Below are 243,793 nucleotides of genomic sequence, written 5' to 3' on the forward strand. Positions count from 1 at the left end.
ACACTGCAGCATAATGTGTGGGTTTTAACCTTCTTTCTTTTTTGACAAATTTCCGTTTTTCTTGTGCATTTTGTGAAACAGAAACTATGAAACTGAGAGCATGGTTGTGTGTATGCTTGCGTGTTTCTGTGTGTGTGGTAGATGCCGTGAACGGCTCAGTCTGAGCTAGGTCTATCAGTCATCATAGGACAAAATCTGTTGTGGTCCAAACACACGAGCAGCGTTCAGACGCACCCATACATACACACACACACACACACACACACACTGCTTGCGGCAGTGGCATCACATTCTGATCAAAGGGACTGTTACCGTCTCTCTGTCACATCAGAGTTAAGAGACATTCACACACTCTTTCCCCCGGCACAAACACGCATACCCATGTACACACACATGCACACACACACTCACTCACTTTGACACATATACAGCTGGCTTTAGGATGTTTGTGGTTGATGTCCTCCCCATAGGAAATCGGGTGTGTGTTTGTGCGTAAAATAGTAACCTTGCTCATGGGCTGGTGGGGGAGTTGAGAGGATGTTAGCTGTTTAAAAAAAGACAGTTTGATATGACCGGTGTCTCTTTTTTCTTGCTCTCAATATGCAGAGATATTGATTGATTTCCACAAAAGTATAAAAACTGTTGCCGTGAAACACTTTCAGAACATTTGTTTCTGGTGTAATCTCTCTGTCCAGCCCGACACAGTGAGTGTGAGTTTGGGTCTGGACTACAGTTTGTCCAACCAGTGGCCAACAGAGGGAGTGTTTGAGAAAAAACAGACATCATTCTTGCAAATACATTTGATGCAGAAATTACACATTTAATCTTACTTAAACGCTCATTATTAAAAGTTAACTGAATTATTGAAAAAAGCTCAATTGAATTACAATATAATTGCATATTGCTTTGGGACTCTGAAACAAATTGTTTCAGATGGATTCACAGCACCTTAAAGGAACAATCCACAAAATAAATATCCTGCCTTTTACTCCCCATGTTGCTCTAAATCTGTATAGGACTTTCTTTCCTTTCTTCTGTGCAACACAAAAGTAGATATCCTAAAAATGGAATGAAAATTTAAGGATTTTTTTGGCCCATGCAATAAAAGGCAAAGGGGTCCAATGTTGTTTGGACCCTCTCCAAAAGCTTCATGCAGGTTTGGAACATGAGGGTGAGCAAATTATATAATTAAGTCAGAGATACGAGTTAAATTGTCTTACCAGCCAGATTGCAGAGCTTATTTCATCATAAGCTTAATTATTTCTAGGAGTATTTGTGTACATGTTTGCTGTGTGTACATACATATCTATGTACATGCCAACATAGGTTCAAACTGAGCGTATGTTTTCAAGTTGTTGGTTGACTCTGATCTGCATATATGATAGGTGTTTGTGTCAGAGGAAGCATGCTTCATCAGTAGAGTCTCTGATCCCTCTCTCTTTCTCTCTCTCTCTCTCTCTCTCTCTCTCTCTCTCTCTCTCTCTCTCACCAGCTCTCTCTCTCTCTCTCTCTCTCACCAGCTCTCTCTCTCTCTCTCTCACCAGCTCTCTCTCTCTCTCTCACCAGCTCTCTTTTTGACCCTCCCACCCTCTTAGGACAAACTGTGTGCTCTCTCTTTCCCCATACCCAGTCAACCTTCTTTCTGTCTCCATTCTCCTCTTTCTCTCTCTCATTCTCTTCCCCCTCTCTCTCTTGCTTTTTCTAAAAGTTATCTGGTGAGGAATGGAGAAGACGTTTGGATCATTTTGACTCCTCCATCAGGTTGTACATTTCTCTGACTCTTCTCTCTTGAGAGCTTGATCTTGAGGTGTAGGAGTTGTAGAGTGCAGTGCTGTGTCCTTTAGACTGTGATTTGTGCTAACGGTGCGTGTGGGAGACTGGGACATGTGAGCCGTGTTAGGCGAGTCTGGTGAATCTTAAATCATCTGCGGCTTAGTTACAGTGACTCTAATCTCATTGCTGTCTGATTCTGTCATCATCTGTTGCTGCTGTTGTTTAACAGCATTGTGTTGTATGGTCCTGGGGTTTGTAGCTGTTTAAAGCCAGGTGTTGTAATCGGTGTTATATTGGTTTCAGAGAAAAAAAGAGGATATTGCAAACTGCTGTTGTTAGCAGAACTCTTCCTAACCCTGTCAGTGAAACTCTAAAAATAGTGCACTAATGCATGTTTGTGTTTATTAATAAGACACCGTAGTACACCACAGTGTGAAAGGAAAGGCTTTTAACAGAGTCAAGCAAATGATTAAACTACACTGTAAACCCGGATAAGTTGAATTTACTTAAAAAAATTTGAGGAAACTGGTTGCCCTAAAAAAAAATTTAATGTGAACTTAAAAAATTAAGTTGATTTAATTTAAAATGTTTTCTGATATCAATTAAAAAGTTCAGTTTATTTAACTTAATATGTTTTGTAATGTCAGTTAATTTGTCATTATTACACCTAGTATACTGTAAAAAAAAAAAAAAGAAAGTTGAGGCAACTTTTAATTTTAAGGCAACCAGCTTCAGCAGATTTTTGAGTTCTCTCAACTTATTTTTGTAGGAGATTCTCAACTTTTTGTTGTATAAACTTAAAACAACAGTAAACTCATAAATCTGCTGATGCTGGTTGCCTTAAAATTTTAAGTTGGCTCAACTTTTTTTTTTTCAGTGTATATTTAAGTTCAATGTACTAATTTCCAAGTTAAACCTATATCAGTTGGTTTATTTTTCCAATTTGTTAAACTTTAAAATTAAGAAAAAAGCAAAGAATTAAAGGGACATTCATGCAATTTTCTGTTTTATTTTAATTCAATTCCAAATGTTAATTTGAAAACAACAAAACATGAATTTTTCATATATATTTATACATGTTTCCCCATAAAACATGAAAAAACTAGTTTAACAAATTAACTTATTGTTAAGCACATAAACAGTCTATCTCACAATCACAACAAACAACATCAAAACTACATTTTTTTTTTTTCCCCGCTCTGCATTCACAATATTGGCAGTACTGAATTTTAGGTGCCAGCTCACCTTTTCCGAAGTTGAGCATTACCTGCTGAATGAAATATAAAGTGCTTTTCATACACTTAGGGAAGTCCAGGTGCAGGCCAAAAATCAGTCTGAAAACAATGGACATAGAAGGCCTGAGACTGGTCAGTTCATTCATTAGCAAACTTTCTTCCAAGATGATTCCCACTAGATGGGTTGAGCAGTGGACTTTCTTGATCAACACCGAGGATTCTTACTGGAGTCTGTCTTGTCAGCTGCATACTAACAGAGGAAGAAACAGATTGACAAAGACATTATCAAGTCAGTTAGATAATGCTGTTGTCAAATACTCCCCAGGTTTTTGTGCTTAATATAATTAACTTAAGTTTAGTATATACTAAAAATTATTCTTTACTACTTGACCTGGGTCAAGGTCATATGCTGTGTTCACACATGTCATAATTACTATAATTCTGAGAGGACAACATTGTGACGTTCTACTTGGAGCTGTTCATGTTCTTGGACCGGGAATTATCACTATCAACGCCTAAATTAATCTGGTGCAGTCAGGTACAGTGGTAATGTGGTACAAGTAGGAGCTCTCAGAAAATGTCCAGTTTACAGACAGTAATTATGAGTTCTACAAGAATATGAAAGCTTTTTCCAAGTAAGAATCTTGTAATTATGGCACAATTACACCATGGGATGAATGCACTTTTACATACCTGGTTTACTGTAAAAAGAGCTGGTCTTTGAAGTATCATCTGGGTGATGTCAGACTTGTCGTTGACCACTTTTCTGTGAAGAGCAAACATTAAAGTTACAGTCTTTATAAGGGCATCTGACTTTAGGGTTTATATTTAATTGTGTAGTGTGCCAGACAATAAAGTGATCAGAACAGGTCTCAGTTAACCCACATGACATACAGCTGCTCTGGAGTTTTGGTGTGAAGGTGGCATAAGTGTACGTTTTTTTGTGCATAAAGTGATTTAAATGTATGTACATGCCTGATGTGAACAAGGAAATTGTTCCGTTCTTGGATAACTTCCATGTTTGAACATAGAGAGAGGGTTTCACAGACAGGGCTTAGCTTAAAACAGGACTAGGCCTTAGTTAAATTAAGATATTTAAATAGCTTTTATAAAAATGCCTTAACTTTACTGGTGTGCATCCTGAGACAAGACAATGGCATTGACACATTTTAAGATATGTCATTACAAGGTGTTTTCAGTTAAGACAGCATGAACATGCATTTTAGTCTGGGACTAGCCTTAAGCCTTGTCTGTGAAACCGGGGGGATAATGTTAAAATAGCTGTGCTCTCTTTTAACAGTTATGAATGAGGGCCATACTTACACTTCCAAAGCATCTCTTCCATTTCTTCTTCCTTCCAAAACAAGATGGTCGTTCAGAGGGCTCTGAACCTAGACAGAACAGCCATATTCATCCGTTTTTGTATTTATACTTAAACTTACTCTTTCAAACAGAAGCCATGTCTAAAATTAAACGTGGTAAATTATTGCACTTACTATATTAGCACATCGTCTCTCCTCCATTGGAATCGCGGCTGTTGTATGACTAAAACTAAATTTACACTCCTCACAAACAACAGCTCCTCGAGTGAAAAAGAAATCATAGAAAGGAAAAGGCAAAAAATGTCACTGGCTGGTCCAAGCGCGGGGTTCAAACGCAGTTATGTCCTGCAGGCGAGTGAGAAAGCTAGCTAGCTAACGGATGAGAAATGTCCCGTTGTGTTTTTGGCACTTTAAAATGGGGTTTTTGAGTACAAGTGTGGACACGCATAGTTGGTGGAAAGTTCTACTAAAGAAGGAAATGAGAGCAGACTAACTGAATGAATGAACGGTGACAGCATGGGAAGAAATGAGAGAGAGGAACAGGAGCTTAAACAGTGTTAAAAACCGAGACTACCCAAAGTACAGCGTTAGTGAATTTCATATGTTTTATAAACTCAGAAACTGTAATATTTATATGACAGATTACATTTTCTAGACATGTATTTATGCGCACATTCTTAAAAGCAAAACACTTTTGAAATGTTCATTAGTATTTGTGTGCATGTGTGTGTAAACATCTCTAGAAATATTATTTGGATTTTGACTAATCAAACTAGAAAATTACCTAGTTTTCCCTAGAAGATAATTATGAGTTAATCCATTTATCAATCCAAAATTGGGTTATAATTGATGAAAAAAAGTAGTTGATCAAAAGAAGCAAATATTCTACCTCTATAAATTTAGTTTCTCAGTCACCATGCAGACGCATACATCTCCGAATCAGCTGCAGAGACACAAGCTTGATGAACAGTGATGATAAAAATAAATACACTTTGGAGATATGAAAGATGCAATACTACTCTATAGGTACTCAAGATTAACATGAGATTGAGCGAAACTGCATGTTATGTGCCCTTTAAGTTCCTGTATAATTACCAGGCTTTGTCAGAACTGTCAGATGTAGATGCATAATGACAAATTATGCATAAAAATATGTCTAAAAGCTGCGTCTGCTGAATTAATAGGTATCTGTGCTAATCATTGAGACATGCCAAATACCTTCAAAGCTTTATATTCACCCCCACAAATGTTGAAAATATCCGATTACGCATGGAAAAGTCAATTTGCAGAAATTCCTAAATAAATCAGGTGGAAGATTAGAAAATATATACTTTGAAATTGAAAACAGCTTTCCCCACCTCTCATTATATGCTGTTAGTAAGAGAATATGAAGCGTGGGTAGACTCAGGTCATCTTTGCTCACATTCAGTTGTAACCTACAAGCGCCCTGCAGTGATCACCAGTGACGAGGTAATAGAGAGGAGGTCGTGTCTGACTCACCCACTCACAAACACACTGAATTGAGTTTTTTAATGAATGTAGTTTCACCGAAATTCACAAAGGGATTTCAGAAAAGGGACACAGCAGCCCTTAAGCACACACACACAGGGTTATTTTTATGGCACACACTTCACAGAGTTGAACTGTGATGATGAGATGGAGGCAAGGTCAGAGCTTCACATGTATAATGGCCTGCAACAACAAGGCAGAATGCAGTCACAGCACCTGAAAGCGACTGCTGCAGCTGAGCGCTTGTATGAAACCACTGACAGCTAAAACCAACAACCAAAAGTAGGCGTTAATCTCATCAATGCGGCTCTGCTCGCTGGCGTCTCACCTAACTTTGCTTTTCCCTCGTAAAACGTGTATGTGTGTGTATGTGTTTGTGTGTAGCTATTAATCAACTTCTTTCTAACCTCTCCAAGGCCTCCTCTCATCTCCTCTCCTCTGGTAGATTGTAGTACAGTTTAACGAGCACAGGTGTCACGTTATATAATGCATTTGTGTGGAGACAAACGAAGCAACATTAGCACAGTTAATCTGTTCCACTGTGGATCTGAGAGTGTTTGTATGTGACACAAAGGCATGTCATATCCAGAAACTGCCTCTGTGCTGTCTCCCCCGCCCCTCTCTTTTGCCCTTTCTCTCTTCCTCTCTCCCTCTTTCTGTTATGTCTGTGGTGAGCTATGGTAAATTTCAGACATGTGATTGGGGCGAAAGGCATCTAAGTGAGATTTTACACTGAAAAGCAGTACATTAAATTGTACATCAACAGTAACTGACCAATGCAGTTTTTCTGAAAATAGGTGACAGCTGTCTTTTTCAAGGTGAATAGATTTCTGAAATGGAAACCGGGAGCATTTCCTAGTTTATGTATGTGTGAAATGACTGTATATATGCTGATTTGGTGCTCAAGAAAAATGTCTTCATTATTAATGTTGGAAACCATGATGCATTTTTTTTTCAAGATTCTTCAATAAGCTGAAAAAGTTGATAAAAGTTCAAAAGAACAACACTTATTCAATTTTTATTTATAAAATATATTCTCTTTTTTTAAATGTGAAATTGTATTACTCTTTACTTCATGGTTATACTACATGTCATTTCAGAGTCATTACATTGGTTTTACGGAACCATATGAAATCAACATGAATACAAAAAGTGTGTTTTTCCTTTTGTTTATTGTCATCTCTTATTTGTCAGTGACCCATAAACACATAACACTTCAGTGTAGTGTATGTGTGAGTGAGGGAGAGACAACTGACCGCAGACAGTTTAAGCGCTTCCCCTTTCCCATGGCCCGGGGCACAACCCGAGAGGGACAGCACTGTCATAATCACGCACATTTCGCACACATCACACAAAATCCTTAATGGCAAACAGAAAAAAATCAGCTGCACACAGAGAGTTCAGTTTCCCTCTGGACAAGCACACATGCGCTTACACATCCAGTCATGTACAGTGAAGCTCAACTAACACTAGATTTCAATGTTTTTGAAAGTTTTCACTGATGAGTGTGTCTGAATATCCTCTCTGTAAACCTCAATGTCTCTTAATTGTTAATGACAACAGTTAGTGGTTGTGAGGGAGTTTTAAGTGATTAAAATAAAGACACCCGACTGCAGAGAATTCTTAACTTGAATATGTTAGCTGTGATGCTTTAAAGGGGATGAATTAAGAGAATTAACTGATCTGGGAGGATTTTAGACTGTCAGCACTGTCAAATCTCAATCATTTTTCTCTCTTAACTTGTTCCCTTTTCAAGCGTCAACAGCACTACAGCCATCAAATAGTGCTTGTGTAACAAAATCACTGACTTCAGCAACATATTTCAAGACAATTGCTGTCAGAGTTTAATTGTATGCTGTAAGCAGCTTTCCCATTGTAATGCATAATCTGTATTGGCCTAAAGTCATACCATAGGTTAATAGTTTTGTGCTCTATAAGTGTATATATTTAGTTGATTTGATTTAGTATTTGTCTGATATTTGTTGAATATCTGTAATTTGAAGTGCTGCATTCTGTCATGCAGATATTAAGCCACACTCTCAGGGAAAAACTAATTTACACAAGCTGTCACTAGACTGGTACTTGTTTAAAAGGTACTAATATGTACTAATATGTAACTTTAAGGAACTAATATGTACCCTTAACGGTAAACAAGTACAAAAGTGTACCCTTATAAAGCGTGCCACCCCAGTGACAGCTTTTGTACCTTTTTTGAGAGTGTACAGTATGTGCAATTTGCTATATATTATGTCAAGTTCCATGTAGTTTAACTATAAAAACTTTTGAGACCCTATTTGTTGCACTGTCAACACATTAGATTTATTCAAATAAGGTCTGATGGACCATAATTATACAGCAATTTTAGACCAACCAGTAGGCAGCTCATCCACTAGTTGATTTTGAAAATCTGTAATTTTGCACACTTTTTCTTGTTACATATTTACACACTTTCTTCCTCTGTCTTCATTTAACCTTTGCTTTCTGAAGCACAATATTTCATGTGTTCTTCAGATCCATTTGTTTAGTCTGGCAGTGTGAATTTGGTTCATGCTGTTTAATGCATTTTGTTTAGAGCAGCGCCAGTCGCTTCTGGACATGCTCGGATCATTTACTCTTTAACACATCCTGACTGTGACTCAGTGTGTGTGTGCATGTGTTTTTAATATTGTGAAACTGCAATTTTAAAGAAGTATAACAAACATAATAGCTTACTGGGGATGATAAAATTATACGTATTATAGCACTGGTATGGTATGTTATTGTTGTAAGCAGTTCCTAAAAATCTTGCTGGTTGGGTTACACATTTGGTACGAATATGAGTGGACACAACATTTAGTGGAAACAATTTGAAATGTGTATATATCTATTTTTAATAAATTGAGGTTAGTGTTGCTGACAACACTACAGATGAAGATTTCTGCGTGGCATCTGTGTGGAGTTTTCTTTTAACAGTGTCTCATTCACAGCAAACAAACTCGTCATGCAGACAAGAGGTGGTCTTTGCATCTCACAAGGCTCTTTATAGCAGATGAACAATACTGCCCTGTTAAAGCCTGCATATGCAAATCGTCATCACAACACCAGCACTCCATAGGACTGATCAGCGCGTGTGTTGTTTATTCATTTATTTGTCTGATGCTCTTAGCTGTTTACTCTTTTAAATTATTTTGATTGTATTGTATTCACACACACGAGTTAGATCATCTTTCACCTCTGTGTCAACACTTGAGATTCGGCTTTTCTAATATCTCTTAAGCAAAGTGAAGGAAGGATCAACTATATCCTGTTAAGTTTTTGCAAAGTTGACACAAGGGCGTGGTAAAAAGTAAAAAGTCATTGATGTGCTGCCATTACCAACATGCCCTAACATTTAAAGACTTCTTGCATGCTTTGTCTCATTTACTATTGTTCATTAATTTTTTCAACTGTGTGAACTCATTTAGTTCATGTATTTTTTCATCAATATGAATTAAAGCTCATTTTCCCTATTTTTACTTTTAAATTAGCCATCAGCTAATGCTCACATAAAACACAAATCATTTAACGCTGTTAATGCTGTCATCAAATATAATGCCAGCTATTTATTAGTTATTAGCAACAACAACAAGAAAAAATCTACTTATCAGTATCAGCCTAAATTTAATCATTTTAATTTTGTGCATTTCGTTTAAGACGTCCTGACTAAACTGTTTAACATTTTGCTGTACCATATAGAAGGTAGACAGTGGAATAGAATGTTTTTGTCAATTCTGCATATGTGTACAGTTTTTCTGAAGAAGTATTAAATGTGAAGTTTCTATTTAAAGTAGCCACTTTACCAACCTTAACCTTTAACTCCAGACCACAGCAGTTTATCGTGCAATACTAACCCACCCACACACATCTTCTCTGCCGCTTTCTTGCTCTCAGATAGTGCTTTAATCTGGTCATGGTATAAGCATTAGCTCTGCTGGATTACACACACACACACACACACGCACACAAAATCCAGCCCCTTAAGACACGAGTGTCATCTGGTGCAGTTGTGTGTGTTCTGTTTGGAGAACAAACAGCCTAAAATGCTTGAAAGGGTGAAGTGACAGGCTGTGTAGAGATTAATTTGAAATGTGCAGAAATGTATAGTGTCTCATTTATGATGTTCACTGTGCAGAGTACTATAGCGTTATCCAGTTTGTCACAATTTGTTTCAGTAATGACAGTGTATGGATGTGAAATTACTTTAGACAACCTAGTGACTTCATTTGTGTGTGTGTGTGTGTTTGCTTGACTATGAGCTAAAATATTCTATTGTGTGCTCTTCTCTCAGTATGTGAGAATGCCATTCAGCATTTTAAACAAACATCTTTCTTTAAATGTCAAGATCACCATAATATCATTGAATCATAAACCAAAAACCACAGTATAATATGATACGGTACCTTTCTGTGGATCTTATCAGGAACTACATATTTAATACTTATATATTATTAATATATTTTATTAATAATATTTTATATGATGACCCCCCCCCCCCCCCCCCCCCCCCACTATTGGTAGTATGGTTTGACGTGTGTTGAGAACCACATGGAATCTTCTAGACAACTGTGAAAAGTTACTGCTGTAGACAATCTTGCAGACTGATTATATGAGACTGATGAGTTAATTGAATCGTCTATGCAGTCAAGAGGACTGAAACGTGTCTTGCAGGCTGAATATTGTCATCAAATGAGCGGATTATTGTAGTCAATTGAGTAGTATGAATGTAGACACATGGGTCATATCTATAAATTAAAGCATCGTGAAACTCTATCAGACATCTTAAGAGACTGACAGGTATGCATGTTTGCATATGATGGGGGGGATAATGGTGATATGCATTCCTTTTGGATTTTTTTGGTTTTCTTTTGCAGTATTGTTTGCATTTTTCACCTGTCACCAGATGCATTTTGTGTTATTTTTGGTGAACAGGGTCAAGTATATAGCAGAATCTGACATTTTAGACAGCTTCAGAATGCAATGTCAATGTTTTGATGTTCACTGTACCACACCTGTTTTTTTTAAATTATTATTTAAGTCAAGATTTGGTTTAGTGCAATTATCAAATTGCAAAAAAAGACTGCAGTTTAATTATATTTAAATTATTTTGATGAGCTGTTTATTTCAGAATGATGTGCTGCTCTGTGTTTGTATCATGTGCTGCACACATGTAAAAGGTGTTGTCAGCTGCTCAGTTTACAGTGAAAGCTGCTACACTAAAGCTGGATTCAGACATACATTGTGAGCTGCCTGTTTTATTATGTGTTTTCCCAATGTGGTTTTCCACCAAAATGAAAAAGCTTAAATGTTTAATGCTTAAAGACGTAAATATTTAAGAAGTAGGCCTAATTGACAAGTAATTGACTGACTGTTGAATTATTAAAAAATATGACACCCGAGGTGGTAATGCATCATTTCATCAGCTAGTACTGAAGGCGAGAGAGAGCATGAGTGAATTACCTCAGTCTGTGGGGAGCTCAATAGTGTCCGGCAACCTCAGCAGTGCTGACAACAAATTTCTGACATTACTATCATTTTTATGGTTTGAGTAAAAAGAATTAATAATGATAAAAAAACAACATTATTTTATAGTATTATGTTTAAATTGACTGGGTAAAACAACAGTGTGTGTGTAGTTGTGGCAAAGAAAAAATGGCAAACGCAAAGACATTTTTTCCACTCTGTTCAGTTTGGACACTGAGAAGGTTCTTGTAAAGAGTACATCCAAGCTCTTAAAGCATCTCTTTCTATTGGCATCAATGTGTGGTCTCTTTGTTCTTTTGCCTGGATGTTTTAGCAGCAGCAATATATGATTTCTTATTTAGATTAAATGTTTACATTTGTGGTTCAAATCGTTCGCTGTAGGTAGTGACAAAATAATCGCAATACAAGTTTTTGGCCAAATCTTGTAGCCCTAATATATATGTGCCCTGAACAATGTAAGAAAACAATTGCAGAATTCTTGTATCTCTATCTGGAGTATCACCAGGTAGCCGACCATGTCTGAGTTTTTGACTCCGAGCTAAAAATAAAAGTACCATTGTGTTCTTTCTGCACTAAGTTTGTGTTATTTGAATCCATCTCATGCTTTTTAGTTTGAGTCAAGTTTCCAGTTACAAGTTGGTCTAACAACCTTACCTTACATGAGTCACCAAAACCTAATTACCAGTCTCTCGCATCCTCTCTTTCTCTGCTGACTACAGCCCACAGACCTTTGAGCGCTATAACAGCTGAGTGTGTGTTGAGTTGTCTTTTCCCTTGAAGCAAGTTAACACTCTCTTTTGTAGGTAGACCATGGGGGCGGCCTTTCTGAACAGACCCTCCACGCTAGTTTCTCTGTTGGAGAGCAGTTCAGTGGATATAGTACAGGAGTATGACAGTAGATGAAATATCAGCTCATTATATAAGGCCAGCAACACATTTTGGATTATTTGGAACCGACTAGCCATTTGCATAAACATAAATATCATAATTATGAAACCTGGCAGTGTTTTCTTATTAGAAGTAAAAGTAGGTGCATATGCATATAAAAATGAAATGGAATATTGTAACATATAAATAGAAAACACAGGAGATGGAAATAATGAGGATATGCTCATAAAGACCTAAGGTCACAGTAATTGAGATCTGTACTATTTGTTTGGTCATCTTACTGTTAGAGCTCTTTGCAAAGTCTATACTCTGGAAATAAATATGTTTGTATGTTACTGGGCGTGAATGCTACGGTGTGCGGGACTATTGCAATGGGGTACAGTTTGAAATCTGTGTATAAATCTGTCGATAGTGGAGTTTACAATTCAGTCAGGCCCATACCTACTTACAGTAAAGACCACACAACCACACAAAGCCAAGTAGTACATTTCTTTATCTTTTGTCAGTTCTTGCATACTGACCTCAGTTTCCTCTCAGAGCTTAGTTCACACAGTGGTACATTTTAAAATTGTCACCTTTGCTGACCTAAGCAGTGACACTAAAGACAGACGCACATTGTACTGCCACTGTCATCTTCACATCTGATTATTCAGCAAATTTCTTCAGGAACTAAAGAGCATTTTTAGAACTTGGTAACAGTGAACTTAAATCACCAAATAATTTTAATTTTTTTTTAAGTTATATTTATGGACGTTTTCTGCCTTTTTTTTAGGACAGGACAGTAGATAGCTGACAGGAAAGCATTGGGTGGAGAAAGAGGGGGGCAGGATCAGCAAAGGACCTCGAGACAGGAATCAAACTCAGGTCGCTGTGAGTGCAGTTGCGCTCTATGTTGGCGCACTAACCACGAGGCTAATGGCGCTGACAAATCACCATTTTTAAATTGCTGAATTAGTATTTTACAGTATATATTTGTAGCCTCTGTTCATTACATTATGAGAGACAAGCACTAGTGTCGTCCACCAGGAAAGCACTTGGCTGTCACTTTAAAATCTTGCTTAAATTAAGTGACAGTGTCATTTGTTATATTCACAGACTGTTTATAGAAAATGCATATTTACAGACTTTTTTTCTCTCTTTATCGTTTATTTGCATTGCAGAATAATATGTCAGTCATGTGGTGTATTTTTGACAAACACTTACTCACTGGTGACCTTTAACAGTGTGGGAATCTGATAACAGGCCTGTGAGCTCACATGACGAGATCAAACTGTGGTGCTTGAGTTATACACAACTTGTTTTAAAGGCTGCAGAAATAAATCCACATAGTTCCCGCGTTGTTTATACTCTGTAGTACTTCATTTGTCTGTGTATTTAATTACAAAAATAGTTTTTCATTAGATTCCACTGTTATTAATTCCACTGAGTTATTCCTGGGGAAGTCGTGGCCTAATGGTTAGAGAGTTGGACTCGTGATCCAAAGGTTGCGGGTTCGAGTCGCCGGTTGGCAGGAATTGTAGGTGGGGGGAGTGAATGTCCAGCGCTCTCTACACCCTCAATACCACGACTGAGGTGCCCTTGAGCAAGGCACCGAACCCCCAACTGCTCCCCAGGCGCTGCAGCATAAAATGGCTGCCCACTGCTCCGGGTGTGTGTTCACGGTGTGTGTGTGTTCACTGCTGTGTGTGTGCACGCGTGATGGGTTAAATGCAGAGCACGAATTCTGAGTATGGGTCACCATACTTGGCTGAATGTCACTTCACTTCACTTATTATCTCTTGTTAAATATAGAGAAACCGTATACTAGACTGTTTTATCTGATAGTAATGTAGGTGGTCTTTTCATATGAATGTGCTGAACTTATTATGAGCATAATCTCATTTTATTCATTAAGTGTACCACAGCATGTTTATTCTGACATATTTAGCTGGATATCATTATGATTATGATAATGTGTTTAAAGAGTTAGTGTTTTGTGTTTTAAGGCCTATTTCAGAATGTCAGTCCAAATTTTTGTGCATATCCGATAGGAATCTGATCATATTTTGGCAAGTGCGAACAGCAAAAAAATCTCATGAAATATGATTTTTACACCTCCGTTTCAAGCTATATTCATATGTAGTTTGAAATCCTATTCAAATCGCTTTTCTGGAAACCCATTTCAGTCTGACCGCTCAGATGAGATTTAGTGTAGCTTTTCTCACGTCCTATAAATTGTAAACATGTCAGACGTTGTATGTAGAAATCATGCTGAATGTGTATGTAGAAATGTATGACACTCTTTATCTGCAAAACATGAGATATTTAAAAAAAAAAAAAAAAAAAACGTCTCATGTCCATACAATGAAAGTAATTTGGGTCCAATGTTGTTTTGGGCCCCTAGTAAATTTTTAAAATTTTTAGGTAAACTATCCCTTTAGGGGCACTATTGAGAAGTATTGAGAAGTGTCTCTGTGGGATCAGAAAGAGTGAAGAGTGAGAGTGGAGATAACTTATGACTTAATATCGCTGTCAGATACACTTTCTCCAGGTAATGTTACCTGAGCGCAGTCAGGTATATCATGACCACATTATACTCCTGAATCAGTTGTTATCGTATGTCGTCCAGTTACGTAGTATTGCTGATTAAAGGAGGTTTTATTTTGCTTGGTTATGATTCCTTGGGCAGATGGTTTTCTTCAGCTTCATCTGAGCTAGTAAATAAGTCACACAGGTGAGAAGAATGGAGTTGATTGGCATTGAATAGCAGAGAAACTGAATAGAAACTGATTGGAGCGATCAGTGGTGGTCTCATAACCCATCACTATTTCAAAAAAGGTCAAAGGAACAGCATTGCATTCATGGAGACAGTCGGACCAGATTTGTTCATGTGTGTGTTGTTTGTATATTGTGTGCACTGACCGACTCACTCTTGCACCCACAGCATCCTCTGGGGAAGACATCAGTTGTGGCGTATAGCGTCTTCTCTTATCACTGAGTCCAATGGATGCATTGTTTGGCCTGCGTTTCAGACGGAAAGCCTGTGAGCCAAGCGGACACAGGCACTCCAGCGTGTCACTTCCTGCAAGTAAAGCGCGCCGGCGCTCCAGCGTGGGCTTGCCGTCGGCTGGCCTGGCTCAGAGACGCAGGTCTAGCGTTCAGCTCCAAACCAGCAACATGCCGACAGGAATAATACAACGCAGAAGAGGACACTTCACCAGAAGGAGGTCGAGCAGTGCGACGGCCTGCCTGACCCCACGGTTTGCTATCCGACGGAGACAGGCTGCCAAACACCGTAGCATTCACGCCCAGCTCCTGGGCCCATCACTGCTCTTGGCTAGCGTGGTGCAAATGAGTGAAGATCACGAAACTGAGAATAAGAGTGCAGAAGAATACTCCTCTCTCTCTGATAGTGACTGTAGCCAGGAGGAGCTCAAGCAAGCAGGGATGGACTTAGAGACGGACTCTGATAAGTGTACGACGTGGTTGGCTCAGGGTTTGTTGGCGGGAAAAAGTATTCAGCCCCGCCCCCTCATCCGTGCCCCACGTTGCCTGCGGCGAAACTCCTCACACCTACTTCCTGCTGAGGCCGTTTACCGGAGCCCAGCGTCTTATGGGCTATACGGCCATTACCGTAGGACCAGTCAGGCACAGGGTCTGTCTAATATAGGTGGATTGTGGGCAGGGAGGCAAAATTCTCTTGCAGCTCGAGGATCAGTTGCACTGTACAGGACGAGCTCCCCTTGCTGGCCAGATCTCGGTCTTTCACACACATTGCAGGAAACTTGCTACAACCCACAGATTGACACATGGAGTGCGTTCCTCTCGTATGTAGAGCCCTAAGTACAGCTGTATGTCTTTAGTATGTGTACGTTTGTACCAGAAGCTATTTGGACTTTGCTATCACTTTTTGTTGCTGTGGGTATGTGAGAGTATATACAGTACCCTCCAAAAGTATTGGAACAGTAAGGCCAATTCCTTTATTTTTGCTGTAGACTGAAAACATTTGGGTTTGACATCAAAATATGAATATGAGATGAGAGATTGACATTTCAGCTTTTATTTACAGGTATTTTCATCTGGATCTGATACACAACTTAGAAGATAGCACCTTTTGTTTGAACCCACCTATTTTTCATGTTATCAAAAGTATTGGAACAGATAGAATTAACATAGATTAAAGTGAAAAAGACTTAATATTTAGTATTTCAATAACTGCATCAAGCCTGTGACCCATTGACATCACCAAACTTTTGCATTCTTATTTTGTGATGCTTTCACCGCAGCCTCTTTCAGTTTTGGGGGGTTACTCCCTTCAGTCCCTTCAGATGAGCTTGTATGTTTGGGATCATGAGCAGATCATGAGCAAACTTTAGCCTTTCCATCACTTTGGTCCATAAAATCAGTCCATACAACCTTGTCCCAGAATTTTTGAGGCTCGTCTCCTATTCTTCTTGCTAATGAGTGGCTTGCATCTTCTGGTGTAGCCTCTGTACTTTTGTTCATGAAGTCTTCTGCGAACAGTAGATTGTGATACCGTCACTCCTGCCCTCTGGAGGTTGTTGCTGATGTCACTATCAGTTGTTTTAGGGTCTTTCTTTACAGCTGTCACAATGTTTCTGTCATCAACTGCAGATGTTTTCCTTGATCTACCCGTTTGAGGTGTTACTTAGTACACCAGTGGTTTCTTTCTTCCTCAGGAGATTCCAAATGGTTGTACTTGCTTTTGCCAGTGTTTGTGCAATGGTTTGATTGATATTTTCATCTTCTCTCGGCTTCACAATTGCTTGTTTTTCACCCATAGACACCTTTCTGGTCTAACTAACTATAAATGCAGTCTGCACGGATCTGAAACTGAGCGCAGACATTCAGGGGAAAGGGTAGTGGTGTGTGGCCAAGTATGGTGACCCATACTCTGAATTTGTGCTCTGCATTTAATCCATCCAAATGTACACACAGTAGTAAACATACACCCGGAGCAGTGGGCAGCCAATGATGCGGCACCCGGGGAGCAGTTGGGGGTTCAGTGCCTTGATCAAGGGTCTCACCTCAGTCGTGGTATTGAGGGTGGAGCGAGTGTTGGTTATTACTCCCCCCACCTACAATCCCTGCCGGACCTGAGACTCGAACCCACGACCTTCGGGTTAGAAGTCTAACTCTCTATCCTTTAGGCCATAACTACCCACCATTCAGTGCTATTTATTGTTTGAATAATCAATTAATAGGACACACCAGGGCAACAAAACACACCTGTCAGTCACATGTTCCAATACTTTTGATAACATGAAAAATAGGTGGGTTCAAACAAAAGGTGCTATCTTCTAAGCTGTGTATCAGATCCAGATGAAAATACCTGTAAATAAAAGCTGAAATCTTAATCTCTCATCTCATATTCATCTTTTGATGTCAAACCCAAATGTTTACGGTCTACAGCAAAAATAAAGGAATTGGCCTTACTGTTCCAATACCTTTGGAGGGCACTGTATATCTCTCTTGTCGCTTTAGGGAAAAAAAAAAGTTTTTATCAGCACTACATAATTTTAACCCCAAAGTGAGCCTTAGCACTCCAACAGCAATTCCAGTATATGTGATTAGTAAGGAACTTTGTCTCTTGTATTCTTTCAGATAATTTGAAACAATAGTGAACTATTACTTTAATTGAATATGATTGGGGGAGTTTGAGAGCAGTGGGTTTATGAGTGTCAGTTTGGAGTGCAGCTGAACACGAAGTTTCAATGTTTCTGTTTCTCATTTACTGTAGTTTTACTCTCTACTTTAATTTTTCAAATTGAAATATCTCTGTTCTCCTGTTTTATGGTTTACATGTGACGTACACTGTTAAACAACAGTACTCTGAATGTTTTGTTTTGTTTGACACTTTTACTGGTTGTCTTTGTGTGTGTAGATCCAGGCTATACATTGAGTTTCTGTTTATTGTTTTTGCTTGATGTTTTATGGGACCTGTCTGTTTTGTGTTTGTTTGTAGGAAGGCCATTGCCAAGTCTGGTCTCCAGCACCTCTCATGCCAGCCCAGTGCTGCGGTGTTGGCCAAGGGGGAAACGGACAGAGAAATCCGCAGCACAGTGGACTGGAGTGTGAGTAACACAAATCCAAATAATCTAGACTTCAGATCTCTCTTCATTGTACTCTTGATAGAGCTACAGTTTCTTTCTCTGGCTTCACATTTAATTTGATGCTTTGTATTTGAGCAGGAATCAGCTCTGTACGGAGAGCACATCTGGTTCGAGACAAATGTCTCTGGGGACTTCTGTTACGTCGGAGAACAGCACTGTTATGCCAAATCCCTGGTGAGTGTGTGTCTTATTGGAATGTCAGTATATGTCCCTCTTTAAGAAAGAGCGAGTAAACAGGAGAGTAAATAGTGGGGCAAAAGTGAGATGCGACAAATTTTAGATTCGAGAGAATAAAGGATTTTATAATATACAGCAAAATGGTGATCGAGAATATAGAAATAAATGGAAGTTAAAGGGGGAAAAAGAGAATCTCTCAATTGCACACATTTCTCTTTTTCACTCATATTTTCTCTCTCAGTGTAATGCTTCCCCCTGGTGGCTGGCTTGCAGAATGCATTGCTTAATTTCAACTTTCAAATTATGTGCTTTAAATCATGATTTAGTTATTTTGATTGTTCATTTTGTATCAAGTGAAGATCACCTCTGTCAGAGTAAATCTAATTTCTCTTTTTCCTGGTTTTCACAGCAAAAGTCTGTTGCTCGGAAAAAGTGTGCTGCTTGCAAGATTGTAGTTCACTCCATCTGCATTGAACAGCTGGAAAAAGTGAGTCCCGTTACCAGTGGCAACGCTAAGGTAGAGACATGATCTGACACTGCATGACAGACCATACGTGTTCCTCCCTTCAGTTATTGGACTGGAAAGCTCCGCCCCAAGGGGAGGGGCTTGATGAGGTGCCTCTCAAAGACCCATCATTCAGAGTGAGAAACCCTCTAGCTTTTTCTCAGACTCGGCTGGGGCTAATGGATCACTCACACATCTGATCTTTGTAAAGACTGGTGACTGCCTGGCCTGATAAACCTAGAACAGCCAAATAACAGAATCTGTTAACATCTGCAGCCACTTCAGCTCTCAGTCGATCCAGCCTGTGAAGGGATCATCCAATTTTTTGATAACTTAATTGGTTTGAAGTTAAGACAAAATCTGGTTTAACCATGCAATTCAGAAAGGTTTTCTTGCCAGACATATTCTTTTTCTTATTAGTACCTTAATCACTATCAGTGTGATTTGGGCAAGTCATTGACAGGATGGTGGAGTTTTATTTTATCCACGAGGCACAGATTCTGTGTGCTCAGTATTGAATCTGGCGGTGTCTTCAACAGTTTATGCCTGGTATGTGGGGCTGATTGTGGTGCAGTGTTAATTTCGTTGACGAAGACGACGACGAAAAATATTCGTCAACGAACCTTTTTTCTGTGACTAAGACAAGACGTCGACGAGCTAAAACTAATATCTGATGATAAAAACTATGACGAAATTTATGAGCGTCTTCATTAACAAGACGAGACGGTACTAAAATGTTATTTGAGGACTACCAGACATTCAAAATACATCCTATAGGCTAAATTAACTGTCTTGCCTTTCAAAATGTGTGTCTCTGTCATTGGATAAGGGGCGTTTGCATGGCAGCCGCGGTGGACGGATAGGCTACCAAAACGCGAACTAGCAATTCATTGTCGATTAACTTAAAGTCAATGAAGGTGCGATAGAAGACTGATACTGAACGCTCTGATAGAAGTGCTCTCTCTCGTGCACGCTCCACTTCTTCAGTTCTCATACAGCGCGCGATCAGTTCTCAGTGCTCAAATACACACACAGCAGTCCAAATGTCTCTCATGTAGAGCATCTCACTGAAATACAGTCCGTTATGGTTTAAGTGAGCTTAAACAGGTGGGTGAAAACTGAATGTATGTCAGTAGGCTATTACATGCATACCTTCCGTCTTAAATGGACAGCATTCCTAATTATCTGTCATAAATGTTAACCAACAAAAGATGTTAAATGTATACTTGTTAAGTAAACCTACTGTATCTGAAAAATTAGTTTAATTTATATCTCTACCAAAAAATTAAAATTTATTCCAGTTTTTCCAAATTCAATCCTTGATTCAAATTTCTCATAACTAAGCTTAATTGATTTGGTCTAAAGAGAGAAGAATTAATGACTATTTTTGTTTGAATACTACATATAAAATAGCTACCAAAATAAATGTTGGTAACTGCAGTTTGACTAAAAGTAATGACTAAAAGTTGACAAAAATGCAATGACTTTTCGTCGACTAAAACTATGAAAGACTCAAATGACTAAAATGTGACTAAGACTATTAAGCTTTTTCGTCTCAAGATAAAGACTAAGACTAAATCAAAAATGCCTGCCAAAATTAACACTGTTGTGGTGAAATGATGTTTGATCTGGGATGATTTTAATCATACTTCACACTAATCAGTTTAACAAACTCAGAGAAGATATAAAGGCAAGTGGTGCTTCTGGTTTTTGTTCTGTTCTCATATACGCTTTTAAAATTCCCAAATTTCTTTTTCCCTCTTTAGTATTATTGAGCTCAGTTGGAAATCTCCAAATCTGAGCATGTTTTCTGGAAAACAATACATCAGTTTGTGGTTTTTATGAGCTACTATATGTTTCATTCTTAGCGTTTAAAGGTGCAATAGGAGACCTCGGAAAATGCTAACTTTATAGCACTGAAAGCGAACGTCCCACCCTCCCTGCAATCGCCGTCCAAAGCCAAGCCCCCTGAACACACATATGCTCAAAGAGCAGAATACCAGACAGAGACAGCATTAAATTACTACAATAGGCTACATCAACGGTTTCCAATTACAGTCCTCGCGCCCTCCCCGCTCTGCACATTTCATATGTATAGCTTATCGCGTACGATGGTTGTTCTGTTCGATCTTAAGTCATAAGTGCCCTGCGAAGTGGACATCACCAGATTCCTCCATGATTCCAGTTCAAGCGTATGTTCCATACAAAGGGCATTAAAGTGTAGCGAGACGTGAATTTAAATATCATTTATTTACAGAGGTATGTTATGTCACACTTCACACTTCTCTAGTAAGTTTCGTCTGTGTATGAAGACTCTGTGCAGCGCAAATCTGTGAGTGAATGTACCGAAGTGAAATAATCTTCAATGGATTTCCCCTTCTCAGGGAGTAGGGAGCAATGAACACTGTGTAGGGAGCATGTCCATCGGACAACAGTTCATGCACGTAGCTCTCTTCTAACGAGCTGCAAGTAGGGCTCGCTGCAGTCCACAAGATCCAGGGGGCGTGGTTGGATCCACATCTAGGGGGTGGAGATTGGTAGGTTTAGGGGTGGAGATGGGGTGGGTTTAGGGATCAGGGGGTGGAGATGGGTAGGTTTAGGTATATGTAAGGGGAGAGGAGTTGGATCTGGATCCAACCACGCCCCCTGGATCTTGTGGGCTGTAGCGAGACGTTCCTCACGAGCTGATGATCTGAATCAGGTGTGTTAACTAAGCAAGACATGCAAAATATGCAAAGCGTGGGGTGCGAGGACTGGAATTGGGAACCGCTGGGGCTACATCATGTGTCATTTACCAGTGAGAAAACTTCATAGGACAGTTAGTAAACATACTACAATACCAGGAAAGAAATTGGGTTGTTGGTGTTTGCCTGCCATTCTTGCTCTGTCTGCACAGCGTCTGCGCGAACAGGGTGCGCAGAGGTATGCAAATACATACGTTGACACAGGCAGGTAGGAAAGCCAGTTAAAACGATTGGAGCGAGCGTTTTGATTGGACGAACATTTCTTGGTCCTACACCTTCCACAGAATATATAAAGACTTTCAACCAGAATAACAAAAAATGTTTCTGAAGACAATCACCTATTGCACCTTTAAATTAGGGCAAATACTGAATAGTATTGTAGAAATCAGACTTTTTCATTTTCTTTCAGATAAACTTCAGATGTAAACCATCTTTCAGGGAGTCCGGTTCACGGAACGTCCGGGAAGTGAGTTTCTTCTTTTCCTCTTCTTTTCTTTATTTTCTAAATATCTCTCCCATTCTGCCTGTTTTCTGATTCTGTCAAACTTATTGGTGTAAAACCTTCATAGCTTGATATAAACAGCCAACAGCAGTCTGCTAAGAGACCGTTTTCTCATCATTGTATTTTTATTATTTATAAATTAAATTTTAAGATAAGTTCTTCATTTTCTTCATTGTTATTTGTAAGTTTACGTTTTATAAGTAGCTGTCTGAATGACCCCAGACTGTTTTATACACACACACTTTAAGGGCAGGTGCTGTTTGCTGTTTAAATCTTTCTTTTACCCTTTTTTACCCTCCGTTTTCCTTTTACACGTCCCCTATGTCGCTCTCACTGCTATAATCCATCCCTTGTCTCCTCATCCCTGTCCTTCCATTGCACTTCTGCTCCCTCTGTGTGCCCTGTCGCTTCCTGTTTCCCATCTTGCCTTGGTGGGTTAGCATACCTGGCGACGCAGAGCTTTCAGAGGTCGCCATGCTTTGGAGCAAATGAGAGGTGCTGCAGCTAAATGTAGTGCGCACACCTCTATCACACAGGTATCACACACACTTTCACACAGCTGGGATGACTACTTTACTTGGCTAAATGAGGGCTTGTGCGTTTCTGTTGTTTTTACATAAATCTAATTACAGTTACTACAAACTAACTAGTTAGATTAGTTCAAGTTTTGTGTTTACAGCAAATAGATAATGATGATCCACAAATAAATGTTGTTTATTTAAATGAACATTGTGCGATAGTTTCAAATCTGTTTGTACTGTCTGAAGTAACACAAGTGTGGGAAGTGTCAGAAATTGAACAGGGCATTATAGTTATTATAAGGGGAATCACAGTGCGCTCTATTTTCTGTAATCACATCACATCTGTGCCACTCCTGTCTGGTAAGCCCAAACTATAACACTTAACCCTAAAAGACAACTTAAAACTGCAAAAACTTATAATATTGATTTTTATAGCTTAATAAAATCTGAATTATCTTGCATATGGGTATGTCTAAGGGCATTTTTACCCAAAGTATTTAAGTATTAATTTTCCAACACCCATACAGGCATTTCATCATGGTGTTCAACTCATTTACAGACATTTTTAATACATCTCCAGAGGTTTTCTGTTCTCATGATTTCTGTTCTGCTGTCTGCTCCTTCAAATTGTATCTCGATGCCCCACAGCATAACCCCACAACATTACTCTTTTGATGTGGCATTTTTAGCACAGATTGTCATAATCTGTGGATGGCACAGCTATATAAGGTCTTGTATGTTTTTATTTTATTTTATTTTTTTATGGCAGCCTGCAATAGTACGACACCACTGGGTCCATCGGAGAAGACAAGAGGGCAAATGCAAACAGTGTGGAAAGGTGGGTATAAAGGATCACAAGTGTTCAGACATAATGTGTTTGAGACATTACATGTATTACATGTACATTTCAAAAGGCTAAGGAATGAAGTCTAAAGTTTATAACAGAATCTGATCTCCACCTACAGGGGTTTCAGCAGAAATTTGCCTTTCACAGTAAAGAGATTGTAGCCATTAGCTGCTCCTGGTGCAAACAAGCAGTAAGTCTCTCAGGCTATTTGCAATAGTGTGTTTTCATATTTTAGAGTATGTAAATGTGTGTAACGTTCCTCTCTTTCTCTGTCTGTCTGCAGTATCATAATAAGGTGACATGCTTTATGCTGCAGCAGATAGAAGAACCGTGTTCATTAGGAGCACATGCCGCCGTTATAGTACCTCCTACTTGGATCATACGAGTTCGCCGACCTCAGGTATTAAACACATTACTTCTCTATTAGGGTTGTTAGGCAGTTGTATAGGAAACATCCTCAAATTGAATTAGATAATGAATTGAATTTGGTGGCTGTGTATATTATTAAGCAGTGCTATCAGCATCTCTATGGCTAAATTAAATGTAAAACGTGAGATGCAAACCCCAAGGCGTTCTGCCTGCAATTTCTGTTCTGCTCTGTTTTACTCTGTTCTGAAATGTTTTTGTCTTCTTGAATTGTTTAAAAACTCTAACATACAAAATGTATGAGACAGCATTCTTTGTTCATTTAGAATAAGTAAAAAGTTTAAAGAAATAAAAAAAATGGCAGTTGTGTTCTGTTTTTTCCATGAATTTTGAACGCTCAAAAACTGTATAGAACCAAAGATTTTTATGCTGAAATGTAAATCTTTTCATCCACAGGTACTGTAGTTTTCCATTTTGTTTTTAATGAATGTGATTTCGTTGTGGAGTGCTTTTGTAATGTTATCGTGCTACTTTTTAATCATAGTCCTCACTAAAGTCAAGCAAAAAGAAGAAACGAACGTCTTTCAAACGCAAATCTAGCAAGAAAGGAGCAGAGGTATGAGTACAACCAAGTAATTGTTTAGTTTGGCAGAGGATGATTCAATTAAATAAGCAACTTTTTGGGGGGGGTTTTACATCTTCATCCCAGTCTCTCTGTTTTTCTTCTTTACCAGGAGGCTCGATGGAAACCCTTCATTGTGAGACCTATTCCCTCTCAACTCATGAAGCCACTGCTGGTGTTTGTAAACCCAAAGAGTGGGGGAAACCAGGTATTATTATTACAAGCTATAGCAAAAATAAGAAGTAATTATTTAGTATTAATTATATTAATAATGAATGAATGATGCATTTATATGCAATAATTACACACAAAAATAATAATCACCTATATCAACCCCCCCCTGTTCTCTCTCATTTTCTCTCAGGGAGCTAAAATCATCCAGTCCTTTCTGTGGTATCTGAACCCTCGGCAGGTTTTTGATCTCAATCAGGGGGGTCCTCAGGAAGGGTCAGTACCTGGATGTGGAATACTTCACCACAGGGGTTCCCTGTTTTTGACATCCGAACCCCTTTAACAGCTTTTCTTAGTTTTTCATCATCAAAAGCAGTTAGTTCCATCATGGTTCGTAGGGTTGCCATGCTTCAGAAGAACAATACTTATCTGTCCCATTTAGGGATGCACGATATTATCGGATTTATATATCGGAATCAGCTGATATGAAAAATTATGCCGATATGTCTTGCCGATAAGAGGAATGGGTTAACTCACATGTGCTCAAGGTGTGCTAGTGATTAGATCACGTCAGCAGTGTGGCTCCTCCTTGAAGCAAAGTGACTGTTTTGGATTGCTGCATTTAATCCAGCGGTTCTCAATTCCAGTCCCCCCCCTGCACATTTTGTATGTTTCTCTTATCGCTCCAGACGTTTGTTCTATTGGGGGGGGCCTGTAGGGGGCCCTGTTGGCCTACTTCTAATTAAGTTAAAAGTAAAATAGCCTACATAAATAACATTTAGACTGTGTTTCTGATTAAATAAAGCAGTAATTGATGTCATAAAATAATGAGTATATTTTGAGTTAAAGGTCAGAAGCTATAGCTTACATGAAAAATAAATCACTAATATGACACTTGTAAATTAAATAATTTTTTATATACTGATTTATGCATTAATGTGTAACATGTTTCATTTTTTAAACAAATCATGAGCTCTAAAAGATTTTCTGAATTTTTACAGCTCTTTTGTTTTAGACCATCTACAAATGTTAAATCTTAAAATTAAATGTTAGGGTTAACACTGCATCTTTCTGGGGTGGGGGGGGGGGAATGCAGCGATTGATATAGTTTATTTATAGTTATTTTCAAAGCTTCAATGTACTGTTAAAAAACCTTCATTATTTTTTATTTCATTCTAATAAATTATTTCTAGTTAAAAACTAACCAAAATTAAAAATATTTTGCTTATAATTTCTGCACTGGAGAGACTTGGTGTTGTTACCGATATATTTTACCGATATGTAAAATATATCGGTATCGGGCAAAATAAGTTGAAAAATATCGGCATATCGGATATCGGCAAAAATCCAGTATCGTGCATCCCTAGTCCCATTGTTATGATGTGCTTCAATAAGATGATTGATATTTTTATGTATATTCATTCTTTTTATATATTTTAGCTTGGAGATGTATCGCAAAGTTCACAACTTGAGAATTTTGGCCTGTGGTGGGGATGGCACGGTGAGTGAGGGAGTGTGTGTGTGTCTATATATGACAAAATAATCTGCTAACAAATAGTCTGTGATCACCTTTTGTAGTTGTTAGGCGAATGGATAATGTAGGAATTATGAACCCCTCCAGTAGGAGGTGGCACTGCAGTCTTATCTCCCAGCCTGTGAGCAGCGCGAGAGATGATTCTCTTGAGTCATAATACTATTCACTATTCAGATGAGTCATGTGTTTGAGTTTTCTGACATATAGTGCTGATGTGTGTGTCCTGGTTTACCCCATGCTGTCACATCTCCGTAATCCGTTTGTGTGAGTAATTAAGAGTGTTAAAGTGGAATCTGAACGCAGTCATATTTCATACCCTGACTTTGATCCATGAGAGAGAAGTTTGGGAATAATGCCTTAAGTCCAATTGAAATAAGGAGTTTTAATCCACCCTTCCCATCACTCGTTTTACACCCTGCTGAACAGCTGAGTTAAACGCTCCATATATTCATAATCTCATGTGTTTTTCTGTGAGGTTCTCTAGGATTGATGTGATTTTACAAAACAAGATGTCTAACTCTAACTTGTTTGTTAATTAGGTATTGTATGATTAGCCGTATGTGCATCTGATAGGGACATTTATATTTTTAGGTATTTTGTTTAAATGTTTTTTGAACATTTTGTGCATTTCTCTGTCTCTCTCTTTCACATGCACGCACACACACACTCACGTTAACTGATTCTTTGTCTCAGGTGGGCTGGATTTTATCCGCTCTTGATCAGCTGCAGCTAAACCCTTCTCCTGCTGTGGCAGTACTTCCTTTGGGCACGGGAAATGACCTCGCTAGGACGCTAAACTGGGGTGGGGTGAGTGGAACTTCGATTTGAACTCTGCACTGTCAGACACATTCATTCCAAACATCAGTCTAAATTTTATTGTAATTCATGTAGCATAGTCTGCTCATCCATTTATATAATGGTTTGCTGAATGGGCATATTTTGTACAACTTTATGCACGTAGGGTTACACAGATGAACCTCTGAGTAAAATCCTATCTCACGTTGAGGATGGGAATATTGTACAGCTGGATCGATGGAATCTTATTGTGAAGCCCAACCCAGAGACGGGGCCAGAGGAAAGAGATGAGCAGGTGACAGACAAGGTACCGTAAGAGCTCCACTTGCAGTGCTGTTTCTGTTTGTATCAGTGTGTAAGTAGCTGAAGAGTGACTGATGTTTCTCTGCTCCACAGCTCCCTTTGGACGTCTTCAATAATTACTTCAGCCTTGGGTTTGATGCTCATGTGACTTTAGAGTTCCATGAATCCCGAGGTTGGTGTAAGGCACTATTCTGTCATATAAATGTGACTATTTAATAAAAAGACAGTGGCTGTGTAAGAGTTAAGGCTTGAGTTTCTTCTGCAAGGTCAGATTCATTGGTGCTAATTGAGATTAATTATGGTTTGTCCTCTTACTCTTCAGAGGCCAACCCTGAGAAATTTAACAGCCGATTCAGAAACAAAATGTTCTACGCAGGGGTAAGTGAAACACACAAACTCAAACAGCTGAGTCCTCTCAAAGTGCTCACTTTCATCCTGTCAGTTTGATCTAATTATAAATGATTCATGCATGTTTTATTTTTTTATTTTAATACATTGTGATTCTTAATCGGAATATCATAACTGGATCTTCTAGTATGCTGGGCTTCTCTAATCATTTAGTCCACCCTATCCCCACCTCTTTCTTACAGTCTATATAACTAACATTCAGATTTGCCAATCAATAAACAATGCATAGAAACAAGTGACAGTGAGTTGGTGTTGACTGAAATGCAAATGATTTTCCTTTTTTCTACAGACAGCGTTTTCTGATTTCTTGATGGGCAGCTCCAAAGACCTGGCTAAACACATTAGAGTGGTGGTACGTATGGAGTTGAACTAAACAAATAACCATTTGTGCAGAACAAGAGGGGAAATATGTGCATGCCTGTGTGTGTTTTGAAATGCAAATTAATTTGCTGTGTTTTTTTTTAGGTTCGACTCTGTTTTTGTATGCTTGTTTGTTTGCATGTCTTCCTCTTGGGCTTTAGCACTGAGAGATAGTGTGCATAAATTTGAGTTGCAACCTTTTTCTGCTGACTGTTGGTTTGGTTTGCTGACATAATCAGTTTATACCACTTTCTTCTCATTCTCTGAAGTGTGACGGCACAGATTTGACCTCTAAAGTGCAGGATTTGAAGCTGCAATGTCTGGTCTTCCTCAATATCCCCAGGTAACACATTAAATCATTTTCTGTGATTTGTTCTTTCTTATGCTACCGTTCAAAAGTTTGAAGTATGTAAGATGTTTTTGAAAGAGGTAAACCGTAAATACTCTGAAATATTTTTACAATTTAAAATAACTGTTTTCTATTTGAATGTATTTAAAAATGTGTTCCTGTGATGGCAAAGCTGAATGTTCTACATAATTCTTTGTGAAGAGTCTGCATGTTTGGATGTTCATGTTAATCGCAGGTACTGTGCGGGCACTATGCCATGGGGCAACCCAAGCGAGCATCATGACTTTGAGCCTCAGCGTCATGATGATGGCTGCATTGAGGTCATTGGATTCACAATGACGTCACTGGTATGTTTCACCTACCTGAATTAGTGTGAGGTTAGTTTTTATAGTACGACTGGTGAATTTACAGTCTCTGTATTGTTTGTTATGACTGTAGGCCACGCTGCAGGTCGGAGGTCATGGTGAGAGGTTAAATCAGTGTCGTGAAGTCATCCTCACCACCTTTAAGTCAATCCCCATGCAGGTGGATGGCGAGCCTTGCAAACTAGCTCCATCTGTTATTCATATCTCCCTGAGAAACCAGGCCAACATGGTGCAGAAAACCAAGAGACGCACATCAATACCACTGCTCAATGAGTGAGTGCAACATATGGATGCTGTGTGTATATTATGGCTGACTCGAGATATATATATGTGTGTGTATGTAATATATTTACTACATGGGTACCGTGGCAAAAAGATTAATGATATTATTTGCAAGATCTATGGAAATTTTTTTTCAAAATCCCGTCAAGTCGAATTCATCTTTAACTTTGTCTCTTTTGTGTTTTCTCTTTTTAGCCAATTAATCCCACTCAAAATAAGAGTGTAAAATGGCAGGCAGAGAGTTAAAAACTATAACTGAACAAAAATAACTTATTTAGGGTGTCTAACACCACAAAAACTTTTCTTGGCTGCGCTATCTCCGGCAATGTGACATTTTGTGTGGCATTAGTAATATGTTATTGCTGCTGGATTCAACCAGTAACTGGTGATGGATTATTTACAATATTATCATGTATAATATTAATAATATTAAATATCACGGTTATCACCAGTACCGGTATATAGCAAAACGCAGGGTATGTATGTGATATCAACGATATGGTCTGCAATTTCTGAATGAGATTTAAAGAGCATGACTGCTCTTTAAAAGGGAGCAGCACCAAGATGCGTGTAGATACACATACATTTATTTGGTATGAGCTGATGTTTAAAAAATAGTCAGAGTGAGCAGAAAGTTAAACTGCTGGATTGATGTCTCTCTCTATTGAGTGTGAAAATTTAGTGTGATTTATTCACTGTCACCGTCTCGTTTCTTTTCCTTGACACTTGAAGTGAATATATTACCCCCATAAATGGCTGCTAAGGACAGACAAGCTTGCTTAGTCCTGCTTAAATTAGATAATCGCTCTCTCTCTCTGAGGTTTTGTTAATTTCACACTTGGCCGATTCAAGGTGAACGAATTGTATCGATGGCCGATAGGCCCGTAATGAAACCCCGTTTAAAAAGCTAAATATCGGAAGTGGAGACAGATTTAATTAGTTTAGCGACACTGTACCTAGCCAAGACAGCATACTCACTCTTACACACAGCTGTTATCAAAAGCTTAATTTTGTGCTGTACATCCTTTTTTTTTTTTTTTTTTTCATCCAGCAGTCAGCAGCCATTTCCAGAACGATTACGGATCAGAGTGAGCCGTATCAGCATGCATGATTATGAAGCTCTGCACTACGATAAGGAGAAACTCAAAGAAGCTTGTAAGTATAAAACGCAGACATTACAGTCCAGAGAATACACTTGCTGTGATTAAAGGGTTTGTTCAAAGCCATAACCATGTCCTGAATGCTGGAGGGGGAAGAGTTATGTTCTTAATTAAAGTAATAATTAAAGGAATTAAATGATTGAAAGGGATTTAAGAAAATAAAGAAAAAGTAATAAGAACTTAAACAAAATTCTAGGTCTAATGGCCTGTTCACACCAAGAATGATAACTGTAAAGATAGCTATTATGATAAATATATTAGCGTTCACACCATTGAACAATACTGTTCTGTTTATTATAAGCACAAAGTGCTGTTATGTCTTGTGCCGCTTTAAATGTGCAGACTCTTTCAAACTCTTGCAGGCTGTCAATGTTTTTATTGTTTATCTTATTTTACTGTTGACATTCCAACGATATCATTCTTCTGTGTTGTTATTGTTATGGTGTGGACTTCCCTATTTTCGCAGAATTATGTTAAAATTAAGTTATTGTCATTCCAAAAAAAAAACAGAGCTGTGTGTGTGGGGGGAAGGAGGGAAACTGGTCCTCCTCAGTCCACTTGTTAAGTCTGATGTCACGCATGCCGGTTTTCAAGTGCTCTATCACATCTCAAAAGCAAACATAATACGGTGCTAGTGTACACTCACTGTGTGCTATTATAATACTACTGAAATATCACAATCCTAACCTTTGTCTCCATACAGAAATCTCAGTTGACCAGACAGAGTTTCTTTTTTTTTCTGAATCGATAAAATATTGGTGTCTGGGACGCTGCGAGTGCAGAGACTGTAGTGTATACCATACGTTTTGAAAAGCTTAGCTTAAATCTGTGCTTTAAATAAGCAGTGCTCATAAACTTCTGTTGAGAGATCCTATTGTTCTCACTTGAAACGGAGTGGAGACTTGGACTCAGAAACCCAGAAACCGTATTTCTGTGACGACTTAACAAGCAGATGTCTATAGTGGATATGGCCGCATGTTAGCACACTCAGTGGACAGAAATCTTTTGAGATTTTATTAAAAATATTTCATTTGTTTTTTTGTAAGAGTACATGATTCAAGCTGCAGTTGTATTTCTCAGCACTAGGTGTCGTCCTATTTCTACAGTGAGTCATTATGGTGTGTAAGGATGGAATTGAGAATACATTCAGATGCAGCTTTATGCTCCTATTGTATTTTGACACAGAGCAATTTGTGCCGATCCATTAGAGATTTTAACGTTACACATTTCTGGTTTTGGCGATATATCAGCAACCGTTCCCAAAAATCAAATCTCAGCTTTTCAATAAATTATAAAAGATATGTTTTAACCTGCTAGGTGGGCAAGAATGTTTGTGTGTGTGTGTGTGTGTGTGTGTGTGTGTGCATGAGAGCAAGCAATAGTAAGTGCATATACAGTACATGTGCAGTTCTAATCAAGCTATTTGTCTAAGTATACATGACAGAATGCGTAATCAGATAATTGAAGTATTAAATACTCATTGCACGTCACCTCTGTTTTTCAGAAGCGCACTATGCTGAGACAAATTGTGGCGTGATTAACTTGTATACATGTTGCACGAAGCTTAGCTACCATCACATTATCTAGGCCAGTTAGTCAGAGTGCCATGATGTTCATTTAACATCATAAAAAGACAAATTACTGCTTTAGTTTGACTGAAATTAAACTTTTAAAGTGCGTCAACTGTAAGAAAGCGATTAGCTCTTTGCTGTTCATACAGCTGTTCTGTACTCTCTCTTTTGTGATACGAAAATATACCACACATCCTTGTCTCATTTGCTCACTGCTGTCAGTCACTCTTCAGAAGAGTCTTGACAATACCTCCAACTAAACAAAAAGAGAGAGAGCGCAGAAAAAACCTGAATTGATTTGGAAATGACTGTTCAGATGTTGCTAAGCAACCCAACATTCCTCAATGGAAGAGACCTCTCCCATCTCTCTGCTCGTGTCTTCCTGCTTCCCCTGTCGCTTTCTCTCTGTCTCGCTCTCTCACTTCCCACTTTGTCAGAGAAACTTGCCGTCCTCTTGAGAATGCTCATTTAATTTATAAATATTACCCTGCCTCTCTGAAGCGTGTAAGACTCTGCTCAGGGTAGGGCATGACTACTGCTCCTCCAGCTTTCAAATGTACACTACAGTATCTTCATAACGCTCAGGGTGCTTGAGTGTATCACGCTACAGTTAGGATCTCAGTGTGGGATCTGTGCTTTTTACCCTTTTCCTCTAAAGTGACTTGGACTTGAGAATATCCATATGCATGAGAGGACACATGTACCCTCAGCAACCACTGCGGAAACATCATATTTCATCTTATTCTCTCACTGACAGCACTTGTTAGAGCAGGCCTACAGCCATGTGTCTCCAAAATGCCTGCAGTGGTTTAGGCTTTAGTGCAGATAAAATTGCCACATCCTCCCCATCACAATCTATTACTGTCTGACCTTGTTTCATGATGAATCTGTGGATTAGTTTGAATGAGTTTGATCGGATCTGAGCCGGTGCGTGTTGCATACAACTGCCGTAAATCAAAATCATCAACTCTTCTGCTTGCAGATGTATTCACAAAGATAGAGACACACTAGCTTATATGTTACATGATTGAAAATAGCCTCTTTCTTTCTTTCTTTTATTTTTACTCTTTCTCCCACTGCTGATCAGTATCTCCTGAGAGGAAAGAATGTGGGCCAAGTTTTTCACAACACACAGCAGACTGTTACTGTGAGAGTGATAGAAAGATTATGTTTCTTCTCCTCATCCCTCGTTTTAACTTCTCTTTTCGTCTCTTTCCTTTTTGCAGCAATTCCACTGGGTCTCATCGTTGTCCCGGGAGACGGTGATTTGGAAACCTGCCGAACTCACATCGAGAGACTACAGGAGGTAAAAAATGAGAGGGTGGGGTTAACAGATGGAGTAGGGTAAAAGTGAGAAATGAAGAGGATAGGAAAAGAGAGGAGGAGAGGGTGTTAGCGTTTGATTAATGATGGGAACAGTCAGTCAGAGTCAGAATATAATGAGGGAGAAGTTATACTGCACTACAGTACAGAGCAGTGGTGCTCAACTGAATTGTGCTTCAGGACCCAGATTGTACATCTACATCTACTAGATTGTACATAAACAAATAGTTTATTATACAGTAGCAAAGATCTGCAACACCCTTATGAACAACCGTTAATGAAATAGGTATTATGAGATCAATGAACAAATTCATTTCAAATCTTTTATTCACCGTCATATTGTTCCATGACTTTATGACTTTCCTCTGTGGAACATAAAAGAAGATCTTTTAGAAAAAAGTTGGTAACTAAGCAATTTTGGTGAACATTGACTGCCATTTTATGGATGAAAATAAAAACATTATCTTCTCATGTATTCCACAGAGGAAATAAAATCATACAAGTTCATAAATGATGACAGAATTTTCATTTTGGGTTAATCATCCCTTTAAATTATTGTACAGAAATTGTTTATTCATCTATGTCCTAGGTTAATGTTAATTAATTATCATGAATCTAGTTATAGTATAAATGATGTTTTGATGAATGACTTTTTATATTGTTTATTGTTTATACATGATACCAACAAAAATAACCAATGTTATCAAACTGAACCTTATTGTAAAATGTTGCCCAAAAATCAAACATTAAAAATTGTGTTAGTCCAGCAATATGCATAATTATTCAAATGAAATAAGAAAACTGTCTTTTGAATTCTGACGATGTCATGCTGTCTAGACAACAATTCACTGACAAAACAAATCGGGATGTGTGCAAACAATGTTTGTCCTTTTGCAAATGAACCCATATTCAGCCTTATGTAATAATATATTTTGAATCCATGCCAGCATCCGCTTCATGTAGCCTGTTTGTGTGAAGCGACAAATTAAATACTGCAGTTTAATCAGACACACAGTCTGACGTCAGCAACTAAAAATAATGCAGTGTTTTCTCCTCCTTTTTTAAAAGTTATTCTAATAATTTACTGTTGTGACTGTGCTCATTTGTGGGGTTAGCTGAACATTACTATTTGCATTTACCATTGTTTTTTCACTACTGTTGCGAGCCACCAGTTGTTGAGAGCCCCTGGTATAGATTATCTTATTAATTCATGGCATCTCATTCTGGCCTTGTTTAAGTTCATACATTCCCATCAAGTTACAGTTGTTATACAAGTATAACTGAAAAACAAACCAGTAAGAGCCTTCGTTAAGAGGTATGTGTACAGTAAATTATGGTTTAATGGTTCACACACACACTCACACACTGTGCAGCGGGTCCTAACGAAACACCCTTGGCAGTAAGGTTGCGTAAGTGTCTGAGGCAGAATTAAGTGTTCTTCAATAAGAAGAGTAGTCTCAAATTTACATGCTCACATTCATTCCATCTGCTGCAATCTGTATGTATCTGAATTGACGGGCTGATCTAATGGGCTTTGTGTGTGTGTGTATCTAATGTAATGGGGTCTCCTGCAGGACTTTGTGTCGTGTCACCCATCTCTGCAGCGGCTGGTGCTCCAGGTGGGTGAGACACCTGCGAGAGGTGAGACAGGCACACCTGCAGCACTTTCAGGAACAAGACTGGAAATACAGCCTGGACAATGAATCCAGAAAACCAAAGAGAGTGCTGTTTGTACAATGAGATTTTGATAGACATGCCTCCACAAACCCAACCTAGATAAACTTCAGCAGCACATTTGTGTACTCTAAAAGTATGCTCGGAGGCAGACATGTTTACCGTGAGAGTGCATAAAACCCCTAGAGAGATCAAATAAGTAAAAGAGTTTGTTTTCACATAGAGCTTAGCATGATCCCTAAAGCAGAGTATTCTGAAATTCATCCTAACTCTCTCCCACATCTTTCTCTGTGAGGTTAGAGCACTCTAGCGCCTCCTAGACACTAGACTGTTTGCAGACGTAAAGAGAACCCTCGTTATTACAGCATTCCCTCTTGACAGATGTTATGGGTGAAACTTCAAATAAGCACAAATTACAGTAAGCGCTTTCTAAGTTAAATCCACTCGTTCAGAACTTCGTTCCCTGAATATTTCCCCTGGGTCCTAAGTGCTCCCGTGTGCTTTGTTTGGATGGATGCCTTGGATCGCGTTTAGCCTCTGTAGAGAATGGCAGCTTTCTTTATAGTGATGGTGCATGAAGGTGTTGTGTTTGTTGTGTGCTGGTTGTAGTCTTTGTAGTGTGTATTTGACTCTGTTGCATGACGTATGTACTGTAGATCTTCAATTGGCAGTTTGGTGCTTTAGGGAAAGAATTGATGTGACAGAAAATAATGACAGGTCTGTGTGTGTGTGATGAAAATAGTAAACTTATGCACTGTTCATATACTGATCATTTGTTTTGAATGGCAAAAACTGACACTAATTGGAATTCTATCAACCTTTCTTCTCTTCCCATCTCCTACCCTATATTTTCTTCTCCTTTCATTCACAGGAAGGTGACGGGACCCAATCAAAAGCTTTGTCTTCTCAGAGGCTGTCGCCAAAATGGTGCTTTCTCGACTGTGAGTATTCTTTTCACAATAGTTTGGATGTTAGAATTCAGAGTTAGATCTGGGGTACTGAACAGCAAGTGTTGTGGGCTGGAGTTGTGTTTATCAGTGCACAAAGCTGTAGGTGTTTGCAGTGAATAAAATGGCAAAGAGTAAAGGTCAGAGATTCAAAACTGTGAGTCAGACCCACAAAATATTCTCTTATCAGTGCCAGAATCAAAGCTAGGAAAAGAGAGAGAGTTGTGAATCTCCATACTAAAGAACAGAATCTACTCTGGCATTTCAGTGCTAATAAGGAGTGCCAAGATGATTACTGTCAGCAGGAGAGAATTACAGCCACAGGGAAAAAGGGAGGAGCTGTTTGCATCGTATGAACTGCATGTCTGGAACGATGAACTCTGTGGGTATGCGTGTTTTCACCAGATCACACCTGCAGGAGCTCTGAAAATATTAAGGCATCACCCAGGCATGCATTTTTTTTTAATTCAAATGTTTGGAGTAAGAAAGATTTTTAAAATAATTTTTATTAATCGTTTGTTATGAGGAAGTTTATACTTTTATTCAGCAAGGATACATTAAACTGTGCATTGTGAAGACATTTATAATGTTTAAAATAATTTGAAAATAAATGCTGTTCTTTTGAACTTTCTATTAATGAAAGAACCCACAAAACATATTTCCTCAAACATATTAAGCAGCAGAGCTGTTTTCTACATTTATTACAATTAGAAATGTTTCTTGAGCAAAAATCAGCATATTAGATTTAGATTTCTGAAAGATCATGTGGCACTCACGACTGGAGTAATAGCTGCTGAAAATTAAGCTTTGCCATCACAGTTAGGCAAGGCAAAGTTTGTTTAAATAGCACATTTCATACACAATAGTAATTCAAAGTGCTTTACATAAAAGGAATTAAAATAATCACAAACAATAAAAACAAGGAATTACTTAATTAAAAAAATATTTAAAATGAATTAAAACAGTTACGAATAAAAATAATTATACATAAAATGCCGTGCAGTATATACAGTAATATATATTTTTAAATATATTACTGGGGAAGTCATGGCCTAATGGTTAGAGAGTCGGACTCGTAATCCAAACGTTGCGGGTTCGAGTCTCGGACCGGCAGGGATTGTAGGTGGGGGGAGTGAATGTCCAGCGCTCTCTCCACTCTCAATACCACGACTGAGGTGCCCTTGAGCAAGGCACCGAACCCCCAACTGCTCCCCGGGCGCTGCAGCATAAATGGCTGCCCACTGCTCCGGGTGTGTGTTCACGGTGTGTGTGTGTTCACTGCTGTGTGTGTGCACGCGTGATGGGTTAAATGCAGAGCACGAATTTTTTTATAAATTTGAATAGAAAACAGTTATAATGTTTCACAATATTACTTTTTTACTGTATTTTTGATCAAATGAATGCAACCTTGGTGACAAGTTATACTGATCTCAAACTTTTGAACAGTAGTGTATTTATTTAAACAGTGCTTTATTGTTTGTTTGTACACTCTATCCTACAAGCCCATTATTGGCACTATGCATACGTTTATGTGCACAGCTTTCCAACTTTTGCAGTAATCTTCTTTTTGATCAGTGTGAAGCTGTGAAGATGTGGATTAACATCAGCTCAATGAAAAGCGGAGAATCGGACTACATAAGTCTTAAAGGATGCAACGATGTGTTCACAACCTAGTAGTATCAATGTGTTTTAAAATAGTCTCATATAATGGCAACTAATTTAAAAAGATTGATAAGGGGGAAAAGTAATTTGTGCTTCAAGGAGTCAAGGCTTTTAGATGATATTGTTCATATGTAAACATTCCCTAATGCACTGAACTTTCAAGGAGCAAAGACATAATTATGCACATTGCGTATTCTATGAGAAGTGATAAATAAATAGCTTTTTGCATACAGGTGTCACTTTTGTTAAGGGGTGTATCGAAGCACTGACGTGAGTTGTGTTGAAAGGGCCATCAGGCTTTCCTTTGACAGCATCTCAAGATGTGGGGAGTCAGTCATCATTATACACACATCCTCTGTGACAGCTGAGTCACAGTCACATAGATCCTAAACTGCTACACATCAAACCCGTGAAATAGTACATCACATTCCCCTGTTCAATACTTGCATCTTTCCACCCTTTTTTCATCCTTTCATTCCTGTCCCTCCTTCCTCTCTTCCCACCGGCTCAGAGGAAAGTTCATCTCCTCATTTTAAGACTAAAAAGCTTCCGAGGGCTTTATTACCAGAGCATAGAACTGCAGGATGAGTCAGAACTTTGCAGAGCGATTGTGGCAGCACTTCTGAGCTCAGATCAGTGTTATAAAGTTGCTGTCAAGTAATTACCAGTGCAAGCAGGGGCAAAGTCTGAGCCGAGGCCAGTAGTGTTACACAGTTTTTCTGGATCTTCACAGGTCGTTCCTGCCCCAGAGCAGATGTCACCAGAGTGTGAGGAATCATGTGCATTCATTACTTTTGCTCAAATGTGTTATTTACAGGTATGAGGACAAGCTTGTGGGAGTTTATGTGTGCATTTTCAGCACATGCATTCTCTTTGGGAGCAATTTGCTTCGATGAGATGTGAGATCCACAGCAATCTCGCTTTTGCCGCTCATGAAAAACAAACATGTTTGGGTCATTTTGGCAACTCAAGGCTGATTTGTTTTGACCCAGCTGGTCTAGGATAAATATTTGACCCAACAACCCTAACCCTAGATATTGCTTAAAAATTACTATATTGCTGAAAATAAATTACTATACTCCCAAAATGAGTTGGGAGAGAATGACACAGGCTATAGTAATTATCAATAGGTAAAATATTATTGCAAGAATACAGAAATAGACAAACATGTAGGCAAAAGTGAAAACAATGTGTACAGAGTGAGAAAAAGTGCAGAAAAGAATGGCAACTCAACAGTTAAACTTATGCAGTTAAATTATATTCCTTTTTAAATGTTAATTGATTGAATAAATTTTGATTATGCTGCTTTGATTAGTTTTCTTCTATTTTCCAATCAACACGTTTTACTGCAAACATGGATAGATGTGGCATTGGCACTCAGAGAAATGTTGGAACTTGCGTGATGCATGATCTCTTTCACATCTGGAGCACTGTTGGGTTTCTGATTATGAGCAATTGTTAACCCAAATTGGGTCAAATCAACCCAGCTTCCTTGCCCAATAGTCTCAATCAAGTGTTTGAGTTGAAAAAAATAACCCAGGGTTATATGGTGTGTAGATGTTGAAACAATACTGTTTTGTAATTGGAGACCTGAACATTAGAACAAGAGAGAGATTCTGTCATCTCTTCTGCTTGAACTTGCTCTTGAATGCCTGGTGCCTAATCACAAGCCTGATTTGTCTTGTTTTTTATGTTTTGTGTTTGCAGCTACAACAGCTGATCGATTCTACAGGATTGATCGAGCTCAAGTGAGTCCTCCGTACAATACCTCTTTAGAGTAATTCAAACTACAATTGAGCAATTTTGAGTATCCACAAACAAAACATTCACATTTGTCTGGTGTCTGTGTCACCCCTTAGGAGCATCTTAACTACGTGACTGAAATTTCTCAGGATGAGCTGTTCGTTTTGGACCCAGAGCTGGTTGTCACAGAGACGGTCAGCACATCGCCAGGCATGCCAGACCTGGTGGACTCCTCTAGTGATGCCGCATCTGATCCACGTAAATTTGCCTTCCCATCATCCTCTTCTTCTCCACCAAACTCACCCAGACCCAGGTGAGATACACGGGCAAACATAAAGGGAACCGTTTAAATGTAACCAGCGCCACACTGCCAGCTAATCTTTGCCTTTCTTGACAATATATCAAAGTTTTGATGAATGAGTTATTTTATGCAAACTTTCATAAAGGAGACATTTTCATTATCAGTGGCAGCTAATAACTCAGATGGCTGTTAGCTGACAGTAGCTTCTGCTCTGTAATATCAGCCAACAGGGAGCAAAAGAGCATCGAGCCGCCTGGTGGCAGTGTGGTTCTCACTGCTCAGCTGCTTTGTACGAATGCTACATTAACAACAATTAATGCACCGATAACTTTGTTTTAACATCCACCGAGGGTGCCTTATAGTTGTTACTTTTGAGATGGATTTTACATAAACGTACAGTTGTGTGTAGGCAGGTTCACACATGAATGTCTATGCATGTTTGCATGTGCAAATGAGAATGTGATTGCGATATTGTGTGTATAGCAGGATAATTGTGTGGTTCAGAGTGAATAAAACAGAGCGTTTCCTTCAGCACAGAGCTTGATCCGATCCTCTATTTTTAGCTGCCTGAAAAAGTCATACAGCACCGCAGCCCCTGCTAATCTCCTGTGTGTATGTGTGTGTGTTTGTGTTTGGAGGGGTAATAGAGCTCAAGACAGAGAAAGAGAATACAGACAGTAAATTAGCTTTTTTCTGTTTTTCTGTCTTTGTGAATGTTTCAGGTTTAATTATTAAATTATTGAATGAAATCAGTTGAAACTGTGTCAAAATATTTAGCATAAGCTTCATCACTCATCCTTTCTATTATTCTAAATGTAAAAGGTCTATCAGGACAGGAGTGTGTATTTGTTTATTTTCTATTATTATATTATTTAACCTTAAATGAATGCTTTGCTGAAAAGAGTAGCGTGAATTTCTATTGTTGAATCAGGCTGGTTAATACAAGTTATTGTTTATTTTTTTCCGGCAAAGGTTGTTAGCCAGCATGGTCATTCTGGTTAAGCTGATTGACCATGGAAAACTTACTGGTTAAGCTAGTTAAGAAGCCTAGTGAGGACACCTGCATGTTAGGATCCCATGATGGGGTCCAGCATCCAAAACACCACAATCTCTACTGTTCAAAAGTGTGGGGTCAGTAAGATTTGTTTTTTTTTGTTTTTTGAAAGAAAAAAATACTTTTAAATTTAATTGCTCAAAGTGACAGGAAAAACTTTCTATTCTTTAAAATAAAAATGAATAAAAAAAACAAACAAACCCCAAAAAAATCAGTTTCCACAAAACTATGACATGGTTTTCAACACTGAAAATAATCAGAAATGTTTCTTGATAACCAAATCAGCATTTAAGAATAATTTCTGAAGGATCATTTGACACCTGAAGACTGGAGTAGTGGCTGTGAAAATTCAGCTTTGAATAAGTTGCATATATTAAAACAACCGTTCTTAAATTAAGCTCATGTTGGTCAGGAAGAGGCTAATAGGGAACTGATTGATCGGAATGATTGAATAGTTAGCTCTGTGATGTTTGTGTCATTATCATTGTCCTCCCAGCTGTGTGAAGCAGTGTAATGTGTCTGGTTGAAACACAGACAAGCCGCTGCACTGGACATAGCTCTCCTGATTATGTCACGATTGTATAACCCATCCGATAGGAGCTTTTGCTTATGGCTTCCGATGGAAAACATTGAGCGGTCCCTCAGAGCATTGCTGCTGTCATGTGTGCTGTGATTGTGAGATAACAGTCAGCCTTTTGTCTTTAGGGGCTGTGGGTGCTTGAGATGTGCTGATATATCCTTTATCTTTCTGTATTTAAACTTCAGAATGTCTTTCTCTCACGTTGTACTTACACTCTACAGTTTCACTGTAAATGTGTCACTTGTCAGCCTTAATGATTCAAATACTACCTTTTTTTTTCTCTTGGCTTCACTCTAAGCCACTTGGGTTTTCCACATCAAAGCTGAAGTTTTCTTTAATTAGTCTTGTTTACTTCGATAATTGTGTGTTGTTTATTGAACTCTGTTGTGTTAGATACACCATAAGCATAAAAAGCTACAAAATGTCAGCTTTCTGGTTGTGTAATGATTTATGCATATATACGTCTGGGTTCTTTTTTCTTGTAAAACCAGCAGCATAATAGATTTCAGATATCACTATATGGCCATTCGCTTTGCTGTTTGTTGCAATAGGCAGGGTATTTTCTTCCTTGTCGATACTTAAATATAGTTTCTGCAGTCCTTATGACATGTTTGCGAAAGAGCAAGAGTCTTTCAGAGTTTCAGAGAACTTTGGCTCACCTTCTTGTAATTGACATCTCTCCTTTTTCCTCTGCTCATCCTTTTCTCATTCCATTTGTCTTTTTTTAATTTGGTTATTTCGCATTGCATTCATGCATTTCATCTTTTTCATTTATGTTTTTAATCAGTGGTACTTTTTGTTTTGGATGGTTTTTTTGGCAACTTTTCTGCTCCTGATTTGTTGTTAGTCGCACAGACTCAATCAGTCACACAGGCGTACAGCTGCTGACACGTTTAGCAGGCATTATTACATCGCTTAACTCCCTTGGGCATGAAATAACGATCTCTCGCCGAGGCAACATTGAACATGCTTTTGTTCAATTCAGAATCGCACAGAATCGCTCATGAAAGGAATATTAAATTAATAAAAAGATGTAATTAGCCTTTGTGGTGTTAAGTGCTGAGTTTGCCAGGGTGAGCTGTGGGTGAACAAAGTGACAGGAAGCATTGTCTTTTTGAGTCTCTAGAAATGCTGGCTTTCTTTCTCTCTCTTTCGCTCTCTCTTGTCTTCGTAATGTTTTTCCACCGGTTATGCTTTTCCACCAAATGAGATCAGACTGCTACAGGGTGATACATGCACTAGTGGAGATCAAAGGGTAGTGTCTCTATCTTTCTCTATCTCTCTGTCTCCACCTTCCTCTGTTCGTTTCCCTTTCTCTCACACACTATTGTTATATACTATAAACAGAAACGATAGAGGTGTTAGAGGTGTTTTTTATTAACCAGACTGTAATTGTGGGTCTTTGTATGTTACTTTTTTATATCACAAAGACTTCGAACATTAAAGAACAAGTGCACACAACATTATGATTAGTTAGCAGCTGGACTGTGGTACATCACAGCATTTGTTTTTTGTTGGCTGCAGATATAATGACTGGCCTGCTGTTTCAGTACCAAATATTCCTCTTGATAATGTCTCTGTGTGTGTCTCTCGTTGTTTTTTCAGGGTTGCAGAGCTCCAAAGGAAGCGTGTTTCCAGTGACAGTTCTGTGGCAGAAGCTCTTGCACACAGTGACTCGCTCAGATCAGCCAAACCAGCTCTCAGCAGGTAAGAGCTACACAGAGAACGTTTATGATCCTAGAACACATCTCTGAAACTCCAGCCACGTGGATCAAGTCTGCTGCCAAACAAAAAGAGTTGTTTGTTTTTTCAGGCTGAATGTTCTTGCGTGTTCTTTCTGATCTGTGTCTGTATGGCCGTAAGCAGTATATTGAGTTCTGTGCTGGTATGAGAGATGCTGATCTGTGAACGTTGAGTAGTTCTGTGAGAGAATCCTCACTAGCTAATCTTTGCTATAGAAAAAAAAGAACTAACTCCTTTTGCATATCTCTTTTTGTGATGTTTTATTGATAATGCGTACAGTGTGTAGAACTGGGCAGTGTGAAGTACACTTGATGCGCAACAACACAACTTATGAGTGTATATCTGTTTTATAACTGTTTCGATTGTAGCTTGTCCAGTCAGAGTCAGTACCAAGTACCTTTTTACTGCATTCGTTTTAATGTTTTGAGTGTCTTGTTTTTAGCTCAAATGCTAGATGTTTAATTTATAGTAAATAATCATTATTATAATTTAATAACAATGAATAATCATATATTTTATTCTGCATTCTGAATAAAAAGTATTGCATTGATTCATTCCCCTCTATATGTGTAAAAGATGTGTAAATGTGCTCATCTGTGTGCTTGAATCTGTGTTGGTTCATTTGCACCTTTAATTGTGGCCACCAGGCATTTTTTTGTGAAAAGTATGACATGTCATTTACTGTACAGAAATGCATTTAGCATTTTCCTTGCACTCTGTGTGTGTGTGTGTGTGTGTGTGTGTGTGTGTGTGTGAGAGAGAGAGAGAGAGAGAGAGAGAGGGAGTATGTCCAAAGGGTTTTCATGAAGGTTTTTTAAGGATACATTTAAAAGTTGCCCATGAGCGTTTCATGAAGGCTGCATGAAAAGATTAAACTGTTTTCGCTTACATTGAAGAAAATGCTGGAATATTTCATTTATTATATTTGCTTAGAAGTCTCTGTTCCTGATTATTTTTTATATTGTTTAGAAAATATATCTGGCAGGACAGAAAGACATTAGGCTCCTGCTTCTTGTGATGATGTGTGTATCTGCATATGTGACCAGGAGAAGATAAGGAAAGTTTTCCTTAGATGCCCTTTAGCATCCCAGACCTCATAATGGCATACAGAGAATAGAACCGACCACTGGAAACAGGCCAAGAGATCAAAAACACAAATAGCTGCTGGCCATGAACTGTTGGCTTTTACTGCACAGAAGACATAAGGGATATCACTGCCTGACTGCTTTCTAGTCAGAAACCACAATCACAAATCTCCCTCTTGTGTGAAATCAGCTCTGTAAAGCACAGAGAGCTGTCCTGGACTTACACACTCCTTTGTGTTCCTAAATGATGGGCTTTTTGGGTCCTATTCAATTTCTCCTAGGGTCAGTGATATCTCAGTAAAAGAAATGTCTGCCTGTGGTACATTATATAACATTTGTGCTGGCCATGAATTGATTTGCTCCAATGGGGTCCAGGCCACAGCCCTGCCTGAGGGGAGGAATATCTGGCCAGACAAGAGATAATAGAACCACCCTGTTTGTAATGGTGAAAAATATTTGCATTACATCACATATTTAATGCATTAAAAGTCTTTAAAATTCCACACCAACTCAATTCACAGTGCTTTTAATTTTATTGCCGTCTTTATTTTCTTTTGTGTGTGTGTTTTGTTTTATTTTCCATGCCATATACTGTGTAACATTCTGGTTAGGGTTTGATCTACTTTTTCTCAGCCCAAAGTGCTTAACACTTTTTATACCTACACGTTACATCTATTTGTACATTTCATACTTTTTTTTTTAATTAAAGGAATAATGATACAGCTCATACTTTAAAATACTCTTTAATGCAACAACAACAGTGAAATCTATGTGTTACTGAATTGATTTGGTATTTTTTCCTTTTGCATTCTACTGCATGCTGAATTTTTGATTTGCCCTTTTCTTTTGCATATGTCTTGCACATATACAATTTTACAATCCATAGTGAATATGTATGAGCTGTGTGCAGCCAACAGAAAACAAGATGTTCCATGTCATGACAGTGACAGAGCAGCTCTAATACAGCATTTTATTTACACAGAACCAAAGCCTAATTTGTTTTTTTTACAGCCATACAGGTATCTGTATTTCCTTTGGGAAATGCAAATTTCATTTTTCACTGTTATGTCAAACAAATATTGTTTATGGTCATGTCTTTATCATTTTTGTTTTATATTCCCATTCAATTATTTACTCTTCTTTTGTTTTTTTTTTTGTTTTTTTGTTTTGTTTTGAAGGGTGGGGGGTGTTCATCGCTCAAACACAACAGCAGCAGATTTCAAACCTACCAGCAGGTGAGACAAAGCTTTACAGACTTGTAATGTTTCTGTATTCCTCCCCTCTCTGCACCCTTCTCAGAGCTGTTATAGATGTTAGAGCTGAAAGTGTTCAAAGAGCAGCTCTACTCTTTTAATCCCAGTTGGGATGGTTACCGGCAGCCAGTGGCTTTTCTTAATGTGCACTATGAGTGTCATTTCTGCAATGAGGAAAAGAACTCTAGCACAGCAGGACCTCAACATTTGTGCAGCTGATTATTATTTTTACTGGCCTGTTCTGTTCCTTATTATGCCAAGCTGTCTCTGTTGACACGACATTAGAGGGTAGAAGAGATGAACGCACGCAAAACTACACATAAACTGCCAAAAGTTCTGCAAATCAAAGTACAATTAGAGTAGTAATTTACCCTGTTCTGTTCTGGTCTAATCTAGTCTGTACTGGTCCAGTGTAGTCACTCATAGTCTTGTTTGTTCGTGTTTTGTCTTGTCTGGCATTCTCCAGTGTGATGTCTGTTATTGTATTTTCTAACTGCTGTTTGCTTGTAGACTAAGGGCTGGTTCACACAAAATGCATTTTTGTGTTCCACTTCACCGCTTTTTGTTTTTCTATGTAAATAGCTGCTAAACGGACATCTTTGAAAATTGCGATTTGTCTCACTGTTCGCACATACGCTTTCTGTTTTGAAAACACTGTGGAAGGTTAAAAGTTCAACTTTTAAAAACACATCTCAAGACCTTGCCTTTCTTTCATTTCATATGACTTTCAAAAAAAGTCATAGATGATTTGGAATTAAATTAGAATGGGTAAATTATAAAATAATTCCCCTTTTTTTGGTGAACTGTCCCTTTAAGGGATGGCTTCAACATAGACAAGCATAAATATAGCTTGTTTAATTGACAGCCTGAAAAAATCATTAATCTGTTCTTATATGACACTATCTCTTCTAGTGCTCATATACTACAGCTCATCAATACCTCAAATCAGCTTAACATGCTTGAAAGTTTGATTAAACCAGCAGCTTGTGCTCTCTCTCTCTGTCTACCAGGGAAATTGATTAGGTTTCTGCTATTGTTGGCTTAATTTTGAATAGGAGCCGTAATTAATTGATGTATGTTTTATGTTGTTTTTCTGTCATACATAAATGAGGGATTTGCATTTTCCACTGTAATGGAATTATAGCTGAGCCCGTGAGTAACTCTCATTCTGAGGCAGATTTACATCTAAACACTGATACTGAAAGCAAATAACAACAGGAGGAAGCATGTGCGCGAGTGAGAGATTAGCCCCTTGTTTCCCGAGCAGTCTGAGCGAACCATCTTTAATGTGGTGTCTGCAAATGGTAAATTGGAAGAAGCATAATAAAGGTTATATTGATGAGGAGAAGCAAACAAGGACAGATACTCAAGAGCAGCAGTTTAATGGTGCATCGCAGCCTTCATTATCAAGCTGAGATCCTGTTGATGCCAAAGTCTGATTGGTCTCTAGGGAGCTGAACTTTGACCCTTAAAGCCGTCCTACATTGAAGTATATTGAAGTTTCCTCTAATGGTATTGTATTCACAGCACGGACCATCAAGCGCCCTCATTAAGACCTGCTTTTGTTTAAAGAAAGACTTCTGCTCATAAATCTCAGTAGTGATTAGAGGAGAACATTCCAGTCCACAATCAATAATAAAACTGGCTTGCAAATGTGATTTCTTGTATTTGTGAGAGCTGGTAGGAGCTGGTGAGTAAATGTCAGGCCGGTCCGGATTCAGATTGCTGTTTCTCTCTAGAGCTAATAAGGGGTTTCTGGACTCATATCGAATAATTGGCCCAATGTCACATTTCTACCCTTTCTGTAAATGTGCTAAATTACTAGCAATTACAGCTAGCAAAAACGCAATAACCCCATTAAAGCTGCTGTGTGTCTTAGTGTGTGAGTGTTTTGTGAAAGCAGGCTGAGGAACGTCAGTAATTACAGCTGCCATCTGGGTTACATACCAAGGCATGGTTCAGACATGTTTAAACACTGGATGATCATTTAGGCTGGGGGAATAAACCATTGCCAGCTTTTCCTCCAGGACATGATGGCTAGAGAGATGCATTTGCCCTGATTCCAGTCACATGCATCAAGCTCTCAGAATACATAGAGATTTGAGTGTCATCGTCAAATCTTCCCTCCTCATGCACTCTAATGTGAGTCCCAACTCAGCTGTTCTCCATTTTCCATCTGAAGAGGAAGAGGTTGTATCTCAGCAAAATGGATATGGCTGAAAATAAATGTGGATGCTGATTGCTTCCGCAAGAGTATAGCTCAGTGATATAAATCTGCTTAAAGTGCTTAAGTTGTGTTTTTCTCAATTGTAGTGCTGCTGTCAATTTTCATGAACATTCCCCACAGCTGACCAGAGATCAGTGTATTTGAACATCATTTGTCATGATAGAGCTATATGAAAAGATAAATTGTGATTGATAGAGATGGGTTTTGATAGCTGAGAGCAGCGATTTGTGGTTTCAAGGACCTGAGCAAATTTCGCAGCCTGAAGGCTGAACTTCTGCTGCAAGGCTAAAGGAGGCGTGCAAGTATTACAGCAAAGGTGTGTGTGTGTGTGTGTGTGTGTGTGTGTGTGTTGGAAAGACATGTCAGAGCCCAGATTTATGAGCCTGCAAACTGCTTTTAATTATGGGAAACACTCAGATTCCTTAGCAAGCCCATCCCCACCCCCCTCACACACACACACACAATCACTCATAGATATATCACAATGGAAACAGTGTGTTGTGACTTTGACTTAAGTGTTTGTGAACTCCTTTACCTTTCCCTCACTCTTTTTCTGTCTCACTCAATTTGAGACAGTGTATTTGAAGTGAAACGCATTTATTGTTTTTCAATTGATCGTGATCTGACCACTCTTGATCTCTGACCCCTGCATTGCACTTCATTATGATATACCAAATATCTGCATTATAGTCAACTCTTATATGAAGCTTTCTGGTGAAAAAACTATTTCAGAGCCACACTGCTTTTAGCAAAATTCAGGATCCAAAGCCCTGTGTGCCACACGTCTCTGTTTCTTAATGTCCCAGCCTTATTATTGTGTGGTGAGGAGCTCTTTGATCAAATATTCTTTTAGGTGAGAGCGCACAGAAGATGCTCCTGTCAGGGAAGAGACAGAGAGGAGGTGTAGTGTAGATGATGGCATCATCATTATCATTAGGCGGGTTCGACTTTGGCTGCGCATGCCTTTACCAATCAGCAAGATGTTTGGGGGAGGAGTTGAAAAAAAGAGCCATCAAATAGGACACTTTAAACTTCGCGTAATGATGTTCGCACAGTGTTTGTGTACTCTGTCACAGACAGAGTGGATTAGATGTAATGTTTCTCAGATAAACAGATTTTTATGTGTAGCAACCAGAAACACTGTTAATTGAATAGGTTATGTGCTTCTTAATACAGAGAAGAATGTTTAGAATGTTGATGTACTTTTATCAGTTTTATTTTGATGAACATAACATTTGTAACAGTATGACATTAAGATTACATGAAAAGAGTTTTTACTGTTATAAAAATACTGATGTGTGAGCATTAGTGGAACTTGAGTGATCAGATTAAATATGAAATGCACACCATCGGTGAGTCTGACCAATCGTGAAATGGCTGTTATCATCAGAGCTCTTGCAGCTACTCTGGAAAAATGATGCTGGCTGATCCAGCCGACTGCCCTCGAATCGCTCTTGTGGTACTTTGATGGCATCAGCACCACACCAAGTTAAAACTAAATTTCTAACCGACATGCCCTGCTCAAGACTCAGATCGTTCTGCGCAGTGTTAAATATGAAGTCAAACAGACCTCATGTCACTCAGATAGCATTGCAGTGACATTCAGTGAGTTTGGGTTTCCTCCTCAATTCATCTCTTGCTCTTATATGCTGAAGCTCATTTGAAGTCATTTATTCTTTTGCTCATTAATTTTCTGGGATCTACATGCATGTGCATTGTAGCCATTCGTTAGGATAATTTGAACGGCTTCATCAAGAAAAAAACCTGGAGATGGTTCAAGTTGAGATGAATGGCTTCACACACTGTGTGCATCAAGAGCTTTAGTTTCAGATACTTGCTGTGAAGAAATCCTCTAAAAGATTTGTGTCCGTTGATTTGAAGTGTATCACTCAGATGTTTCTTTTTCTCCCACAGGTTTGACAAGAGCAACCTGAACGATGCAAACTCTGGTAAGGAGTTTAAGTAGTGCTCTCATTTTGCTTTCATCTCTTCAGTGAATGAACATCAAGTGAACTTTATCCAGGGTAGCTTTGGTCTAATTCTGAATTAATATATGTAAATGGAAACACAATGAGGGCTGAATTTTAGTCTTTTCTTGTGAGAAAAAGTTAAAGCCATAAAGCGTCTCAGGTCTCTGCGAGAAGCAAATTGGGACCGCTACATGTAGTGGAGGAGCAGCTCTTGCTCTGTGAATCGTTTCTGACTTTCATTACGTGTAAGTTGAGTGTTAAACGCTCCTTGGTCTTCGTTCTTGTTCCTTTTTAATGAGCTGCTGCCTGTCAGGAGAGGGCATGTGCCAAGGCTGTGGTGTTTTCCGCTCTCTTGGCATTGGTAGAGGAGGAAGAGAGCAAGGAGGAAAGGACCGTCTCACAGTCTGTGAGGTGCAGCGAGGCAGAGCAGGTTATCATCACTCACATTGATCCACATTAGAATTCAGCGCTAGCTCCAAAGCTTCCTAGCATGAGCAGAGGAATGCGTTTCCGAAAACCTGATTTGGCCCTGTGCACGCTTTCTCTAGACAGGAAAAAAGACTCTTCAATTCCATAAAGCGGCCGAGTTTTGAGAGCTGGATTGGAGCGGGCATATCTTTAGACACAGGCATAAATTTAGCCACGCAGTGAGCTCTACAGCGCGTGTTAGCCGACATCCCAGTTGGGTGTTTTCATATTTTACCTCTCGAGGTTTGTGAAGCAGCACACAAGATTGCTGGATTAGGAAGGCAAATCTACAAAGGGCATTGCAAAGCTTTGAACACACATTTAGCATATTGAGTTTGAACCCTCAGAGCCAGCTTCAGCTAATGTGATTAACACCCATAATTAAAATCATATTTTTACTCCCTTTTTAACTGTCTGCTCCCAAAGCATTAAATAAACAGAACATCATCTTGTTTAACTCTGAATAACTTTATATTGAACAAATATGCATAAGCGATTTGTGCATGCAAGCAGTTTCTGAATAATAATACCTCTAAGTAATAATGAAGTCATCAACTGCCATGAGGAAACTACAACACTAGTATTGGCATTTTCTGGTATTATAGCTTTACAAATCTTTTACGAATAATGCATTTGTTTTTATGCTGAGGTGCCATACAGATTCACACATATGGTCACAATTCATCTCTTAGAATTTAAATAATGACAAATTCAATTTCATCTTCTCATAAATCCGTCTTCCAAACTGTGTTTTTGCCTTACCCTGAATCACAACAGTAAGCCTATAAAATAATATATATAGATAGATAGATAGATAGATAGATAGATAGATAGATAGATAGATAGATAGATAGATAGATAGATAGATAGATAGATAGATCTGTCGGGTCAGATTTAACTGCATGCCTCTGTCATTTTTCTGTGTCTTTATGTCATATTTGTAAATAAAGGAAAGAAGGTCAGGTTACTACGCAACAACGCCTATAATAAAACTTCAACAATTGCTTGGCTTTTCAAAAATGTTTAGTCTGCATAAAATTTCATTTACTAGGTTCATTAAAAAATTTCCATTTTTATTTTATTTTTTATTTGTCAATTTATTTATTGGAGTCATGGCGTTTTAATGTTGTTAGTGACATTTGCATATTGTGTTTATTCATCTGCGCATAATTGTGGAAACAACTCACAATCACCAAAACTATGTTCCTCTGCAAGAAACAATTATTCTTCAACCACTACAGGCATCCTCAAATCTGGCCCACTCCTGCAGAGTTTAGCTCTAACCCTAATCAAACACACCTGAGCATGCTAATCAGAGTCTTCAAGATCATTAGAAAATCACAGGTAGGTGAGTTTGATCAGGGTTGGAGCTAAACTCAGCAGCAGATTGGACCTCCAGGGAAAGATTTGAGGAACACTGCACAAGAGTGTCAAGTTACATAGTGTAGCTTTAATTGCAGCACGCAAGTAAAATGATTAAAATAAGATCAGGATAAATTAAAATGGCTTCATGGTTAGTTTTTATGCTAATGACATACTGTTCTGATCACCTGTCATTTTGGTACACTCAGTCTTTGCTTTAATTACACTTAAGTAATCATATCAAAATAAGTTCAAGATCAATTAAAATGGCCTCCTCCAGTTCAGCTATGAAAACAGCAAAAGATAATGTTTCAGTATCCATTAACTCTGTTTTTGATGCTGATGACATACTTTTTCACATATCCAGTCACATTTAATCTTCGTAAACAGTATTTGCTTTGTAATTATTTAAGTCTAAATAAGTTCAAGAACTATAAGAAAAGAAAAAATACACTTGAATCTTCATTAATAGAGTGCTCTTCTTTAACAGTGTCAGCAGACAATCTAATTGAATGTGTGAAGAAGAAGGACCATCAGAAGGTAAGAGCATCATTTGAATACATTAAGCTCTTAAATACAACAACCTTGCCTTTTCACCTTCTTGGTTTCTCAGATTTCGGTGTTGACTTTTTGCAGAGGTTTTTTTTTAATGGTTTGCAAGCACATACTCTTTGGCAAGCCGTTTTGACTTTTATTCCTTCTCAGTATATGAATTCTTGATATGGACAATTCAGTTTTCACTAGTTAAAATACTAATAATTGATATTAGGAATTGGATTTCTGCTAGTAACAATGGCTATTTTTGATATCAGCAATTACATTTTCACTAGTAACAATGTTAATTATTGATATCAACAATTCAATTTTCACTATTTAAAATGCTAATTCTTGATATCAGGAATTAGATTTCTACTAGTAACAATGGCAATTGTTGATATCTGTAATTGTATTTTCACTAGTTAAATGTTACCATAGGCTGCCATTCAAATTCAATTGTTGATATCAAGAATTAATTTCTTACTAGTTGAAATTCCAATTTCACATATCAGAAATACTATTATTACTAGTAAAAAGCTTTATTTTTTATATCAGTAATCACGTGGTTACTAGTACAGATATATATTTTTGATATCAACAATTTAATTGTCACAAGTGACGATGTTCATTTCTGATATCTGAAAATGTATTTCTGATAAAATGACTTATTACTAGTTACAATCACATTCATGATATCAGAAATGAACATTGTCACTAGTAAGAATTAAATTGATAAGAATTTAATTTTTTATATTAAGAATTAAATTGTTGATATCAAGAATAGACATTTTTACTAGTAATAATAGTATTTCTGATATGTGAAATTGGAATTTCAACTAGTAAGAAATTAATTCTTGATATAAACAATTAAATTTGAATGGCAGCCTATGGTAACATTTAACTAGTGAAAATACAGTTACAGATATCAACAATTGCCATTGTTACTAGTAGAAATCTAATTCCTAATTGTTGATATCAAGAATTATCACTTGAACTAGTAAAAACTGAATTGTTGATATCAAGAATTCATATCCTGAGAATGAATAAAAGTCAAAACGGCTTGCCATATACATACACCTATTATTTGAGTAGGTAGCTCGGATGTTGTGTTTTGACAGTGATTTAATATGCAAGAGAGCGATCCGTGTGCTTTTAGTTAAATGTTCACTCGGCCTAAAGGATATTCTGTCGTCTCTAACGCTGGACTGACCTCACCATTAAATGTCAAGTATCTTGCAGAGCAGAGGCGGAACCAGATAAATGATCCTGCATATTCTCTTGACCTTTCACTCGTTCTTGGTTTCTATGGTGACCAAACAGGCTTTCACTAGAATGATAATCTCTCACACCCAGCCCAAACCCTGTTCCCACTCGTAATGCCTCGGTACAGAGAGGAGAAGAGGGGACATTTCAGATATTAATGCGGGTGTTTGGCATGTTGCAGTGGGCAGGGATGTAGAGTACACAGCATCCTTTACCTGCCATAATATTTTTTTCTTTAAATAAGCATCTCACTGCCCTTACAACGGTCAACTCTAACATTTAAACTCGCATGAAATATGCAGAACTACATTCGGACTCTCACACACACAGAAGCTCAGGTGTGTCTGTAATTACCCAGTTGTGGAGTGCAGAGAGTGTGGTGTGTAGATGGTGTCTTCTCTTTCCTCTCAGGGCATTCATCATCAGGAATCTCCTCCAAGTGAGACTGAAAACTGGTGGATAAAAAGCCTCTGATGGTACTAATCTTTCTAGACTCACTGGCCTGGTGATAATGCCAGTATTTTATGCCCAAACTCTCTCTGGTGTGTAAAAAAAGTCCTGGCAAGTTTTTGACAGATTTTGGGCTTTATCGCATGGAAGGGTCCTTTGAACCCATTGAGACGGTCACTGGCATGTTTGCTATCAGCCTCCAGCCAACCTTGTGCTTTTCTCCTTAAGCACGTCTGAGCCCATCACTCGATTCCGTTTGAATAACTGTGTGGAAACCAGTACTTTTTGGCACTTTCCAATAATTAATAAGACTCAGAGATCAGGGTACCATGTGGCTTCCCATAATTATGCTCTCTTTGGTTTTCTATTGATTGGGATGTTTATTTCAGTGTTTGTTTGTATGACTGGCAGCTTTTTCTCTGCAGTTAAAGGAGCTGCATAAGAAGGGGGCTGACCTGTGTGTGCAGGACCCTGTGGGTCGCACCCTGCTGCACTATGCTGTGGAAGTGGGAAGCAAGGAGATCGTCAAATACATCATTGATAATGGTAAAATGGTCACGTAACACGTCTGTAACAGCTTTTAAAAATCTTTGGCATAGACAAAATGGCTTTATCTGTGCGATTTTTATGACTGTATGCTTAACAATCAATTTTAAAGCTGCAGAACAAATTTTACGTTTTCAATCCTTTAGATCAGCAGGTCTCTATGATCATAAGAAACACATTGTGGTGTATCCAAACTCCTGACTTGTGTTGTTTGCTTTGAGTCGCTGTTTTGTGTGTTATCTGTAGTGTGTGTGTGTGTGTGTGTGGGGGGGGGGGGGTGCTGTGTGAAGCAGGTCATCTCTCTCTCCCACGCAAGCTTTTTACAGCTCTTCATTAAGCAACACACCATCACCTCAGGGCACATGCTTTAGTATGGTTGCAAGATTTGATTCCCCCCCCTCTTTTTCCACAGCACCCACCGATATCCTGGATGTAACGGAGAGAGAAAAGTGAGTGTCATTCTGAATGCACACTTATTTTTATCTGTTGACAGTAAGAGTTCAGGTTCTGTTTTATGATACTGTAGTCAGGAAGGCCATGGTTTCTTAGGAATCATCTTAAGTTTCATTTTTAGTTTCAAGACTCCAACTTGTCTTGTGTTTTTCTGCCTCCTTTCCTCTCTATTTACCCATCTCTTCCTTCCTCTCTGTCTCTCTTTCTTGCTTATTCAGTGGAGAGACGGTATTGCACAAAGCGGCCTCGTTGTGTCAGAGGACAATCTGTCATTACCTAGTGGAGGCGGGAGCATCTCTCATGAAGACAGATGTACAGGTGAGATAGATATGTAGAGAAATACACTTAATATTCATGTTTGGTGCTGGAATAAAGGGAATAGTTCACCCAAAAATGAAAATTCTGTACTCATTTAATCAATCTCATGTCATTCAAAACCCATAAGACTTTGTTAAAGGTTAATCTTCGAAACACAAATTAAATGGATTATTTTTCGGATTGTTTAAATATAAATAAGCAATCGTATATATATTAACAAGACTTGGATTAAATGGCCTGATTCATATGGATTTGTTTAACAAAGCCATTAGTACCTTTTTGGATCTTCTAAGTTTTGGTTACTTAGTCTTTCAGTGAAGTAACAGAAAACTCTAATTTTTCATAAAAAATATCTTAGTTTGTGCTTCAAAGGTTAACCAAAGTCTTATGGGTTTGGAGCAACATGAGGGTGAGGAAATGGTGATGAAATTCCTTTAATGCTCATGGCGGTCCACTTACGTGCACAGAAACGTCTCATGACCAGGTCTGGTGAGAAATAATGTCATAGCTATCGATACACATCCTGTCAGAGTTTATTCCCTGTTTGTACTTGATATAAGAATTTAGGAAGGAATAATTTGGGTAAGTTCTGAATACAGATTCATGCCAAGCTGGTTCTCTGTAGACGTTTGTGGCTTTTGGATCGCTCTCATTTTGGCTGCAGCCTCCAGCTGGTCTCCATCCCTGAACGTGTCTGTACTCAACTGCTCTGTTAGTCAGTGCTGACTAAGACCTCCGCATGAAACAAGGAACCATTCTTCCCCCCAGCAGCCCACCCTCTCCCCCGCTCACCTCCACAGATCCAGCCAAGAGACTCAAGATCTCCTGCAGCACTTCTGATTGGTGTACCGCAAAATTACACACAGCTGTAGACACACTAGATTCTAATTACTGCCTCTCTTATTTTCAGAAGAAACATCAATTTAAAAAGTACTTATTTGAAGAGATCTGTGAGGGAATGATTTTCCACAAAGCACTGAAATCTCATTTGTGGTTAGAACTCTCAGCAGTACTTTCTATCGCTTACACGCTCTTTTTTTTCCCCTGTAGTTTTGTACCTTTGCACTGCTGGGCCTCAGTGTAACAATCTCCTATAAAGCTCTCAGCAGTCTAACGGACCTTTCCCAGCTCCCATCTGATAAATGTGTGAGACAGCACTGATTGAGTCTCCTGGGTGCCGATGGACTCCAGTCTGTCTGACAGCCTTCAGTTCTATCTGTGTAATTATCAGGAACTCATGTGCAGTTGAGGGAGATGAAATGTGTAAAGTCACCGGTCTGACACGGTCTGAGAGCAGACCAAGATGAAGATTTTTCTCTTCAGAGGATATCCCATAATGTTCATCTACCCTCTTCAGGGAAACTGTACTCCTGTGCTCCTGACAGACTTAATCTGAGCAAGACCTGATTTAGTGGTGCCATTTTCCTGGACTGTGGTCTGTTGCGATTAACAGCTCCATCAGCACTTTTCTGCTCTGCTTTCCCTCTGTTTCCATCAAATCTAAGGATCCCACACTCTTGGTTTCATTCAGTCCAGAAAACATCAAATCCAGGATAGAGTGACTCATCGTTTGTTGCCCTGTGATGAAGCCCACTCCTCCTCTCTGACGCCCTCCCTCTCACTTCCTTTCCTCTGTTTCTCTTTTACAGTCTATCCATCTGTCTTTGTCTTTATATAATAAGCATCCCTATTATCCTTTCCATCATTTTTCCCCTCTCTCCTTTGTGACTTGTATGAGGATGAATGCTGGTTTTTAAAAGCACTATAAAAGTGTTATTATATTTCTGTTGGGCATGCCCTGCAGGGATCAGTCTCTTAAACACAAAGCTTTTTTTTCCTCCTGTGTAACTTGTCTCTTTTAGTTCATCATGGCTAATATTCTCCATTGTGACTCTAGCGTTTGAGAGCTTTTCCAGAACTGCCTTTGTTTGCATCTGAAAGGCTGAAAAGGGAGGGATGCAGCACCGTGCTGGAAGTTGCGCAGTATGAAAAGGTTCTGGTGGCCGGTCGCACTGTACACTCACGAACAAAGGTGGCTTCATCTGTGCCGCAACAATGAAAGCGCCTGACGGGCAGTTTGAGTGCTCCAAGCTCTGTCCGACAGGAACAGTCCAGGCCTTTCTCTCAGACTCTCTGCACCAGGCCTGCCTGCAATTAACTACAATTACTGTTGAGCAATGCTGGCAACATGGAAAAAGAGAGGCGTTTTCTGAGAGAGCATGTTTACCATTAGAGGCTCTGTGCAGTCTTTGATTTCCCTTTTTCATTGTCCATGAAGACTTTGTCTGGATGAAACAGTCCCCAATTAAGGCCTGAAGCAGCCATAGATGTTCTCTGTGTATTTTGCTTCAGTTCACGAAGCGTGCTCTTGAACTTCAGCTTGTGTTTATATTTGTAATTGGAGTCTCAATGAAACAGTGAGCAGATTAATTATAAATTGTCAATATATATACATACAGTGGTGAAAATTATTAGAACACTAGTATTTTCACCAGCTAAAAATGGTTTTAAGTCAGGTATTTCTATCTTTTGTCTATCTAGTGTGAGTAGATAACATTTACAAGCATCCATTAATTGCAATAATTAATCACTCCACAGAGATCTGATCTGATCATCATCCAGTCTGTCTGGAATGACAAACTGAGACAGACTAAATCCAGAAGAACTGTGGCAACGTCTCCAGGATGCTTCAAGAGACCTCCCTGCAAAGCTACAGTACTGTTAAAAGTTTAAGGCACTTGTGTAAAAATGCTGTAAAATGAGGATGCTGTCAAAAATGATAAATGGCTAAATAAATAGATTTTCTTTATTAATTAACTTCTATTAACTAAGTTAAATCAACATTTGGTGTGGCCATCCTTTGCGTTTAAAGCAGTTTTTACTTAATTTCCAGCGATATCATCGACCTGATTGCAAAGACACTATTTAAACTGAACTGAGCTGGATGATGACATCACTGAATTCAATAATGAAATGCCTTTAACTGAAAATCTTTTTTTTAATCCTTTCATTTTACATTATTGACACACTATTTTCCTTTTTTGATATTGTGCAGTTGCTTTGACACAATTTACATTGTTAAAAGCGCTATATAAATAAAGGTGACTTTGCAGGTAGGCTTCTTGAAGCGTCTTGGAGACGATGCCACAGTTCTTCTGGATTTAGTCTGTCTCAGTTTGTTCTGCTTCTTCATGTCACTCCTTGTGGAGTGTTAATGGCAAACTGAATGTTTGGAAATGTAAACTGATATTCCCCACTGACACACTACAGCAAAAGATAGAAATAGCTGACTTAAACAATTTTTTAGCTGGTGAAAATTCTAGTGTCTAATCATTTTGGCCACCACTGTATATGAGGTGTATATATATACCTCTGCAGCATTTGTTATGTTTGGACTTAAAATGTGTCTCTTCATTTCCAGGGCGACACTCCAAAGCATCGTGCCGAGAAGGCCAAAGATGCAGAACTTGCGGCGTATCTTGAGAACCGCCAGCACTACCAAATGATCCAGCGTGAGGACCAGGAGACTGCAGTTTGACCTTTAACCTCTCACCCTTCACCTCAACCGGTGTCCTCCTTTTTGTGCCAAAAAAACAGTAACCAAAAATGTATCGCTAAACCCGTCGTAGGCTCTCTGTACCGCAGTGGGGGTGATACATTCCCAGAGAGAGAATATGGTTGCACACTTTACTGTCTCTGAAGAGGTCCCAAGCTTTCATCATCTTTCTCTGTTGGACTTAATGTCTTTCATTTCATTGCACTGCCAAAACATCTTAGACTTTGTATGTATGAGACAGAATGCCTTTCCCTCTGTTGATGCACTCATCAAGCTTGCTTTTCTAGTTTGACAATGCTGAATGTTAAATGAATACGGCGTCTGTCTCCAGATTAATCCCTGTCTGTAAGTGTATCTGGAGCATTCACCGTAGCCCTGACTCCACAGCTAGGTTCAGTATAGCTCTGTCATGCCTGGGAATTAACAACAGTAAAGACAGTAGAGCCATTATACATTAACAACATATCATTTAATGTAACTTTTTAGATTGCCCTGCACTGAAAGAGTTCAGGTTGGTTCAAAGATAGGAATGTTTTTTGGGGTCTTGATCTGAAGTATCAGTACTATTTAGATATTTTTCAGGTGTGTTATTAGAAGGATTTTGCATTTTCATAGATTTCTGTGCTTTTTCTAATAACATTCGGTACTGTAAATGTATGCGAGTAGCTTTCTGTTTAAGAGGCATTTGCACTGTAGCTTTGATTGCCTTCTTTATTCTATACTCTGGATTTATAATTGATGTACTAAAATATAGCTTCTTTCCTACAATACTTTGAAGTAAATAGATGTTTATATAATTTGTAGCTCTCAAAGATGTGTTGTCATGTTTGTATTATAAAACTGTAAATTAGATTTAGGTTTATTGGAGTTGAGATCAGATCTATCTGTGATTCAGCTCATTTTTCTTAAATCTGTGTGATAAAACAACACACTCTATAAGAGTTTTTGTTTCATATTTTTTTTTTTAGTGCTGATGTTTTAATGCATATTCAAGATTTTAGGATGCTTATATTTATTTTGCTAAATCATTATATATTGAAATTCATTTGGCCTTGAAAGCATAAATATTTAATAATATTAGTAAATTATGACTTATTTCAATTATAGAATGCAACTCTTCTCTGTCCAGAGAGTTCAAAGTTCTTTAAAATGTAATTATACAATATGTATGCATATTCATGTTGTAAATGAGTAACACACTGTTTGGATCAACACACTAGTGCTCTTCATTTGCTGTTGGAAATGCATTTTCAGCACTCTGTCGTGTTCTTTCTTTGGAAAGTTTGAGTGTTTAAAAAACCAACCATCTATCCATCCATCCATCCATCCATCTATCTCACCCTTTTACCCAGACAGCTGTTTGACAGGAGCCTTGATGAACGAGATTATATGACATCATATGCCATAAACACTGAACTCACTGAACTTTCAATAAACATGTGATATGTCTTAATGATCGATTTTCTTAAATTCTAAGACACTTTAAGGGTTTGAGACCCCCCCCCCCAGACCTTTTTAATTAGATATTTTTTTTGTCCATGGAAATTTTTTTTCATTCTTTTATCCTATTTTTTTCATGTTTTCATCTGAGAAGTGTGAAAAGGCTGATTGTGCGACATGTATAGGATACAAATACATTTGAATTTTGAAGATTGGTGTTACTAAACTCCTGTACTATAGTAATCAAAAAACAGTTTAATATAGTTTAGACAGACACTGGTTCACAAATGCATTCTGGGAGAAAACAAAGCTAGGAGATGGGCTGACACTGTAAATGGTCTTCAAGCCAACAGAGCTTTTTACTCAATCATGCCAACTTCATTCCTTTGCTAAGGAATTTTGGTCATTTAATTTTACTGTTTGAGTTAAACAGCCTACAGGAACCTCTCGCGCTCACAGTGATTGAAGGAATTAAGAGTCAATTATGTGAGTTTTGAGGCTTTCAATTTCTTCATTATTATCATAATCCTAAAACTAGAGTTTGTCAGACTAATAGGCAGAACAGATGGCATAATGTTTGAACTCATTCATCAACACTTAGAGCGAGTATTTCTTATTTACTGTAGTAGTTTGAACAAATTTTATTATCGCTTAAATCTTAGTATTATATGATATGAGTCTATAATATAAATGTAGTTTGTTACAATGTTTTATCTCTTATTTAAAATGTTAGAACCTTGCTACAATGCTCAACACTTCATCTTTTTCTGCAAAACATCTAATTAATTTCCTTAGAAATACAACAGCCTTAAATTACTTAAGTGATTTACAAATTTATGTCCAAAATTCCATACCTGATTTCAATATGAATTTTTGACTGGTATGATGATGTTCTACTGCATGAACTCAGTCCTCAGCTGTTAACTCAGTGAAGTTGATATTTTAATGGACAGTTTTTAAGTGCCGTGGACTGTATTTAGCATATCATTTCTATAGCTCCGAGGACTAGTGAGGTCTATGCCCTGCGTTAGCCCACTGTTACTTTTAATTTAGGCTGGTTTTAAGATTTTATCACCCAGACTTTAATGATGTGGTTCTTTTGTTTTGGTGTTGATCCGTTTACTCTGTGGCACATTCAGAAGAGATTGTAAGTGATGCTGGCAGCATCATATTACCCTTCGGTCTCCTCTGCTATGATTTATTCTCGTCCAACCAACAGATCATGATTATGATTCTGTACAGTGAGTACTACATTATAAATAATTCATACGTACATGTTTTCTCAAGCAGCTATTTACAGCTGGATCTTACATGTCCATTATCTTATTAAAACCAAGTTTTAAATCCATATATTATTTCAGCATCTCTTACAGTACATCAGCAATGCACTGTAGGCAAGCACTATTGCCATTATTTTTCTCTAGTATCCTATTTTTCTTCATATAGTGGAGACACTACTGAATGTTCAGTACTTCACCAACATTATGAATGCCCACTCTATTTTTATGGCATTACTTAAGAGATGAGATTTTCCAAGAAATCTCACATTTTTCGATTCTTATATGGAAATCTCCTTACTGTTACTTTCAAAGGGCAAAGCAATGTAATATGCATTATGAATTTCTGAATGTGTTTTGTTGCTGTGTATTTTCCTGCTCAATACGCTCTTAAGCCTTTAGCCATCATCGAGATGCATGAAAGCCGTAAGAAAATGAAGAGCTGCCTCTTACATTGATCTGACATTGACACTAATTTGTGTCTAGTTTAAGGGTTTTTTTGTTGTCGTTGTTGTTTTTAGTTGCAGTGCAATTCAAGGCTAGAATTTGTTAGAGGTTTTGATAAGATGAAAGCAGAAAGCATGGGTTCCAGTGCAATATATTGGGTTTTAAGAAATGTTTTATGAATATTTTGTTCTGTAATGTAGTTCATATTTATCTCTTCAATGAACTTATCTGTTAATGTCTGGTTAATAAAATAATAAAGCATATTGAATATTTCATACTGAACAGCAAGGTCATTTGTTGCTTAAAACACAGATATGTTAAGAGACTGGATGTTGAGTGATCGTTCTGTCCTTGTTTTAGTCTTACAAAGCCTATGAATAATCATTTTAAAGCATTTTTTTATTAATTGTAAAGAATAAGAGTGAGATCTGATTCACCACTTGAACAAAAAAGCTTTTTCTGTGCCTTAAGAACTCTTCAGAGTAAACAGTCCCTCATACCTGAGTCCATTGTTTTCATGTAGATTGAGTAAATACTGTGGCTGCTTATTTTAAGGTAAGATGGTCCACATCAGTATTGAATTTGTATGTTTGTTTTTTTTAGCTATTTATTTATTTGATAGTGGGGCATTCAATACTGATACATTTGTAAGAAGACTTGTTTATTTTTATTTCAGTCTCTATTTATTTATTTTGTTTTCAATTTTAGTACTTCAAAGTTGTTGATGTTGCCTTGACAACTGAAGCTGTCATCTAATATATTTATGTTTTAATATTTTTTTTTTGTTTTAGTTAATAATAATAACAACCCTGTCTACATTTAATGTGAGGTTTGTTTTGTTTTTTTGAGAAGCCTGTGAAAAATGTATATTCTTCTGTATTGTATTGTGGTCTCCCTCTAATCCACAGATGGATGCATGTGAGGCTTTGCAGTCTGGAACAGCACAGAGCTGTTTTAATTTTAATATAGTTGTATCATCCTTGGAATGTATTAACATTTCCCTCAGACTCTGATACCGAGTTTATTTTTGTCGCTGCCGGCTCAGAGATGAGAAGCAGGTATTAATAAGAGAAATGCCATTCCTGGCTGCAGCCAGTAAAAGAGTGAATGTAGAATCCTGATGATGTGGGACGTCTATAGATCAGATTGATCCGATGTTCAGAAGTTAGTTCCATTGTTTTGGAGTAGTCATAGCTAAGCTCAGCTCTTTGCAATATATATTTATATTTATTTATTTATTAATACAATGGCTGTCCGGGTATAAAAAGGGGGGGGGGGGGGGGGTTGATTATTGTTGTTGTTGTTAACTTATTTGTATTTTTTTCTTATTTATGATTGTGTTAGACTTGAAAATATCATAAAAAATATTAACATTAGCGAATACTTTGCAACCTAGGTTGAACAATTTTTTACAGAATTTATTAATCAAATTTTTCAGGTTGTGTAAATTAACATGATTGAATTCAATATGAATGAACATAAATTAACAACAAACACTAATGCATAAATCAAAATGGTAACACTTTAGAATAGGGAACACTTATTCACTATTAACTATGACTTATCCCTCAGTGAATTCCTAATTTGCTGCTTATTAATAGTCAGGTAGTTGTTAAATTTAGGTATTGAGTAGGATTAGGGATGTAGAATAAGGTCATGTAGAATAAGGCATTAATATGTGCTTAATTAGTACTAATAAATGGCTAATATTCTAGTAATATGCATGCTAATAAGCAACTAGTTAAGACCCTAAAATAAAGTCATCAACATTGACCTAGATTTACAAAATGCTGTAATTGGTGTCTATTGTTAGTTTATGATACCTAGCATTAACTAATCTGAATTGTGAACTTGTTTAAAGTCATTTTGGTTGTCTTTCATTACATATTAGTTTTTGGAGTAAAAAAAAAAAGACCATCAGCATGTGTGTGTGAGAGGAAGTACATTCTTCTGGTCATGCTCCGAATGACCCCTGCCTTTTAAATAATCACAATGTGAATGGTGGCTACACTTCTGTCTTAGAAAGCTCAGACTTCATCCTCAACTCTTTAACCTTTTCATGGACAAACACTCACATGCTGGTTCACCCTTTGCCCATTTGGCAAGCTTTCCCATGACTTCCCGTTGATCCAAAGAAGCAGAGAGTGGGGAGAGGAGGAGTGTTGGGGTTTTGTTGCTCATTTGTGGCGGCTGTGAGCTGCCTTTTATTCAAGTGATTGTTCCATCTGGTCCTCTGTTGTGAGACAGAGGTTTCACTGTGGAGAGCAGGGAGGAGGTCTTGCCTTTTCAGGTTGCTACAAAATATGTAGCCTGTATAAACCTCCCAACCTCTCAACCCGTTCTTTCTTTCTTTTTGTTCCTCACTCCACTTTGATTTCCTCCATCACCCCCATTTTCCCTGTGGTCTGTTTAGTCCTCTTGGAGTGGATGTGTGAAATGGACAGTACTTTGCATTCAGATGTTGCTTGCTTATTTATTAACCACCAAAAAAAAAGTCTTTTAATGGCTTCTATTTAAACACTTACCATTTTAAATGCATGCTATAACGTATTTGTGACCAGATCTTAAATTTACATGTACTGCATGTTGGCTATTACAGGCATTATTTTTTAAAGCAAGATCTACAGAAGATGTGCTCTGACTGAAATGTGAAGCTTACAGAAAAACTATAAAAATCAATTTTTCATCTGATGCGCCACATCTTGTAGTTTGCATTCAGTTTTTATTGATCTACAGGTGCCGTGTGTGTGCTTTAAAAGTGCATGATTGTGCGACAAGTGTGTGTTTTACAGTATGTGAACGCTATGAGAATGGTTTTATGGGTAGAGTTGGCTCAGGTCATTGTATGTGTTCTGTTCTGGCCTGTCTCAGCCTGCAGGGAGAATGTTTATCTGACTGCACCATCTGTCCTATTGAGCCGCTGTTTCCTGCCCTTAGGGGTCTACACATACATTCACAAATACACCCACATAAAATCACATAGCAGGCAAAAAAGAAGAGAATCTACAGCCTCTGAAAACATTTTAGTTGTTTAAAACGATTTAATCGTCTGCAGTATAAACAAAAACATACACAAAACTGTAAGAAAGTACTTTTATGATTTAAAGAGATAGTTTGTTAAATCTAGCTGTTATTTGGAAATCAGGATATTACTGTGTTCATCAATATGTACATGTAAGTATTTTACAGATTCAAGCTGTCCTGTGTTTATTGGTGTAGGTGACCTTTTTGTGGTAAGAGACCAAAATTCCAGCTAGGTAGAGTTTGTATCCAATACATTTCCATTTATTTATTTATTTATTTATTTATTTATTTTCTTTTAAAATTATGGTTTGCAAAATTGAGATGGTACTTGTTGGTAATATTGTGGTTAGAGTATAAAATCTGGAGGTGCTGTTCTTGGTAGATGGGTAGTATGTCTACTTGTCTCTATGCTTATTGATCAACGTAGTCAGATACAGTATATTATATCTGTTGACAGTCATTTTGTTTTCTCTCTGATCTATTTGTTCTTTGTATGTTTTGATCATTTGAATTAGTCTTCTTGGGTTTCTGTCCTGAGGAACTGCCAATAGTGCTTGTGAACACAGCCATCTCTGTTATCAATTAATAGGTGGAGGGTCTTGCCTTCGCAGTAGAATTTGTAATATTTCATTTTTCCTTTTTTTATTAAGTCTTTTCATTATATACATTTATAGTACTGTATGTATACTGAATTGCTATTTATTAGTCTATATTCTTCTTCAATTAGCTATTACATGGGTATTCTTCCAGTAGCCTACAGGGTCTCATGGCTGTGCCTGAGCTCTATTGACTGAGGCTGACGTGGGCTGCGACGTCACGGCGGGGTTCATTTAAGTGGGGTTCGGGGGGAGAGAAGCAGATTAAATTAGTTCGGGGGGGAAACAAAGAGCCGGAGCGACGCATAAAGGCGGATGCTGGAGAAGAGTTCACACACGAAACTTCAGGAAGACATTTCAGTTCCTCGGTGTGGACACTTTCAACACAGAAAACAGGTGAGTTACATTTGCTCTTTTCACATTAAAAGTTGTTAGCTGACCAGTACATGGCTTTTCGATTTGATTTACTCCGTTAAACTTTTTTAAAAGTGCTTGGGAATTTATAAAGCGAAAAAGTGAACGTAGATTTTTTTTCACGCGATTTACAAATAAGAATAAGAATATTTAGACACGAACAAAGAGCGGAAAACACATTTAAAAGTTGTTTTTTTTCTGAGGACTGTTAAACTTTTTAAAGAAGAGCGTTTAGATAAACATCCGATATGAATTCAGTGGAAGTATTTTATAATACTCTTGATTTGGTCTTAGGGGTTTTTGTTATCCATAAATTAAGATACTAGACGTTCTGAGGTGCGCAAACATTCTACGTTTGTGCCGCAAGCTGTTGCATTCTTGCAACGTAACCTTAGGAAACGGGTTTGGAAGGCCATCAGTTAATTATGACGACTGATTTACTTACTTAAAATATAAAACCACAGATAATGTGAAACTACTACTTGACACTAAATTATACAGTTTAGGTAGAAAGTACATTTCTAAATTACTTGAATAGGTAGTGCACAATTTGAGACATTAGTAGCCATTGATTACATTTACTGTCCATAAAGTAAAGTTTTACAGTATTAGTATTATAGGCTGTCGCAAAACCAGGTTTAAAAAAAATGTTTGGGGTCGCCTCCCCTCACACTCACACTCAGTGTGCCCATGTGGATAGGCAGCTTGTTGTGACTGTCTTTGCAAAAATGTTTTTACACTAAGTAGGTGGTGGTCTACACTAACCCAGTTGTGTTGCACAGATGCTTGTCAGTGTTATGAGTGTCTTATTTTTCTATGTACTTTTGACTTTGGCTTATTTCGCCCGGACTGAAATGTAAATAGTAAATAATGTATTTTAATTTCTGATGCATGTGAAATGTGTGTGTGTGTGTGTGTGTGTGTAATGCCTTAAACAGAGAATCACCATAATTCAGTGTGTGTGTGTGTGTGTTAGGGATCATTGTGCTTTTAATGCTCTTGGCTTCATTCACTCCCTCTCTCTTCTCTTGAATAGAGTGATTAAAGTGAGTACGGTCAAAGGGTGCAGGGTAGAAAGGAAGAGGACTGCGTTCCATCTTTTCTTCTCTTGCTCTTTCAGAGACCCTTTTCACCTGACCTGCATTCTGACCTGCCCCCCAAATGTGAAGGGATTACACGTTTTGAACTATACCACTTCACAGCACTTCAGCAAAGTTGTAAACAATCAACCTTTTGGCCTCTGCCCTGTGTTTGGTGTGAGCATATAGCAGAGCGAGAGAGACAGAGAGATTCTTTGGGTCAAAACACTGTGATCAGATAAAATAAAACAGAGAGTAAGTGAGAGAAGACTGATCACATGATTGTTAACCAGTTCATTTAAATAAATCTGGGCAGTGAGCACAAATGCGTTTCATACATAGACATGTTATTATTTATATAAGACACCACTCATGTTTTGTTAGCCAAGCGAGTTTCTTATGCATTTAAGAGTTTATTTCACATCACAGAGCAGAAATGGAGTGTGTTTCAGAGCAATATTACAAATATTGCCCTCTGCGTAGTAAAGATATGCTTTTAACTCAGCTTCTGGATACATGAGTGTATGTCCTCAGGGTGTGTATATAACATGTCTCAGTCACTGATTTCTCTTTGAGGAGCACAGATGTAGTTACATGTTCATTTTTGTGTATGTGCCTCACTAACTCTGAACTCTCAGATTCACAGGCCTCCAGTGCTATGCTGGTCACAGTTTCTGTCAGAAAGCATTTGGTGTAACACTTACCTAATGCCTCACAGCACTGGACTGGTGACAGCCTTTGTGTGTGTGTGTGTGTGTGTGTGTGGACATCACCCAGCTGCACACGCCCATCAGAAAGAATGATGGGAGACTCACAATGATTTATGACTGCTAGCCTCAGACCTGTGTTTGAGTAAATCTTGTTCTGAAGTGAACTTAAACAGCTGTTTTTGGTTTGAACACTCTCCAGACGTCTCTCTCCTCCCCCGTGTCTGTCTGTCAGTCTGTCTCTCTGCGGTCTAGATGACTGATAAAGCCTGTGCTGACTTGAACCCCCTCTGTACTGTGTCTGAAGACTAATGCACAGTACTAGCTCAGCCTTAAGGACCTGGTTTGACTTAATGAAAGCAACTCCGTTTAATATAGTCTTTATAGAAAAATGCAGCGTTTGTAGTAGAGTTTAAAAGTTGCTGAAAGGAAAGACTCCAAATGGAAATCTGTAATTGAAAAGTGGCACTGATAAGCGTGAAACTGTGCCATATGTCTGACTATGAGTGAAGTGGGTCAGAGCTTTTTGTTGTTTTCTCTGCTATGGAGTTTGAAGTCCAGCTGGTTGCGCGGCGAGGGACTCGTACACTCGAGCGCTGGGTGCTGGAACTCTCTGAAAAGATGTGAGGGGACGAGAGAGGACCAGAGGAGGGGAGAGAAGAGAAACCATGTGTGTCCAGCGGTCCCACATTCCTCTGCGCTTGTGATAATGGAAGCCCCATGGTGTATGATGAGTGAGTAAGGCCCTCAAAGAGTGTGTGTTTCTGTGAGAGGAATGGGGCTTTTAAAGGGCTTTCTACCCTCAGAGTGTATGAGATGTGTGTGGACCCATCGGGTCAGAACAGCCTCGTTAGGATGTCTGGAACACCCCCTCCCCATCATTCACACACACACATATCCCACAAAGAAGACTGCCTAATGAGAGATTTCGGAGAAAGGTCAGAGAAAAAAGGTGAGGGGGAATTTTTTGGACCCGGAGAGGGGGTGAAGACATTTTTGGGCCAGGAAAATGGGGGTTGGGGCGCTCGAGATTTGTGTTTTTCTGAGAGAGGTTAGTCACGCTCCGCTGAGCGGCTGACACTTAATTACTGTTTGGAGGGAGTTGCAAGATTTACTGGGTCAACAGAATATTTTATAAACGGCTTTAGAAGAGCATTTAGTGTCTGAGAGTGAGAGATGGGGGAAAAAACAGAGGTAAAAAGCATTTTTACTGCCTCTGCTTATGGTGACATATAAAGGTCTTGCACCTGAGTGATGAGGGACGGCATTTGTGCTGGGACAGGAGTTTGAGTTGGAAGTTATGGCAGAGATAACGAGAGTCCAGAGTATTTCACTCAACCACGAGAACGAGAGCAAGACAAGAGCAGCTAGAAAACGTGTGATCCGATAGGCCCTCCGGAGCAAAACAGCCAATGTGACTGAGCAAATGAATGGACGGACAGACACTCCAACTGCAGTGAATGGAAAGTGGTATAGTCAGAACTAGAGACTTGTTTGGACCTAATAGATGCTTAATTATCCTCAAAGACGGTACAATACTGCTTTTCATCAGTCCAGCTAATTCTGGCTGCTTTGAGTCTTGCGTCTTACAGAGACCGTCCTCTCTTTCAACAGGAGATCAGCTTTTGTTACCGTTAATTGCTTTTCCTGCTAACAGAACTCTGAACCAGGATGTCGTCTTATTGAAAAAAGTCACTCCCACACTGACAATGGTGCTGAGTTGTTAGTAAATGTTTCTGTGGGAAGCTGGCTGATGTGTGAATGTGTGTTCTGTAATCTGTGTGGGTCCATATGTGCGTGTACGTCTCTGCGTGAGCTGCTGCTTCAGTCCTCGTGCCTTCATATCCACGGAGCGTTCCAGAAGAATGACGTCCCGCAGCGATGATTCCATTCTCTTCAGACAATACGCTCCTACTATCTCACAGCACGCAGGCGAATCATCGCCATGGAGATCACAAGCAAAGGCTAAAGAGCGCGCTCACGCAGCCAGAGTCACAAACACAAAACCCATATAAGCAGATTTGTGTACATGGAGAAACCCTCATTTGAGATGATCCAGGCAAATAAATGTGAGATTGAAAAATCTATTTTTCTCAGAAAAAATCTAATAAAATGTTTGCACCTACCATTCACAGTGTTAATGGAAATAAATGTCCCACCGTGGTCAGCGCTGTGGGGTCTTGGGGTTTGTAATGCTGACAAGTTGAGAGGCAGAGGAGCAAAAGAGAGGTGTTTTCATACTGACATTTATTAATTTACACCATTTATATACAGCTGAGCAGAGACAGAGAGATGAAACGCAGATGTGAGGACTGCGAGTCTCTGGAGCCAGATACCAGCAGGAGAGGGACATGTTCAGAGACACACGTCAAGTCTCTTTCTTGTGAATAGATGTTAGTCAGGGTTGTGAATGTTCTTGTGTCGCTTTGAATGTTTGTTTCCTGATTCAAAGCAACAAGCTAGTACAGTGGCAGTGCTTTCAGTGCCAAGAACGTCATATTATCATAATTCTGCTACATCATACTTCTGCGTGATGTGTTTGTGTGCCATTTCTGTGGGCGGCTGGAGAAATTTAAGCGCTGTTGTTACATTGTAATCTGGTGGCAGTGATAGCAGAGAATCATGCAGTCCTTCAGCATTATGACCTTTTGTGTTTGCACGAGCCAAGTCTGTGACATTTTAATGCCAGTCTGTTGAATTCAGTCAGTGAAGCTCTAATTAATCATTCTGAATGATCACCCTTATCAGCTCCATTCATTCATCTCTAATTGAGAATTTGAAATATTAAAAGGGTGAAGTAACGCCTCAGAATAGATGGCTCGATTACTGTCCTGCCCTTTGATATAAGTTCTTATGACAGAAATTGTTCAGTTACTGAAAACTGCACTTTTGCTCTGCAACAGCTGATGATTCTGTGTGTTTTTCAGAATGCGTGGCCTGTTTTCCACCCTCATCGTGGTGCTGGTGGCCTTAATGATCGTGACCACAGAGGCTGGGAAAAACAAGAAAGGTATAAAATATTGGAAGAGACAATCTCTCCCCTCTTTCCTTTCTCGCATTAGTTCAGCTCCCATCTAGAATTATATCCTATGATTTCTCACTTTGAAATTTAAGGCTGGAATACACTACTTTTGAACAGATTTTGGCCCAATTTCAAGTCTGGACAAGTCAGCGCTAGTTGCTGAAAGTCTGAGCTAGTCTACAAATTTTGGCCATTTCATAGAACATTGCATATAGTGTATGATGGGCACAGACTCCAATTTTAGCTTCTGACTGTGATTCCATCCAGTTGAAGGACTGCTATTTCTATTTGCTATCCAAACATGATATTTTGAAACGCATATTTTCATTCATCATCGTGCTTCTTCTATAAAAGAGGGGCACATGTTTGTTGTGTTAGCAACGGCTTGAAAGTGTGGTGGTGTGTGGTTTTCAAATGTTTACTGTATATTCCCCAGTTTTTTTTCTTCTGTAACCATTTACATATGCGACAAGTGTGATGCCTAGTATTTTTAAAATCTGTTCTGATTTTAAGTCATTTAATGTTAGTGTATTCCAGCCTTAAAGGGACAGTTCACCCAAAAAATGAAAATTGTCATCATGTACTCACCCTCAAGTGGTTCCAAGAGTTTCTTTCTTCTGTTGAATGTAAAAGAAAATATTTTGAAAAATGTTAGTAATCAAACAGTTGCTGGTAGCAGTTGATTTCCATAGTATGGAATATGGAAGCCAGTAGCTACCAGCAACTGTTTGGTTACCAACACACGTTTGGGTGAACTATTCCTTTTAGCAAATTCTGACATATCACTAAAAATGTGTTGCTTTTTAACTTAAGCAGTTTTGCATGAGTTTCTGTGATACTTGGCTGAAGGGGAGACATGAAATAACGTTGCCTGTGTGTCATGTGACAGAGAAGAATAAAGGAGGTAAGGGTGGTTCGGACTGTGCGGAGTGGCGCTATGGCAGTTGTGTGGCCAATAAGGGGGACTGTGGAGCAGGCACAAGGGAAGGCACCTGCAATGAGCAGACCAAGAAAGTCAAATGCCGAGTGCCCTGTAACTGGAAGAAAGACTTTGGAGGTGAGTGAGACTGGTCAGTCAGCTGAAATTTTCTAACTTCTCACAGCTTCTTATTGTATTGAGCCATTACTTTTATTTCTGGCATTTATTTTTTATAGTTAGTGATTTTGTGCTGCTGTGGATTTCTGTTTGTTCTGTGCATTTCATATGATCTTACATACTAAATTGTAACTCATTTCATGCAGCCGACTGCAAGTATAAGTTTGGTAACTGGGGCGAGTGTGACACAGCCACAAGCACAAAGAGCCGCACTGGCACTCTTGTAAAGGCTCTCTTCAATATCGACTGTCGGCAAACCATCTCTGTGTCCAAACCCTGCATCACCAAGGTCAAAAACAAACCCAAAGGTACACTTTCAACACCAAACCCAAAACTGACATATTTACATTTTTTAATAAGAGCTTCCTCAAACACACATGACTCAACAGGTGTTACATTGTAAGCAGTAGTTTAGTTTGGTTTGGCTGAATGGAAACAGTAATGCATGTAATCTGCTCTGGTTGTATAATCTTGGCCTGTTGGCCGTGGTGGGTGTCTGAGTGGGATTCTGAAATCAATAATGAACCTCTGCTCATACATAAGAGACAGATGTCTAAGTCAGTCCTTTCAAATCGTATGTGTGTGGTTAATATGCTTATCTGAATGTGGATTCAAGCAATAATACTGTAGCATTATTTTGCATATGCATTTCCTAACCAGTGTGAGACAGAGAGGCGTCGTCAAGAGGTTCGGGTTTACCGCCGGATCTGAATAATGAGATTTTGTGTCAATCTCTCCACAGGAAAGAAAGGCAAGGGGAAAGGGAACTAAAGGGAGCAAGAGATCCAGAGGAGCAGTAAACACCCCGTGATCATTCGTCATCCAAACACGGCTTTTTATATCTCTATACTCAAGTGTTCTTCAGCATGAAGCGGAACTCAAACTACAACCACAAACACATAGCTTTAGAAGACTATGACTTAGAACCAGCTGAGTATTTGACACGTTACGTGACTCTTTCATGTGTGGGGGGAGGGGAGAATAAAATGCCGTTGTTTAGCGTGTGGTGCCCTGTAGTTGACCCATTCCTCTGATGTTTCCCTCCAGCACAGATCTCTCTCTCTCTCTGTCTCTACTATCTATCAGCTGTGTAAGCCTCAGGCCTCTCATTTGCTAAAGGATAACAATCAGTAGAACTCAACCAGACATCTATTTTATTACTGTTTTACTTACAAATTTGGTTTTGTAAAATTGTGTAATTTACAGGATTATATTACTAGTGGGGTATACAAGTAGTGTTTGGATAAATCACCCTTCTCTTTTTTTGTATCGTAAAATATAAAACAGAGGAGTGTTGTTTGAAATAAATGATTTCTCTTTTTCTATAAAAGGTGTAGTTTATGTAAAAGCGAAAATACCCCAATACTGTTACTTTTCCTTTTGACTTGACTGTTACTAACAGACCTAAGGGTGACAGAGGATTACCAGCATTAAACTGCATTGAGAGGAGACCGTTCCCTCTTGTGCAAACCTGTTTTATAAGCATTTAAGAAAGACAGGAAAGTTTTGTTACTGAGCGTTGTGTTATATGTAGTGTTAACTAAAGGTAAATGAATGACGACAGTTCATTATTAAAGACACTTAAGCCCTCCAAATTTCTCATTTGCAAACCAATATGTGTGTTTATGAATATGTAAAGAATAAGCATTCTCCTCTCCTCCTGGTCAGTGCGCTTAAGATCTTTATTAAGCTTTATGAAATAGAAAAAGAACCATACACTCTTATGTACACTGGCTCTTTAAGGGCAGTGGTATAGATAAGTCAATAATTACAGTGTGTTCATTCCATCAGCTTCACTGGGATAATAAACATTGACTTTGCCCTTCAGCTGGTACAGTTAAATGGGGGATGTATTTATTAATCCCTATAATAATTTACATTTTATAAACATTTGAAGTGGCCGAAGGAAAGAGAGCATGATTGGCAATGCCATTTTGCTGTATTGGTAATCTAATACAGAGGTCTTCAACCTTGTTCCTGGGGACCCACTATCCTGAAGAGTTTAGCTACAACCCTAATCAAACACACCTGAAGCGGCCAATCAAGCTCCTCAAAACAGCTTGAACATTTCAGGCAGGTGTGCTGAAGCCGGTTGGAAATAAACTTTCCAGGTAAGTGGGTCCCCAGGAGCAGGGTTGAAGACCTCTGATCTAATAGATGCAAAGATTTGATCTTTGCTATTTTCAGAATTGCAGAAGAACAATATTTAGTAACCGATCGGCTTGCATGACTGAATTTCTTTAGTACAGTTACAAAAGGAGTTATAGTTTCATAACTCTCTTAGAGATAACGATATTCCAATGTGAAGTCGTCTTAGAGTTTGCATCACACTCTTTATAAAAGCACATCTTTGAATGACTAAGATTTGTAGTGAACAGCCTACTTCAACACAGTTCATGTATCAGAAGAAGACCAAAGCAATTGGCAATTTTTAAATTGGTTTAAAACATTCAGAAAAATGGAAATCTGGTTTTAAATTCTTTTTCAATGGCATAATAGTCACTTAGTCTGTCTTTACTGCTCATTAAAAAGAGATTCAGGGCTGGTTTGGAGATACAGACGCTATGAATGGAAATTTGATGTGTATATGAGGTAGAAACATGAAACCAAACCCAAGACGTTGGAGAGGCAAGTCTCTGCATCTTAAAATGATGCTAATGAATGAATAATCTCTCTTGCAGACCAGGCCTAATAACAGACCAGAGCGCCACAACCTCTTTGGTTTAATGCTTTAACGTCTGTAATTGCTGAAACTGGCAGCTTGATAATAATGTAACAACATGAGCCCTAAAACATCAACACATTTCTCCCTCTGTGCTAATTCTGACCACATGTTCTCAAACAAACTGTGGGAGATCATTCCTTCTGGTTTACATGCTGCAGTTTCATCAGTTACAAACTGAGTATTTAAATACAAACTAGGCGAAATTATATTGCACCATGAGAAAACGATATTATGAAGTGGGTATCTACTAAATCAACATTGTGTTTTACAGGGGGAAATAAAACCAATTTTCCATTTCTCAAGTTTACGGACAGTCCTTTGTGCCCCGATTTAAATTAAATGCTTGAAATTGAACATCTTATAAACAGGTTAAATAAATGTACTAGATTTCTCCTATTGTTTTTTTCAAATTATAAATGGTTTCAACAGTTTTGCATACAGACAACAATACATTTAATATTTAATCTGTAAAATCACATGAAGATCACCAACTAAATACAAGAGGAACACAAACATCCAGACATCAAATGCAGGGAAGAAATAATACTTTCAAGAGCATATATTGATTATAACTAAACATTTACACACCTCTGTAAGATCAAAGCTTTACAGTGGCATTTCTCAGCTCAGTATAGAGTGTCTCATCCCGTTTAAAGTCTATAATGCCTATCCCAATCCACTGAGGAGATCCTTTTGAATTTTGACCTATTCCAGAACCTCAAGAGGATCACGCTAAGAGGATAATGATGACTAACTTCTCCCAAGCTGAACCACATGCCCTGAATTTGTCGCTCTGAATGTAATGGACGACACAGCTGTTGTGATTAGCATTTGGAAAGTGGAAGGTGCAGGTTAAGAAAACTGAATCTCACTTGGGAGAACCATGCTTTCTGGGACAGTCGAACAGAAAACTTTTCCATATGTTAATGGTAACTTTTCCATATGTTATCAGTTCTGGTTGTGATATGTTCTCCAATCATCTTCAACTATGCATGATGAATCTACATCCTGTCACAGAAGTCTGGGTCAGAAACAGTGTTAATACTAACCAAAAGGACTTGATTGATACCATTTGTTCTGTACTGGGAATATAAGTGAATCAATGAAATTCTATAATTAATCAAGTCTCTTTTGGTATATATTTGCTATGCTTCTCTCTCTTCACTTTTGGGAATAATGAGCCATGACTGGCCTCTCTAATGCAATGTCATAGGCTTGATCTTCACATTACTGTAGTGCAAAATTCCAGTGGTTTTAGCAGTGCAGGAATGATCAGATTACTGGAAAAGTGAAAAGTTCGGTCTCTTGTCCATCGCTCCATCATCTTCTTGTAAACACTGATTCCTTAAAACATAAACTTTTGGTTTACTGTTTCAGCATTATGGGACTATGAAGCCTCACAATGTACTGCACAGTGCCTTCCAAAGTGTCAAAGATATCAGGGCCAGAAGAGCCAGGACAGCCATGGCACCTTCCATATCATACCCTCCATCTCCGCTGGCTGCTTCTTCCCTTAGTTCATCTGGTGCCAATGTTCTTATACTGGCACATGAGCAGGTTTTTGAAGGTCTTTTTGAAGGTGGCGTTACAGAGTGCATAGCAAGCTGGGTTGATGGTGCTGTTGACATAGCAGAGCCAGTAGCCAATGGCCCAGACGGTGTCTGGAACGCACGACTGGCAGAACGTGCTGATTAAAACCATCACATTGTATGGCGTCCATGTGATGATAAAGGCCAGCAGGATGGCGAAGATTGTCTTTGTCACTTTCTTCTCTCGTGCCGCCATCTGCCTTTTCCTCTTCACCTGGCTGCGGGCAATGCTGGCAAACTTGCGTGCCACCGTGCGGGGACGGTTCACGGGGATGGACCGCCTCTCGCCAGTACTGTTCGGTGGGACGATCTCGATGGCTGTGATGCACTCGTCTCCTGCTTGTTTGGTGACTATCTTAATCTTGGACCATTTGGATTGAGGGTTGACTTTAGGTGCGTCTGCCGGAGCAGGTGTCAGGCCGGCCTCTGAAGTTGCCTCACTGTTCGCTCGTTCTTTAGGCTCTTTATGTGCTATGCTGGCCGTGCTGGAGTCATTCGAGGTCTCCTTCTCTTCCGGCTGCACGCAGGAGTCGGCTTTAGCAGACACTACAGACTCATCTAGTTTGCCGTTCTTCATGGTGTCCACCGTAGAACAGGTATCCAGGCTGGGCTTAGGAGGAGACTGGTTGTTGTTGTTCTGCTTCAAGATGTGACTCTTGAGCAGACCGCTAGACTTCGGGGCTTTTTTCTCCTTCTTGGCCTCAGGCTTCTGCTTGGACACACGACTGCGGCTGGCCAGAGAGATGTGCACATAAAGCACCGTCATGATGACCACTGGCAGGTAGAACGCAGCGATGGCCGTGCCGAATGTGACCGCGGGATTGGAAAGGAACTGGATGTAACATTCGCCAGGCGCTACGGTCCGTTCTCCGACGATAAACTGCCAGAACAGGATAGCAGGAGCCCATAGGATGAAAGACAGGATCCAGGCAGAGGCGATCATGAGGCCGGCCATCTTGGTGGTTCTGCGTGCGGGATAACTCAGGGGTTTAGTCACACAGAAGTATCGGTCGAAGCTGATGATTAACAGGTTCATGACAGAAGCGTTGCTGACCACGTAATCCAGCGCGAGCCACAGGTCACACACAACAGGGCCGAGCGGCCAGTAGCCCTTGATGATGTAGACTGTGTAAAGGTTCATGGAGAACGCACCGATGATGAGATCTGCACAGGCCAGGCTGAAGAGGAAGTAGTTGTTGACGGTCTGGAGATGTCGATTGACCTTGATTGAGAGCATGACAAGGATGTTGCCCACAACAGTGACAAAACTGAGGGATCCTGTGACTAGTGCGATGAAGACCATCTCCACCGTCTTGTAGGGGCTGCCGCCATCCTCAACCGCCGCACATGAGCCATTGGTGCTGCCGCTGTCACAACTGAAGTTGGCATCACTGGATACGTTGCTCAACGAGCCTGAAACACACAAAACAGATAAATAAATGATTTCAGAATGTGTGGATGCAATCCTTTAAACTAATAATAGAGTGATAAAAATATAGGCAGTGTTTGCATATGGAGGAACAGCATGACATTCATTATGATGCATACTACTGCAGAGCATTCATTAGCATCCTGAAATATAAATATGCTGTTTATATTAAAAAGAAGAGACCCAGTTCTCCATGACTTCTGTAATCGTGCCTATATGGAAAGAAATCGGTGAGGAAAATCCTTTGGGATACTATTGTACATTTTGTTTGGTGGAATGTGACCCAGCTGGCAAGAAGTAATTCAACAGCTCTGTTACAGTTATCATGAATCATAGAGCCTTATACATCTCAGTCTAATTTACATTTTTTTCAAGCAGTTTTGCAGGATTGTGCAGCCTGGAATCCAACATAAATTCAAACATTTATACTTCTTCAACAGCGTCTGGTGTAATAGTGATTGTGTTTTGCTGAATTTCTTTGAAATGCTTTAATTAATATCAAACTGTGTAAAATTCATCATCTATCTCACCACTGTCACTAACATCTGACCAAAGAATGGTCATTAGGGTAAAAAAAACTACGTATTTTTATATATGGTATTTGTTTTTAATGTTAATTTATGCAAAATGAGTTTTGTTCAGTGTTATTATTAAATACAAACCAGAAGTTGTCCATCATTTATGATGAATATTTAGTAAAAATAAGATTCAATTCATTAAAATTAGCTAATGAAATAACTATAAACATTAAATAATGTATGATACTTTTGCTCCATTTGTCTTGATTAATATTAATTTCTACATATTTTAACATGTCATGTTGTATAAATGAACATTAATGTATTATGAGCAAACATTAATTAACAATACATAATTGTATATTTATAAAGTAACATTAACCTAGATTAATAAATCCCACAATCTTATGAATGCATAAATGTGAGAAGGTTTTGGTTCCAGGTCATGAATCATCAATCACCTTTATACTGAGAAGCTGTTGTCATACTTAAAGTATTAATCCTATGAGCAAAAACCTGTTTAATGCGACTCAGATCTCTTTACTATTACCCATTTTAATATCTAGAGTTGTTTCTGTCATACTGAATCTTTTGAAGGTTGCCATCTTCTGGATAACCAGAGAAACTACAATCCATCACCATGAATAAAGGCAGCTAAAGGACTTGCGAAGTCTGCTTCCCTAAATTATTCAATGCTTTAAACTACTCTTGATGAGTAAAGACATAAAAACAAATCTTTATTATTATTCGATCTGAAATCAGTTTCCCACCAGAGGAAGGACCCCGACCCAGCCCCTCTCTTTATCTTTACTTTCTCTTAAAGATCACCTGACTGATCATCAGCAGGCATCAAAGTGCTGCCACACTCCGGACGGCCAGACACCACATATCCTATTCCTTTTGAAAGCTTCTGACAAACAGACACGCATTCTCTCTTCCTCGCTCATGCCAAAACAGATCACACATCTTAAAGACTGTGGCCACTGGTACTTCAGAGATTAGAAAGTTTGGGTCTGGTTCTGTATTTCCCCCTCGGGTGCAGGTGATTCAGTGTAGGGAGAAGATTCTTTAGCCCTTATCAAATATGAATCAGCAATTACTCAACTGTGGATTCGAGCAGAGCGGAAAGATAAGTGCCAAGCCTCATTAAATATGAATCAAGAATATTCATCTGATATCACCGTGGGAGAAAGCTCTCCAGGACTGTTTTATTTAGCTTTCTTGTACAATTTGACTCTGTACACAAACCCCAACCCCTAAAACCCCAAACTACTAGTGAAGCAGAACAGCTGAAGATTGACTAAGTGTGTCATGCTGATATAGAGCCAGGGTTAGTATATTAGGTTTTTTTGTTTTTCTATTTCAGTTTATAGTTTTTTAATTTCAGTTTATTTAGGCCATGTACACACTACAAGTTTCAGGAGTGAAAACCGCATTTAAATGCGGGAGTGAGTCCCGTAAATTATCGGTCCATGTGTGTACAGAACAGCACTCACTCCCGCATTTGTAACCATAGCAACATCCTGTCCTCTTGCGGGAGTGAGTAAAAGTTTAGCCATTTGTTATGTGCCATTCTTAGACTCTTTTTGTCCGTCGATTTGATCTAAACTACCGCTGATAGACGTGCTACGTTGTGTTTCTGCTCGGGAGGCTGCTTTAGAGAACGCTGTCTTGCAGTGTTGCCATGTCCTCATATTTACAAGTGCTTTTAAGCATGTTGTGTGGTCTTATCTCATAAAGATAGGCACTTTATGAAGTTAATAAAGTGATCTATTGTGGATACGAGATTTATTTGGTGTTATAAAACAAAGCATTTGGGTGTTTTAGTGTTTTTTTGTGCTTGTCCTTGTTTGTTGTTCAAATGCGTCATTAACAAATAGTTGCTCAGTTCAGTTCCGTACACACTGCGTAGAATTTCTGTAAATGCGGTTGTCACTACCTGTATTTTAATGAATTATGTGTGTACAGAGTAAAAGGTGAACTGACAACCGAATTTAGCTGCAGTGTGTACGTGCCCTTAATTTGAGTATTTTAAGGCAGCCAAAGTTAATGCAATGATTAGTATCATTTAATGAAAAAAATCTTAGCAAATTCAAGTGTTATTGCCATCTACTTCTTTTCTTGTGTAATGCAGATGTGCTGCAAAAGGTTTTATAATATACCATGGATTTGGAGCCTGTTAACTATAAATATGTCCGTTAACAAAAATTCATTAATTTAGTTTTCATTGCAGTTTTGTTAATCATAATAATATCAATCCTTATCTGTTCTACTGTCAGTACAGTAAATGTGTAGACAGAAGCTATTTCTCAGACGACAGCAGCACGTGTCAAAAAAAGGCAGAATCTCATCACAACACACATGCACATGCTCTGTTGCACACATCACATGCATGCATCGAAGAACCAAAGGCAGGGTGTGTGGATTGCTCACAATACAGAAGACCTGCACGTATGTCCAGTTGAAAAGCTCCATCACATCTCTGTAAGATCAGCTTCGGTTGAAAGCTTGCCTTTTCTGCCTGGCTTCCTCTGATCTTATCTGGCATTTTGTCATTAAACAAATCTCACAGCTGGAATCAGAATTCATAAACAGAATAATACCAGTAGAAAGCCTAGCATTCAAAAATTAAATCTGTTTACACAAACAGTCTGAGACAGTCGTCCTCAAAGCGAATGTATAATGAGACATTCAATGTCAGGACAAATCACTCTCTCTGATGGCTGCATTTTCTTGGTGTGTACTTTACATTCAATTATATATTTTCTTTTTATATAGATCTGGTGTGAGGTTTTTTTTTCACCCATGAAGACCTTTAAAAAACACTGTCCTCTCAATGCAGAACGGCAGCACGGAAACGTCACCTGAAAGAGCCGGCGATGTTTATGTTTGTTTGAGGATTTTTCCCTCTTCTGAAGGTTAATATTCAGAGAGTCAAATCTCTTTGAAGATGGAGTGACATTTGTGTGCTGAGAGGGTGGCTGAGCTTTGAACCAGCAAAATACGGCACTGACTCTCATGTCAGGAGATAAAAACAGTCTGGAATATTTCGACATGCTGACAAACATCTCAGCAAAGCCTGCACTAAACATTAGATTCTTGCTGTTACCAGTGGATTTTGAACAGATTGCGCAACTGCAGTAAAGTGGCGCTTTGCAGTTTCATTGAAATTGATGGCAAGCAAAGCCACCACCCTCCTCCTCCAAACTGCAGCTGATTCTATCTGGGCCATTTTTTTGCAGTCTGCATCCGATGGGCGGAACTGAATATCCATAACGGGGACAAGCAGTCGATCTCAAATTAACCGATGACTCCCGTATCTCACTACATGATGAATATGTGACGCAGACAGCGTGCGGGACTGAAACCGGACACTCAAACATACATCCACTTATAGTCCAAGAATAAAATATTGTGTGAGGAACTGTGAAAGCTTATTCGTGGATTCCATCTGGGATTTTTTTTAAAGGGCCAACAACAAACTTACACTAAACCACACCACCTTCTAACATAACCTACCATGATTTACTACCACAAATGCATGATGCAGCCTCACGATGGCTAAACAATTATTACATGCACAATTAAGCAAGTATGAGCGGCATCTCTTTTTCTGTGATGGGATCTCGTTCTGAAGTTCTCACACAGCTGTGGAGTTGGCAGAATGCAGATGCAGAGAGGGTGATCAGTGCTCAGCCTGCAGCAGTGAGATATGAGGGGTCTGATCTCAGCTGGCTCTCAGCACCACAGCAGCTCCGTGCCTGATCACAGCCCCATGCCAACGCCGCACAGATGTATTCCTCTGCCCCATTCTGTGTTCCTCAGCTCTATGTCCTAAGCGAGTCGATATGGGACCTGCTTGACAGAGCTTTGAAAAACAATACCCATCTAACCGGTCTATAGTTACCAAGAGGACAGTAATCTGTGTCTACAGAATGACCCCAGAGAGGTCACTGTGAGAGCAGTGATGTCACTGATGTGTTTATTAATAGTGCTCATTTCTAACTGAACACCATTAGGCTGAAGCAGAGCTCCATGGCTTATATAATCATAATAATTCATCTACTTTTACCCGCCCTCACCTCTACTCATCTCTCTCTCTCTGGACACATTCTGCACATTAACTCCTTATTGATGACCCTTATCTCTCCCTCTCTCTCGATCACATTCACTCTGTTTGATGTCTTTTGCTCAAGCCAGTTATTAAATATATGTGGTTAGTCTGACAAAAAATCTTAAACACAAACCAAATCCTTCTAAATATTTTCAAAACTGACATAAATCATAATAATAAATATAATAAATCATTAAAAAGCCATTATGTAATATTGCATATATATGCAGTTACAGTATAAAAAGAGCTTTAAAACCATGAATAATTATAGATTATTATTGCTTTTTTAAAAGAAGCATTAGAAAAAAAAGAGAAAACAAAAACTGGATCACCAGGTGTTCTGTCACACCTTACAGTGTTTGTTTCAGTACCTTCAAAAGCCTGTTATTGTTCATTGGAGACTCTACCTTCTTTCTGCACTGATGCTAGGCATTTTGGCTGTTTGGCTGCGTGTACAATGAGGCAGACACCTTGTCAGAAATACAGTGAAAGACGTTTCCAGAGTCTCCTAAGCAAGTCACAAACCGAGACTTTTATATAAGCTGTCATTCTCTCTGCTGTGTGTCTCCTGTGCTAAGCACTGGGATGCAGAAGACAGCAGCTGTTGCTCCAACACTTCTCTGCTTCACACACACACACTGGCACACTCTTACATGTTCATAAAGGCTAAAACTTCTACTTTTAAATTTAATTGAATGACAAGAACAGTAAGGGAGTCAACTCAGCTGCAGAGGATTTGACTATGGATGTAGTCACACACGCTTGTCTGCACAAACAAATGCATGCACACCAACAAACACACGGATGCTGCTCATTTAGTGACTCTATTGGGACTAAACGCAGAAAGCCTCCAGTTTCCAGCTGGCAGCTCGAAACATAAAGCCATCTGCTAGCAAATATACTTTTCCCCACCAGTATAACAAAAACCTCACACATGAATATCAGTTAATTAACATAAACATCTAAAACAATGTGTCAGTATACGAATAACAAGCTGAAAGCTTCCGTATAACCATCAAAAAAAAATGTTATTAGTGTTTTAGTGTGGTGAAGCCTGTCTTTCTGGGACATTTTTCCAATTTTCACTGGGACCAGCAATGGAAAGCGTCTTTGACAATCAAAACAGAGTTTGTTAACAAGGCAACCAGGACACACAGACAAATACACAGACAGCGCACAGGCCTCTGCAGATTCGGACAGACAGCACAGTGGGAGTGTGTGTGGGCTGCTTTGTGGTCTGTTCATCAGACTCCTCCTTTGATTCTGCTATGTGCTCGTTATAAGATCCCCCATACTGGCCACTGGCAAACTAATAACTCTCTCGTTCTCTCTCCCACACACACTAACACACACAATTCTAATCTCTGCTAATTCTCTGAATATTGGATCGAAATCAGGCACAATGCCCTGCTGTGCTACAGTTTAGCAGCGCTGATTAAGCTGATCAGCACACAGATGAGGAAAACATCAAAAGCATCGTGACAAGTGATGCAGTATCCTTACATTAGTCATAGCCTTGACAACACATTTTAATGGGAGGTTTTAAACAACAAGTGAAATATTCCAGATGTTTCTGATTGGCAGGTAGTCTAAGAGAGATGGTGATGTGGGTGATGGTTTCCTGGTAACTGTGCCATCCTGAGCAGCATGAAGAGAACATTTGCAATTATTTACACACACCGACCCACAACTCACACAGTTATCAGCATTATCCTCTCCAGTAGGTGAAAACAAATTTGTCAGTGTCCAGTGGCATTACGTGGTATTCATTATGGATAAGTGCAAAGTTCAGCATTGCTTTTCTCCCAAGGTGCGAAAAGATACAATAAACTCCATTGATACGGCAATTTGAGTCAACTCCCATGAGAAATTAATCCACATGTATGAAAACTCTGGAGATCAATGCCAATAATAATTACATACATAACAATTATACTAAATCAACCTAATATATATAAAAAAATTTAATAAATTGAGATGGTTTCAGAAGATATGACTGGTAGAAATCCTTGTTGTAATGATAAATAAAATCTCATTACTATCAGTGCTTAAATGCAGTTTCATAATCTGAAGTCTTTGTACTGCATGTTCCCTCAAAGCAATTTGGCGCATACTGACAGTAGAGGGTGCCATTTTGGATCAGAATCTGTTTTAATGTCCCGTGAGAGGCTTGCATGATGTTATAACTATCCTCTCAAGTCGTCTGCACAGTAATGATATACTGTACTGACAACTAAAATGTGCTACATCTGATGAAATATTTAGTCTAAAGGTGTCACAGGTGATGCAACTGTTGGTGACCAGTGGCAGGATGCTCAGGGCTTTGTTTAGGGCTACAGGCCAATCCTGCTGCTTCAGCTGTTATAGCTGTGTTCTCTCTCCCTGTTGAGATCCCACAGAGAACTGGCTGTGTCTCCAGGCATTTCATTCTTTTCTCAGAGTGTTTGTGTGTTAGTGTAACAGGGTGAAACAGCAGCATAGCGACACACTTTCTTCTGTGAAACTGGGTTATCACCCAGCAAGAGACAGAGAGAAGAGTGAGGGAGGGAAGAGTGAGAAAGCCCGACAGAGAGAGAGAGAGACATCAGACTTGCACTCTGGGGGATTCTTCTAGTACTTTACCAGTTCACACAGTGAGAATCATGGTCACAGAATCAAAGAGCCCTTGTCATGCGCAGCAGTGAGAAATAATTGAGTCGGGAAGAGATAACGGAACTGAAAGATTTGTATTCCTTTAAAACGGTCTCCAAGTGAACTGTGACTGACACTCAGTCTTTTAGTTTCCTTCTCCTGTGTTCAGTGCCCCAAAATGTTTATGTTTTCTGTTTTAATGTCAGTTTGGAGAGAGGAGCCTGTGCAAGTATCTAAGGAATGTCTGCTCTGTGGTGATATGCACTCTGCTTCTTATGAGCTTAAATGGCAAATTTGAGAACTGGATCCAATGCACAGAGTATATAGATAAAATATAAATGTCCATTCTCTACTGCAAATGGGATTTTTGATGGTTCATTGAAAGTGAGGCATTACTAAGCAGGGTTTACTTTTCCTCCTTTCTCATCTATTTCATATATTTAAAACCAGAACAGAACAGGTGGAACAGACAGAAAGTCATTGCATGTTCAAATATACACTATGTGTGTATATAGATTGATTGGGGGGGTAAGACTTTTTTTTTCACAATTTGATTGTGCATCAAGCTTCACAGAGGAAAATACAGTACAAAGTAAATGGTGGGGGTATAACGTTGGGCTGTGTTACTACTCTGCATTAATCATAAAGCACAAGCTACAGAAAGAGACCACTGAGGTTTGAGAATCAGGTCCTGATAGATCAGTTAACAGAGTGGCAGAGACGGAGTAAAGCCAAACCAATAGTGAAATACCTTTCTGCCTAAAACCTGAACTAATCTACATGTAAACATAAACAGTAATCTCACCTAAATGTCAACCAGCCCTTATCAAATCCACCCTCAGCCAATGCATCAGGGCATCCAGCAAAAATTACCACAGAATCACTCATCAGTCACACACGCATAGACACACATGCACACTATGTTTAAGTTGTTTGAGGTTTAAATTCCTTTTTTTCCCCTGCAAAAGTACCTACATACACAAAAACATAAATGGCATAGGATATAATCATAGTTTTTTGTTTGGAGCAAATTAGAGCCAAAGCCGTTTACGGTAATAGCGTTTGTTTTAATAAAACACAAATAAACCATTTTATTTAACTGTATCTAGAATGAACAAAAGCATCATGGCATGAATGCAGTCACAGATAGTCCATGTTTCTTCAAACCGCCCCACTTCAAAATCTTGTTCTATTTTACCATGTAATGTATAATTTGAGTAAACTTTTGCAGATTGAACTCTACGATTTTAGAATTTGCGCTAAATTTTTTCTTGTTCCCAATCTTTGCCTTGAGGTACATAGTGAATGGGATAAACAGGTTTAGCCATTTTGCAGGTGTTTGTACCATTAATACTTATTTCATATGCTTTTCCAGCTCATACCGACACAAGGTGTAAATGGACCTACACAATTACATAGACTACTTAAGACAATAACAGAGAACCCCTTTCTTTTCTAACTCATTCGTGTCATACGGTACAAAGCTTGCCGCCTTCACTCGCAACTTACCGTCGAAGTTCCAGGGCGCGAGTCCCTCTGCTCCAGTGCTGTTAGTTACATTCATGTTGCATGATTTTAAAAATGCTCAGCCAGCCAGAAGGAAAAATAAAAAGAATCCACCCTTTCTCCTTCACTCCGTCAAATTCTTCCTCAAGATTATTAGAAGGGCTGTCCTCATGTTGCGCGGGAACACTTTGTTTTTCACATCATGCGCTCTTGACGCGCGCGGCTCTTGCCAGCGGTGAGGAGCTCATTAAGTGTCTGACCATCGCGACTGGCTGCTCACCTAAACACACCTCGAGCGAATGGTTTTCTCTAGATCAAGTCGGTTTTCAATCCGCCAGATGTGGCTCCCATCTGCACGAGCGCTTCTGATCTCTTTCCAGGAGTTTAGCGCGCGGCTGAGGCAGCGGACTTTCAATGATGTCATCCACCTCCACAGCCAATCACCTGAGAGTCCGCAGGTTCGTCTGAATCAACCTAGAGCTAGCACTGTCATGTGAACCCAGCGCTGTCTGTTCCAGCAAACTCTAATTAAACATCCGTGCAGATAAACGCATTTACTACAATGACCACCTTATACAGACCGTCAAACCTCATTACAGGATCTGGCTAACCACAGGCGGAGGGCGAACCTACTACTGAGTAAAACCATGATGTGAATTATGGAGGTTTGTCAAAACAAAGGTTCAAAACAAAAGGTTAAGTATGTGTGCGGTCAACTGTGGTTTCTAACATGTCAATAAAGACAAAATGCAGATAAAAAGCTAGCAAGTGCGCCTTTACTCAGCTGGCAGTAAACACACGCTCTTGAAGAGAAATCGCGTTCGCCTGAGGTAAAGCAAGAGGATCGAGGAAGTATTTTAAGTTGTTTTTACTGTAAGAAAAAACAAGCGACCACGCAGTCACCGTGTCCTAAAGCTCGCTTCAGCTTCCACTCTCCACACAAACTGTTGGATATGCGTCTAACAGCGCACAGTTATACAGGTTAAACATTTAAACTAACACTGTGATATGCTTGAACTGTTTTATAGGCCTATCTATCGATTTTGTTTTAGTCAAGTCGTGATGATTTGATAAGGCTAAATCAATCAAACATAGGCGATCAACTCACTGCTGACGCTAGCCGCTTGGTCGTTGCTTAAAAGAAAAAAAAAAACATTTAACCAACAAAAAATGCTCCCAAGGTTTTTCTAAATTAACTTTATGAAGAAAAAAAACCCCGAAACATAGCCTAATCACTTTTCCATTACATACAAAATGAACTATTTTAATATGTAGCTAAAAGCTGGGGGGAAGACTCGCTGAGAACAAAATAAATAAATAAAAACAAAAGTTTAAAACGTATTTTTTTCCCAGTACATCCATGATATTTCCATGTTCCGCTTTTAAGCCACAACCTACAGATCCCACAACACAAACATAACATTCACAAACATAATAGCAAGCATTGGCAGTGCTGCCTGCATGATTTGGCAAGTAGCCCTGCATCAGTTTAATAACTTTGATAACTTTAATTCTTACAACTGTTAAATTAATGGATGAATTTGTATTCACAACAGTTTACAGTTGCCCACAGAAAAAAACAGGGGGTGCTGTAGCACCCTCTGCACCCCCTGTTCCCGCGCCCCTGCGTACAAGATAGTAGTAATTCGGAGTAGACTATTTGTGTTGCTCCTCGAATGGTACGAAACTTGGTGACTTTTATGGAATTTGGAATGTGAACACACAAAAAAAACTGAGGGCTTGATTCGAGCAGGCTAAGTGGTCGTAAAAAAATAGTCACACTTGTGGTCTTCGGTCAAAATTGACATATATTTATATATTATTTAATACATATATTGACATATACAAAATTGACACGACATTTACAGGGCAGTCGTGGCCTAATGGATAGAGAGTTGGACTTGTAACCCGAAGGTCGCAGGTTCGAGTCTCAGGTCCGGCAGGGATTGTAGGTGGGGGGAGTGAATAAGCAACACTCTCTCCACCCTCAATACCACGACTGAGGTGAGACCCTTGAGCAAGGCACCGAACCCCCAACTGCTCCCCGGGCGCCGCAGCATAAATGGCTGCCCACTGCTCCGGGTGTATGTTCACTACTGTGTGTACACTTGGATGGGTTAAATGCAGAGCACAAATTCCGAGTATGGGTCACCATACTTGGCCACACACCACTTTCCCTTTCCTAAATAAACCTTAGGAAATGAATGGGAAATATTGCACTGCAGATTGTGTTCAGATTGTGTACAATCTACAAATCTGCCACAATGCAGAAAAAAGTACACAGCACACAGCAATGACGGGGTGAAACTCTAAAACATCAAGAGTGCAAAACCAACACATCCACTCACACACATGTTTGTTTTTGTGAAAAGTGGGGACATCCCATAGGTGTAATGGTTTGTATACTGTACAAACTGTATGTGAGAGCTCGAATACTCAAATACTCACAACACAACCAAACAAAGAAACGCACTGCAAATACTCGCAACACAACCAAACAATGAATGAACTGCAAATACTCACAACACAACCAACCAAAGAAACACACTGCAAATACTCACAACACAACCAAACAAAGAAACGCACTGCAAATACTCACAACACAACCAAACAAAGAAACGCACTGCAAATACTCGCAACACAACCAAACAATGAATGAACTGCAAATACTCAACACAACCAAGCAAAGAAATGCACTGCAAATACTCGCAACACAACCAAACAATGAATGAACTGCAAATACTCAACACAACCAAACAAGGAAACGCACTGCAAATACTCACAACACAACCAACCAAAGAAACGCACTGCAAATACTCGCAACACAACCAAACAATGAATGAACTGCAAATACTCAACACAACCAAGCAAAGAAATGCACTGAAAATACTCACAACACAACCAAACACTCACAACACAACCAAACAAGGAAACGCACTGCAAATACTCACAACACAACCAAACAAAGAAACGCACTGCAAATACTCACAACACAACCAAACAAAGAAACGCACTGCAAATACTCACAACACAACCAAACAATGAAACACACTGCAAATACTCACAACACAACCAAACAAAGAAACGCACTGCAAATACTCACAACACAACCAAACAAAGAAACGCACTGCAAATACTCGCAACACAACCAAACAATGAATGAACTGCAAATACTCAACACAACCAAGCAAAGAAATGCACTGCAAATACTCGCAACACAACCAAACAATGAATGAACTGCAAATACTCAACACAACCAAACAAGGAAACGCACTGCAAATACTCACAACACAACCAACCAAAGAAACGCACTGCAAATACTCGCAACACAACCAAACAATGAATGAACTGCAAATACTCAACACAACCAAGCAAAGAAATGCACTGAAAATACTCACAACACAACCAAACACTCACAACACAACCAAACAAGGAAACGCACTGCAAATACTCACAACACAACCAAACAAAGAAACGCACTGCAAATACTCACAACACAACCAAACAAAGAAACGCACTGCAAATACTCACAACACAACCAAACAAAGAAACGCACTGCAAATACTCACAACACAACCAAACAAAGAAACGCACTGCAAATACTCACAACACAACCAAACAAGGAAACGCACTGCAAATACAATTCTTTATTTGTTTGTGTTGTGAGCATTTGCACCACCTGCTGTCAAATTGATGAGAGCGCGTTGAGCTCTCTCGGCCACTGTACTATTGCCCTACACCTAAACTTAGCCCTCACAGGAAACTATGCATTTCTACTTTCCCCCAAAAAACTCACTCTGTATGATTTATAAGCGTTTTGAAAAGTGGGGACATGGGGCAATGTCCTCATAAGTCACCTTCACCTTGTAATACCTGTGTCATACCGGTGTCATTATACAAATTGATGTCCTTTTTTTCACAAAACGCGCACACTTATACACTTATACACACACACACACACACACACACACACTAACCTATGAACTGGTGTGACTGTAACACACCAAATATATAAAAGCAATAATTCAACTACAATGCAGTAAAAAAGTGGACAGCAAGGAAGGGGTTACACTCTGAAACATCAAGAGTGCAAACAGACACATCCACTCACACACACACACACGTACACACACCTTATACACACACACATACACAAAAATACACATTCAAATGAATTGGTATGGTTATAACTATATAGCCATAACAACTCAGAAAACTTAAATAAGAGGTTGAAATCAGATCATACCCAGAAGAATTAAGCTCTGATAAATCATTCCTGTTCATTTTTATTACTTTTTATAGAATTTTAATATTTTGTGTAACAAAATGCTTTCTCTGTGTTCGGGTTTGACTGTAGTAATAATAATTCAAAAACTGACGCTTTAAATCAACATTTCAAACCCCCCAAAAATATAAACCTTGTCTTTGAAAATGTCTAAATATATATCCAAACCCACAACTTAATAAAAATAAGTATTTATGTCTAAAAACAATTAGAGAATGTATAGGCCTTTTACAGTTTAAAAAGCTATGTTGGAATCTATGGGCTTAACCATGGAATTGCAGAGGTTTTTCTTATTTTACTCCCACCAGATGGCACTAACCTGGCTTCAAAAATTGGATTTTAAAGACATTGGCTCTATTTTTAACATGAAACACTGCCATAATTGAAAAATAAGAAAATATATATATATTTTTTAAGTATTATTTTCAATGGGAAAATTTGATCATAATTATTAATTAGTACCATGAAATTCTCTCAAAATACAAAAGAAAAAATATTATTAAACAAAAATATGTTAAACTGATTTTACAAAAAAAAAAAAAAAAAGAGTTACATTTTAGGTGTTCAGTCACTTTTGACTGTGAAGATCACAAGACTCCCAAATAAAGAGCACCAGAGGGTTAAAACGTCGAGCCAATGGCTGTGATTGCATAAACCTATCAAGTCTAGGGGTTGGAAGAGTGTTTTGTCCCACTCCATAATTTAGAGTTAATAGTCTTTAAAAACGTTTACAACCAGATCGTCTTATTAGTATTCCAGTTATTTAAAAAGAGGCTCACATAACAGTTTAAAACTATCAGCCCATTAAAACCGAGAAATAAATTATTACTTGTTTAAATCCAAGTAGTGCTAATTTAAAAAGAAACATTTAACATACTTGCTTTGATTTTACCATATGTTGTAAACACGTGTAGTAGGCCACAAATAAAAATTTTAACGCACGCACAAAACAAAGTAGCCTACATAAAATAAAGTTGTAGGTAGCCAATGATCTGTCGTCGTTTTCCCCTTCTCGCTAGTAATTAAGGTGTGGATTTGGGGAGGGGAACCTGTTCTTAGACCCGTTATCCCGGAGCAGCAGTTGGAATCCCACAGCATCTGTGGTCATATACACAAATTATGCACGCGGTCAGAGGAAGGCTAAGCTTTCCCCAGCCGTGCAGACGCTCGCCTATGTGTTTTGTGTCAGTACATCGATGTAATTGCTTATGATGAGTGTGGATCTCAACATATGCCAGGCTCTTGAGCGCAGCACACAAGTTCAGCACCATCGCTCTCGGACAGCGCCCTGCAACCCGCGCTTTCAGTTTTGTTCCAAAAATATCACTTTACAAGTTGAAAATAAAAACACGCCTTGTGCTTTTTACAATGGCAAGTTTCTCCAAAACAACAGCAAAGTTCCGAATAAATAAAAATAATTAAATAAAACATCCTCAGAAACATCCTCCAGAGGTTTTTAAAACAGCTGAATGGTTGCTGTCTGTCGCTAGTGCGTGAACTGGCACCAGAGCAATGCATGACAACCCTACGCGTTTAGACCCGCTGGAGGCTGCTGTGTATTCTCTGATAGTGCGTGAATCGTCAAAAGGCAGAAAGTTTTAAAGTGTGAGAGTATTTGGGAGCTTGTATAAGGTTTATGAATGACAATTCACCAACAAGACATAGCCCTTTCTCGCCCTCATCAACCCCTCTCGGCAGATTCTGATGGTTTGCACACAGACTCGCGGATTAATCTGGCAGCTGTCTCACAGCAGACAAAAATGAGATTGATGCCAGCCAAAACAGAGAGATCGCGCACAGAAAATCATTTCAATGGCAGCACAGAACAGAAACCTGATAGCCACTGACAACCCGGAACGAAATCATCTAAATCAGATGCAGGCGGAACGTTCTTTCAGTCAGCACGCGCTCCGCCGCAGTGAGCAGCGCTGTTAATTAAAGTACACAAGCGTAAAATGTGGAATAAAGAAAGCGCGTGGTGTAACTAAGTTTACAAATATGTAGGCAAACAGTTCGCCTTGTCTTATTCCTTTTTGCTGCTCCCAAATTACGATTTGTCATTTGCATGTGCCGTTTTTGCAACATCTAAACGTCGCCCATAATTTAGGAGAGACAGCTCTTTAAGTTTCTGTTATAATGATCAGCTTCACGAATTACTGATTTATTTACTTTTAGATTGTAGCAGTTTAATGAGGCCAGGTAAATGCCTGTCACAATCCACAGCCAACAACAAAAACAAAGAAAGGTATTTGGACATTTGAAGGGAATTTTTCCAAAAATTCTGTCATTTACTCAACCTCATGTTATTTCAATCAGGCCTGTATTTTTTTCTTCTTTCAATATATGTTCACACATTAGGCTACATAAAATAAATCTATCCCTTTAAAAATGCATAATGTATATTTTGGTACATAATACAATGATATTCAAACAATTGTAAATGAGTTTCAATATAGGCTACTATTTTGAAGCACTCTGGTTAATTTGAATTTGTTAGTCAATATACTATTCTATAAAATTCTGAGATTTAAATTTTTTTTCATTGGAAGTTGGAAATTGGATTTGCAGAAATACCTTCTTTTTTTTTCTCATCACATTTAGCATGCATATATCCAACCTTATATGAAAGCACACTGGCAGTAGGCCCGCCAACTGCTTTAGCTCTGATTGATACAGGAAGTGATGCAATTAGGTCATGTGATTTGCCAGAAGGAGAGACATTAAATTAATAGTTGTGCCTGTGTTTAGACTTTCATCATCATTGTGCAAAGGCCTTGAGATTCTTCTGGAGCCAGGCGTGATGGGAATAAATTATTTTAATAGTGAATAATATTCAAACAGCTAAAGAGAAAAAGGAAAGAGAGAGAAAGCTTTTCAGAACACTAATCATATTTAATCTAAGTTGCATGAGCAGACTTTGACCTACAGGTCAAATTGGCAAGCCCTTACCAGAAGCTTATCTACTATAGGCCCTGCTCACAGATTTTTTAGACATTGCTTCCTATAGTGGCTTCACATGGCTATGTCACATTTATAGGACGCAATTATGCAACCTGATCTCATGAATGTGCGTATAAATAGTATGCCAAATAAAAAACGAAAACTCGTGGTATTGATACGCAAAAATGGACTTTGGCGTGTATATGCTACGCGATGGGTAGGGTTAGGGTTGTGGGGTAGATGCGTATCATATGCACACCAACAAATTTCATATCATATACATGCAAAAACTGCGTATTATATGCACGCCAAACACACGCGTGTCATATATACGCCAAAGTCCATTTTTCCGTATCAATACCACGAGTTTTCATTTTTATTTTGGTATGCTATTTATACGCATTTTCATGAGACCGGGCTGAATTATAACAGTATATTTTCTCTTTTGATTCAAACCTCAGAGGATGAGTGGGTGTGAGGAGGTTTGAGTGTGTGTGTGTGTGTTCCTCTCAAAGGCAGAGATGCTCTGCTAAGAGTAAAAAGGGAATTCTGTTACATTCACAGAACAAAAGTACATCTTTCACAGCACAGCTTCAGTAAACTCCCAGCAGCCCTTCCCACAGAGCGGCCAATCTGTTTCCATTAGCTGAGCAGGTACAGGCAACAATTAAAGCAGATAAAAACATGATGTGCTAAGTGACTTGGATGATTAGTCTGTTATTAAGATAATGTGTGTTTCGTGGCATCAGTAATACACCACAATGACATCAAACAGCACCGCAGAGAGAACATTAACAGTCGAGTGCTGCTGTAACTTCACCCACTCACCTCCTATATCCTCTTCAGCAAAATGAGGAAAAGACAGAGAACAGCCATATAGTTTTAACACAACAAATGACAGAAATCCCTGTAATACAGTACAAGTGTTTTGCCATTAGCTACATTCTAAAATCACAAACTGCATTTTAATATATTTTGGAAATTAAAATATTACACATTATCATCCCTATTAAACAAACAAACTGTAGTGTATTTAGTTAATTCAGGTTTGCTTATTTGGTTTCTTATTTGTCCAAAAAAATCAAAGATCACCACACAACATCACAATATGATTAATAACTACCTTATTAAAGAGGCAAATTAATTGCTGTGAAAAAAGGTCATCTTAAAGGTACAGAATTTGTACCATTCACCCTTAAATGATGCATATTATTTACCTTTAAAGTGATAATTCTCACAGCCTTGCCCCAATCTTGTAATGCCTTCTATTTCTGCAAAAGACAAAAATAAATAAATAAATTTTGTGTTCCAAGGAAGAAAGTCATGCATGTTTGGAATGACATGAAGGTGAGTAAATGATGACAGGATTCTTATCCCTTTAAGGATACATATTTGGTACTTTTTGTATTCTAATATTCAGCTTTAATAAGCGAAATACTAAATACTTTAATAAGTAAATACTGAAATATTAATAATTTAACAAGTAAATAAAATACTATGAGAATACAGAGCGTTTTATTTCTGTAAGTGCTGTTTTGTTGGGGCTGTGTTTACTTGTTTCTAGGTTTTTATGTAATGTGTTTGCTTAAGGCTGTAAGTGACTCTTGCAGGTAGGAGGAAGAGCTATAACATTTTCTTCCATTCTCCAAAAAGAAGCAGAGTTCAACTGTTGCACTAGGCCAGCAAAAAGACACAGCATGAACCCCAGCATGGGTAAATACAACAGGACACCATTAGTGACTTTGAGGAGGAAGTTTTGGAGAACAGGAATAATAGAGCACACCTTTGTCTCCGGAAAGCCAAAGAGCAGGAGTGCAGGGACTATAAATATTTGTGTGAATTTCAGTTGCATCAGTCAGTGCAGAAATAGTTCCACTGTTGGCAGCACCAGCTAACGGCTTCATAACGGGTGTCTATAGCAAAAGGAAACACACATCAAAATGTCCAGTCAAACTCGTATGAGCAAGTGTGTGTGAGGGGAATTGCCTATAAACACACTGACTGGCACTTTGGCCTTCGTTGCCTCCACTGCATTTCCAGCCTCCATCTCTTTCTTTCTCTGATGTGGTTATGTTAAATTAGATTTCCTGCAGCATAGCTGATCTAATTGGACATAACTTGCCTTCGGGGAATGCCAGTATTACCCAGCATGCATCTCTCAGGGGAGCAGTCATGAGCATGTCTGTGGTGGTGGTTTCTACAGGTGTGGAGTGAAAGAGAGAAAATAGATCTAGTTGAGCATCTGTAAGACAGGTATGATGCAAACGCTACAATGCATCTTGACTTTCTTGACCAAATGTTTTTGTCAACTATAAATATTGTTGAATGTCTAGGTCATAAAGTAGCATCTGATTTTGTTTTTAAGTGTATTTGTCTGGTTTGTGCTTGTCCTGAAGTTGGCTGATGTAATTCTTGGTCATCTCACCTGTCTGTTTCAGTTTATGAGGTGATGGAGAAGCAGAATAAATGTGGGTTTGTTCAAATATACACCAGCTCACATCACACTAGACATTGGTCTGTCTCCCTGTTACCTTCAATTTCACACACGCATACTGTAAGTGCTCAAAACTGCCATAAAGTAATAAAAAACTGTAAAACCAGTAAGAAATACATTTTTCAACACTATAATATAAATACTCTGGTATCCCAATTATTGTTAAGGACGAGGAGTTATGTGACGTTACTGGCAGATAAATGAATTTAAGTGAAATGCCGATCACAGAGCTGTATACCTGTAGAATTCAGAGATCTTCTGACAGTTCAGTGCCACAGAAGACATATGTGCGTGTCTGCGTGAGAGAAGACATTTGATTGACAGAGGCTAAATGCAGCCTGACTTCCACTCACATACAACCCTGTTTATAGTAGCAATCTCACCTCCGCTTGGATTCGTGTTTTCCAACAGCACTTCAGTCTTCTTTATTTTCCCAAATAAAATTAAGCTCATTAAGAGGTTGCGTTCACACAGGATGATTGCATGATCTTCAGAGAGAATTCTCTCCATAACGGTTGGAATCTGAGACAGGGACAATTATGCTACACCAGACTGAGTTAATGGAAGAATTACACCAGGAGCTCAAATGGCATTTTGATTGCAACAAGAGATCAACTGTGTCTGATCTCGCTTCAGCTGAACACTGTGTCAAACGCATGCTTTATCACTGAGAAAGAGATACAGAGAAAGACAAATACAGAGATTGCTATGGACAGTCTTCCTGTAGTCTGCAGTGAGAGCAGTGCTTCTTTCAGAGTCTCCTAGGCTATTTGATTTAGTTTTTCCCAGCCCTTATTAATGGCCGGAATGGTCTTACCCTTGTCTAATGTGATTTACAGCAAACTGCATAGACATTGTTTCCCATCTTAAAAGTCATGAGGTTCCAGTTATTTCATTTTCATTTATGATTTATTGCATGAGTCTTAAAACAATAATTAATAATTGTTTTTACAGTTCCCTGCAATAGACTGATCAAATGTTTTGGAAAATTTGAAAATCCAGTATGCATTCAAAATGATCAGTATTGTCATTGATATTTACCAGAGTTTGTATCAACAAATGGCCAAAACATTTTAAACTGAATTCAAAATGTGAAATTAAGTGCATTTGTGTTAGGTTACAAACTGCAGCTTGTCTTCAAAACATGGAATTAGAATATCCATCATTTATGGACATCAGGATTTAGAATGAGTTCTCAGAGCACTTTATTTTCTTATGATTTACATTTTATGCATTAACAGTGAAGAAACGAAAAAAGTGAAATCTTTCTTCTCTAGGAATATGCTTAAATTAAACATCATTCCAGGCTCTGAAGTCTGAAGGCTGTGTAAACTATAGACTTGTAGAAATGTAGTAAAAAAAACCTTTTAATAATACTTTTTCATGACATGGGAGAACGAGTGATTGGTATCACTGCGACTTGAGTGAATTCGTTCTCATCTTTCATCACTCCCTGCACAGCATTCCATACTTTATATTGTCTGTCCAACTGTACCACACTACAGCATCATCGATCTACACGACTCCAAATGAAATCCCAATGTCTCCAGACTGCTTAAACAGTTGACTTCATGAGAAATAAGGGAGATTAGCGGGGGGAAAAAGGGGCCAGAATGACGGCCCACAAATCAGTATCTGCTTCACAGATGAGCAGAATTTATACCTCTGTAAATAGAGTTGAGTCTAGTGGACAGTAATCAGATTTAAACTTATGTGCTGCTGCTGCTACTGCTACCGCTGAAGAAGCAGCTGAGGAGCACAGTAAACATACTCAGAGAGATAGAAGGACCCAGGGCAAATGTTTGGGGTAAAGACGAATGCAAGACACTTTTTGAAGGCAAAATGGCCCAAGGCAAGAAAAGCAAAATGTGCATGGCTCAGGTCCCGGAACTAGAAGATGCTAGACTTTATGCTGGGGTGTTTTCATGCTTCTCTTCTTTACTCAGAGCGAAGTCACTGCTCATTAGGCTGGACAGATGCTGGGGAGACGGGGCACAAGGGATGTTGTTACTTTTGGGCTGCTTTGATTCAGTGTACAGGAACTGTGGGCAGGGATTTAATCAAAAGTCCTCCTGAACTACACCAACAACAGGGACTTTGGGCTGTGTAAACACTTTAAATACTACCCCGTTGCTAGCCAAGATGCAACCCTGAACGACAAACCATCTGGGCTATACTCAAAGTGTTAAGCTCTGTACATCCCATCATTTATGTAACTTCACCAAATCCACAATCTACTCCCTACAGTGTGTTGGGGATGCAGGTTAGCTTTTTGTTTGTACTGGCACTGCAGTGTAATCTACAGGGCAACATGAACCAGCTGAGCCAAAAGACAGTGAACACTCCATCAGAATAAATGCCAGTGGGTCCTTGTCTCCCCTTGCAGTTAAATGTCATTCTTTTACGTTCTTCTCCTCTCTCTCACCTCTATCCGATCTCCCTCTGCCTCTCTCTTCTCCCATTTCTGACAGTTGCTCAAAGCTGTGTGATTATTATGCCACTAAAATCAATGACATTCAGGAGAACCTGTCCTGCAGGAAAGGTCACATACAGACGTTCTCTGTTCCTCCTATATATTTAAAGGGAGAGAGAATTCTATTAATTAAACAAATAGCACTCATGACAAATGAACAAACACTAAACATGTAGAAATGCATACCAGATCACATACTTTAAAGGGAACTAGAAAAGCCTTAAGAGAGTCTGTCAATATGCACAGCAAATGGATTGTCAGATGTGGATTACTGAACAATCTGCTCTTAAATCCTCTGCAGGTCAGAACCGCTTTGAAGATAAGGGTCTATTAGTGAAAGAATGCAAAACCTCAGCTGACTAAATCAATACATAATGAACACACTGGCCTCCTAAAAATACTACTGACTCTAAATGAATACAACCATTTCTATCAAGAGAGTGACCACAGGCAGAGTAGGCTAGGCTATTGCTTAGACTGCAATCCTAAACATTTACCATTTCACAACAGGTTTAGGCAAAATAAAAAATAAAAAAAAAATAAAAAACTTAGTTCTCTTTAATTCATGAGCTACAATCTCATTTGAATTGGCCATACCCCAAATTAAAGTAAAAAGGAACAACAGGAAGAGGAATTACAATTCAAGAAATTTGAAATAGCCTCGTGGGCAGTGCACCGACATATAGCAGCACTGTTGTGCTTCAGGTGTCCCGAGTTAGAGTCCCGGCTCGCAGACCTTTCCCTTTCTCTCCCACTTCACTTCCTGTCCTCTCTACACTGTCCTATCAAATTAAAAGCAAAAACACAAAAACTAAATCTAAAGAAAAAGGAAATGCATTCTGTTTTTTCCACCCTGGTGCGTTATGTAAGCAGTAAGGTACAAGACACATCAGCATCAGGGACATGAACTATCAGTTTTATAATAAATATTAAGAAATATGTTAATTAAAAAACTATTTCTTAAAGAGATTCTTCTTAAAGATGATAATTTCTTTAATTTTACTTCCCAACAATTTGAATTGCAATTCTGCATCCTGTTTGCTAACTCAATTAAAATTCAAACCAAATTCAGGAACTGAGTTGGAAATTTGATCCATCCCTCCAGTACAATCAAATACACCTGCATTTCTATTATGCACTGACAAACACATGCTATTTTTTGGTTAATTTGGAAAAAATAGTTAGTCAAGGAAGATTTCTCATGACTTATGACTAACCACTCCTAAAGCAAGATTTATGAGCCACAACAGCCACTATAGGGGGCTGAGCCCCCCTAAACCTGAAATCCTGGAATCACCCCTGGATTAGGCCTAATTTCCATGCAGAAGGTCAAAATAAATCCCAAATCATGCACAATACACAAGGCAACAGAATCCTAAGTCAAGTTCTACATTATTAGAGATGTAAATTATTAAGACTCTGTTAACCTGCTAGCAGTGTTGATGGAAACTACGCTATAAGGGTTTGTAATTTAAGCTGTAAAAGAAAACTCATCTTTCACAGCATTGTGCATCTGGAATTGCTATCATTGATCAGCACATACCTAGACACTTTCTTTATGAGTCAATTCCTCACCAGCTTAGGAAAAAAAAAAAACTTGGATGTTTAAGAATTAAATATTCTGTGCTTGTACAGTTTCTCTAGTTCTCTGTGGACTTCTTAGAGTGGAAGCATGTTGATTTAAGAGAAACATTAAATGAAATACCTTGCAATTATCTAAATAATTCACACCAGTTCTGTATTACAGAATTCTGTACAAGTTTGGGGATTTTGAGATTTTTAAGAGCATCTGAGGACAAACTCTGTGGGGGACTGAGAATGAGAGTGTGCTACACAGTTGTGTGTGTGTGTCCATGGTCAGTTTCACACAAGCATTAAGGGTTCATTAGTTCAGTTCATTCTAATGTTGATTCTTGATGACACATCAAACAACCCTGTGATTAGTTCTGAGAGCTGCCGTACCATGTGATGTTTGTTCCAATCATGTCTAGAGTTTCAAGAAAGAAAGAAAGAAACGTAAAATGTTCTGCAGTTTTCAACCTCTTTATGACTGCTATAAATTTTTCATTAGAAGGAATATTCAGTGTCATTTATGCAGTCTGTTCAATCAATGCACTAATCAACAGTCATTCAATCCATAATCAATATGTTGAATTGGTTGATGAGGCACAGAGGAAGAGACATACGCTTCTCTCTGGCATAAGAAATAAGTAGCACCGCACCTGATCTCAGAGCTCTACATTTTGTCAGCACTGTCGGTGTCTGTCTGCACCTACCATCAACACACATCCCTGCTGCCTCTCTACTCAGCAGAATAATCTTTCCACAGACATTAAACAACCCTGGCAAACAGAGTTCAGGGGTTAGATGTTTGTTCAGCACCTCCAACCTACGTTATTTAAAGCATTTTATCTGACTGAGGCTAGTGAAAATTCTTCAAGACAGAAAAGAGCAAGCCGGTTAACACTGTCTAAAAATAAAAACCACTCCATCATTCTGCACATTTTAATTTGTGATTTTTTAGTTAAAAGAAAATGGATTTTATTCATTCAAATATTCAGAACAGAGCAAGCAAATCTTCAAGGGTGTTAGCATTCAATTAAGTCTGCGCTCTGCAAAACTACAAAGCACATCAACAAAGAAGGCTTTGACACTGGAATTTCTCTTCTATTTACTATTCTTTTACTAACTGTCTACACCATTATCAATTCATTTCTATTTTCTAGTACTTAAGATAATGCATTATATTTTTATTTAATTAATTAATCAACGTATTTATTTTAAAAGCAATACTCAAATGTTCCAACACAATTTCATCAGAAGATAAATCCTGAAGATAAACTAGGAATAAGAGGACTCCTTTGTTGGACACTGGGCAAATGAAAACCACTCGAAAAAGTAAAAAGAAGAGCGAAGAGAGAATAAATCTTCCTCTCAAACATTCCGCTTTCTAAAACATGAGCAGAATGATAAAGAATGTAGAGAGCTTACAAGTTCTAGGCCTGTAGTATTGAGAACTAAAGTGAGGCTAGGAGATACAGTCAAGTCTGGTGAACTGTCAAGCTTTCAGTTTTCTGTCTAGTGATTAGGAACAACATTATCTACTGTATATTAGTGATATATACTGTGTTGTGTGTTGCTTGATTTTTTGATTTTACAATATACAGCTCAGTATACCTTTTCATGAAGTGATGGTGTAGTGTAGTTACAACATATACCACCAGGGGCCAATGGCTCCATACTGTGGAGAAAAGTTTGCGTTCTGAGTTACAAAGTTTTCATTGTGCATTCAAGACTTTTATCTCCAAAGATCAAAGAAAAACGTATTCCTCATTATGTGACCCCTTTAATTAGAAAAGGTATACCCCTATAAACTTCTTTTGCAATTACCTAAATTATTTTTGTAGCTTTTGTTCAAACGTGCAAAGGAGTTTTGAGGCTTACTTTTCGGCACAAAACTGTTTTGATTTATGTATATCTTTGGCATGTTTGAAAACTGTCAGAATACAACTGAATTTCAATGAGCCTGAGGTCACTTATTATTATAGGCCATTATAGGATTTCTTCTGTTTGATCCCTTCTGATTTTGATTTTGTCTTTAGATGACAAACAGATGCTCTGATGTTTCAGTGTAAAACTGATACAACTTCTCAACTTTAGCACACCATTACACTCCCTCCACAATTAATGACAGCTGGGATGAAGCTTTTCTTACTGATATGGAGCTTCATGTTTTCTTTGAATATAATGCTTTGTACCTTGACCAAATGTTCAGCTGCTGATTTGTCTGGCCACAAACCATTGTTTTAGTGCAGCTGTGGGTAAATTATTTATTACTTTTGAGAGCAGTGGTTTCCACTACAGCTACTTCTCATGTACAACATTCTAGCAGCAGTTCTGATGTTTTTCCACCTGTCAGCTATCTGTCTGATGGTACAATGATCGAGGCCCCAGTCTTTAGAAATTCTTTTGTAAGGCTTTCAAAACTTGGGAGCTTCAACAACACTTCTCTTGGGTGCTCTAAAATGTTTTTTCCCTTCAACCATTTTATACTCAAAGCAAAAATCGGTTCAAAAACTTGTAGGTAAAAAACCTTTCCATATGGCAAAACTACAGAACATCTGATTCCAATTACTGTCTTTTTAGGGCCCAAGCCAGTAAGGCGCAGGGCCCTATTGTTCTTCTAAGGATTATTATTTTTTTTTTTTTTATTTTTTTTTTTATTTTTTATTTCAATCATCCGGGCACTTTTGGGGGCCTTAACGTGCCCGAAAACTCTCGAAAATTGGCACGCACATTGGAACCTGCGGCCATTAGGACGCCGCTGAGGCTGGGACCCGGGCGTGGCACAGGGGCTCTACGGCGCCCCCTGGAAAATTGTCAGAAAACACGATGTATAGCTCACACATACTTGCACGTATTCATATGAAACTCGGTACACATATAGAACTCATTGAGCCGAACAACTTCCGCACAGCATGTCTTAGGCTCCGCCCAACAGGAAGTCGGCTATTCAGGGCTGTTTAAAAAGCGCATGCTCTGGAATTTGATATACTCCTCTGAGGATTTCCATACGATTGCCACCAAACTCGGTGAACATGATCTCAAGACATTGGGGACGCTAAATTGCGAAGATATTTTTGATATGTCGAACGGTTTGCCCGTGGCGAGGCGATGAAGTTATGGCGAAAAATGAGACCCAGGAAATGCCTAATAACGTCCACATACATTGTATGATGTAGATCAAACTTCAGTGATTTGTTCGTTGTATGATGCCGATCGGATAGATGTGACTATTATGACTGAAAGTTATAGCGCCACCAACTGGCTGCAGGAAGTGTGTCGTTTTCAAAATGCTTTGAATTCAGCATCTTCTTTTTACTCGATTTGCTTCAAACTTCACCAGAATAATGTCAAAACACGGCCGATGTAAAACTGTGAAGGGAATATTGATATCTAAAATTATGTTGCCATGGCAACGTGTCAAAGTTGAAAATTCGTTTCTGGTGATTTTGAGGCAGATAACATGTTTAGAATGTCATGAAACTCAACACACATATCCATTTTAATGATAGTTAGACACTGGAAAAAGCTCATAAACGGGCGTGGAAGAGGCACTCTATAGCGCCACCTTTTGTCAAAAATTGGGGGGTTAGTTTTAGCTACAGACCCCAAACTCGGTACATAAATTGTTCTAATTAATCCGGACAACTTTCTAATTTACAGTCATTAGCTACGACCAACAGGAAGTCGGCTATATTTATTTTAATGTGGGTTTTTTTTAAAAACGGGCTGTAAACAAATTAATACTCCTCCAAGCAGAAACACGGAAATCACACCAAACATTTTTTATCATGATGCCAAAATACTGAAGATGCTAAATTGCGGACGTATTTAGGATATCTTGAACGATGATTTAATGGCAATTTATTAAAGTTACAGTAAAAAAGATATATATATTTTTTTTGTATCTTTTAAGAGAAGCTTCCAAACACTTCATAAAAAATTACATACACAGAACAATACAGTCTGAGAATATGTGATTAATTTCATGAATTTACAATACACTATGCTTAGGAGAAAATTTAAAAACTATCAGAGCTGCTTTTGAGTGAGAGCTCCCTGCCAGCCTGCCTCTGAGTGAGAGCTCCTGTCACTGCAGCTGAGTGAGGGGTGGGGGTGGGGTGGGGTGTGAGTGACTGTGTGGATTGAGGAGCTGGGTGAGAGAGAGAAAGAGAGAGAGAGGGTCTGTTTTTTAAAATCTTTAAAAAATGCTTATAAATCATTAAATAAGGTCTCAATTCTTAACATTAGGAAATGCATTAATTAACGTGAACTAACAATGACAAATATATTTTTACAGCATGTTAATTCTTCCATGATAGTATGAACTAACAAAGAACAATTTTTTTAAAGCATTTATTAATCTTTTTAATGTTAGAAAAATAGTCATGTTCAAAAGATAAACTTTAAAATGTAATAATATATTAACACATTTTGGAATTAATATTGATCAACATTAAATGGTATATAATTATTAATGTTTATATATATATATATATATATAATGATAGCTACAGACACCAAACTCGGTACATAAATTGTTCTTATTAATCCGGACAACTTTCTAATTTACAGTCATTAGCTACGACCAACAGGAAGTCGGCTATATTTATTTTAATGTGGGTTTTGTTTTTAAACGGGCTGTAAACAAATTCATGCTCCTCCAAACAGAAACACGTAAATCACACCAAACATTTTTTCTTATGATGCCAAAATACTGAAGATGCTAAATTGCGGACGGATTTAGGATATCTTGAACGATGATTTAATGGCAATTTATTAAAGTTACAGTAAAAAAGAGAAAACTTTTCTTTTTTTTTTTCTTTTAAGAGCAGCTTCCAAACACTTCATAAAAAATTACATACACAGAACAATACAGTCTGAGGATATGTGATTAATTTCATGAATTTACAATACACTATGCGGAGGAGAAAATTTAAAAACTATCAGAGATGTCCTGTCTCTGTGCTTCTAATGTTTGCGGTGGGTGACTGACTGTGTGAGTTCAGTGAGTGTGGAGGGGGAGAGAGAGAGGGAGAGAGAGAGAGGGTCTGTTTAAACATCTCAATAAAATCCTTAAAAAATGCTTATAAAGCATTAAAGGTTTTGATAACACTTTATAATTAAGTCTCATTTGTTAACAGTAGGGAATGCATTAATTAACATGAACTAACAATGAAAAATATATTTTTTACAGCATGTTAATTCTTCATTGATAGTATGAACTTACAATGAACTAACAATGAACAAAATATTTGTAATATTAGAAAAATAGTCATGTTCAAAAGATAAAACATTAAAATGTAATAATATATTAACACATTTTGGAATTGATTTTGATCAACATTAAATGGTATATATTTATTAATGATGTAAATTAACAACAGTTAAATAATGTTGTTTTTTAACATTGGTTAATTCACAAATAACATTAAATATTAACAATATATTTTTTACTTTATTCATTTGTGTTAGAAAAAATTATTCATGTTAGTTAATGGAAAAATAAATCATTAAAAAATGCTTATAAATCATTAAAACCTTTGGTAACTATAATAATTTCTCATTTGTTAGCATTAGTAAATGCATTAACTAACATCAACTACCAATGAAAAATATATTTTCACAGAATTTAAAGTTTTATATGTTGTTCTGTGTGTGTGTGTTTCACAGAGTTGATGGTTTGGAATAACCCTTTAATTGCCGTATCCCTTAAAATCAAACTGCCAGAGGGTTACTGTAATGCTTGTGCTCGCTGGGCACCGTTTTATCGATGCCACCGGGGTGGCGTATGCTGACGGCTTGGGCCCGTCATCGCTGCTCGCAGCTATATTTTTTTTTTTTTTTTTTTTTTTTTTTATTTCAATCATCCGGGCACTTTTGGGGGCCTTAACGTGCCCGAAAACTCTCGAAAATTGGCACGCACATTGGAACCTGCGGCCATTAGGACGCCGCTGAGGCTGGGACCCGGGCGTGGCACAGGGGCTCTACGGCGCCCCCTGGAAAATTGTCAGAAAACTTGATGTATAGCTCACACATACTTGCACGTATTCATATGAAACTCGGTACACATATAGAACTCATTGAGCTGAACAACTTCCGCGCAGCATGTCATAGGCTCCGCCCAACAGGAAGTCGGCTATTCAGGGCTGTTTAAAAAGCGCATGCTCTGGAATTTGATATACTCCTCTGAGGATTTCCATACGATTGCCACCAAACTCGGTGAACATGATCTCAAGACATTGGGGACGCTAAATTGCGAAGATATTTTTGATATGTCGAACGGTTTGCCCGTGGCGAGGCGATGAAGTTATGGCGAAAAATGAGACCCAGGAAATGCCTAATAACGTCCACATACATTGTATGATGTAGATCAAACTTCAGTGATTTGTTCTTTGTATGATGCCGATCGGATAGATGTGACTATTATGACTGAAAGTTATAGCGCCACCAACTGGCTGCAGGAAGTGTGTCGTTTTCAAAATGCTTTGAATTCAGCATCTTATTTTTACTCGATTTGCTTCAAACTTCACCAGAATAATGTCAAAACACAGCCGATGTAAAACTGTGAAGGGAAGATTGATATCTAAAATTATGTTGCCATGGCAACGTGTCAAAGTTGAAAATTCGTTTCTGGTGATTTTGAGGCAGATAACATGTTTAGAATGTCATGAAACTCAACACACATATGAGTATTAATGATAGTTAGACACTGGAAAAAGCTCATATACGGGCGTGGAAGAGGCACTCTATAGCGCCACCTTTTGTCAAAAATGAGGGGGTTAGTTTTAGCTACAGACCCCAAACTCGGTACATAAATTGTTCTAATTAATCCGGACAACTTTCTAATTTACAGTCATTAGCTACGACCAACAGGAAGTCGGCTATATTTATTTTAATGTGGGTTTTTTTTTAAAACGGGCTGTAAACAAATTAATACTCCTCCAAGCAGAAACACGGAAATCACACCAAACATTTTTTATCATGATGCCAAAATACTGAAGATGCTAAATTGCGGACGGATTTAGGATATCTTGAACGATGATTTAATGGCAATTTATTAAAGTTACAGTAAAAAAGATCATTTCTTTTTTTTTTTTATCTTTTAAGAGCAGCTTCCAAACACTTCATAAAAAATTACATACACAGAACAATACAGTCTGAGGATATGTGATTAATTTTATGAATTTACAATACACTATGCAGAGGAGAAAATTTTAAAACTATCAGAGAGTTAGACTTAGACTGCTTCTGAGTGAGAGATCCCTGTCAGCCTGCAGCTGAGTGAGGGGTGGGGGTGGGGTGGGGTGTGAGTGACTGTGTGAGTGACTGTGTGGATTGAGCCAGTGGGTGAGAGAGAGAAAGAGAGAGAGAGGGTCTGTTTTTTTAAATCTTTAAAAAATGCTTATAAATCATTAAAGATTTTGATAACACTTTATAATAAGGTCTCAATTCTTAACATTAGGAAATGCATTAATTAACGTGAACTAACAATGAAAAATATATTTTTACAGCATGTTAATTCTTCCATGATAGTATGAACTAACAAAGAACAATTTTTTTAAAGCATTTATTAATCTTTTTAATGTTAGAAAATTAGTCATGTTCAAAAGATAAACTTTAAAATGTAATAATATATAAACACATTTTGGAATTAATATTGATCAACATTAAATGGTATATAATTATTAATGATTATATATATATATATATATATATATATATATATATATATATATATATATATATATATATATATATATATATAATGATAGCTACAGACACCAAACTCGGTACATAAATTGTTCTTATTAATCCGGACAACTTTCTAATTTACAGTCATTAGCTACGACCAACAGGAAAATCGGCTATTTTTTTTTTTTATGTGTTTTTTTTTTTTTTAAACGGGCTGTAAACAAATTCATACTCCTTCAAGCAGAAACCAAAAATTCACACCAAACATTTTTTCACATGCTTCCAAGATACTGAAGATGCTACATTGCGGACTGATTTAGGATATCTTGAACGGTGATTTAATGGCAATTTATTAAAGTTACAGTAAAAAAGAACACTTTTTTTTTTTATCTTTAAAGAGCAGCTTCCAAACACTTCATAAAAAATTACATACACAGAACAAGACAGTCTGAGATATGTGATTAATTTCATGAATTTACAATACACTATGGAGAGCAGAAAATTAAAACTATCAGAGTTCTCCTGTCTCTGTGCTTCTAATGTGTGCGGTGGGTGACTGGGTGAGTGACTGACTGTGTGAGTTCAGTGAGTGTGGAGGGGGAGAGAGAGAGAGAGAGAGAGAGAGAGAGAGAGGGTCTGTTTAAACTTCTCAATAAAATCCTTAAAAAATGCTTATAAAGCATTAAAGGTTTTGATAACACTTTATAATTAAGTCTCTTTTGTTAACAGTAGGGAATGCATTAATTAACATGAACTAACAATGAAAAATATATTTTTTACAGCATGTTAATTCTTCATTGATAGTATGAACTTACAATGAACAAAATATTTTTAATATTAGAAAAATAGTCATGTTCAAAAGATAAAACTTTAAAATGTAATAATATATTAACACATTTTGGAATTGATTTTGATAAACATTAAATGGTATATATTTATTAATGATGTAAATTAACAACAGTTAAATAATGTTGTTTTTAACATTGGTTAATTCACAAATAACATTAAATATTAACAATATATGTTTTACTTTATTCATTTGTGTTAGAATAAATTATTCATGTTAGTTAATGGAAAAATAAATCATTAAAAAATGCTTATAAATCATTAAAACCTTTGGTAACTATAATAATTTCTCATTTGTTAGCATTAGTAAATGCATTAACTAACATGAACTACCAATGAAAAATATATTTTCACAGAATTTAAAGTTTTATATGTTGTTCTGTGTGTGTGTGTTTCACAGAGTTGATGGTTTGGAATAACCCTTTAATTGCCGTATCCCTTAAAACCAAACTGCCAGAGGGTTACTGTGATGCTTGTGCTCGCTGGGCACCGTTTTATCGATGCCACCGGGATGGCGTATGCTGACGGCTTGGGCCCGTCATCGCTGCTCGCAGCTATATTTAATTTTGTAACTTCTATTTTGACATCATCATACTATTTAATCATACAGTGCACCACTGGAACTGTCTAATTGGCAATATTGAATGAACAGATGATGCTGCATTTATAGACCAAACACTAAGCAGTTGTACATTGACAAGACAGGTACAGGAATTCTGAAAAGAGTTTGTTGTGAATGAGGCCAGTTTTTGTAATTACTGGAGAAGTCTCATGATATTGTGGAAAAAAGAAGTGTGGTTTCCAGTGGACAATAGAAATCCATGTTATCTGATAAGCGATGTGACACTGTAAGAGATGTTTGTTCAGTTAAGCTAATGGTTGATTGCACATGTGTGTTGATGCATGTGCTCCTTAAAATGGGGAATATGTGCTCTGGGCATGTGGAGAGATTTGGGACCTCTGTAAAAACTGTTGGCCTGATTAAGTCAATCCTTGTAAAGTTCTGGAAACACACACACATTCACTCACTCACTCAGGTGCAACAATAAAGACTGCATGCTCCACTGGCTTTGAGATGGAGTGAGGGGAGGAGTGTTGAGAGGAGAGAGAGGGCATGGGAATGAAATGATAGTGAGGGATTGAGGAAAGAGAATGAAAACTTTACATTGTCATTCCTGTGCTTTCAAAGCCACTTGTGCAAGGATGCATGAGCTCTCTCACATATGCATAGATAAACACATAAGTTAAAAATGTAGTAAATAAAATCACATTTTATGCAGTTATGTTCTTGGTCACATTATAAAACGAATGGGCACAAACTGTCAGAACTTGCAAGGATATCTTGTAAATTACTTCAAAATAACCTATAAGTAAATGTCCAACAGTTGTAAAATATAGCTACAAGCAGAAATTATGGGACCAAGCACTCCAGCAGCAAAATGAGGAGCTAAGCATAGCATGGAGCATCAGACCAAATGCAACAATGAGTATTAAAAGCAATTTTAGGATCATTTCAATTGAAATGGCTGAAAAATCATAAATACAACCACTAGTAATATGATTAAATGGCTTATTACTTTTAAATAACAGGTGACACTGCAATCAAATCATTTTGGTGTGTTCTGTGTGAAGTGACAATGGCACACACAAAGTTTGTTGTCATTATGTCAAAGCTTTGCAGAGATATAGCCTCAGAGTCATTTTGGCACCATGTCTAAAATTTGTAGGGCTGCTGTACAAAAACGATTTTGTCTATCGACAAGAAATCCATAACTTTTTGTCAGCACGGTCTGAAGATGATCTGACTCAATTCTGGTGAAAATCTTACAAACGGTTGAGGAGGAGTTCGAAAAAGTAGGTTTTCAACATAAATCAAAATGGCAGACAGGAAGTTTGGCTGACTATGGCAACTTTGGTATCACTGTTCTCAGCATGACCCAAGGAATATATGAATTTAAGTCTCATTACAATAGGCAAAATTCACAGAAAGCTATTAGAATTTATTTGAAATTTCAATATACCTTTTGATACTGTTTAAAAACATTTTGAGTACTTTCAGGTCATGGTCTCAATGGTACATACAAAGATTCGTAATGGTACATCAATATTCAAAAATATGAGTAGATGAAAAATGACTGACTGCTGACTTTGTTTGCATTTTTGTACCACTTACCATCCAAATTTTGGCAATTGGTTATTGGTGTATATGTTTTCGAATTTCCTACGGTGGTTTCGTGTCGATCGGAGTAACGGTTTCTAAGATATGAACATAAAATATAAAATGGTTGACATGGGAAAATCGACTCTGCATGATGCACTGAATCTAAAGAGATCAGTTTTGTGATTTTTGGCCAAACCATTCACAAGTTATAAGCAAAAATATGCATTTTTCATATCTCCTGACCACTAGGTGGCACAGCGCCGAAACACTGCAGGTAGCCTCAGGTCATGCTTGTTATAGCACACACCAAGTTTGGTCTCAATACGCCAAACCCTTGCGGAGATATAGCCTCAGATCCATTTTTGAGTGCTTTTTCGGCGAATTCGTTAGTGTGTTATTCGAGAACGCTTGGACGAATCGACTTGAATTCCATAGCTTTTTGCCAGCATGGTCTGTAGATGATCTGAGCCAATTTTGGTGAAAATCGGACGAACAGTCTAGGACGAGTACGAAAAAAGTAGGTTTTACAAACAATTGAAAATAGCAAAAATACTAAACCTTACGATTTTTAAATTTCGACTCAACTTGAGCCAAGGATTCAGAGGAAAAAAATATTTTCATTTTGTGGCTTACGGTTCAAAAGTTATTACCATAAACATGAGTGAAACTTTGGACAAGTGGTGGCGCGAAAGAGTTTGAGTTAGAGACTCCAAACTTGCTGTGGTTAGTATTGACACTATCCTCTATCAGTGTGCCAAATTTTACAAATATTTAAAAATTTTTACAACAATCGGTTCTATGGGCTGCCATGGCGGAAGAAGAAGAAGAAGAAAAAGAAGGTCAACGGATACAATAGGTACCTACGCATCTTCGGTGCTTGGCCCCTAATGATATTGTCTCTGATAAGTTAGAAGATAAAATCATGAAAAACTATGTATGTTTTAAAAAATAATTTAAAGGTGGGGTATGCATTTATTCAAAAACGCTTTAGAAAACGAGTCTGGGCCGAGTACCAAAACAAACTTGCAGCCAATCAGCAGTAAGGGCCGTGTCTACTCATGATGCAAGGAGAGAGCGCTCATCAGTGCACATGATGGACATTAGCCGAGCCGAGTGACGACAGAAAGATAGAGATGCCGGATAAAAAACAAAAGAGGAAAACGTCTGCAGAACAAAGACTGGACGCGATAAAGCGACTGTTAAAAATCATTTGAAATTTGTGCCAATATGTCATAAATAGAAAGCGGCAGCAGTTTACTGTCTGGGATTTGTCGTGTTGCGGCACAGCTCGCGTCCGGTGTAGACACGGTGTTACGATAAGGCAAGAAGTAGGACCCGTGTAAATATTGGATCAGCTTTCCAGCGCTGGAGAGAACTCAAGGAGCGGGAAGGCCTGCGATCGGACGCCGAGGTTGCTTTGTTTCTTCTTGATAGGTGAGTAACATTGGTTTTGCTTTGTTTCACAGAACTAATCGTTGCCTGGGATACGTATGTGTGGGGCGGAGCTATCAAAATAGGGGCGAGACCCTTTTGGTGTAGGGGTGTGTTTGTTTGATGATTTAAAATGTCAACATTGCTACCAAAAAATAACTTACCCCACCTTTAAATAATAATAAAGAATAATAAAAAAAAAATACACTACCTTAAATTATGTGACCTAATTATTTGTCCTGGGCTTTACTCAATATTGTAAACTGAAGAAAAATAAAAACTAGTTGGCTGGCCTTAGCTGCTTTCAGCTAGGAGTCCAGCTAAGACCAGCAAACCAGCACAGACTGGATTTAGCTGGTTCCTTTTCAGCAGAACAAACAGATCAAGCCAATAAATTAGATTTTACCTCTGTCTACACAGCTTGATCTTGTGTTTGTTTAATGAAGTTAACTTTCATTTCACTTGAATTTAATTACATTTGATTCATTATAGTTAAGGCCAGAAAGACATTGCCTAAGCGCACGTGGTTTCACTGTGAAGTCTATAATATCAGAAGGGAATATTTTTTCATGCAAACAGACCACAGGGTAGGGAATAAGATCTAAGGGAGTTGTTAATGAGGTGAGGCAGACCAGCACTCCTGTGTGGACATGAAGAAATGTCTCAACTAAATCGCTGTGTGTATAGTAACAGTAATACGCTCTGGTCTCTCATTAGTTCAGTATGAATACTAAGCTTGATGATCTGAGTACAGCAGGACAGGAGGGGGGGCAAAATCACTGAAGTTAAGCAGAATAGCAAATATCAAAAGTACTATTCTTCAGAAACTAAAACTTTACTAAAAACCCTTTACTAAAATTAATAGTCCCACTACTGATACAGTTATTTAACAAGTCTTTATTAGGTTTCATTGGCTGTGTAGTGAAATGCATCCATCTAGTGAACAACAACAACAAAAAGACAGGTAGAATAAAACTATAATGAACAGCTCCTGACTCATGCTGGTGTGAGAAACCAGTTCCAGTCAGGAATAGATGTCCATACGTTCTCTAACAAGTCAAATGATAGGCTCATTAAGCTCATACATAGCAAATTCTGTTTCACTTCACTTGCTCACCCACTGCTTTCAAACGAGATAGATTGATGAGATATAGTACTGCTGCTGAGTTCAGCCTACTTCAGTTCAGTCATGCTTTGTTAATTTTAGAACTGCTGAATCTGGTGTTGTTGAATCTAGATTATATGAGCATGAGATTACGATGAGTTTGGTTTAATTCACACTGAATTTATTTTATCTGGTGTGTTTCTTGTGCACATTATTGTAGCTGCAGGCCCGAGGCAGAGTCTGTCTCAATACAACAACTGATAATAAAACTGATTTGCAATAGCTAACTGAATTGCTGACAAAGTAAATGACTTTTTCTCAGTTTTCTTGCTGAAATTTTCTGTTAATGTTTATCAAGGTAATAAAAGCTTTTTGAAGTGTCCCTCTAAATGAACTTTATAGTGTTGATCAAAACCAAAACCGTAAACTGAAAGAGTCACTACCGACTAAAATGTGCCATGAGTGGCACTTTAGTGTTGATTCAGAGAGAGGTGTATTAGGCCTGAGAGCGAGGGAATATTGTTTTAGAGAAACAGATTTGATCCAATATCTCTCTCGCTCTTTAAATTGGATAATTTAAGAAGCTTCTTAGAAGTAACAGAACTACTGTATGTGCCTCTTTACACTTCACATCTTTACATTCTTTACATAGTAAACAGAGAAAGCCTTTAAGCTTCTGCTTTTAAACTTTTCCTAATGAATCAAAAATCAGATGACAAAGACTGGACCACTTTTTTCTCCCCTCAACCCATAATAGTTAGCGAGTATATTTAGTTTCATTAGTTAAACTAAAAACTTTTCACATACAAATAGCATATATTTTCAGTCTGATGGTGGCCATGCTTGGACAACTTTTCCAAACTTTAATGTCCAATTAGTTTTCACTATGGATCTGACTGCAGTTGGATTACTATGAGAATGAGCCGTCCTGCCTGCTGCTGGAATACTAACATAATGTAGGACGCATTCATGCATGCACAGCACACGCTTGTGTTCTCATTTGAATTTTGTAGAGAAAGATCGACATTATGTACAGCCAGAGTTCTACATCTCACCCTCTTCTGCTTCTCTCTATGCTCTCCCTCCACTTTTATATTTCCACCCATTTAAGTTATGTAACACTCTCAGTGGCTCTAAGTGCAGTGTGTTCTCTGTTTAAGAGGTGTGTGTTTGTATTAGGATCATTATTCACCAACAAAAGACAGAGCGGTATCAGAGCAGGTGATTAGATGTGAAAGAGAAAGAGGAGTGTGTGTGTGTGTGTGTGTGAGAGAAAGATAAATAATTAAACTAATCAAAAACAAAGCAGTTGCATATAAATGGAAAGTTAAGCTAATGTAATCCAATGATGAACATCCTTTTTCCGATGAACAAGAACACAGTTAAGTGTCTAAGAGAGAAGGGCATGCAAAACATCCTTTCAGTTGGGCTTTTTATAGCAATCACTTCCTGGCAGCAAAAAGCAACCAAAATTGTTTTTAAAAGCCATAAAGCTGAAATTATGACCCCTTTCATGCTCTTCAGTTGAGCATATAACATTCCAGCATACTGTAGGACAACATACAATTATGCAAATATACGTACACTCTTTAAAAAAGGTGCTTTGGATGACAAATGGTCTTCGCTGGAACCATTACTGCTCAGAGAACCGTATGCAAAACCTGGTTTACGGATCTCAGGGGTCCCTGGCATTGCAAACACAGTCATGTGTTTGCTTAATTTCAAAAATTACAAATGATGATTAAACAAATAAGAGCAAGAGCCTGTTATAATGTGACAGTCTTGCTAAATCTAGTGTTTGTTTTTTTCTCATTTATTCTAATTACTTTAATGATTCACCCCAAAATGAACATTGTAACAATTTACTCACCATCATGTTATACCTGTAAACATTTTTGCCTTCTGTGTATCACAAATGAAGATATTTTGAAGAATGTCAGTACCAGAAAGTTTTGGTGACCACTGACTAAGGGGTGGGGGGGCAAAAAACACAAAGATGCATTTCTCAAAACAGCTTTTTTGTTGCACAGAAGACAGACATGACATGATGGTCTGTAAATAATGGCAGAATGTTTGCTGAATTGCTGGGGAAATGGTCAATTAGACCTCTACAGTTAAGTGATCATTATATCAAACTATATGACCCCAGAATGCCACAACTGATCAGTCAGAAGTGTATATAAGAGAGCGGAGTTATTAGCATAACTATAACAAAACATATAACAAAAGCTGTTGCTCAACTTTTATTACTAACACTCAAGTGGTACCCAGACTTTAGGGATTCAAGGATGATATGAAATTTGAATCGCCTCATCCTCATAAAACAAATTGAGGGTTTCACTGCTGCATGTATTTTATACCATACCACATCAGGCCTTTTACTTTTTAATATATCTGGGTGTGTTTTGATTGAATAATCAAATTCTGATGTTCCTTTAGTGGTTTTCCAACTCGAGAGTCACAATAACTGTGTTAGGCCCATGGAAAGATGGCTACCATCTAAATATTTGATATTTCTTTTGTGTTTTTCTGAAAAATGATATTTATGCATTTCACACAACCTAATCACTTCTTTATTTCAGCTGGATCTCTCACTTGTATATAAAACATATCTATGCTTGATTCTATTTACAGGTTTATTCATACCAATTTGAAAGTTATATTTTATAGCTTTTACAGAATAATATTTTTATTAAGGTACGGTTTTCTTTACTCCCTTACTACTTACTCGTTATGTAATTGATTTAAAAAAAAGTTTACTTTGATCTAAAAAGCCATAAAAATACAACAAAAAGCTCATGAATAGTAAAAGTTGATAAAAAAAGATAACCATGCATTGTGTATGATAGGGCAGATAATCAGCGAAGCCTGTTATGACGAGTTCAGATTACATCCAATTTCAGGGTTATGTGTCCTATTAACTAATGAGGCCAATGTCAGTATTTATAAATAGACCATAATGTATGAGCAAACGCTGTATGGATATTTCCTGTACAGTCTCCGTAGCTTTATTAGACAGGAATGTACTGCAAATTCTAACTGACTGCAGCAGAGAAGAACAGGAAAACGATCAGTTTAGGCAAACCAGTGAACGAACGAACGAACTCACACACACACACACACACCATTTCAGAGAAACAAACAAATAAATGTAAAACATGCCATATCTTTTAGAGAAACATGTGATAGCTATGTATTACATACCTAATGGCTACACGCTGTGCCGATGGGTTTTTAGCAATAGTAAATGGGCCGGATCATTAGCAGCATGTTTTGCTGTAGTCATCCCCATTAACCTCAGCCCACTCTGTTTATCTGCCACATTATACAATTAAGGGGGGCTTTGCATAACAGCCTTTCTCTCCCAGAAAACACCCATCATTAAATCTACTCTCTCACAAAGCCTAGCTATGCATGTGTGCGCTCAGAAAAATCCCACCACACACACACACACACACACACACACACACACGCAGTGCCCACTTACACTGCGATGCAGCTCTCTCAGAGCCTCTGTGTGGAGCACTTTATGCAACAGCAGTTCTGAAGAGCGAGAGCAGAGTTAGTGTAGGTGATGATAATGCTCAGCAGGGCCTGTAATCATGTCAGTATCAGTGCTTTGTTTCTACACAAAATGACTGAGATCAACTTTATAGGGAGGACTCTGATCACTCATGGTGTGTGCCTGCTGCTGTCAACCTCACAGGTTAACAGGCAGGCAGTGAGTTCTGATTTCCTCGCTGCAATCCCAGCCCTCTTTATTCATTCACAGCATCGATACTAATATTTGAGACGCAAGACTCGCAAGAAAAGCAGAGAGTCAGCAAAGTTGAAAATAAAATACGCTAGGCCAGTGCCGAACAAATTTCCTGCTAGACAGGTGGAATTTCTCAGAGCCTTTAGGGAAAAGTGTATAATCGCTTTCTCAATATAAACAGTGAACGCTGCTGTGGCTCCCAACCCTTCAGGGATGTTCTGTCATAGCTCAGTCTGGGGGAACAGCAATCGGCATCATTTCACATGGCAGGAATGGATTTCTCTGTGTTGCATTAAAACTCTCCATATCTGTCAGGATGACACTGATTAGCCAGCCAAAGTTTTTCCATCAAGGAGATCTATAATACCTGAAGAAAGCTATTTCAATAGCAATTGCTTCAGTGGCAATTGCTTGGCTGTATATATTAAGAGAGAAAGGGTTTGGGGTTGATATTACTCAGTAAGATTTTTGAGGTTTTGATAAAAAAAAGTCTCTTATGCTCACCAAGCATTTATTGGATTAAAAGTACAGTAAATATAGTAATAATGTAAAATGTATTACCACTTTTTCTATTTTAAAATGTAATTTATTCCTGTGATGGCAAAGGTGAATTTTAAGCAGTCATTACTCCAGTCTTCAATGCCACATGATCCTTCAGAAATCATTCTAATATACTGATTTGGTGTTATAAGAAATATTTATTATCAATATAGATCTATATATACATATATATATATATATCTGCAATTCACATTTTGCTTTTAAATAAAGCAAATAAAATAATTAAAAATATACTGTATATTTAGTCTAAATACATATATACATAATACTAAATAAATTTAGTCTGCTTGTGAAAAGTTATTTTCAGTTGAGAAATGTGTGTTTTAGCACCAGAATGGTGCTAACCAGCTAACTGCTTCATGCAAACCTGCCAAACCTTGACCTCTAGGTATGTATGTGTGCAGCAGAATTCTGTAAGGCAACAGCCTTTTCTCGCTCCATCCTCTCAGGAGTCTTTCTCTTTTAATGAGCCCTCTGCTGTCTTGAATCTACACCAGCAATTAGCCACCACACAGTTTTAGCTGAATGGAGCTTAAAGCACAGAAAGTTCTCACATATCTTATTGCATGTTGCTTCTACAGCCTCATATTAGCTAGTTTGGCAGTTCCTTTCATTTATGCATACATGATGAAGTGTTTCTGGGCATGTGTCCTAACATAAGGGTGTGTTTTATGCCATGAAACTGATATTTGTAACAGTTATGTCATCTGGTGTCACCTCTCTGTGCACACCAGAGAGCTCCTAATTACAGGACTGGTCTGCAGAACAGAGACTTTTATTTTTTTATCCCATTTAATTAGTGTGAGGACTTTCCTGATATATGTAGCTTTTGCTGCAGCTCACACACATCTCATTCCTATTCATCTCATCTCTCCGAAACATTTCCAGTAAGAAGATTAACAATTAACAACTTTGAATTACATCATTGTACTTTCAGAATCCAATAGCACATGCTTGAAAAAGCTCTGCAGGTTTGAAAATTTTAATACTGACAGATCATTTTTACAGGTCTTTTTATTCAAATGGTCACCCAGAGTCCACGTTAACCTCTCCATCATAGCACAGTGAAAACCATATCATCTTCGTCTCACTCACAGTTCTGGAATCATCTGAATATAACCTATTTACGCGAGAGGCATAATCCTAAAGCAGTCAGCACTGATCTGAAGTCAGCTCCGGAGCAACGAGGCTAATGTGTAGCAAAGTGTCTGACTGAACAGGCTTACAGTATATAATAAATTAAGTACGGTGATCTAATAACATCTGGACCTCTCACAAGATTTGCACGAGACTTCATTTTAAAGAAACAATCGGTGCAGCAGAATCAGTCAAAACTCTAGGAGGATGTGATACATCTCTCATCCTGGTCATCTGCAACAAAAAGGACCATAATAAAAATACAGTTAGAAAAAAAAAAACATTAGCAGATGAGCATTTCAATCCTCATCGCGGTCTACACCCAAACAAACAATAACACGGCTTGTCTGTTATAATTTTATTCTATTTAAATCACATAGAGGACTGTGTTTCCCAGAATGCAGCTCAATGTATTATAGCCTTTTTCCTTTAAAAGAAAAAAATAACAACATGGTATTCTAAAAAACAAACAGAAAAACAAACAAAGGACAAACAAATAGTCACTTTTGAATGTTAAGTAAATAATCCATCAGAAGAGCCACTGCTGTAATTTTTCTTCAGGTGCAGAAAGAGAACTAAAATGATGTTTTTACTGTAGGCCAGTGAGCTGAGCTAAAGCAAAGGTTACACAGTTTACCAAAGCTGCGGGTTGTGCTCTGACTTGATTCAGGAGACACCACCAAACATTCATTTTCAGGATAAAGTGGTTTGCCAAAAGAAGCAGAGAGAGCCTCTCCATATTAATGCAGAACATAATGCATTAAGCCTGTGAATAAAAAAAAATCTCACATAAACATTGAGTCAAACATTCATCCAAACATCTGCATTCCCTATGCAGTACTGTAGCACTGGCCAGCGTTTTGACACTTAAACACCCATCATGAAGACAATCCCGAAGGTCACGTCTCAACATGAGGTACACTTTAGCAGACTAGACTTTGTGATTGGCGATTTAGTGGTTTGTGGACAAGCTGAAGTCAAAATGTGCTGTAAATTCTGAAATTCAAAAGGCATAACAACAGAGCCAGTGGCAACGGACAAGCTCTCTGAACACACACAGCTCAGAAATGTTTTCTGAAAGAGCAGAGTGCTGCATAAGAAATAAAAAGGAAGGATGCAACACAATTGTTGTCAGGTGCCTGCCTAACTTTCAATAGGCTTTGAAAATCTACAGTAGCTGACAGAACTGGGATAGTGTCTCTCTCACATACACACACCTGTCAGACTTCACCGCTTCCCTGCTGAGTCTCGGAGTGTGACGTTTATCACATCGTGTTGAGAAGCACTTCACTGTAAACGGAAGTGAAGACCCTTTTTAAGAAGCCATCTTTCTGTTTTTCGTTCAGGGGAAAGCATGATAATTGAGGAGATTCTGTGGAAAAAATGAGTGCAAAGGAGACTGACTTGGCCATACGGAAGACAGTTGATAATGACGATGCAGACAAACATCACAACTTAAAGGGATAGTTCACACAAAAATGAAAATTGTGTCATCATTTACTGACTTTCATGTCATTCCAAACCTGTATGACTTTTTTTCTTCAGTGAAACATTAAAGATAATATTTGAATTTTGGTAATCAAACATATATGACCCACTTGTACAAAAAAAACACTGAGATATTCCTCAGAATTCCTTATTTTGTGTTTCACAGAAGAAAGCCATACAGGTTTGGAACAGCATGAGGGTGAGCAAATGATGACAGAAAATAAATTTTTTATCCCTTAATGCCACAGAATTAAACTATACATTACAAAATATAAAACTTGTATACAACGCTGTCTTTTTTCTTGATTCTCTTTCTTCTTTCCAAAGGCCCAAAAAAACAGGGCGTGGTCTTTTCAACTTCATAAAAAACCTGAACTAAACTGCACCAGTCATCATCTAAAAGAGCAATGACTCACTAAACTAACCAACAGTAACATAACCAGGTTGTTCAGAATGTGACTAGGTTTTATAACTTTTTGGACTACTGGACTGCTCAAAGCAGCAGCTCCCAATGGAATCCAAAATGTTTTATTTGACGTACAACATGGAATGGTCTGAATCCATTGCATTGAGTTTAAGCTGAGCAGAAAACTACTACTTTTTTGTTCTTTCATTATTCACTAGACCGTGTCAGAGCAGATGTGAAATATGAACACTGATGGCGAGAAGAGAGAGGAAGACATGGGTCGAGTGCAAGTATTTCCAAAAGTTTCTGTTGTGTGGTCTTTTCTCTTCTCTGTTGGTTTCAAATTATGAATCCTCTCCAAACTCCGTCGCTTTTACCGCCCATATTCGTCTCCGTGATAACTACTATCACTGTTGCTGTAGTTACTGTTATTCACTGGAGAAAGAGAGGGTGAGGATGAGAGTAAAGATGGAGGGAGGGATACAAAGTCTTGGAGCTCCTCCCCCTCCAAGACATTGTCCGTTTCCATGGAAGCAGAAGGTCCATTTGTGTCTAGAGCAGATGAGAAAAGAGGTGAAAACTCCTGTGAAAGGAGGGACGTGTGAAGTCTTTCCTGTTCTACAAGGGGCGTTAGGTCTATGTTTGTAGAAGTGCCCTGAGCGGTGTCGGTATGAAGCCCCAGTGTGCTGGAGAGGACGCGGGAGTACGAACCTGCAGCACCAGCCAAAGTCTCAGGGGCACCAGAGGAGGGCCCAGGGGTGGGGCTCAAACCTGTATGGATTTGTGCATCCGCTCCTGTCTGGGAGCCACGGTGGATTCGGTGGCTGACAATGATGTTGTTGCCAAAGCTGCCCATGGAAGCCATTGTGGTACTCTGCTCACGCTGGACAACCGCTGTCATCCCTCCCTCAGCCATTAGCCTTCGGATACGAGAAACATACTCAGCCTGACCTGAGAGAGAGAGAGAGAGAAAACTTGAGTTCTTCAAGAAATACCAGAGCGCAGGGTAAACAGTCCAACTTGCTATAGTATCTGGGATCAATAAACTTTAGTAGGGAGAAACAAAGTAATAAGGTTAGCAGGCCTTTAGGAGAAAAACTGAAATTGAGAGCTTACAAAACATGAAGAGTTGCAGGTGTTAGTGGGAGATTTATGTCTTGGCAGTGTCAGTGGAGATTTACACACATCAAATGGCTTTCAAACAGCTGTTACAGTGCAGGTTTACAGCCTGGACACATGTGGTATGGACCTAGTTTAACAGGGAGATGCGGTGCAATTAAAAGCGCCAGAATTGACTAAATGATTCATCAACAGTTTCTGCAAACTCAATTCTTTGATCCTCATCTAGTGTTTAGGCACTTCGAATCACATACAGTTAGTGTGAATATGAGAGTGCGTTTCAGATAATTGCATCAGCATCAACAACCCTTTCAAGCTTCGGTTTGTTTCTTCACGGTTTAATTCACACACTGATAGTTAAAATTCTTCATTCGTTTTCTGAATTGAAAGTGGATGGTGCGCTCCACAATGACTTGTGCTGTGCTATGCTATATATAATCTAAAGGGGCTTTCACACTGGACACTTTTCCTGTGGTACAAATCCAAGTGTGATTGGTCTGGGTTCAGACCGCTTGATTCTATCAAACCCTGATGGATTTGCATGCATCTAGCGTCATCACAAGCATGCACAGCACATGACAAAAAGCATGCAAGCAAGATATATATGTGTGTGTGTATATATATATATTATTTTATTTAGAGCTATTATGCGCAGCAGAGTGAGCAACACTTGTGTCTATGTGCGTCGCATGAAGGTGGCTTTCTACTGTTTGCAAAGCTTCTCTTTTGAGGAGACAGCTGATTGCAAACCATTCATTTGTCGCTCTGATTGCAGTCATGCTGCACAATTATATTGCACACTCACTGTGTAAAGACACTAATGACAGTGTCATTGGCTAAAACGAATGCATGTTACTTTACTTCCTCAACAAATGTAGACCTTAATTTGGAGTTGCTTCAATTTCAATCTTGGGTTTAGTGCCATGGTGCGCCCCCAGGTCCATTTGACAGCTTTCACACTGACAATTTTTTCATGTGAACAGTGCTCTGGTCCAAAATAAGCTTCCAGTGTGGAAGTCCATTACCATGTTAATTACTAAGGTGAACACAATTGTTCTACTTTTCTACTAATAGTAGCCCTAACCCAAGATCTAAACTAACCATAAACCAACAACTACAGTCAGAGGGTAATGATACTGTACAATGTTTTTCAAGTTTATAACGGTGGCCTTAAACCTAATCCTGACTCCTGACTGGCTGACAACCGTTCCATGGCCAAAATCAATATCACTTAGTTACTTTGTTTATCAGTGTGACGTAAGTGTTGGTTACCTGTGCTGTCTGTGCTAGGATCAGTGAGATCTGACCCTTCGTCTTCCTGAGGTCGACTGTGGGGTGGCGTCTCTGGTACCACCTCAGACCCAGAATCCTCTGGGAGAATCTCTAAATCCAGAGTGTCTGCGGCTAATAAAGAATGATCATTTCAGCATTTTACCATTTGTTTTTAAAGCAACCCAGTTGATTTTCAGCATAAGCCATTGGGATGAAGAAAAACAAGCAATAAGATTATAAACTAGCACAGGTTAATGGCAAAAAGACAAAGTGAAGAAAAAAAAAACAGTTTGAGCATGCAAGTAAATAACACTCATAATTTTTGTATTCATATTTTTGTGAAGAATGGTATTGTTATGACTAAACTAATATTGGATCGCTTTCTTCAAACTCTGAATGCTTGTAAAAGCTGTATTATATTTTTGTATTTGTACATTCTCACACTGCCACAAAATGAAGTGCAAGTACAATATTTTACAGTCCTTTTATTATTACTTCTTTCTGTATTGCTTGATTATGTTTTACATTTACATTTTTCCATCTAACTGAAAATCCATAAACAATCCAAATGTAGTTATCAAGTCGAAAAATAGATATTTGACAACTAGAGGCACAGAACAAAACATCATCAGTCATGAATAATGGAGAGGAATTATCTTTATCTCAGTATAGGGGTATTTTCTGATACCTGGAGCAAAAGTTACATCAACTATAAGAAATAAAATAAGTGAAAGAGCAACCATGCCACATATGCTTATCGGTAAAACACAGATTCCATGTTAAAAGAACAGAATTGATAAGATGTGAGAAAAAGAAAATACTTTTATAATTCGTAATTCAGTCCATCAAAGTGATTACACTAATGGACTTGCTGTAACAAATACCTTCTGCTATTTAAGCTCATCTCGGCTGGCAGGCTGAACTTCCTGTTTTATTGTGTCTTTAATGTTACTGAATAGCCTCTTTTTTAACCAAACTGCACTCATGGTTAAGATTTCTAATTTCCAATCTGAATGCTGATTGTGCTTCCTGTAAAATGCATCCATTTACACACACTACGCTCACGCTGCCTCATGTGAGTTCATCCCTCCCTGGACAACAGCTCTCCAAGATTACAGAACCTGCAAATCACCTCTGCCATCTGGACCCAACACAACCAAATTCTCTTGGATCACTAGCGACTGAGGCCAGTGGGAGGCCACTAATGCCAGTTGGTCCTTGTTTGCCATCACCACACGGCTTTAACACATGCGGAGCACAAAATGCAAAACAAAAGAACACACAACATTTCCTTTATAAAAGTATATTTGATCTGAAAATGGTTTCTGTTTGCTAATAGGAGGCTGCAAGGGAGCTAGTTAGACAATTTCAGAGAACAATAGTGTAAAAAAATCTAAAATAAATAAATTAACATTTAATTTTGCTGTTTCAATCTACACTACTGTTTAAAAGTTTGGGATCAGACTTTTTTTGAAGAAAAAGAAGAAGAAATAATACTTTTATTCAGCAATGATGCATTAATTTGATTAAAAGTTACAGTAATACATTTATAATGTTAAAAAGACCTATATATATATCAAATAAATGCTGTTCTTTTTAACATCCTAAGATCAGCTGTTCTTTTTAAACTTAATACTTGGTAATAATAAATGGTTCTGAACACTAAATATGCTGAAATAACATTTTAAAATTATTTTTAAAAACCCGGTTCTTTTGAATTGCAATAATATTTAGTGTATTTTTGAAAATACAGCTTGGGTTAGCATAAGAGACTTCTTTCAAAAGCATAACAAAAATCCCCAACTAGTATACATACAGTGGGGAAAAAAAATATTTGAGCCCCTGCTGATTTTGTACGTTTGCCTACTGACAAAGAAATGATCAGTCTATAATTTTAATGGTAGGGCAAACGTACAAAATCAGCAGGGGATCAAATAATTTTTGGCCCCACTTTATATACTGTATATTGTATTCTATCGACAGCCATAGTTGTATGCTTCTCTTTAGGTTTATACATTAACATTACTCTAGTTATGGGTAAAAACATACAGTGTATGCAAATATTTTCCAAATACACTAAGAGAAAAAGTCTGTAAGCATATACTCCAATGTATTTTGTTAATATTGTGATTTTTTTTACATTTTGAATTGTGCATTTTATTGTGTTTTAGTGTTGATGTTAATGGCCACTTTTTGCCAGGACATTATAAAAATTTTTTTTTGCTGGATTTCTTTTTCTTTTACACATATTACTAATAATTTTATTTTTCACAGGCAGTTTATGGACAGTCGCTTGGGAAAAAAAACAAAAAACTAATATTTCTTTAAAACCAAAGAACACTGAGATCCAACCCATTCATTAACACTGATGTCATTCAGGGGACTCTTAGATCTGTCAGAGCCCTGAATGCAGCTCTGTGACTGAGCCAGAAGACTGTCTTTGAGCTATATATTAATCTAATACCTAACATCTGTTGTGCCTCCAAAATAGCGAGCATGTGGGTGTGTTGAATAAGTAAGAAATAAAAAATCATCTGTGTTCTTTAAGAAGTAATAGGAACATTCTCACATACAGCTTTCCTGTTGGCCAGTTTGCAACACAAACACCACTTATACAGCACATTCCTCTCACAAACAAGCTTTCAGTATCAGACAAACGGCCCATCAATGTCAGAATGGAAATGTGAGGATTTACTCTTCTGAGACCAGAGTGCTTCACATGAATGTTTTGACAGACTGTACAGTAAACCCCCTTAAAGGTGCATGAGTCACTGTATATCAACAACACTAGCTATTCAAACACTGTTTTCTATAGTAAACGCATACACATATAGATATGCATGCATATTAAAAAGGTGAAAGGACACAGAGAAAAGAGGGAGAAGGAGAGACTATGAAAACTCTCCTGACCTTTGGCTGGTATTCTGCCTATGACAGCTGAAGCTGATTCCTCTGTAAAGGAAAGTTAAGGTGTCTAAGCGTCATGAAGTCAGATAATGAGACTGGCCCCTGTCTGTCTGTCTAATCTCTGATCACTGAAGTATGTTGAGGAATTTGGTGGTGAGAAAATTTTTAATGCCAAATACCAAAACCCCCCAAAAAATGGAACACTCTTATTCCATAGGATATTGCTAATGGTGTCCATACACTACAGAACATCATCAGATTACTGTTCTTTTCACACTACACAACTGTCTGTGGTCACCGATGTCAGTTCCAGTCAAAACACTTTTCATATTTACAGGTTTGTGTGTGTGGTATAAGACTAAATCCTCCCATTACAATGTTCAGAAGGACCTAAACCCAAATAGGTCCTCATACTGCACCAGAAATCTGAAAAAGGTTTACATTTTTAAACGCTTTAGTCATTCACATGTTTTGGACAACACAACCCAGCTGACAACACATTTGCTTTAATGAAAAAGACAACAATGATTTATAAGTGCAATCAGTGCGTGTTTGTTTGTTTCGCCAATCCTAATATATCACAGTGATCATGGCCTTTATACTTACATCGTTGTAGTTTGTATGTCCCTGGACCGTGATGTCCTCTTGTGGTGTGAGAACAACAAATCTCTGCAGTTTGTATCATTGCTCTAGCAGAAACTGCCTGTTTGGACATTTTACTTGTCCACACCTATTTAAACCTATTAAATTTGGTTTACCAGTTTTATTCAAAAGAGCTATTCATAGTTTTGTGTAAAATGTTTTATTAGAAACATTATTGAGTACACCTTTTATGAAAAATTAGAATTAGACATTAGAATGATGAAAGTAAAATAGTGTCACAGCCAGATATATTAAATATAGCACAACATTATGAAAATAACAGTGGTTTACTTTAAGCACTAATATGACAGAAAATAAAACTGATTGTAATAAATAAGGCTATATGTAGGTCCATAAGAGATCCATACGTACATTACAATTTGGGGTAAGTAAGAAATGAATACTTTAATTCAGCAAAGATGCATTAGAAATTGATCAAAAGTGACATTTATAATATAACACTTTCAATGTCATTATATTTCTAGTTCATTACAAGTAGCACAACTGCTTCTACACTGATGATAATAAGATTTTTTTTTAGATGTTTCTTTGAGCAAGTCAGCATATTAGCTTTGCCAACACAGGAATAAATTATATTTTAAAATTTTATTAAATTCTAAAATAGGCTACATTAAAATATCTAAATTATTTTAACATTTTGACCAAATAAATACAGCCTTGGTAAGCATAAGAGTCTACTTTCAAAAACATTTTAAAAAATCTTCTTCACCCCAAAATTTTGAGTGGTAGTGTAGGAATACATTTACATATCATCAGTAATTGCCTCCCATATCACATATTTTCACACTGCTAGCTGCTATGCCTTTTTATGATCCATGTACTTATGACACCAAAGATATCAACAGCTTTAGCCTCTCAGAACAAAAGGACAGGTGCAGAAAACTCAGGTTCAGGTGGAGCATGATCTATCATTAGTCTACGCAAGGAAATGAAGAGAGAGGAGGAGGACTAAGATCACATCTCTAGAATGCAAAGAAACATTCCCAGAAAATGAACTAAACATCTTTTAATGGACGACTTGAGTTTTGGGGCTGGCTGGATTCTTCATTTCTCTGTCTAAAGCTAAAGTGAGTTCATTGTTTATTCCAAAAAGCATATTTCACAACAAAGACTTGATAAGATAAACAACCTGAGGATAACATGTAACAATGAATACAGCATTCAGAACAGATAGAGACAGAGAAGAGAGTGGGGGATGGAGAGAGAACGTCTGAGCATCTCTTTTGTGTTTCTTAGTATAACTGGAGTAAATATAACATGCCCTTTCCTCATATTCATTACATAAAATGCACAGAGAGGATGCTAATGCTAACCCTAAACTTATTCACTGACTGCGGTTTAAAACGATACCGCACTTAACCCTCGCCCACAGATTTCACTGCAGGGAGTGCGCACTGTTTGTGTGGGAAGATGGCTTTCCTTGAGGTGAGACACTCAGAAGTGAACTTCTCTACCCTAAAACTTTGAGTCATCAAGTTCTTGGCACCTGTAGTACCTCAGAGACACAAACACACAGGTGCTGCAGGCAAAGATGCAGTACATCTGACCTCAATCATACGCCACAAAACAAAACACGCACAGCCATGAAGCCTGCTGCTATATGTATAATGGACAGGTTACATGCAAATCCATTTAAGTGAAAATAAAAATGTATATATTTAAACACAACATTACCAGATCATCAGACCTCAGACCCCCGTCCATTCATTGATAGTCCGATATTCTACAATAAACTGGAAAGCATTTTATTTTCATGCAAGCTCTAACCTAGTCTAAAATAACAGCCAGGAGTAAAGAGCACACAGGTTCATTTTAATCAGTTCGCAAAGAAACCAAATCTTGTTTACAAGGAACAAGCTGACACAGAACTGCTTCTGAGGATGAAATAATGACTGGTTTTGCCAAAGCTTGCCAGGTTATTGACATACAATCTTTGAAAGATACTTCTGAGAAGAATTTAAAAAGCAGAACTGTATTTTCTTCTATTTTAGTCAAAAGTGTAGATACACAAGACAAAACAAAGGACGTACACTCTTACAAATCTGAAAGGAGAGCTTTTGAAAAAGTCTTAGAGATTCATTCCTTCAGAGGCCAAAGCTTTCCAAGATTTGTTAAAACCACCAAACTTCACACAGCTTCAGGCTGTGCTTGTACTCTGGGACTTCACAGTCTCCTTCCTGTTCCACCATTATATTTCTATTCATCCACTGTTTTAAAAACTCTACTGCCTAAATATCACTACACTACACTCTATACATATACACATATATCTGCAGTTTTGTTTTATTTATTCTGCCATGTGCCTTATGCCACTTTATCTATCTCTTTATTTTTCTACAATGTCCTCATTTGTATATCTGTATAGTTGTATGTACATATGTTTAAACTGTATTTATCTGTATTTGAACGTCTACTGTCAGTGTCTTAAATGTTAACTGTATGCACCAAGGGTCTCAGAGTAACGCAATTTCACTTCTCTGTATGTATGTGCCGTACATGTAGAAGAATTGACAATAAAGCAGACTTGACTAGACTTGACTTGACTTACAGGGTTCAGCTTTGAAATCGAACAAGAAAGAGGTGCTCGTTCTTCTGTTTCTATTCTAGCCCTTTTTTAATGCTCAATTTTCCATAGAAGTACATTCATTTGACTCTTTCTAAAACTAGAGCCAATCAATTTAGAGGACGCTTCAGGCAGTACTGGCTAGGGCCGCATGTGCTTGGTGTACTGATAGCTCATCCCTATCCCTCCTCTTTCCTCCCGCTTTTAATCCTTTTATCCAAATGAATTAATACAGTGACTTCGAAACTATTCCGACTACTACAACTTTCCAGCTACAGCTTATAAACTTTAAAACTGCTAACCTGTAATTCTATGTAAGTTTAAAGCGAAATGTCAACTTTATGATGTCCTGAGCTGAAACATAAGCCTCAAAAAAAAAACAAATCTCTCTCTATGTTTGTTATCTGCACTCATACAATTTCTTTTTCTGACAGAACTTTACAAGTGTTTATAACCTGTGCTGCACAACCAGGAATTACTGTATCGCTCATGGCATTAAACTGAACTGACCTGGACTAACAGAGAGAGTGAGGAGAAAAAAGACAAAACCAGAAGTTTAAAACCTGTTAAATCCGACTGTACATTTCAAACCATAGACAGCCCTCACACAATCTGTTTTTGACAGTGTCATCTGGCAGAGATCACTGGTGTATTCAGTCACAGCGCTACAGCACTGTTACTCACTAGCACTTTGTAACTTTATTACAACATTTTATATAATAACAGTTACTATAATAACTGACTGTGCCAATCTCTACAGACTAAGGCTCATCTTATGCATTTCCATGCCAGTAAACCTTAAGTAATTGTGTAAATGACAAATAAATACAACATGACAGGAAACGTCAGACAGATGGTCAGATTTACATTTACAATCTATAGCTATGGAAATAAGTTAATTATTAATTATGTGCTGCTAAATATTACACACTATGATCTGACTCTTCTGAAGCTGAGCTCCCACCAGGCATTATGTCAGACATATCATTCCAGCAGCGGCTCTGACTGTTAACCATGTTTATAAATAAAACTGCACATTTAAACGATCTAAAAATACAAATGTCAGCTGGGTTAAATCTGTCGCTCTGCTTATTCTGCAATTTATATCTGGTCCCTCAAAATAGTTAAGCTTCATCGAGACATGCTTATTCATCTGTTTGAAGAGTACACATGAAGAGTAAGAGTAATAAGAGCAGAGAGCTAAAGTGGGCTGATGGGTAATGGAGGCTGGGCTGAGGAGAGAACATGGCTGGTACCAGGAAAGAGAGATGTAATGTAGTATTTTCTGGCATGAATGCTCTCTCTGAAGCTAACCGCCATTAAACATGAGAGCAATACTACACACACATTATCTTAAGAGATTCGGCTGGTGGGTACCCAGTGAAGAGGCCTCTCCAGTCCCCTGTAATTACCATTAGCATAAAAAGACAAAATGCAGCACTCAATCTTCTCTTTTCACCTTTCAGATTTCTCACTAAAGGCTACAGAATAACAAATATTACAAAACCAAATGGGAGCTGTTTACATGAAGCCTAATACTCCATAAATTTAAGTGATCCCCTCAATAAAAAAAAATCATTATGCAAACACCTCAAACGAAAACAAATAATCTGACTGAGCACAATCCTAAAGAATAAGCCTAAATAATGACATAAATTACATGTAAATCAGACCATTTGTACAGTCGGATTCAAAAATGTGGATTTACATTTGTACCACAGAAATAAACATGGTGGGGGCTGTGACGTGTTGGTGTAGCAGTGTTATTTTAGTATTATTTATAAAGTATCATATTATTTATGTATATTTTGAATGGACCCTTTTAAAATATATTTTCAGTTTTCATTTGAATAGTTTTAGTAATTCTGTGCCTTTGTCATTTAATTTTTTTTTACCCTTTTCAATATATATTTTCTTATATATATATATTTTTTAATATGTAGCTTATATAAGTAATATTTGTATTTATTTCACCTATATTTCATTTAATAAAAAATAGCTTTAGTTTTAGTTAACAGTAACAACACTGTGGTGGAGACTTTCTGAAAAATAAAAAGACTGTTAGGAGACAAGAGTGATGAAAAGTATGAAATAACGACTTCAAAAAAGTCTTTGATGAAATAAAAGTTGTGGCCAAGATCCCTGACAGGAGCACTGAGAGCCTCTTGTTGCTATGGTAACACTAAATGCCACACTTCTGCATGCAATGAATACATGTGTGGCACATGTAAACAGATACTGTCATCAGACTGCAAAGTTTAAGGCATACAGTATAAACATTGCAACTGGAACATGCACTCAGACTGAATTTATTCACATTAGTGAGCCTGTATAAAGGATAAAAAGAATGTTTTGTTAATAGCAGAAGCAGCCAATATGTTGAAGCAAAGGGATGGAAAACTAACCAAGGATATTTGTCTTTTCATCTCAAGGACAAAGCACACCTGAGTTCAGTAATGATATTCTGACTCACAGAGAGTGTCTTACCATCAGTAACCTGTGACCCCTGAGAAGTGCTGGGCAGCTGAGGTTCATCTGGAAGGTCACGGTCTGTTTGTGTCTCTGCATTCTGTAACCGTAGAGTCTGTGTCTGGGTCCCCTGTGATGTAACAGTGGGGGCAGGATGTCGTGGCTGCAGACCAATCGCATTCATCAGACCCATCTCTCTGTGGGACCTCCAATCAGTCCTGCTGTTCCTACAAACAAGACACATCCCACAGCAGGGTGAGTGATGACTACACCAAATCTTCACGCAGTCTTCAGGCGATTCTGGTCTGATCTGATATGACACAGAGTTAAATTCTCCATAGGGCTGGAGGAACTTTAGATGGAACGGGATGTGTGTCTTTATAACTGCTTGCTTGGCAAAGCTAAATCTTTTCTGACAAAAGGTTGTTTTCTCTCATAGAAGTTTATTAAGTGAGGATGCACTACAATACCATGTACAGTTGAGGTCAAAAGTTTACACCCCCTCCCCTTTCAGAATCTGCAAAATGTTAATTATTTTACCAAAAATACGAGGGATCATACAAAATGTTATTGTTAATTTAGTACTGACCTGAATACGCTAGTTCATATAAAATATGTTTACATATAGTCCACAAGAGAATTTATAAAAATGACCCACGCCGTTCAACAGTTTACATACACTTGATTCTTAACACTGTGTTGTTACCTGAATAATCCACAGCTGTGTTTTTTTGTTTAGTGATAGTTAACACTAAGCTAAACAGTTAAACTGCCTGCTGTTCTTCAGAAAAGTCCTTCAGGTCCCACAAAATCTTTTGCTTTCCAGCATTTTTGTGTATTTGAACCCTTTCCAACAATGACTGTATGATTTTGAGATCCATCTTTTCACACTGAGGACAACTGAGGGACTCATATGCAACTATTACAGAAGGTTCAAACGCTCACTGATGCTCCGGAAGGAAAACCATGCATTAAGAGTCGGGGGGTGAAAACTTTTTGAATTTGAAGATCAGGGTAAATTTGACTTATTTTATCTTCTAGGAAACATGTAACTATCTTTTGTAGCCTCTGAAGGGCAGTACTAAATGAAAAAATATGATATTTAGGCAAAATAAGAAAACTGTACACATCTCCATTCAGTTCAAAAACCTTTGACCTCAACTGTATTTTATCTAAAATGACTTCAGAATAATACAAGCAGAAGTGATTCATCCTCGGGAGAAATCAACACAATGCTACCAGACCAAACATTGTCTCCCTCAGTTATTACAGACACAGCTAAAGGGATAGTTCACCCCACATTTTTTAATTCTGTCATCATTTACTCATCTTCATGTCTTTCCAAAACTGTATTTTTTCTTTTGTGTAACAAAGATACAACCGTTTTTGTCCCCACAATGAAAGTCAGTGGTGTCTGAAAGAACCAGTGTTGCCAAGTCCGCGGGAATTGGCCTACTCTAACACGGTTTCCGCCAGTTGTTTTTCATGTTTGCGGGTTTAAGCGGCCACAATAACGTGACATTTAGCCCCTAAAATGCAAATTTTACCAGGGGAATCCCGCCATAAAACGTGTATTTTATCCCCCGGAATGTGATTTTTACCAGGGGACACCCCTCGAAAAACGCGATTGGGCTAGTTTTGAGTAGCAATTGAGTGGGTTTTGTGGTGAAAACCTGGCAACATTGAAATCAACCCTGAACCCCATTGACTTTGACCGTGTGGACCAAAAAAATACATTTTTATTTAAATATATTTTTGAAAGTCATACAACTTTGGAACAACATGAGGGCAAGTAAATGACAGAATTGAATTTAAATTTTGGGTGAACTATCCCTTTAAATACAACACAAACTCTGGGACAGGGGCATGTATCCTGTAAATATACATTTAAATCCTGTCCTTTAAATTTGAATGTATTGAAGTATAAATAAAATGAACTGAAATTCAAAGAACTTCATATAATTGTCCAACGAAAAAAAAACTTGTTTTAAAACATTTTAAAAAATTTGAAAAACATTTTTGAAACAAGTTTGAAGGACTATAGAAAAACAGACAGACAGACAGGCAGTAACAGGCAGTGGATGACCATTAGTATCAGTTATGCCTAATCATGTGATGCCAGCAGTCTTATGTTGTTGTGGCCTTCCTCTCGGCCTCCTGCTCCAGCCATGAGCCCGGATCTGAGCTGCCAATATAATGGTCAGGATGGTGATACTTTGAGGAGAGATGGATACAATCTTGGGTGAAGCAGTGTTGCTGTAGAGTGAACTAAGATGTCTCATTAAGCCCATTGTGGACAAGTGTGGCACCAGTGTGTCAGGAAACGAAGACCAACAAGATGGAAACTGCATTAACACACCTTACTGAGGCTTTTTTTTTTCTTTTACCAAAATAGTGTCAGCAAAACAAGCTAGATTCATGGCTGCTATGATGAGGCTTAATTAGCAGCAGCCGTGCCTCACAGCTGTGCTCCGCTATCATGCCCATCCTCTAAGTGACACGCTGTTGTTGCCTGGACCTTGGAGGGCTGGTTGGTGATAAATTGATGGGAGGTGAATTCTCAGTCACACGATATACAGGTACATCTAAAAAAATTAGAATATTGTGAAAAAGGTCAATATTTTTTGTCACTCATTTCAGAAAGTGAAACCCATATATTATATAGATTCATTACACATTGTGTGAAATATTTCAAGCCGTTGTGTGAAATATTTCAAGTGCGTTGACCGTGGCCTTCAGAAAACACAGTGGACCAACACCAGCAGACGTCACGGCACCCCAAACCATCAATGACTGTGGAAACTTCACACTGGACTTCAAGCAACATGGATTCTCTGCCTCTCCACTCTTCCTCCAGACTCTGGGACCTTGATTTCCAAATGAAATGCAAAATTTACTTTCATCTGAAAAGAGGACTTTGGACCACTGAGCAACAGTCCAGTTCTTTTTCTCCACAGCCCAGGTAAGACGCTTCTGACGTTGTCTCTGGTTCAGAAGTGGCTTGGTAGCCCTTATCCTGAAGACGTCTGAGCGTGGTGACTCTTGATGCACTGACTCCAGCTTCAGTCCACTCCTTGTGAAGCTCTCCCAAGTGTTTGAATCAGCTTTGCTTGACAGTATTCTCAAGCTTGCAGTCATCCCTGTTGCTTGTGCACCTTTTCCTACCCAAATTCTTCCTTCCAGTCAACTTTGCATGTAATATGCTTTGATACAGCACTCTGTAAACAGCCACACCTTTCAGTAATGACCCTCTGTGACTTACCCTCTTTGTGGAGGGTGTCAACGATTGTCTTCTGGATCATTGCCAAGTCAGCAGTGTTCCCCATTATTGTGGTTTCAAAGAACAAGAGATACCCTGAATTTATACTGTAGGGATGGTCATTAATTGAAACTCAAATGTAAATATTCTAATATTTTGAGATACTGGATTTTGACTTTCATCAGCTGTAAGCTCTAATCATTAAAATTAAAACAAAAAACTTTTGAAATGTTTTACTTTACATGTAATGAATCTAAAATATATGAAAGTTTCACTTTTTGAAATAAGTTACAAGAAAAACTTTTTCATGATATTCTAATTTTTTGAGATGTATCTGTATACCACATGACAACAGAATAGATGAAAAGGTATTAACGAAACAGCACCTCTTTATTAGCGCTTAGAAATATGCTCAGCATGCCAAGCCAAAGAACAAAAATGACATCATTTATTTTATTTTTAATTAATTGTAAATTATATATATTATTATTTACATTATTCTAATTACATTTTTATATTAAATAAGTGAAATAATTTAGAATGAGAACGCTGAATTTAAATGCATTAAAAACAACAAATAACTATACGTTCTGGTGCTCTCAATTAAAGTATGTCTATACTTACCCTGCTCTGTCTCCAGCCCTGCTGCTACTCGTTCCAACCCCTCCACCATTATTGATGGTGAACATTCTCTCAGAGTGTTCAGAAGTGCTGTTGCTATCTGAGTGTACATCACTGGATGGTATATTTCCATGGCCACGTACATAGGCAGACAAAGAAAGAGAAATTAATAAGTGCCTATAATCCAGGTAAGGCTCATTGGCAACGTCACATACTGTGCAAGAAGAAAAAAAGTTGACCTTCATTTCTACAGAAGCTAAAAGTTTTAAACCGCTTTTCATTCTAAGGTGACATCCACTGGAATTAATTAATTGCACAGAGATAAATAAAAACATTGAAGAAAGAAAGATGAAAAAAAAGGGAAAATGTGTCTTCCTGATTGATTTTTTTTTTTTTTTTAATCAGACAAACATCCCATGCATTAGGTAAAAATAAAATTCCCCTTTGACTTTGGGAAACCCTTGTACTTTGTCAGTTAAAATTCAGAGAAAAACTTCAGAAAACAGCATAAGAACAAAGAGCTGAGCTTAAACAACAGCAGACAGAAAGAGAAGCCTCTCTCTTTCTCGACTGTGTTAGAGCTGTAGTCCGTTGACTGCTCATTTGCCTACCTCAAAGAAACTCGCTATAATCCCCACGGACTCCCACAATGCATCTATGCAGCTCATTAGCATAGCAATGACAGTCCCGTAGTTGCCGAGGCTGACATCCACTTCATCCAACCATCCCGCGCACCTGTCTCCAACCAAGAGTTCCCGAAGATGTTACCTCCCAATGGGTCTGTCCAGCTCTCCTTCTTGCCCCCATTTCCCTTCTACTATTCTCTCTGTCTGTTTGTCTCTTTCTCTTTTCTCTAAGGAAGTCTAACAAAGGGAAAGCACAAAACATCTCTCTGACAACTGTTTGAAGAGCATAGCAGGTCAAAAGGTTGGAGAAAGTTGTGAGAGGTGATGAATACTAGCATATTATATAGCTAAGGTAATTAACCTATTGAAAATAATAATAATAAACAATAACACAGATATATAACCACTGCTTCAAGCTGGTTGTGCTTTTTAATGGATAGGAGACAAGCTATTAAGGCCTGCTCATGGTATTCTTGAATGTAATCAATATTTGTGGACTTTTAAAATTACTCTTTTTTTTTTTTTTTTTTTCAACACATCATAATGAGTGGGTTTTCCCCAGCATGAGAGTAGGCTGGTATCTGGAACCACTGGAGACTAATTATCAGTTTCAGTTGGATCGATCCATCTCCTGCCAATGTCCATCATAAGCTTTAGCGTAACAGCCTTATAGGTACTGACAGAGAGGAAGCAGTGTGCGGTCCTGGCTGCTTTCAGAGAAAGGTGAAGACCATATTCTAAACCTACACTACAGTCAAAAGTTTTTGAACAAAAAGATTTTAATGTTTTTTAAAGAAGTTTCTTCTGCTCACCAAGCCTGCATTTATTTGAGCCAAAGTACAGCAAACATGGTCAAATTTTGAAATATTTTTACAATTTAAAATAGCTGTTTCCTATTTGAATATATTTTAAAATGTAATTTATTCCTGTGATTTCAAAGTTACATTTTTATAGCATAATTTCTCCAGATCTAATATTCTGATTTGCTGCTTATTCTTATTATGTTGAAAACAGATTAATTGAATTTTTGAATAGAAAGTTCAGAAAAACAGCATTTATTTGAAATACAAATATTTTGAAACAAATAAATACAATACAAATAAATGTATTTTGCTCAATTTAAAGCATCCTTGCTAAATAAAAGTATTATTTTCAATACCCCCCCCCCCCCCCATCCTGTGATTAAAGCTAACCACTAATTAATTACATTTTAATATATATTCAAATAGAAAGCAGTTATTTTAAATAGTAAAAAAGTATTTCACAATATTACTGCTTTTGCTGTATTTTGGATCAAATAAATGCAAGCTTGGTGAGCAGAAGAGAATTCTTAAAACACACATAAAATATCTTATCCTTCAAAAAGTTTTGACTGGTAGTGTGTGGTAATTAAATGTACAGGGGACGGGGCAAATCTGACTTTTTATCAAGAACGGAATGAACAGCCTAATAAATATTAGGCTCTGACGTACTGTTTTCAGCATGTTTGTAAAATATGCTCAGGAAGGCCCAAATGAGGACTACCACACTTCTATATTAGTTACTATTAGTTACAGTCCTCCAGGACAGAGATGAGCAACCTGGGCATCAAACAACAACAGCATGTACACTACATGAATTTGAAGGATGACCTGAATAAAGGTGCATTCACACCATGTAGTAATTAATATAATTATGATATTCTGACTTGTAAAAAGCATTCAGTTTCTTGTAGAATCCGTAATTACAACCTGACCACTGCAACGTCATGCAGAAACCAAATGGCAGCACCTTCAGCACTAAATTAACCATTTATTTCTCAATATTTCTGTTTATCCTATTGTTAATGTCTTAATAATACAAGAATACTCGGAAAATATGACATACAACACAGTCTATTGCAGCTGGTTGAATAACTATATCTAGTATCCTGCTGAAATTATACTTTTATTATTAAGGCATTTGCATAAAAACTGTTACTTGTTGTATTGCCATTTTTCCTGATTGCTCAAATTACAGATTAATTTCCGTGTTGCCAAAGAAACACATTATTCTGAGTCTTATTGAGAGGAAGTGACCAACCCCGAGTAGAACATCACAGGTTATCTAGTAATTATGAAAAGGCGTGACTGCAGCATAAGCCTTTGTTGTAAAAAAATATAGTGTGCAAATGGAAATAACAAGAAAACTAGCCATTATTCTATACAAAATATTCACCTAATTTCCTGATGTATTCAAACACCTTTGTATGTGTTGCTGATGGCTGTCAACAAATAACTGCGATTAGTGATTTAATAATAATTTATTATTACATTTTTAGGTCCTACTTTATATTAGGTGGCCTTAACTACCATGTACTTACATTTAAATTAATCATTTGATACAATGCACTTATTGTGTGTACATACATGCTAACATCGTACTTATATATTTTTAAAATATTTGCATCATGTAATTATATCTATAATTAATTTCTGTAATTACATTAATAATTCCACTGTTGACCCATGCGTTACACCTTAACCCACCCTTAAACCTACCCATATCAAACCTGTCCATAATCTTACCTGTATCCCACCTCAATAGCAGCAGAAGTTTTTAGCAAGTAAGGGATAATCAATGGCTAGCCGTGCATTAAAAGATTTTATTGCACGACGTGGAGGCAAAGAACCGAAGGCGAAGGCGAAGCTCTTTAAAATCCTTTAATGCACGGCTAGCCGTTGATTATCCCGCTTATTCCATTTTTGCCAAGTTATAGACAAGTTAAAACTTGCATTGCTCTTTGCAGCGCAATTTTTGACCGAATGGGTATGACGGTTAAGGCTCATTAGCTCAGCATTCTGCTTTCTTCAAATCAGACACAGAGATGAAATAGTGCTGTAAGACCACATTTATTTGAATGAATTATAGCATGTATTTCAATTAATTATCGATCGATAATTTTATTTAATACAAGTTTATGTGTGTGTGCAGCACAATCTGCGATCTCAGACCTCTCTCTCTCCGTATGTGTGTGTGTGTGTGCGCGAGTGATGTGTGTTGGTTAGTGTGCATCAATTAAAGCAGCGCATTAATATGGAACGGTGAGTAAACTGACCTGGAACTACATGTGCAGTTAATCGAATTTAATCAACACCTGCCAGCCAATCAGAATCAAGTATTCAGACAGACCATGGAATAATACAATATGAACACTGTAGTAATTTTTTTGATTTAAGTGCATAGTGGTTAAGGCCACCTAATATAAATTGGGACCAATTTGTATATTTTACTACCATTGAATATAAAATAAATAGGCCCATACGATCCTCTGTGCTTCTGCATCTCTTCTTATGCGAGTTTCATAATAAACTCGCGTCACAATATGCTGGCCTTTACGGCAAACATGAACTTATGAACCCATGTTTGACAGATGACAGGAAAAGGTGGTTTATAGTTTAAAATACTTATTAGTATTTTTCTCAAACCCACCTAAAATATTTCTTTAGAAGTCATTTAGATTCATCAAATGGGGTCATATGGATTTCCATCATGTTCACTAAAGGACCCATATACTTCTTATTTTTCTTAAAATCTCAGTTTCAAAAGAAAGTAAGTCGTAGACATCTTGGACGGCATAAGGGTGAGTAAATGAGAGAATTTAAATTTTTGGATGGAGTATCCCTTTAAACTGCATTACTGTAGCTCACACAGTTATCAGCTATTATCGCCAAGGTTTGAATCCCAGGGAATGCATGAAATGATAAATTTATAACTTGAATACAATGTATATTGGTTTGGATAAAAGTGTCTGCCAAATGCATACATGTAATGTAAATAACGGACCAGTGTGGTGCCAAAATCCGACTCCTCTGCTTCTCCCTACACATTAGAAAACATAAGTTAAGAATACAAATTTGATAGCATTTCTTTTTGTGCTGAACTTTCCCTTAATTAAATGACAAAAAGTGCTTGAAATTTAAAGGTCACAATTATCATTTGAAAGAACTGTGATTAAATCAAAGAACTTCCTTAATCAATAATCCAGACACGCTCTTATATGTTTGTATAAGAGCAAATTATCATGTAAACTACACTAAGACAGGTAAACTGCTGTCACGACTGATGCCAAGCCATTGGCTTTTTTTTGTGTCCAAGGCACACAACATTAGATTCATGGGGATCCGGACACCACACACGAGTACTTAAAATACAAATAAGGCTGTGAGCTTGTGTAAGATACATTTTTGGTTTTCTCTAATTAGCAAACTGTTTGCATTAATGAAGACAGAGCGTGTTTACATTGTAGAGAAAGTTTTTGCGGCAACGTGGGCTTTTTGTATCCACGGTAACCTTGATGATAATTATGAGAAACTTGCAGAAAAGCAACATCCACAGCCAAGATGCAAATTATACAACCAAATACAGTGGAGGGAAATGATCCTTGAAGAGAATTAATTAGTGTCTGTTTCGCTAACAAACACCAATCACTTGCAGGAAAACTTCTTTTAAAACTGCTGAAGAACTGACAAAACCAAAAAGGTTTTTGAGATGTATGACATTCATTTACATAAACATAAAACAGAGCAGTTCTCACCAGAAAACAAAAACAGATGGGCAAAGCAGAGGAAAGACAGACTTTGAGTGTTGAGTTCAACATTCAAAATGCTTTTATGTAGACACCATTTATACTGCAACTTATTTTACCATGGTTAACATTACGGATCATTTCTGATTTAATATGTTGACCCACACCCAGATGAGTAAAGGGCTCATTATGTTAGGCAAGCAATTATCTTGAGGAGTCCAGCTGGGCTTCTTAAACCTTTCTTAAAAAAAAAAAAAAAAAAAAAAAAAAAAAAAAAACCTCTTACAACAGCACTTTTGTTCTTTAATGCAACAAAATAGGAAAGAAAAAGTGATTTATGACCCACAAGTGAGCTATGGAGGGATGGGTAGGAGACTCACACAGGTCTGCAGATGACCAGATCTCCTTTGTTGGTTCCATAAGCAAGCCCAAGCCCCGGTTCTGGCAGCCAACGTGCAGAATTTATACTGACGTGTCTCCGCTGGTCTGGGGCCATTGGATACACCACATCAAACACCCTCTGAAAAATATACAAGAACACACCTGTTTAAACCGGCCCACAGTCCTCTCAGTAGCTTTGCTCATTCTATCAGTCGCCAGCACCTCCCATCATCCTCCCCGCTGTAGACTGCAGTCTGTGTCAGATATGACAACACTGCTAGCATAACTGAGAAGAGGCTAAACTGTGAAAAGTCAAATCTCTTTCTCCAAAGTACTCTTTCTCTTTCTTTCCAATCCATTCCCCCGTCCCTGTCTGTCAGCCTTGGCATACTACTTACACTCCACTGGCTCTAGAAAAAAAGGACAAAAATAGGACAAGCTCATGTCTGCCAGGGAGAGAGAAAGCGGTCTCATTCATCTGCAGATGAATGATCAACAGACAAACTCTTTCTCTCTCTCTTTACTCTAGACACAGGAAATTCAGGACAAGGATAAAAGCCACAAAGGCTGGCAGTTCAAGTTGTCTCTCCTCAGTGCTGCACATGTCTGCAAGACACCACCTGAACGCTGTGTGTTTGTGCATCTGGACCCAGTAGATTGCAGGGACGTGGTGGGGCTCAGCAGTGATGATGACTTAAGCATACAGCTCTTTTATATGTGTGTTTATATGAGTAGTGTTGATGTATACTAAAAGGCAATATAGTTCCTGACAAGTTCATTTTCAACAACATTCAAATCAGTTATAAGTTATTCACACAAATTTGATTCAAATCTAATCCAAATCTAAAAGTTTGGGGACAGTAAGATATTTTTATGTTTTTTAAAGAAGTTTTTTATGCTCACCAAGTCTGCCTTCATTTAAATTCTAAATAACAGTTACTGTGAAATATTATTACAATTTTAAATAACTTTTTTATATATAACTTATTACTGTGGTGGCAAATCAGAATTTTCAGCTGGAGTCTTCAATGCCACATGATCCTTCAGAAATCATTCCAATATGCTGATTTGCTGCTCAAGAAACATTTCTTATTATAAGAAATATTGAAAATAGTTGTGATGTTTAATATTTTTTTAGAAACCATGATACATTTTGTTCAGGATTCTTTGATAAATATAAAGTTCAAAAGAACAGTATTCCTTTGAAAAATCTTTTGTAAGATTACAAATGTCTACTGTTACTTTTGATTAATTCAATGTATCATTTGCTGAATAAAGTATTAATTTCTTTTAAAAAAAATCATTTGAATTCCACTGTAAATTCTTTTAGTTCCTAATAATTACATTGCTCATAAAACAGACATTAATTGCCAGTTACCATCTAATGTGAAACTACAGTGTGCATCAGCACTATTAGAGAATACTGGCAGGTAAGTAGTATGACAAGTACTATAAAACATCTTGAGATTGAAAATGACTATTACATTAAAAAATTAATATGTAGAAAAAGTTGTTCACAGCAAGCTGAAGATAGAGCCTTGGGCTAACCTTTGTTCATTTTCTTTCCACTCTCCGGGGTGTAATTAATCCTGCTAATAAGCAGACACATTAACGGTGCTGATGTATTAAATTTATTCATTATCTACCATATGAGAAAGTATCACTTCAAATAAATAATCAGAAAGATCTATTCTAATAAATAAAGACATGACGGGAAACAGAACATAATTATAAAATGTAAAATGATGGAAACTAATAAATAAACATACCATGAGTGAGAAACGGCTCTATAAACAAACAGTCATAAAAGCTGAAAACACAGACAATGAAATATACCAAAAGTGCTGTTGCTATGGCTACAGCTGAAATCATTCCCTGTATAGATGTTGCAAATGTATATAGGTTAATATGAATTTTGCACCCGTACACCTTTTTCCTGAGATTCACAGCAGAAGCCTGTTGTCATTTTCCAGGCCAGGTGTTTTAACATTTGCATATTAGCCAATAGAAATTACATTTTGTTGTTACTGTAGACATTTGTAATGTGTAAGCAAAGTACCTAAACACAAGTAAAATTATGCATTTACATGTTAAATTAATATTTTCAGAATTACTTAATAATTAGTTGTGAATCAAAAAATATTTGACTCCAGGTAAAGTATACAGAAGCCCTATGAGACCATGCATTATTTTTTTTCTGTCTTATCCTGACCTAAACTTATAGGGATACTCCACCCCCAAATGAAAATTTTGTCATTAATCAAAGACATTGTCAAAATAGTCTGAATACGGCTGAACCACTGATGGTAGATGGACTATTTTGACAATGTCTTTCATACTTTTCTGGGCCTTGACAGTGTTAATTGTTTGGCAGTCAATGGGACAGTCACAAACCTCCCGGTTCTTATCCAAAATAACTTAAATTGTGCTCCGAAGACGAACGAAGCTTTTACGGGTTTGGAACGACATGGGGGTAAGTGATTAATGACAAAATTTTCATTTTGGGCTGGAGAAACCCTTTAACAAAAGATATTTTGTTGAGATCTTGACTTCAGTTTTACATCACTCACATTGGTTAACTTGGAAGCATTCTACACAAAGTTCCAAGAAAAATCTTTTGCCAACTATAGCACACAGAAAACCTGAGCTCTTACTTAACTCAATCTGACAGTTCAAATGGTTCTGGTTTTTGCAGTTCCTAGAATAATGTCTAAGCGGTCCATTAGTTGTTCAAGAAACTTTTATCTCAGTCTCACATAAATGCAGAGAAAAGTTCAATGAAAGCAGTTCTGGAAAAAAATTATTTCACACAGAGACATGTGAAAGGCTGACAGTCAAGAGGCAGACCTGTGAAACGCAAAGATCCATCATTATCTCATATAAGACATAACACTGCAGCACTGTCCACTTCATTACATCACCTCTGGTAGTGATGTACAATAACCATTAGAGCTGAGAAAGAGTGCTTGAGAGTGTCATTAAGAGAGACTGAATTCATGTATGGATTATATTTTAAATACAGCTCCAGCAGCAATAACAACGCTACTAACCTCCTTTAAGACCATCACAGTTTCTGATTAAGACATTATTGTAAGAACTACACTGTGGTGGCCAGCATAATTAAGAGGAAGCTGTATATTTTACATACAAATGAGGTTCAGCAAGAAACACACAGAGACTTGAGCGGGGAGCACTGATGAAATAACCACAAAGACCACACATGAAAACATGAACAAGTGCTCACTGCACGCCGGCTTTCTAACCTCTGCGGAGAGAGATTTGGTGTTGTATGTTTAGAGACTGAACAAGGATGAAAATGAAGCTCTCCTGCTCCATCGCTCTCAAATTAATCCACGTTCAGAATCCTGCCATGAGCACAGCTCACAAAAACAAAAGTCAACCATGTAGATATTTCCATTTATGCCCTTTGCTCCACACAAACACACAGTTTTCCCACTTCTCTCTCTCTCTCTCTATTTCTAAGAGAGCGTATCTAGGTCAGGTTCCTACTCAAAGGCTTTTCTAAACCCCAGGCTCCCCCCTCTGTTGTAGAAAGCACAGAGAGCTGATCTACATAGGGCAGACCACCAGTAATAACCAAACACCACAATAATCAAACGTCATGAAAGGAATGACTAAACTGACTAAACATGGAGAAAAAAGTGAAATAATGGGTTTGTGGCCCATCTGGAGTCTTGATTTTGAGAGTGATTTGGAAAACATTTAAATGGAAAATTTGTGATTTCATAAAAAAAAACAAAAAAAAAAACAGTACTTTTTGTTATAAATATTTAGATGGAAGTCCTGCTGTTAGAGAAGGCTATTTTTTTTATTTGTTGACTTTTTTTTTATTTAGAAGTGTCTATTTTATGTTTTTGCCTTTATTATGACAGGACAGTAATGAGACAGGAAGTGAAGTGGGAGAGAGGGGAGAGAGGGGGGGGGGGAATCGGGAAGGGTCTATGAGCCGAGACTCAAACTTGGGACGCCCGAAGCGCAGCGGCGCTACATGTCAGCACGTGGCCATTGGTGCCAGCTCATTTTTCTTTGTTGACCTTGCTCAATTTATTACACTGAATAACTGACAACCTACATGTTTTTTTTAATTGTAAGATACATGTACAGATTTCCAGTTTAACTTTAGAGTTTCATAAAATCTTAAAGAGGTATGGTGGTTTAGATTTCTAGAAACAAACTGTGTTTTTCTTTTGTCATAAGACATGGTCACATATTTTTTTTACATCGTGACAGAATTGAGAGCTGTGGCAGTCTCTAAAGAAGATGTGAGGTCAGCAGTGACATACCCTCATGGACGTCTCTCCTCCGTGGGGCTGCTGCAGTCTGAAGACCTGTGCCACCATGTGATCAGTGATCTGATGCAGCAGGATGCGGCGAGACGCCAGACCCACCATCACGTAACGACCCATCGGAGACAAACTGACAGAGATGGCATTTGGACCTGTGACAAACACACATGGAAATATTGACTGAAAACTACAGGCTAAGCCACACCATTAGAAAAATCACCACAATTGTGTGAGACAATAATTTCAGCAAGACTGGGATACAGGACTGTGTTTAGTCTTAACACTTTTTGTTAAAGTGACAATATAATAAAGCAATGCACTGAATGAGCTAGCTGAGCAGTAACTACATATAAATAGTCAAATCGTGGCAGTAAGCCTATTGTGAAAAAACTGACCAAAAATGATGAAAATCCAGGAAATGTATTTTGAACCCTATTAATACAAAAATTTTAATTTTGTACATTATTAATTGCTGTAAATGTTATAACCAGAGCATTCAGACCAATTTGTTAAGCGTGAAATTAGAAAAGTTCACACCTAGACCTGCTCAGACTGTAATTATAGCTAATATAATTTTTCATTCTAAAACCTAACTGAATTTCATAGCCATTTAACTTTAGAAATCAGCCTTGCTTGGCGTGTGCATGAGCCAAAGAGTGCTAGCGATGTGATCAGCAAATGGAAACGAACGATTTAGCATTGAGGACCCTGGTTGATTGCTCTCATTAATCCACAGTTACTGGATAGGATGAATGATAGTTCCTTGAGGCCTGTACAGCCGATGGCGATGACCAACCCGCAGAGAGAGAGAGAGAACAGCATTTCAAATCACTTTAATTTAAAACAAGCAGGACTCATACTTCCTCATCATTGGTTTCCATTAGCAGCCTGGTCCCAGCCCTGCCTTCATTTGGCTTTTAAATGGGGACTATCTAATTAAAGCTGTCTCTAAAAGAGCTCCATCACTGCTGTCTGTTCAGCCAATTAGAGGGAAAGTCAGAGCACAATGCAAACAGCCGTGTCCCTTTGCATTCGATTTAATTTTGCATTCGATTTAATTAAGCACAAGTTTAAAATTATTTCAGCTCTGATGGCTCAATCAGTGTCTTAAACCCTCGTCATCACAGGGAGGAGAGTCATGTTTTTACAAACTAACACCCCTTATGAGGTCTCAGGGTCACTCACCAAATCTCTTGGAGTAGAGCATCTCGCCCAGGTTGTGTGGGGCCAGGGAGTACACAGCCAAGATGCCCTCATCAGGAAAACCCCTCTGACTGCTGGGAATGAACACAGCCAGCAGCTGCCCGTCTGCTGAGATATCACAGCTCGCGTCATTGTAGATCTTACAGTTGGGCACCAACACATTTACAGACGCTAAAAAAGGAATCAGACACAAGAGTCTAAATTAGAGATGCACCGTATTGGAAACTGCGCCTGGTAATGATAACTGATGAGTTTGGATTTTGAAGGCAAAGTATATTGGCCAATATTAGATACAGCATTACTCTACATTGTGCCAGACTGATTACATTACATGCTTCAAATAACACCAAACATCACATACAGATTAAAATGGCTTTGAAAATATTTTAAAATACACACAGCTAAACAAAACAATCTTTCTGATCTTTTAATAATAGTTAAATAGTAGCAATACATTTTAATAAACTTTTCATCTATTTTTCACAAGAAATCCAAGGCACTTCATCTGGTCCAAAAAAGTTAAAAAGCCTTTATTCACATTCACATTTAATCTATTTGTGTTTAAGAATAGGCAGGCCAACTTGAAATAATGTGCAATCGCATGATAATTAGAATATAATGTATTAGATCAAATATAATGGTCACTTTCACTCACTGGACTGATACAATAATATACAAATATACTATTATGACCGCAAAAACAAAAAACAAAACATATCTCTAGTCCAAGCCAGCACATACGTTTTGTTTTGGAGTGGTCAAAAACAAAATAAACAAAGGCTAAAAGGAATGCCTTAGACAGAAAACAGAATTTTTTTTATAATAAGTTATAGGAGCTTTAAATATCAAATTTTGAAAAACAAGTCTGCTGTATTTAAACTAAACATTAAGCCCCACTTTTTAGAGCAAGGACATTAAACTAGTATGCTCGTAAAATTAGCCAAAGACTGATTGCATTGTCAGCCTCTGCATCTGCCAGATTTCTATTTTGCATCCAAATCTCTGTTTGCACATGAGCAGTGCTCTGTGTAACAACCTTTTTGCTAAATTAGCAGAAGCTGCAGAATTGCCATAAGTTGAGCCACAATAAAAGTGATTTAGCGACTAACAGAAAGCCACATCTGTTCAGCCCACACTAATGAATAAGAGAGCAGCGTGGCAGGAGAGAGAAAGAGAGATGTCTGTATGTACCCTTCTCATTTCAGCACATAAACCTCACACACACACACACACACACACACACACACACACACAATACATCTAGTACTACCATTCTGTCAAGCAGGATGCAGAGAGAAATTATAATGTTTCTGCTCTGGTAACCACATGTCAACTCCAAAATTAATTTTGATTCCTGTTTTCATTTTCTGTTATACACATAGCACAATCCTTTACTGTTTCCATGGCAATTTGCATCCTGATGAAGCCATCTCTCAACACACAGAATGGTAGTAATATTCAGAAAACAAACACTGTGTAAACACAGGGATATTACAACACAAATGTGAGTGAGCCGAGACAGTTGATTCAAAACAACTGTTTAGATGAAGCGACTTATTCAAAGCATTAACGGAACAATAACATGCTGCTCTGGTCTCATGCATCAACGTGTGTCATTGCGCAGAGGTCTCTGAATAAAGCATCAGGTGCGTGTGTGGGAGGTGTAATTAGGGCTATTTGTGATTTAGAATGTGAGCATGTGATTGAAGTGTTTGTCATTTTGCTGGAGAGCGAGTGTGCGTGTGGACGGCGCTGGAAGAAGTGCGAGGGCACAAGCTAAACAAGAGCAGGTGAGTTTTGGCAGGTGACTGCAAGTCATTATGCACATTTAGAAAGATGGATTTGGTTTAATCACCCAGTGTGCTTTTGTGCGTTTGTGTATCTGTGTGCATGTGTTCACCGAGTAAGGTCAAGAGAGTCTGAGAGGACAGGAGGGGAGATTCAAGCAGGAGTGTGTTAATTAAATAGGGCAATAATTTAGTGCAGTGATGAGGCTGCTGCCCAGCAGGACCTGCATTTCACTCTCTGACACAAATACACACACGCGTCCATCCACCCATCGTCACTCATGCCCACTCATTCACTGCAGGCCAACAGGAGCTGGGAGAGAGGAAGAGGGAAACTGGTTTTTTTAAAAAATAAAAAAAGAGCAATAAAAGAGACGATGAAAATTCACCACCTGCAGTTCTGAATGTGGTATCTGCGTTCCATGCTCAAGTGAATACAAAATAATAAACGAATAATGAATATAAAATAATAATCACCTGAATTTTTGTAAATGCCTGCCTGTCACTTACCTATATTCAGAGGTGCACATAAGTCGTTTCAGTCCGGTTTTCATGACAGCACCTGGAAATTTGGTTTGGTGCTCACACTGCACATTAATGGCCATTAAATATAACTACAAAAAATAAGATAATTAATAATAGTAATAATAGTATTGTTGCACATTATTTAGTTTTTGTTTAATAAAATATCAATTTTTTATAAATAAAGTGTGATAATACTACTATATTTTAAAATAAAAAGTGAGTATTAAATAAAAATACAATTATTTTATAGTGCACTTAAAAACACAATGCTAATATTTACATTTTCTTTTTTTTTTCTTATATGAATTTTCATCATTTTCAAACCTAAAATCAGCAAGCTCTTATTTTGGTGGGTTGCGGGCAAGTAATTATATGCACTGCCGGTTTTAGCGCTGCTAAGTGAAGCACGTCGCTGAATGAAAAATGTTCAGTTTTGCGTTTTGCTCTGAAATCGCCAGTGCATAGCCTAGATTTATGCTTTTAGTTTGAATGGAAATCTTAAACCGTATTACAGTTAGTTGCTTTACAGCTGTGAATATGCGCACCACTTATGTGCATCCCTGCCTTTATCACTCTTTTTTCTGCTGTGTAAAAATTATTTTTCAGATATTCTCCAAAAAAAATTCTACACCGCTGACTTGCCAATCTGCTAATTTGAAAAATTATTGATTTATTGATTTTTTGTGCCATTTTGTTTGTTACATACAGCAGAAAAACAGCATAGGAAATAGTCTCAGAAAGACACTTTAAAAAACACAAATAAAAATGTATCATCTTGTCCTTCCGGGCTTCAATATAAATGCTTTCATCAATAGCTAAATTTTATTTACATTCTAGATTGATAAAGCACGTGAAAAAAAAAATTATAATAAAAAACAAAATAAAAAAAAAATCACGTGATTGAACCTGCCTCTCACTATGATCAAGGCAAAATGAAACTAAAACTCTTGTCTTTTAGCAGGAGAGGGTCAGAGGGGCAGGTTGTGTAACAGTGAGAGTCGGCCCACACTTCTGAAGATGGATAAGTGGCTCACGGCTTCAGCAGACAGAGCTCCCTACTGGATCTGAGTAATGGATTTGCTAGGGTAAAGTGACGGCTATTCCGGTGGTACTCCAAGGGAAGACCAGACCACTGCCGTACAAGCTAAAGTGTATTTTAATCATTTATTTTTGTGGAAGCATGGGTGCAAGGATGTTCTTTAGGGTTTAGATTGGGTTTGTGGCTGACACAGAATGATAAACGAAGCACTCAGGACTCCAGTTGCTGTGGACAGAGAGCATCTGGACAACTGAAATAAATCAGACTTTTACAAGCATATTTATACTGAATCCATTCCATCGACCCAGCCAATGGACTGGTTTAGTCCAGAATTACTCACCCCAATTACACTCTCTGTCATTTGCAAAGTCACTCTATCTGAAACTACAGCACAAAGTCATCAAGCGATTAACAGACAGAAAATAGTAGTAGTGACACAAGTAGTGACAGGGATTTCCTGGGCATGATGTCTGCAGAGGAGCTTGGGAAATGTGTCTGAGAGAGTGTCTCTTGTCACTGAGAGACTAAATGAGCAAGAATGAGAGACAGGGATAAGGAACAGATTGAAAGAAGCAGTGGATTAAAACATCCCTGAAAAAATAAAAACATTCAGAATAACCTAGTTTCAAAGTCAACAAACAAATACACAAACATTCATAAAAGCACAAACATCCCGTTTCCACACGTATTTATATAAAAGCCCTTTAGGTGACAAAGAAGAAACACTGCTACAATAACATTCTCTTAAATGGCACAAAAGCACAGACCTGATGTCAGTTTAAGTGTCTATTAATATCACAGCACCTGAACATTAGAAAAAAATGAATACAGATAAATACCAGAAATGAGATACATTAGCTGTAGTATAGCCATGTCTTCCAAAAAAAAAAAACATCTACTCTAGCACTTTACCCAAATACACTAAATATTTTCTTATAGATTATGTTTTTACTCAAGGTGACTTTCAGTTCTCCTGCAGTTACATTGGCTTCAGCGTCTGGTCACACAGTTCATGAGTCATTGATTTGAACCGACAACATGCTGGTTACTTGACAAGATTGTTAACCTAGTGTACATGCCCAAAACAAGTGGTCTTGAAGATTAACAACATTAATCACACTCGAGAAACATATACAACACCTACTTACAAACTGTGACCAGCACCTCTCACTTGTGCAGCATTGGACTGATCACTACCTCATCCAGCATTGACTGCAAACTACCTCCTCGGATAGTCTCATAAAAAGACTGTTCTCCTGTCAATTTAACAATTTAACAGACTGACAAGCTCTTTTTGCACTACACACATATCTGCACAGTTTTGGTTTATTTAACTGGTTTGCACTCCATCTATTCTGCCATGTGCCTTATGTCACTTTATCTATCTTTTTTTAGTTTTATTTTTCTACAATGTTCTCAGATTGATAAGCTCTTTTTGCACTACAAATATATCTGCACGGTTTTGTTTTTATTTAACTGGTTTGCACTATCTGCCATGCGCCTTATGCCACTTTATCTATTTCTTTATTTTTTTTTTCTACAATGTCCTTACTTGTATAGCTATAGAGTTGTATGTACATATGTTTAAACCGTATTATCTGTATTTGAACGTGTTTAATGTTAACGGTTTACACCAAGGGTCTGAGGGTAACGCAATTTCAATTCTCTGTATGTATGTGCTGTACATGTGGAAGAATTGACAATAAAGCAGACTTGACATAATGCATAGTGAAGGGAAATGGAGAAAAAAAAAAAAGGAATCTAAACCCTACTGTAAATACGGTTTTACTTTCTTCTCCGTGACAAGCGGGTGTTGGAAAATGTAGCATTTTTGCTCCCAGAGTAACCAGGGTATTTCTGCTTTTGTAAAAGTGCCATCTACTAATTTTTAATCAAACATTTTTGTTGGTGTAATCTTTAGGCTTTAACAGGCACTGATGCATATGAGCCATGTTCATTACGGCACTTAGAAACTTTCACACTTTTCAATTAAGGATTTCAATTCTGATTTACCACATGAAAGAACAGCAAAGTCCACACCACAACTATAACAATTATGCTACAGAGGAACGATATCATTGGAATCCCTTTCAGTACTTTTTTTTCCTAACATACTTTAAAGAGTTTGAACATTTAAAATGACAAAGAACATAACTACATGCTTATAATAAACAAAATGTTATTGTTCATTGATGTGGATTTTAATATAGTTAATATAGGTATCGTTATAGTTACATGTTTTTAAAAAGCTTCGACATACGCAAAATGCTGCAAAAGACACAAAATGTGAGCATGTTTACATTGAAAAACAAGAAGCAGTTGTATGGAAAAAACAGTGTTCTGTGTAAATGTTCCTTACACTACACACGATGACCCTGCATTTCCCATTTTCTTAAGTATTGTGGAGAGTACAGTTGTTTTCCCTGGGCGCCATTAGATTTCTGATGTTGGCTACCACAGATGAGACAATAAAGAGTTTGTGCTCTTTTTTTCATTAAATGAAGACCTGCTATAGAGGCCATAATTTAACGAAGCAGCAGCTGCAAGCGCTTTACACTATGCGCTCGCTATAATATAGATGCAGCCTATTTCATTTCCTTTATAGCTGTGGGCATACTAAACATGTTGAAGCATTTTACATAAAATCCTCTTCATCATTTATAAGAAAAATGTATATTCATAGACTCTTGTTGCATTTTCGCATCAATGGGTGTGGTATGTGTGTAAAGTATCTATTATTATCTTGAAGCTGGAGCTCTGCAAGCATCGAAAAAGTCCCTCAGCTTCTGAGAATTTACTGAGAAATAAAACACACCTTAACACTACAATCACAGCCTTGCACTGACAGTCTCAAATTTCATTTGGGGTTTTACTTTCCAATTGTCACAAAAATCCTCTCGCTGCACTAAAACCCAATCACTTTGCTTTCACGAGAACCGCATGGGAGTGAACCTGCACACACATAGTAAGAAAATTTAAATAGAGGGGGATAGAAGGGGGACACAAATCACACATCTTATTCATTGTTTGAACATAAATGTGTGTTGGAAGTGTGTGTACACAACCATCCTACAATGATAAAAATCCACCCAGTGTTTTTTTTTTTTTTAAATCCCTATTTTAAAACCCCCTTTCTCAAATCAGGCTGTTCTGAGAGCCCTGTCAGAATGACGTAGTTCTGTACAGACCGCTCCCACGAGAGTTGATTGACAAGACCGTCTTACCTTAGACCCGCCCTGAGTGAGCTGAGAGCTGTAAACAGTCCGACCGACTCCGGTGCAGGGGAAGACAAGAAGTCTCAGATTAAGCGATTGAAGTGTTTTGTTGTTGGATGTAATAATGAGCCGCTGAAGAGGCAGAGGATTAACGTTACTTTCATTTTGAAGTAAATGCGCCGATCCCGATTAACATAAATTTATTTGATTTGATTTTGAAGTGAAGTGTGGCCAAGTATGGTGACCCATACTCGGAATTTGTGCTCTGCATTTAACCCATCCAAGTGCACAAACACAGTAGTGAACTCACACCTGGAGCAGTGGGCAGCCATTGCTGCAGCGCCCGGGGAGCAGTTGGGGGTTCGGTGCCTTGCTCAAGGGTCTCACCTCAGTCGTGGTATTGAGGGTGGAGAGAGCGCCTGTTATTAACTCCCCCCACCGACAATTCCTGCTGGACCAGAGACTCGAACCCACAAACTCAGGTTACAAGTCCAACGCTCTATCCATTAGGCCACGACTGCCCTATGCGTCTATGTTTGCCCGAATCATTCGTGATCCAGCTTTATCTACAGAAGAAGTGAGTATAAGGGTTTTTATGAATCTTTGCACATTGCCTTTCCTAATAATGTGCTAGTTAGCCAGTTTCGAGGCTGAAGTTTAGTATGCTCCATAGATATACACTCACCGGCCACTTTATTAGGTACACCTGTTCAATTGCTTGGTAACACAAATTGCTAATCAGCCAATCACAAGGCAGCAACTCAATGCATTTAGGCATCTAGATGTGGTGAAGACAACTTGCTGAAGTTCAAACCGAGCATCAGAATGGGGAAGAAAGGGGATTTAAGTGACTTTGAACGTGGAATGGTTGTTGGTGCCAGATGAGCTGGTCTGAGTATTTCAAAAACTGCTGATCTACAGGGATTTTCACACACAACCATCTCTAGGGTTTACAGAGAATGGTCCGAAAAAGAGAAAATATCCAGTGAGCGGCAGTTGTGTGGACGAAAATGCCTTGTTGATGTCAGAGGACAATGGGCAGACTGGTTAGAGATGATAGAAAGGCAACAGTAACTCAAACAACCACTCATTACCACCAAGGTATGCAGAATACCATCTCTGAATGCACAACACGTCGAACCCTGAAGCAGATGGGCTACAGCAGCAGAAGACCACACCGGGTGCCGCTCCTGTCAGCTAAGAACAGGAAACGAAGGCTACAATTCGCACAGGCTCACCAAAATTGGACAATAGAAGATTGGAAAAACGTTGCCTGGTCTGATGAGTCTCAATTTCTGCTGCGACATTCAGATGGTAGGGTCAGAATTTGGTGTAAAGAACAAGAAAGCATGGATCCATCCTGCCTGTCTCAACGGTTCAGGCTGGTGGTGGTGGTGTAATGGTGTGGGGGATATTTTCTTGGCACACTTTGGGCCCCTTAGTACCAATTGAGCATCGTTTAAACGCCACAGCCTACCTGAGTATTGCTGCTGACCATGTCCATCCCTTTATGACTACAGTGTACCCATCTTCTGATGGCTACTTCCAGCAGGATAACGCACCATGTCACAAAGCTCAAATCATCTCAGACTGGTTTCTTGAACATGACAATGAGTTCACTTTACTCAAATGGCCTCCACAGTCACCAGACCTCAATCCAATAGAGCACCTTTGGGATGTGGTGGAACGGGAGATTGGCATCATGGATGTGCAGCCAACAAATCTGCAGCAACTGCGTGATGCTATCATGTCAATATGGACCAAAATCTCTGAGGAATGTTTCCAACACCTTATTGAATCTATGCCACGAAGAATTAAGGCAGTTCTGAAGGCAAAAGGGGGTCTAAACCCGGTACTAGCAAGGTGTACCTAATAAAGTGGCCAGTGAGTGTATATACCTAGATGCCTCATTATGGACTGTTTCTATGGGTTGCGATACGCAAGCTATCTGCCATTTTTGGAACGGTCTGCGAATCTTTGAGCGCATTGAATGTGTGCGTCTACAACAGCAAGTTATACGCTTGTATATCTTTGAATATTCATTGATTATTATGGTGAATGCGAGATGGCTGACACGCCAACGGATCTGGAGCGGTCAAATAGGGAATCTACACATATCTATGGTCTACTCATCACTCCAAGGAAGAGAGGGGCGGAGTCAGCAGAGCTCACTAGGATTTAAAGCAACATGGACTAGATCAGCGTGCTGAAAACTCTGATTTTTACAGGGTAAAAAGGGTGTTTTTTACACTACCATTGAGAAATTTTCAAAGTATGTTATAGACGTTTCATTAAGACCCTAAAGAATAATATCAACTTGTGTAAAATGGGCATTCAATGACCCCTTTAAAAAAGAACTAGAGCGGAGCATTTAATTTGATTTGACTCAAAGCTCTCCTAATTAAAATAAAACTAGTGTGTGCTGCTATCCCAGCAAAAGTCCACATAGCCCTTGGTGATTTCAGTTAAGGCAACTCAGAAACATCTTTGATTTCTGGAACTGCAACATTGTAGGGCTTAGAAATGTTTTGTCTTTGATCCTCTGTTTTGGTCTTTATATAGAACAAAATGTACACAGGGCTAAAGATTTCATCTTAACCGTAACAAAACAGAGGACAGGAGAAGAGCTACTGGAGGCAGCATCATAAATGTCAGTGTTTACCTTCTGCTGCTGAGGCCTTGTTCCTACCTTCCAAAAAAACAACAAATTCTGACAACTATCCCTCTCCTAATTATTCAATAATGAGCTGGGTGGTGCTAAAATGATAAATCAGCTGTGATGGCTTACATTTAGTCCGAGTTACAATTACACTGATTTATGATCCCAGCAGATTCCTGACATTATTGACTTTGGAAGGATGATGTAAATGGTTGCTCAATATGAGTTCCCATAGCCCTCTGTAGCTTTATGAGCTGGATTAGTCCACAGTCTCTGTTGGTAACCGAAAATTTCCAAACCACTCTCTAACAATCATTTCTCTGAAAAGCCTTGTTGACCCTCCATCTTAACTGGTTCTGCAATTCTCTTGTTTTTTATTGATGTGAGTTACACCAGTATTCAAAATGGAGTGTTTTTTTTTAAGCAATTATTACTTTTATTCAGCAAGAGTGCATTAAATTGATTAAAAGTCACAGTAAAGATGCTTATGATGTTACAAATTATTTATATTTCAAATAAAATGCTGATCTTTTGAACTATTCAAATAAAAAAATAAAAAATTATGGTTTCAACAAACATTTTAAGCAGCACAACTATTTTTTGACATTGCTAATAATAAGAAATATTTCTTGAGCACCAAATCAGCATATTAGAATGATTTCTGAAAGACCTTCCTAAAATTCAGCTTTGCCATCACAGAAATAATTACATATTAAAATCTATTAAAATAAAGAGTTAATTGATCAGAATTGTTCAAATATATGCAGCCCTGGGGAGCATAAGAGAATTTGTTTCATTACTTGAACATTAAAAAAATCTTACCAACCCCAAACTTTTGAATGGTATAGTGTAAAGCTTACAAACCTTAACAATGGTAAAACCAATGCTACCTCAGTGATATTTGTTAGGATTAGCTACATAGTTATGGACAATATTGACGCACATGGAAGCACACCGCTTTTGCTGTTCTCTCTAATTTGGATTAAACCCCATAATGAACTGTTGCTTTTTTACCTAAATATCAACATCTTTGCTATTGTTTCAACACCACAACAACAGCATCTTTATACCATTTGACACCAAAGCTGGTCTAAGCCTTAAATGGCACCAAGATGATGGGAAGAAAGGTCACCCGGCACACCTGTTCTGGTTGAGGCAGGCAGGAAGGACTTTAGTGGACAGGTATATGACACATTCCTCTTACTGTTCATTCTCTGACAGGATGAGGCATCTTGGAATGCATAGAATAAATCAGTGTTTTTTTTAAATAGAACCTTTTCAAATTTGTTCACTGGTTCCTTAAGTCCTCTGTTATCGATTTCTTACAGAAAAGTTGTCAAGGTTATAAAGTCCAACGCATCAATTTGGTGGTGGATCCGATTGCGTTTTTTCCCTAATCGTCTATCTGGGGAACACTATGTTTGCTTATATGAACTTGGTGAAACTGAAGTGTTGTTCAGAGTCCCTGCAGCCACTTCAGGTCTTCATATTTATTACTGTGGAAGTTGTTTGCGTGTTTTCCTCAGTGTCTGGATTATTATACTTCACTAAACTAGAACTAAAACTAAAACACAAAAACATTTTTGTTACTTTAGATAAAGAAAACTGAAATTAAATAAAAAAGTGAACTTATTTTAAGTTAGTTTCAAGTGAATATTTATCATTTACATTTAGTTGAACTTGATATACTAAAATAATTGAATTAAAAATGAATAAAACTATATAGACATATTAAGAAAAAAAGATGAAAAATCTAATTTAAATGTGAAAAATAAAAATTTGAAATTTAAAATTAAAACAGAAAATATAAAAATAAAAACTAATTCAAAATATTAATATAAACCATGACAGTATCTCAATAATACCAAAATAATGTTTCCTATTGCACATTAGACCCGAGTATGGACGTGCTACTGCTTTGTCTTATACTACACTGGCCAGGGTTCAGATCAAATACCTGCAGCTAAATTACCACCATCACAATGACACAAGAGAATATACCAACTCAACTTCTATTACTGACCAAATTACAGAGCAAATAATTACTTCTCATACAGTATGACCTAAAAATCTGTAACATGTCCCATCTACACTAATGGTTATATAGCCTGAAGTCTGACAAGCTATTTTTGAAAAGCTATTTTCAACAAGTGCACTGGATTTCTAATGGATATGTCCTTCCACAATTTTTGGATGAAAAAAGTTATCTTAATTAATGTATCAAACTGATTCTGCAATATGTAAGTCGGAGCACATTATTAAAGCGTTTTCTAAAGAAGATTAAGTGCTTTTTCTTTCAATTAAACCAGACTGCATTAAAATAATTATAGAGGAGGAAAGAATCCTATACACCACCATAAAGAAAAAAGTTCACAAAAGCCCAGTCGTGCTTAATTAAAAGCTATGGCAAGAGCATGTCTAATGGAAATGTTTCGATCTTAAGTGTTTTGTAGAACAATAAGCTTCCACGAATTCAACATGAGCTGTTTAAGTAATACTCAGTGCTATGACTGCAGCACAATATATGAACTTCTAATGAGCTCCAAAATCAATAGCACAGTTTATTTGACATCTAATGCCTTTAGCGGGTTTCTTGTATTTGTAATTAGACTGCACTGATGCGCCAGAGAGGAATGTGTACTGTGGGAGGACAGAAGAATGCACTCAGGCCTGTGTATAGTGGAAGCAGCCTGCTGGGAAATGAAGAGGGCTTCTGTCCAGGGGGTCAGAGTTCTGCTCAGCTGACACGATCCAGCTCTACCTCCCGCTATTTCCCATTTACTTCAGTAATACTTGTAGCAAATCTGATGCTATGTGCTCTGATATCAAACAACTGCTGGCTTTCTTCTATAGATTCAATAACTCAAACTGTGAACAATGTTAGTTAACATTCACGTTTTCACTTTGCAAGCTGTGTGGATCTAACAAAAATATATTCTTTTCTCAGTACTGTCTGCTGAAAATGTAAGTCTATTGTAACTCAACTTTGTTATTAATTTTTAATGAAAACATTAAAAAAGTCGCACATTGAAAGCACAAGAATAATTTATACTAGTGTTGCAGTACAGTGCTGTGGCTTTCATGATCATAAAGGCCTATTCACAGCAAAAATGAACACTATAACCGTAACTATAATGATAGTAACATTAGCGTTCATACCAATGGATGATATTGATCTGTTTATTCCAACTGCGTGTTTATGTGCAGAACTTGAATTCAAGAAGGAACGATTTTGATCAGTTGTCAAAGTTTTCAGCCATTCATCAGCTGGAAAAAAATGCTCTGAAAGTGATTCCAACAAGATGATTGTCTGCTTTTTTATCATTATAGTTGTGGTGTGGACTTATTTTCAGTCTGAATGGAGCACATTTTTAATCTGACTGAGAAAACTTCCTATGATCAACCATAGGGACACCCATCTCTTTGCACCAAACAGAGATGAAATAACAGCAAAAGCAATTAGAATGAAATGAAAATGAAAGCAAATCATCTTTTTTGGGGTACTTTACAATAAACATAAGCCAAAACAAGCCATATTTTGCAGAATGTTGCGAAGCCAGAGATTTTTTTCATGGTGTTTGGGGCAAAGCTGGGGATTCTGCAAGCCAAGAAGGGTAAGGGGATTTTCCAAAACAATTGTGCGTGTTTGAATAGCTTTAACAAAAACCTAACAAAATCTTTTCTGTCCTCTCAAACAGTCATTTGACTGAACTGGACCCAACTGGCATTGGGATGTGCAATACTTCTGCATGTGTGATATGCATTGTGCTGTTCTGTCTCATTTCTATTTAGTTTTTTTTACACTCTTAACACCAGCACTGCTAAACTCATGTCAGTTTTATTGCCCTGTCTGTTGGAGATCTGAGTATTTAAAGTCTTCGACAGAACTGACAAATAAAACTCTCAATCCTCATCCATCAACAGATCATCAGCAGGTCGGGCACATCTGGGTTAAGAGATAAGTGAAGGTCAAACTGAATTTTATAAGGACTGACTTTGATTTCATTTTTGACTTTGATTTAACTTCATAGCACAACAAACAGCATTCACCGCACTCATCTTCTTGTATGTATCTGGATGTGTGTACATGCCCTGAGGGATGCTAACCTTTGTTTTCTGAGATACTGAAGACTCTCAGAGGCTGAACAGATGTTAGTGCCTAAGTGCTGCCAGGTGTGAGATCAAGCCCAGATAACAAGAATCACACTGCAATCTTGTAATCAGCCATGGGTAATCGCCAAGAGCTTCCAGTAACGCTTATCGTGAGAGGGAAAGAAAGAGAGAGGCAGGGAAGAAAATAACTCTAATATGTGACCAATTTCCTCTCCTGTCCATGGCATCTGCCCTCCATCAGCTGCACTCTTGTGCTCAGTGGAGTGCTCACTCTTACCTTTCTCTACAGCTACTCTATCACGGTGCAGTCTTTCCCCTCACTATGATTTCCGCACTGTTGGGCATTGAAGCATTTTGTGTTTCTGTTTGGGTGAATGGGCACATGGCAAATATTAAATCTCAGAAAGAGCACATGTGCCTTTCTGGAAAATCCCCAACCAAACACCACTGGAACCAGAGGAGGGTTCAATCCTAATGCTATTTTTTATCGATTATTCTGCTGTTAATATGTAAAACTCAGTCATAACCAAAACCAAGCCTCTTAGACTTTGATCTGACATGTGACAGATGATTTAGACCAGGGGTCTTCAACTAAAATGGCTTGAGGTCCAGTAATGAACCCTCCCCGCCAGCCGAGGTCTGGACAATTCTAAAAAACAATTGATGGTTTTTGCCAGGCCAGGGTATATGCAAGATATTTAAGCTTAATTTCAAGACATTTAAAGACCTTTTTTAAGACCTGCACAAAAATAAAATAAATTAAATAAAATGACTGTAAAAAGCATGATTTACAGTTCAGATGCAGGTTTTCACAAAAACAATAAAGTATTATATTAATTAACGTATATAAATATATTTTACTGCCTTAATTGGTTACATTTTACAACACATTATCTTCTTGTTGATCCACCAGTTCACATTTACAACTCTGCGTCTTTGCTGCTTATATGGGTTGTTTTCACATTGATCTTTGACAACAGCAGACGTACTGATTGAAAATGGAAAATCATCCTCTTCCAGCGGAATGGCAGTACACAAGCCCAAGAGACAGACTCCACAAAGCAGCGCAGCAGCTGAATCTGAAACGTGCAGCGATCATATTTATTGAATGAATAGCCTTTTTAAGTTTAATCGCAATTCTTGTCTTTCAGTCCCCACATTTAAGGACTTTTTAAGGACGCGTCAACTTTCCTAATTTTTGAAAATGCCATCGTTTTTCACTCACTAAAAATCTCTGCGCGCATGCATCTCTCATCACTGCACGCACAACTGCACCCAAATGGCTCTAGAGCTGACCTTGATGTGCTTAATATAAATTTGATTTATTAAATTAGCGTTTGGTATTTATTTATTTCATTATGTCAAAAGCCTTCACGAATTCGGACCGGAGTCTGCCAGTTGGCGACCCCACTACCGTAAACACTACAAAAGCTGCGCCGGCTGAAATAGAAGCGCCCCGTCAGGTTTAAATCTTAACCTTCTGTTTTGGCTGTAGACGGGTCCGTATGGGACGGCTTTTGGGTCCGGATCAGGACCACGGTCCGCCTGTTAGTGACCTATGATTTAGACAGTTAAGATACTTGCTCAAGAGTTTTTTTTGTGTGTGTGTGTGGAATATTCACTGTTAAAAACTAAACTTAAGACGACTATAGATTAGAATCAATAAAAAAAGAATCACAATATACACAATATACAGTCATGGCCAAAAATATCGACACCCTTGGTAAATATGATCAAAGAAGGCTGTGAAAATTAATCTGCATTGTTAATCCTTTTGCTCTTTTATAAAAAAAATAAAAATAAGAATTTAAAATGGGGGGGAAATATCATTATGAAATAAATGTTTTCCTCTAATACACATTGGGCACAATTAACAGCACCCTTTTATTCAATACTTTTTGAAACCATTTGCCAGTTTAACAGCTCTAAATTTTCTCCTATAATGCCTGATGAGGTTAGAGAACACCTGACAAGAGATCAGAGACCATTCCTTCATACAGAATCTCTCCAGATCCTTCAGATTCACAGCTCCATGTTGGTGCTTCTTCTCTTCAGTTCACCTCACTCATTTTCTATAGAGTTCAGGTCAGAGGACTGGAATGGCCATAGCAGAAGCTTGGTTTTGTGCTCAGTGACCCATTTTTGTGTTGTTTTTGAGGTTTGTGTTTGGATTATTGCACAGCTGGAAGATCCAAACATGGCCCTTTATAAGATTTCTAACAGAGTCAGTCACTTATTGATTTTTTTTATCTATTGGTATTTGATAGAATCCATGATGTCATGTGTCTAAACAAGATGTCCAGGACCTCCAGCAGAAATATAGGCCCACAACATCAAAAAGACAGCAGTATATACACATGGGGTACTTTTTATCCCTGTGTTCACCAAACCCATCTTGAGTGTTTGCTGCTAAAAAGCTCATTTTTTAGTTTCATCTGACCATAGAAGCTAGTCCTATTTGACGTTCCAGTCGTGTCTGATAACTGAATATGCTGGAGTTTGTTTTTGGATGAGTTAGGAGAATTTTTTTTTGAAACCCTCCCAAACAACATGTGGTGATATAGGTGCTGTTTGACCATTTTTTTCTTAAGGTTTTCTGACCCGGAGACTCAACTATTTTCTGCAATTCTCCAGCTGTGGTCCTTGAAGAGTCTTTAGCCACTCAAACTCTCCTCCTCACCGTGCATTAGGACGATATAGACACATGTCCTCTTCCAGGCAGTTTCGTAACATTTTATGTTGATTGGAAATTCTTAATTATTGCCCTGATGGTGGAAATGGGAATTTTCACTGTTCTAGGCTCTTTGTGAGGTGAACTGAAGAGAAGAAGCACCAAAATGGAGCTGGGAATCTGAAGGATCTGGAGATATTCTGGATGAAGGAATGGTCTCTGATCTCTTGTGAGGTGTTCTCTAACCTCATCAGGCATTATAGGAGAAAATTTAGAGCTGTTATTCAAAAAGTATTGAATAAAAGGGTGCCGTTAATTGCAGCCAATTATATTTCCCCCCATTTTAAATTCTTATTCTCCAATAAAAGGTTAGATTTTTGTGAATTTTTTTAATAAAAGATCAAAAAGATTAACAATGCAGATTAATTTTCACAGCCTTCTTTGATCATATTTACCAAGGGTGCCGATATTTTTAGCCATGACTGTATATTAATTCCCCCCATCTCTCTTTGATAATATGACAGTCTATTTGTCATTAATGGCTTTGATACACCCGTTCAACCACTCACCATTACTGATCTCAGGCAAGTTGTATTTGGTGAAGTCCCACCACTGTAGACGATACGTTGTGTTAGCTATGTTGCTAGCCACTGCAGATTGACCGTCCCCAATTACAGCACCTTAAAAAAAAGAGAGAGGAAAAAAAAAGTCACGTTACAGATACAGCAATTAAACAATTCATCAACCAGTCAATAGTTCTATGTAAACAGGCTGATAATGCACATTCCATACAGTATCATTCAAAGGTTTAGGGTCAATCATTTTTTTCACTAAGGATGCATTAAATTGATCACAAAGTAAAGGTTACACAAGATTTCTGTCAAATAAATGCTGTCCTTTTAAACTCTCTGTTCTTCAAATAAACCTAAAAATGGATCACAGTTTCCTACAAAAAATATTAATATTAAAATTATTACTGTTTTCAATATTGATAATAATCAGAAATGTTTCTTGAGCAGCAAATCGGCGTATTAGAATGATTTTTGAAGAATCCTATGACACTTAAGACAGAAGTAATGACTGTTAAAAATGTAGCTTTGCTTTTGAATGTCCAGCGCTCTCTCCACCCTCAATACCACGACTGAGGTGCCCTTGAGCAAGACACCGAACCCCCAACTGCTCCCTGGGCGCCGCAGCATAAATGGCTGCCCACTGCTCCGGGTGTGTGTTCACTGTGTGTGTGTGTGTGTTCACTGCTGTGTGTGTGCACTTTGGATGGGATAAATTCAGAGCACGAATTCAGAGTATGGGTTACCATACTTGGCCGTATGTCACTTCACTATTTGATATATCTACAAATCCCCCTTCCTGATTTTTTATTTTTTTTGCATGTTTGTCACACCTTAATGTTTCAGATCATCAAACAAATTTCAATATTAATCAAAGATAACACAAGTAAACACAACATGCAGTTTTTGAATGAAGTTTTTTATTATGAAGGGAAAACAAAATCCAAACCCACATGGCCCTGTGTGAAAAAGTGCTTGCCCCCTAAACCTAATAACTGATTGGGCCACCCTTAGCAGCAACAACTGCAATCAAGCGCTTGCGATAACTTGCAATGAGTCTGTTACAGTGCTGTGGAGGAATTTTGGCCCACTCATCTTGGCAGAATTGTTGTAATTCAGCCACATTGGAGGGTTTTCGAGCATGAACCGCCTTTTTAAGGTCATGCCACAGCATCTCAATAGGATTCAGGTCAAAACTTTGACTAGGCCACTCCTAAGTCTTCATTTTGTTTTTCTTCATCCATTCAGAGGTGGATTTGCTGGTGTGTTTTGGATCATTGTCCTGCTGCAGAACCCAAGTTCGCTTCAGCTTGAGGTCACGAACAGATAGCCGGACATTGTCCTTCAGGATTTTTTGGTAGACAGCTGAATTCATGGTTCCATTTATCACAGCAAGTCTTCCAGGTCCTGAAGCAGCAAAACAGCCCCAGACCATCACACTACCACCACCATATTTTACTGTTGGTATGATGTTCTTTTTCTGAAATGCTGTGTTATTTTACGCCAGATGTAATGGGACACACACCTTCCAAAAAGTTCAACTTTTGTCTCGTCAGTCCACAGAGTATTTTCCCAAAAGTCTTGGGGATCATCAAGATGTTTTCTGGCAAAACTGAGACGAGCTTTTGGTCTTTTTGCTCAGCAGCGGTTTTCGTCTTGGAACTCTGGAGGCCATTTTTGCCCAGTCTCTTTCTTATGGTGGAGTCATGAATACTGATCTTAACTGAGGGAAGTGAGGCCGGCAGTTCTTTAGATGTTGTTGTGGGGTCTTTTGTGACCTCTTGGATGAGTCGTCGCTGCGCTCTTGGGGTAATTTTGGTCGGCCGGCCACTCCTGGGAAGGTTCACCACTGTTCCATGTTTTTCCATTTGTGGATAATGGCTCTCACTGTGGTTTGCTGGAGTCCCAAAGCTTTAGAAATGGCTTTATAACCTTTTCCAGACTGATAGATCTCAATTACTCTTTCTCATTTGTTCCTGAATTTCTTTGGATCTCAACATGATGTGTAGCTTTTGAGGATCTTTTGGTCTACTTCACTTTGTCAGGCAGGTCCCATTTAAGTGATATCTTGATTGCGAACAGGTGTGGCAGTAATCAGGCCTGGGTGTGGCTAGAGAAACTGAACTCAGGTGTGATAAACGACAGTTATGTTTTAACAGGGCAAACACTTTTTCACACAGGGCCATGTAGGTTTGGATTTTGTTTGTTGTTTTTCCATTAAAAAAACCCTTCATTTAAAAACTGCATGTTGTGTTTACTTTTGTTATCTTTGAGTAATATTTAAATTTGTTTGATGATCTGAAACATTAAAGTGTGACAAACATGCAATAAAAAAAAAAAAAAAAAAAAAAAAAAAAAAAAAATCACACCACTGCATATTACACTCCGGGAACTTAGCAAATCAGACAACACAATCACCACAGAATTTAATACAGGCCTCTGTCTGCAACATAACTCTTCTCTGAGGTAAACAAGGAATTGTCAGGCTGTCCTCTTCAGTGCTCAGCCCTGTCACCGTAATTACAGAAGGGAAGGAAGGCAGGCTTTGGCCGAACAGTACACTTAGAGGTCTTAGAGGGTCGATCCTGGGTCTGCCTAACAGATTAGATTTGCTTGTTATGACCTGGACTCAAGGAGACGTAATGCAGACATAAATATCTATTACACAGCTTCCCCCTGCACTCTGCTGTCTGCCCATTACAGCCCACAGACACCCAGGTGCAGTGAGCTGGCATTCAGAAGCTTTCAGGAGCTGCTCTAACAGCCATGGACTAATGAGCTTCTCTCAGTATAAAAGACCTTTTGGGAACCGAAATGCTGCGGACTTTACACTAAACCTAACCTGAAATACAACATCCGGTGTTGGTGTTATTCTACTGTTAACACTGCACATGTTATTATGAAAACAGTTGTGCTGCTTAAAATTTTAGTTAAAATAAATAAATAATTTTTTTTTCTCTTACAAACGTTTTGTAATATGTCTTTACTGTCACTTTTGAACAATTTATTTCATGCTTGCAAGTAAACAATAATTTCTTACTGGCCCCAAACTTCTGAAAAGTGCTGTAAGTTTTGGCCATATCGACAGAGACAGAGCTCTTAAAGAGGAAATAAGGGAGAACAGAATGATGGAAAGAATTGAGACGAGTGTGTTGACTGAAACTGAATCATCAATTTTTTACTCTCTAAAGCAAAGGTCAACAACAGGGCAAATCATCAGGCCAAAACATTATTAGGATGAATAACACATAAAACATCCTTGTGACACAAAGTTATCTTCAAAAAACAAAGGACATAATTAATAATTTTACAGTAACATGGTTTTATTTTAGAGATGATTTGGAGGAGTGGAGTGGAACAGATGAGGAACAGACTGAGTTTACAAGAACTAGCTACACTTAAATGACAATTTTATCAAAAAAAAAAAAAAAAAAAGGCACTAAGGCAAGGGTGAGGGATTAAGTATTTATCATATGTCACAGTGCAGTTATGAGCTAAACCTTTTTCACAGCCATCGTTTTCCTCGTAGACGCAAAACAAATTGCCCTGAAAAATGGAACTTATGGGGGTGCTGAGTGCTTGAGGAGAATATTACAAGGTGGACAGAGGCTGTAGACACTGGGGGATACATTCATTTACATTTTCAGTCATTTACATATTCACAGATTTAAAAAGAAAGAGGCATTTAAAAACACTCAGTTTAAAAGTTCACTGCCACACCTTATTTGTTAAAGCATGAAAAATGTCATTTGAAACCTGTATGATTTTTTCTCTTGTGGAACACAAAAGAAAATATTTTGACAATTGTAATTTTTTTGGTGAACAATCCCTTAACACCGTACTACTAATAATAATAATTTATACATTAACAATCAGTGTTCAGTTTTGTGATGTCAAAAAAAAAATTCATCAATAAAATAATATTGATGATTTATCCATATTCAGTCACTGTAACAATTCTACTGGTAGACATCCTGACAGTAATTTGATGACATATGATGCTCTTATTCAAAAACATAACTTCAATTTACCTTCCTGAGAAAGAGAATTAAACGGAGACTAACTGAAATTGAGCCAAATAAATAAAAACAAGCATGAGGGATAAGTTAGCACTATATTGTATATAATCTTATAACAACGTCAATGATACTTAAACTTGGAATCAGATGGCCAAATGTAATCTTGTAAGGTTTTTATAAGTCTACTATATAGACAGCTGCAAAGAGTGAAAGTGAGTGGGTGTATTTTCTAGGTGCCTGCTCTGTCAGGTATAGTTCAGGAAGGAGAGTCCGCCACAGGTGGATGAACAGCAGGCAAACCACACACACTAGCTCAACTAGTCTCAACCAAAATGCTCAAAAATTCATGTCGTATTCTCTTAATGTTAGGATTCACTTTTGTGAACCTCAAAAGCACAGTGTCAGATGATCAAATGGTTCCGTTACACTAGGCAAATGCCATGGGAGATAATTCGAAAGTTTGGATGATTAGTTTAACAGGTCTCAGAGTCTTGGCAGGATCAGCACTTCCCACCCTGCTGGCTGATTAAACTTCTGCTCAACACCAATTACATTCTCAGCACTCACAGACACAGGCAGTTAGCACCAAGGAAGTCAGGCCTCCACCTTTTCACACAGAGCAAGAAAGCTGTTACAACTGTTAACTAGTAGTCACCATTCCAGCAGGCATGAGCAATGCAATGTTTTGTGGATACAGTTCAGCAGCCCAGTATGTCATAATGCTGTGTCATCTGGATAGATTTGGATTGCATGAACAACAGATCCGATAAGCTGCATCCTCTTTCACTTTACCCAGAGGCTGTCACTCTCAAAGGACGACAGTATCAAAAGGGATGAAATGCAAATATCATTTGAAAATGATCTCTTTTTTTCCCTGTAGATCAGTTAATCAAACATGTTGACGCTTCATTCTGGCAAATCCTCAGATATGCCCCTCACCAAAGCTTTTACAGACAACAGTTTTCTTTTTTAGTCTAGACAGATCCATCAAGTTGGTTTAAGGCATCTCTATTTGATGATGTTATCTGCCAGAGAGAATATATTAAACTATGTTCAGAAAAGCAGTAAAAATAATAATGCCAAAAAGTATACACTACCGTTTAAAAGTTTATGAATGTGTATGTACTGAATATGTGCATGCATGTGAATTAAACATGTAAAAAAATAATTTCAATAATAAACTATTATACATTGTGGTCTATGATAGAATGCTTTACATAAAAATAATGTAATAAATTTTGCAATGTTTATTTCACATACTATTTAGAAAAACAGAAGTATGCATACAGTATACACCGTACTGCATAAGTAATCAGTAAGCAGAAAGTGAGATTACCATTCCTTACAAATCTATGGTACCTCTCAGAATCAGAAACCCCTTGTACATAGAGCAGGAAATGGATAGGACATGTGACCCCTGACCTCTGAGTCCTTTGAGTTCGGTCAATGCAAAAGAATAAAAAGCAGCTGGGAGCATAACAAAGACAAGAAACAAGAGAAACAAGGAGGGAGAGAGAGGGGAGACCTCACCTGAACTCTCCATAGACTCAGCTGTGTTTTAAGAGCGGCTCTACTGAGTGTTTTAAGGAGTGATTACCCGAGGGAGTCTTTGGATGGCATGTGGTGCGTGTGCTAAACGAGGTCATCATAAGTGTCCCGTACAATAACGGAATTTAGGACGACTACCAAGAAAAATGTGCTTCTTCCTGCTAAAACTAATTACTTTCCAAAATGGTTGAAATTGACTTCACACACCAAAACATAAATTACCAATCTGCCTGTGCAGCAGAATTTAGTCATATGCCTCATATAAACTCAGCAGCCTCTTCAGCACTGCCCCGACAGAGCAAAAATAGAGAGAGAAAGTCTGGTGAAAGGACCATTCCATTAAAGATAATCGGGTCTGTGCTGCAGTTTTTCATGCTCTGAAAAGTCCATATAAACTGGGTTTCTCTCTGACAATAACAGCCTAAGGGATCCGTCAGGCCTGCAGCACTGGGTGGAGCAGGACTGAATGGATCAGAGACGGGCTGAATTAGAGAGGGTCACTGTTCTCCATCACTAACCCTTCATTCATTACACACTCCATCCTAAGGCCCTCCAGCGCCGGCTTTATCGCACTTCCTATCTGTAGTTAGGGGTGGGCGATATGGGAAAAATATCATATCACGATTTTTTTTTAGAAATATCACGATTCACGATTTTATCACGATTCTTTGTTTTACTATTTTGGTTTCACAAGTTGTCTGAGCATTACAGCCAAACTAGAAAGACAAAGATGCATGGCAGATATTTAGGCCAAAGTGGGCGAAGATAAAAAATCTTTGTCATTATTTTATCTTTCTTATTAAAAAATAAGAATAAAGATACACATTACAAATACACATAATATACAAATAAAACAAACAGTGCTTTATTTTCAGGTACAATAGGTGTATTTAGCAGAGCATTCAATGAAATTGAATGAACAAATATAAAAATAAAACACTATAGACTGATTCCTAAAGCAACTGTATTAAAGATTTTAAGAATAGTGAGTGATTTTCTCTTTGCGTTTTGTTGTTTTGTTAACGTTAAATGAATAGTTCCCCCAAAAATAAATATTCTGTCATCTGTCTGTCAATTCTGTCATAATGTTTTATTTTTATACCATCATTTACTCAAAAGTTGTTTTAAACCTGAATGAGTTTCTTTCTTCTGCTGAACATAAATGCTATTTTGAAGAAGGTGGAAAACCAATCAGTTGCTGGTCCTCAGTGACTTCCATAGCATTTTTCTTTCCTGCTATCAAATTCAATGTAGACCAGCAACTGTTTGGTTACCCTCATTCTTCAAAATATCTGATCTTATTTTGGGTTCAGCACAAGAAATTAATAGAGGTTTGGGACAACATGTGAGTGAGTAAATAATGACAGAAATTAAATTTTAGTGTGAACTATCCCTTTAATGACAGTCGACAGCATGTTTAGTGTTCTGTCCCTTTAAGAGCTGCACGCATCTAATATACAGTACAGGCACGCATCCGCTTCTCTCTTAACTATTTACTTTCATTTTAGAGATAACCAACTGAGTCTGTATGTAAACCTTGTGTGTTTTGACAGTATTAGCGCAAAAAATAAGTTAGTTGAGTAACCAGGCGCTGTTAGACAGGCTTTTTAGTGCGCGTGCTTCAGGTGTATGCGCTCAGAAAAAGCGCAGACCAGCGCGCGAATTAAACATTTAACCAGCAAGGCTTGTATGCAAATAATGTACTTTTGCGATCGCGAATAAGTGCAGTGTCCTGTCATAGTAACTCTACTGCTGTATGTCGTGTTGTACAGTACATAGAGACGGAGGCTCCAGAACTGTATTTGACAATGTGTGCTGTAGCACGATACTACGACATTTCTTCAAAAGCAGATCATGGAGACATTTTTATCGTCCACGATCAAAAATCGTCATATCGCACACCCCTATCTGTAGTTAAACAATATTTAAAAAACACACATACACTACACACGTAATATTTCTCAACAGTATAACATTTCAAGAAACAATTATATTCCCTTAAAGCAACAGATCGTATCTATTTTGTGAATGAATGTTATAATATTATTGTGAACAATTCATCAATATCTACTTCATTTTTTCAATTACATAAAAATAAAATAAAATAATATATTTATATTTATGAACCTTAAGGTAATGCAAAAAACATTTTCACTGTCTTATTTTGGTTTCCATGAACTACAGTTTAAATATAGTTGGACAGTTTGAAGTTGAGTGACAAACCAACAAAATCAAATTCTCATTGAAAACAAATATCATCATTACACAAAACACATTCTGGAAGGTACACTCAAAAAAATGATTTTTCAGTTTTGTTCACTTTACCTGAACAATTCATGTTGAATTAATGCCATTTTGGCTATTTTTCATTTCAACATGATTGTGTCATGTTAAACTGACTTAAAACTGTCACTCATTGGTTTAACATAAAGTTTTCATTTTAAAAGTACATGTTTCAATCACTTAGCTCAGTCAAACTGAATTAAAAATATATATATATAATAACTTACATAATATTTATTCTTTATTTTAAATATTTTTGTTTATTAATTTATAGCTTGATTATAATTATAGAAGTGCAATTAAATGGTTATTGGTGTTTTTAGGTTTGTTATTTGTCTTAAATTGCTGTTACCTGAAAGACAATGCATTATATCCATTTAAAGGGTATTTGGTTTGTGTCGAATGAAGCACACACTAGCCTATTAGTATGTCTAGTGACAAAATAAAGCTAATGTGGAGTTTAATAATCAACATTTATTGTGCACATTTAGTGCAAAGCAACATAAATGAAAAATTTATATAAAAAAAAAATAAGGCCTTTACTGTTGTTCATATTTATTTGGTTTAATGTCTACTTTCTAAGTTTTGAAAAATAAAGCACAAAATTATTCATACTTACTAATTTTAAAACTTTTATTTTGAGAGAAGAAACTAGAAGAGAATTACATAACTATACATTTGTATTACATACAATTCATTAAGAATATTACAATATTCAATATTACAATATAATATACACATTACATTGTGACATTACAATATACACCTATCACTTCACACTCAGCACATTCAGCACAGGAGGTGGCGGTATGCACCGAAAAAGTTGGTATGCGACCCGCCAGTAAATCCATAGAAGAAGAAAAAGAAGAAGAAATCTAGATAATAAATCAGACTGATACAAATAATGTTTAGTAAAAGTCAATCGCACATATAAAATGTGTGTTTTTATAAAGTCAGCCGGACTGAATGTCAAAACAGCCTGAAAACAAACGACATTCTCAACCTAAAGGAAGCGGAAATTTGTTGTGACGCAATTTGCATATCCTGGCGGCAACATTCATAAAATGCGTTAATGCTGCGCATGCGCATATCTGAAATAGATCGCCACACCATTAACTGGAATATAAGCTTAAAACAAACAGGTACGTGTTCATCCATTTCCATCACTGTTATTAGAAACAATATTATCAAACTGTTTTATGATGTCGGTTGATACTAAGTTAATGTGTTATTATGACAGAATGCACGATTGTAAGCCTAAATGAGATGGCCGCGCCATAAACTGTATTAAACAGCACACGAACAGGTAACTGTTAACTTACTGTTAACTTAACTCATCTATCCATTTGCATCAGTCTTATTAGAAACAATTTTGCCAACGGTTTTATTATGTCGACTGATACGGATGAATTTATGACAGAATCCACGATTTTATGCCTGAAAGAGATCACCGCGCCATTAACAGAATTAAACATCAAACGAAAAGGTAAGTTATGTGTCTAAGTTTGCACATGTTTGTTAGTTTAATCATCTATCTTTGCACTCTGTTCATTTTCATGGCATCGATCAAGGATATTATAACAATGTTGTGTTGTGTGGTTGATGGTTCAGTGCGTTTTGAAAGCATTAATGACAATTATTATTGGTTACTGAATATTGTTAATAATAATATCAATAATGGGTATTTGCGCCTTTGGTTGCTAGAATGGTATGGATGTATGGCTAATCATTTTTATAGTTATTCATATTTGTTATTAGTGTCTTTCAGAACCACACACATTTTAAAGTTGTATAAACTAATAGAAATACTGACTGTAACCAGTACAGTAACGTTACAGTGTTATTTTTAAATGGTCTCATTTTACAACTCCCATAGAGAAAACCATGAATTTGACCATTTTTGAATCTGTTCAGCTAATCTCTGGGTCTGGTGGGGGCACCAGATAGTGTTCCCTTCTTTCTGAGGGTAAGAAGAAGAACAACGAGCAAACTGTGAGAAGATTAATGGACCTTTCATTTGCATTGAGAAGACAAGAGGTTGTCAAAGAATCTCCACTTATTGCTGACTTTATGAGCAATAAATGATGTAATTCACCTTAATGTCTTTAAGTGGGATTTTACATAAAATTAAATGTATTAAAATGCCAATAAGTCAAATAAAATAATTACACCATATAAGCAAGTTAGAACACATAGGCTAGCTAGCTTTTTTTGGGCATACATTAAAGTTTTGGTGTTTTTCTCTTTGTGTTTTAGGTTTGTGCTGAATTTGCACGGGTATAACTGTTGCCTTAATTTCAAAATTCTTCTCAAAGCTGGATGAACACACTCCAAGTCTTCTGAGGATCTTTGCCAAGAGAGGTGGAGCTCAGGGACAAAGGATAAGGAAACTTCTTGTGCCACTTACACAGGTATGATAACTGCGAAAATTGTTTTTCTAGATAAATTAATCATTTGTTTCTCACTTATGATTTGTGTGACTTGAAAATGTATTAGTTGATTGGTACATGTTGCTAATTTTCTTTATTTTCCCTAGTATGCCTGCATTAATGTTAAGAGGGAGTGTGTCCTCAAAGCCCTGTTTGTCTACCTAAATGAGGATCCTGACAATCTCATCAAGGAGTACATGGTATTATTGGCTGAATATTCTGACAATATTTTGTGTATAACAATACATTTTATAGTACATTAGTATTAATGTACTTTGTTTCTGTTTATAGGATGTCGATTTTTCCAACGCTGAAGCTGCACTCAAAGAAATGGTGATGGGTGTTTTTGTCATCAGATGTGAAGGATGTGAAGTTGGTGATGAACCTGCGGATGTTGGAGTAGTTCTTGAAGGAGTTACAGCACTAGAAGGGCTTGGTAATGCAGCTAATGGTGTTGCATTGCTGATTTTGGGCTTATTTATGCCCTAAATCTTAGTTATCCGAAGGAGTTTCGATACACCTTTGAACTCCTGCAAAAAGTGTTCCTGGAGCATGATGGACACAAACTCTCCACCAAAGTTCAAGCCCTCAAGACCAAGCTTTTTACACCTCATTAAAGGACTGATGAACAGACTGATCTTTACCTTGAAACTATGTTTTTTGTGTCAAATAGTCAAAACATGTTCATGTTTCATGTTCACACATTTTTAATGCCTTTTATTGATTTGATTTTTTTTAAACATCAAGGCATATGTGAAGAGGAATAGTTTCCTTAAAAATTACATTTGTCCTTAACTCACCCAAAGAAGGTCAAGGAAAACCATCAAGGGTTTCAATGACTCATGGGTTAGTTAATGGGGACTATTTAATTTTATTTATTTATTTTTTGTTGTCCTTTTAAACTTTTTTTTCAATGACGGTTTTAATGGCTTCTGACTGTTCTTCAAGGAAAGACATTTGAATGACAATGTATTTTAAATAGTTTTCAAAGATGTTCCACATAGCACACATTGTGTTTGCTTTTCCTTTACAAAAATTATCCAGGCACATTTTGGAATTTGGCTATTTTTTTTTATTTTTTTTATTAATGGGTTGTTGTACATGTAGGAATGTAAACCTGTTTGTTTCATTTTGCATTGTAAAGGAAAACATTTCTGTACACATTTTTATATATATAAGGGGTGGTATTTTATAAGGGGTGGTGATGGCGCAGTGGATAAGACACATGCCTTTGGTGTGAGAGACCCGGGTTCGAATCCACTGTGAGACTCCAATGTGTCCCTGAGCAAGACACTTAACCCCTTAGTTGCTCCAGAGGCGTGCGACCTCTGACATATATAGCAGTTGTAAGTCGCTTTGGATAAAAGCGTCAGCTAAATGAATAAATGTAATGTAAATGTATATAAATTGTCAAATTCAGGCTTAATGTGTTTGAAATGTTTTTGAAAGTGTGACACCTGCTTAAGCTGTTCCCTAGTAAAAATTATTTATTACATATTTGCTGCCTCCGTAGTCATCATTGAATTATGGGGGAAACCGGGTGATATTCATTATTTTATAACATAGTAGTAACTTGACTAAATGGGATTCATTAGAAGTGATGTAAACATATCGGCTTAACATCAAGGATTAAATTTAAGATAACATGATTAATTGAAGTTCAATAAAAACCATTAATTCAAGTTAATAAATATTTAAATCATGTTTAGTGAATGTCATCTGTTCATGTTAAATGAACACAAATATTTCAAGCTGGTTTAACATCATCCATTGTTGTTAAGATAATGTGGTGTAATCACGTGGAACCACTGTCCACGATTAAATCATGTTCAACCAAAGTGCTATTTTTTTGAGTGTAGAAGGGGAAGAAGAGGAGAATCAAGAACACGGCTTGTCAGCCAAGTGGCCCATGGGCCAAATACAGCCCATTTATCAATTTATACAGACCTTTGATTGATTTAAAGATCACAGAACTGCCTGATACATGAGAGTGCTTTCTGTACAAAACTCTGTGGTGAAATCAAAAGCACTCAAGTGGTCAACAATTGCAAAGCCAGGGCACAGCATGCTTTTAGCTTCCAATGGTCATAGTTCAGCTACTTGCCAAACATGACCCAGATCAGCATAAGCACACATATTTGATCAAGTCTCACTCTATCAGATATATTTATGCAAATAACTTGACTGTTGACATCAAGCATTAAATTGTTGTAGCTCATTTGATCAGAGTGTGTGCTGTAAAAAGTGTTATCGGGAAGCACCACTGAACCTGCATACATATAATGTTTGGTTCTATACAGATATAAGTCATTCTTAAGCTTGAACATCATTAAATAATTGTTTTAATTTACCGATTAATAATCATATGTACTGTGTATTTAGTGCTGTCAAACGATTAATCGTAATTAATCGCATCCAAAATAAAAAAAAATGTGTTTACATAATACATGTGTGTGTACTGTGTATATTTATTACGTATATATATATATATATATATATATATATATATATATATATATATATATATATACACACACACACACATACATATATACACACACACACACATACATATATATACATATGATATATATATCAGGGCTCGCAAAATCGTTAGCCCGACGTCCCGGGGCTATTGTGTTTTCCAGTCGGGCTACCAAAATGTATCACTGCCCTGCCCGACGGGCTACCTTAAATACAGGGCTCCCACGCAGTGTTCCCTCTAAGCTGAGCGCGCGCACACAAAAAGTGTGAGTTGGGAGGCCATTTGATTGAATGCCGCCAGTAAAACGGAAAGAATAGCAATGCTCGGGCAAACCGCTATAGAGCTGATGTCACGACAGAGTTAGAGCCGGTGAATGCGGTTTACAGGTTTCATAGAAAGAGAACGATATGCACCAAATGAGTCGCTGTACAAACTCAATACTTCAATAGTTGCGGTGCGCTCAACACGAGAGACAACACAAACGCAATGACATGTGAAATAAAACGTCCTCATGAATTAAAGAAGAGTGGCTTGATTAAGTGCTGGAAATAGCGGAGGATGAGCAAAGAACGGTAACAAAACTCTGAAACATGTCACACACAAGAGTATTGTACAAACTGTACTTCATAACCATGTTTAGACAGCTATAGAAGAAGTCATATGTTCACGTTTTTATATTTAACTTGCAGATCTCAGCTTGAGTTTTGCTAATATAATATAATGATATATTATGTTAGGGCTATATTATAAACCTGATAAATAATTGACCTTGTTTTTGAGTCTTTGACTTTGAGTCTCTTGCTCATCAAGGCTGTATTCATTTAAAAAACAGTGATAAAGTGAAATATTATTGCAATTTCTAATATCGGTTTCCTATATTAATACCTATACTATAAAATAGTATTTATTGCTGTGATCAAAGCTGAATTTTCAGCATCATTACTCCAGTCTTCAGTGTCCCATGATCCTTCAGAAATCAGTCTAATATGCTGATTTATTATCAGTGTTGAAACTATTGTGCTGCTGCTTAATAATTTTTTGGAACCTGTGTTACTTTTTTCTTTGATTCTTTGATTAATAAAAAGTTTAAAAGAACAGCATTTATTCAAAATAGAAATATTTTCTATTTTCTATCAATTTTATCCATTTAACACATCCTTGCTGAATAAAGTTTATTGAACTTTCTTTAAACTTTTTAAAAGTATCTTTAAAAAAGAAAGAAAAACATTTCTGACCCCAAACTTTTGAACAGTTTGTATTGTAACAAAATCTCTATTTTGACTAAACACTGTTCTTTTTAACTTTTTATTTTAAAAAAATATCACAGGTCCCAAAAAATACAGTATATAAAATAAATAAATAAAATAAAATAAAGCAGTACAACTGTTTCCAACATTGATTAAATATCAGCATATTAGAATGACTTCTAAAGGATCATGTGACTCTGAAAATACTGCTTTGCTTCACAGGAATTAATTACATTTTAAAGTATATTAAAATTGAAAACATTTATTTTAAATTGCAATAATATTTCACAATATTATTTTGTGAAATAATATTCAGTATTTTTTATCAAATAGATACAGCCTTGATGAGCAAAAGAAATTTCTCTAAAAAAACTTTATTGATCCAAACTTTGAACTGCAGTGTATTGTTCAGTAAAAATGTTTTCTTAGGTAACCTAAAACGTACATCATTTAGTTACATCAAGGGTCAAATCAAATATAAATAGCACATTAAAGTTAAAAGTTACACACTTTTTTGTGTGCGTGCTGTACAGGTCTGGTATAAAGAATGCTTTTGCTCAGGTGCCCGAAATGTCTGACCGATAGAGAAAAGTTTTGCTCAGCAAGAAAACAAATTAGAGGGAACATTGCTCCCACGGGTCCTTAAATTTGATACAACTAAACTAAAGAGTTTTTAAGGCCTCAGACCGTTTTAAATGTTAAATGGTATAAGAAATAATTTTTCAAATTGCCTTAAATAGATTTTTAATAATTGTGCAAATACCTTGTAAATAGTAAAATATAACTCTTTCCTTGATATTCGTTGATATTTGTGTATTGAAAATGTTTTTGATTGACATTTATGGTCTTTATTTTATTTGGGCTAGTTAAATTAATTTTCGGGCTACCAAAATATATATATATATACCCACACACACACAGTATGACAACTGATGACAAATTAAATCTGTCTATCTTCTCAGTCACTGAGCATATTAGGGTGTTTAGTTTTGTTTCTCATGATATCATATTAAACTTAAAATAAAAAATGCCATAATCTTATAACTACTACTTATAACTGAAAAATGTTAGCCCTCCACTAAAAATTTAATTTGGATTTCAAAAGAAAGTAATTGAAGATCCCTGATTTTAGGGTAGAGAAATAAGTACAAAGCAAATCTACAGCGAGTAAGAGAGAGTGAAAGAGAAATCCTGGATATGTGGAAAGTTGTGTCTTAAAATGTGGGTATTTGTGCTCTGTGCTGTGGGGCTTGTATAAGGTTGTCTGAGAGCAGTTAGAGAAGGAGAATACTTGAAGAGGTGGAATGTGTGCTGGTAATTGCCTCAGTTTAGATATTTGCCCTGGGGTTCACAATATCAGTCCTCTCCTCTCATCTTAGAACAAGGGCCAATCATACCTCATGGCTATGCAACTACCCTCTGCAACACAATATAATAAGAGTCCACAAAACAACCCCTATTACTGAACTCTAAGCCCAACAGTGATTAATGGATGCTGAGTAAAGTAATTCTCTATTTAAAAACTGAAAAATTCAATATGATTGTTCACCCCTAGTGCACCTGACAATTACAAAAAAACTAGATAAAGTACTGATTTAACAATAATTCACAGTTAATTTATGCACATAATTCATCTTGCCACAGAAAAACTGACCATAGTAACTGTTCCAACACTGCCATGTACATGGACTTCATTTACATCATATCTGCACAATATATTTCACCCAAAAATGAAAATTCTGTCATCATTTACTTCTTACTAATTTACTAATTCTTTCTTTTGTAGATAATTAAGAGTCCAAACGATACTGGACCCTATAATTTTCATTGTTTGGAAAAAAAAAGATTTAAAGTATCTTTCACAGAAGAAAGTGAGTCATACAGATTTGAATGACACAAGCGTAAATAAATGACAGAATTTTCATTTTTGAGTAAACTATTCCTTTAGCAGTATAAAAATAAAGAGGAGAGGAGAGGAGAGGAGAGGAGAGGAGAGGAGAGGAGAGGAGAGGAGAGGAGAGAGGGACTGAACGATTGCTGCTCTGTAAAGTGAAGCCATGATGCTCTTTTCTGTGTGAGCTGGAGAGGGTTTGGAGAGGGGCATTTCTGAACCTCGTATCACATACTGCTATTAGTGTGGGCTGAAGATGCCTCTCTGTGTGGGAGAGAGAAAGAACGCTGGTGTGCAAAAGCGAGAAACAGCTCTGTGGACATTTGTATTGTGTTGAATTGGTGCAGGATATGTAGGGAGTGGGATCTGTGAAGTAAGGGACGTCCACCCTCACAAGCACTCAAAAGATGGCTGACAAAAAAATTGTAAAGTTGGTCCCGAAAATGAGAGCTGTGCATGTTGTTTCCAATAAATCAGAATTTTGTACTGCTTCCACGGTACACATCTAGTAATCTACTATTCATTCACAACATCTGTTTGATTCTTCCGCACTTCTGGAAGTTGTTGACAATATGTAGATGCTCAGCGGCATATCCGATGCAGCTGGCAGCTAGTTTCAAGACATTTTTTTATTAACCCTGCGATGCGGGCATACAAGTGAACAATGATGTATATTTCGAGATTAGCTGGTGTTTAGAAAGTAACTTTAGTTGCTTTGAAGTGTAGGTTTGGTGTATGGGACTTAAAAATAGGAAATACAAAACCATAGCTGTTTGGGTCAAGCAAGGTAGAAAACATGGATAATAACAAGTTAGCTGAAACAATATTTCCATAGCTAATACTTTAGCTTCAGCTGCATATGGTTAATATTGAAGGGGTAGTTCACTGAAAATGTGTTCATCTGAAGTTGTTTAGTATATAAAAAAAGAGGAGTCAAAACAACTTCAGTGTTACATGGCTTCTGAAGCCCTTACAATTGCTTGGTGCTAATTATACACATTTGGGGCAACAAGAGCGTGAACAGATGATGACAGAATTTTTTTTCCAGTTGAACTACCTCTTTAACGCAGAAAAGTCAACGCTAATATAACTGCTGTTAAAGAGCCCCACTGAGAGCCCTCCTAGCTAAAATAGCAGGGTGAGTGGGCGAATTAGCACTCGTCATTGACCTGACACATGACATTACACAAACATTTTTGGGAAGTTTCATCCCTGACAAAGCCTTCAGTGAGTACCCAGCCCATCTAATATTAGAAAACTGCGGTAGCTTTAGAGGGCAAACATACCTGCGAGGACCCTATTGACGGATGAGTGTGTTGCCAGGCCTGGCTGCCCTCGCTCATGGAAGATTCCAGCATACGGCAAAAACTCCGGCAGGAGGAGCCGCCTGGGAGAGATGGAGGGAAACAGAGGCAGTGTGAGAGAGAATGACAGGACATGTGAACCCAAGATTTGAGAATTCTGAGGTTGAGTAACACAAATCAGCATCACATGCATGTTTTACAGAGAAGGAAATTTCTTAGTGCACTGTGACAAATTCAGTGAAACAATAGATCCAGTATGACAGATGAAATGCGAAAAATGCTTATTTTTAATATAAATGATTACAAAACCAATTTCAATACAAATTTAAATTGTGAAAAGTATCAATAAAAAGTTAAAATTAAATAAATCCCCCAAATGTGTGCTATATACCCACTACAGTTCAAACGTTTTTGAACAAAATTAAGCCTTTTATTCAGCAAAGACTGTTAAATTAAATTTATCAAAAGTGACAGAAAAGACTGTTACAAAAGATTTCTGTTTCATAGTGTGAAATTTATGTGAACTTTCTCTTTGAACTTTCTATTCATCAAAGAAAACTGAAAAAATATATCAGGGTTTCCACAAAAATATTAAGCATCTCAACTGTTTTCTACATTGATAACAGCGTTGACTAGAGTAATGGCTGCTTTGCCATCGCAGGAATAAATTGCATTTTAAAATATATTAAAGTAGAAAACAGTCATTTAAAATTTGTATAATATTTCCTAGTCTTACTGGTTTTATTAATATTACTGTTTTACTGTATTTTTAATCAAATAAATGCAGCCTTGTTGACCATAAAACACATTTAAACAAAAACTTACTGACCCCAAACTTTTATTAAAAGTAGTGTATAGGGTAAACATACCTAAGCTCACCAAAATCTACATTGAGACATTTTTAGTGCACAAGATATTGGTTTCAGTACAAAAAGATATGTTAAAATAAAATATTAATCTCTCACATAAAATATTTAATTTAATTTTAAATGACAAAAGCATTTCAATTAAGATCTACATCATTAAATTCAAATAGTCTTGCTGTGCTTAATGGGTACATTTTTGTACCCTTTAAGCACACCCTTGTTCCCATTAAGCTCGCATCATGTTTTATTAAAAAATCTTGTTTATTTTAAACATTTTTAAAGAATAATTAAAAAATATTTTTTGAAGATACAAAGTCAATCACAAAAAAACAGAACACTAAATCAAGCAACAAGGCATTCAAGTCGATTAGTTATATATTCATAATGAAGTGTAATCTAAGCACATCAACATCTAGATTAATCCACGTTCAGCTAAGTAACACATTCAAAAATCAAATAAAACAAACCAATAAAACATTTCATTCATGGGGATGAACACAGAAACTAGCCTCATTATGAAGCCTCTTATTAAATGGATGTCAACTTATCTATTAAAGTTGGCATGAAACGGAAGTTGCGACTGTCTTTTCTTCTCTACTGTGACGTATATCCGAGTGAAACGGCATCTGAATTGAGAGGGCGGGACTGGATTTTGTCCTTCGGGAATTGATTGGATCATTGGAAGTTGGGGCGTTACTAACAAAATGGAGGCAGATCTGAAATGCCAGTTTGCAGTTAGTGGTGGGGGATTTCTCGCCACTGGATTCACCACCGACACCCAAGAATGAATAAATGTTTTATTTATTAGGGATAACGACCACGTTCAACAGCCCAAAACATGCTTAAACAGCGCGTGTGCGAGAGAGAGAGAGAGAGAGAGAGAGAGAGAGAGAGAGAGAGAGAGAGAGAGAGAGAGAGAGAGAGAGAGAGAGAGACTACCTGAATGACTGAGCGCATCCTCCATCAGGTTAAGTCATATTCATGAAACAAATTAGCAATGTCCTAAGAGTAATGTTGTTGTAATATCCTAATATATTTTCAGTGTTTAAGGGTAACGTACTCCCTCATGAGTCATGACTGGTGTCAGTGCTATAAAGTGAAGCATCAGCTTCAGCTTTTCCCCTGTCGTTTACCCCTCACATCACTAGCTCCACCCTTGCGCCATCACTCGTGACCGGAAGTCGTTTTGAGAGGGAGGGGAGGTTAACGTTTTTGATTAAAGATTAGTGATGGGAAGTTCGGATCATTTTACCGACTCGGACCTTTGAGTCTCGTTCAGCAAAATAAACGAATCTTTTTTCGAGTCATTTCGTTCATTTTAGCAAAATATAATTCAAATGTTATCTGTTACTTTCCAAACACATTTACTACTTATGCAAACGTTTATCACACTACAAACAATACAAACCTATGCTATAAGAAACAGAAAATATTACTTAATTGTTTACCTGGGTCTTTAGTCTATGATTAGCGCACCACCTCTTATCTGACAAGTGTTCGGGTTTGAGTCGTTCGTTCATCACGTGACAGCCCCGTACGCTTAACCAATGCAGCGTGAGCCGGAAAGAGAATTGATTAGTTCGTCTATATCGAGTCTCGGGTTTGAGTCGTTCGTTCATCACGTGACAGCCCCATACGCTTAACCAATGCAGGCTGAGCCGGAAAGAGAATAACGTGATGAACGAACGACTCAAACCCGAGAATGCTGTGCAATGCGCGTGCGCGACTGAACGAATCATTCCCCGAGACGACTCGTTCTTCCCGAGTCACATTAAAGATTCGTTCAAAATGAACGAATCATTCAAGAACGACCCATCACTATTAAAGATTACGAGGTCACATGAATTAAAAAAAAATAATGAAGTGCACGGATAAATTACTTATAATAACCACTACAGTATTCCATCAAAATATAAGAATAGTCCATTTTGATTTCATGCTGACTTTAAGGCTGGAATACACTACATGATTTTTGCCACGATTTTCCACTGATTTACAGTCTGGAAAAGTTGCCAAAGATCAGAGCCAGTCTGCAGATTTGAGTTGACAGAATCCATAGAAAATAGACTAACTTAAAGTGACAACCATCAGTTTATATGTAATGTCTGTTTATGAAGTATTTACATAGACGTTCAATGTGGAAGAGCTTAAAAAGAGCACACTGAGCTTAATTGGAGCAGAAACAATTTTTAAGAAATTCATGTAATATTTATAAAAATAAGATTTAGCAAAATAAATAATCTAGGCCATATATTAAGTTCATACATATTTTATTATGAACAACTATTATTAACAATATCTATGAAATTATACTTTTTCTTATTGATATCACACTGAAGCTGTGTTTTTCATAGTCGTGTACCCTTTAAGCTCACCTTGCAATAATATGAAATCTTTAAAAATAACAGCAGTGTAAAACCACAGACCAGCAATAAACTGCTAATTTATAATATTATGGATTTTAAAATACAAACCAGTAATGCCTTTAATGTAATATACTAGCGTAGCACACAATCTTAAACCGCTAGTCAGCTAGCTGTGTTCTGTAGCATCTGTGCTATGCTGCTAAAACTATCTTTTGGATCTAACTGTAATTATTTCCCACATCCAAGTTCCAGGTTATAATATGCAAAAGTCTGAACATTAATCTCTTAATTTTATAGTATGTAGTGAAATTTACCCAAAATAATGGCTTAAACATCTAAAAAATGCACATTTAAAGGGCTCCTCTTTTGGTGAAAGTTTTCAAAATGGCCACCAGACAGAGTGAACACATGGAGACCCATATCTCAGTGTGCGATGATCTGACTGACTTCAAATTATAGGAGGTATATAGTAACAAATGCAACTGGTTAAGACATCAAGTAGGATAATACATTATTTTTTATTTTTATAATCTGAGCTCAAATATGGTGTAAGTGTGCTTAATGGGTACGTGAGCTTAATGGGTACGTTTACCCTATTTATAATATAATATTTATTATTATTATTATTAGAATATTGCGTCATTTCTCTCACATCAACTCTATTGAAATCAATTGTGAGTCAGGTCTCCTGTGTACTTCCTGTGCCTGCAGAATGCTATTTGTATGATGCACAACACACTCTCAGCTGGACGCTGCCCATGTAGGCAGTAGGCAGTGAGGCAACTCACTAGGTTTTAGAACAGAGTTAGCATGTATTTCTGGTGTATTGGCATAAGCAGACTAAAAGTGTTCCTACCTGGGCACAAAGCGACCAAGGGAGGGGGCAGACATGCGTGCGTTACGAGGAGCCCTATGTCTGCTTCCATTGTCTCTGTACACACAACAATATAAGCATTAGATCAAACATAACTTGCTCAAAATCATTTGTAATTTTGGAAAAAAATTCAAAGTGTGGATACTTAATAAAATTAAACAACAAAAGTGCTTAAGCATTTCTCAAATCACATTTTAGCTGAATGGGAACATCAGTACGCTCACAAGGTAAAAGTAGGAATAACTGATAAAGAACTGAAAGAAAAAAAAAAAAAGTTTATGAAAAATTTTTTTGGCAGACATAAATATTAATATGAAGGCTAACTGAAAGACTGATGGGTTTCATAAGTATTCTGATGAATATGGATCTGTGGTCCCAGACTGCAGTGAACGCTGAACTCTCCAGCCAGCGGGTGGAATTATTCATCAGCTCAGAGGAGGGCATCTAATCCATGCCAAAAAAAGAAGGAAAAAAAGAGAGAAAGAGAGGGGGAGAAGAGCTGCGTGGTTTGGAAAGGAGAGAAACAACGATATTCAACTAGTGGAGGGGTTGAAGAGAGGGAAAGAGAGACATTTTTTGGAGCATTAATGGTTCCATAAAAAGGACCAATGGCTAGTTGGCTGCTTCCAAAAACACATTTACAAACAAATTAAATGAGCGTTTGCATATATAAAATATGATTCTGGACTTCGTAACAGTTCCCAAAATAAGAGAGTATTGCTGAGGTTTTTAAATGTCTGATAATGAGATTGCAAGGGACGTGTAATTTCATTATTTGCAAATGAAAAAAAAATGTAATAGCTTAGTAAATTTTCAAGAAAAAAAAGAAGAAATCCAAAAACAACTCTTATTTTCAACCCCCCTATGCCCCATCTGTCTTTGTATAGTCTATCCAATGTCTTAACAGACGTCATACACACACAGCCTGTATCCCCCTACTCACATATCCCACTCATTCTAATCATTACACCTAATTTACATTATACTTAATAATATATATTTATGTACTCATTGTGTGTACACAACTATTTAATAGTTTGAGGTCAACAAGACTTTTTTTTGGAAAATACTTATCCACCTTTTTCTTCAACGCGGAAGTAAGCCTATGGGCGAGACTTCCGGTTCATTAGCCGCTATAGGTAAATAACTAGAAGAATAATAACGTGCAGTAAACGGTAAAATTGTTTGCACTACAAACCATATGTGTTCATATTACATTAAAATAATATGGTAAGACACACCAATTTTCAATATTACGCAGCAAAACTAACTGTTTTGTACAGCTAAAAATAGCTGGATGCGGATGAGACCGGAAGCTAGATCCATTGAATTTACAAATGGAAGCGCCCATTTTTACGGCAAGAATTCCATCTTTACTTGACCCTCTAACTCTAGCACTCTCTATTTAAATTTTATTTTATCTATGTTTTTTTATTTAAAAAAATAAATAAAAATAAAATAATAATAATAATAAGTATCTGTACTGCGTTAGGCTAACCAAGACTTGTAATAGCACTTGCATGTTGTTGGTTTTGATTGCTTCTTATGTCCTCATTTGTAAGTCGCTTTGGATAAAAGTAGGGATCACGATCAGCGGGACTCCAGTGGAGAGAGTGGACAGCTTCAGATACCTGGGTGTTCACATCACGCAGGACTTGACTTGGTCCTGTCATACCAGCACCCTGGTGAAGAAGACCAGGCAGCGTCTGTACCATCTGAGACGCTTAAAGGACTTTAGACTTCCCTCTCGGGTGCTTAAGACTTTTTACACCTGCACCATCGAGAGCGTCCTGACGGGCAGCATCACTTCCTGGTTCGGGAACTGCACTATGCAGGACAGACGAGCCCTCCAGAGGGTGGTGCGTTCAGCGGAACGTACCATTCACACCGAGCTCCCTAACCTGCAGGACATCTACAGCAAGCGGTGCCTGACCAGGGCCAGGATAGTGAAGGACCTCAGCCATCCCAACAATGGACTCTTTTCTCTGCTGCGTTCAGGGAGACGCTTCCGCTCCATGAAGGCGAACACAGAGAGAATGAGGAGGAGCTTCTTCCCGCAGGCCATTCGGAGTCTAAACCACTCTCCACTCTAATCACATCACCCCACACTTCCACTTTGCACATTTTTCAAGTACAATCTGCACTAATTTGTAGAAGGTTACGAAAGGATAAATGAGTGGGACTTACATACCATTTGTCTTTGTCTTTAGTATCCTTTTACTCACTTATACACTTTACTACACTGCACAGCACAGCACACGGACACTTTATCACTGACATACACTTTACTTTTTATAGAATCTATATAGAATCATATTCTATTTTTTATTCTCATATCTATTTGTTATTTTATTTTATTGCTAGTTTATTCTGTATATATGTTTACTGTACTTTTTCTATTTGTATTTTTGTAAACTTGAGGTTTTTCTAATTTTGTTGGACAATTTGTTGGACAGTCGTACAATACATTTCACTACATGTCGTACTACGTATGTATATGTATGTGACAAATAAAATTTGAATTTGAATTTGAATTTGGATGCACGATATTTATCGGACAGATAAATTATCGACCGATATGAGAGAAAATGGCATCATTTTTATTGCTCCGATAAATAAATTAAATCCGATAACTAGATCCGATAAAGTATGCTTGCTGGTAAATCAATCAATCAGTCTGATTTATCCGAGATTCATCTTCTTTCCGAGTGCAAGTGATTGCAGCTTTAAACTGCAGTGACTCTCAGCATGTGTTGTGCTCATTAAGTCATCATTTGCAAACATGTCTTCGCCGGTCTGGAAGTTTTTCTCGGTGGCAGAGGAGGACAATCCCATTGCTATTTCCAACGCATGTTCAGCAAGGATTCCGAAAGAAGGAAAAAAAGGCATCAAGTAGGGTTGTGACAGGGAGGAAATTTTCCCACTGGTTAATCGACGTGTGTCAACACCTTACCGGTATCACCTCGGTGGATGGGGGGGTGGACGTCGTTTGAGTCTTCTCTCTTTTCCTCGCTTTCCTTCGGTTTTATATAGCTTGTAAGCTCTGTGCGCGTTTTATTTTCACTTTCAAATTAGTGGCAATTCGGCGTCAAGCAGTTGTTTGTTTTTAGTTCGCTTGAGTTTTCTCACTTTCCTTTGCTTAAATAGCTTGTAAAAGCACCGTGCATATTTTATTTTTACTTTTAAATTAACGGCAATTCGGCATCAATTGCTTGAATTCAAGCAACAACAAAATACAACACAGAACATATAGCTAACTTTTATTAACAAAACGAATAAAAATGCACCATGCTATATGCCTAATATAAAATAACAGATAACTTACAAATTTTAAATATGCATGGTAGGCCTATACAAAACTGAAAATCAGTAAAGACTGAGGAACAAATAATTATAAAAGGTAGAATGTTTATTAGTGAGATGGAAAGTTTTGAGGCACGGACTGCATACACCTCGATGTAAAATAATGGGAAAAATATCACAGTTTAAATAAAATAAAAATCAGCAAATACTGTGGAACCAAATAGGCTAAATGAGAAACGAATGTTTAAAAAATAAATAAATAAATAGACCTTCCAATATCACCTTAGATAAATGGCAGGTCAACAGGCTTTTCAAAAATCAAAAAATATTTTTAAAACAGGCACTTTTACATTTCGTTTTGAAACTCTTCTGCCATCGTCTTGTCTTTTTCACCTCACTCTTGTCAGTCAGCTCGACTCACTCTCCTCAGGTGATATATGAAATCTGATCTGTGATGCGCGACTGTCGTTCGTTCACAAAAATGAAACGAAATACATGCCTCACAGACATGATAAATATATCTAAAGAAAGCTTTAAATTGCTACTTAACGAAATAAATAAAAACAAAAACTATTTAATACAATCGTTATCCGTGAAGATTCACTTCTCTCTAAAGGCGCGTCTAATGAGGAGATGGCGAATCCTTACTATTTCCCTCCAGACACATTCATGGTAATTACTTTTGATTTATTGCGTGTATTTGAAGCAGAACTCTTCAGCTGTGCTGACGGCTTGCTGCTGCTGCGGGACACTAAACACTGTCGAGTCGCTCTTGACAGTCGTGGCATGGACTCGTGTTGTTTCCACCACGCAGCAATTTTTTTTCATCAATAATTGATGGATGTCTCAAATATAAAGATAAGGAGAAGCCTAAAACAGGCCCGTGGACCGGCCCGAGTCTGAACTATGACATTAATATTGGCCCGAAGCCCAGCCCTAGGGACATAAAAAAAGTAGGAGCCCGACTTTAAATTAAATTTAAAATAATAATAATAATAATAATTGGGGGCTAAAAGTGTGTTGTAATGCAAGCGTTACTGTACATGTACGGAGTAAAATATTACTGAAAATTGATTAGTAATGCCTTACACTACTGTGTTACAGCAAAAAGTAATACGTTACTGTAATACATTACTTTTGTAACGCCTTACTCCCAACACTGCTTAAAGACTACATAACTTTCTCATCCTCGTGCACTAAAACCGTTGAATAGATGCATTTCTTTATGCATGAAATATTTGAATATAAATTTGTAGTTAATGAGTTGTTAATTGCAGATAAACCATAGTTCTGTCATAATTCTGTTAAACCATTTCTGTTACAAAGTATTGTGGTGCCTTACACAAAAAATAAAAAACATTTGAAGAGTCAGGACTGATGTTTGCTATAGTTAGGCCAGAGCTACTAAAATATCAGTGTAATCAGTGGATCTTAGATTTTGTATTCTCCTGGGTGCACAAACTGCAGATTATATGAAAATTATAATAAAAAAATATGAACTTATCGGTATCGGCCATGAGAAGGACTTAATTATCGGTATCGGTTAAAATTTTTCATATCGTGCATCCCTAGATAAAAGCGTCTGTTAAATGACTAAATAAATAAATAAAAAGGTGGATATCTAGCAATGATACAATAAATGGATCAGTAAAAATAACATAACATAAAAATAACAGTTTGTCATTAAAATAATTAATTACATTTGACAAGTTTCAAATAATTTGACGGTTTCAGAATATTTCACAATATTACTGTTTTTCTGTATTTATGATCAAATAAATGCAGCCTTGGTGAGCATAAAAGCCTTCTATTGTGAACATTACTGACCACAAACTTTTGGATGTAATGTAATTTGTTCAAATTTGTGAAAGCCCGAGCAGGTGGGCTTCCCTAGCTTGTCCAATGTTTGTTTCTCATCAACTTAAACATAGTGGGCAGTTCTTCCTTGTCATTATTGTTGCCTTTGGCAAGGCACTACTCTTAGTAAAACTGCTTTAAAATATGTATTTTAAAAAGCACAATACAAAAGTTTGATTTCAACTGAAAACACAAAAGATGAGAGGAAAAAATCTTCTCCGACTTGTCCAGCAGCAGATGAGGAAAAAAGCAGCAAGCACAAAGCCGTACATTAGTATGTCCCATCGGAATCAAAGTACATTTCAAGCCAAGGCTAACGCTAATGCCAAGCGCTATAAGAAGAGATGCCACGGGCAACTCTGGTAAAATTGTTGGCAAGCTCATTAAGTCGGTTGAAAAGCAGAAATGATAACATTCTGGGATTCAGAGCCTGCGTGTATGTTTGTTGGGTTGCCTAGCAACAAAACAGGGAAATAAATCCATAGAGATTTTTATGAGCGGATGAGAACAGGTAAGAATGCAGAAACAATGGCTTGGCACAGCCTTTGTGTCTCTGTGTTATTGTTTACTTACTCAAACTCCTCAAAGTCAACTTCGTTGCTCTCCACGCTGGGGGCAGGGCCAGGGGAGAGGCTGCTGGGATTGGAGGACAGGGGTCGGGGTCTGCTGGGGGGACGGAGAGAGCGCTGACGAATGTTGTCACGCCGAGACAGATACTGGATCATACGCTGTGCGTAATATGCTGCAGGGGACAACCTACACACACACAACACAGATAGAACCCACAATGATGTTAGATATTTACTAGACCAAACAAGTCATCCTCCTGTTTCTATACTGATGTATTACTGATGATTTTGTATTTGTTATCTATTTTAATTTTAGTTAATGTCTGAATTTATTATGTCTGTATAGGTCTTTTAAGTTTTAGTTTTATTTAATTTGAGTTATTTTAACACTTCAACAAACTAAATGGAAATGAAATGATACATATATGGCTTAGTGTTATGTTGAGATCATTATTATACTCATACCTTTTGTTCTTTAATTCAGGGTTTGCAAAATCGTTAGCCCGACATCCCGGGGCTATTGTGTTTTCCAGTCGGGCTACTAAAATGTATCACTGTCCTTCCCGATGGGCTACCTTAAATACAGGGCTCCCACACAGTGTTCCCTCTAAGCTGAGCGCGCGCGACCACGCTGTTCTTCCACCGCGGCCGCGCAGAAGAAATAATGTGCCTTGCGCACACAAAAATGAGTTGGGAAGCCATTTGATTGAATGCCGCAGTAAAAGGGAAAGAATAGCAATGCTCGGGCAAACCGCTATAGAGCTGATGTCACGACAGAGTTAGAGCCGGTGAATGCGGTTTACAGGTTTCATAGAAAGAGAACGATATGCACCAAATGAGTCGCTGTAGAAACTCAATACTTCAATAGTTGCGGTGCGCTCAACACGAGAGACGACGCAAACGCAATGACATGTGAAATAAAACGTCCTCATGAATTAAAGAAGAGTGGCTTGATTAAGTGCTGGAAATAGCGGAGGATGAGCAAAGAACGGTAACAAAACTCTGAAACATGTCACACACAAGAGTATTGTACAAACTGTACTTCATAACCATGTTTAGACAGCTATAGAAGAAGTCATATGTTCACGTTTTTATATTTAAATTACAGATCTCAGCTTAAGTTTTGTTTCAGTTTGTATTCTATTCTATTCTATCAGTTTAAATAGTTTGTTTTGATAATATATTATGTTAGGGCTATATTATAAACCTGACAAATAATTGACCTTGTTTTTGAGTCTTTGACTTTGAGTCTCTTGCTCATCAAGGCTGTATTCATTTAAAAAACAGTGATAAAGTGAAATATTATTGCAATTTCTAATATCGGTTTCCTATATTAATACCTATACTATAAAATAGTATTTATTGCTGTGATCAAAGCTGAATTTTCAGCATCATTACTCCAGTCTTCAGTGTCCCATGATCCTTCAGAAATCAGTCTAATATGCTGATTTATTATCAGCGTTGAAACTATTGTGCTGCTTAATAATTTTTTGGAACCTGTGTTACTTTTTTCTTTGATTCTTTGATTAATAAAAAGTTTAAAAGAACAGCATTTATTCAAAATAGAAATATTTTCTAACAATAGAAGTCTTTACTATCAATTTTATCCATTTAACACATCCTTGCTGAATAAAGTTTATTGAACTTTCTTTAAACTTTTTAAAAGTATCTTTAAAAAGAAAGAAAAACATTTCTGACCCCAAACTTTTGAATAGTTTATATTGTAACAAAATCTCTATTTTGACTAAACACTGTTCTTTTTAACTTTTTATTTTAAAAAAATATCACAGGTCCCAAAAAATACAGTATATAAAATAAATAAATAAAATAAAATAAAGCAGTACAACTGTTTCCAACATTGATTAAATATCAGCATATTAGAATGACTTCTAAAGGATCATGTGACTCTGAAAATACTGCTTTGCTTCACAGGAATTAATTACATTTTAAAGTATATTAAAATTGAAAACATTTATTTTAAATTGCAATAATATTTCACAATATTATTTTGTGAAATAATATTCAGTATTTTTTATCAAATAGATACAGCCTTGATGAGCAAAAGAAATTTCTGTAAAAAAATGTATTGATCCAAACTTTGAACTGCAGTGTATTGTTCAGTAAAAATGTTTTCTTAGGTAACCTAAAACGTACATCATTTAGTTACATCAAGGGTCAAATCAAATATAAATAGCACATTAAAGTTAAAAGTTACACACTTTTTTGTGTGCGTGCTGTACAGGTCTGGTATAAAGAATGCTTTTGCTCAGGTGCCCGAAATGTCTGACCGATAGAGAAAAGTTTTGCTGAGCAAGAAAACAAATTAGAGGGAACATTGCTCCCACGGGTCCTTAAATTTGATACAACTAAACTAAAGAGTTTTTAAGGCCTCAGACAGTTTTAAATGTTAAATGGTATAAGAAATAATTTTTCAAATTGCCTTAAATTAAGAATTCTACAGAAACCTTGTAAATAGTAAAATAAAACTCTTTCCTTGATATTCGTTGATATTTGTGTATTGAAAATGTTTTTGATTGACATTTATGGTCTTTATTTTATTTGGGCTAGTTAAATTAATTTTCGGGCTACCAAAATCTGAAGAGTACCTGCCCAAAGGGCTACCAGGAATTTAGAAATTTTGCGAGCCCTGAATATTATGAATTGTTTTTGGCTTAATTTTTTGTTTTTCATTTAAATGTTAAGTTTTTAAATTTTGCTGTATGCATTTGTCATTTTTATTTAATTTCTTTATTTTTAAAATGCGTATAGGTAGTATTTATAAAGTTTTAGCTTTTAGTTTTGGATCTGTTTTTAGTTGTTTTAATACTACAATTGATTGCTTCTGTTGTCCTCATTTGTAAGTCGCTTTGGATAAAAGCGTCTGCTAAATGACTAAATAATAATAATAATAATAATGTATTAATCAAATAAATACATGCACAGAGATGCACTGATTCACTATATGTGTGCCAATATTGGTGCACTGCCAATACTGATAGAGATACCTCAGCATCTTAAACTCATGAACTACAGGTTTCAACCGTTCAGCACTGTAACCAATCACAAACTGTCTGTTGAGTACATTAATGCAATGGCCAATAAGAGATGTTTAAGTTAATCCATAGCACAAGCACAAAACATAGACAAACCAATCCAAATGACAAAGGTATAAGTGCTCCAATTCACAAACAAACATGTTACATTTTCTTTCTGGGGCCGGTTGCATAAACTGCTTAGACCAGTGTTAAAAAGTTAGTCATATAATCAACTTTAAAAACTAACTTTAAAAAGTTATGACCAGTCTAAAAGAAAAAGAATCAGACTAAATTTTAAAGACTAATCTAAGCAATTTTTGCAACTGTCCATGTTTACAACTTTGTAAAGTAAGACAAAAAAGTAGATTGGCCCAATTTTAATCAGAAAAGTAAGACTGATTACCTCTTGGCTAACTGTATGTTGGTCAAAATAGTTCTTAAGACACAGTCTTAACATAGTGGCTATGTTTTTGCAACTGGCCCCTGTTCACTGAATTAGTAACATTTTCATGTTTGTAAGCATCTGACCTTTTCCATCCTGACAAGAACCTCCCCTGATCATCTTCTGTTTTTAAACATCTTTTAAGCATAGCTGATATATACTTAATACTAACTTTCGTATCCACTCAATAAAAGCTGCATCTATTCTCATTTAATTCAGCTGCAGAGACATTAGTTAGCATTTTGGCAGAAGGACTCGCTGAATGAAGCCCTCAAAACTAAAATTCTTTGTGCAGTTTAGACAGGAAGAGCATCTGGAGTTTCATTCTGTCTTGGACTAGTTGAGCAAGGACATCTGCCACCAGCTTGGAACAGATGAGCTTAATACTAAGACAAACAGAGCTAAATTCCAAATAAACCCCAGGGTGTGACAATGGTCACACATCCTCACCAGTCACAAAGAGTATTACTGTAATTATGAAGCCAAGGAAACCGAATATTCTCCCTCACAAACACACACACACACACACACACACAGTTGCAGGGACAGAAACTTGGCAGAACTTTTTAGAACTCTAAGGAACTGAGAATCAGCCAAATCAGTGACAGTCTGTCTGTAAGAGCCTAAGCACACAACGCGCGCACACAGTTTATCAGCATGTGCTTGAGGACGTGTTTTAGGCCAATATACAGAGAGAAACCGAGAGAGAGAGAGATCTGGGAAACAACCGTGTCATATAGCGCCAATTACTTGTGGCTCTGAATGTGTTGGATTCAGACTATCCCTCTGCTCGGATGGCTCCTAACGCCAGGTACATTCTGCTCAGGGGGAAATGAGTCTGTTGTGGTAATTCACAGGTTAGAGATGTGCATCAGCCTGTGTGTTTGTGTGAACCTGCCAGCAGGAGTCCTTGCTAGCAATCCATCTTGATCCCAGACCAAAGCTGATTCCCCAGAGCTCAACAATGACTCACTAGCCATGAACCCACTTTATTATGAGCCTCGCTCACAGAGTCAGAGGATGCTGACAGGCTATGTGTGTGCCCGTTTGAATTAGGGGGACATTGGTGTGCTGGCAGGTCTGAAATGTCCCTCCGCTGTCCGGCAGCGTGACACACACTCTTCCTCATTACCTAGACCTCACCGGCCAAGTGGCATGACCATGAAATGCAGTTCACACAACACACACACAAACACACACACAAAATAAAACACATACATCACACACAATGAATCACCTGGCCGGATCGGGATAGATGGGGTGGTCTCGTGATCCAGAGATGTCGTATCTGGAAAGAGACATCATGGACGACTCCAGCAGCCTCCTACAAAACACAATTACATTGTTTTGTATGTTTATGAATTGTGAAGACTTTCACTTCCTAGTCATAAAGAATCTCTGGACAGGACGTCACAGAAAGAAGAGGAAGACCCATTTTCCTCCGATTTCCACTATGCTGTTTCTACAGTAAAACTCCCCACCATGGGCCATCACAATCATTAAAAATCTCATTAAACTGCACAAGGACATTAGTATGCTCATTACCGACTGTTATGAGAAGGCTAAATGAATGTAATGTGTAAGTAATGATGTGCGCTCTGCCAGGCCTGGCTAGGAATCGGTTAATAACCCGTTAAATTGGGGCATTTGTTAAGTTTGAGTTTGTTCAATTCCTCATACAACAAAGAGTTTGCTAAAGGCCATTAAAAGACGAGACAGAGTCCTGCAGACGAAAACATGCTGCCTCAGACTGACAGGGCACAAAGCCGGACGGACAGTTGTGTAGCGAGCGAGGCATTTTTATTCAGCATGAGTCAGTTTGGTGTGCGTGCAATGTTTTTGGTGTGGGTGTGCTCAGCTCTTCATTAGAATGCCATCTTCTGCCCTTTGACTCACAGCAAAAAGAGAACGGATCAATTCTGACTCCTTTTCACACATTTGCTTTGTTTGCTCCCTTTGACTCTTAAAGATCAAAATCTGCATTTTAACAGAGATGAAGCAAACAATGCTCTTTAAAAACGCACAACATACGAAACGTCCTGTTCTGGTAATGTTGGCTGTATGGTATTTTTAACTTGTTTTGTCTGCAATCAACTTTAGAAGTAGCACATGTAGCATCATTTGGTACCACAGTATTAAGATCTTTTCACATTTCTGTATTCTACAGTAACTTTTAAATATAAGCTTTGTTATTTTGTATTTATATGCTACTCCAATGAGGCAACTGTTATTAATTAAACAATTTCTATTCATTTTACAGTAAACAAGTTGCTCTTGATTCAGGTACAATACCATAGCAGGTAGTGGGACGACTTCGTTCTGACGACCTCTTCGTGCTCCATGCACAAAGCTGTGAGTCAGTAACACTGAACTGGAGCGGGACTCATGGGAGAATGTCAAATGACAGAGTATTAATTCTTGTTGCACTTCTGCATAAGTGAAGTGTGATACTGTTTTTTGTTGCACAGCATTGGGCTTAAAACACAGCCAAATCACAGCACAGCCATGCACATGGGACAGGCTGTTCGGTGACATGAAAAGAGGAAGACTGCGTGTTAGAGTGCAAGTACATCTTCAGAATAAAGACCTATAGGCCAATCAGTGATGGAGATCTGTGTGTAAAGTTCCCGCCACATATGCACAGTGTAATGAGCTACTGCCCCCCAATGGACTGTAGCTGGAAATGCAGGAACCCTTGAGGGGAGTATCTGCAAAGATTGTCCCATATTTTAGGTCAGATTTCATACAAAAGTGCCAATGTGATTAACTTCAACTTATAAAAGTGGGTCGGTTAACTTCACTGCAGCACCCAACAAAATCAGACTTCTCTTTATGAGCCAAGTGACCTAGCATTTGCATGACTACTAAATCAAAGTAAGTCAAATGTGACAGTCCAGAGAAGCAGTTGAATACTAGGCTGTGAGCCAACGATTACCTTAAATGACTCAAGTAGACACGGTGCAGCATCAGCAGTCTGACCCAAAGCTCATATGGACATTACCGAATAAAAATACAGGACTAGTTTTAAAGGGCCTTAAACAATATACTGTTTCCTGGTGATGCACAAACAAAATAAATCTGTGTGTCTTAAGAACAGTCTTATGGTCAGACTATCAACTTACTCTTCCAACAGCTGTCATGATGAAAAGACTACACATACGGTAAACTACCATTCAAAAGTTTGGGGTTTATAAGACTATATCATTAATACTATTATTCTGCAACGGTGCATTAAAGTGATCTATGATAGTCAAGACATGTCACCTACAACACAAAAGATTTCTATATCTATTTCTATAAGAATCATTTGCCTATGTCTGCTAATACGTTACTTTCTTTTTCTATTGGTCTCTGGAATTGTCAGTCTGCTGTCAACAAAGCTGATTTCATTACTTCCATTACTAGTCATTCAAGGTTAAACCTCATGGCCCTGACAGAGACCTGGATCAAACCAGAGGACAATGTTACACCTGCAGCACTCTCCAATAATTTCTCCTTTTCCCACAACCCCCGTTTGACTGGAAGAGGTGGAGGTACTGGTCTGCTCATCTCTAATAATTGGAAATTTACTCCTTTACCATCTCTTGAGTATCAACAGCTCCTTTGAATCACATTCGGTTACTATTACCTACCCTCTAAAAATCCATTTTGTAGTTGTTCATCGTCCTCCAGGACCACTACACTGTAAAAAAAAAAAGTTGAGCCAACTTAAAATTAAGGCAACCAGCTTCAGCAGATTTTTGAGTTCTCTCAACTTATTTTTGTAGGAGATTCTACATTTTTTTGTTGTATAAACGTAAAACAACAAGTTGAGAAAACTCAAAAATCTGTTGAAGCTGGTTGCCTTAATTTTAAGTTTCCTTAACCTTTTTTTTTTTTTTACAGTGTAGGTAACTTTGTGGAAGAATTAGATTTATTGCTCTCAACCTTTCCTAAGGATGGTATTCCCTTAGTTTTACTTGGAGACTTCAACATCCACGTAGATAAACCTCAGGCTGCTGACTTCCACTCTACTTGCCTCTTTTGATCTCAAAAGTGTTAACTACGGCTACTCACAAATCAGGCAACCAACTGGACCTTATTTACACATGACAATGCTCCACTGATCATGTACTGGTTACTCCACTGCACACCTCGTATCACTTCCTCCACACTCAACCTCAACATGATTCCTGACACATCACATACCCCTCCACATGTCACTTTTCGACGTAACTTGCGTTCACTCTCACCCTCCCGGCTATCTGCTAGGGTTTCATTTTCGCTTCCTTCCCCTAAACCAGTGCTTCTCAAAGTCCGGACTCCGGTCCGGATCCGGACCCGGAGGGAATTCAATCCGGACCCGCTTCTATTTCATATTTCAAGAACACTAATTATATTTCCTACTTTGATAAACGCACGTTAAACTTGTAAATCATTTGTTTATTTATTCTTATTTTTTTATGTCTTTTTGGAGAAGGTCCGAAATTGCAGGCGAGATATTGAAACTTTTCCTTCATGACATTTGTTGTCATCATGACATCCAGTGAGCGTATGACGTTTGACGTAATCGGGCGACATTTCACCACTAATATTTTTATTTTTTTGTTTTGTTTTGCTATCACTTATATTATGGCAATTTGTCTTATAGCAGTGCCCAGTGTATACATTTATTTGTGGCGGCTTGTCACAATATCAAAACTGACCGCTACAAATAGATTTTACAAAAGGCTTATACTTCGTTTAATAAACTGAGCACTGCGCGTTTCAAAAATAAAATGCTGCGCGGGTGTTTTTATATGACTGTATCTTTTAAAAGAAAAGTCCGTTTTCTTCAGAAAAGCTTTGATGCTAATTTTCATTTGGTCTTTCCTGTAATGGCTGATAAAGTAGTGCTTATTTGATTACAGTCGTTACCGGGGAAACAGCTATATATCACTATATATCACGTTCCAACAGCGCCTCCTGCTGGCAGAGAATCAATTTGCATTTGCTAGTCTGCGGGAAACACTGGTGTCTGTCAGCAAACATAAACAAAAAAGCATGCTTCAGAACTGTTTTGAGAAGGTGCTTAAGTTTTGAGCCATGTATTATTACTATGAATTAGGCTACTACTACTACTCTTACTATCTTGTGCCCTGCAATAACCATTTACGCAAACTCTCTTTTGATATAAAAGGAAAAAAAGAGAAAATCGGCCAAAAAAAAATCAGCATCATGTATCGGCCATAGGCTGCCCTGATTTCTAAATATCGGCATTGGCCAGAGAAAAAAACATTATAGGTCGACTTCTACTGCTGACACTTAAATTAATTGTTTTGCCACTTTTGCACTTGTTATTAAAGTATTTTGAATGCAAAGGGAACCTTTTTTTTTTTAAATGAGTGTTTATTTGTTATATGTTATGTATGTTTATTAAAAACACGTTTTGTAATAACCAATTGTTCCGGACCTTTGACACTGATGAAAATTCAGATTTGGACCTTTGAATGTAGACATTGAGAACCCCTGCCCTAAACAGTTATCATCTCTTGATGCTAACAGTGCTACTGATGCTTTCTGTTCCACTCTGATGTCTTGTTTAGATACTTTCTGCCCCTTATCTTCCAGGCCAGCCCGTACCACCCCTTCTGCCCCTTGGCTATCTGATGTTCTCCACGAACATCGTTCTAAACTCAGGGCTGCAGAAAGGGTATGGCACAAATCACAAAATCCTACTGACCTTAATTTATATCGATCACTCCTCTCTGACTTCTCTGCTAATGTTTCCACTGCTAAAAGGACATGACAAAATTAACAATTCGCCTAACTCTCGCATACTCTTTAAAACATTTTCCTCCCTCCTTTGTCCTCCTCTATCAACTCTAACAGCTGACGACTTTGCTACATTCTTCATTAATAAAATTACAAACCTCACTGCGCAATTTTCCACACCACAATCTATCAAACACATCTTACCAGCAAACATACACTGCTTCTCTCCACTCTCTGAGGCAGAAGTCTCTAATCCTTTCCAGTCATCCTACTACTTGTCTGCTTGATCCTATTCCTTCTCATCTCCTTCAAGCCACTTCTCCTGCAGTTGTACCTGCACTCACTCACATCATTAACACATCCCTTCATACTGGAATTTTTCCCTCAGCATTTAAACAGGCTCGTATAACTCCACTTCTTAAAAAACCCACTCTTAACTCAACTCTTTTAGGGAACTATAGACCGGTTTCCCTTCTACCTTTCATTGCAAAAACACTCGAACAAGTTGTGTTCAACCAAGTCTCTGTCTTTCTCACACAGAACAACCTCCTGGACAGTAATCAATCTGGCTTCAGAAGTGGACATTCAACCTAAACTGCCTTGCTCTCTGTTGTTGTAGCCCTAAGACTTGCAAGAGCGGCTTCCAAGTCTTCATTACTTATCTTGCTGGATCTGTCTGCTGCTTTTGATACGGTCAACCACCAGATCCTCTTGTCAACCCTATTGAGAAAGGGCATCTCAGGAACCGCACTCCAGTGGTTTGAGTCTTACCTCTCAGATAGGTTCTTCAAACAAAAAAAAAAACACTAGGTTTCTTTTTTCTATATTCTATCTACTCGTTTTCTTTAAAAAAAAAAAAAAAAAAAAAACTTTTAAAAAGCTGTAGGTGATGTTCTTTCATCCATGCCGAGATGTCCGCCAGGCAGCCTGAGATCCGTGCAGCTACCGTTGGGTCATCTGGTTGAAAAGAGAGATAGAGCTGTATGTCATCGGCGTAGCAGTGATAGGAGAAGCCATGTGCATGTATGATGGGACCCAGTGATGTAGAGTATGTGGAGAAGAGGAGGGGTCCAAGAACCGATCCCTGAGGAACTCCAGTGACCAGTTGATGTGGTTTGGATACCTCCCCTCCCCAGGCCACCCTGAAAGACCTATCGGTGAGATTGGATTCAAACCAGCGAAGTGGAATCCCAGTGATGCCCAGTGATGAGAGGGTAGACAGGAGGATCTGATGATTGACAGTGTCAAAAGCAGCAGAAAGATCCAGCAGAATGAGGACTGATGATTTGGAATCGGCCTTTGCAAGTCGCAGGGCTTCAGTGACTGAGAGTAGTGCAGTCTCTGTTGAATGGCCACTCCTGAAACCTGACTGTTTAGCATCCAGTTTGTTGTACTGTGAAAGAAACAGTGAGAGCTGGTTGAAGACAACTCGTTCGAGTGTTTTCGCTACGAATGGAAGGAGAGAGACATGTCTGTAGTTTTCTAAAAGAGAAGTGTTTAATGTAGGTTTTTTGAGCAGTGGGGTTACCAGAGCCTGCTTGAATGCTGTGGGGAAGATGCCTGTGAGGAGAGATGTGTTGATAATGTGTGTGAGTGCTGGTAAGAGTGTGGGAGAGATAGTTTGGAGAAGGTGTGAGGGGATTAGGTCGAGAAGACATGTTGTAGGATGGCTGGAGAGGAGAAGTTTGGATACTTCTGCCTCGGTGAGGGGAGAGAAGGAGAAGATGGGAGTTAGAGCAATGGATGTGGTTGATTGGAGGTCCTGTGGAGTTGAGAACTGGTTACTGATTGTTCTAGTTGTGTCTGTGAAGAAAGTGGCAAAGTCGTCAGCTGTTATCGAAGTGGTGGAAGGTGGAGGAGGGGGACAGAGGAGAGAATTAAATGTTCTGAAGAGATTACGCATGTCTGGAGCGCTGTTGATCTTGTTGTGGAAATGTGAGGATTTGGCAGTGTGGACTTCAGTAGAAAAAGATGAAAGCAAAGACTGATACCTACTCAGGTCTAACGGATCGTTTGATTTGCGCCATTTTCTCTCTGCCACTCTGAGTTTGGTCCGATGCTCACGAAGAACATCGGATAACCAGGGGTTAGAAGGGGCAGCCCGTGCTGGCCTGGAAGAGAGAGGACAGATGTCGTCTAGACAAGAGGTTAAGGTAGAGCATAAAGTGTCAGTAGCTGCATTCACATCCAGAGATGAGAAATGGGTAGGCGAGGGAAGAGAGGAGGATACTACAGAGGAAAGAAGGGAGGGGGAAAATGTGTAGGTTACGTCTGAAAGTAACCAGTAAGGGAGATGGTGGCACCCGGGTAGCAAAATGTAAAGTAAATGTAATGAATAAATGATCAGAGAAATGTAGTGGTTGTACCAGAATGTTATCTGTAGTACAATTGCGTGTGTAAATTAAATCACATTGGTTGCCTGATTTGTGCGTGCTAGTAGTGGTAAGGCGTTTGAGATCAAATGAAGCTAGGAGTGAATGGAAGTCTGTAGCATAAGACCTGTCTAGGTGAATGTTGAAATAGCCAAAGACTAAGAGTGGAGTGCCATCCTCCATGAAAGAAGACAGCAGCCCGTCCAGCTCCTCTAGGAAGGTGGTTAGAATTTGGCCAGGGGGACGGTAGATTACCACAATCTGGAGTTTTATAGGAGCTGTTACAGTAATGGCATGAGATTCAAATGAGTTGTGGTTGCCTAGGGGAGAGTGGGTTGATTATTTCCAATTGTTTGAAATGAGCAGACCAGTGCCCCCACCCCGGCCAACTTGCCTTGGGGTGTGAGAGAAAAAGAAATTGTGAGAGAGAGCAGCTGGGGTTGCTGAGTCTTCTGGACGAATCCAGGTCTCAGTCAAGCCCAAGATGCTGAGTGTGGAATGTAAGGAAAAAGCAGAAATTAAGTCAGCTTTGCTGACAGCTGACTGGAAATTCCAGAGACCCACAGAGAAAGAAAGAGGTGCAGTGGAAGATGTAGAGATAGGGCACAGGTTAGCCGGGTTACATAGCCTGCTGCATGTGTTCTTAGAGCAAGGTTGAGAGAGAACCGCAATGGTTTGGAAACACATGATAGAGGTGGAAGGATAGAGGATAGGAAAGGAGAGTGTGCGAGGGAAGATAGAAATGATACTTTGTGTGCTCGGTGTCGTCGCTCGGTTAAAGTCGCACAGGAAAAAGTCGTGGGTCTTTACACTCGTTGGTCTTCACACGAGGAGGCTGAGCACGACGGCTGAACGCTTCCGCAGACGCTTCCGTGTCAGCACTCAGACATTAAATAAATACAGTCTAGGAAACTAGAGTGAAAAAAGCTGTGGCCGGCTTCTGATTAGCCCAGCCAATAAGGTTAAAGGACTGCTAATAGCTCAAGACGAAACTAAACACTTAAAGGACTGCTAATAGCTCAAGACGAAACTACAACAATTCGCACAATCACACAGGCTCGTTCTTAGCTGAGGCGCAAATTATTCTAATTACCAGTAAGTGCAGTCAAACACATAAACCTCAACGAAAATGCAGAGTAGAAATAGGTAGGAAACAAACTATTCCTTCCTAGCAGCAAATAAATAATTTAAACAACAGAACTGCGACCAAGTATTCCAACACTTACGCGAGCTGCCGTCCGTCTCTTCTGGTGACTAATCGGCTATCCCCGATTTTATTTTATTTTATTTTTTTTATGTGTAATGCCTTAGGCTAACCAAGACTTGTAATAGCACTTGCATGTTGTTGCTCTTTTGTTGGTTTTGATTGCTTCTAATGTCCTCATTTGTAAGTCGCTTTGGATAAAAGCGTCTGCCTAATGACTAAATAAATAAATACATAATATACTGTATATGTAGTGTAATAACTTTTCACAATATTACCGTTTCTACTGTATTGTTAATCAAATAAATGTATAAGAGCAAAACAAAACTTCTTAAAAAAAAAAAAAAGTATAAAAATCGTACTGACCCCAAACACTTGAATGGTAGTGTATACATATACTATTCATTGAGAGCACTTTTAATCACTTTTCAATAGAAGATGCAGTTTTTCCAGCTATTACAGTAATTTAATTAAATTCAACTAAATTCAAGCACTGTCAGGATTTTCAAGGACCTGGTGTCCCTTACAGTTGAGATCACAAGAGTGAGAAATATGCTCACAAAATCTCAAATGACAAATTCATTATGTTTGTGTTGCTATGAACAGCATAAACACAATAAACAAGTTCCTTTCACTTACAGTTTCTGTCAGTATCTTGCAGAAACTTTCATTTGTTAAAGGGGTCTTTGAGCAGTCCAGGGTGAAATTTTAACGTGTGTGTGTGAAGGCTCCAAAAGTCTGCCGTGCACTTCACTTTTGGCATGCTTGGTGAACACAACAAGCTCTAGTGAATTTACATATATCCAGACATAAAAACAATGACATGCAAATACACTGGCTTGTTTCTATGCAATTCCTTTCTGGTGAGATTAATTATTTATTTAGCAAAATGCAAAAATACACTTTGTTTGTCACCTTACTCGCTTCTTAATGTTTATTCATTTGTGCTGTGGAAAAGTGACAGTGTTGATATGCAGATAAGCACCTCATTAATGCCAGCTCTGGATGGCACACTCTGCTGAGAGGACTAATAGAGTGCACACAGACGGGCACAAGGTCAGATCAAGCTGATTTCCATGTCAGACGCTTTTCTTTGAAGCCCAAACAAGGTTCCTGATCATTTTACTCTAATGACAGTTTATGTGGTGCATCGCAGTGTGGACTGCTTTGTGGTCCTGTCACTATATAACACAGGCTTTGCAAATATTACTGAAGAATAAGAATGTTAAAAAAAATTATATTTGACGTGACATCAAACTCACAGCTGGTGTGTTATCACCAGAACAACTTACGCAGTGTTGTTGCCCATTTCAAATGCAAACCATTTTCAGCTGCTGTGCCTTGAGATACGGTTTTCACTGCCAACAATATCTTTGCAAAGCCATTGCTGTCATTTACATGTAGATGGTCATGAGCCAACATCTGATATCAGTAAGTTTCGAAAATTAGTCATTAGTGCAGCTCAATTTCAATAATCTTTTTGGACTGGTGAGGAAACTTGGCGTGTTTTCTACTACAATGAAACCTTTCCATATCAACAAACAAGAAAGTTTAATTCCTCATGTCGTGACTTCTTTAAGCATTCAAACAAGACTGCTGCCTCACCTGCGTAAGTAATCGTCATCCGGCGCGTCTTCAGGCATTTCCTGGTTTAAGGCTTCTTGTGATACATTTGTTGAGCGAGAGGTAGCGGACTGCCTGTAAACACGCTCCAGTTGTCCAGTTTCCTGGTTGAAGACCAGCCCAACGGTCTGCTCCTCGTGCTGACCAGTAGCTGTGCCGCGGGAGAAGGGAACATGAGGCTCTGGGGCATCTGGGCTGGGCTCCATGGGTCTGTGTTCAAGTAGGTCATGATCAGAATGAGTGACTGGAGCTACACTGTGGAAAGCAGGACTTGTGGGTTGCCAAGCTGCATTTCTCTCAGCAGATGTCTGCTGACCTGTTCTCTCCCAGCGCCTAGTGCTTTGATTGTATGTGAAAAGGTCGTGACAGACTCTACAGCGGTTCATGTGACTGTGTGAAGGGATTTCGCCACCGTAGAGTGGCTGGTAATGAGATGGACCTGGTTGCTCTGGGTCCATGTTGTTATTCAGCATTTCCTGATTCTGCTGGTCCTGCCTGTTACCCTCTTGAGGCTGCATGAGGTCCTGCATTCGATCATTCTCCATGAAATAGCGGTTAAGGTTACACTGAAGAACGCTGCGGATGGAAGAAGGGCTGCTGTGGCCCTCTTCCTCAGGTGGGCGGTGCCTGCTAGAACTAGTCCCTGATGTGCTGCCGCTGCTCTGAGGACGACCCCATCCATCACTAGCTGAGGTGTAAACAGGTGACTGGCTAGAAGTCCCTTGCTGTCGCAGGACAGAAAGCAGGCTGACGGAGGAAGCGCTGGTTGTGGGTGGAGTCATACTACTACCTCGTCCATTAAGCACACAGCCTACCCAATCTGCCCCAGGGAGACGGCCTCCATCTTCCCTGCCTGGTGGTTGCTGCCGGAAAGGTGGGATGGGCGCCATTCCAGCCACTCCCCTCCTCCCAGAGCTAGAAGAAATGTTCCGCATATTGTTCCCGCCACCATACACGCAGCTAAATGCTGAGGGCCGATTTGAAACATAAGATTCAGTGGGAAACCGTGGTATTCGTGGCTCTGTGCGTGCAGAAGAAAAGGTGGATGCGTGTGATTGTCCCTCCAGGGAGGAGGATTCTGAAGGGTCCTCATCAGGTAGAGATGGAACCCGTGTTGATGAGCAACGGCTACAGAAACACACTACTCCGAGTGGCTGGACGCAACCATGGTACGGCAGCCGGGAACGATCCCTCAAAACAGCGTAACGACCAGACGAATCAGACGCCTCATCACTGGAAGCAGCGAGTGTGCCTCCAGCCTGAGGGACTGAGTTTCGGGTAGTGAGGATATGCAAAAAATTATGCAAGATGGGCGTGCGTCTTACAGGCTGGGACTGGAGAAAAGAGCGCTGCCGGAGATGGGGCATCTCCACACTGTCCATTGGAATCTCAGGATCATCATCATTCTGCAATGCACAAATGTAAGAGTATGCACACATTTAAAAAAAAAAAGCAATGTAATGTCTTGTGCCTAATCAACAACATTTCCAGCAAAAAGGCTCACCTGTTGGTTTGAAGGGTTTACAATTGCAGTTAGAAGATAGTGACCCAACGGATCAAATCTCACCAACCTGCAAAAAACATGGAACAGTCACAAACAGTTCACCCAAAAATTCAAAATCACTTATCATTTGCTTACCCCCATGTTGTTTCAAGCCCAAATGACTTCATCTTTGAAACATAAATGAGGATATTTTTAATGAAACCCTTGTAATGTAATTTCTGTCCCTCCATTTAAGATCAATTCCACAAAAACTATGACACTTCAAAAAGTCCATGTGAGCAGTTTAATCCAAAACTGCATCCCAATTATGCACTATAGATTAGATTAGATTAGATTCAACTTTATTGTCATTTATGCAGAGTACAAGTACAGAGCTAATGAAATGCAGTTAGCATCTAACCAGAAGTGCAAGAATATAGTGTTTTATATACATATAAGTGCAGAGTAAATGAAGATATGATTTACAGAATGTACAGTGGAATTGCTATATACAGTATTGAGCAGAGTATATACAGAGTATAAATAGGAATGCAATGTAGGGATTGTATGTACATTATGAACAGAGCAATGTGGGATTATATATACACATTATGAACAGCAGAGACATGAGAACAGTGGTAATAAATAAATAAATACAGCTGGATGAGTGTGTGCAAGTATTGATAGAACAATGTATTCTATGCAAAATAACAGTAGTGCAATATTATAGAAATAGTTTACTGTGCTTTGTACAGTAATAACTTTAGACAGTTTATATTGTAATAACTTTGACAATGTGCAGTCTGTGCAAAATATGAGTAGTGCAAATGCATGTGTGTAAAGTACTGTGACCAGTGCAGTAATAAGCAGGTGCAGGAGTTAGATTAGTGGTGTGGCGTTCAGAAGTGTCACAGCCTCGGGGAAGAAGCTCTTCCTGAGCCTACTAGTGCGAGATCGTAGGCACCTGTAACGCCTGCCAGATGGAAGGAGGGTGAAAAGTCCATGGTTAGGGTGAGAGGCATCCTTGATGATGTTTCTTGCCCTGCCCAGGCAGCGCTTATAATAAATGTTCTCAATGGAAGTTAACTGGGTGCCGGTGATCAGTTGAGCAGTTTTCACCACCCGCTGGAGTGCTTTGCGGTCAGATGCGGAGCAATTGCTGTACCATACTGAGATGCAGTTCGTGAGTATGCTCTCAATGGTACAGCGGTAGAATTCCACAAGGATCCTGGGATTCAGGTGAACTTTCTTAAGGCTCCTTAAGAAGTAAAGGCGCTGCTGTGCCTTTTTGACCAGAGTGGAGGTGTTATGGGACCAGGTGAGGTCATCAGAGATGTGGATGCCAAGGAACTTGAAACTCGACACACGCTCCACTACAGCTCCGTTGATGTAGATGGGTGTGTGTGCATGACTCCTAGTCCGCCTGAAGTCCACAATGATCTCCTTTGTCTTCTGGGTGTTTAGTTCTAGATTGTTGGTGGCACACCACACAGCCAGGTGCTGCACCTCATCCCTGTAGGCTGATTCATCGTCATCCTTGATCAGACCTATCACCGTGGTGTCATCTGCAAATTTGATTATGGTGTTGGAGCCATAAACAGGAACACAGTCATGGGTGAAGAGGGAGTACAGGAGAGGGCTCAGTACGCAGCCCTGTGGCACGCCGGTGTTCAGGGTGATGATGGAGGAGGAGAGGTTATCTAACTTAACGGACTGAGGTCTGTTAGTCAGAAAATCTAGAATCCAATTGCAGATGGGTGTGCTGATTCCAAGCTGGCTGAGCTTGGAGATCAGCTTGGAGGGGATTACAGTATTAAATGCAGAACTGAAGTCTATGAACAGCATTCTCACATGTGTGTTTTGACTGTCCAGGTGGGTGAGGGCAGAGTGAAGTGCTGTTGAGATGGCGTCCTCTGTTGACCTATTGTGGCGATAGGCAAATTGGAATGGGTCTAGTGTAGCAGGGAGACAGGATTTTAAGTGGGATGCAACCAGTTTCTCAAAACACTTGGCAATGATGGGGGTGAGTGCAACAGGACGGAAGTCGTTAGGGACCGAGGCAGTGGAGTGTTTCGGTACTGGTACGATGGTGGAGGTTTTGAAGATAGTGGGGACAGATGTTTGGGCCAGGGACAGATTGAAAATGTCCGTGAAGACCTCAGCTAGCTGCTCCGCACAGGCTTTAAGCACACGACCAGGTATTCCGTCAGGGCCAGCTGCCTTCCGTGCATTCACCTTACGCAGAGTGGAGTAGACATCTGATGTGGAGAGTGTGAGAGGCAGTTCACTGGGTTGATGCTCAGCTTTGAGTGAGATCTCCTTATTATTTTGATCAAAACGAGCATAAAAGTGGTTGAGCTCGTCTGGGAGGGAGGCAGAGCTGGAGAGGGGCACAGAGTTAGGTGGTTTGTAATCTGTGATAGATTGTATGCCTTGCCACATACGCCGGGGGTCTGAAGAATTGAAGTGTTCTTCAATCTTCTGTTTGTGTGTGAGTTTGGCCTGGCAGATACCCTTCCTCAGGTTGGCTCTGGCTGAGCTGTAAGCCTCCTGGTCTCCAGACCTGAAGGCTGCATCTCTTGCTTTGAGCAGGAGGCGAACCTCTCTGTTCATCCAGGGCTTCTGATTGGGGAAAATTTTTATTTTTTTGTGTGTGGTCACTCTGCTCACACAGCTGTTGATGTGCTCCAGGACAGAGTTGGTATAAATGTCAATGTTAATCTGAGAGTTTGTGGTGGCCTGGGCAGCAAACTCACTCCAGTCTGTGTGCTGGAATTGATGTTGAAGAGTGGAGTCAGCACCTTCCAGCCAGATTTTAACAGTCCTTATTGTAGGTTTCACACGTTTGATGACTGGGGTATACTTGGGGAGCAGGAACAAAGAGAGGTGATCAGACTGACCCAGGTGGGGGAGGGGTGTGCCTTTGTAGGCATCACTCACATTAGTGTAAACGTGGTCCAATGTTTTATGTCCCCTTGTAGTGCAGGAGACATTTTGATGAAATTTAGGGAGAACAGATCTAAAAGTGCAGTGATTGATACACTATGTACTCAACAATGTAGAGTATGAATTTAATATTTTGTCATTAATAATCGGAATCTGATAGCCCCTCCCCTTTAGCAACGTAACTAAAGTGCATTATCCGGGGATTTAAAGTTTTTTTTCAATGTGAACACACTTCTCACACTATTTGTACTACGAAACGTCATAGAAACGATTTGGGATGCACCAAAAGTCTACTGAAGAGCCATGATTATTTTATATGATGAACAGATTTTCTTGATATATAAACATGAATCAACTCATAAATCATACATAAAGTGCATCAGGTAAAAGGATTCTCAAATGTGCTTATTTGACAAGCAAGGACAAACCACATCGCTTTTTGCTCGTCAAGCTAGAACATTTGATAATCCCTTTATCATATTTTATAAGCTCTATGTATGTGCATTAATCAATGTTTATATGCAAATAAAAGCCTAAATTAAATCTGTTCATCATATAAAGCACTTGTGTATCTTCAGACGATAAAACGAATTCCGAGTATGGGTCACCATACTTGGCAGTATGTCACTTCACTTCACTTCAAAATGTATGTGCATCAAACCTGACTCTCTCCGTCTCGCTAGCAGTCTTCACCACAGCAAAGGGCTCCTTCCGACTCCAGTCCCATAGATGTAGCTCATTGTTGGTGGCAATGAGCAGCAGCTGAGCAGTAGGATGGAAAGCAAGGGATGCAATTGCTGAGTTACTCTCTGTGAGCCAGCTCTCACTTCCTCCCTGAAACAAAACCACACAATACTTTTAGTTTTGAGCAAAATTAAGTTGTGGTGACAAATCTACAGAAAACAAAAAACATATTAAAGCAAAGAGAAGAACGATTACAAGTTGACAAAACAATCATTAAATATGCATATGGTCAAGACTTACATGCAGGTCCCAAATTCGGACCTCTCCATCCAGGCAGCCAGAAGCAATAAGGCCAGGGATGCTAGGGTGAAAGGTCAGGCACCAGGGTGTCCGGCGGTGACCCACTAGAGAGTGAACACACTTTCCTGTCTTAACCTCTGTGATGTAGATGTTGTGGTTCACATGGGTGGAGGCCATTAAAGACCTACGAAGAGACAAATAGCAAAAACTTTCTGAATAGCTTGTTGATGATAGGGCCTAACTGGAAAAGCTTGAGATCAGCCTGTCAGTTTATTTAGCAGCTCTGTACTGAAGACTATGAAAAAGAAGTCAGGCCTGTCTTACCTATCGGGACTGAAGGCCAGAAGAAAGGTTGAGCGAGGGCTGTCTGGTAACTCCACTTTCTGTGACACCGAAAGAAAATGAATAGAGCAGTGATTTTACCACAGTCATTTCCAAACCACAGCATTAAGGCCTATTCACACCAAAGACGAAAACTATAATGTTAGATATAACTATTAAGTTTTAATAATCATTTTAATTATATGAGAATAGTGTCCACATTACAACTATAGCGATAATGACATGGAGGAATGGTATTGCTGTAATCACTTTGAGAATGATTGTTTTTCAGCTGATGAAAGTTATAAACATTGACAGCCGATCAGAATTCACCCAGCATTAAATAGCTTGCACATTTAAAGCAGAAGCCTGCAGCACAAGCTTAAAATAAATATTGTTCTTGGTGTAAATGGCCCTTTACGTGTGCTGAGCTGTACTTTTTCCAGTAAATTTTTGACATTTATTAGAAAAGAACAATCGTACGGCTATAAAGCTATTTATTTAGAAGCTCTCTAGAATTTTTGTATTGATTTAGAACGTCAAATAGTAAATAAATCCTTAAAGATCTACAGTTGGCAAAACAAATAAAAGCTAAATTGTCTTAATAATATTGAAAATAGTTCCTTTGTAATTGTGATAGTGATACTACAGTAAGATCAGCAGGCAGCTTATTGCTTCTGACAGTACACATTGTACTAAGCAGGCATTTCCCGGGACCCCGGCAAAGGATTTAAGTATCGCTTTTTATTTTTAATTTAATTTTATTTTCATTTATATGTTTACTATTGAAATGCTGTTGTATGCATTTGTCAATTTTATTTAATTTCTGTATTTTCTTAAATGTGTGTGTAGATAGTATTTACAAAGTTTTAACTTTTAGTTTTAGTTACTTTTTCTTATTTGTAAGTCGCTTTGGATAAAAGCGTCTGCTAAATGACTAAAAGTAAAGTAAGTAAGTAAGTCAAAAAATGACAGATCAGTGTGCCAGTTACCTGGCTTTGCCATTTCATGCGCTGTGTCTTTTCTTCTACAAGCTGCTGTAGGATCCTGTGTGAGGCAAAGCCTCGTGCTCCTCGCTCTCGACTGGACAGGATACATACTGAGTTCTTCTGTCCCACCTTCATCTCCACAAACTCTTCCTCGCTCCGACCCTCTCACACCAGACCCAGAGCCGTCCACCGGCTCACACACAACTAGACCACCACTGCTACTGCCCCGCCATCATTCTGGGCGAGAGACAGAGTTCAACAAATCGTCACAAAACTTCAAAAAAAAAAAAGGGGGGGGGGTGGATGTTGCTGTGGACATCAATGCTCATGAATATCTTAGAAATATAACACATCATAACTTGACTACAATTCAATATTAATTTCATGAGTGAGACAATGATTTCCCATTTCTTGGTAAGAAGTTATTTAAATTCAGTGTCAAATCTTCCAGCATTGTATCTCCAAATATGATCTCTGCACAATCAGCACTGGTGCCAAAGGAGATTACATGGTGTAAAAGAACTTTTAATGCACTTTGAATCAACAATACAGAGCCAAACGATGGTGTATCATGTGTATCTGGCTGTGTCACATGAATAAGCAGGGCATAGAAGAGCAGAGCGAAAACAATCAAGGATTGGTACAAAAATTACAAATTACACACATGCAATGGCAGAATGACTCCTTTTCATATCTTACACAGAAAATAGAAACTTTATTGTAAGGGTTAGTTAACTAAAACACTAGAATTAAATACATTTTTTTTATTAAATTCAACTTTTGTATTTCAGCTAGTTGCCAACATTTTACATTTTCATTTAGTTTAACTTGATGTACTAAAATAATGAAAACCAAAATAAACATGAATAAAAATATATAAATATCTACAAAATACATAAAAACTATACAAAATATTAATTTAAAAAACTACAAAGGTATGATACTAAACTAAAACTGGTGGGAAATTAGGTAACATGTAATGTATCAATAAAGTAATCAATAAAGATAAATAATTAAATAGTAGCAAACGCAGTTTTATGCACTTGCCTGTATTATATACGTATTTACAAAAATGTTACAAAAATGTTATTTACATTCAGGAATACAACCCTAAGCTAACAGGGTGAAAAAACTTGGATCAGCTTTACATGTCTTGTGACAACTTGATCTATCCTCCATCTGACAGGCTACATGTTTGACTTCAGCTGTTATCTTCTGCTATTAGAGCTATATAGAGGATATAAAAGTGCTATAAACACTTAGTGAAATAACTTCATGGTCATAGAATAAAGGAAGTACTGATAATTATATGAAATGTACGATGTTTATTTTTAAATAAAGAAATTATGCTAGCAGCTTTCACATTTAGCAGTTAGCAGGCTAACGTTACTGTTTACGGGTGATGTATTAATTCACACAGTTGCGTGGTGTTTAAATTATGAGTGTTTTTTGTTTAAAATATGTTTAAGACAATCAATCGGGGTCTCAGATTTGGCCTACCTTTTTCTCATATTTTTGTCCGAATATACTCCTTGAAATCGTAGATGTCAAGTGAAACAAGTACGTTGCGGCATTCAAGCAGCAGAAACGTTGTTTAAATATTTAATACTAATCTTATGTTCGGCTTTATATAAATATTGTGAGAAATATGTTTGTTATTTCCCGAAAAGACGGTCGAATGTACTTTAGATTTGTTGCTGTGTTCAACACCTCCTGCCCAAAAAAGGCGTACAGACAAAGCCAGTAGAGCACAGATCCTTCATAATCAATTACCGAAAACATCGTTCACACGCGAACCTCAGCTGAGCTGTCGCATTACTGTAATTAATTCATTTGCACAGGTAAATCAGTAATAATTAAACCCTGTGCATACATAACACCTTGCTATTTACTTTCTATCTAAATTATGGAGATGAACAAATTATTTCTTTATAAAAAAAAAATTATATATATATATATTGTTTTTTTGTGTTTGGCTTAGTGTTATGTTAGAATCATTATTATACTCTTATACCTTTTGTTCTTTAATATTTTGAATTGTTTTTAGCTTTATTTTTTGTTTTTCATTTAAATGTTAAGTTTTGAAATTTAGCTGTATGCGTTTGTCATTTTTATTTAATTTCTTTATTTTTAAAATGTGTATAGATAGTATTTATAAAGTTTTAGTTTTTAGTTTTGGATCTGTTTTTAGTTGTTTTAATACTACAATTGATTGCTTCTGTTGTCCTCATTTGTAAGTCGCTTTGGATAAAAGCGTCTGCTAAATGACTAAATAATAATAATAATAATTTTAAAATGTCTGTATGAAAATACAAAATAAATTAAAATAGCAAATTAAGTGTGAAAACAATCAGTTCTCATATTCAGATACACCATATTTGAGGCTTGATATCAGGTTAAACATTAACTCACAAATATATAGCATAAAAATATTAACGAGAGTGGATTTTAATTTTGACCGACCAATCAAGTTACGCGTTTTTACGTTGCAGAATGTGTTGACCAATGGGAGCGCTCCTTTACCCGGAAACCCCTGCAGCTCGTCTTGTGTTTGCCAGATCAGCCAGACAACGATCGTTCAATGAGGTTCCTGTGCTCTGTCTGAGCTGCTTGTCCACAAGTATGGAGTCGTGTTTTCTGATCGTCGCTTTCCTCCTCACTTTCAGTCTCTCTAGTGGAGAAAGGACGCTCAAGTTTGTCACTGTGGTGAGTAGTGTATAATGTGTAATCTGTCTGCAGCTGTTTTGACAAATCCGTTCGTCTTAAAAACCTTTCATGAAACGACATACACATTCTGACTCTGTTATGCGTCATATTTTTATGCATTACAGCTGAGTTTGTGTTTCCTTTTCGAGTGTATCCGCTGTCGATGCTTTGCATTGATTATATTGCATAGACAGTGATATCAGTCTGGTTTGAAACGGTAACCATGAGGAACTGCTGACATGACAGCTTGCTCAATGTTTGAGTTCATCACATGATGAAGCATGTTACTTTCAGTACACCTCCCTGTTCCGGCAAAGCAATACAATGCTTTGATACAAGCTATCCCAATTAATTCAACTGTGGTTATTTTGTATTGGATTTCTAGATTGGAAAAAGGCCTAGCTTAAGATGGGCAAGTTTTGTATATCCAATTATAAGGAAGTTCTGACAGTAATGAGGCATGTTCATTTTGTGGTATCTCAGAAGAAACACCTGTGTGTCCATTTATTTTTTTATTGTAAATTAAGTTCCTTTATTCTTAGCCCTACAAATGTAAACCATTCCTTTGTTCTCAAAGTTCTTATGAAAATCATTTATCTCTTGAATATGTCCTATATAATAATTCATAAACAAAAATAGTTTAAATTTCCATTGTGTATCTGCACTCTAAAATTCCTGTACTTATACACTAATAAAAGTAGCAGAGTTTATGCTAAATAAGAGTATTTAAAGATGTGGTTTAACTTTTCTTCTATTTGTGCACATAAATATATTTGTTTATTCTACTTTATTATGTTGGTGTTATGGTATTATATTCAAGATATGCATGTATATTTTCTGTCATGTCTGTGCCACATGTAGAAACTCAAAACCCTTTTTTTGTATTGTGGGTAGTCATATTTGATACTGACACCTGGTTTAATTATGTGAAAAGAAGTGTGTTGTGGTAAATCATGAGGTCACTGCAGATGAGGAAGTTTAAACCAGAGGGTTGTGCCGTTTTCAGCGTGATTGTGTACCATGGCTATAATCGAATGCATTCCTAGAACACCTACTTAATGATTCACGTAAATCCTACTATAGTGTAAATGAGAGAAGGCCACAAGCCAGTACTGAAAACTGAATGCATGATATACATTTAAACATGGCTGATTTCTGTGAAAGACAGAGATAAGGAGATAGACTGAATCTGCTTAACCAATTAGAATGTGTTTGCACACAACTGGTTGGCTTGTATCCAGGTGTCAGCACATGACAAGTTGGATTTGCTGATCTAGTCACAGTTGCATAGTGTAGTTTTTCCTCCTGAACACACAAACACACACACACACACAAACATACATAAATCCCCAATACTTATGAGGTATTTGACTTCCTCTCCGTCAGCTGTATCGTCATGGCGACAGATCTCCGATCAAGGCCTATCCAACTGATCCCTATAAGGAGAGTGACTGGCCCCAGGGTTTTGGACAGCTCTCTCAGGTACAGTATGCACACAAAAACATACCTTATGCTCTTTGTTTTAATTGGTTATGTGCTACTTAGTAGCCTTTAGTTTATGTAGTAACATGCAAGTATCTGTGTTATATTGTGTTTATGTATACATTGAGGGGGTGAACACTTTTTTTTTTATAGAAAACTGTTATGAGTAAAGTCTTCATCTCACTTCAGATGACTGTTCACAAAAACAGTTTATTTCTTAATGTGTACAATATTAAGTTGGCGGCAAATTACTGAATGCACCTTTAAGGATTTTATTTCATTCTTTCACTATAAGATTTAGTCAGAGGGTGTGTTCATTACTTCAACTCAATCTCATGAACATTTCAGGAGGGAATGAAGCAGCACTTCGAACTGGGTCAATTTTTAAAGAAACGGTACATGGGATTCCTGAGAGAGGACTATGACCGGCATGAGGTTACTGTCTCTTTAAATTGTTTAAACGTGTTCAGTAAACTTAAAGGGATAGTTCATCTTTAAAATGAAAATTGTCATAATTTACTCACCCTCATGTCGTTCCAAACCTGTATGAGTTTCTTTCTTCTGTTGAACACAAAAGAAGATATTTTGAAGAATGCTGGTAATCGAACAGTTGATAGTCCTCATTGACATCCATAGTATTTCTTTACTTACTATGGAAGTCTATGGGGACCAACAACTGTTTTGTTCTTTAAAATTCTTCAAAATACATTTTTTGTGTTCAACATAATAAAGAAATTTATACAGATTTGGAACGACATGAGGGTGAGTAAATTATGACAAAATATTTTTTTTAAGGTGAACTATTCCTTTAAACATAGAGTTGTCAGACTTTTGTGTTTAAATAGAATAAGTAATCCTGTCTTTGTGCTATAGATATTCATAAGAAGTACAGATGTTGACCGCACTCTAATGAGTGCAGAAGCGAACCTGGCTGGCATGTTCCCACCTAATGGTTCTGAGGTGTTTAATCCAGATTTGAAATGGCAACCAATACCTGTTCACACTGTTCCAGTGAATGAAGAGAGGGTAGGACATCACACTGTTCTGTTCCCACTTTTCTCTCCACAATTTTGCGGCACACTGAAACTTGGCCCTGACCTCTCTTTAGCAATGAAGTCATATTTGCTCAGCAACAGCATCAGTAAATGACTCTGTATGTTTAAAATCTGTTTCCATGGTTACATGACCTGCCTACAGTGTTTTGTTTTTTTTCTTTCCAGCTGCTTTCATTCCCTCTGGACGACTGTCCACGTTACACACAGTTAATGAACGAGACTGAAAAAACTGATATGTTTCTTAACCTAACTGAAACCTACAAGGTAAGTCCACCTTGCAAAAACACATTTATAACAGCAGATCATATGTTTATGGACTGAACAGCGATAATATGTTTTTATATCGATTATGAAAATGAATCATAAATAACATTCTTCCCTAAGATTTAAAATATTTTAAGACCTGTTTTTAAGATTATATTGAATCCCTAGAGTTCTGACCTTGTGAACATGCTTATTTTGTTGGTTAAATATAATTTAAATATAAGAAATATAAATAATTTAATTGGTTTTGTGACAATGTTTCACATAACGTTACTTTTTCACAAAAAACAGACAGGCAGAAAACTTGCTCCTCTGTCAAAGTATTTACAGTTTATATTTTTGTTCATGAGTCATTATTCCATTTTTATTCTTGCTCCCTATTTTTTCATGTTAGTAATTCACGTACATGTTAGTACATAACTTACAAACTTGCAATGTAAATGTGCAAAAAGAAAAAAAACAGTAGATGAGCCGTCCCAGCCAAAATGGTTACTACACTTATAATAATGTAATTTTATGCAGGCCTTCATAGAGATGGTGAAAAGTAAAACAGGACTGGAGAAAACCAACATTGAGACTATTTGGAGTGTGTATGACACATTGTTCTGTGAGGTGAGTTTCACCTGGCATTTATGTTATTACACATACGTGTGTGTGTGTGTGTGTGTGTGTGTGTGTGTGTGTGTGTGTGCAGGTGCGTGCGTGTGTGTGTGAGTCGTTATAGACAAGTTTGATGGCTTGTGGGTAAAACTGTTTCCTATCTTTTTGTGGACTCTTTCATGATATAGAGAGATTTTGTGGTAAATGTCTTTTAATAATGGCCTTACCACAAGCTCAATCACTGTTACTTCATTTTATTCAAGATTGATCTCATGATGCTCAGAATCGATTAAATCCAAATGCTCAGACAGATACCATGAACTGTGTCAGATCAGATAATCGTCTCTTTTTGTTATTATTCTTCCCCAGGCAAAACATGGGATGCAACCACCTGACTGGGTTACTTCAAGTGTGATGGAGACGCTAAAGGTGTTAAAGAACTTTGGTTTTCAGATTATGTTTGGAGTCTACAAGAGAAAGGAGAAGTGCAGACTTCAGGGAGGTGAGAGCTTATCGCTGGGCAGAGCATTTATTTATTTGTATTTGTTGTCAATTCATTCCAAATCAACATGAACAACAGCAACAAAAATAAAACTAAATGAATAAAGATAATAAGAATCAAATAAAAACCAAAAGCCAGAGAATAGCATTATACGAGGTTAAACATTGAGAGTAGTGTCTGACATTTCTTAAGAGGAGAGAAGATTCTTGACAGCATTTTCATAGTTACACACTCTGACACTTTTATGCACACAGATGCAAATCAGCATTGTAGGAATAGAGGGAGAGGCCGCTTCCTCAAACGCTGTGCAGTTATAGTGCAGGGGAATGTCAGTGTAAACAAACAATGGATGGACCGGTCTACATTCAGACCTGAATACACAAGTGTAGTACTGTGATCCTTTGACACTTTAATGTGCTAAAACAGCTCTTATGCTCTCATTTACAGGCCTGCTGTTAGATCAGATCATTAAGAATCTCTCAAATGCAGCAGCACTGGACTCTGAACAGAAAGTGAAGATGATGGTATACTCAGCGGTAAGTCATGTGAAACATCAGCAGACCAAAACACCCAAACTTCCCATTTTTCAGTCAATAGCATACAAAAAAAATATATATATATACATTTGTCCTCTTTAGGGTAAGCAGTTCATGTAATGTTCTCTCATGTAACTCTTTCCTCACTAGCATGACACAACAATTGTAGCCCTACAGGAAGCTCTGAATGTCTTTAATGGCCTGCAGCCACCTTATGCCTCATGTCATCTATTTGAACTTCACCAGGAAGAGAACGGGTAAAATATTGACTGTGTTTTTCCTACATGTTTCAAGTAGACATTCTTTGGTCAACTAAATTATACCTTTGCTTTGCTCTTTCAGGATGTTTTCAGTAGAGATGTTTTATCGCAATGACACTAATGTGTCTGAGCCGTACCCTGTGTCTTTACCGGGCTGTTCCCGGCGCTGCCCTCTACAGGACTTTGTGAACCTCACACTTGAAGTCATACCACAAGACTGGAATAAAGAGTGTCAGATAAAGAAGGAAGCCACGGACACTGGTAATCACAATCATTTACATTAATAAGTGCTGTTTATTGCGTACATCTTGTAACCACTTTTTTCATGCACACACAAACTGTAAATGAAGAGTTCATTTGCAAAAACAGATTTTTAAAAATCATGTTTTTTCATTGTGCATTCCAGTTAATCACAATCAAACCCCAGTTAATAAAAACATAACAATAAAAACATGATTTTTGAAAATAAAGTTATCGTTTTTGCAAAAAAACTCTTCAAATGATAATTATTTATTTAGTGATATTTATACTGCAATTTAAAGCACTTCCATATGACAAAAAGATTACATTTTCAATAGCTTTCAAAATATACGTACATAAAATTGCCAACCGTAGTACTAATATAGATTTGAGTTACTTTGATTTTGATAGTTCTCTCTCATATGTGTGTAGAGGTCATCATCTGGCTGGCTGTGTGTGGATGTCTTCTCTTCCTCCTCATACTGCTGCTGTTTGTAGTGCTATGCCGTCTAAAAGAGCCCATGGCTAGCTATAGTCATGTCATAAACGAGAGTGACTCCTGACAATCATATCGGCTCCTCCGCAAAGAGGAATTGTGGGACAGTGAAGATGGCCTATGAGGACACAGCGCCAAGTTGTTGAGAAACTCTAAAGACCGAACTCTTTTTGGTCACACTTTTTTTTTTTTATGTTGGGGAAGAGTTGATAACGTTTTATTACTTACTTGTAACCTTAAGTGTTTTGTGAGAAAAAAGGGAATCAAGAGTTGGGATGGCGTCAATAGCATTAACTTAACACAGTGCTTAGTGCACAGATCCGTAACTGAGCAACTGTGACTTAATGTGTGTCTTCGGCTCTGACATTTTATTGTAACAGAAGATTGTGTACAAAAGTCGAGGGAACTAAAACTTGAACTCTGAGACCAAATCTCTGAGACTGAAGTTCCTCCAGAGGTGTGAGTCCTCTCTGAAACACAGAGCTTCACAGAGCTGCTGTTTGTGGTCCCAGGACATTAATTCTACTAGATTTGTGAACGCCTGAAGATTCAGATGGGACAATGAAAGACTACTGAATACAAATTGAGGCCTTATAATGCACTCACAGAATTTTACCTTCATGCTTTATATGTGATTATCTCCTGATTTACAGCCACAGAATAATTTTGATGAGTAAATTGCAGAATAACAACGTGCTGATATGAACAGTATTTACAGGTTAAGCTCAAATGAGCTTTTATTGGAGTAATTGTTTTAATCTTGTGCAGTTTCCTTAATGCTTTGTCATTCTACATTGATCACGTGAATACAAATTAAATTTTATATTCAGTTATGAAAGATGATTTCATATCTCAATACAGTAAAAGATCAATTCCAGGTGCATATTTAATACAAAATTGACTGAAAAACATGGCCAGTAAGTAAAAAAAAAAATAATTGCCACTTGGACATTGCAACATTAATTACAATGTCCAAATCGTTCTAATTTTTAATATTTTGTCTGTTTTTAATTATTCTCTTTTTACTGTCTCAGTGCACATCTCGAAAATGTTCATGACAGGATTCATTTAAAACCCCTTAACTGTCACTCACAGTTTTGAACATAGAGATTATAGAGCACTATTCAAATTTAAATGTTTATAATTCATGAACGAAAACATTTTGTAACATGATTTTTATGTACCATTTCCATGGTAATGCAATGTCTGATTTTAAAATGGGTTTCAAAGGATGAATTTTGAGATTTTAAGTTTTCAACTATATAATTTCTTATGATTTCTAAAGCGTGATAGGGAAAAAGGCAACTAGGAAAAATGTCAACTCCTGTTATGATGTAGATTTTTCAGGTGCACTCTTGTCATAAATTAACCCATTAGTTTCCTACATAATTTTTTAACAAAAAAGGTGGAACAATATCTATTTAGGAGTCTTAGACCTTTCCAATGATATATCGTTTGTATAGTTTGATTAGATTAGGATTTAATTGTAAAATAGTGAAGTAAATTTAGGTGTCCCGCTGAGGGGACGGGTGACAGTTAACAGGTTAAAACAAATGCTATATTGATTAGTTGATGAAATTCTGGTGGTTTGAGATGGTGTCATTAATCTGAAAAGATGACAACAACCTTTTTTATTCCGTTTTATTTTCATCAAATAGACAAAGTTTGACAGGACAACTGTTTTAAATGTACCTCTTTCTTGAACCTGGTCATTAACATTTTGTTAACAGTCAAAATGGAGGCTTATAATACACGTGTACCAGAGTCTTTAGTGTCAGGAAATGAGCTTCAAACCAAGATGTTTTTACCAAGAATATATAACCCAAAATTCACTATTGGTATAAATCCAGCTTTTAAACAATCATTAATGGACCTTGCTATGAATATGGGTATCCCCCCTCAATATCCATGTCATTTAAGGTTTTGGGGCCTCGTTTATAAAGACATGCGTAGAATGATCTAGTGATGTGTGAACATACGAAAGTTTCTGAAATGTTAAGTTCTTTTAGAATTTTTAATAGAAATGTTTGTCCACTTATACTGCAAGTAGACCTGGACCAGTCCAGATTAGTGCAACTGTTTGAGAACATACAAATTCAGTCAAAACTATTAACACAAAATATGGGACTTCATTCAAAAGACACCGAACATTTTCTCTTCGTAGTCAGTGAATCACCCTTTTTTATATATATATAGTACTCTAACTTTGCTATAATTTTAAAAATGTGGTGCAATATCAGGCTGGGTTGAGTGCCCCAGGAACATCTCAAGTGTTTTTCTCTGTTATCTGGAATGCATTACAAACTTGAGTCTCAGCCCTGTGCACATCCATGACACAAAGAGAATGACACTCAACAATCTTAAAGGCGGTTTAATGTCTCTACTGAAACACTACACAGGCTAAGCACCATTAAAAACCTTAAGGATAACACTAAACACACATACATATGTGCACACATAAAAAAATATTCTTGCTGCACCCCACACACAGCTGTTCTTTTTTTAATGCCGCTCTGACATTCACACTCAACATTCAGTTGTCAACAGTGACACAATCTAGGGATCTGCTTATCGATGAACGAGTATTAAGATGTACTTGTTATTTTACACACAGAAAGCAAAGGATATAGGAAGAGAGAAATGTTGATTGTCTTGTCAAGGTCAAAGGAGCGTGTGAGGTAAGGCTCTGATCAGGCGATGGCTTTGGCCTCAGGCAGGAAGGCCTCCCAACACTTCACCAGCTGGTTTAAGATAAACAGCAATTCATGACAAGCTATTCAGCGGTACTATATGTAAAACAAACACTTACACACTTACCCTATGCTGTGTGTGAAGCAGGGACTCCAGGTATTTCACTAGGTGCTGTTTGAAATCTCTGGCTTTCTCTTTCTGCCACAGAAAAACAATTCTATTTTAATCTTATATTTTGTGATGTAAAAAGGTATTGCCAATAGTGACACCTAAATTTGAATTTGAATGCAGGTAGATTTTTTTTAAAGGGAATTTTTAACATTTCCAGGGATATGTTGGTAGTTTTATTGCTGTCCGTATCCAGAATGACTGTTTTTCTTCCCACTATCCATGTGAAAATTCCTGGCTGAATTACATACTGTTTTTTTGACAAACAGAGGTTATGTGGTAATTTAACTGTCATCCCAATCCACCAGTCTTGAGTTTAGGAAAAGGGATCAATCCAAAAGTCATTAAATCCCACCAAGCACCATCTGGCCAACTGTTGTGCTTTGCTTCATTTTAAATATATTGATATATTTTGTCAAAAATAATACAGTAATATATAGTCACCACACCTCTACAGTGAAAAAAAGAGAGAACAAAATTACGTAAGCTTTTGAAATAGGCCATTATTATGGCAGCAACAGGTATGCGACAAAATTTTAAAATATGTAATAAATTAGGGCTTGCATTAATTGCATTAATAAGATAAATGCAGGCCATTTAAAACCGTAGCACATCAGTGTTCCTATTCTTAAAGGGGTAGTTCACCCAAAAATGAAATTCTGTCATTTAAAGTCCGTGTAAAGTCAATTCTGAGAATTGTTTGTAAACATATTAGAAATGTTAGAAATGCATTGCATGTTACAAAGACTGTGAACTATGTAGTACTTAATTGTGGAGTTAGACTATTAAACAGTTTTTCACCATTTTCGTGATCAGGATTTTTTGGGCGGGGCTAAATCAGGACTCGATTGAGCCACCGACCACGGCCCTTTTCCCAACACGCGTGTTTGACTTGAAGCAAAGTACAGTGAGAGCTACAGAGAGCAGACGATCCTGATGCTTAAAGCAGTGCTGCTTTAAGTCGAACACACCTAATAACTAGAGCGCATTAGCATCAGTGGTTCACAGCTCAATCGCGAGTTACTGTCATTACCATTACTTACTACAGCCTACAGTTTGTTAGCTAGCTATGCCTTCGACACGTAAATGCACAATACCTGGTTGCGATCATTTACAAAACAGTTCGGTCTCCTTATTAAATAAGCTGCTAGAGGAAGACAGTTGAGATCGAAGGCAGCTTTCCTGCGAATGGGCGTGGTTTCAGCGCCACCAGAGGACACGCCCCCAGCGTTTGAGAGCAGAGAATACTGCTTATTTTTTCAAGATTTTGATACCTTATTTTGTTTACTTGGCGATTTTTTAAGCATTCAAATTTGGCTGGGTGGATAACACATTTTTCTGTGGTGTGACACTCAGAACACACATTTAATACTCACCCTCTGTAAGACGTTCGTTCATCTTTGGGATGCAAATTAAGATTTTTTTTTATTATTCAAGGCACAGAAAGGTAGTAAGGACATTGTTAAAATAGTCCACATGATTCAACGGCTTTATTAAACAATTTCTTCTCTTTCGTGTTAAACTTTGATGCACGCTCACACAACAGTACTGCGTCAGCAGCACCACACGCATGCGTCACGGTACTCTCCTGAACGTAGGGCAGAGACTGACACGGAAGAAAAGAAATTGTTGAATAAAGTTGTTATTTTTGTTTTCTTTGCGCACAAAAAGTATTCTCGTAGCTTCATAAATTATGGTTGAACCACTGATTTGCATGGACTATTTTAACAATGTCCTTACTACCTTTCTGGGCCTTAAACGTCATAATTGCATTGCTGTCTATGCAGGGTCAGAAAAATCTATCAAAAATATCTTAATTTGTGTTCAGAAGATGAACGAAGGACCTACGGGTTTGCAACAACACGAGGGTGAGTAATTAATGACAGAATTTTCATTTTTGGGTGAACTATCCCTTTAAATAGGATATTTAAATAAAGAAATCATAAGCAGGACATTTCCAAGACAAAATTCTTCATCACGCTGAACATGTGACTGACCATGTCAGACGTGCATTTCTGGGTTGGTAGGATCACAGAGCTCCTCCAACACAAATTCATTTGTATCTATTTATTTTATCACTGAAAAGCAATTAATTTTTTTTATGTATTACTGCATAAAGACTGTTCATATAAGGTTTTGTTGCACTTGTGATTTTTTGTGCTGCATTTCTACCAAAATACATCTATATACAACATCAACATATCTTACCTCAAATCTGAGCACTTCTTTGCGCACAGTACAGGTGACTCTTTCGAAATCTCTCTCATACTGGCTGACTTTAGACTCCCACTGTGCAGACACACGGAAACCAGCTCCATTTTAACAGCAAATTAGTGACTGATCATATTGTTATTCAACAAAACACCCTTACAAGTATGCTACATGTTGGTCTAATGTCCAGTACTTGAAGCGTGTTGTGCATAAATCATTCGCTGTTGATAATTTAACCTCATTTATGTTGTCTTTAGCCTGCTGCAACTTCTCGGGTTTGTTCCCCCAAAGCAGTTTGGCCTCGGCCTCTCGTTTCTTCTGCAATGTGCTCTGAGCTTCCTGCAAACGCTGCCACACTTTCATCCTCTGCTCAAAACAGCACTGAGGACAGCAAAGAACACAGAAAACAACATCACATTACTTATGCAGAGGGCACTGATTGTTGGTTTTGCGTTATGCGTCTGTGTTCTCTAACCCTCACGGCCCCCAGCAGTCTGATGTAATCGGCCAGGAGCTCAGCGAGGATGAAGAAATCGCTGAAAGCCTGTTGCTGATGCAGCTGCTCCATCTTATCCTCCACTTCCGCCAGCTGTGACAGCGCACGAGATAACGCAGTGTTCTCCTCCACGCTGCCCAGCATGGCCACACTCTTACTAAACACCGCTGTGTTACTACACAACTCTACAAGAGGAGAAAGACTTTGATATGCTTTATAACAGTATGCATCTGAAAGACTGGCTTCACAGTGTAGTTTTCATTCTCACCTTTCCTGTGGTTTACTAATGAGTCGACAGCAGCATGGAGCCTCCTCAGCAGCTGCTCCTCATTCTCCACTTCCTGCAGCTTACTCTCAAACCACTGACATACACACAGAGGTGTCAATCACTAGTCAAATCCAACGATCTGGGAGAATTTATGCCTTAAGGTCACTGCACGCCAAAATTTTCGCACGTTAAAAAATAAAAACGACCTCACGTTTTGTCAATCACGTTTGCACACTGTCTCCGAAACTTTTAAAAAATTAAATTAAATAAAAATTTGGATCAGGTTAGATTTGTCTGCGTTTTCGCATCCGTAGCATACGTTTTGATAGGAAAGGATGAGGAATATGAAAAAACTGAAAAACATGCGAAAATCTCGGACTCCGTGTGCAATGGCCTTTACAATTGCAGGAACTGAGCTCCTCTTACATTATCGGATTCATTAATTTTAATGGTCATCTTATTCACTGCATCCGACGCTCTGTTTATCATCTTTAGGAGGCCAGGTCCACTCAAAGCCTGAGTATTCACTGCCCTGGGCAACTAAAAACAAAAAAACATATGTTTAGATATTAAATGTCACTAAAATTACTGTATGATGTGTATGATAAAGGCAGTCACCTCATCTCTCTCTAAAAACTCTCGAACATCCAGGTCCTGCAACAGAGAAGGATGAGCCACTACTCTCTGTAGATACCTACAGAAAATACAAACAAACAAGTCAATAAATATGTGATCTAAATATAAGAAATATAAAAATAAAATGAGTGTGCATTTGCATGTGAATCACTGTTACATCTCAAAATTCAGCAGCAATGAATGTGATTTTTCTTTCATAGTTCATTTCAATTCTTTTTGCATTGCTAGTGCCCAAAGGTTCTAGGGTATGACTGCAAAATAAAAATAAAACAACTCCTAAAGGTTTGTGGTGTCTAAATCTGTTGCCATTAACAATCAAATCAGCGCTTTCTTTTTTTCATAGTGAATTTTTGGTATCCTATATATCATATTCAATATGCCATCAACCACTTAATCAGAAATCAGGTTTTCCCCCCACCTGAGTTATCAATATCAGAAAAAATCTATTTTATGTGTATGTCTAATTAGGCTTGTGTTCACCTCTCCAGTGCTGCTCTTCTCTTTTCCACAAACTCCGCTGAGGATGAATCCTCCTTCCCTACCTTCACTTTAGTCATCCCTGTGACACAACACCAAACCACACGCTCAGTCAGCAAATCACACCAGACTGCTCCGAGTAAAATGATGCAAGTAAGAGCCAACAGAAAGCTCAGAGTAAACATTCTTGTGTATCCAGGCCAGTGTGAGTGTCTAGATGAGGGTCACTAGAATAAATCTACTAGACAAGAAGCCAGAGTGAGCATGAGAAATTCTTTACCAACTACACTCTTCTGAGGTGGAGGAGGGATGATGCAGCCCAGCAGAGAGTGTTTGGCCGATATCTTCTCATAAAGTCCAAGAAAATCACTGAAACGTCGTCGCACAGAGAGCGTCTTATTATGGAACATTGGCAGTGTAGTCTGGAGAGAGAGAAGCATGGTTAAGGCCATTATGTTGATATGTAGCTTGAATAATCCAAAAAATTGTAACAGGGAAGGTGTTGTGTACCTGAGTTGACACTTTGTAAGACATGTAGGCATTCATGCCATCTCCTGCAACAATAACATAGAAGAATTCGGTCACTATAGCTCTCAACATCCAGAACAAGACCAGTAGTTCTCAACCATTTCACTCCTCAATGTCCGAGGAAATATTTAATAAGGCCCACACATGTAAGCTAAGATATTTTCTTTACTAGTACTGTAATAAAGGCATACCTGCTTGTTTTCTATCAGCATCAACAGAATAATTAATTATGATTAATGTTTTGATTTTGGAAGTTAAGAACTCAAGAATTGCATTTCTTAATGTTTCTCAGATTTTAATAATTATAATAAATACAAATTTAAAAAAAAAACTCTCAAAAAACTCCCTTGTCAGTAGCTTCTAGTCATTTTAGGTGTAAAAAATCAGTTCATTATGGTGCTTGTTGCCGCAAACTGTTATTCATGAACATATTATTTTATTATGTTTACATTTATTCATTTTGCAAATGCTTTTTTTATCCAAAGTGACTCACAAATGATTAATCATAATCATAAGCTCACTGGCTTGTAATGCAAATCATTTCACAGTTTACTTCAACTTATTATCCCTCTAGATATTTACCTACACTGTGAAAAATGCTTTTTTCGAAGTTAATAAAACAACGATTATTGGATAATAGAAAATATACTCATTTAATCTTTCAAATTTAAAATTCAATACGTTACTTGCTGTTTCATTATAATTAATTGTGAAATTTACTAGCAATTTCTGAGTGAAAATTGTTTCTACAGTAAATTTTTCAGTGTATATTGGGTGATGAACAGTCTTGTACATTTACAGGAAATAGCTTGAAAAATAAGTCGCATAATACAAACCAATTTTCTCTGGATTAGTGACTGCGATGTTCAGCTCAAACTGGTCTCCACTCTCTTCCTCCTCCAACTGTAAAAGTTCATCAGCATTCAGTTAGAATTCAGAATCTACATACAATGGTGTGAAAAAGTGTTGGCCCCCTTCCTGATTTTTTTTATTTTATTGCATGTTTGTCACACTTTAATGTTTCAGATCATCAAACAAATTTAAATATTAATCAAAGATAACACAAGTAAACACAACATGCAGTTTTTAAATGAAGGTTTTTTTATGAAGGGAAAACAAAATCCAAACCCACATGGCCCTGTGTGAAAAAGTGTTTTCCCCCGCCCCCACCACATAACAGTGGTTTATCACACCTGAGTTCAGTTTCTCTAGCCACACCCAGGCCTGATTACTGCCACACCAGTTCGCAATCAAGATATCACTTAAATAGGACCTGCCTGAGAAAGTGAATCAGACCAAAAGATCCTCAAAAGCTACACATCATGTTGAGATCCAAAGAAATTCAGGAACAAATGAGAAAGAAAGTAATTGAGATCTATCAGTCTGGAAAAGGTTATAAAGCCATTTCTAAAGCTTTGGGACTCCAGCAAACCACAGTGAGAGCCATTATCCACAAATGGAAAAACATGGAACAGTGGTGAACCTTCCCAGGAGTGGCCGGCCGGCCAAAATTACCCCAAGAGCGCAGCGACGACTCATCCAAGAGGTCACAAAAGACCCCACAACAACATCTAAAGAACTGCCGGCCTCACTTGCCTCAGTTAAGATCAGTATTCATGACTCCACCATAAGAAAGAGACTGGGCAAAAATGGCCTCCAGAGTTCCAAGACGAAAACCTCTGCTGAGCAAAAAGACCAAAGGCTCGTCTCAGTTTTGCCAGAAAACATCTTGATGATCCCCAAGACTTTTGGGAAAATACTCTGTGGACTGACGAGACAAAAGTTGAACTTTTTGGAAGGTGTGTGTCCCATTACATCTGGCGTAAAATAACACAGCATTTCAGAAAAAGAACATCATACCAACAGTAAAATATGGTGGTGGTAGTGTGATGGTCTGGGGCTGTTTTGCTGCTTCAGGACCTGGAAGACTTGCTGTGATAAATGGAACCATGAATTCAGCTGTCTACCAAAAGATCCTGAAGGACAATGTCCGGCCATCTGTTCATGACCTCAAGCTGAAGCGAAATTGGGTTCTGCAGCAGGACAATGATCCAAAACACACCAGCAAATCCACCTCTGAATGGATGAAGAAAAACAAAATGAAGATTTAGGAGTGGCCTAGTCAAAGTCCTGACCTGAATCCTATTGAGATGCTGTGGCATGACCTTAAAAAGGCGGTTCATGCTCGAAAGCCCTCCAATGTGACTGAATTACAACAATTCTGCCAAGATGAGTGGGCCAAAATTCCTCCACAGCACTGTAACAGACTCATTGCAAGTTATCGCAAGCGCTTGATTGCAGTTGTTGCTGTTAAGGGTGGCCCAATCAGTTATTAGGTTTAGGGGGCAAGCACTTTTTCACACAGGGCCATGTGGGTTTGGATTTTGTTTTCCCTTCATAATAAAAAACTTCAATAAAAAAACTGCATGTTGTGTTTACTTGTGTTATCTTTGATTAATATTGAAATTTGTTTGATGATCTGAAACATTAAAGTGTGACAAACATGCAAAAAAATCAGGACCGGGGCCAACACTTCTTCACACCACTGTAAATGTTACATGAATGCAACTGAAGGCACGTAAAGTGTCTTGTTTCAGCACCTCCTCCGTGGTCTTGGTGACAACGCTGGGTTTGAGTATGGAATTAGGGACATGTGTGGTGTTGCAAGCCGATGCGTTCGGGCCAATAATCTCTCTCCTGCCTTGACTAGTGGTGTTGGTGAGTGTCAGCTCTACAGTGGCCTCTAGAGTTTGAACAGAAAGCACAGAGGTGTGAAGTATGTGAGTAGTAGCATTTCACCATTATACTTTAGTGTAGTATTATTTAATCTGTACTTTACATGAACTCTTTTAAAATCGAGTACTTAAAAGTAAATAAAAGTCTTTTACTTCATTATGAATTTTAGCTTCATATCATGACTTATATATTTTTAAATTACTGAGCAAATATTTATCCAAATGTGATTAACATGCATGTCAGTCATGTACACATATAAACTATCCCTTTCCAACACATACTTCATGCTCTAGTAAAGTGTTTTTACACCCACTAAAAATCCCTATTCAGATGTTTGTAAAATCATCTGCTGATAACTTTAGCTGAGAACATTCAGGATATTGGTTTCAGTTTAACATCTGCTGTGCCCTAGATTCTTACATAGTTAGATCAATGAGAACATATTTTTGACAGTTTCTTTAAAAAAGTTTCTGCTTAAAAAAAAATACTAAAATTAGAACATCTCTATGGTTTTCAAAAAACAATTTGAAGACAAGAAAAAGTGTTTACTTCTTGCTTTTAAATACCCAAGTTCAATTATAAGTTGATTCTTTTTTTACTTTCACTCAAGTACTTTTGGCTAGGTACATAATTTAAATTAAGCACAATATTTTGACATTAAGTACTATTTTCACATAACAGATATAGCATCTATGTGATCCGTTTCAACCTGCCAAGCTATGTTAAAGATAAAGACTGAAAGCATTATGTTCTCCAACAGGCAGTTCAGTTCCCATCTGGCCTGCAAGTCAAATCAAGTGTCATTACGAGTAATGGTATAGTGAAATACCAGTGAACAGATCCAGCTCTTCATCAGAGTGAAGGCCATTAGTGGCGTGATGGACATCGCTCCTGATGCACGAGCCCTCCTCACTGAAGATATCACCTTCATCAGGAGCTGATGTGGGTGAGATCGGTTTACTCTGCAAAAAACAAATAAAGAGAGATGAACACTTTGTCAGTATAACCATGACATAATTGTAGTTCGTGCAGAGACTGACAATAAGCTACGAGCTAGGTCCTGTCAAATGACAGTTAAATATTGCTTTAATCAGATAATAAAAACTGGTCATTCATTCTGAAGCAGGTGTCTCACTCTCGCGCCGGTGAATATGTCCGCGCCTTCATCATCATCCTCGTCGCTGTCCACAGTGTCCAGCACTCGAGCGTCTAATTCTGCCTCCTGATCTTCATTATCAGGGAAAGGAGGAGGATTCCGCCCGCAGCCGCCTGACATCGCTTGTTTCGATCAAAGGAAATAAGAACAAACAAACCTAACGGATCAAGTCTTGAGGGTGGTGTAATTTCCACCTGACAGATTGGATTTCACTGCTAGGTAACCTCAGCCTACTTAAAAACATCCGCGGACTCCTCTGCGTTCTCAGGCTCAGAGAGAGCACTGATGCGCCACTGCCTCCTGATGGTCTGGAGCAAATACTACAGCTACATCAACAACTACTTAACAAGCATGCACACTGATGCTGTGCATTTAGGAAGTGCTGTCATTTAGTGAATATATTTTATCAGAACAGCTACAGGAATACACATTTACTCTCAAATCACTCATTGGTTATTGTTCATCATGACTTGAGAGCAGCTCAATTTTGTGAACCGATTCAACCAGTTTAATCAAACTCATGCATCATTCGACTTAAAAGAACCATCAGCTCACGAATCGTACTTGGCATGAGTTCATTAAATTCAAAAGAATACACACCACAGCATATTTGCAAGTATCCCATTTAATAAAATACATTTTCAATCTCATAATTCAAGATATGTTTGAAAACAATTTTATCTAGTGCACAGTAATTACTCATGATCTTCAAAAACATACATTTACAAAAAAATATATATATTCTAATACATTTCTTTGAGCGTCTAAAGATTTTTGCACTTGTCCAGTTAGTGTTTCTGCTGGTGTCAGAATTGGATAACTCTAAATTCAGAGAGCAGGGCAACGACGAGAAAGACAATGTAGAAGATCAGTAGAAAAATGCCATAGACTCGGCTCAGGTGAAAACACTGAAGAGGAACCAGTACGAAGGAGAAGACGAGAGACAGACCCAGTGCTCCTGAGAGAACCCAGCACAGCATCCCTTCTGGTTCCAGCTGACCACACAACAGAACACAGATCAGACTCCGTCACTCATCTATGCTGGAATATTCAACTGACTAAAAGCTTGCAGCATATCCATCCAGTTACATGTATATGACATTGACATTGTATATAATATATAGAGTGAGAGACATACCATCACAACATTATTTTTATTCTGAAAGATTTGCAGCAGGCAGCCCAGACCCACACCAAACAGCATGTCTTAATGCAATGGTAAAGGCATATGAAGTGTGGTTATGGTTTATGGTAATGTACCAGGATATTTACAATCCTGTAAGTATAGTATGATTAAATCTGTTCATATATTTGTTAATGCACATAAAAAAACAGGAGAATTTAAAAAAAATCATGTTAAAAGATACTAAAGATAATTCCCCCGAAACAGGCAGAAATGGCCATCCGTGGGTATCCCTGACGGGCTATAGTAATGTCTGCAAAGCAATCTGTCAAAACACAAATATTACATATGGTCCAACAGAGGTAAAAACATTATAGTGTATAATATCCCATTGGTGTATGATTCTTTAAAATATTAAAAGCCATCAAACACTATCTCATGCATTACATTAGTACTTAACAGTGCCAACAAAAATAAAACCATGCAATCTAGTAGTTGTAAAATTATTTTCCTTTCATTGCAAGTTCTAGAATATTGGCTATGAGCAAAAAAAATTAAATAAATAAATAATGGGAAGATAATGTGCTGTTTGAGTTTTTTCATGTTGTGAGTGAGTGTATACCTCCAACGCTGTTGCCCCAGGCTAACAAGGTGAGGCCCAGTACAGTGTTGCTGAGACTGAGAACAACCCCCAGCAGGTGCAGCACACTAACAATCTCAGACGCCACAGTGCTGATCCACAGCGCACTGACCACAAAACCTAGCAGAGAATAGAGCTACACACACACAGCAATAGAACAAATTAAAAATTTTAAAAACAAAATTAATATCAGCAAGGATGCATAAAATTTATTAAATGAGGCAGTATAGACATTCAAAATGTCTATACAATGATTTCTATTTCTTTTGAAAGTTCTACTCAAAGTAGTCTAAAAAAAAAAAAGTTATGGTTTCCACAAAAATATTAAGCCACACATGCTTTCAACATGAGTAATGGCTGCTGAAAATTCAGCTGTCATCACAATAATAAATTGAATTTTAAAATATGTTAAAAGGAATAGTTCACCTCAGAAATGAAAATTCTGTCATCATTTTCTCACCCTCATGTCGATCCAAACCTGTATAAGTTTTTTTCTTATGTTGAACACAAAATCAAACGTTGATGGCCCCCACTGACTTCTACAGTATTTCTTTCAATGGGGACCGGCAACTGCTTGATTACCAGCATTCTTCAAAATATCTTCTGTGTTCAACATAAGAAAGAAACTTATAGGTTTGAAACAACATGAGGGTGGGTAAATTATCAAATAAATGCACAAGAATATAAGAGTTGTCTTTAAAAAAAAAAAAAGATTCATACAAAGTGATATTTTGGAGGACGCTCATTTGTGGTAGTGAAGAAGACTATGCCAGAGAGGAAGACTCCAATGCAGAGTACAAGCACCCACACTGGAACTTCTCCTTCAATGAGCAGTAAGCCATCTTGAATGAAAGAGAAACAGTGTCTGTTTCAGTCACATGTACTTTAGAGAACATGAAATAATAACAATAACAATATCTGCATCAACAGCATTTGTCTTTTCACATAAAGAACGGAATTTCAGTTCATCTGACAGAATGCAGCAGGTGCATTAAAGCAACAAATGACATAACTGTATTTTTTATGTGCACATAAGAGATTGCTGTTGAACAGGTTTAGTTTCATAGTTCAAATAAAAATGTCAACCGACTTACACTTTCCCGACTGGAGGGTAAGGACACAGACCAGAGGCCCAGTGATTATGTGAAGACAGTTCAGAGGGCGTTTCCAGTTGTGATCCTCCTTATCTGTGTCCACCACAGGAACTGTCAACAATAGCAGCACTTCTACAGGCACCTGACACAGTCAGACAGACAGGCAGGCAAGCAAAAAAGGATCTTCATCTTAAAATTCCTTAGGATGCACATTAGATTCAAACAATCCAACAATTGGACAATTAGACAAGTTTATTTTGAACAATAGGTTACTAGAAGACTGATTACTTATTTAGAACCAAGAAGTGATCATGAAAGTGAATGCACGTTTTCACCTTGATCACTCTGAGGACTTTGGCACTCCAGTGCTGTCTCCTCCAGGTCTGACTATCCACCGGGTTAATGGCATTCAGGAAGATCTGAGCAGTAGATTGAGTGTAAGGCAGCAAAGGCTCATACTCTCCTTCATCTGAAACACACACATGTATATACACACCAACACATACATGCAAGATTTTCACACAGATAAACACTGTTACACCACACAGTACTTCTTAAAGATGCAATATTCTCTCTCACTTTCACCGTTACCAATACAGAATGCAACACACACTTTCGAAGTCCCATAATTATGAAAGTGTGTGGTGTTGAAAACAATCATAAGCAACCCACTGAACCCAACTTCAGCCACTTACTTAGCCAACATAGTTTTAAGCTGAGAGGAAGTGACCCACCGTGTGCTTGTATGCTGCCACTCTGAATTTCTCTATATGAATCAGATGGTAGAGTCTCCCCTAAAATTCAAGAACAGCATTTATTAATCTCTGCCCAATGATCAGATTAAAACTGCTGTTCATTTCATAAACTTCAATAGCACTTTATTTAAATAGAAAGTGCTTTGATATTGTTGTGAGCACTATATCTGAATGTGTAAAAGCTCAGTGCAGTTAGTTCCGATTTTACAAGGGATGGGAACAAGTACCAAAGTAAGTAAAGCTCAAGTCATCAAAAACAATCATTTTGTGAGTTTACAACACATTTTGACGTGTTTACCTTAAAAGAAATATGGTCACTTCTCATACAGGAATTGTAATGAAACTGAAAGAGGGTAGAAAGTGTGTGGTGTGTGATCAGTGCTGAGAAAGACTGCAGTCTCTTTACCCTGCTCTCTGCCTGTGGTCTGGGCCGATCTATTTAGCTGATGCTTCTGACGATTGTATATATATGCACTCACAATCACAGTCAAAACATATGCAATATACAGCCCCAGATAACCTGTGGAGAACAGAACAGAATGATAGGACGAAAGAAATATTAATCATATCCATATACTATACAGGAAAGTGGAACAAATAGAATAGTAATTTTCCTAAATTAATGAAATTATGGTATAAATCTGATTAAGTGAAAAACGGTTATCAGACCCATGGCTTCTCCCAAGGAAATATGGCCTTTATATAGGATATTGAAGGTCCAAAACACGGCTGCCATGTAGAAAACGACATCACGAAGGAATGGACGGGACGCCACAGTGAAAGGCTTAACTAGAGCAATGCTTCCAGCTACCACTGTTGTGACAAAGATTCCCGCTCCTAGAAAAAACAAAAACACAAAATCAAACTTGTTTTTTTATGACTGATGAATCCGTTCACAAGAATTAAAGGTGAAGTGTGTGATTTCTGCTGTATAAATATATTCAAACACTTCCCCTTTCTGACATTCTTCAGTCAAAACAAATAGTCCCAAGGCTATGGTTAGACCACTTGCATGACTCAAGCAACTTACAATTGTACAATTCAGTTTGGTGCCTTTATTGGTTGGGAATTACACAGTTTACATATAAAGACTCCAACACATGTCCTTAATGTGTGTGTGGGTGTATGTTTAACAGAGCTGGGGTGTATTCCAGAAAGCACGGTTAACTTACCGTCAGCTAAACCCTGAACTTTCGGTTGAGTAACCCCAAACCTCCTTACTCGAGACAAAACGCATCCAGGAGCAAGTTCATTCAACTCAAGAGTATGTTCCTAGTTCAGACTCAAGACATTCTCAATAGAGCAACGAATGGAGGAGTCACTACGGAAATATATATATATATATATATATATATATATAATAGGTTATATTACATATTGTAATATTATATAATGTTGGGCGCTATCTGTCACGCCCACTGAAGGCTCGCTGAAGTGAACTAGCCCTGGAGCATAACCTGCAGGTTATCTTCAGAGAGCAAGTTTCTATGGTTACTTACCCTGAAAGCTACCTCCGATTTTGGAACCGAAAGCTGAGGTTATCCGCTCGCTTATCCTCAAATATACCCGGGTATGTCTCATAACCTGCTTTTTGGAATACCCCCCTGATCTCTCACCAAACAGTGCTCCAACAGCAAGACCAGCAGTCTGAGGGTGGGAGAAAGCAGCCATGGCACTGAACACATCTGGAGCCCCATTTCCAAGTGCCAGGAACGTTACGCCCTGTTCTACTCAGTCATGGAAAACAATGAAAAAAATGGGACTGACACAACCCCTCAGCGCAATTTGGACCTTTTCCAGTAATGAAAACACAAACTCATCATTGAGGATTCCACTCAGTCAAACATACTACACACTCCTCTCAGTCATGCACACACTTTAATGACACAAACACACTTTGAAAACACTTCACGGTCATGAACAAATTTAAAGGAATAGTTCACCTTGAATCGTTCACCCAGTTGATGGTCACCATTGACTTCCATTGTATTTTTTCCCCTACTATGGATGTCAATGAGGGCCAACAACTGTTTGATTACCAGCATTCTTCAAAATATCATCTTTTGTGTTCAACATTAGAAAGAAATTTATACAGGTTTGGAACGACATGAGGGTAAGTAAACACTGACAAAATTTTCGTTTTTGAGGTGAACTATTCTTTTAACTATTCTTTTCACAAACTGTAACCGAGTGTTAAACAAACACTACCCAGGATGACACAGTCTTGGCAAACACTATGACCTAGTAACAGACTAATCATTTGATATGTCTAGTTGTTTAGCATGCTGTAATATTCTCTAAACTCCAGGACCCAGGAGTTTATTACTTCTGTGGTTGATAAGGACACAGCAGGAGTAATTAACCTTCTAAATCTATTCAATATGAGGACAAATTACAAGGATCAGTTGATCGGCAATATTTCAGCTATTTAAAGGATACGGCCACATTATGAGTCAGTCTCAGTGTGGAGGAAATGGCTGAGAGGTTTGGACAGAAACTGAAAAAAAAAACAATATAATCAAAATACATATTATAATTCTTATATATTTAAACCTAAATTTCTGTTCTTTATAGAACAAATTCGTTCTAAATACATTTTGCACCTTTATGACAAATTAACTGACTTCTTGACCCTCAAAAAGCAGAGCCTTTTTACAATAAAGAGACTCAACTCTAAATTCTCCAGATAAATGAAAGACATTGTCTTTGTCACATGAGTAAACAGAGAAGTGAAATCTAGGTCATGGCCAAAGATGCAGGGGGGATGTTCAAGAAAGCAGATTATGTGACATAACCGGGTATGTTTAAGGGTAAGTAAGCGGATAACCTCAACTTTCGGTTCCAAAAACAGAGGTAACTTTCAGGGTATGCAAGCAACCATAGCAACTTGCTCTCTGAAGATAACCTGCTCTGGAGTAGCTTCTGTTTCAGGGTTAGCTTACTTCAGAGCTATCAGCGCATGTGTGTGTGACTTACTAACGAGACTCCAGTGGGCGTGACAGATAGCACACAATATTATATATATAATATTATATAAGTAATATATATTTGTATGATATGTAAATTATAAAGCACTAATATAAGTAAAATTATAAGGTTGATTGGCATAATTGTTATCTGCCTAAATTATAAAACACTTTTATGACAAGGTAATGTTTATTTTATTATATATGTTTGTTTTATTTTATCATCATCTCACACATCATGGATCTGCATTTTCTATAATGCATTTCTACAATAAAAATAAATATCTGATATGACTTACTATATAACTAGCATCAAACAAACAATTCTTATTTTCAAGGATTAAAGATTAAACGTGAAAAAAGAAAAATGATTGCACAACCACCCATTAGGTGACGATATGCACTAAGTGTGCACATGGCCTTTGAACAGAAGAAGGAGAAAGAAGCAGTATGGTGCACTTTTTGTTAGGGTCCGTTTCCTTAGTGACTCGTCGATTTATCGCTCTATTGAGAATGTCTTGCGTGTTAACCAGGAACATACTCTGGGTTGAATGAACTTACTCCTGGACTCGTTTTTGGAACCAACATACCTCGAGTAAGCAAGGTTTGGGTTGACCAACTGAGAGTTCAGGGTTTAGCAGATGGTAAGTTAACCCTGCTTTCTGGAACACCCCCCCAGCTCTATTGATATTGTTATGAGATCACAAAGGAATATACACGTTTCTAACATGTAACAATTATTGCTTTTAAATTTTAACAGTTACTAATTTTAATTGCATGACAGTCCTAATTATCAGTTTAACTGCATAGTGCAACTGGAATACAATGTGAACATACAAACACAAATTCATAGCATTTTGTTGTTGTTATCGTTACAATGGAAGTCAATGGTCACCAAAAAGGTTTGTGTGTGTTTTGCACAAGTAAGTCAGTAATGTGGGTTTGTAACGACATGAGGTGAGTAGATGAGAGCATTTTTATTTTTGGGGTGAACTATCTCTTTAAGACAGAACTGACCACCAAATAGCATGTACAAGCCGATTAATAACCCTTTTAATTTTCTCAAATTCACAACTCACAAGTCTGATGCAATCAGCCCAAGAAGAAGGAACAGAACAAACAACCAGATGACCTGAAAAAAGAAAAGAAAAGAGGGAAGGAAAGAGAAAATGTGAGAGTGACTTTAACAACATACAAAACCAAAGATATACACAACCAATACAAAATCAGATTACACACCCTGGATGATGCATTGTCGTTTCAGTTTCAGTTGGATATGTAAACAGAAACATGTCACACTCCACAAATAAACTTACACAACACTCAATTTACTGGTATGTAGACAGTTTAAAAAGTAAACCCTGAGTTTGGTGACTGAGCTAAATGTGTCCTTACATAGATTGTGATGGCTAGAGGCAGCAGATTAGGTGGGAAGAGGCAAAAGGTGACCAAAGGGTACTTGATGAAGCCTTCATCTGAAGTACAGTCCGGTGTATTCGTCACAAACTCACATCTCTGACTGGCAGACAGGTTCATCACCATATCACACTGCAACACAGATCAACAAATGCAGCTGTGCAGGATTTAGTCAAGCACCGCAATTCATTTTTATAACACGGTTTACTCATGGTAAAACAGAGCAAAATGTATCTGTCACATTAATGACAGATAATGTATATATACAACGTCTTTTTTACTTGATCATACATTTCAGAGATGTTTTGTCCAGCTCACCTCGTCTCCTTTGCGGTTCGGTGTAACTTCTCCAGGTCTGTCTGAACGCCAGACATTCCCATGAGGTGCGAGGTGTGTGTCGGACAGGTAAACAGATTTCTGGCAGCTGACACGATCCCATTGCAGAGCAACGGTACAAAACAACAGCAGAGCACGCATTTGTAAGCTGATACTGCTTTAACATTGCTTTTCAGTGGTCAACACTAGAAGTTGAATTGTGGTAGATCGACGGCAACTTTCAAGGTTCCGTTTCGCTCTTCTTCAGTTTGATAAACTCCGTGTATTTAGACGCTGTGAATCACAATCTGTGGTTGCATCTAAAATAACGCGGGGTTACACATTCTGACACAAGACTCAGAGTCGACTAGAAGGGAAATGTATCAGCCTGTCAGGTCATTCCAGTACTTCCTATACAAACAGCGTGACGAGCTTTCTTGTCCTCCCTCCCTCTGTCCTGAGCTTAAAGAGATATCTCACTCTTTTCCACTTAAAGGGATAGTTCACCCAAAAATGAAAATTCCGACATCATTTACTCACCCCCATGTCGTTTTAAAGCCAAGATTTTCGTTCATCTTCGAAAGAGGAAAATGGTGATGGAAATACCCCCTGATCTGTGGAGCTTTTTTTAATTATATCGCAAAACTGTCGCTTTGAGTTTGTTTACAAAATATTTGCATTCCCTGATATTCTTTGCATTCCTTTGCAAAAGCAATTAAATTTTGGGTGAACTAATCTATGGGCTAAATGTTGCTTTCCCTGTGGACTTTTAAACTTGGCTTACAAGTTTGTATTTGTAATGTCATAATACCAAAACAGTTGGTCAATGACATTTTAAACAGTATTAGACTGTGTTTTTTTATTTACTTTTTTCCCTTTTTAAAAGTGTTTTTAAGAGGGCACATTTTGATTAAGAAAATAAATGTTGCAAATTTGCTAAATTTTCAACGTACATACAAGTAGATCCCTTTCTGATGAAACATCTTAAACCAGCCAAAGGTTTGCTAGCCTTACTCAAGCTGCTGTCCCAGCCTGATAAGAAGTTCCCATAAGCCCTCTAAAATCCCGCCATCAGTCCAGCTGGACCAGACTGGGAGACAACAGACCAGCAAAACTGTATGATTTGTATGATTTGATTTAAAATTCTCTCTCACTGATTGGACTGTTTTTGAAAATGTTGCCAACGGTCTGGACGAGGCAACACCTCCAGCAACCCCCCTCTCCCCCACACCTACAATTCAAATCAGTGAAGATGACGTGTGCCAGGTCTTCAGGAAGAACAAAAGAAGGAAAGCACCAGGCCATAAATTGTCTCAGCTCTCCATCCCCACCTCCGTCTGTCAGTGGATCACCAGCTTCCTGACAGACAGACAGCAGTTAGTAAAGCTTGGTAAATCCACATCCAGCACTCGAACCATCAGCACTGGAGCGCCTCAGGGCTGCGTTCTCTCCCCACTGCTCTTCTCCCTCTACACCAACGACTGCACATCTAAAGTCCCCTCTGTCAAGCTCCTGAAGTTTGCAGATGACACCACACTGATTGGCCTCATCCAGGACGGTGACGAGTCTGCTTACAGACAGGAGGTTATGGAGCTGGCAGTCTTAACAACCTGGAACTGAACACGCTCAAAACTGTGGAGATGATCGTGGACTTCAGGAGAAACCCCCCTGCACTCCCCCCACTCACCATCATGAACAGCACTGTGACTGCAGTGGAGTCATTCAGATTCCTGGGCACCACAATTTCTCAGGACCTGAAGTGGGACAATCACATTGACTCTATTGTGAAAAAAGCCCAGTAGAGGTTGTACTTCCTTCGCCAGCTGAGCTGCTGAAACAAATCTACTCTGCCATCATTGAATCCATCCTCTGGACTTTAATAACTGTCTGGTTCAGCTCAGCTACCAAATCTGACCTCAGAAGACTACAGAGAGTAGTCCGGACTGCTGAGCGAATCATTGGTACAACCCTCCCCACTCTCCAAGAACTGTACTTATCCAGAGTGAGCAAAAGGGCTGGTAAAATCACTCTGGACCCCTCACACCCAGCACACTCCCTCTTTGAACTGTTACCGTCTGGTCGACGCTACAGAGCTCTGAGCACCAGAACGACCAGACACAGGAACAGTTTCTTCCCTCAGGCAATCTATCTCATGAACACTCAATAATAAAACGCAGAACACACAACTCTATTATTTATTCACCACACTTGCTTACTTTTTTTATTTATCTAATTTTTTCATTTCAAATTTGCACATATCAGACCTGTACACACATAATTGTCTATATTATATATTGTGTTTTTGCTGTTTTGTACATTGCCTATTTGGATATTTGTATTATTCTTTATTATCTGTGTCCTGTCCTGTTGCTGTCTCTCTGTTGCACTGTGGAGCTTCTGTCACTAAAACAAATTCCTTGTATGTGTAAACATACTTGGCCAATAAAGCTCATTCTGATTCTGATTCTTCACCAAGTCAGGAGGCTGAAATGTGAATACATTCACGTGAGAGCAACCTGACACTCTGAAAAGTTTGATAATCCAGGTTTATTTCTTCACCCCACTCACTTTGACCTTTATAAAAGCCTTACTTGTAAACTAGAAGACATCAGAATGTGTATCTGAGAGCAGCCCTTTGACATTCTCTAAAGTTTCATTAGACTATGTCAAAATCATTTGGAGTTCATCTATGATTTATTGGGCTGGGCTCAGTGAATAGTGTGAATAATATAGATGTCAACCACTGGGCTCACTGCCACATGCTATACTTTGTCTCCAAACTGTCTCATTTATTTAGGTTGATATATTTGGGGGCAGTGCTGGGTAGTAACAGATTACATGTAATCTGGATTACGCAATCAGATTACAAAAATTGAGTATGGATTCAGTATCAACTGGATTATATTACATTTTAAAATGCTCATAATCAGATTACAGTTATTTTTTAATGGATTACATCATTGCAATATTATTCATAAAATGGCAGTAAATTATTCATAATTTATTGACTCTCCCTAAATATTCTTTTTTTTTCTTTTAATGTTTCCTTTCCAAAAATCCAAATGTGTGTCGTATAGCTTTGACAATATTCACAATATAGAATGGCCATGTAAATGTTGTAAATCATTTTGCGATCCATGCATCTGAATTTGTGGAAAAAGCAATGGAAGGTTTAAAACAATTTCTAAAAATCTAAAAGTAATCTAAAAAGTCAGAATTCATTAACTAAAATGAGTAAAGTAGATTATGTCACTAACTACAATATTCATCATGTAATCTTTAGCCAGTAACAGACTACAATTTGTCTATTCAGCACTATTTGGCTAATCATTTCTAATCACTAAATGTGATGGGAATTAAGACCAAAGGTTTCAGGTCAAATACTTTGTTGGAAAATTAAAGCATTTATTGCTAAAGTGCTCAAAGAGCAGTGAACTTCTTGTTTGAATGTAGCAAACCGATAAACAGCATGGATATTTTCTGTGATACAGTTGAGAGGTAATATTCTGTTTCACTAATATTTAGTAAATAATAATAAAAAAAAAGTTATCATTATAGGTATCATTTAATGGATTTAAGGGGGGGGGGGGTACAATGCTGTTTCATGCATTCAGAGTTGTTTACACTGTTAAAGAGTTGGATTCTCATGCTAAGCATGGACAAAGTTTCAAAAAACAATTTGGATGTATAACAGAGTATTTCTGTGCCAAAAATCTCACTTCCGGGTTCCTACACGTTTCGGAGAGTTTTTTTCGATCGTGGTCCTTGCTGACGTAAACGAAGGTGGAACTCCTTATATGGGCATTTCTCCTGGAAGAACGTGCCTGTGCACACATGACCAGAGCTAGAGCGCGCCTGCGCCATCAATGCGTTTCATTCAGCAGCACTGCTGCACGGGACTCGCTCGGGAAGATTGTCTCTAAAGAAGTGTGTTTTTGGTTGTGAGGGAAAGATAACCTTGTTCAGCTTCCCAAAAGAACCCACCGTTATGTGAACAGCGGATACAGTTTGTTTTTTTCGGGGCAGTTTTGTCAAGTGCGTTTGTTGACAAATGTTTTATAAACAAGGCCCAGTTCGACGCTGGATTTGCATCGTTTGATACTGAGAGATAAAGCAGTGCCAGCTATAAAAGATCCCGGTCATGATTCAGAACTGCAGACGGTAAGTGAAACCGCATCGGTGCAAGTGCTCGTCACTCTTTAGCTCCGCCCACACGGTGCGCCTCCAGGAGCTCGGCTTTTTCCAGAGAGAACCGTAAAGCTGTATCTTTCTTTTATTAATATGATAAAACTAAAGACTTTTTTGGAGATATGAAAGATGCAGTACTACTCTATAGGTACTCAAGATTAACATGAGATTGGGTAAAACTGTGTGTTTTAGGTCCCCTTTAATATTGCTACAGTTGTTTTTTGAGGATTAGGATTGTGACATTATTTGAAATGTCTCATGGCAAGGTTTGGCACTGAGAAACATTTGTGCCTTATGTTAAACTGCTTTAAATGACTTTTTTTCCACATCAATCTGCACTCCATTCACCATATTGACAAAGCAAAAACAGAATTGTCACAACCTCTTGAATTTATTAAAAATAAAAAAACTTGCATTGCAAAAAAAAAAAGTACATTGCATAAGTATTCATACCCTTAACTAAATATTTAGCTGAAGTACCTTTACAGCCTCAAGTCTTTTTTGTTTGATGCGACAAGCTTGGCTCATCATCATTTGGCAATTATGTGCTATTTGTCTCCTCACCTCTTCACCTCTCAAGCTCTTTCAGGTTGGATGGGGTCAGATGCATATTTTTAGGTTTCTCCAGAAATATTTGATTGGATTCAAGTCCAGGCTGTGGCTTGGCCACTCAAGGACATTCATAGAGTTGTCTATAAGCCACTCTTGC

At 37.9% G+C, this 243,793-nt stretch overlaps 7 protein-coding genes and 1 long non-coding RNA gene across 19 annotated transcripts in view; 4 read left to right on the forward strand and 4 right to left on the reverse strand.

The window, feature by feature from the left end:
• LOC306846292 (diacylglycerol kinase zeta-like) overlaps window positions 1–61,875 on the forward strand; it is a 131,699-nt gene extending 69,824 nt beyond the window's left edge. For 3 of the 9 annotated variants that reach the window (XM_079379557.1, XM_079379561.1, XM_079379559.1), the window contains exons 2-33: window positions 18,192–18,300; window positions 18,418–18,513; window positions 18,926–19,003; window positions 22,175–22,231; window positions 23,558–23,626; window positions 23,754–23,825; window positions 23,919–24,035; window positions 24,546–24,617; window positions 24,736–24,831; window positions 24,988–25,070; window positions 26,235–26,295; window positions 27,022–27,135; window positions 27,290–27,430; window positions 27,520–27,598; window positions 27,749–27,804; window positions 28,124–28,186; window positions 28,464–28,537; window positions 28,779–28,890; window positions 28,982–29,181; window positions 30,242–30,345; window positions 33,148–33,227; window positions 35,790–35,859; window positions 39,235–39,275; window positions 39,387–39,583; window positions 42,811–42,912; window positions 45,212–45,268; window positions 49,428–49,462; window positions 51,804–51,853; window positions 53,989–54,109; window positions 54,522–54,558; window positions 54,781–54,880; window positions 58,302–61,875. In XM_079379557.1, coding sequence (XP_079235683.1) covers window positions 18,192–18,300; window positions 18,418–18,513; window positions 18,926–19,003; window positions 22,175–22,231; window positions 23,558–23,626; window positions 23,754–23,825; window positions 23,919–24,035; window positions 24,546–24,617; window positions 24,736–24,831; window positions 24,988–25,070; window positions 26,235–26,295; window positions 27,022–27,135; window positions 27,290–27,430; window positions 27,520–27,598; window positions 27,749–27,804; window positions 28,124–28,186; window positions 28,464–28,537; window positions 28,779–28,890; window positions 28,982–29,181; window positions 30,242–30,345; window positions 33,148–33,227; window positions 35,790–35,859; window positions 39,235–39,275; window positions 39,387–39,583; window positions 42,811–42,912; window positions 45,212–45,268; window positions 49,428–49,462; window positions 51,804–51,853; window positions 53,989–54,109; window positions 54,522–54,558; window positions 54,781–54,880; window positions 58,302–58,418 — 2,860 coding nt within the window. In that variant the 3' untranslated portion in view covers window positions 58,419–61,875. Of the gene's footprint in view, window positions 1–1,622; window positions 1,762–15,149; window positions 16,033–18,191; window positions 18,301–18,417; window positions 18,514–18,925; window positions 19,159–22,174; window positions 22,232–23,557; window positions 23,627–23,753; window positions 23,826–23,918; window positions 24,036–24,545; window positions 24,618–24,735; window positions 24,832–24,987; window positions 25,071–26,234; window positions 26,296–27,021; window positions 27,136–27,289; window positions 27,431–27,519; window positions 27,599–27,748; window positions 27,805–28,123; window positions 28,187–28,463; window positions 28,538–28,778; window positions 28,891–28,981; window positions 29,182–30,241; window positions 30,346–33,147; window positions 33,228–35,789; window positions 35,860–39,234; window positions 39,276–39,386; window positions 39,584–42,810; window positions 42,913–45,211; window positions 45,269–49,427; window positions 49,463–51,803; window positions 51,854–53,988; window positions 54,110–54,521; window positions 54,559–54,780; window positions 54,881–58,301 lie in introns of those variants that run through there. The other 6 variants (XM_079379558.1, XM_079379560.1, XM_079379556.1 and 3 more) reach the window with 5 other exon arrangements.
• Window positions 61,876–64,536: 2,661 nt separating this feature from the next.
• Window positions 64,537–73,499, forward strand: LOC306852138 (midkine-B-like). Of its 2 annotated transcripts, none has more exons than XM_079388799.1 (6): window positions 64,537–64,774; window positions 65,375–65,616; window positions 70,348–70,430; window positions 71,332–71,499; window positions 71,685–71,846; window positions 72,281–73,499. In XM_079388799.1, exons 3-6 carry the CDS (start codon window positions 70,349–70,351, stop codon window positions 72,307–72,309), a joined length of 441 nt encoding a protein of 146 aa, XP_079244925.1. In that variant the 5' UTR covers window positions 64,537–64,774; window positions 65,375–65,616; window position 70,348; the 3' UTR covers window positions 72,310–73,499. The 2 variants fall into 2 exon arrangements, with proteins under 2 accessions (XP_079244925.1, XP_079244924.1); XM_079388798.1 differs by having other exon boundaries at window positions 64,578–64,774; window positions 65,352–65,616.
• Window positions 73,202–86,569, reverse strand: LOC306852039 (muscarinic acetylcholine receptor M4-like). 2 transcript variants are annotated; one of them, XR_013782551.1, is made up of 3 exons: window positions 86,054–86,569; window positions 73,682–77,265; window positions 73,202–73,526 (listed from the first exon to the last, which is right to left on the reverse strand). XR_013782551.1 is itself a non-coding variant. In XM_079388632.1 (2 exons), exons 1-2 carry the CDS (start codon window positions 86,106–86,108, stop codon window positions 75,782–75,784), a joined length of 1,539 nt encoding a protein of 512 aa, XP_079244758.1. In that variant the 5' UTR covers window positions 86,109–86,569; the 3' UTR covers window positions 73,202–75,781. The 2 variants fall into 2 exon arrangements, 1 of the variants encoding a protein (XP_079244758.1); XM_079388632.1 differs by having other exon boundaries at window positions 73,202–77,265.
• Window positions 86,570–118,848: 32,279 nt separating this feature from the next.
• LOC306851916 (activating molecule in BECN1-regulated autophagy protein 1A-like) lies at window positions 118,849–212,842 on the reverse strand. 2 transcript variants are annotated; one of them, XM_079388425.1, is made up of 19 exons: window positions 212,580–212,840; window positions 211,083–211,316; window positions 210,094–210,152; window positions 209,770–209,953; window positions 209,447–209,619; window positions 205,861–205,927; window positions 204,339–205,762; window positions 194,662–194,748; window positions 189,952–190,134; window positions 184,201–184,275; window positions 180,095–180,195; window positions 162,907–163,017; window positions 146,311–146,499; window positions 145,123–145,277; window positions 140,818–140,957; window positions 135,269–135,379; window positions 131,404–131,612; window positions 122,784–122,915; window positions 118,849–121,343 (listed from the first exon to the last, which is right to left on the reverse strand). In XM_079388425.1, the coding sequence occupies exons 2-19, from the start codon at window positions 211,212–211,214 to the stop codon at window positions 120,766–120,768; spliced, it is 4,110 nt and encodes a 1,369-aa protein (XP_079244551.1). In that variant the 5' UTR covers window positions 211,215–211,316; window positions 212,580–212,840; the 3' UTR covers window positions 118,849–120,765. The 2 variants fall into 2 exon arrangements, with proteins under 2 accessions (XP_079244551.1, XP_079244552.1); XM_079388426.1 differs by lacking the exon at window positions 194,662–194,748 and having other exon boundaries at window positions 212,580–212,842.
• Window positions 171,836–174,681, forward strand: LOC306869191. Its single transcript, XR_013784149.1, has 5 exons — window positions 171,836–171,898; window positions 171,997–172,062; window positions 172,177–173,167; window positions 173,293–173,385; window positions 173,477–174,681. It is a non-coding gene; the product is annotated as an uncharacterized lncRNA (long non-coding RNA).
• A 778-nt stretch (window positions 212,843–213,620) lies between the features above and the next one.
• LOC306871299 (lysosomal acid phosphatase-like) lies at window positions 213,621–220,890 on the forward strand. Its single transcript, XM_079419113.1, has 11 exons — window positions 213,621–213,785; window positions 215,172–215,267; window positions 215,616–215,702; window positions 216,141–216,293; window positions 216,488–216,586; window positions 217,109–217,198; window positions 217,556–217,688; window positions 218,136–218,224; window positions 218,375–218,481; window positions 218,567–218,745; window positions 219,157–220,890. Exons 1-11 carry the CDS (start codon window positions 213,702–213,704, stop codon window positions 219,285–219,287), a joined length of 1,248 nt encoding a protein of 415 aa, XP_079275239.1. The 5' UTR covers window positions 213,621–213,701; the 3' UTR covers window positions 219,288–220,890.
• LOC306871289 (sorting nexin-1-like) lies at window positions 220,838–230,859 on the reverse strand. Its single transcript, XM_079419102.1, has 15 exons — window positions 230,567–230,859; window positions 230,261–230,393; window positions 229,296–229,438; window positions 227,532–227,598; window positions 226,678–226,721; window positions 226,448–226,589; window positions 226,171–226,249; window positions 225,673–225,748; window positions 225,481–225,594; window positions 225,055–225,148; window positions 224,766–224,971; window positions 224,528–224,671; window positions 224,288–224,368; window positions 222,038–222,109; window positions 220,838–221,961 (listed from the first exon to the last, which is right to left on the reverse strand). Exons 1-15 carry the CDS (start codon window positions 230,705–230,707, stop codon window positions 221,911–221,913), a joined length of 1,587 nt encoding a protein of 528 aa, XP_079275228.1. The 5' UTR covers window positions 230,708–230,859; the 3' UTR covers window positions 220,838–221,910.
• A 340-nt stretch (window positions 230,860–231,199) lies between these two features.
• On the reverse strand, window positions 231,200–239,355 carry LOC306872860 (mitochondrial sodium/calcium exchanger protein-like). Its single transcript, XM_079421742.1, has 15 exons — window positions 238,900–239,355; window positions 238,561–238,713; window positions 238,245–238,297; window positions 236,639–236,696; window positions 235,816–235,921; window positions 234,869–235,036; window positions 234,606–234,719; window positions 234,179–234,238; window positions 233,780–233,913; window positions 233,445–233,586; window positions 233,071–233,192; window positions 232,333–232,486; window positions 231,955–232,035; window positions 231,726–231,793; window positions 231,200–231,582 (listed from the first exon to the last, which is right to left on the reverse strand). The coding sequence occupies exons 1-15, from the start codon at window positions 239,056–239,058 to the stop codon at window positions 231,394–231,396; spliced, it is 1,761 nt and encodes a 586-aa protein (XP_079277868.1). The 5' UTR covers window positions 239,059–239,355; the 3' UTR covers window positions 231,200–231,393.
• Window positions 239,356–243,793: the final 4,438 nt, after the last annotated feature.

The sequence above is a fragment of the Barbus barbus genome (genome assembly GCF_936440315.1).
Source record: "Barbus barbus genome assembly, chromosome: 1".
Taxonomy (NCBI): Eukaryota; Metazoa; Chordata; class Actinopteri; order Cypriniformes; family Cyprinidae; genus Barbus; species Barbus barbus.

Bases quoted from the DNA above. Each gene is read 5' to 3' on its own strand.
- LOC306852138 (XM_079388799.1), top strand. From the start codon at position 70,349: ATGCGTGGCCTGTTTTCCACCCTCATCGTGGTGCTGGTGGCCTTAATG. The intron at 70,431-71,331 runs GTATAAAATATT...GTCATGTGACAG, and splicing joins GGCTGGGAAAAACAAGAAAG to AGAAGAATAAAGGAGGTAAG. The intron at 71,500-71,684 runs GTGAGTGAGACT...CATTTCATGCAG, and splicing joins CTGGAAGAAAGACTTTGGAG to CCGACTGCAAGTATAAGTTT.
- LOC306852039 (XM_079388632.1), bottom strand. From the start codon at position 86,108: ATGAATGTAACTAACAGCACTGGAGCAGAGGGACTCGCGCCCTGGAAC. The intron at 77,266-86,053 runs GTAAGTTGCGAG...TGTGTGTTTCAG, and splicing joins CGCGCCCTGGAACTTCGACG to GCTCGTTGAGCAACGTATCC.
- LOC306851916 (XM_079388425.1), bottom strand. From the start codon at position 211,214: ATGAAGGTGGGACAGAAGAACTCAGTATGTATCCTGTCCAGTCGAGAG. The intron at 209,620-209,769 runs GTAAGTCTTGAC...GTTTTGTTTCAG, and splicing joins TCCGAATTTGGGACCTGCAT to GGAGGAAGTGAGAGCTGGCT. The intron at 194,749-204,338 runs GTGAGGCAGCAG...TGTGTTTTGTAG, and splicing joins GATGACGATTACTTACGCAG to GAGGCTGCTGGAGTCGTCCA.
- LOC306871299 (XM_079419113.1), top strand. From the start codon at position 213,702: ATGGAGTCGTGTTTTCTGATCGTCGCTTTCCTCCTCACTTTCAGTCTC. The intron at 215,268-215,615 runs GTACAGTATGCA...TGAACATTTCAG, and splicing joins GTTTTGGACAGCTCTCTCAG to GAGGGAATGAAGCAGCACTT. The intron at 218,225-218,374 runs GTAAGTCATGTG...TTTCCTCACTAG, and splicing joins AGATGATGGTATACTCAGCG to CATGACACAACAATTGTAGC.
- LOC306871289 (XM_079419102.1), bottom strand. From the start codon at position 230,707: ATGTCAGGCGGCTGCGGGCGGAATCCTCCTCCTTTCCCTGATAATGAA. The intron at 227,599-229,295 runs GTGCTGAAACAA...GAACTTTTACAG, and splicing joins TCACCAAGACCACGGAGGAG to TTGGAGGAGGAAGAGAGTGG. The intron at 226,722-227,531 runs GTTTGTATTATG...TTATTGTTGCAG, and splicing joins CACTAATCCAGAGAAAATTG to GAGATGGCATGAATGCCTAC.
- LOC306872860 (XM_079421742.1), bottom strand. From the start codon at position 239,058: ATGCGTGCTCTGCTGTTGTTTTGTACCGTTGCTCTGCAATGGGATCGT. The intron at 233,587-233,779 runs GTGAAAACGTGC...TGACTGTGTCAG, and splicing joins AAGTCCTCAGAGTGATCAAG to GTGCCTGTAGAAGTGCTGCT. The intron at 233,193-233,444 runs GTAAGTCGGTTG...CTTTCATTCAAG, and splicing joins TACCCTCCAGTCGGGAAAGT to ATGGCTTACTGCTCATTGAA.